The sequence below is a fragment of the Colossoma macropomum genome, unplaced genomic scaffold (genome assembly GCF_904425465.1).
Source record: "Colossoma macropomum unplaced genomic scaffold, Colossoma_macropomum, whole genome shotgun sequence".
Taxonomy (NCBI): Eukaryota; Metazoa; Chordata; class Actinopteri; order Characiformes; family Serrasalmidae; genus Colossoma; species Colossoma macropomum.
Window position 1 is genome coordinate 4,161,380 of NW_023494794.1, and position 288,358 is coordinate 4,449,737.

At 38.0% G+C, this 288,358-nt stretch overlaps 1 protein-coding gene across 2 annotated transcripts; it reads right to left on the minus strand.

Annotated features, from left to right (window-relative positions):
• Window positions 1–21,349: 21,349 nt before the first annotated feature.
• LOC118814362 (fibrinogen C domain containing 1) lies at window positions 21,350–220,645 on the minus strand. 2 transcript variants are annotated; one of them, XM_036579936.1, is made up of 8 exons: window positions 219,931–220,645; window positions 156,348–156,431; window positions 141,303–141,782; window positions 126,437–126,596; window positions 120,101–120,237; window positions 74,105–74,201; window positions 32,482–32,661; window positions 21,350–23,271 (listed from the first exon to the last, which is right to left on the minus strand). In XM_036579936.1, exons 1-8 carry the CDS (start codon window positions 220,000–220,002, stop codon window positions 23,003–23,005), a joined length of 1,479 nt encoding a protein of 492 aa, XP_036435829.1. In that variant the 5' UTR covers window positions 220,003–220,645; the 3' UTR covers window positions 21,350–23,002. The 2 variants fall into 2 exon arrangements, with proteins under 2 accessions (XP_036435829.1, XP_036435828.1); XM_036579935.1 differs by lacking the exon at window positions 156,348–156,431.
• Window positions 220,646–288,358: the final 67,713 nt, after the last annotated feature.

The following is a 288,358-nucleotide window of genomic DNA, read 5'->3' on the forward strand; positions in this document are numbered from 1 at the left end:
TTACATATCCAACCGATATTAGTCACAGACATTTATGTGACATATATGCAAACTTATTTGAAATTGGCCAATTTTGAATATGGGACATACATTTCAGTCATATGTCAACATATATAAACATATCATATTATAATGTATGATAGAAAGCATTATTCTTATGTGGGTGGCATATGTTATTTAAGCAATAGAGCACGAGAGGGAGTGTGTTATCGCGAAATAACATCATGGCTGTGATTGATTGTTGCTACATCAGAGTAACGCACTCTGCTCACTCGCTGCACAGCCAGCAGTTAGTTTTCCAGCTCCTTACACAGACCAATTGACAGTTTGGGAATTTAGTGAAGTCTCATCTTCAGAGTCTGACCAAATCATCTGTGGGTCAAATGTAATCTTAGAAGTGTCCATTTTCTGTTTGTGCGCAAAGTAAGAAGTAAAAACGTTGAAATGGCTTGAGCGTCTCCTACAGCTGTGAAAGTCATTGCTTAGCAATGGCATCTCAGCAGAGTGATACAGTGTTGTGAAACATAACAGCATGGTTAGAATGCTTCTCAACCAATCAGCATGCGTGGCCGGAGCTAACTGTTGTATAAATGATATATATATATATGCAAGCTGTGTGTTATATAATTGCTTTAAAACATGTCAGACAGATGGTACATCCATATATTATGCATATATGTCCAATATTATATGTGTGTGTATGTGTGTGAGCCACAATTCCTGTTTAAGGGCCTTCAAATTCTAGGAGCTCCACAATTACTCACAACATCTATTCAATACACTTCTATATCTATATTATATATAGATGTGAATATATTATATATTCACATTATACACATATATTATTCAGTGTATTCTAAAGTTCGGCAGCAGACATGAAATTGAATCATGAGGCTAATAATTTCACAACTACTCAAACAGACATACAAACTCGTAAGCAGTGAAAAGTGGGACAACTTCAGAAACCAACCCCCCGTACACTTAAAGGCCTGTCTACTTAAAGGCCTGTACTTGCACCATGATGTGCAAAGTGCTTGGACCCCTATGATCGCCATGTAATGTAAATTTGCAGAAGATGGTTTAGCTCTCATAGGGGTTACAGTCTATAGTAATCGTGTTCTACATCAATTCCAGACAAAAACTAAGTGGTATCTGACGGTCTTGGTTGCAAACAATGATAATTTAATCATGCTAGCCGTTTAACACCCACCAGTCTAAAGATACACTATATTGCCAAAAGTATTCACTCACCCATCCAAATCATTGAATTCAGGTGTTCCAATCACTTCCATGGCCACAGGTGTATAAAACCAAGCACCTAGGCATGCAGACTGCTTCTACAAACATTTGTGAAAGAATGAGTCGCTTTCAGGAGCTCAGTGAATTCCAGCGTGGTTCCGTGATAGGCTGCCACCTGTGCAGCAAGTCCAGTCCTGAAATTTCCTCGCTACTAAATATTCCACAGTCAACTGTCAGTGGTATTATAACAAAGTGGAAGCGATTGGGAACGACAGCAACTCAGCCACAAAGTGGTAGGCCACGTAAAATGACAGAGTGGGGTCAGCGGATGCTGAGGCGCATAATGCGCAGAGTCAATCGCTACAGACCTCCAAACTTCATGTGGCCTTCATATTAGCTCAAGAACAGCGTAGAGAGCTTCGTGGAATAGGCCAACATCATATTAAACCCTATGGATTAAGAATGGGATGTCACTCAAGTTCATATGCATGTGAAGACAGACGAGCGAATACTTTTGGCAATATAGTGTATATCTATCTATCTATATATATATAACATTATGACCACCTCCTTGTTTCTACGCTCATTGTCCATTTTATCAGCTCCACTTACTATATAGGTGCACTTTGTAGTTCTACAATTACAGACTGTAGTCCATCTGTTTCTCTGCATTCATTGTTAGCCCCCTTTTACCCTGTTCTTCAGCGGTCAGGACCCCCATGGACCCTCACGGAACAGGTACTATTTGGGTGGTGGATCATTCTCAGCACTGCAGTAACACTGATGTGGTGGTGGTGTGTTAGTGTGTGTTGTGTTGGTACGAGTGGATCAGACACAGCAGTGCTGCTGGAGTTTTTAAACACTGTGTCCACTCACTGTCCACTCTATTAGACACTCCTACCTTGTCAGTCCACCTTGTAGATGTAAAGTCAGAGATGATCTCATGAGCTCAACCGCTGCTGCACAGTTTGTGTTGGTCATCCTCTAGTCCTTCATCAGTGGTCACAGGACGCTGTTGGCTCGATATTTTTGGTTGGTGGACTATTCTCAGTCCAGCAGTGACACTGAGGTATTTCAAAACTCCAGCAGCACTGCTGTGTCTGATCCACTCGTACCAGCGCAACACACAGAATGATGTGACTCAGTATGCAGAGAAACAGATGGACTACACTCTGTAATTGTAGAACTACAAAGTGCACCTATATAGTAAGTGGAGCTGATAAAATGGACAATGAGCGTAGAAACAAGGAGGTGGTCAAAATGTTATGCCTGATCGGTGTATATGTCTGTGTGTGTGTGTGTGTGTTTGTAGGTATGTAGGTATGTATGTGTCTGACCCTTGTGCAAAATATATGTACATATATGACCATACTGTGCAAAAGTCAGAGACTGCCCTTCATTTTGTTAATTTCCAGTCAAAGTACCTGTTAAGCAGAAGTCATTTTTCAGGAGATATTTCTGAGGAGATTAGATAGAAGATAATCCACTTACATAAGGAAGGGGAAAGTCAAGGGAAGATAAGAAAAAAGGAAGTTTGTGAAAAAAAAACTGGAAACCTGGCAGAGCACCAAAACACTCACCATCAGATAAACAGCACTTTAAGCTTTCATCTTTGAGAGAGAGGAGAAAATCAAGTTCCACTGTTGCTTCAGATCTGAAAAACTCTACAGGTGTTTCTGTCCATCCTTCCACTGTGAGAAGACGACTCAACTCTGTGGGTCTCCTATGAAGCTGTTACTGAGTAAAGGAAACCTGATGTTGATCTCACAACAATGGACTGACCACCCCAGGATCCAGTCCTCTGGATTACTTGGTTTGTGAAAAGCAGAAAATGCAACCAATTTCTAAGCCTTTGGAGGTGTGGGCAAATATCCCTGCAGAACTGAAGAACTGAAAGCAAGTGTCCTGAAAGGAACGGCAGCCGTGATGAAGGCAAAACATGAAAACAACAAATAATGAAAATGTTATATTTAATTGTTTAGACTTCCATTTAATTTTCCCTTAAATTAGTTTAATTTGTTTATTTCCCTGACTCAGAATAACTTAATAGATGTTTTGACTGTAAATTAAATAAATGAAGAGTGTACAGTACTGTATTTCTAGCTTAACTGCACTTATACTAAAGAAACAGCGGTACTTGTTGCATTAATACTGCATTTTTGACGATAACAAACCTGCTATGTAAAGTAGCTATATTTTATATTGTTTCAAAATACTCCAGTGAAGTATGAAAAGAGCCCAAATGAGAAAGACGGGGAGAGAGAGAGAGAGAGAGAGAGAGAGAGAGAGAGAGAGAGAGAGAGAGAGAGAGAGAGAGAGAGAGAGAGAGAAAGAAAGAGAGAGAGAGAGAATGCTTGGCCTACATATTTCGGTGCCTCTAAAACAACATGAGATTAAAATAGCTCCATTAGACCACAGTCTAGCATAGTGTCCTTAGCAAAAAATACAGACACACACACTCCAGAGCAAGAGAGAAAAACAAATACAATTTTTTTTTTTAAGCAAGGAGAGGTAATTGCTGCTGTTTCTTGAGCGATCAAAGTGCTCAGTGGGTGGCTATAGAAGAAACTGCTGGAGCATGCTGCGTCTGAGTGTGTGTTTAAGCAGAAAATGACACCTATGAGAAACGGGGACGGCATTAAATGAACTTGCACCCGTGATAGAGAGATACTGCGCGGATATCTCGACAGAACAAAGCCGCTGAAAGACGCACCGGCGTCTACCCACTGACACGTATCTCGCTCATCACACACAATCATCACACTGTGTCACTGTCAGGCTGTCACCCATTCAGTCACTCACACAAGCTGGCACACCATCTCTCCATCTCTCTCTCTGTCACACAGTTCATGTCTTTACTGTATCGCTTCCTGCCGTTATGAATGATGTTGCTGTAAGTAGATAGTGTACCATTCAAAAGATAGGAGCTGCTGTTTTCAGTAATATACATGTGTAAAGGGATGGGTGTTTCAGTCAGATTTGACATCATGTAACATGTCCTATGAAGGCCATATTTACAAGTCGCAAGTCTTTACTTGGTAACAATGCTTTTTTGGCATATTTATAGACTCTAATAATGTTCCATAAGGCTCTGATAATGAACTAGAATTCATTCTTTGGTGAATTGTAAGTGTCACTAGAGTTTTATTAGAATGCCTTTTAAATGGACAATGACCTGTGCATAATTATAAAGCCTATTACAAACTTATTACAACCCCATTTCCAAAAAAGTTGGAACGCTGTGTAAAATGTAAATAAAAATAAAATGTGATGTGCAAATCATTTAAACCCTATATTTCATTGAAAATACTACAAAAACAACATGTCAAATGTTGAAACTAAGTATCATAAATATTTGCCCATTTTGAATTTGATGCCAACAACATGTTCCAAAAAAGTTGGGACAGGGGCATGTTTACCACTGTGTTTCATCACCTCTTCTTTTAACAACACTCTGGAAGCGTTTGGGAACTGAGAAGACCGACTGCTGTGGTTTTGAAAGTGAAATGTTTTCCCGTCTTGTTTGATATAGGATTTTTAGCTACTCAACAATTCAGGGTCTCCTTTGTTGTGTTTTTCGTTTCATAATATGCCAAATGTTTTCAGTGGGTGACAGGTCTGGACTGCAGGCAGACCAGTTTAGCACCCAGACTCTTTTAAGACAGTGCCATGCTGTTGTAATACATGCAGAATGTGGTTTGGCATCATCTTGCTGAAACAAGCAAGGCCTTCCCTGAAAAAGACGTTGTCTGGATGGCAGCATATGTTGCCAAAACATGTATATAATGTTCGGCATTAATGGTGCCTTCACAGATGTGCACGTCACCCATGCCATCATAAATACTGGCTTTTGAACTGTGCACTGATAACAAGCTGAGTGGTCTTTAGCCCAGAGGACACAGTGTCCATGATTTCCAAAAAGAAATTCAAATGTTGGTTGGTTGGACCACAGGACACTTTTCCACTTCCCCTCAGTCCATTTTAAACGAGCTCAGGCCCAGAGAAGGTGGCAGCATTTCTGGATCCTGTTTATATATGGTTTCTTCTTTGCATTTTAGAGTTTTAATTAGCATTTATGGAGGCAGCGACAAACTGTTTTTATAGACAATGTTTTTCAGAAGTGTTCCTGAGCCCATACAGTGATTTCCACTACAGAATCATGTCTGTTTTTAACACAGTGCCCCCTGAGGGCCCAAAGATCATGGCCAGCAAATACTGGTTTTGGTCTTGTCCCTTGCATACAGAGATTTCTCCAGATTCTCTGAATCTTTTAATGATATTATGTACCGTAGATGGTGAAAAGCAAAAGTTCTTTACTATTTTACATTGAGAAATGTTATTCTTAAGTTGTTGCAGTATTTGATCGTGCAGTCTTTCACAGAGTGGTAAACTCTTCCTCATCTTTACTTCAACTTAGCATTACACAACTTTACCAGCCTTTTGTTGCCCCCGTCCCAACTTTTTTGGAACATGTTGCTGGCATCAAAAAACAATAAAATTTCTCAGTTTCAACATTTGTGAACACGGAAAAATACCACCTCCACCAACAACAATAATAATAATACAGGTCACATTTAATAGTCAAATAAGAATAACCTAAATACTAATTACTTTACTTAAACTCAGTGATGGCATTTTAAATGTTCATTGTGTTTTTACACTTGTGCTTTATGTCATGCTTTAAAATCATGTTCAGGTTATTATCTCTTCAAAAGGCATTATAACGGATAGTGACACATGTTTATAGGTCAGCAAATAACTGATTATAGTACATTATTACAGCTTTATGAGCCATTATTTGCATTTATAAGTATGCTTACAAAACCTCACCAGGTTACAAAGAGTTATAAGCACATTTCTGACTATTTTATGAATACAGGCTTTATAGAAAGTGTAAGTTATACTTGAAAAGTATGTATAATGTAAATTGTTAGACAGGAAATAATTTGCTGAATAAGGATCCTATTCAAAAATATGACAATTGTGACTCATCCCCTGTATAAAATAATGAATGCTAGGGGCTCCCAAGCAGTGCTACCAAGCGTTGGCCCTAACATCAGGAGGTCACGAGTTCGATTGCTGGTAATGCTACAGCCATCCATGGCCGGGAGTCAAAGAGAGCACAATGGGCCTTCCTCTCTGGGTTGGTAGAATGGCCCTACCTCTCTTCCTGTCACCCAGTGCAGGTTTTAATTAGCTGATCTAACAAAGCTGGAGGTTAGCATTCTCTTCCAAGTGCACTCAGCTGTCCAATGATGTTGCGTTAGCGGCTGTTCGAAAAGATCCAGACTTGGAGGGAGCTTGTGCTAGCCTTCATCCTCCTGTCCTCGTGGTATCATGTGATTGGGACTTCTCCAGTTTCAGAAATGTAAGCAAAAATCTGGAAGCAATGAATCGAATCAGTTTGGAATCTGAGTTTTGGTTTGATACCACAATAATCAAGACATGATTTATAATACATATGCTATTTAAAATCTGATTTTGACCCAACAATGTATTGATATTGAAACTGAAAATATGCATATTGTCACATCCATAGTATGTAGTGTAGGTAGAAGAAATCCTCCACATCTGGTTGTTGAAAAGGGTGAAAACACTCACCAGACTGCATTATTCCCCTTTGTTTGTTCCTGGGTCCAGCTTCTGACTATACACTACACATATTTGTGCACCGGCCTTGGACAAAAACAGTTTCTGAATATAATCCAATTTGGTGACACTTTATTTTTAGTGGTCCTTTTTAAATGAAACAAACACTCAACAGACTCTCAGCAGCTTCAAAAACATATGAGGGTTAGGATTAGGTTTAGGGTTAGGGTTAGGTTTTGGGTAATGGAAATAACATTAACAATAGATATACTTAATGTTACTTCAATGTATTCAGGTGCTTCACTACTGCCACTTCACTGATATGTTATTGACGTGTTACTGATAATCTGTTAAGAGTTTATTAATGTATCTACAAAGTACCACTCAAAATAAAGTGTTACGATGCATTTTTGCTTGGAGAAGCTTAAAATGTACAGTTTAGAGATTTCTGTCGAAACACATTACACATTTTTCAGCTTTTCTAGCATATTTTTAACAAATACTTCTCTAGTTTGGGCATCTTTTGCTTTGCAAATTCCCACATGCCTTTAAAAGTTCTGATTGGGAGGGTCCTGAATCACCTGTTTTTCATTTTGAGATATCTACAGCATAAGCTTGATGGCAATTACAGGCAGAGAGAAAGGTGTGGGCGGCTTGCGTCCAGCAGAAAAGGCCTTTTGACCAGCCTGTCAGCTCGATGCAGCACTCTAATAACGCAGCTGGACAGTTCTCGGCTTTCCTGTCCTTCGTGCCAAGATTCAAGAACCAGCTCGTGAAGGCGAATGCAAGAATCGATTTGGAAAATGACCTGTGAAATAACGTCATGATGTTTTTACTCATTGCAACACAGTTTAGTTGTCAAAGGAGGGAAGGACTATTGCCCTTTGCAGCGGATTTTGCCCATATTGAAGCTGAAGGGCAGCTTATTGTCTGGCTATTCATAATACATGACTATTCCCACACACTGCCCTTGTATCATTGTTAGGAGGGGACAGGATGAGCGCTATGAGGCTTTACCAGTGTGTGTTTCTGAGATCATTTTTAGTGTCACTGGCATGGAGAAGCAGTAGGGCTAATTTGTATTGCAAAATTCTTCAATATATATACACTGTCTGTATCTTAACACAATGATAAGTAGCACACAAAATGTCTCTCTTTCTCACTATAGGGTTTTTGTTTGTTTTAATTAACGGAAAGAAAGGCTATGAGGGTTTTAATGTGTGTAAAAACAGAATCAAGTCTTGACAGTTTAGTGACACTGAGATTTAGGCTTGTGAACATCTAGTTCAACAAATCAACCAGCCAAGACATGTTCGGTGTTTAAAGTTTGCTTTGTTAGTTTTCCACTGGAGCTAAGAAGCTAATATAGCTAACAAGTAATGGAAACTCATCAATTAGCATCATGCAAACTGCATGCCTAAATCATGAAACACTTTAATCAAACCATATCATTTTATTAAAAGCTGCAATATGTAAGTTTTTGTTTGTTAATATTGAAAGAGGTAGCTTTAGGGAGTCATTATGCTTGGAAAGGGGCAGAAAACCAGATGACAGGTGGGAATGGGCCCAGGAAAACACCACAAATGTGGTTTAAATCCTGCTTTGTGTTTACTGGGAATAAACATTGCATGGTTAAGTTACTTCACTGTGAGCCTGATGACCATGACCTCCATGTTATTTCATCAGAGGATGATGTATTTGTGAATAGACTATGCCAGATATCATATGCCAGTTTGCCTTGATGGAACTGCGCAGGCGGGAGCAAGCCAAAATGTTTCAGCTGCGGGCGGGAGCGGGACAAATGATTCCTATTTTCTGCGGCAGTGGGACTGAAAAAAAAAAAAACAGTCCTGTGCAGACCTCTAATATGGGGTGAGTTGCCTTGTACAACCTTTATCAGATCAGATTTTTCCGAACACATCATACATCTTCACATATTAATGTCACACAGAGAGACTCAAAAAGAAGCTCTGCCTCAATGTTTAGGCTTCAAACGCAAAATGAACATAAAGATATGAAGACGTAAAGTGAATGATCTACTATTGTATAATGTTGATTTTGCATTTGAGAGCTAAATATTGAGCCAGACCTTATTTTTGACTCATATGACATTAATATGTAAAAACATATGATATGGTCAGAACCCACTCAACCCCCCCCCCACAACCACCACCACAAAATCTAACCCGATGCCTCTGACTTTTGAATGATTATTTCAGATTTACAGGTAGACTCGCAACAGCGCACGTGCACCATATGTTAGAGTTTTCTTTATTCTCCTGACTCAGTAATGCTTCTTTTTTCACTTCACAGCTTTAAAGTTAGATGTTAGTGGGTGGAGTGGCCTGCGTGAAGAGCCTCAACCTGTTCAAGACAACAATAGCCAGTAAATAAGCCAATTACATTGCCATTTCTTTTATTTACTGAATGTATTTTGTACTGGGGGCCCACTGACTGCTGGCAATGAATTTAAATAAACTGACACTAATGATCATCATGCAAATGGAACATGAAATGCTGACTGATGCCTATTACCTTCCATTCATTCTTACCCATGCTAGCATGCTTGGTTGATCTATTGCTTTCAACATCTGCACTTACATCAGAAGCTGTCAGAATCCAGTAGTTACATCAGGCACATCAAAAGGGCACTTTGATCCCACAATACACATGCACCTTGTCTATTTTTCTGATGATATAACTGCCCTTGCCGCCTTCCTTTTGCGCACAGGTTCGGCAAAAGAAACTCTTCTGCCATACCACACTAAACAGCCTGAGGGCTAGTAGACCAGTAGGTAATATCAAATAATCATTTATTGCATTATAAAAACTCTTTTTAACGGGCAAGCAGCTATAGCCAGCAGAGCCAGAATGGCCTCATGGATGTGTTAATGAAGAATTGAATAAGCTTTCCTTTCTGCCTTCAGGGTTCCAACATTGCTTGAAGATATTTGTAATTTTACAATTGAATGAGTTCACACAAGGAAGATGATGTATGTGTGTAAATAGTACAAACTAGGGATGCAAATTTTGTCCATTACCGATCATCCTTTAGTTGTTTAGTTGTTAAGCAGCAAGCCTAAAATTAAGGATGTGAGCCTTCAAAACATCAGGTAACGCTTTATTTGGACCTTTTTTAATAAACCATTCATTTATTAATTTAGTACCTGTGAACTAAACTGAATGTGCATGAGAAAATATATATAAATGATAATGATAATAGTAAAATAGTTGTTAATGTGTGTTCATATTTATAAATGCTGTTTTTCTGTACAATTACAACACACCCTTTCACTGGTAAACAATAAGAATGAACACTATACTAATGTTAGGTAGGGCCTTTCTTTGTTCTCAAAACAGCCTCAGATCTTGAGGCATGGATTCCACAAGATTTTGGCAACATTCGTTTCAGATTGTGGTCCATGTTGACATGATTGCATTATGCAATTTCTGCATATTTTTCATGCATCTCCTATATGGGCAAATTGTGGCCATTAAGGGATGCACATGGTGAGCACGAATACTCAAATAGGCTGTGGCATTCAAATAATGATTGATTGGTATTAACGGGCCCAATGTGTGCCAAGGAAACCTTCCGCACACCATTACACCACCTCTACCAGCCTGGACCGTTGACACAAGACAGTTCGGGGTCATGGATTCATGCTGTTGCTACCAAATTCTGATGCTATCGTCGGGGTGCCTCAGCAGAACATGAGAATCATCAGACCAGGTTATGTTTTTCCAGTTTCAACTGTCCAGTTTTGGACATGGTCTTCTGCTGTTGTAGCCCATCCACCTCAGAGTTCAATGCGTTGTCCATTCTGAGATGCTTCTCTGCTTCTTTGCTCACCACAATTGTACAGAGTGGTTATGAGTTACTTGTCATCTCAAACCAGTCTGAGCATTCTCAGCTGACCTCTTTCAGGTGTTTGTCTTCAGAACTGCTGCTCACTGGAGGTTTTTTCTTTATTACACCACTCTAAGTAAACTCCAGAGACTGTTGTGTGTGGAAAACCCAGGAGATCAGCAGTTATAGAAATACTATAACATTTCTTGAAGCTACAGGCCCACATCCGCATAATCTTATGCACTGCACTGCTGCCACACAGTTGGCTGATTAGATAATTGCATGAATAAGTAGCTGTACAGGAGTTCTTAATAAGTGTTCGCTGAGTGTACATCGGTTCATATGTATAATTCATTGCAGCAAATTACTGAAATGTATAACTTTCTAATAGTGACATCAGATTTATATTTTGTCCAGTATGTATATATGATGACAAAATATCTTATGGCTAAGTAATTAATTACTTGTGTGAAGTTACAACTCCTGTTCACAAATATAGACCTTTTTTGTGGTTGCTAAACTGAACAAGGAATAGAATTCAGAGTTAGAATTCAAAATCCCAGAATCGCTGACGACTTGTTGACCTAACAGTGCCCACGTCACACAGTCCAGCACAGATGAGGCTCACCTCCTCCAGCACACAAAAATTTCTTCTCATTTCTTCCACTTTTTCTGATTTAATACAAGAAATGAAGTATTAAATTGCGTGTGAACTTTCACAGTTTACGTCTTTCACATGGAGGGATCTAAAGTGCGCCTAATTCCCAATCACGCTGTCATACAAAAATACATGGGGGACATGCCTGTGATGTGACTCAGAGCAATGTTTCCACACTCATTTAGCAGTGTTTCTCCAACACTTCTATTTCTCCACCCACTTATGAAATTTTAGCCCTTATTTTTCTATTTCAGAAACTACAACAGCATGTTGCTCAGGGCTTTATCTTGGCAAAGTCACATGACAGGCACTTCTCATCTTTATTTTAGAAACATGAACTAATTATGAACAACTTAAACTTAAAAAAGTCTATAACTAAAGAATAGATATTTTAACAGCATTTATAACTTCAAATGAGATATGTAAGCACTTAGCTATCAGATATTTTATCATCATATCATATATACATACAGAACAAATGTAGTCAGTAAATAGTCTATTAAACAAAGTCATTATAAAGTGTTAGCAAATATCAATTATAAAACTGTTTTGGTTTGTGAAATTGAGTGGGTGTACCGGAAATTAAGTAAAATTAATCTAAAATTAAATCTATATCCAGCATTAGAGGCAGGGGCATAGCCTGATCTTTCACAATGGGGTGTCTGGATCAGACAGTGAATTTAATAAGATGACAAAATCAAAAACTAAAACAGTGGTTAGTAATGTTATCAGCTCCACTTACTATATAGATGCACTTTGTAGTTCTACAATTACACACTGTAGTCCATTCGTTTCTCTGCACACTCTGTTAACCCCTTTCACCCTGTTCTTCAATGGTCACGACCCCCACAGAGCAGCTATTATTTGGGTGGTGGATCATTCTCAGCACTGCAGTAACACTGACGTGGTGGTGGTGTTTGTTAGTGTGTGTTGTGCTGGTATGAGTGGATCAGACATAGTAGTGCTGCCCTTGTTTTTAAACACTGTGTCCTCTCACTGTCCACTCTATTAGACACATCTACCTTGCTGGTCCACTTTGTAGATGTAAAGTCAGAGACAATAGCTCATCTGTTGGTGCAGTTTGTGTTGGTCATCCTCTACCCCTTCATCAGAGGTCACAGGATGCTGTTGGACTATTCTCAGTTCAGCAGTGACACTGAGGTGTTTAAAAACTCCAGCAACACTGCTGTGTCTGATCCACTCGTACCAGCGTAACACACACTAACACACCACCACAACGTCAGTGTCACTGTGCTGAGAATGATCTATGATCCACCAAAAAACAGACTACAGTCTGTAATTGTAGCAGTACAAACCTACATGGTAAGTGGAGCTGAAAAAATTAAGAGTGAATGTAGAAACAAGGAGGTGGTTTTAATGTTATGGCTGAGCAGACTCAGTTTTCTTTCAGGAACAGCTCTGTAAGCTTTCTATATTTGTTTCTACTGGCGAGATCCTGGGTTTTCAAACAGCAGCTCTTCTTAATCAGCATAACTGGCTGTGTCCATTGACCATTTCCTCTAAATAAGGCACTGAAAATGACTATCGGGTTTTCTTTTATACTTTCTAATTGGTACAAATTTGTGTGAGTTTTTAGTTTTAGGTTCTGCTTCCTAGCGTAGCCATATTACAATTGATTTTACACAATCAGAACCCAATAGAACTGACTTATATGTAACATTTCTGCACATACACACCTACATTCTAGTTTCCACTTAGGCCAATTAAAGGTATCACAGAGCTGTAACACAAAGAACTAAACTAAACAGTAACTAAACAGCTCAGCTTTTTGGAACTGTGCTGGAAGTGATGGGAAATTTACTAGCAGCAGAAAAAAATAGCTACATTGTTGTGTTACAGCTGATCAAAATCCTGACATTATATGTTTCATGAATGCCCACTTCATTTTTCAATGCCATTACCTTGGCCAAGCTTTAAGTTTGTTTAGCAGTGAGTTAGCGTGTGAGTCTATTTTGAATTTGAAGCTCCAGATATTTCAAAAGACATGCCTGGGGGATCTGCAAAAGCAAGATATGCAACTTCAGGAGAGTAGAGGATGCCCATTTCCAAGGCGAAATATAAAATGTCACCACATTGATGAAAAAAGTTGTTGCTTCCTTATTGGCAGTGATCTGGGTCATCAGAGGTAAGATATAAATGAAGGAAAAACATTTTCCACACTCACAGTGGCAGCATGCTTTAGCTAGGATGTTTGATGCTTGGTGGTTTGCATTAAGTTTGCTGTTTTTTTTTTTTTCCATTTTTATGTGGAGTTCAGCTGAGCAATTGTAAAACAATACTAAAATTACAGTTTAGTATTGACCTTTAGTATTGTAAAAACAATACTAAAATTACAGTTTAGTATTGACATTTAGTATTGTAAAAACAATACTAAAATTACTTACACATTAGCCAGAGTGCCCAATAACCAATGCAACACTTCCCTATAAAGTATGCATCCACTTTTTACGAGCAACACATTGGGGTAAATGTGTTGCTCATAAAAAGTGGATGCATACTTTATAGGGAAGTGTTGCATTGGTTATTGGGCACTCTGGCTAATGTGTAAGTAATTTTAGTATTGTTTTGTCTCAATTGGAGAAAAAAAAATGCACTCACAACGTTGACATGCCCGACACTGTGGTTATTATGCTGCCAACGTGGTGCTACATAGGTATTGTGTAACCTTCTGTGATATCATTAAAAAAAATTAAAAAAAATCACTGACCACCCAACAAAGGTAGCCAGATAGGGGCCCACCAAACATTTGTGCCCTGGGGCCAATAACTCAATAATCCAGGCCCGCCACTGCCTAGTACAATCAGTCTTATAGCACACCACGCACATTGTCAACATAATTGGTTTATTCATTTATTTCAATTCTTTTGTTGTCTGCACACAGTATGAAGAGCCAAAGTCATACACAGAAATAACAGTTTACTTTTCTCTTTTACATCTATGTTCACTGGTTTTCTTGCTCACGCACACATACAAACTCTCTCGCCCACGCAAACACGCATCTCACACGCTCGCGCAATCAAGAAATGAATTACAAATAATTACAAAGTCTGAGCTTGTCTGTTGTTAAGCTGCACATGACTTCCTTCCTCGTTCAGGTTATCTCGATTCAATCTTGCTTCATCATTACATCATTTAACAGCTTTCGGGTACGTTAGCGTTTTAGCAGGAAACCTTTGCCATAGTAACACGTCGTGTTAAGGTTGATTGACAGGCGAAGGCGGGGAGAGGGGTGTGGCTTTGAAGCCAGCGATTTCACAAAGAAAAACAACTGACTGAGATGTAATCACATGGAGAAAGAGAGAGGAGGAGGATGGGGAGGGGAGGTGAGTCAGAAAGACAAAGCAAGAAAGAAATAAAAAGAACAGAAAGCCTCTCGCTGGAAGTCCAAAGCTCCCCACAGACCAAAATAGACAGTGTAGACTAAGGACAAGCACTCTGCTGATCAAACGGAACTGGAACCTCTCCGCCCTCTGTTTTAATTTTTTTTTTTAAGACGTTTAAAGTCTGTGCTGGAAGGGTCCTTTGACTTCAGTTCGCTGTTGTTTCTTCTCAGTAAAAATCCCTCTGGTGAAATCTCCATGGTGTGCGGGCATGGCCAAGCGCATAGACCCCACCACCTCCTTCCTTCAGTAACACCCAACCTCAAACTGGACAAGCCACTCGAGTTTCAAACGGAATGTCAGATTAGCTCAAAACTTTACCAAAAGGGAGTTTTCGTATTCATTATGCTCATTTTTTTCCCTTAAAATCACTGTGCTTTTGTCTTTTTTGGGGATTTTGGTATATACATATATATAAAAAACATTTCACATGCGCTAAAAGTTTCTAAAACACACACTGTACAGAAAATCTACATGTCTTAAAGCTCTCAGTACGTTAAAAAACACAGACTCTGTTGCGGATCAGCAGTCGACTTGAAACCCATGTTGAAAGAATGCACCGATTTAAGTATTTGCACAATGTCTTCCCTTAGCTTTTTATAGGAGACCTCCTTTTTTGCACTTTGACAGTTCACCCCAGACATCCATATCATTGTTTATGTATGTGAACAAAGTCGTTGGACTTTCGTTGGACAGTCATGTCCAATATAAATTTTGCAGCTCGCAGAACACATCTTAGGATTGGTTCTGTACCTAAACCAGTGGTCTCCAACCCTGGTCCTGGAGCTACCTTCCTGCAGAGTTTAGTTCCAACCTGTATCCAACCTGGAACCCCTTACTTAACTCTAATTCATCTGATCCAGCCAATCAGGGTCTTGGGAGGTTGATTAGCTGGAGCAGGTGTGCCAAACTGTAGGTTGGAACTACAGAAAGGTAGCTTTCCAGTCCCAGGGTTGGAGACCACTGACCTTAACTATATTTCTGGACCCTATTGGAAAGCTTCTGCACTACTGAAATGTAGTGTATTTTAGAGCTATTCAGTTTCTGTTATCAAATACATTGATAGCAGAGACTTAAGTTATCAAGTACTCTGGTATTGAAGTACACTGAACAGAACTGTTCAAAAGCTAGAGACCACCTTTCATTTATTTACTTACAAGTTATTCATTTTTATCCTGCCTTCTGCCCAATGACAGCTGGGATAGGCTCCAGCACCCCACCGCGACCCAGAAGGATAAGCGGTTTAGATGATGTATGTATGTATGTATGTATGTATGTTATTCATTTTTAGCATGAGTACAAAAAAAAGAAAAAAAAATATTTAACAGAAAATGACACAGAAGCCTCAACAGCTAAGTATAATACCTATTATTTAGTATTTAGTGTGTCAACATTTTGCCTTTTTTACAGCCTCCATTCTTTTCAGTAGACCTGATTTTAGTTTTCCAAGAAATCTGCAGGGATATTTTTCCACACCTCCAAAGTTCAGGCTTAGAAGTTGGTTGCATTTTCTGTTTATCACATTCATAAAAGCACACACTGAGTGATATTGATGCCTGGACTCTGAGGTGGTCAGTCTGGTTCTAAGAACACCAACAGCTTCTTTGATTTGCAGTTTCTTGTTCCTTTTCTCAGTGACAGCTTCTTGACAGCTACACATCCTTTCAGACTCATAGTGTTGAGTTGTCTTCTCACAGTGAACGGAAGGATGGACAGATGAAAGCTTTAAGGACTGTTACCTGATGGGGACCGTTCTGGTGATCTACCAGGTCTTGCATGGTTGTTAGGAGTCATACTTTCTCTGTTACTTTCTTAATCATTTATTTTACTTTGACTTCCCTCTTCCTTATGCAGTTGGATTATCTTCTGACTGATCTCCTCAGAAATATCTCCTGAAAAATTAACAACTTGTACTTGACTGAAAATTAAACACGTGAAGGGTGGTCTCTACCTTTTGCACAGTAATATAGGCCACTGGAAGTAGTAGAGCACAGTCATGTTCATGAAAAAATCCACATATGCTCCATCAGCTAAATAGGGTAGCGGAGGATAATTGTTGGGTCCCTCTAATGAGAGATTCTATTCATAATAGATGCCTCAGCAAAAAGAAATAGGAGAATATATCACCTCAAAAGAGGACACTGACTTTCTGGAGTATTATAAATGTTCACTTTGGAAATCCTTACTGTTTTACTATTCCTTCATATTTTGCTTGTTTGTGGTCTGAATGCATTCATATTACATACAGCCTAAATTTAGAAAAAATAAGGCCGAAAGATTCTATTTAAAAGATGAAATACTGCATATAGGAAGTGCATCCTTCAGTAAACAACTCTACTGTGGGACTTGTTTACATGAAACTGACTCAGTCATATTCAGTCATTCTGTAAGCAGTTAACTCCTTAAAATCCCAGGCTTTTGACATACTAAGGCTTATTATTCAGTACCACGTGGACCACAATGCAAACTAGTTGAGTTATTGTTAGGTTAAAGAGGTGTGTAGTAGAACTTTGGGCCCACCAGAACGGTTGGCCCTGGCTATTTAAAGGGTTAAACTAAATAAGTAAATAGAAAACAATGAGATTTAGAATGGGCTGCAGCAAACTTCAAAAATTAACTTTAACCATATCAAATTTGTACAGATGTATAAATTAAACAGAGGGTTTTGTTTGAATTTTAAAAAAAGGTTATTCTGCGCCAACTGACCAGAGGCCCAGCCCAGAATAACCTTTCTTTTTGCTGTAGCCTGTTAATGCAGAGTAGAAACTGTTGATCAGCTGTATCTAAAAGATTTATGTATTGAAATGGATGTCTGAGAGAAAAAAAAAAACAAAAAACCTCTACAGGCTTGATTAAAACAGCCAGGTCTGTCCTTTAAAAGGGGAAATTTGATGTAAGAGAAATGAAAAAGTCTTCCTCATATTGACTCTTGAAAAATATTTGATAATATGAAGAAAACAAAACAAAGCGTAAAGAGAAGAACAGAATAAATTAGGGAGATACACTAAGGAAACAGTGATAGATAGCTAGATACCCAGATAACAGGCCACTGATGGCAAATCTGGCAGCCCACTGGCTTTTTGCTCTGACTGTTCTCCGGGCAAACCACTGGTGGTTGAGCAGAGTGTTAGACAAAATGCCACTTGCAAGTGCTCATTTTCCACTCACAGTCCAATTGACTTATTTTTACTTACTTTTCCTTGATTTCTTTCTTTCATTATCCTTTGTAAATTAGTTTAGTAAATCATTTTAATTTAGCACAGTGTCAGCAACATTTTAGTAGTATAATTAATAGCTTAATAGTTTCTCTCTCAGTTGTTTGTAATAAAAAATATTTAGACCTTATATGCAGGTCAGTAATCTGGGTGGTCCAAAGGTCAGCAGGGTGCCGACTGTATCAGGCCAGTGGACAGATACATGCTTGCTATCTGGGTAGATAGACAGTAATTTTTATTTATATATATATATATATATATATATAGAGAGAGAGAGAGAGAGAGAGAGAGAGAGAAAGAAAATGAACAGTCCTGGAAACAGATAGACAACAGTTTTAGGTAAAAGAACTGTATCTGCACTTACAAAGCATAATAAAATAGCTGAGATCATTAATGGTTAATAGGAAACATACCTATATATATATATATTTTTTTTTGAGAGAATATAATCAAAAACAGGAACAAGCTAACTTTCCAGTTCCAGAGGGTGAAATGTATCTAGAAATGTGAGTAACCAGTTAAAAACGTTATTATGTCAAACTCTTATTGAACAGATGTGGCGGTAGGCCTTATATATGCACTGTGTGTTATATCAAAATGACCTTATTAACTATTCTTCTAGAAAGTATGACATCATGACATCAGAATATCACAAATAACATCATGTATTCTGTCCGCTTTCGATGCGTTTAGCTGAAAAGCCTGCTTAGGACGGGCTGCAGGTCAAATATTATCTGGTAGTTATGTGATGTGTTCATTTTCTATTGTATGTGCTACAATGGTTAGAATGGTTAGCTGCAGCGTTACTTAGCAACCAGTGCTTTAAACCAGGATTTAATAAAGAAATATTCACTTTAGAATGGTGTTTCCCCACTGCACATTCAAAAACAAGAACTGTTCTCGTTCTAGTTCTAGTTTGTTTTCCTTCTGCTAAAGAGACAGCTGGAAGTTATAATAACGACAATTAACAACTGAACGGTCTTTTATATATAAAATCTGCCTCGCAAAAAAAAGCCAATTCACTTGAATGAGTGGTTCTCTTCAAAACCACCTCAAATCAGGACCGCTCACACTGACTTTTGCTCTGTCCCTGCAAAAAAACAGCAAAGCAGCATTTTGGTGTGATCACAGCTTTAGATTGATTATGAATTTCTAGTGGGGGAGCTGGTTACTGAGAGAGGGTCTTCACTGAACTAAAAGATAGACTGAGTGCTAAATTTGAAGGATTTTTTCAGTGCCAGGCTAAACATTTGTGGTTTGTGGCAAAGTGCTAGCTAGCAAAGGAATGCAGGCCCAGTCATCCCATTAAGTGACCAGACTTACTCTTTGATTGTTCGTCTGTAATTTCTGTAATACTGTATACTGGTGTGTTTGTGAGATGGCCCGTGGGGGCTGGGGGAGGTAAGGGGATGGGTTGCGAAACATTTTTACTCTGAAAAAGGTTAAAAAACCTTTGCTCTAAAGCATCTAAATTGGCTAATCAGCTACCTTGCTTGCCAGTTAGCTCACCTTATTTGCTTATACTTCTGTTGTACTTACTGGTCTTAATAGTACTTGGCCATTTCATCTTTATCTGCAAGAGCTGAAGATTCACTGTCATTAGCTTCAGCTACTTCAGTGTTATCAAAGACCAAAGATCAGTGGGAAAGCAGTTCTACTTGTTTTTGAAAGCTGGAAAATGGGAAAAAATCAAATCTGTTCCATATATGTGTACATTTGACATTACAGCCTCAAACACAACAAGACTTGGCCGTTATTGCAAATGTTTTGTCTGTTATGTGTGAATTTATTGTAAACTGTGCTGTAAACTAAGCTGCTTCCATGCTGATTGGATGGATGCAAGTTATCCACCTGGAAGTACAGCCAACTATTACGTTCACAAACATTCCGATTTTATCTATTGTGATCACATTATTATCACAAATAACAGCAGTTGAACGCTTCTCAACCAGTCAGACTGTTTAGTCGTAACTTACTGTTGTGTAATACAATACATTACAACCAGCTGTTATTTGCTGTCTAGGGTTTTGATGGACTGGTGACCTGTCCAAGATGTATCCTGCCTTCCGCCCCATGACCAATAGGATAGGCTCCAGCACCCCCGAGACCCAGGAGGATAAGCAATTTAGAAAATGTGTGTGTGAAAAATTAATTGGAACAAGAAAACATTTTAAACTGGTTAACCACATTTTTTCCATTTAATTTAATTTTTAAATTATGCTGCATGAAAATTATTGTTTGTTTTTGCTTTTTGTTTTCGTTCTCTGTAACTGGAAAACAGAACTGCTGATTTAGGACCGGATTTATAATCTTCACAGGACTTCGTTGCTAAAGCAGTGAATCCCAGAAACAACTTCATGCTATGACTCTTCATTCATCTGGCAATTTACACTCAAAATAAAGGTTCCTAAATTGGTCTCGGCCTGGATGGATGATACTGAAAAGACACAGGGCATGGGAACTGAGGGTCAGCACAGTTTGGTGATTTCTCTACAACTAAGCCTGGTTATTAACTGCTGAGTTGAGTCAGGCATGTTTGAGCACTGTTACATCTTGTGCTTGGTTTTCTTTTCTCTTTGTCTGTTTGGTTGTGTGTTCCCATGGTGGTGATGCTGCTTGACTGAAATCCTACCTTTCCTGGCACATGATTGGCTGCTTCAGTTGCTGGCTGTAAAAAGGTCCTTTGCACTTGTCAATGGCGTTTTGATTCAGCCCCACACTGTTTCGCTCCACTGGCTGCCTGCCAGCCGACAGACCAGTTTGATTATCTGTTAGGGTGTAAGAATTGTTTACTGTGATTTGCTGGCCTACATGCGTACATGGGTCAGTGGAGACACCCTGATTTTTTTATGTTTTAGTGAGAGGGAAGGAACGTAGGGGTGGCCTGCCCTTTTTGTTTGACCCGTTTTGATTATATATATTGTTAGAGAAGAAAGGATACTGCGTTTGTAATTGTCTTTTTTCTTGTAGATTAGTTAGTTAATGTTGTTCAGGATATTTTGTAGGTTATTTTGGCCCTCCTTGAATTGATATTCTCTTTTTTACAGTGTGCTAAATAATTGGGTGAATCTGCAATTGATATGTTTTTTCTCCTATTTATTAGTTTAGAAACTTCTCTTTATCCTGGTCTGGCGGATGAGTGGGCAGTCTCACTTCCTCTTTGTTGCGTCTTTCCCTTAGGAGATGTAACAGCAAGAAAACCACCACCCCGAGTTCTCCACCCTGATTTAGAGCCTTTTTACATGGGTGCTCTTTAAACCTTATCAAAACCCCCTCATTTACAAAACTGGTTCCAACCACCGAAAGGTTCTTTAGAGAAAACCAAAAGTGGTCCTTCTATGTCACTGTTCCAGAGAACCCTTTTGGCACCTTTATTTTGATGGGTGATTGCTTCCACTTCCTCTGAGGATGATTGAAGAGAGAAATAAGAGACGTATACAGAGATTTGCTGAAGCTAACTGCAATAATCAATACTCCAAGTGAGATGAAGGCAGCAGAGTCTGTAGGCGTTTCCCGATATCCACACCAACATCAAGGTTCAAAAGCGTAAGGTCAGACAGGAGCCCAGGTTAAGTGGTCAGACGTAGGAGGTCTGGGTTTCAGAAGGGGCTGGCGGTCCTTCACACATCTAACGTTTACAGAGTCAATTAGCAGGTCAATGTGAAGCACCGTAAGACATTTTGAATTATTAATACACACAACCCCAGCACGCGCACACACCATCTGCGAAAGCGGTGGAGTGTTGGCTCACGATCAGTTAGTAGTGGTGATCAGACAAACTAGCCAGTATGTTTGCTAATGGCCTGTCAAACGGATCAACCCGCTCCCCTTTGATAAACTCCGTCAGCAGTGCCTCAGCCTCCTCGTCTGGCTCTTTCTTTTCTGTAGCTCTATGCTATCATCTTTTCTTTGAGTCTCCTTTCTCTTTACGCCCTTTTTCTTCACCCATTTATCCATTCCCTTTTTCAGACTACAGTCTGTTCTGACGCAGAGCTCCCAGAAGAATCGTGGTGTGAAGATCTCAGCCGTTCAAAGCATTACCCGCCTTACCATCGCAGAGCGATCTTTTGTGCTTCGGTGCTCTTGGGAGACAAAGCCTGTTTTTTCTCCCTTCTCTTCCCTCTTTCCCGTCCTCTATCCATCCTCTTTTGTCACCTCTTTCTCTCTATGACTGTATGTGTGTATGTATCTGTTTTTTTAAGCTTTGTCCCATTTCACAGTGGGCCTTCAAAGGGATTTTGCAGTTGCTCCATGTGCTCTTCAGTTACCAGTCAGCAACATGAGGACAATCCATCACAGAAAAACAGAAAGGTTTCGCTGTTAAACACCATTCTGTCAAACAAATTTTAGATTTCCAGTTGACCACATGTTACTGGTACCCTGTGGTACTGATACATTTGGGGATAACTCAGTTTAATATGCTCTTGTTTCAAGTTTCTTGGGAATAAGTCAAGGTTCCTTCTCCATGGCCTGATGCAGTCTGGCCGCTCAGATGAATGCCAGTCCATTTTTGTACCTCAGTCAAATGATAGGAGTGCATTTTTCATAAAGTAGGTGAAGTTACACGTATGCATACCATTGTGATTTTTCGGTTGAGCTCAAAAACAAGAAGCAAAAGAACCAAAATGTAACCAACAGGATCCCTCATCTTCAACCAGGCAACTGCAAGTCATCACTGTCAATAATGGTAATCAACATATTTCAATGTGAATTTTTTCATCTTTCTCTCCATTTTCCTACTGTTACCCTTTCTGGGTTGCTTCATGTTAGTTATCGGAGGCTTCGCTTGCTTGACCAAACAATTGCTGAATGGAGAGCTTTCCTAGGGTGGAGCTTAACATGTGCATACACCTGTGACCTTTCTACTGAGGCCCAAAAAAAGAAGCAAAAAACGAAAAATGCGACCAATAGGATCTCTCTCTTTCCGCAACCAACCAAAAAAAAAGTTTCACTGTCAGTTTTAGTTATCACCAGTTTCTTTTTCATTTTTAAGATTTTTTTCTAGTTTCAACCCTCCCTCTCGATTTTTACACACTCATTCTCAGTGACATCACTTGCTCTCTCTTTCCTCACGCGTGGGCCGTATCTTCATTTCCGTGAACTTGAGTGAGTACTGCCAGCCAGTCCAAGACGACCACTCGATGCCATCAGCGTAGGAGGTGTGCTGACCGCGCAGATACTGACCGTTCAGGTTGGACGTGTGGCAGTTGCGGTACCACCAGGCTCCGTGGTAGAATGAAGCACAGTTGTTTTCCGAATGGTCGTTGTCTCTGTCCTTGGTGGTGAACTTCATGCCATTGTGTTTCAACAGGGAGTCACCTATAGGGTATGTACACAGGCGCACAGACAGACACACACACACACACACACACACAGGAAAAACAAAGGGCAAGGAGAGAAAGAGGGATAAATCTATTAAAAAATTGTGATTCTGACGTGCTTTCTTTGTGCATTTATGTTTGCTTTTCTGTATGTGGGATCATAAATGCATTATATGGCCAAAAGTATGTGGACACCTGACCATTACACCTATATGGGCTTGTTAGACATCCCATTCCAAAACCGCGCTTACACTGCTCCTGCGTCCAGTGGAAGTGTGCTTTACACCACTCCAGCCAGCGCTTGGCATTGTGGCAGTGCATAGTAATCTTAGGTTTGTGTGCAGCTGCACAGCCATAGAAACCCATTTCATGAAGCTCCTCATTTGAAGTTCTGGTGTTGATGTTGCTTCTGGAGGCAGTCTGGAACTCTGTAGTGAGTGATGCAACAAAGCATAGCCAATTTTTTGTGCTATATGCTTTAACACTTGGTGGCCGCACTATTGAGTTTGCATGGTCTATCATGTCATGACTAAGCTGTTGTTGCTCCTAGACACTTACATTTCACAATAATAGCACTTACAGCTGACAGCTGATCTGGGGCAGATCTAGCAGGGTAGAAATTTCATGAACTGACTCGTGGCAAAGATGGCATCATGACATGACAGTGCCACATTTAAAGTCAAACAGCTCTTCAGTAAGACCCAATTCTGCTGCCAGTGTGAAAAAAGTAAAACATAAAATGTGGCCTGTAAAAAGTTTATAGCACATATGACACATTTTTTTCAATATGTTACATTCAGCAAATAAATAGAAACTGTATTCTAAAATTGGCAGAATATTGCCACATCTATATTTGTTCCCTGTAGAGAATGAGTTAACTTGTTTTCACATAGAAAATCAACAAAATATGTCATCCGACAGGAGTGTTTTACAACTTTTATATACAATTGTTTGTTTTATCAGTGGTTAACCATAACTATTAGAGCTAGGCCTCTCGTTCAGGAAATACATATCAAAATGAAGAACCTTCTACGGCAGTGATCGGCAACCCAAATATTGACAACAACAAATATCAAACCATTTTGGGAGCCACAACATTTCATGTCCATCTTATTGAAGTAACATTTTACCATCCTGGCTGAAAATATTTCTTAATATGTGCTAGCTAATGTCCTAGTATAGACTAAAGAATAAATTATAAATGAAAATCCAGTCTTACTTTGCTCTGCTTTGAGCTTTAGTTTAGCTATAGCCACGTTTCTTGCATCTCCAGCAGGAACATTTTCCTTAAAAGTAGTAGTTTCTTGTAAAATGTCTCTTAACGTTCGTTTTTTTTACGAGGCTGAAGTCAGCTTCTTATGTGTCAGCTTCTTGTTTTCATTTTCCTGTCCCACCTTAAATGGTGCCTGAGGCGCCAGAATGCAACTGGTGGAACAGGAAAATTCGAACAAGAAGCTGGCAAATGAGAATCTGACTTCAGCTTTGCGACTTTTTAGTGTTTGTCTGTTTCACACTGCAGATTAAATGTATCAGGAAACCAGCTGGAGTGCTTATAAATGCAAATAAGTTTGTTAGTCTCCAAATTATCGATGTTCGAAAAGAGCCGCATGTTGCCGACCCCTGTTCTATGACAATGCTAATTTCTGCTAGTGCCCCATAGGATTCTAGTAGTATGCTAGCACTAAGTTAACTACAGTGACTCTTTCAGTAAAGAGCCCTGACATAGAGCTGCTTCTGTTTTCCATTTCTAACATTTGACTGAAACACACTGGTCAGGCTACCACTCCAACTCACAGTCAGTGAGTCTCCAGGACTTCCAAAAGGCCAAGAGTGGCAATTCTTTCTCTCTAAACTGACCCACCTATTGTAAATCTGTACATGACTGGTGTACTTAAAGTGTTTTGGGTTAAGAGTTCTCGCCCCATTTAAGCAGATAGGTGCCTGGTCTTGTGTGACTGCACAGATGCATTGCTAAGATTGATGAGTGTTCAGACTAAACCATAAGGACTTTGGTCTTATCTCAACCTTGACTACTACACAGTCTTAGTCTTCAGTTAGTCTCACCTCTAATGACATCAATTACAACACTGCCAGACATTATAGATTAGCCCTGTTTCTGTCCTGAAAATGTCCAAAAACAAACAGTAACACACACACGGTCACTTCTTAGCCAGCTTGTATGCACCCTCCCTTATCAGCCTTCGCTGAGAGCGGCATCTTATCTCATTTCAAAGTGATTAATGGATGTTGACTTTTATCAATAATGTAAATGGCGATGGCAGAGATCAGAGAAGGCGAGAATTCGCTCCCTCCTTCAACTCTTCCCTTCTGATTTAAAAAAAGGACAGATGAATCATTTTGTTGAGGATTTTATCAAAGATTCAGGAATGACCTTTTTATCTTTTCATACGAGCTTTTGAAATCACCTCCCAAACTCACTCGCACTGACTCACACACACACACACACACACACACACACACACACACACACACACATAATGAGATGAGCTAACGTGCCTTGCAGGTAACACACACTGGAGCTTAATGATGTCTAGCCTTAACGAAGCCGCTGACTAGCAAAGCGCTTTAAAGGCAACAGAGTGGAACAAGGTGGGGAATAGGCCCAAACATGACCAGCAGCCAATCAGAGAAAGCTGTGCAGCTGAGTGAACCATCCATAACCAATGACTATGTAATACAATAAAAAATTGTATTATTTGTTATCCTTCGTTTAATGTCGTTGTCACAGTAAAACATTGTACCGAAACAAAAAATTAATTTAACAAGATTTTATTTAAGATATTCAGGCCATTTCTATTGGTCCATTCATTATTAAATGTTTACACAATCTAAAAGGCAGCTGGTATTTTCATAATGCATGTTAAAAAAATGGATGTACAAAGTATTGATTATGATGATACGTATGCCAATATTTGCATTACTGGATGGCAAAATTGCACCATTTCCTTTCTCTCTCTTGGACCAAAATAAGGCGAGCAGAAAATCAGAGACAGCTTTAAAGCTAGAAGAAATATTCATAACTAATGACAGTGTGCATTACTAAAAAACTGGATTACTTGTTTGCTTTCTTTCTTGTTTCTATTTGTCCATTCATCATGAAACTTTTACATAATTTAAAAGAAAGCTGCTGTTTTCAAGGGGATGTTTCGCTATGTTAGCGATGATATGTATGATGTACAGTACTATGCAAAAGCCAGAGGCTGCCTTTTATTTATTAAAAATGATCAACTAAATATATTTTTTAGTATTTAATGTTTTCAACCTCTGCCTTATTACAGTTTCCATTCTTTTTGGGAGACTTGCTTTCAGTTTTTCAAAGAAAATCTGCAGGCATATTTTTCTAACCTTGAAGTTCAGTCTTAGAAGTTGGTTGGATCTCACTGTGATAGATCTGGTGATCTATTAGGTCTTGCATAGTTCTTAGGAGACCCATTTTCTCTATATGTTTACTCGTTTTTGAGCTCCAGTTTGGGAAACTCCTGTTTTTTTTTTTTGTCACTTGTTTTCCTTTCCCCTCGCTTATGCAAGCGGATTATCGTTGTCTAATCTCCCCTGAAATATTACAGTAGCATATCTCTCTGTATTGTATGATATGCTATGCATCTTTTGCTCAATCTGTCTCAGTCAATAGTATCTATATACACCGGGAAAGTGATAAAAATAACATTGTCCAGGCTTAAAAAGAGCATAGATATAAGGCTTCTTATTACAACTGAGTCTTACTCCCTTGAAACACAAACAAAGAAGTGCTGAGATGGTGAGGTGATACATTAAGTGAAACGTGGTAACCTAGGCTTTGTACATTTCTGTGTGTTTCAGTCTCAGAAAAGGAGAGAAAAGACTGCTAGTTGGGGGATACTAGGGGTTATGGTGCCTACAACACCATAAACACAGTAAGTAGAGCTGGGGGAAAAGTGGGACACTGATCTGCAAGAGGGAGGAGGTGTGTGTAGGAGTGAGAGGGAAAGAAAAGGCTGCTTATCAGAGAGGTAAATGTCAGGTGGAATAATCTATTAGCCTTCTGCTGTAAAGTGAACAGAATCTCATCTGAAACATTACAGGGTAGTGAGCACACTTAAAACTAACAGAACAAGCAACACTGAAAAAATTAATGCCTGTCTAGACTGCATGAATATTCTGAATACTCTCAGGGCTGCATGTTTCCAAGGAGTTCTATGTTCACAGGGCCCCATGTTCTTAGGGTTCAATGTTTCCAAGGCCACATGTTCTCAGGGTCCTATGTTACCAGGGTCAAAAGCTTCCAGGGTCCTGTGTTCCCAGAGCCCCATGTTCTCAAGATTCTATGTTCCAAGGACCCCAAGCTCTCAGGGTTCTATGTTTCCAGGACCCCATGTTCTCAGGGTCCTATGTTCCTAGGGTCCAAAGTTTCCAGGGTCTTATGTTCCCAGGGTCCTATGTTCCCAGACTCATTTTCTTCCAGGATTCTATGGTCCCAGGATCTTATATTCCTAGGGCCCAATGTTCTCAGGATTTTATGTTGCCAGGGCCCCATTCTCTCAGAGCCCATTCTCTGATCATACCTCAATACGACCAGAAAGGCATCCTCAGAGCTTTCTAAGCCTTCAGAGAAGGTCTAATGATTTCTGGGAACTAAAAAAATACATGTCTGTGAATTATTTGTTAATCTTTATTCAACAAAATCATGCTTGTACCTAAACTCTGAAAACATTACAGTAATAATCTTGTTTCATTGTTAAAATTTGGATGCATCCAAAGGGTTAAAGTCTTAAAAACCCAGTGGAAATTTGGCCAATCAGGAATCATCTGTGGTATCTAAGTAGATGTAAATAAGTGAGTACTTTTATTGATTAGGACTTCAAAGAGCTAAGACATCAAATTAACCATCAGCATAAATTATGAAATGATAGAGGAATCATCCAATCATGCTTTAATTTCCAAAGTATGGGGCCAATTTCATGAGAAAAAACATCAATCGAAGTCCTAGATAAATCACTGACTGTGAATAAGAGCAGCAGCCTAATCAGTGAGTTGTTAGAAATGGAAAACAGCAGCAGCTCTATACCTGACCTCTCTACTGAAAGAGTCACTGTGGAACTGCTGCAAGGTAAAGTATATGCAAGTATATGCCTATCACAAACTTCAAGCAAAACATGGAAAGTTTTACACTCAAATGTCTGTGTTTGATCTAGAACTATGATGGTAATTGCAAATCACCTTTACCTTAGAGCTACCAAACTACTGGAATTCCACAGGGACACCAGCAGAAATTAGCACTGTTATACAGGTGAGTTTTTTCCTCATGTTTTAAGTTTTAGTATTTATGGCCCAAATTGAAGGCCTAGCTCTAACAGCCATGGTTCAACAACGAATAAGACACTTTAAATAGAATATATGAAATAGTTCCCAAGGTCATGGGGTCATTCATAGCATGATGTTGTGCATTGGTTAGGTCTCAAAAAGAATATTCTCGAGCTATATTAGAGTTCAGACCAAGATTTTAGGACCAATTAAAGCTCTAGGGACAAAACCTCCACTTCTCCACTGCTTTCTCCACTGCCCTGTCCTCATGTCCACTGTCTGTTCTTTGATTGAAATTACTGATAAACAAAAAAAAACAAAAAAACAAAACACGGACAAATGAGTTCATGCTAACTGCTAGTGCCCACCAGCTTTCATTAATGCCAGCTACTAAAGATTAGCATAACTTGGCTAGTCATTCCTTTCAGTAAGGCTCTTTCTCCTCACTAAACCCCATATGTCCATCTTTTGTACTAATTTTCAGTCGTTCCCATGCTAGCTATCAAACTGCTCCTCCCTTTTTACCTTCTTTCCTCTGCTCCCAGAAGGCCTAGCTAAATTGCTTCTTTGTCATGAGGACACAGTTGTTTATGCTCCAGGTCAATGGCAGTAATTAATTTTGAGTCACTTAATCTCTTGGACTTGTGTGAGAGAAACTGAGAAACTTAGTACAGAAATGCATACAGTCACATCACCCTTTATAAAACTTTATAGCATGTAGGCTATAATGATGGCAACTCTACATAAAGGTGAAAACGTCAAGATGTGACAAAGTGGTCAGATATGGCCATGAGCTGATGAAATGTGCTAAGTTAGCTGTCTTACTTGAAGTTAAGGTGCCTCAGTGGGAATATTCTTAAAACCTTTTTTTTACAATCTTTACAGGTGTGTGTGTGTGTGTGTGTGTGAGTGTGTGTGTGTGTTTGGGTTGTGTAGTATTCAGGTACTACAAAATTACCATGGTGCTAAAAATGTTAAACTATACAATCGTAGGGGAAATAGGTCGAGAGTCGAGGCGGATCAGCGTCCCAGTTCTGATCTCGAAATCCTTTGTAACTATTTTTACCGAAAGTTACCGAAAGTAGTGTTTTGTATTCGAAATTTCTTCAAACCTTGGTGCCATTTGAATTGTAACTGCTATTTGAACATGTGGTCTACATAGTGTAATTAATACTATCTGATGATGTATGTTTACAGCTGAAAATGTCAGTCAGTGTGCTCTATTTAAAATGTCCACTATTATTAAGCATATGAGTAAATGCAACTCAAAAATAAGGTAGCATAATAATTGATAACCAGTCAGCTAGCCTGATAATATTGGCCATTCATTTTGAGAGTGGTATCTGAATGTATCTAATGTAAAAATAACTGGACACAATGTTTTTGACGGTCTAGATTGCGTAATGAAAGAGGTAATTACTAGGTAAGTACGTCTGATGCAATAGTGGTTTTGATAAGCATGTGATGATTTGCTTTGTAGTCTCTGCCTTGTTGAAAAGCTTGTTCGGATCCCTGTGTGTTTTCTAATTAATGACAGATACAGCGAAAGTGGCGTTAACATTCAGAAGGTGTTTTTCTAACGTGTTAGCTTAACTGTTAGAAAACATATACTTCTTATCTATACTTCAGGACTTTATATGTAAATAACAGTGCATTTTGCACTTCTGGTTAGATGCTAACTGCATTTCTGTGGCTCTGTACCTGTCCTCTGCACAAAGACAATAAATTTCAGTGATGTTTTTAAACATTTAAAGTTCAGTCAAGGTTAATTTTCCCAGCTGTTCTTAATAAATGTTGTTGTTGCCCATAGAAAAGGTATCATCTGTATTTAAGAAACATAATGTTAAATCTCCTTTAATGTTAAATCTGCTTTGTTTAATCAGACCTTATCAATGATAAGGTCTGTAATAAAAACACCCAGACTGGATACAGACCTAGCTTAATTTGCAACAATCAGTCAAAAGTACTGTAGATGCAGAAGTTGAGTGCTTTTGATCTTTCAGTTAAGGTCAGAGCCCCCTGATGTAAGGTGCAGTCAAGTTCTAAGAAAAAAACAGTCAAGCTTTCAGATCTTGAAATGTCCTTTGAGGCTGAAAGCTGTAAATGTATTCAGATTTAAGCATTTATTGGTTGATTACAAAAGTCAGTGAGAGGAAAGGTTACTTTTAAGGCGTATCTTGATGTGAAAATGCACCACAAATAGGCATTTTAGAACATTAAGGCTCCCCCAGTAAAACCTGGCCCTTCCTACGCCTGAGGACAATGCCATCATTTTTAAAATCTCAGTGCCTGATGTCTATTGAAAATGCATTTTAAACTTCATTCATTGAGAGCACTGCATTTAATTTAGCATTAGCTAGCTAGCTTTACAAAGTGATCATTCTACAAATAGAAACCTCACACAGCAACATAAGGCCTGTGCAGTTTAACTGGATATCGCTGATGATGGACAAGTAACCTGATGATGTGTAAAAGGCGATAATTGCTGCTGGACTAATTTACCATTAAACAGCTTGTAAATATGTTGTGAAATTAAGAAGTCAATAGTCATTTTTTCTCTTGGGAAGAGAGGCTGCCTGTGAGTTCTTACTGCTGTGCACTGTAATGCTAGCTTTACCGCACTTCTCTTTATCTTTTACTTATTTTACTTTACATTAAGTTTAGCTTGAGTACAGGGAACAGAAAATAAATGGTAATGTGCTTTGGGACTTTTGGAACAGCTTGCCTCAATGTGCAGTATGTGCAGTATCGATGCAGTAAAAAGACCCAGCTAAAGTGAATGGATTTTATGCTAAAGCAGCTAGCTCTAACCTGGAGAGAAAGTTCTTATGATCCTGGTCTACAGCTAGGAAATGGAACCAGTAAAAAGGTCATAAACTAATATGAAATAATATGTACATATAAAGTTTTATTCACTCTTGAGTTATGATGGGGCCTTTAAAAGTCTATGAGTAAATCCCCCACTGTGTCTGCTGCATGTGATTTACTGAGTACAATTTACAGTATTTTCTGTACAGCTTAGGTCTGCTGATGGTTAGCTTAATGAAAACGCAGCTGTAAGGATGGAAAATGCCTTTTTTAATGTAAAAGATGAGAACACGGCTTTGAAAATCACTTGCATCCTGAGATTTCTCCAGCAGGGAGCACTGTTAGCTCACTAGTCTTTATAAATCTGCACCAGAAGAAGCATGTGAACTCACATGATTGGAAAAATGTGTATTATAATGACAAGTGAAGTAGTTTCAAAAAGATGTTACTTAATATTATTTAATATTAGTATTTTTGACTATAATCACGTTAACTCAAAATATTGTGCTAATCATTTTTAGATATCATCCAGGCCTAGCAGTCATGTAATAGTAGTTGGTGACTTTATCCGGACCCAGAAGAGTACTGTATACATACACTGATCAGGCATAACATTATGACCACCTCCTTGTTTCTACACTCATTGTCCATTTTATCAGCTCCACTTACTATATAGGTGCACTTTGTAGTTCTACAATTACAGACTGTAGTCCATCTGTTTCTCTGCATACTTTGTTAGCCCCCTTTTACCCTGTTCTTCGGTGGTCAGGACTCCCATGGACCCTCACAGAGCAGGTACTATTTGGGTGGTGGATCATTCTCAGCACTGCAGTAATACTGATGTGATGGTGGTGTGTTAGTGTGTATATAGGAGGGGGACAAAAGTGCTTTTCAGCATCCCCCCATATGATTATGCCCCTGGAATGCGTCTGCAGTAACTGCAGTTGTGTTAATAAATAGCTCATTTTTTCTTTTAATTTGTCCATCATTTGAGGCTATTGAATCGTCGAATTGACTTGCTATCAATAGTGAACCATCAAAGCTAGTATTAGTACCAAAATCAAAATTTGGTATCGATCCAACCTTTGTGTGTATTTACCTGCAGTACCGGTGTAGTCACCAATGGTCAGTGGGTAGCCATCGTCTTCAGGGTCCACTGAGAACAGTCCCACTCCAAACATGCCATACTGGGCGAACGCTGTACTGTTCTCAAAATCTTCCAAATCTATCCTCAACTCATAGTTACCCTGGATAGACAAGGCATGGATCTGCTTCAAGCCTAGAGAGAGAAAAAGTCAAAGAAAGCTAGTGAGAGAGGGAGAGAGGCACAGCAAGGGAAGAAGTTAAAGTCATCAAAAGCCTGTTATGGGCAACATCAAAAGCTGCACTCAAATGAAAAAGAAAAGCAAAATGGGGCCCAATTTTTCCTGCACAGTCCGTCGCGGGAAATAAGGGAGCAGCACTTATGTCCTGAAGAGAAGGTACAACAACGACGCCTGAGGGGGTAAACCTACTTCTTAGGATTTTCAGTTCTCCTCTTTTTTTTCTTTCCATTTAAGTGGCTGATAGACAGAAATCATGTAGCACATGGTGTTCAGGTCGTTAGGCACAGACAAGGCTGTCAGGATCCGGATTCTACGGCTTATTAGCCTCGCTTTTCCAGCAACTGTATTGCATGGATCTGCTGCACTACTGGGCTGTCATAGGCCTTTTCTTTTCTGGAGCTTTTCTTGCTCCAGTATACAAATGACATACCAGTGCAATGACAAAATGCAATGTCTACATAACTGATTTCATCAGAATTTAGCCAAAGCTATGGTTCAGCCATAAATTTAAACTTACACCAAATGTCGTTGGTAAAAGTACATCGCTAGCTAAAAATATAATGATAACGGCCATCTTGAAGCCTGAACGGTCTGATTTTGTAGCTAACAGTATGTCATATAATGTCAGAAAGAACAGGAGCAAGTCTATTTGAGATCATTTAGCACTTTTAAATGGTTTGTGAGGATGTAGGATTGCAGTTTTGCAAAAGGGTACCCTGATATCTGAAATTTTCCAGTACTTGTTAGCTACATTAGCCTGGGCAGAACTAAAGAAGCAAACTTCAGACTCCCAAACATGTCTTAAATGATTGACTACATTTTAGGGTAAAATTGTGTGAATTTGATATTTGGTCAAACTATTGCTTTAATCTGGCCACTATAAATCATGTAACTGTGCTAAACAGAAGATTTAAGTGCTGCTGATCAGCCTTTCTAACGCTAGAATACAATTATACTTAGGGAGGCACTGAAAGAAAGTGGAGAAAAGTGAAAACTAGGAAAAAACTCAGAAAAACTAAATATGATAGCAGCTCAGGAACGGCTAACAGCTACATGCACACACACACAACATGTTTGCCTTCGGCTTTCAGTCTAACACCAGTTAATCGACTTTGTCTCTTAACGGGTGTCATTTTAGCATCGGTTAGCTGGAGCCAAGCATATGCTGTAATGTGTGGTATGTTTGGCTGGCTAAGCTCTCGTTAGCTTAGCCGAAATGCTACAGTCAGAACAGGTTCGATTTCTGCTTTCTGTCACTCCAACACCAGTCAGTCACAGCACCAGAATCAAACCTGTATTGTTGTGTGTAGCACTGTTTGGATCTGGAGCCTCCTCGCTAAGCTAATGTTAAGTTAGCTGATCAGGCTACAGATCGACACTATGAAACAGGTTAATTTTGCCTTTTCTGTCCATTTAACACCAGTTGCTTGACTTACCCCCTCAAATTTGAATCATTATCATCTAAACTTGCATCAGTGCTTTAGTTAGCCAGAATCAAACATGTTCTGAGGTGAGCAGAGCTGTTATCATACTATCTAGCTAAGCTAATGCTAACCAGCTCCTCTCTCTTAGTTAGCACTTCAACTGTTTAACATTTACCAATTGTTCAGTGGATCGTTTGACATTTAATGAATGATGCCTTAAAAATCATGCACTGCATTCACTTATTATGTGACTACAAGAACACTACTCTTTTAATTTTTTTTTATTTTGGAAATAATGCAAAATGAGACAGCACAAAAGCATCATAATTGATTTTACATCACTTACAACACTTAACCCTCCCCCAGCACAGTTTACAGGCATTAAAGGCAGGGGGGATAATGGCCAACCTTAATCGCACTATTCACAATCAGCCAAATTCCATGCTAAACAATTCCACTATGAAATTGTACCGTATCAAGATATCTTTCCAGAATCCAAGGCAGTTGGAGGCTAAGCCGCCAGCTTATTACCCTCAGCAAATTGTTCACCACAGAATACTGCTTTTCTCAGGATCAGAGAAAGAGCTAAGCAGCTAAATGGGAAAAATTAAGTGTAAACATGTATTCATCTCATTGTAAGTAACACTTTTAAAACAGCAGGAAAAAGGAAAAAATCTGCTCCGCACTTCTTAATATTCACAGCACAAGTGAGGTTGAAAGATTCATAGCTGACTAGGATGTATTAAATTTGCATGGAGGGATATGAGGGCACTGGGGACATCCCATTCTGCTCACGATTTGCTGTATCTACCGCTTTGACTCCAAATCAGCGCTAAAACCCTGTAGCCACCTGACAGGAAATGATGTGTCCTCCTGTAGGGGATGCTTGTTTTCCTCATTTGGAAGCCACTGTCTTGCTTTCAAGAACTGGAGAACAGAACTTTCAAGCGCATGCGTGTGAAAGCATACTCGGTGTGACGGGTGATACAATGCTAATCCAAGGACAAACATTTCATGCTATTGTTTTGACATGATGCTGTTGACTTTCTGGCTAAGCTAACAAGTGCACAATCTTGGCACCAACAAAAATGCACATACTAACTGTAACATGCCCGAGCCTGAGGCGGCAAGATGCAACATTATTGCACTTTTTTAGGGCTTTTCCATGAAATACTATCATTACAAACCAGTTAATTCATGAAACTGACTGACAGATCCAAACCAAACCAAAACACAACATAATACAACAGCTCAACAGACAAGAAACTCAGAAATTAGGCCTAGATAAAGCCATATAGAGCCTCACGGCCCCATTATAGTATTATCAAATATTGTCAAGCTATATTGGTGCCACAATATTAGCTAATATACACTTATTCACTGCAAATGATGGCTTGGCAAGTAAAATCAACTTAAATCTAGTCAATATAACTAATATTTTCTCATTTTGAGATTGTGAGAATAAGATGATTTTGCTTACGTCCAGACATTTTTCACCTTTTTAAGGTCATTTTCTTCAAGTGAAAAGATCTAACTAGCATATTTCGCAAAAAGAAGCAAAAGTATCTATCTAAATAATGAGATCATTTCACTCATAAAAAAAAAAATAAATTAAAAAAAATCATGTCTGAAAGTAAGTATAATCTTATAATATGTGCACAATTGCAAAATGAGAAATATTAGTTATATTCACTAGATTTAATATTATTTTACTTACCATCTTTTACAGTGTTTACCAAGCTTTACCCTTCTGCAGGCTTGGGCACTGGACACTGCGGCTACGAAGCCCAGCACTGTGCGATGCTAACAGGGTGCGAAAACATTCTTCTCTGAAGCATGCCTACCTGCTTCTTATCATAACTAATATCAGGAATACTTATGATTGGTTGAAGCAGGTTTGAGTTATGAAATAACCTTGTACGGAGTTTCCAATGAAGGAGGTTATGGTACCAGACTGTTAAACCGGCTGGGACGAGGCAAAGAGTGATCCTGTCCTATTTTAGGAAGTAGCGCACTGATTACAGAGATCACCCAGATTTGCTGGCAGTGAGTAATATGTTTCCAGGTTAGAAACAAACAGGAAAGATCACGATATTAACATTTAGAAGTCTAGAGTTATTACAGTGTCATTATAGTGTATTACAGTGTACTTTTATCTTACATTGCCTTATGTGACTGTTTGTGGTTCTTGTTTATCTTTAGCCTTATGTAGGTGTTGTTTCTAGTTAACAGTGATCTCTAGTGTGTAGGATTTATTTGTCCTTTGGTTTTCTTGCTGTTTAGTGTTCTTTATTTTTACTATGGACATCTCTGTGCTTGGTTCTCTCAATCGCTTTCTGCACTGTTAAATCTTCAGAAAATAAAACCAGTTTGCACTTGCATCCTGCCTCTGAACTTCAACATCACTATATGCGTTTTGCTATATTATGTATATCTAATTACATAATTAAATAACTACATAGCTACTCATGTAATTATTTCTATTTATACTTGGTTTGTATTCTGTATTCACAGATTTGAGTCTCCACTTGTTACTTTCTTTCTTTCTCAGGGTGGGCTGATGTGAAACGGTTCATTGTAGAGATTTCTTTAGTGGTTGTGACAACCAGGGGTCACAAAGTCTACATAACAAACATAGCCATTTATTTATTATCCCAAACCACCAGTGAACCTGTATGTGTCCGGGTTATTCAATATATTGTTGATAATCGTAAATTTGTGTACTATTTAGCCTTAGAGCACCCTGCATGTACCTCTTCACCCTGGATTTTAAAAAAATATGTTTTCTAGCCAAAACTTGTCTCAGAAATATTGCAAAACAATGTCATAGGCAGTATAATATTGATAAGCATTTCATGTGAGAGAACTTTTTTTGAGGCATTAAACTCTTCAGATGTCTGGTTCCCATCACCGCCACTGAGAACAACCGTGACTGTTTTCTCTGGACATCAAAACAAATGGGAAAAAAAAGACTTTTCATATATCATAAAAGATAATTTGAGATTGCGCATTGCAAACTCTAATGCTAACTCATCCTGCAGTTTCCAAGATATTGACGTCATTCCAACTCTGGAATGTTTGGTCTGATCAGAATGTTTGGTCTGATTGGACGTATCGTTTTTGTATAATCATTGTTAAATGACTTTTTTTTTCTCCCATGGGAATCAATGGGGTGCCAAAATTTGTGCACCCAACTTGTGTCATGTTGATACAAGTCCATTAGCAAACACCCTATTAACCTAATGGGGAACCATATCAACCATATAGAAACACCCTAGTAACCACCTGGGATACCATAGCAACCACTTATCAACATCTTTGCAACTACCTAAAATACCATAGTAACCATTTAGACACACCCTAGCAACCGCCTAGCAACTGCTTAAGATGCGCAATCACTGCCTTTTTCTGACTTTTCATCAGAAGTTTGTAAGTTTATATCTATGTTTGGGTGTAAAGTCTTTCCTAAGTTCTTACTAGTTAATTTCAAACTACCCTTTTACCAAATTTGGTTGCACCACAAATCCTTAAGTCATGTCTTAACTAGTAACAACTAACTAATGCACATGTCACTTTAAAATGATGATAACATGATAAGAACCAGCCATGGGAACGCAAGGGCAGCCTGCACTGACCTTTTCCATGAACCAAAATTTCCAACATAGAAAAGAATGATGTGTACAAGTTAAACTGAAAAAAAAAATAAACATCTATAGCCTTTGTCTATTTATTCTTTAATATTTCCCTGAGACAACCAAATCTACAGCTTTTTAAACAACAGTTTCTGGCTAAACAAAAAACAGTACCCTTAGTTTGACTGTTTCAGCAGCTGCTGAGTCTCACTGAGCTGGAGCTGTATGCATTATTTTCATGCTCAGAGTTAAAACCAGGGTGATAATTGGAGCTGTAAGTAAAATCACAGCACATAGCGTTTAGAATTTTTAGCTTAATTAACCAAAAAAGTCATGTTTGTGGGCTTTCTTGTGTTTTCTATGTGGTTTCTGATGGTTTCCTGCTTTAGGGGGAGGTGTAAATATTTAGTAACTACCAAGAACCACATGAACTTTGTAAACACTGATGCTACGACTAGCTTATGTTTGAGCCTACGCACAGCTGGTGCAACCGGCCACAGGACCAGGGTTAGTGACCACTGGTGTAGAGGGTGCAAGGGACATCATCTATCTGTTTTTCACTCTTTTGAATAAATCTGGGTATCATTTGTGTAGAATAGAGAAAGAGGAAGAGAGAGAAAGAGAGAGAGAGAGAAAAAGAAAGAGAGAGAAAGAGAGAGACCTGCAGCTCTCAGCCTAAATTTCCATAACTTTAATTCTGACTTAATTAAAGCCCTTGAGAATCTCCCTGAGGCTCGTTTGGAATAATTAAATGTAGAGAGATGTGTTTTCATCTATCTTTCTTTCTTCCTTTTTTTTTTCCAGCGATTGGACTGCACCACTGTGTCTAAGATTGAGACGCTCAGGTGTGCCCCAATTTTAATTAAGCATGATTGTTAAGTCTTTTTAAAACTGAGGACTAAGCAGCATTTTGGTTCAAATTATCATACTGATTGCTCACTTAGCTGGTATGAAGTCAGTGTGTGTTTGTGTGTGTGCAGGTGCGTGTATGTGTATGAATTGCTCCGCTGGGAGGACTTTATTTTCTCCTTGATGAATGTTAACTAAAGCTGAAGAGAAAAATAGAAGGAAAAGAAGTAAAACTTTGTTACCCTCAAGATATTAGAAAGACTGCTGAATGTAAAGTAATAGTTTTCAAACACACTTTGAAAACAGCAAAGCTTAAACTCTATCATCATTGACACTTCACAATACAGAATACATGGTGTGCCACAAGGGTACATATTAGGAACCTCAACGTTTTTTTAAACTGATTTTGTTTTAAAAGTTGTATATAAATAGGTCTCTTTGTAACTTTTGTTGTCTTTTCTGAGGCAGTATAAGAAGACTGGTATGCCCATTATATTACCTGTGTAAATGAAGCGAATGAACCTAAAGCTAGTTTCACTCGCATCATTCTTTCACTGGCCACTTTATTAGAAACACCAGCCTTGTACAGTCATATGCAAAAGTTTGGGCACTCCTGGTCAAAATACATTGCATATGTTTTGTTGATTTTCTAAGTGAAAATAAGTACACATCCTTCACAGACAACACAATTCCACACTGTGGCCTGTGCAAAAGTTATGGCACACTTTCTATTTTATTCTTTATCCATTCCCCATGTTAAACTCATTAAACATTTCTAAATGTTTAGAAATTGTGGACCAAAATCTGCAGAAAAATGCCATATTAAACTTTGCTCCTTGTAGAGGATTCAACTTATCTAATATTTGACCTTATTTGACCAGAGGCATTCAAACATTTGCATACGACTGCAGCTATACTTTGCTGGTGTACTGAGCCTGTAGCCTGTGGTCTGCACAATTTGTCTTCTAGTCCTTCATCAGTGGTCAGTTTTTGCCCTTGGCTGAATATTCTTGGGTGGTGGACCACCATGGCACTCGTCAATATCACTACTGTGCTGAGAATGAGAATGAGTCACCACTCACACCCAAATAACATCTGGTGAACAGCAGTTGTGTGGTCAGAAACTGACCAATGAAAATTTGGATATTGTGTAGCTGACAATTCTTGCATGATAACATATAGACTACAATATGTAGTTGGATCTATAATTTGACCTTTATAATGAGTTGAGGTACAAGCCAAATGTTTGAGTATACTTGCTAATATTTTCAAATGAAAAAAAGTCTCATTTTGAACCCCCTGAGAACTCATGACATATAAAAACATGCAAAATACCTACTTTCAAAAAGAATTAAAATCCATTCATTATTAGGAAGCTGTAATAAAAACATACTTTCAGAGTCCTGTTCTGCATAGTATCATAATTGCATTATGCAACATTGGTGGGCGTTTAGTGAGCATTCTAGGTACATAAAGTCACATCATTAACCTTCAAATCAACGTCTCAATCAAGCACAATGTAAAGAGAATGGATTTCACACTCCAAGTAACATTAAATGCTACCTATGGTCACCAGAAAATATATAATAAAACATCAAGCAGGGATGCGGGAAGTGGGGGTGTTGAGGGGGCTGGTTCTATGAAGAACCCTGAACACTAGAAGAACCCTCTGCATGATTAAAGGGTTCTGTGCTTCATGAGAGGGTTCTTCAGATTGATGGAGAATGTGCTGTTTATGGTTATACATGGAACCTTTTTAAAAAGTGTTCTATATGGCACCCAAAAGGGTTCTTTCATTGTCACAAGCTTGACATCGTAACAATAGAAGAACCCTTTTCAAAAAGATTCTATATAGAACCATCTACAGCACATGCTGAAAAACACTTTGCATGATTAAAGGGTTCTTTGCATCATGAAAGATTTCTTCAGAATGTGCTGTAGATGGTTCTTTAGAGAATCTTTCTGAAAAGGGTTCTACATAGCATCCAAAAGCATTCTTCTATTGTTATGATTTTAAGCTAGGAACAATAAAAGCACCCTTTTAGGTGCTATTTAGAACCCTTTTCAAAAAGGTTCTATATAGAACCATCTACAGCACACTCTCCATCAGTCTGAAGAACTCATCCATGATGCAAAGAACCCTTTAATCATGCAAAGGGCTCTGAGTGTTTCTTTACTAAAGAACCTTTAAAGAACCATCTTTAAGAGTTTAGTAATAAAACATTCTTAACTCTGTAATAATTTGTGCGTGATAAAGACCCATGTGTGCTTGTTTTAGAGCGGAGTTAGAATTTTTATATTTTCAAAATCTGCAGTAGCTCTACATTATTTAAGAGAACACCATATTTTCATTACAGTGAGCCAAAAAATGTTGGCTGCTTTGCTCCAACAAATGCAGGTTGAGGTGCAAAAAGAGAAAGTTTGTGCAGAGTTATAGGCCAGTATTGAGACCCAAAGTGGCTTAATATTGATTTTCTACACTCAAAAAAAGAATCATCTACTATAATAATGAAGTTTTTAATCATTACAACACCACATATCAACAATTTAGTCTCCGCTCAGTTCATTTGCATAAAGCTTGACTGAGAGAGCAGAGAGGTGATGTGCATCAGTGGTTTAATATGTCAGTTAGATGTATATATTGTGCTCTCTCGCCTCATTATAGTACTGTATGACATGCCCTGTTTGAAGTAAATTAGCAAAAAAAAAAAGGAAAGAAAAAAAGGTGAATCATTTTGCATGACATCATCTGTCATGTTAGATATACACTGTTTAAAATTTCAGCAACCCCAACTTAAAACACCTTCCTGTGTCCCTGAGAACAAATGGCATTTTAAAATATGTTCTTAACCTTAAAAGTCTTACACTTGTGTTAGACTGTAATTGACAGGGTGAAACTTATTTCACAACATTAAATTGTTCAAATAACCCAAGAACGATTTTGCCTGTTGGCTGATTCTTCCACCATCAAATCTAGTTCTTGTTTGGCACATTTTTATGAACGTTTGGTTTGATTTTGCTGCCCTCAGATGCTGATGTGATTACACTTAATAACAGGTTAAAGGAAATATTTTATAATGATTTCTAGTTATCTGTAAAATGTAACATGATTTTGATAGTCTACAAATAATCTATAGCCTACATAAAAAACAACTGAGAGTTTAAGAGAATATTTTAGAACATCTGCACATTTAAGAACCTTAGTGATTGTTTTATGATCCATTGTTAGATTTTCTTACAAATCCCATCCCTTAACTCCAGAAGGCCACAATGTGAACCTCCTACAACTAAAGCCCTATTCGAGCAGGATTCGTTCTACCAGAGGAGGTCCGGTATTGCAATATGTGCGTGATTTTGACTAGGCAGTTCGTAGAGGATAAAAGATCTCTGTAACTTCACCAAATTCTCCCTAATAGCCCAGACACGCTGTGCAGCAAACTGGCATACAGACTAGCATTAGGTTAGTAAAGAGGGCTCATTCAACTTACCAAATGCCACTCAACAAGACTGAGAACACTCTGCCTTGCAAAAGGAGCTTTTGAAATATTTTATTTTTTCTTTTCCTTGTAATTTGGCCGTCACCAAAAATGTGGATTTCAGTAGTCTTCGCATGAACCTGAGGATTATGGGTCAAATTGAGGTTCATTTTAGCTGATAGCCTTGTCTTCACAAAGAAAATAAAATAAAAGCAAGCACCATTTTCTACGAAGCTCAGCTTCAAAATGAGGCATGCAGCTTTTTAAATGTATTTTAATTTCAAAATTAAAAGTTCTGTAGTTCAAAATTCTGATCTGTTTATTCTGTTACTTTAATGGTTTCTGCCCTGCCTTGCAGAAGCTGCTCTGCTCCTACTCCAAACAGATGTTATCAACTTCTCCTTTCCAGAGACCATGAGATATCTACTATTTTGGGTTGTGGAGGGGAATACACTTAATGTGTGTTCACTTTTGAAGGGTCAGTAGTAGGCAAGCACTTATTTGAACAACAACAGTTTAGTCTCAGAAAAAAGTGAAGTAACTCTGAGCCTGGCTTAGAAACAGAAAGAGAAGGGAAGTCCTTGGGGAGAGAAGGGAATTCTCTATGGAGAGAATAACAGACAGATAACAGTGTCTGTCCCCCTTGTCTATCAGATACAGGTCAGTGTGAATCACAACCAAAAAACACCCATAAAGAAAAGCATTGATCAGGTGATCAGTACAAGAAATATAACTGTCTGTAAACCTTGCATTCAGCATCTGTTCCATAAGCAAATGTATTATATTCAGGATTCATTTCCATATAAAATGTGCTATACATCCAGAGGTGCTTTAAACTGCTTGAAGGCTCTACAGGTAGTGTTGTAGTCAAGACCACCAGAGGTGAGTCTGAGTCAAGGCCGAGACGAGGCCAGACTACACTAATTTGTCCCGATTTTGGCACGCTTTTGTCGTAGCTGACAAATTCCCAGCATCAGGGAATGAGGAACAGGTTTTGTAGTGTGACATAATCAAAGAACAGCAATGTGGCATCTGGGACGCCCCATGACACGCCGACGAAAAGTCTAGCATGCCAGAATTTTTGGTATTTTCTTGCCTAGTTTGACATCCCCTATGATACATTACTTGACAATTTAACCAATAGGATGAGAGTTCTCTCTGGTGCACATATGTAAACAAGGCGAAGAGAAAGAGGGACGCTGCTGTTGCAGCTGTCAGGCAGAACAAAGAAATGGAGGAAAGGTTCGTTGAGCTGTGGCAAAAATACCCTTGCCTTTTTGACGTTTCCTGAGGTAGTACCATGACACAGTCCAAAAAGATACATGATGGTGAGAATCAGCGTTTATAGCATCTGTTTACATACAGTGAACCTGTTGGCTAGCTGCATGTATGTAATGTTCCTGATATGTTAACACATTTGTTACCTCAAGCTCTCTTTGAAAAACAGACAGCACATAGGCTTTGTTCACACAGCAGTTAAAAGTGGCCCAAATCCGATCTTTGTCTTCATATTTGACACAGGTGTGTCACCTGTGCATCAGTGTGAACAGCAAAAAACACACTGAATCTGACATTTTTAATTCCAATTTGAGACGCTTTCATATGTGGTACTGAAATCCGATATGTATCCAATATGTGACAGTGTGACTCAGTCTAAACAGCTAGATCAGAATTCATGCGACTTTTACGTCAATCCAACTCAACATTCGTCATAATTTCATGCTGCTGAGACCTCAAACATTTAGGCTGATGTTTCTGTACCAAAAAATTAGAATGTACTTTTTGCAACCGCAAGTAAGCAACCGAAAGTAAAGGTGGAACACGCCTGTAGGAAAACGAGGCTGCAGCATCAAAGAAAAGTTAAAAGTCTGAAAGCAAAGTTTAAAGAATCTGAGGACACAAACAAAAAAAAAAAGTGTCCGCGCCCTTTTTACGGTGAGCTTGAACACATTCTGGGTGATGAGCCCAGCTGTTAGTCAGTGAAGCTTCATGATGGCTCCTGTGATGCTGGTGAAGATGAAACTGAAAGCTCCGGGAGCGACTGTCGTTTGTTGGCAGTCATTATTGTTTACCTCTGGATGACCACGCCACATGAAGCAACATGAAGCATTGTCTTTTGTGCATGCAGGTCAGTTTAGGAGCGTGATCTGTTCAGACTATTGTCACATATAGGGCACATTTAAAAGATACTGTGAACAGCCAAATAAAAAATCGGATTTGGTGAGAAAATCAGATTTGGGCCACTTTTACCTGCTGTGTAAACGTAGCCATACTGTCTTTTTTGTGACACCCAGGAACGGATCCACAATTGTTTTTTCCTTCTTTTCAGAACACAAAACCAGCAGTATTACACACAGCATTCTGTAGCCATGATTGACAATTTCTTGACCCTCCTCCCCGACGACCTATGAACTCGCAAAAAGACCAAGACCTGGCAAGAATTTATGGTGCGATTGCCTAATCTGACATACAGACAATAGTGAAAGACAAAAATATTGAAGTCTGATCCTGGTCATAGTCAAACGTGTAGTAAAAAAGATAACATGTTATTTTGTCCTAAACTGTAATATTTTTAAAAAAATTTTAACGGGATCAAGATCAGCAGTGTCCTTCTTGCCATACTGCTTTACACTCTTAAAAATAAAGATTCCTAAATTGCTTTTAGCTTGGACATATTGTTCAACGAATTAAAAAGGTTCATCACACTAACATCTCATCTACAAAATGCTTCTTTAAAAAACTATCCATTAAAAGGCTCTGTAGGGAAACAAAAGTGGTTCTTCTATGGTATGAAACCCTTAATTTTAAGCGTGCAGAGGCCAGGTTTGTGTTTTGACAAGTGTTGACCAATGCTCATTTCCTCCTGTCTCATTGGCACTGACAAAAACTCTATCAAAGTTGTTGTTGTTGGCTGGCTACCAGATTCTTCTCAGTTTGGAGGCACAGCTTGATTACAGAACAGACGCTGAATACAAGAATTTCAGGCAGCTTTATTTTTGTGCAGATCTTCTGATCACTTTCAGTAACTTTATCTCTGGCTCACTTTGGTTGTCCATAGATTTCACATTTAACTGAATGAGGAACATCATGGCTACAATGGTTCCAGATCTACTAACGTTTATCCTGAAGCACTGGCAGAGGTCATTCAACTAATGGGTGGTCGTAAGGTATTATGTATGATATATAATCCTTTATAAATGCAATTAGAATTTATGAACACAGGATTCATAGGAAGTGTTACCAGTGCATTATAAGGTTAGTGTCAGTGTTCTTATGAACAGATATTATAATGCCTTATAGAACCTGATGCTATAAGTCATATTCACTTGCTTTATAAAGTGTTATGCCTGTAATTGCAACTATTTGAGAGCAATTATACAAGCTTATGCTAGGTATTATAAGCTGTTATATATTCCATATAATGTTTTACAATTGCACTTGTAATGCATTATGAATACAGGTTTCATGTATACATATGCATGCACATTAAACTGCACCTCTTGCTCTTTGCCAGCACTGCTGGGATAACAGTTTCAGTGTTTAGCCAGTTTGCTCCTAAATACAAAAGATCCAATAATGCACAGTTGTAGTGTTAAACAGATTTAAAACTCCCTCAGGTATCAGCACTCACACCACACCTGGGATGAACAACAATACGCATGGCACCTTCCTGAAATGAGCCAGGTGCGCACGAGACCACAGCTGTCCAGAAATCATTTTGAGCCCTTGCACTCAAAACAATGTAAATGTAACCTTAAAGATACAGTAACACTCTGGAGGACTGAACAATGACATTTTGTTCCTATATACACATATAAAAAATTCTACTGAATTGGTTAAAAACATGTTTCGGACTTTTAACTGACTTGAATTTTAGACTAAAATCCTTTTGCTTTAAGCAACCCTATACCTTACTTAGGTTTAATTTATTAAAACAAATGATTAAACATTTCATTTTGTCACTAACAAAACAATCGTAACACTACTGAACCTTTACCAAATGTAACTGTTTCAGGAGAGACAATTTTCGCTAATTTTGAGCAAAACTCAAAAACACTAGCCAGTACATGACTAGCAAACACAGCTTTGAACAGTTGCACACACAAAATCCTGAAACACCTCAGAAATCCAGCCCTTTTCCTTTGTTACAAGATGATGCAATCTCGTAGCACAATCCTTATTGGCTGAACTTGTAGCAGGATGCTGCTACCGTTTTCAACTGCTCTGGCAACTGACTGATCAGGACAGGCTGAGTGAGCTGACCAATCAGAGCACATTGGGCTCACTGGGAGGCAGAGCTTAAAGACACAGGAGCTCTAACAGAGTATTTCAGACAGAGGGTGAATAGAGATGTAGGAAGTATGAAGAAAATAATGTGTTTTTATAACACTGAAGCATGTAAATCTATTCTAGCAGATGCCAAAAACATCTAATTATACAAACAATTTTAAAAACATTAGTTATGAGCATTAAAACGAGCATAATAATCCCTTTTAAAACTATAGAAGCACTCCATTTGAGATACAGCAAAAGATATGAAAAGAGAACGAAGTGTGTCTCTACAAGTGGGGCGAGATTCGTACGCATTGATAAACTCAATGGGGATGGATAATTTGTCCTGCTCGTGTCCTGTCAAGTCCCTCACGTCAGTATGCCAAGCAGACAAAAGGCAAAGTTCTGACACTGATTAACGCGACGACGCCGTCCATTTCTGTTTATCAGACCTTCCACGCGCGTCTAATGAGACTGACATCACCGTCTGGTGCATAAAAAATTCATCCGGGCGCGCAGCGGGACGCTTTATTCTTCATTCCGCTACGCTAAAAGGTTCAAATATTAATGTTTTATTTGCTTAGATTCAAAAAGTATGTTGTACTGGAAGGAAAAAGGATTGTATTGAATGCTTTTAAGCTTCTTAGAAGGGGTACGAATATAGGTTTTTGTTCCAAAGCCACCAGGAAAAGAGGAAAGAGAGGGAAAAGGAGAAACGGACCCACTTTTTTTTTATCCTCACTTCCGTCCTCCTCTCGTGGTGATATTTTTGCAAGTTAAAATATTCATACCGCTCTTTCTTGCCCCCTGGTACGAGTCGGCAGGGGGAGGAAGAAAAGAAGGAGCGAAAGGGAGCATCTGGAGGAGGAGAATGAGAGGAGGCAAGACAGAGAAGTGCAAGGGCAGAAAGCAGAAGTCTTTTGAACACGTGCCTGTTTTTCTCTGCTGCTGTCAAGAGGAGGCGCGAGGAGAAGATCTCCCACTGACTTCAAAGAGATAAGAGCATGGGGGGGCAAAACGCAGTGTGTGTGTGTGTGTGTGTGTGTGCTCGGACACAGACAAATAAAGGTGCACAGGGAAGTTCTGTAGCTGACTACAGCATTCAGAGCACGCTCACAATCATACGCACACTCACTCTTTCAGCTCAGCTGGTCCTAAAGTTCATTCTCATTTCTTCTCTCCCCCACCGAGATGAGTGTAAGAAGCTCAGGGAAGACGCTGAACTTCTGACACCTTTTTCTCTGCCTCGTCTGCTCCAGACCACTCGAAGAATTTTTACTATGCACAGAGAATAGGCTAGGGGCCATCGCTGCTGCTGCTAAACCAATCAATGTGAGAGTGTGTGATTTGAAGACAAATTCCTCTCATATTTGTCCTTCAGATACGCTCTGGGACATTTACATTAAATTTTCCTCTCAAACTTTTACTCCAGCTTGGCCTAACCCATCTTTATCAATTAAATTTTTTTTCCCTGCCCGTTAGCATCTGAGCTATGAATTATGAATAGCGTTAGAAACAATTTCCCTAACTGATCTTGGCGAATCCAAGGGGTAAAAAGTCAGAACAGGCAAACTTACATTAGTGTTAAAGACATATCAATATACTTTGTGAATATAATGAATGCAATGTAGCCCCGGATGAGCTTTAGAATACAGTTTTCACACTCAGCCACTTTGTTACAAACACTTATCTGGTACTTCCACTCACTGGCCACTTTATTAGAAACACCTACCTTTTACATCAACTTACTAGTTACTTTATTAAAAATGCATACCTTGTACTTCCACTCACTGGTCACTTTATTAAAAACACCTGCCTAGTACCTGCGCTAACTGGCCACTTTACTAGAATCACCTACCTTTTACATTCTGAGCAAAATTTCAAGCCTGATGAAAGCTCTGCTGCAGACTATACAAATAACGCACAGTATCCCACCGGTTTACATGCACAATTTATTGGCCACCTTCTACCCCATTCATAGTTTCTGACCAGGTGACAGCTGTTGACCAGACATTATCTGTGGGGTTGTTCATTCTCAGCACAGCAGCGACACTGACATGATAACGTCATGGTAGTATGTGTGGTGTTGGTATGAGTGTATCAGGCACAGCAGCATTGCTAGTATTTTTAGTCACTGTTAGATTGAGAGTGGTCCACCACCCAAAAATATCCAGCCAAAAGCTTCTCTGTGGTCAGAAACTGACCCCTGATGAAAAGATAAAGGATGACTAACACAAACTGTGCATCATCAGATGAACTAGTCTCTAAGTGTACACCAACCAAGGTGGAGCTACTGTACAAGGTGGCCAATTTCTGGAAAAAACATGGCTGAAACGTCATAACATTGCTAGAATCCTTAGAAACTGATTACGTTGAATTTCATGTTCAAATAGAGGCTTGTTATATGAAAAGCCATGAGCAACAATAAACCAAAAGTCTGAAAGGGGCGGGGGGGGTGCAGTGATTGGGGAGGGGTGCAGTCTCAAAAGCATGAGCATGCTCCATGTAACCATGTGGCCATGACAACCAAGAGGTGAACGCAGCGATGGGAGGGGGTCATGGAGATGATGTCACTGGGGTCATGTTTACAAGATCAAAGGTCACAGGGGTTAGTGGCAGAGACAGAGAGAACATCAGAGAGAGCGAGGGGATGAGAAACAGGGTTCACACACTAATGGGGGTTATTAGAGCGGAGAGAAAGGGAAGCGGAGAAAGAGACAGAGAGAGAGAGAGAGAGAGAAAGAGAGAGAGAGATTTCTGTTTTCATTAGTTGCTGCGTACATCACGACCAGAACAAAGCTTTGAAGCATAATGTTTGGTAAGCAATTATCTCGGATGGCGTGCGCCGTATAGATTGAAGATCACTATGAAGAGACGCTTTTATTTCTTAAATTAGCTCAGCATAATTACGGCCCGGACCGCGATCAATGCCCTCACTCTGCTCTTTTCAGTTTAATTCAGCTCCGGCTGACAGTCATCAGGGTTTGATTAGGGGTATAAATCTCTCACAGCACAACAATTCTATTTGATTATTTTGGTACAATTAGGAATTCTTTTCATCAATACATTGAATACACAAATGTGACGGAAGGAACTATTTACACAATAGTGGAATGCAGACAATATAGACAACAGTTAAACAATACAACCAGAGGTGGAAATGGCCTGCTATTACATGCTAAACTACAGCAGACAATTTAAACTGAATGAGCCCACTGAATGAATTTTTCAGCAATAAACTTAAGAATCGCCAAATAAACTACACTAAGTAGACTAAATATCCAAACAGATGCGACCAAGGTTTGAAGAAAATTAGAAAGCAAAACTTTTATCATTAGTGTAGTTTCTTAGCTGCCTTCAAATTCCAAATATACAGCATACAGACAGTCATTGCCATGGAGACTTTGGGTGGGTGGACCCTCCTACAGCACCATGACTTTCCATTGGCTGAATGAGCTATAGGCTGGAGCGTTAAATAACTCACACACTTACCTATATAGAGTAAAATAACCACATGCAGTTTTCAAGATGAGCCAGAAGACTGTCCTGTCTTGACCTTTCTTCCTGGAAAAGGATTCTGGTGCGTTCCGGCTCCATTCCACCCATAAACATTACTGTTAGACAGTAAAGATAACAGTTGATTCTGACCAGGGCCCTAGGCCATGAAAATTAATGAACGGAGCAGACAAAGCAGTGCTGCTGGAGTTTCTAAACACTGTCCACTCTATTAGACACACCTACTTTGTTAGTCCACCTTGTAGATAGTAAAGGCAGAGACTGTAGCTCATCTGCTGCTGCACAGTTTGTGTTGGTCATCCTCTAGTCCTTCATCAGTGGTCACAGGACGCTGGTCATAGGATGCTGTTGGCTAGATAGTTTTGGTTAGTGGACTATTCTCAGTTCAGTAGTGACAATGAGGTGTTCAAAAAAACCCCAGCAGCACTGAGGGTATTGTAGAACAGAGTAAAAGGGGGCTAACAAAGTATACAGAGAAACAGATGGACTACAGTCTGTAATTGTAGAACTACAAAGTGCACCTATAAGGTAAGTAGACCTGATAATGTGGACAATGAGTGTAGAAACAAGGAGGTAGTTTTAATGTTACGGCTGATCCGTGTATAGATGACCACAAGATGAAAGTAGCCAGCTCTTAACATCAGTAATGGTGACACTGGATGTACATTGATGACAGGCACTTTCTTTCACATCCTGCACCGCAAATCCTTCTCAGTTTCCTGCTGCTGTCTTTACAAGGTAAGAATACATTACGTACAAACTTCATTTCAAAAGGTTTGATGTTTGATAACACTGTCTCTAACTGAATATTTGTGTCACTTGATTTGGTGTTGCATTACAGTGCCAAAATGCCTACTCATGACTGTGAATATTAGCAGTGCTAACAAGCAAAAATGAACTCACAGTTGTTCACTTAGCTGAGAAAGTAACTGTCTGCTTTCTTACTGTTTTGCCACTTTGCTTTTTGCACAACAACTTGTTAAGAACACTGATTGACATCTTGCTTTTATTTTTCAGAGCACGCAGGGAGAAAGACGCTCTCGTGAAGTAAACCAGTCAGAGATACTTATAAATTACTGACAGTTTGACTATATGACTAATTATGCACCGTTGAAAAGCTCTTTTTAAAACATTTTATTGTTAGCTTGTTATCCAATGTCTGAAACTAAGTGACAGTTGTGTATTATGCTAATAAGTCAAAGAGATGCAGTTAGTTTCCACTGGCTTGTTAAGAAATGACCTTTGTTGTAGATAACGCAGGATCATGATGCATCAGTGCAAATTCACACCGCTAAAGTTAGTAGGTCAGAAGTTTTGAAGTGGCAGGAACAAGGAGTAGCACTTCAAGGAACAGTGAAGCCACCAAACAGTGATGACAGCACTGACGGTGAGGAGTGAGCGTAAAGCATATAAATGATGGATGTAAGCTACATAGTGTTTTGCCACAAGTCTCTGATTTGAGAGACAGGCGTAGCATGGGGTCGTGGCTAATGGGCTGACCGGAGTCAGGCCAGTTCACTTGATTTGCCTTAGGCTCAGATTCTACTGCCAATTCAGAGATCAAGCACCTTGTAACTGCTTTACATTTTCCACTGTACAATGTCAATCAAAAGCACCCTTTTTCCCCTTTTTATTTTCCACATTTGAGAATAATGGTGAAGTCCTCAACACTATGAAATAATATTCATGGAAATGCTGTATGTAGTGAAGCATTTAAAGCCAAGACAGCTACATGTGGGGTTTGTAGAAGTTTTGCTGTTGGTACATTTGTTGTCTTAAGTTTGCTTTTTAAGTTTAGCATTTAAGATATAATGCTAATGTAGCTAACAAGTAATGGAAAGCATATCTGCCCATTCACATCATTCCTAAATCAGCACAAACTTGCTTCAAACCATGTTGAGTTGTTAGGGAATCTCAAATAAATGCACTTATGTGTTTTTTACACTGTACAGCTAACCACGCTGCTAGAAGAACAAGCATAGACCTGCATGGCTGGTCACCAGCAAAACCAGCATATTGCTGTTGTTGGAAGAAAACCTTGTATCTCCAAAATAGTAACTTTACAGGAGAAGGAAAAAACATGCTTTACTTTTAATGTAAGTCAATGGAACCAGATTTTTTTTTCCAAGTCATTTTGGGCCGTTTCTTTTGGCCCTTCATCATGAAATCTATAGACAATGTAAAGAGCAACAGGAACTTTCAAATTATATCAAAAACTGAAAAACGACAAAAATGGAGATACAAGGTTTTCTTCCAACAACAGCGATATGTTGTTTTTTCATGCTGGTGTGCTGGTAAGCAATAATGAAAGTTAATATGCTGATCACCAACAAAACCAGCATATGTTGCATTTTGATGCTGGTATTGTGGTCAACCAGCATGACCATGAACAGTTGAACTAGGACCAGAACAACATAAACCAGCATAGACCAGCATGAAACGCTTGCTGGCCTGTGCTGTTTTTTTTCAGCAGGCCAGTAAAGAATGCTGCACAGCTAAAAACAGAAGTAGCAGCCATCTTGAAGGCTGAACGTTGTCCATAATGTTGTTCATTCTTATAGATAACATTGTCATAAAGTGTCCAAAACTATAAGCAAGTCTATAGAACATGACACAGTTTGAAGCAAGTGCGTGATGAACTAGGCTTGCAGTTAGCACAATAAGCTTATACACTTCCTTTAATTGTTCGCTACATTCACCTCGTAGCTGGAGTGTAGAAGAAAAAGAGCACACTTTGGATACCAAACATGTCTTGGTAGGTCAACTACATTTGGTGGAAGGGGGAATTTAAAATATTAATATTTTAACCAAGCCATTGTTTCAAACATAAACCTTTAGATTAAAATGTCATTAAGATTCTATCAGGTGTTTCCAAGATTGTGATGGGTACTGTAGATGAATGGATGAATGGAGGGATGGATGGAGAGATAGAAAAATACACTACAAATACAATAAATATTTTTTTACCACCAAATTGCAATGACATTACTTCTAAGCACACTTATATCAATAATTCCAACTCCATACTGCTCTATCTTTCTATCTCTCTCTCTCCCTCCATCGTTCAACGATCATATTTCTCAGTGAACTTAAAGTCAGATGACACCCACAGTCAGTGTGAATTGGTGCATTACATTAAGTGCACTCGTTCTATAAGAGTGTGTGTGAGAGCAAGGGAGAGAGAGAGAGAGAGAAATATGTATGAAATATGGAGAGATATCTCATGACTCCACACAGATAATGGATGCTCTTTGTTCAGGCGCTATAATTCATGGAGGTATAATTGAGAGCAAGAGAATTTACAACCAGAGAAGAGGATGAAATAAAATAAAAGAGAGAGAGAGAGAGAGAGCGCGCAGAGGAGAGAGGGAGTGGGAAAAGTAGGGGCAAAGGGTAAAAGGCCTTAAGAACTAAAATTATCAGCCTTTTCATTTTAATATTTTAATATCTTATACCAGAAAAAACAGAAAAACAATAGCGCTATCATACAATATCAGGAGCAGCAAGTTTTTAAAACTAAAAGCACGAAGCATTTCTTTTTTAAATTCAGCTATTTACATGTACACAAGGTCACAGAATGGCACCTTTTAGCAATGAACTAAATATCATGTAAAAACTGTCCTCAGATGCAACCATCTCTACTGAATTCCAGATTGTCTCTGGAAGCAACATCAGCAGAAGAACTGTGCATCAGGAGCTTCATGAAATGGGTTTCTATGGCTGAGATGCCACACACAAACCTATGATCACCATGTGCAATGCCAAGTCTTGGCTGGAGTGGTGTAAAGCTCACTGCCATAAGACTCTAGAGCAAGTTTGGGTGACTACCTGCCCGACTGCATAGTGTCAACTGTCAAGTGTGGACGGGGTAGAACAATGGTCTGCAGCTGTTTTTGATGGTTTGGACTAGTTTCAGTGAGGGAGAATGTTATTGATACAGCAGATAATGGCTTCTAGAGAACTGTATGCTTTTAGTAGTTAGTTGCATATATACATACATATATAATGCCCTCTGCCACAGAGCACGTTGCCTTGGGTTGCTAGGGAGGTGTGTCCATGCAAAGCAGCCCTCGGGTGGTGTCACACTCCTGGTGTATAAAGGTACTGTTGCTGCTGTCTACATGCTAACAAGGTTGTTGTTGTTAGCTGGAAATGTGTGTGTGTGTGCTTTGGGTTAGTTAATGTGGCTGTTGGTGACTTTCCCCACTAATCTTGCTATTATTCAGTAGTGTTGGACCTGGCATTTCTGACTGCCTGTTGAAGTGCCTGTTCAATAAAAGAGCAACTGCCTGGATACGCAATGTTTCTTGCGTCTTCTTCTATGCCAATGCCATTACATTAAAAAAATCCATATGGGACACCTATAAGCCTATAACCTACCTTAAAATAGTTGCGTGTATGTATATGTGCATGCTTTTACTTCCACATTTCTGTATGTGCTAATGTGCTAGTCTGTGTGCATGCACCTCAGTGGATATAACCGCAGTTCTGTCTCCTATACATGCCCCTTGCTAACTTTACAATATGTATACAAGGGTGTGAGGGTGTGTTGCACTCTGTCCAGATCAAAGCTGTCAAACTGCTACCGTTGCTGCCTAAACGTCTGCTTTCTTTGTTGGAACACAACTGCAGTCTTGATTCTCTCTCTTGATAAATCTAATGCATCACCTCAAGCAGGTGTGTGTGTGCATGTGTGTGTGAGCATCTGAAGCAATATGGCCTCCTGTGTGCTCTGACTGCACCCCCAGTAAATTCATAGTGGCCTTGCAAACGCACACACAGACGAACAGATGAAAAAGTGCAGGAGCTGCAATAGTACAGATCACCTCCATTCGCTTCAAGTGACAGTACTGCTGGACAAATGGTACCAGTGCAATGGCCTCCTGTTAGTTAAAGTGGGAGTGCATTACAAATACATGGACATTTTCTTCTATCCAAGCAAATGAACCAATGAACCAGTAATCAAGTGATCAATGAATGTTCTTTTTCTTGTCTTTTGTAGTGCACGCTAAGCCATGTTTACCATGAATTGGTCCTGACTCTACGTTCACCGATCACTGTATTAGAAACACCTACCTATGTCCACTTACTGGCCACTTTATAAGGTGCACTGACTTTGTATGTCAAAGTCTTGATAATGTAAGAAGAACACTAACCGTACTGTGAAAAAAACAAATCTGATTGTGTTATGCAAACTTCCTGCTGATTCACTCACAGACACAAAGGCCTACCCTAGCAACCTAAAAGAAATAAACCAACTGAAATGTGTTCTAAACTAAATTAAGAGGGAAAAGTTTTGGAAATAGGGAAACTTATATCTTCAGTAAGCTTCGACTTGTTTATGTGCGTTGTTTGTGTTATGTCCACCACATCACATGTAAGAGCGCACAGGCTAAGCTTGTAACATAATAGAAATACACATTCTTATTTTAATAATAAATCATTTGATATTATATACAAATCTGTAGGAGTAAATGAATGGCTAATCAGTAAACTTTGGGGATGAAGAAGAAGGGAAAAAGGGATTTGGCTGTACTTCTTATTCACAAACTGCAATAACTGGTGCTAGTAGGTTAAAAAATCAGTAGCATGAAGGGAAATATAGCAGCAAGTGGAAATCTTTGGTCATGCAGGATGAACTGATGCTTTTTAATGTCAGGTAAAGCTTTAGTAATGGTGGCTGCCCCTTCAGATGAGCTAATGAGCTAAATGGTGATGGTTTGTGAACTTCTACGCAAGTTTTTTTCTCTTTAATGGATGACTTGTCAACATGATAGTGTATCAAGGTAATATAGAGGACTGAAAAAGATATTTTCATTTGTTCTAGCTAACAATAGCTAGAATAGTTAGCCTAGTTACAGCTGTACCATCTCTGCCTTGCGTCCTTGGCAATATGTTCATACTAAGGCAGTCATGTTTTGTAGTAGCAAAGTATAACAAAGTACTTGATCAATCACAAATACAACCAAAACTGTCACACTTCAGAAGCCTATTAGAACATAGTAGCGTTTCAATTGTTGGCCTGCATTTGAATTTTGAACCTTTGATTAGTTAACAGAGTACTTGAATACCTAGACTCACCCATATGGTGTAGACTATAACACTGCTTCTTTTTATACTGTCTCATTAGGCGCATGTGGTGTTTTGTCAGATTTGTCTGGTAAGTACAAGTTATTCCTTTTTGTAGCAGAAAATACATAACAAAAATTTACACAGAAGCCTAAACAATTCAATTTAATATAATTTTTTTCCTGCATTTAGTGTGTTGCTTTCATTCTTCTTTGGAGTCCAGCTCTTATTTCTTCAAAGAAATCTGCAGGGATATTTATCCACACCTCCAAAGTTCTGTCTTAGAAGTTGGTTGCATTTTCTACTTCTCACAATCCAAGTAATCCTAATCACATTCAGTCATGTTGAGTTCTGGACTCTGGGGTGGTCAGTACATTGTTCTGTGTACACCAGCAGCTTCTTTGTTTGATTTGCAAATGCTCTTCTTTTTTCTTAACAAAACAATATTCAGCCAAGGGTGGTTTTGTGGTCAGAAACTGACCATTAATGAAATTGTGTTAACATTAAGGCAGTGGGACCTACAATCTAGGCGTTTCTAATAAAATGGTCAGTGAGAGTACAGTGTGGTTAGAGAAAGTTAGAACTAATCTTGCAGAAGATCAGCAGTCCTGCCTCGGATGAAGCAAAGAGGAAGTGATCGTGCAAAGAGGGGGCAGTCGAACGAAGCTTCCACTCTCTTAATAATGGCTCTCTGGCTTGTCACAGTTACGCACACATACACATACACTGGTGAGGAAAAACTGCAGGAGCAGCGACAGTTTAGGAGAGATGTGGGCTCTGATTTCAATCGAGGTCAACGCAGTGGGATCCGTCCCTCCATGCGGAGATTATTTTACCACAGAGCGCTCAGAGCATTTTTGTGTGCTTAATTATTGATCAAAAAAAAAAAAGAAAGAAGAGAAAGCTAACAGAGCTCGGACAGGTTCTCAAAGTCTTTCAGAAAGACAGTGAGCGAGCGAGATAACGGATGGGAGAGTGCGAGAGAGAAAGAGGTGAATAATTGATGGGGTGGGAAGTCGTTGATATTTTTCTCCAGTGTTCATCGTGTCGAAATAAATCACATTGTGTTCACATCTGTCTTGTCTGGTATGATGCCACATGGTGCATGGCGGAAGATGATAAATGTGATTGGGCTGGAGACGCAATTGATGTTGATGTATGCACTCACACATGAAACACACGAGTTCAAAGCTTATCATGTTTCTGGAGGGTATCGCAGGCTTTAAATTAGCAACTTGGCTGAACTACTTTTAGTTTTTAAATCTTGACAAGTTGGATAGCTAGACAATTAGAACCCAGTACCATTCTCTAGCACTCTAAAGATGAGATTCACCTTTAATATGAGAACAAAACAAAGAGGTAGGAATCAACACAGAGCTGTGAACCCTGGACTGAAGAGAATGTGCTTTGAAATTGAAATAAGCATTTATCACAATGTCGAAAATATAATGAAAATAATAACTTCTACAGAAAAGGGATATTGAACAAACTGACAACAACAACAAATGATCCTATAAGCCTATTATAAGTATATATTATAAGCCTATAAGCCAAAGTACTAGATAATTATTTTGGGTAACATGATGATAAGTTCCAAAGCAGTTTAATTTATTTAAAGTAACATACACATCAGTTTCTAGATATTAATTGGGTAAGTATGTGGTCCAAACTCCACAGTGCTGTGTAGTTATTCTGAGTAAAAAAAAAAAGGTAAAAAGTACCAGGTAGTTATGTGATATAATTATGTGAGATATTTACTACCTATAAAGGAAACTAAATCTGGGCTGTAAAGGAAAGCACTGATTCTTACTATGGTTATACTGGGTTCTGACCATGTACTTCAGAACACTGCCTTTGTATTTCATGCCATTATCTTATGCTGGTACTGGGAGGTGTTTCTGATTTACTTTCCTGCTTAAACATATGACATTACACACATTGAAAATTAGTGTGGGTTTGTATTTACCACGTTACTCCAAATACGTATGACATATACTATGTAATAGCTTGAACCTGTTAGTTCTTTAAGAGTAATGTAGCTGGTACTGATCAGCATTTTCAAGCCAAAATAATTATGTAGCTATTTAGAGATTGTTTGCCACACCTACTTAGTTAATATTCAGAATCTGTTTGGCATTTCTTGAAACTTACCATGATATTACCCAGAACAATTATCTAGTACTTCAGAGCTTTTACACACACACACACACACACACACACACACACACACACATATATATATATATATATATATATATATACACACATATATATATATAATTGAGTGAGTTACTATATTATTGGGCGAGTTATTGCATAATTGGGCTTTTTACATTTTGCCCAAGTATACCGAAATATACTGCAAAATTTATTGCATTATTGACAAATTATTACAATATTGGGTTCTACAAGCTCTAGTTCTTCTTCTTCTTTGTCTTCTTTGATTATTGTTATTTATTGTTATTTTTGACATATCAGCAAACAAACTCACAAAATGTTTGCAGTGCATCACAAGCAAAGGCAGTTTGTTACAACTGAAAAGTCTGTTCTTATAATACAGAGAGATAGAGAGAGCATGAAGCAGAGGGTGAACATGAGGGAGAGGGAGGGTGATAGAGAGAGGAAGGATGATAGAGGGAGGGTGATAGAGAGAGGGAGGGTGACAGAGAGGGGGGGGGAGCGAGAGCGAGTGAGAGATAGGGGAAAAGAAGATAAATAAAGACAGAAACATCTGAAATATCCCCCGATGGTTCCACAAAACAGGCTAACATGAACCGCAGAAGACATGAGGCAGCTGTGACAGCTGACTGTGTCTGCTATAATACACAGATGATCTCAGCGGGACGTTTGTCGTACAATTCCACTCAAGCTACTTCTGCACTTTGGGAGTCTTATTAAACCCATTATAGAAAGAAAAGGACTGGAGCAGAGGATCTGACTTCAAAGAAATGCTTCAATATATGACCTTGCCATTGGCTAACATGACTTATCAAACAAACAGGCATGATGTCAGCATTCATTGTGTGTCTGTGTGTGGTAGAGAGAGTGAAGAAATAATACTTCAGAAAGGTTCCCCATAGAGACCAGCTAAAATTAGTATCATCATTGCAGTGGTCACTGTACAAAGAAAAGGGAAAAGAAAGTCCATGAACTCATTCCAGTATAGCCCATGCTATATTTTATTGTCAATATAGGTAATGCTTGGTAAGTGTTTTCAGTCAGAACAGAGTGCTGCACAGGCTCAGCAGACTGTACACAAAGCAGTGTTCTATTCAGAACCATGAGATCTATATAGAACCATTTCATACTTTAACAATTCTTTGAATGAAATAGTCCTTCAAATTGACAGAGAATGTGTTGTATATATGGTTCTACACAAATCCTTTTTGAAAATGGTTCTAGCACCAAAAAGGGTTCTGCTACTGGTATGATGTCAAGCTTGCAACAATAGGAGAACCCTTTTTGGTGCTGTATAGAACCCTTTTCAAAAAAAGTTCTATATAGAACCATATACAACACAATGTCCATCATTATTTAAGCATGCAAATGGTTCTTTGAGTGTTCATGGTTTTACATAGAACCATTGACTTTATTTAAGAGCTCCTGAAGAAGCATCTGTTTTAAGGGTGTAGAGTTACAGTTAGTATTAACAGCTCCAGTGTTGGGGTATTTACTCAAAAAGTAGTTCACAGTAATCTCATTATTCATTACTTCTACATTACCCTGTCCCAAATTATCTCACCATATTGGAAGATACTTTTGCTTGTTTTAAACATCTTAAAACATAAATATTAGATATATTCACTAGATTTAAGATGATTTCACTTGCAAAAATATCTTTTTCTTTGCAATGTGGTGGGAGTCCAGAGCGAGATTTAAAAGTGTTCATCCAGGGGGCACCATTCTTGAGCCCCAGAATTACTCAATCTGCCCCCGATTGTGGGTAGTACCTTATATATAATCTTTGATAGTCTGTTTTCACCCACTAAAGTGCTGGAAGACTGTAGCTGTGTACGTACGGTAAGGCTTGAGGTCTTATAACAATAAAGCAGAACACGAAAGTGGACTGAGGCTCTTCTGTTTTAACAATGTACAGATCAATCGGACCCCAAAACGAACTACAAATGAACCATAATGAGACCACCTCAAGGGGTCTGAGTTCAGTTTGTTTTTGGGACTGTTTAGAGGGTTCTGAGCTCATCTGACATGTTTACATATCGCTGCTGTCAGAAGAAAACCTCATATCTCCATTTTTAACATTTTTTTTGCCTTAATTTGAAAATGCTTGTAGTCCTTTATATTGTATGTTAATTTCATGATGCACGGTCCAAAAGAAATGGCCCAAAATGACTTGGAAAAAAGCCTGGTTCCATTGATTTACATTAAAAGTAAAGTAGGTTTTTTTCCTTCTCCTGTAAAGTTAGCATTTTGGAGATTCGAGGTTTTGTTCTGACAGCAGTGATATGCAAAGCAAACCATGATGAGTCCACTTGAGATGCTGAAAAGTGTGATTTGGGTGTTTTTTTTTTTCTCATTTAGACCTAAGAAAAGTTATGAGAAGAACACTGATGATGAAATATTTAAGATTCTACACTATTTCTAGGTTACTATTCAAATGTAAGCAAAATTGGGATTTTGACCATGTTAACACCTTCGTATAAAAAGGTGAGACTTCATTTTTAGTCTTATTCTTTCCATTGATGTTAATGTTCAGAGGACTCTCAGGTGGTTTTGATCTGCACATCAGAGAAAGCTTTAGTGGACGCGGACATACCAAATACACACTAAAACATTTTAAAATTCATGTAAATATTTCAAAGATTCCACTTCTCACTCAAATTGTTATGCTGATAATATAATTTGTAACATAAAACATTAATTGTAAAAGAATGCAAATGACAAGCATTTTCAGATTTTTGGACCCCGCTGTACCTCTGATGTGGGCCTGTGTCTCTTTAGTATGCAGTGCTGCTCTGCTCTCCTTTGCTCTCTCTATGTTTAATGAGCTGACGGGGTCTTTGGTCCATTAGAACAGAATAATAATAATAAAAAATAGAAAAAATTCTTGCCACGATCGATTCCACCAGGTGCCCTTTCTCCCACTATGCTCAGCTCTAATTGGTTCTGGGTTATGATCTTTGACCTCCTCCTTATTCCTCCAAAACCCAAAATGGGAAAAGTGAATATTTGTTTATTAACTTTATTTATCCAAGCAAAGTAAACAAACAAACCAGCTGTAAAATATACCCTGGTCAAACAGACTCAAAAAGCAATAAAGTGCCTGAATTATTAGTGTGTATTGGTAATTGGTAATGGTTGCTAATTAGAAACATATTAGAACCTAAGCATTTAAGCTTAACCCCTTAAATTGCCCGGCAGACCCAAAGTTTTATTACACAGTTTTATAACATAAGAATAGCTCAACCAGTTTGCACTGAAGTCCCTGTAGTTACTGAATAATACGCCTTAGTATGTAATAAGACTGGGGTTTTACGGGGTTAAAGGTTTTAAGTCTTAAGGTGGCTAACTAGACTGTATAAACAGACTATTACAACTCTCCATATAACAGCCTTAATGAATAGTGATGGGATAGATGGTAGCCGTCAACTACGAATTAATTCATAATGCAAATGCTGAACATTACTCTTATTCATAATTCCCAGTAGACATTTCAGAATTTCTGTGTACTGTACCATTTAATATGAGGGGGTAAATATAAATGCAGAAGAAAAATTCTTTCTGTAACGTAACCAGGAAACCAGACTGGAAAAGAAATATCATTGCTTCATGTTTCACTAACTGTTTTCTGTATTTTCATATGTAACATTCAGTTCCCCAGTCATTGTTTATTTATATTGTTTACATAAAATTGTTTATTTATGCTGCTAGGGGAAAGATCTGTGTGCTTCCATGCTATTCTTTCACATTTTTTTAAAATTTAGATTCAGGTTTCCACACCCATATGTATGCGTTTTCCACAAGCTGTTCAGAGCAGTTTCATTTTTCCCCCAAATACTTTAGGAAATGGGTCGATCAGTCAATAAAAAAGTGCTTTACGACTTCATAGTCTTACACTTACTGCAGAAATCAGGAGAGGCTGCACCAAGGATGCACTCAAAGAAAAAGCAAGGCCATTTTCCATCAAAATAGAGAGAATCGATGCAAAAAGAATCAGGTTTAATGGTAGTGAACATGGAAGGTTATGAGGCATAATGAAAGATTTGGCTGGAAGTACTAGGAAATGTTTTTTTTTCTTCACAGTAATAGCACATTCCTGTCTTGTAAATAGCCACATGACTACAAGCCAGCAAGTAACATGCAGGGCCGTCGCGACAAAACACCAGGCCTAGGACAAAAATATAATTTAAGGCCCCCTAAGCCCCTCTGCCCCCGGCAACACAAGGAAACACAAATGGGTCTTGGCCCAGACCCATCATTATGCAGAAACATTACACATCACATCAAATTACACATCAAATTAGGCACGAGGCTTTAATACAGAACAGTGAAGATAACTCAGTAATAACAAAGCTTACCTTTCCACACAGTGAGAAGGGCATCATTTTGTCTTTAGGGTTAAACTTGTTTTGGTGTTATAAAGTGGCTGTTACAATTCACTAAAAGGAGACAGCTGCTCTGTAGCACCTGTAATAAGATTATAGGGCTGGTTGCTGCTCTTTCGGACTTTTGCTTCATTGCTTATGTGTTTATAGGAGTTTCCCCTCTCAAAGCGCAGAGTACTGGGATAAGATTGCTATAATGAGGCACCTACTCTGATTTACCAGCACTGATAGTAAATACTGACTGTGTGCTAATTAACACTTGTGAAAAGCTTCTCTTATTTTTGGCATTAACATTGTTGACGTTGTTGCTAAAAGAGTTTATTGGACACATTTTTCATACATTAATTCACATTTAATGCATGCATTTATGTATCAAGTCTGACTTAAAAACACAATGCAGACTTTGAACTGACTTGAACTTGCTTTGAATGACCCTATTCTTCTTTTTATTATTATTAGTATTACTATTATTACCATAATTATGTTTATTTCATTAAAAGAAGTGACAGAACATTTCATTTTGTCACTTTCAAACAATCATAATACAATTTTAGCTAATTTTGAGTATAACTCAAAAACACTAGCCATGACATGACTAGCAAACACAGCTTTGAACAGTAGTACACACAAAATCATAATATTTTTCATTATAATATATAAAAGTTTACTTAATTACAGAAAATGTGTTTCGGTAGTGACTATTCTTAATTGTACACACTGATTTTCAGACTTTGGGACAAATTTACTTCAAATCAGTGGAACCTAACTACTGACCATTTGGTCATAAGGGACAGGGATGCAGTCTCACTTTCTGCTATAAAATGCAGGGTGTTGCTAAAATGAGGCCCCACCTATGGACAAAAACTCTGTTTTGGTAGTGACATTAAAACACGGGACAGCATTTTTTTGAATATTTTTTTTTTTAAATTAAAAATGTAACTAAAATCTAAATACGGAAATCAAAAAGTTTAAAAAGCACAAAAAAGTATTTTCTCAAGTTAAAAATTTAGGGGTTATGCCACGTTCACATGCTTTGTGTCATTCCGTGCCTCACAGCAGTATGTGAATGGCGGCGGCATGAAGCCACACAAACATTGGCATGGCGATGGAATTAATGAAGGATTATTACAGGAGAGCTTTAGCAGAGCAGATTGTTTATTTGTTTTATTTAAGGTGCAAAAAGGCAGGAAAATGTTCTTCACTCTTTGATTTTTGTTGTTCTGGGATGACCTAGAATTCAATAAAGAGATGTTCAGCATTCATGGCTCCAAAAAATCAACATATATTATGTTTTACCTTTGAGACCAACATCAAAAGTTGGGACAATTGAACTCTTGATATAAAGTTCTGCTGGCTGATTTGCAGAATGCTGCCGCTAACAGTAGCACAATTTTCTGGTTTAGATCAGGTTTACCGTCGTCTGTCAACCACCAACATGTGGAAGCAGCGTTAGAGTTTGGGACAGTCATCTCTTAATAGAAAGTCACACTAGAAATTATGATGCAGTACATATTTAGCTTATTACTTAATTAATGTATTCGGTTTAAATATATCTTAACAATCTTTTTAAATATCTACAGTCTGAAAATAGTTTTACAGTTTGAACTAATTCAATAGGATGGTCCATATAGTGTTCTGAGGGCAGGTTCTGTCTAATAATGATTTGACAGTTTTCAAACTATTGTGAAACTCTTTGGCTCTGCAATCACTGCATTACTAAAGCCATTGATTACTAAGTTAGCGTAAACTGATTGGCTTCTGTTAAAGAAACATACAGCTGATAATTGAGCAGGAAGCTCAATTCTAAAAGCACTCGGCACAGAACTTAAGTTCACTTCAAATCCCCCAACAAAGTTGTTGTGAAGCAGAAAGTCAAAAAAATCTCTTGCCCTTTTTCTCTATTTATTATGTTTAAATATAGTCTTATTTTTTTCCCAAATACTGAGTAAATACACATAAATCAGGGTTATTAGCCATTATTTTAGCTATTATGTTGAAAATTCTAAGTCAAAATTTCAAGGAATGTATTCATTATTTCAATCTAATGAGTTACAACTCGAACCTGAATCAGAGAATGATAAAAAATCCTTTGGCTGCTTCCCAAATCATGCACTACTTTACACACTACATTAATAAATGCACTTCTAATTGTGCAGTATTTTTAACATGGCATTTAGTGCTACAGTATGTAGTTTGAGATGTTATTGATTAAATGACTTTGTAAATAATGTTGGATTTCGATTTTTCCAACTACGATATTTAGTTATACATTTTTAGTTGATAACATCAATTTTGAGGACCATTTTTGAAAAACACTGTTGACCCCATAATGGCTTAGTGACACATGACTAGGTCAAAAGAAACTACATGAACTGGGTTTATTTTTTCAAATAACAAATGCTTTTTAAAGCTTTTATTTTCGAAACGTGCTTGTGTCCATCAGTCCAATGTGAGAAGACAACTCAACGCTATGGGTCTAAAAGGATGTGAACATTGGCCAACTTCTAAGACTGAACTTTGGAGATGTGGGAAAATACCGCAGCAGATTTCTCTAAAGTCTCCTGGAAAGAATGGAAGCTGTAATAAAAGCAAAGGATGCACACACACACACACACACACACACACACACACACACACACACACACACACAGCTGTGTAACGTTCTGTGAAATGTATGTTTTCTGATTTTTCCCAATGGTAGAAAATGAATAACCTGTATTTAATAGCCAGTTTGACTGGAAATTAAATAAATGAAGGGTGGTGTTTGACTTTTGCACAGCACACACTGACATGCAGTCGAATTAAATCTCAACCAAGGCATGAGACACTGGTGCAGCAGCCGTTCTGATATGATAGCAACGCTGTAATTGCTCCAGTCCATCCTGCTCCTTTCTGACTCAATTCCGACCTCAACTGTGTATGAGAAATCACACAAAACTCTTATGCAAGCAAGGGCAACTCGTACTAATACCCTAACACCATAATTATTATGAGATTTTGGCCCTTTGTGGCGGCCCTCACTGACAGCAGGTCAAGGGTAAAGAAGAGAAATGAGATGGGGGTTTGGTCAAGAGGATTGCGATAGGAGCTTTATTCAAATCTCCAGGGTGGTTAGCGTGTATGTGTGTTTGTGTGTGTGTGTGTGAGAGAGAGAGAGAACAAGGTTCATGCTGAGACTATGATGTTGCTGTGGTATTTCACATAGCCTGCAGGGAGAGAACAGAACATTACGATGCTACGTGAGGGGAATGACTATTCTATATTGCACTCACAGACACACATATATAGTTTACAGTATGTGAGAGCTAGACGGATGCATTATGTGATGAGTAAACATTCTGAATGGACAGTGTGTTCTGACTCAACAAGCCATATCTAATGCACAACTTGTAACAGTACTTAATCCATAAAAGTCAGGAGTTATTGTTGGTTTGCTACTATTTAAATACTGTATTTGTATTATTCGCTCTAATTTGACCATAAAGAAAGTTTTTTGTCCATTTTAAAAGCAGTGCATTTGTTACAGCTCTACAAATGGACAAACAAGCTTAATTAAAATGTATTTATTACCTTTAATAACTTAATAACAAACACAATCATGTGAATGCAGGGTGAGTTTTCCGATTTTCCTCACCGACATCCAGTGAGAGCAACAGTGGCTGCATGTCATGTTCATGATTGTAGCCTCTCACTCTCATACCCCTAGGTAACAGTCAGGTCCAGAAATATTCAAACGCCAACAAAGTTTGTTATTTTTGTTGTCTATCATACCGTAATAGTGTTGAAGATAAATAATGCACATGAGCACAAACATTCAGCTTCAGTTTGGAGGTATTTAAATCCAAATTGGGTGAACTTTGCAGGAATTACATCTAGTTTCAAAGAAAGAAGAAATTGGAAAAAAAAATGTACTGGTAAGTTCGGAAAAACCAAGAAAGCCCAGAAAATGTACAAATAAAACAAAGAAGCTGAAGGTGTTCTCAGAACAACTAACTGACCATGCCAGTCCAGACCTCAACATAAACGTCTGAATATGCCTGGGACTACTTGGATTGTGAAAAGCAGCAAATGAAACCAACTTCTGAGACTGAACTGCAGATACAACAGCACACAACACAAAAGCAGCTGGGCTTCAGGAGAAGAGTCAAACTAGGAAAATGTGTTAATGGAATAAAAAAAAATATTGGATAATAATCATTTAATTACACATTTTCAAAAAGTGTTATATTTACATTGGATTTACATTTACTTGTTTTTTTTCTTAGTTTCAACGTTAAAAAGATTAGCAAAATGAAAAAATGTAAGTGATGTTCTGTCTGAAAAACAAGACTGTACACAACAATAACTTTTCAAATTCATAAGAAATGAATAGGCTAAATGATAAAATATCTTCCTCTACTTACAAATACAAGTGAAGGTTTAGAACTTTCAACATACTTTGTCCACTTGTTTCAATGAGCTGCGAGTGAGAAATAATTCATATCATGCTACTGTTACTGCCAGTAATATCTAAGACTTCACCAGAGGCCTGTCTCATGAAACAGGATGTCTTGCTCGGCCAATTCATTTTAGGATTAATTTGATTAAACCTTTGATTTTTTTGTCTTATGACAACTTTTTACCAGGCTACATCACCATGGTAACACATGCAGCACACAGTACAAGATTACGGATAGTAAACCAATCTTGGACTATTCACAAGCTTCTGACCAATCAGGGACAGCCTCCTGATAGAGGTGTACATGGACCCTGTGGTCCATTATCAGGTCACTTTTGTGGCATCAAACATGAAATATTTACTTCTGGGAATGTAAGTGAATGCAAGCATCTCTGGATGTCATTAGGAGTGACCACTCGATGTATACACACATTACAAAATTATGACGACCATCTGCTTGGGAAACATTAACTCAAGAGCCAGTGGAAGAAGCTTTGAGAAGCTTTTCGAGATTGCCCATCAATCTAATGTCTGCCCAACATTTTGTAATCCCCTGTTTGAGCCAACACAGTTCCCAGATTACATATTCAAAGTAGACGCCAGGCAAAAATTGATGGTACATGAGTTCTCCAATTCAATCTGTGCAACCTGCTCCACACGTGCCTTTATAAATCCTGAAGGATGATTTTTGAGAGATTTACACCACTTCAAAAATCACCACACTCACATAAAATACAGTACTGTGTGAGTGATTTATGTGCATGTCTCATTCCCCTCACGGTGTTTGTGGTCTCTCAACACTCACTGGACACTGTTAGGACACACATACAGTGCTGTGAAAAAGTATTAGTCCCTGTCTTGCTTTCTTCTATTTTTGCTCATTTGTCACGTTTAATAGATTTAGATCATCCAACAAATTTTAATATGAGATAAAGACAATACAAGTTAACACAAAAAGCAGCTTTTAATTGACCATTTCATTCATCAAAGCTAAAGATTTATTCAAAATATCACTACATGTAAAAAAGTAATTGTCCCCCTAAACCTAGTAACTGGTTGTGCCACCAACTGCAATCAATCGTTTGCGATTACTTGCAATGAGTCTTTTACATCACTGTAGAGGATTTTTGTCCACTCTTCTTTGCAGAATTGTTTTAATTCAGCTACATAGGAAGATTTTCGAGCATGAACTGCCCATTTAAGGTCTTGCATTAGCATCGAAATGCGATTCAAGTCAGGACTTTGACTTGGATACTCCAAAACCTTTATTTTGCTTCTTTTGAGCCATTCAGAGGTGGACTCGCTTGTGTGCTTCAGATTATTATCCTGCTGCAAAACCCAATTGTGATTGAGCTTTAGGTCACAAGCTGACTCCAGAAAGTTCCACCTTTGACTCATCAGTCCAAAGAATATTATCCCAAAAGTTTTGGGGGTCATCTAGATTTTTTTTTGGCAAATGCAAGACGAGCCTTTGTGTTCTTTTTGGTCAGCAAAGGTTTGTGCCTTGCACAAAAATCTAATCTAACCATGTCTCACTATTTGTGAAAGGGCTTCTGACCTTGGCATTGCACCATGAAGATCACTTTCACTTGGGGTCTTCTTGATGTTGCAATACCCTCCTAGTCTTTCTTACAAGAATAACAAACCAAGTATTTTGATGTTGGTTGTGTTGCATGACCTTTGAGGAAATCAGAATTTATAGACAAAAATGTTTCAATGAGTTGCCCATTTTAAAAGATGTCATACTTTGCAACATGTCATGATTTTACAGCTTTTAAACTACTTTACTTAGAATTTATTTTGCATATATGGTTGGACAGGCGGCACGGTGGCGCAGTGGGTAGCGCTGTCGCCTCACAGCAAGAAGGGCCTGGGTTTGATTCCTGGCTGGGTGACCAGGGTCGTTTCTGTGTGGAGTTTGCATGTTCTCCCCGTGTCTGCGTGGGTTTCCTCCGGGTACACCAGTTTCCTCCCACAGTCCAAAAACATGCAGTCAGGCCAATTGGACGTGCTAAATTGCCCCTAGGTGTGAGTGTGTGTGAATGTGTATGTCTGTCTGTCTGCCCTGCGATGGACTGGCGACCTGTCCAGGGTGTATCCTGCCTTCCGCCCAATGACTGCTGGGATAGGCTCCAGCACCCCACCGCGACCCAGAAGGATAAGCGGTTTAGATGATGGGATGGTTGGACAGTCATACCACCAGACATTTTTAGACTTCTGGGAGGCATAAATGTCTAACATGAAAAGAGATACACTAGAATAATGTGATATTAGTCATCTATTTCTTAAACAATGTAACTGGAAAATAACTGACTTGGTCAAAAAAATGCACATTATTGACCTAAATATAATTGACCAAATATAACTGACCAAATGTAAACCATCCTAAATTACCTGTTGGATTCTAACCCCTCTGATAGCTCTGAGAACTCTGGATGTTGAGTGAAATTTGATTTGATCTGAGTATGTATTAATGTTTATCATGTACTCTTAAGTTCTTGTGTCCTTTCAGCTCTATTTGAATCCTGAACATTCCCTCTCCTCCCTCTGTTCTCTCTTTCTAGCAGACTCCCTTATTTTCTGGCATCCTGCACTCCATTCATCCTGAAATGCACAGAAAAGCCTGTCATCTCTGCTCATCCCTCCACACACACACACACACACACACACACATAAACTCATAATCACCCCATTTAAACCGCTCTGCAGTGTCCTTCAGTAGGAGAAGGATGTTCCAAAAACAAAACTGTGTGCACCAAGCTACCAGCTCGCCAAAGGCCTGGGTGCTAAAATGATAACAATAACATTTTCTGGATATTGACAATATGCATCTGAGGTGTTTGTGACAAAATAATTATGCAAAATAGTTCCTAAATCTGCTGTCAGCACCAAAGCTTTTAAATTTGAACCACTTCTAATTTGGTAGACAAAGTGATAATGTGTGTCATGTAGAAGTCTAGCCATTCACTCACAACAGCACAAACAGACAGTTTTTAAAGCCATTTGAAAATGCCTGCTGCAGTTTACCCCATGCAACCAATCAATTAATGCTAGACCACTAGAACAGTCCTTAATTATAGTGAAGACATTTTTCCCCCATTTTCTAAAACTGAGCATTTTAGAGATTCTGTTTTGTTATGAAAAGCATATAGTAATGAATAATAATTATGAATGGAATGCTAAGAAAAACGTTATGCTAGTTGCATAGTCCCAAGTCTATGCTGTCTAAGATATCAGATTTTTCTGTGATATTGACGACGTTATTGTGAAGTCTTCTCAGTTAGTCCGTAATCTTGATCTTTTGCTAACTTTCACACCTCACATAAACCTGCCAGCCTAAAAAAACCTGCCTTTTTTCATCTTCACAGCACTCCACGCCTTTACCCACTGCTCAGCTTAAAAGATGCTGAAATACTGGTCCACGCTTTTATCACTTTTCGTCTTGATTACTGTAATTCTACTCTTACTGCTCTCCCTGCAAATATGTTAAATAGACAGCAATATATTCAGCTCGGCTGCTAGAGTTCTCACCCACACCAAACGTGCATACATCACTCCTGTCTTGTACCAGTTACATCAGCTACCCATTAATTCACATATTAAATACAAGATACTTTTACTGTCTTTATTTTGCTTTTTCCATATGATCTCCTATAAAACTTGGTTTTGCTTTGTTTTTTTGTTATTACGGCAATGTTTGATATCAAGGAAGGAGAGAGGAACTCAACTATTTACAAGTCGGGTGCTTGAGCTGTATTGGCCACAGCGTCGCCATACACACATGGTTAGAATGCTAACATACCTCTTTATGTTAGCTGTTGACCTAGCCCTCCTCAGCACATCCACACCACTTGAGTGCACAAAGCCTGACTCCCCAGTTCTTCCCATGCTGAAGCACAAACAGCCTCAAAAATGATGCCTCCCACTGCCGCTCTTCACAATCTGAGTCCCGCAGCATAACAAACCCCAAACAATACATCCCCTGAACACAACACAATACCCTTGTGTTTCATAGTTGGCTGCTTTGCTGGCCTGTTTTGGATGTTCTGAAAAAGCAACCTTGAGCTTTGGAAATGTGTTATGTAAATAAAATGTTATTATTATTATATTATTATTATTATTATTATTAAGATAAGACTTTTGGCTGTATCACAAGTATCACATGACTGTCTTTTATCATTGTCACGAGACATGAATCTTTTCAAGTTGCTGGAGTCCCCTCCAACGTCCTCGGTGTAACCTTGGTTTCACCACCCTCCCCTTACTGTAATTCATGAAACTGTTCAGTTCTAAAAGCCCACAGTGAGCCAGTGGCAACTTTTGCCGCCTTGATCATCTCATCAAAATGCTCCAAAATCACGTGGCCTAGAAAATCCTGCATGGTCAATTACACCTGGGCTGTTGGTCCAGATGGGGAGGCAGAAACAGCAGCATATAGATCAGCTGGGGACAACTTTTGAAGATGTGCAGGCTGAGCCGCCCACGCTGGATGGTGACACCGCTGAGTATTCCACTGGGCATCATCAGCAGGGAGAGAAACAGGAAGAGAAGAATCACAAACATAGAGGTGTCTGGGGAGACGCATGATCAGGACTGCACCACCTACGCCAAAACTAATACTTCACACAGCACGGCGGTAAACAGCAGTGTGCCTCAATGGTCACAGTCAGAGTTTAAAAAGCAAAGCACCAACGCTGGAGAAGCAGACTCATCATTGGACGCAATGGGTTACCGTCACCAAGCAAATCTGGCCATGTATGTGGGGGTGTTTTTTTTTATGACCTAAGAAGTTTAGGGTTATTACTGATACAATTGATTTGCATTGGGTTAGATTACTTGAAGGAAAACAACACTAAAATATGTGTGCGTCACTCTGTAAAGCCTGAAATAAGTTTTTCTAACCACAGCAAATGTCTTCACACATCTATGTCTCACACACAGACTCAAAAAGAATGTTTAGCTCGATGTTTAGGTCACAAATGCAAAATCAACATTATACTAAAGAAGATCTGATAACAATAGATCATTCACTTACATTCCCAGAACCTTCACCAAGTTTTGACTGAGTTCTCTTTGAATGCTTTTTCAACACACTCGCAAACATCAGATTCATCTGCATGAGGAAGAGGTCTGAAGCACAGCTGACAAAATTTTGTATGCAATTACACATTTCCACCAGAGAGGTCTCCACGTCCCCAAATCGTACATGGTGTAGCTTATAACACAATTACACTGCTATTTAATACACTACCTTTACATTTGGGGCCGTATATGCAGGTCACTATAAAGCTGTTTCGAGCAGTCTGACCATTCCCCAAACTGACCACTCCAAAGCCAATACAGTGCGTTCAGATCAGATATGCTTAATTTATTAAAGATAGGTGTACACTGTTCAAAAAATATTGCCAGTTCTTTGGGGAAATAAAAGAGAACCACTTTTGGTTTTATTTTAAGAACCAGTTTTGTAAATGAAATGTGTAAGTGTGAACAAACTTTTAAAATATTTAAGAATCTACAAAAGATTGCAGAGGATCTTAATAAATGAAATGTATTATTGCTGTTTAAAAAAAAAAAAACAACAAAAAAAAAAACGCTGCTTCACGTTGTGCCTAACAACCCTTTAACTGTGGCTCATTCTCTTTGCTAATCAGAATCAGAATTCACACTTTTGACCAAATTTCTTCACTTGTTTGAACTGTGAGTTGACCTATGAGTGACAAACAACAAAACAATATATAAAAAGAGGCATTCAAGGCATGGAGGACCTAGGAGCAATAAGAAAAGCTTCAATGCTGGAGAAGCAGAATGTCACCACCGGACGCAATGGCTGACCATTGCCGGGCTAATCTGGGCATGTGCATGTGGGGGTGTTTGTTGAGACATATTGTTTTCTGTCCTCATGTCCTGTGGACCCTCAGTGTCCCTAGAAATCTTTCCCTCCTCATTTTTTTTGTCCTCTTGACCCCTCCCCTCCCACTCGTCTCTTTTCCGGCATTCTTCACGCCATTCATCCTGATACAGTCCGAAAGGCCTGTCATCTCTACTCATCCGTCTATGCACACACACACACACACACACACACACACGTGCACACAGGGCACAGTCACCCCGTTTAAACCTCTTTGCAGGGTTAAGAGCTTGATTAGAGCCCTCCAACTGTCAAAAGCACGTCCAGTCCACGAAAAGAGAAAAAAAAAATCTAGTTCATTACATGAAAAGAAAAGGGAAAAAAGAAGAAAATAAAAGCAAAAGCACATATTTTTCCCTGTGGTTTCTAACAGGGAAAATGGTCAGCTTTTTTTAAACAGGTCATGAGTCATTCTTTACAAAGGAAAAAAAGAAAAATAAAAGAAGGAAATTGCTGCATATTGTATTGCAATAAAACCGGCATCAATTTTGCTGCCAAAGTTGGTCAGCACATAAAAGAGATTCTGAATATGAAAGGATAAAAGGGACAGATGATAAAGTGGACTTGCAGCTTCACAACAGCATACATGCACACACAAATGCACAGTTTTATACAGCTGTTTTCATACAATGTCAGGATGTAGAACTCATATGTCCAATATGTATTATAATACTGTACTGTTACAAACGTTTTACGGCACCTGATTCATTAGTTTTAAAAAGCTGTTTGTCTTGGCAGTCAGAGTTTATGGGCTCAGAAAAATATTAATAATTGAATAAATACATATAGAATTAATACAATAAGTAGACTTTATAGTGTCAATGTGTTTGTTTAACCGTTTCCAAACCTTTCCTCATAGCAACCCAGTGTTACTTGTAGTTACCTTCCAAAACCTGGTGTAATCACTCCTTTAATAGGTTAAGTCAGGTTTATATATTATGAGTATATGGTGTTTGCACAGTAGCACAGTAGTGTGTGTGTGTGTATACACACTGTCTTGTATCTCCAAAATGGTAACTTTACATAAAAAGGAAAAAATACTTTGAATGGAAGTCAATGGAACCAGCTACAACTCCAAGTAATTTGTGCTGGTCCATTCATAAGGACCTTTTAACACAATGTAAAATGCAATATGACAACAAATAGAGATCCAAGGTTTGGTCAAGATAGTGATGATATATATATATATATATATATATATATATATATATATATGTCATGGAAATGTATGCAAGCCAATTCAAACTTACCAAGCCAGTGCTCTCCAGTGATCTTGCCAAATCCATCTCGGTAAGAATCCCACTCTCGGAAGAAGTTTACAGACCCGTCCTCTCGACGCTGAATCACCTGAAGATTGATAAGCAACCAGTTAACATGTTGATCAGGTTCACCCCAGCACTTTCTTATATCACACTGTAAACTCTTATCCCAGAGTGACTCAGTCATATAACTATTGCTTCATTTTGCTTAATTTTAACTAGAAACAATGGTTGAACACTTTTTTCTTTGGAGCTCAACAGGCAAGGTGTGAAAACACACAAGTACAAGTTGTTCATTATTCAGGAGATGTTTCTGAGGAGATTACATATAAATTAATGCCATAGGAAGGGGCAAGTTGAGGAAAAATAAGTGGAACAACAGGAGTTATTCCAGGAGTTAAAAGAGTCATTCCTATTAAAAGTTATTAAAGGCCTCTTAACAACAGTGCAGGAGCTGGTAGACCACCAAAACCATCAGATAAACAGCACTTACAGCTTTCATCTTTGAGAGAAAATCTGAACAATCAACAAGTGTTTCTGTCCATCCTTCCACTGTGAGAAGACAACTCAATACTGAGTCTGAAAGGATGTGCAGCTGACCAGAAACTGTTACTGAGAAAAGGAAATTGACAAAAAGGACAACAATTTTTCAAGTCAAAGAAGCTGCTGGTGTTCTTAACAATTGACTGACCTCCCCAGAGTCCAGACCTCAACATCACTGAATGTTTGGGATTACTTGGACTGTAAGACTGAACTTTGGAGGTGTGGAAAAATATCACTGCATTCTGTGAAAAACTGAAAGCAAGTTTTCCAAAAAGAATGCAATAAAGGCAAAGAGTGGAGAAATACTGAAAAAAAATATTATATTTAGTTGTTAGCTTTTGGATAATTCTTTTAATTATGTTTCATAATGGCTGTTTTGATCAGAAATTCAATAAATGAAGAGCAATACTGTAGATAGATGAATAGAATGATGATAGACGTGGTAAGAAAGACTTCCTGAACTGCTCTTTATTGCACTGTGGCTGGATTAATCTGGCTCTAAAGCTGTTTCAGTGATTGAGCACGGTGTCACTGTGGTGGTGTGAGACATTGTCCATAATGCACAGCAACTCTGCCAGCATCCTCCGCTCCACTGCCAACTCCAGGGAGTCTAGGTTGGTGAGACACCAATTAAAACTTTAACGAAAACTCGGAATGAGAGTAGGCTGAGAACGACTAAAACAGTCACGAGAAGATGTGCTTTGTTCCACGGCTCAGAAGAAAGTACAGAGCCTCCAAGCCCCAAGTAATAGACCTACTGCAGTGCAATGTACTTTTAAGCATATTGACATTCAAATGATAAAGATACCCTGTTGTTGTCTGAACAAAAGTGATATAAATAAATTAAGTTCAAGCTATGAATGCTCTATTTTTGGATTAAGTTTCTTTCATGTCTGAGTCACTTCATATTGTGTGTAATAAGAGAATCTCTAAAATAGTGTTCTCATCTCTATATGTACTTTCCTCCAAATGACAGCCTTTTAGAAATGGAATTAATTCCACAATTCCCCTAGAAGGGTCCACAGAATGGACAATTTAATTTTCCTTTACATTTGACCTCCCCATTCAGACTATAGCAGTTTAACCTACAACCCAGCCAATCAGAACACAGGTCATTTACATATATGATTAACCAAAGCAACCTGTTTAATTCAAAGTGATAAAGAAAGATGGTGAAATGATGGTTTAAAACTAAATTATGAAAATGATATAAAAAGGACTTCAGAGTGGGGAAATAAAATACAAGGGAAACGTGGAATAGGGCCTCATTTGTTGGTGACTGTTTGGCTCATATTTAGACAGCTGTCTTACTAACCTGCTAGTGACCATGGGCTTAACACTCAACAAAGTAATGCCAGCTTCTCCAAAACCCTGACAAGCACATGAGTCCAGAAACAGAAGCTTCTGAATGTCCATCAAAATGTCCACCAAACATCACAACATACTACATATCTTGTGACACAACTTAAGCCTTATAGACACTCTGGAGCAAGTGAAGAAGAAAAACACTATGACAGTTATAATGCTTGATTGTTGTTGTTACTTAACCACAGCATGATCTATTATGCTCCATCCTGTACTATTGATCATCATAGTTTCTGTTTCTGTTTCTTAAGCAGCTTTTCATAAAACAGGGCTTTCTTTTGTTACATTGAGGCTGGAACAAATGCTTACAACTCAGTCTGTTCCAATCTTCCCAGCATAAAAACAAAGCCTCCTAAATTGTTCTTGGCTTCAACATATGGTTCTACATAAAATCTTTGGATGAGGAGGTTCTGGAAAATGGTGAAGTTCTTAGGCTCTTGAACTAACTATCTAAACATTGGCTTTGTCATCAAGAGATTGAGAGTTTAATCGCCAGTGATGCCACACCCATCCAAGGCTGAGAGTCCATAACTGGCCTCCCTTTCCCCCCATCTCTCAGTGTGATGCTAGGCATCTATGCTACCTAACTACTATGAATCTCTGAGATGCAACTTTATTTAAAAGTGCCACAGAGCCTGGCATAATGTTTTTTACAACAATAAAAACGTGGTTTAGTGAGTTATGAGTGCTATTAGTTTGGATGTTGATTAAAATAACCATATTATAGACTTTAATTGCATCCTAAAGAGATTCCTATTGCTTTATTGGTAGGAGTTACAGTGCTGTGGTGATGCATGCAGGTCTCACAAACTACAATAGGCAGTCAGTACTGCACCAGAGGGGCCCCTCAAGAGCAGTGAACCTTGTGGAATTCAAGCCAACCCTAAAGCCCTTTAGCCTGATGCAAAAAATGTCCATTCCTGCTGATTTAATCTGCTCTTCTCAGACAATCATATGATTTCTCAGTTCTGCTGTTGTGCTTATTTTGATATGTAAAAAAAATGATCTAACAAAGCTGAAGTTTGAGATTTTTAATTCATTTGGGTCACAAACAAACATTTCAAACAAGAAAAACATGAAAAGGAATACAAGTCACACATCAGTCACATTTTTATTGTTACTCTGATTAAACAAAAGAATCATAAGCCCATCAATCTGGTTTCCCAAAAGCTTTGTAGCATTAAGATCATCTTAACTGGTAGAGAGAGTGTTTAAAGTGAAGCTCGCTCTACCATTTAAAAAAGGTAGCTTTTTTGTGCTAAGAAGCTTTTGGGAAAGCCAGCCCTGAATGTCACTCTGAATGAGCTCCAACAATAAAGGAAGCCTTGTGCATCTTTTGTACAGTGATAGAAAACACAGACTTTCACGTGCATCATGCAGCATGTGGAAAATATGCTTTGGGTCTATTTTGGATGCATGTGGCACGCTAGCAGTTTCTAGGCAGAAACAGTAAAGAAATGCAGCTATAATATACAATCTAGGCTAATAAACCAACCAATTAAAGTAGCTTTAACTCTTTCACAAGGTGAGAGAAATTCCTTGTTAATGTAGGTTAATGTTTTGAACCCACACACAGCTCCCCCTCTTCATATAGCTGTACATCACATGGTGAGAAAGCTAGCAACAATCATGACAGCAAGTCAGGTCTTTACTGTTGATCTCTGTATGTCATCTACATAAAGTTTATGTAAGCAAAAAACAAACAATATGGACATCTGTATTACATAAAAAAGCAACGCAAACAAAAAAAACGCATCGAGTGTGAAATAACAAACATGATCACCACCTGTGCCGCATCGTAGCTGGGGTGAAATGGGCTTAACTGTATCAAACGGGGACGTGACGTAACTCCTCTGGCAGCAGAGTTAAAAAGAAGGCTTTCCTTTCTTTAGACTCATCAGAGCTCTATTCCCTGGGCAAGCCTGACTTCGCTAAAAAGGATTTGGAAGTATGGTCTTATAAATCAAAATGACTTCACACAACGACCAAGGGGGCACTTGTACAGTCTTTAGAGTGAAAAAGCAGGGGCTCAAGCATCCTCAGGGATCTATCTGTGCATGTGCCTGACCGTGGGCATTTGTTAGCTGACATAACAGAACCGGAAGTTATTGTTCTCCTTCAAGTGCACTGAGCTGGCTTCACATGTCTCAGAGGAAGTATGTGCTAGACTTCACCCTCCCAGCTTGGCATCATTATGCACTGGGGGACACTTTAGTAAGTGGGTGAAACTGGCAATCACTAGAAAACTAGTTAACAAAAATAAATAAATAAAAAAAAAGGTGCTTCACTCACACATTTCACACAAAAATTGTTCTTTAAAGAATCCTTCATTGAAAGGTTCTTCATGGAACCAAAGGCTCTCCAAAGACCCCTTTAGACCCCTTCAGTTTTAAGAGTGTTTGCACTTTCATGAACAAAATCTCCTAGCAAAAGTACGTTCTTCTACCAGCTGTCAATCCACTCATACTTTGGTGAATTGATCTATTTTTCATGATCAAAATGCCCTGAATTTTTAAACTTTTTGTAAATTCAGGGAAGAAAAAAAAACAAAAAAACTCTGAAACACAGTTCAAAACGCACTTTTTTGTGTGAAAACACAGGCAGGGATTCAATTTTGATGTTTTCAACTCTCGGCAAAATCCAAGTCAGCTTCGGCATCGACTGTGATGTGTAGATCTAATCGAGTTATTGCCTGGCGGAAGAGGAACGTGACTTAAAAAGCAAACGGCACCGCTCCTCTCTTCCTTTACAGAATGGTTCATGATAGTCTGCCAATTCTTTTGCTTAATTTCTCACTTCTGTCTGTGACAGGATAATGCAGTTTACAGAGCACTGCCAGAAGACGGTTGTCTAATTTGATGTGAAGGGAAGAAAGATGGATAGATTGAGAGAAGATAAGAGCGACACAGAGAGAACAAAGAAAAGGAAAGAGATAATTGGTTATAGGAGGTGTATGTGCATCTGGGTGTAAGCCTATGTGCGCTGCTTGTGTGTGTATGTGTCTAGACTCTCTAATGTAGTTGAGAGCCATTAGATTTGCTCACTGCAGCTACTTCTACAGGTTTGTCTGCATATGCGGTTTGACGTTATCAGCAAAGATCACAAATAATGCATGGTGTGTTGAACTTTCCACTGTTTTGTCCATATTTAACCTTTCGAAAAGAGTCCATTTCTGCCTCTTTAACTACTTTCCTCCATTATAAATGTACTGTTGTCCTGTTTATTTTCATGCATTAACATTAAAGGTGAAAAAAATTTCTAATTGTCGAAGTGAACTACTTTTGGTTTCCTAAAGAACCCTTTAAATGGATACTTCTGAAAAGCATCATTTTTGTAAATGACGTGTGAGTGTCAACGTAAAGCTAGTTACTCAAAAAGTAACCCCTTACAAATTACTAAGTCGCTCAAGTTGTAAAGGGATTACTTCATTCATTACATCCTTGGAAAAAAAAATCTCATTACTCATTACTTTTAAGTTACTATCTAAAACCCACACAAATTTAGAACAACTGGAAAATTCAACAGAAACCCAAATAGTCCATTTCATTTATTAATAAAGAAATCTTTACTCAGAGTTAACATCATTTTAAAGGTCTGTCACTCTCCCTGTCTTTGAACAAGACACAGTTATGCTTTATTAAACTTATGAACAGCTAATGCTGTTTGAAAACTGAGGAACTAGTCAGGAATAGTTCAGAAACAACTGCCTCCAAAGAAAATCTTTATGAATAATAGTTTCCAAAGCTGAATGAAAATTGAAGCTAGTCTGTTTAGATGAGGTTGAGACTTTCTGCTCATCAGCAGGTAGAGCTTTATTCAACAGTTTCATGTTAATGTGATTTGATGCTTTGCCAGATTATATGTCAAGTGGATGATATTGGGATTTCTACAGTTCTGTTTAACATGCATCCATAATATTCCTAAAAGTGAAAACCATTAACATATAAAACAAAACAAAACAAAACATAACAAAACTGTCCAGCTCTCAAAACAGGAATAAACAGGTTTGGTTAGGCTACCTTGGATGGTTGAATAGACAGCATGTTTGAAATTGCGAAGGAAAGAACCCAGTCAAGCACAACCCTAATGGGCAAAGTTGCTTGAATGGTGACACCGACACTGCTCAATGTGAGTATCAAATACCCGTGCCAATATATATCTCAACTATGCAAGCTCATTTGTGAAGACATCACCTAAAATGTTACAGAAGCAAGAAGAAAATATGAAGATAAAGTTAACAAGCTTTAAATTTTTTCCACTGCATCTGAAATAGAGTAGCAGTTACATGTTTCTACTGCTCCTTTTAAGGTAGGGCAGATAATATTTATTAGCATCTGATTCTGAATGGCCAAAACAAATAACTCACTCAGGATATTTACAGCTTCTGATTTGTACCACCATTTGGCTATGGAGAGAACTGAATTCCACAGTTTGCTGGGAGTGACTGAGCCAGGTTAGTAAATCCCCTCTCACTCATTTCAGCCAAACAGTGCCACGCTATATATAGAAACACAATATTTGAATATAAGTGAATGTTTAATGACCATTTAATGTTGAAACTGAGCTTTACAGTTTACTTTTTATGCTTACTTTCATATAGATGTAGATATTACAATTTTATTTATCTGCTTTTTCATCTATACCTTCTAATAATATGCCAAAAGAAAAAAAAAAACATAAAAATTAATAAAAGTTCAAATTATGGTAACATTTTCTTTCTAATTCTATATTGAAAATGTGTCGTATCACAGTGCAAAAATGGCAATATGCATCATATCATGACATTTGCATATCATAAAACCCTTAATTAATATTGCTCTCTTAGAGACATAACACAATTAACAGAACTCCTATTATATTAACAAAATCTGGTCAGTGGCGGCACTTGGTCCATTTACCTTGAAGGATGGAGTAGATGAGAGCCAATAAACTGTGCAGCAACAGATGGTCTACAGTCAGTAACTGTAAACCTAAGTGCACCTATATGGTAGATGTTTCTGCTAAAATAGCCAATGAGTAGGAGAATTTCATGATGGTGTGTCTTATTTTGACTTATTCACAGGCCAAGAAACAATTACAGTGCATCCAACAATAACAACAGCATCATGCCTCTTTTATATAGTGATAGAAAGCAAAACTCTATTTTCCATTTTACTCTGTACCCATCATTACTACTCTGGGCCAGATTTGAATGAGTTAAACAGGACAAAGACTGCGTCAGTGATGATATGATAGGGAGGACAGGGTCAAACCTAATGCCTTGTGCAAATAGATGAAACGTCCAAACCCATCAGTGAATGTTCAGCTCAGATGTATGTCCTCTTAGTGTATAATCTGCCTCATTTAACCTATTTTCTCCCTCTCGTAATCTTTTTTGGACCAGGAGAGTGTGAAGAAAAACTCAATTTTAGTTCTTCCTCGGTTTCTCAGCTCTATTACTCTCTCCCTGCACATGAAGGCGTTTAAGATTTACTGATAAGATGGAGAATGATGTCAATATAAGTAGGGTTCAGTCAAACGTGGAATTATTTTGCTCCTTTTTTTCCTACTCTGGTAGCCTCCAACATCACAACTATAATGTTTTGTGTGAGTACAATCACCTCTCTGTTTGTTTGTGGGTAAATCAGTCTATTTTACACTAGTTCTCCACTTTGTTAGAAACTATTCTAATGTTGTACCAACCGATAAAGCTATTGGAGTACTTGTGGTGACATTAGTCTCCAAAAGCTGACGCCCCACCAAAGTTGTCATTGACTGTATACTGTAATCCATAAGAACAAGCATTCAACTAAACATTACAATAATATAGTGACTGCCATCCAACTAAACAGCTTTGAAGCACATGAATGAACATGTTAAAACCATTCAATACAACTCAGTTCAGTGTCAATCAGATAGCTACATGCTCCTAATGTTATACAAGAGCTATAAAAAATAAAAAAAAGAATATAATATACTGTGTCTCTTCTGAAACATATAATCACTTTCATTTCTCTGCACTCCAGCGTCATTATGTTCAAGTGTGTTAAAAGATGTAGGATTATAGAAATTGCTACACTGAAATTATAGTTCAGTGTTTCTTAAAACTTGAAGGACATGTGAGAGAGAAGGAGAGATTGAGTCAGGAGCACAGGTGCAAATCATGTTAACCTTTTCACTGTTAAAAAAACAATTCAATGAGTGCGATTACATGCACTTAATAATCCAATAACTGCAGAAAATCAGATTTTGTCAGTAATCTAATCAATGCGTTTACATGCACTTGAGTAATCAGATAATAGGAAAACTCCTGGTCTACATGAATCAGAAAATAATCGAATTTCTGTTTTGCAACCGGCTAATAAACTCACAGAAGAAGATGTGTCGTCAACGTAACGTAAAACTTAAACTTCATGCATGGCTTTTTTAAAAATGTTGCGCTACTTTACCTGAAAATATGAACATCATCTAGAAGATGAAATTGTCAAGAATGTAGTTTTTCTGCCATTTTCTGTCAGTGCTGCTTGCTTATTTCCTGTAGAGCAGTCTGTTCTGTTCTCAGTCAGACTGAGAAATCCGAAAGAAATCAGAGTAAGAGTATACATGCGCTGAGAAATCTGATTACTGAGCTAAAATCCAGCTTTCGAGATCAGAGTACGCTGCTTACATGACCATTTGAATGATTGGATTATTGAGTGTATGCAAACACAGTCACTGATTTAATTAAAAAGGTTAGTGACCTTGCCGCCTTAAAGTTGTGAATTAATTGAACATCAAATACGTTAACAGAATAAAAAAAACACAGATTATCGTTCTGCTAACCTACTATTAGAACTTCAATGAACTTAAAGTATTAAGGCAAGTTAAAACAACAAATCATTTTTTAACAGTGACAGTAGCCTGAAGTTATTACTGTCATTGTGCTATAATATTTAAATGTAACTGTTTTTTTACAAAAGTGATTACATAGTTTCATTATAAAAAAAAAAAAAAATAGGATGTTTACAATGCAAATTCATAAACTAGAACTGACCCAAACAGGAACTACTGGAACTTCTAGTCCTAGTTTCGTTTCCACCTGCTTGAGACAGTTATAACCACCATCATAACTGAATGGAAATCAACTCAGACATTTTTAAATAATGTTACCAAATCAAATATTTTCCTTGTAACTTTGTTATCAGATTAACTTGGGCACTGTTGTTGGCTACCTGTGTGTGAACAGGTGCGGCGCTAGGGGGCGCCGGGGGATGCTCAAGCACCCCCTGAAAACGTTTAGCAACCTCGTTAGTATTGTTCTCTAAAAAATGTTCATTGGCATTTACATATGAATTGTACAAATGTTATTAGGCTACCAGCTCAATAGTCTTTCCCATCATCTACAAGATATGTGAACACACCACACACCAGTCTTCAGCATATCCAGGTAAACACATGCATTCACTGAGAGTGCACAGTGGATTTCTGATATAGGACCAGTCTACACTTAAGCCTACACTTAATCAGAACATTAGTTGACACCCTGAACAGTGCTCTCACCAGACAGTCACAGTGGATTATTCTGGTTAGTTGTTTGAACACGAGCTGCTTTCTTATTCCCCCCAAAAGGCAACGGATAAGTTCTGAGCTAAACAGAGAAAGTAAAGAGAGTGATACCAACTGCTGCCACTTTGAATCAGTAGGTTACTTCATCTTTACAGAACTGTTTCAGTGTCCTCAAGTGTGTTTATATCACCATTGTCTAACACCGCAATGGTACCATGAGAACCGCTGTGTGGGCACATCACCACAATCATATGGGAAAAACATACAGTGAAAGACTTGGGGTATTTAAAGTACAACACTGTCTAAATAAATTATTAAATTAAACAATACTTACTGTTTTTTTTACCCTATTTTAGATTATGGTGATATTTTTTATAGGTACACTTCAAGGACAACATTACATTCATTGGGCGCTTGATATTCAACTCATCACTGTGAACTTTATGAAATGGTTGGTTGGCCTTCACTTTCAGTGCGAAGACAAATTCTCTGGATAATTTCTGTCCACAAAGTGATTATTGTTAGGCTTTCTTCATATTTGTCTGCATTCATATCAACAAACAAGTCTTGGTACAATTTACCTTCTAATAGTTACATTCAGCTGGATGTTCCGATAGTACGGTCTGAATATGGCAAGATAGCTTTTAGTTACAGTGCTCCTTCTGCATGGAATGATCTGCAGAAACGTTTGAAATTGGAGCAGTTTATTTCCTTGAGTGAAATGAAGATAATTGTTAAAGAACTGTATCATTGAGTTTATTCTTGTTTTTAATTTGGTTTTGACCCTGATTTGATTTTGTTGATTGTGGTGGTGTTTCTTTGCTGATTGTTATGTGCGCTGCCTTCTTGGCCAGGGTTCACTTGTAAAAGACCCTTGTGTGGTGTTCAGGTCTGTGAGACCCAATTCCAATGTATACCAAAAGAAAAAATGATGCAGTTTATTATTATTTCAACCTCAGATTCCTTGGCCTTTACTCATTTTCTGTGAAGAACATATAAAATAACACATTTTCAGTGACTTCACACTGTTCACCCCCCACACATTCATATTACACATGTGGTGTTGGGGTGAACCCGTGGGGAATAAAAGTGAGGAGGTGCTGTCTCCCTTCACTCTGTTCTCCTCCTACATGGCCTGCTGTTAGTGTGTGTGTGTGTGTCTGTGTGTGTATGTGTTTGTATATGTGTATATGTGTGTGTGTGTGTGTGTGTGAGGGTGGACAACATGGACAGGCTGCTGACTGGCTACAGCTGCTAAAGGAGAACCTTATGCTGGCCACTTGTGATATTTTAAACATCTGGTATTTTTACATAAATTGTTATGGCTGTATTGATTTAAAAACCAACAATGCGGTGGGTCCACCAGACCACTGAGTAACAAAAACACGAACACCACCCAAGGGTTAATTTCTATATGTACTGTGATCAGAGTAATGAAAATAAACCTGACCCAATCTTTATCCTCTTTATGATTGATTGGTTTAAGTACACATCAGTTTGCCTTCAAACAATCAGGTCACCTATTGACAAGAGACAAAATAGAACATTTCATTGTTGCTCATCTGCTGTAATTAGTAGCAGCTTGTGCCATAAGAACAACAGGAGCCTCTGTAAAGATGATGTAAAGAGCGAACTACTTTAGTAAAAGCATCCTGAATGAGCTTATTGCATTATTTGGACAAAAAACAAAGGACGCAATTGTGTAATGGACTGCACCCCAGACACAAGCCACAAAGAATAACTGTCCATTGTGCAACGTATTGTGATCTGGGTGTCATCTCTGGGATCCCCCCATCTCAGATAACTGTTGAGGACACTTCAGGGAGAGGCTTGTGCAATACCCTCATTGAGGAGCTCAAAAACTGAAACTGGACATGGCAGACTGTCGTGGTCAATCTTACGAAAACAGCAGCAGTGCAACAGCCATTTACTAAACCTTGCTGTGGCTGATGCTGCCAAGTGTTCTGTGTGGTTTGTGACTTTTTGGCACTCTTGAGTGCCTTTTCAGTTCCTTAGTGCTGTGCTGGTCAGTCCTACAATGGCATCTAAAGCTCATTGAGAAAAATATATCACCAACGAAGTGGTAGCACCACACTGGCACTGGAAAAACGCCCTACGCCACCAATTCCCTGAGGCTTTATCTGCGCTCCCTGTCCATGCTGCAGAGAAAAAAGACACAGAATCTGTGTAAGGACCTGACATCCTTTGTGTGGTTGTCACACCTTCGCTTGCAGGTGAGGGTTGATCTGCTCCGATAAGGTTGTGAGTTATAATAAAAGAGCGATGGCAAACCACAATAGCACATTCAGTGCAAGGGTGTTTATTTGGTGAAAGGTATGGAAAAAAACAAAAATGTTGAAAAAGGGGGAAAAAAAGAAAAGCAAAACAAATAACTATTTACAGGATATATTTATGAAATGTGAGGAAGCAACGTTTTCCCTCAAAATACACTGGCTCAACAATCAACCAACCGTCTCGTCCCTCCCACAGAGATGGGGTGAGCTCTTAAATAGACTTTCACTGGTCTATCTAAGCCAGCATCTACCAGTCCTTCTCCTCTGCAGGGGGGCCAATAATAACCATAGACAATAATTGAAAGTAAATAGAGAATCCAAGAAATGGATACTGGAATATAACAAGCTAAAACCCCACAGAATGAACAAGATCGAATTAAATGAAACATATTTCAAACTATATGAACCCTACGAACCCCCCCTCCAAATGGATCACTCCAATAGGGTCCTACTGAGCATGTATGAACTTGCCCAGGCGTTATTTAAGGACAACTAAAACTAAGCTTGGGCCTTTTCCCAGACCAGAAAGGTAAAATGCAGCCCATGTAAGTATTCTAAGTTATAAACCTGCTTCTACGTTCTGACAGTGAGGGCAGATGTCAGTGTTTTTCTATATCACACACATCTATTTTCTTGCAGATATGTTAGATTATACTTACAAGTACAATCTCATGGAACTTTATGGCAATTTAAGCATTGCCCTGTGCTTACCCTTGACTTTGCCCATCACTGATGCTTCACGAGAAAGAAGCATCTCTTCTTTAAAGTTGATTATGAATCTCCTGCGCTCCACCATGTTGAGAAAAAGACTGAATGGCTTAGCAATCATCTCCACTCAGCAGAGAATCCACTGATCAATGAACATGGAGGACATGGTCAAAGCTTCTGCTGAAGCCAAACCAAGAAGTTTCAATTTTGGCTGCAGTAAGAAGAGAGTAAAGATTATATCTAATAGTAAAGGTTGTACAAGGTGGGTAAAGATTGTATTTCGCGTTAAAAATATCTTTGTTTAGGGCTGCCAGTCATAACTTTGCTTGCGGCCTCAGTAATGCCAAATCTGCCCCTGGGCACACCACGTGTCAAACAAGGTCTATGTTTTCTCTGTCGAGTGTGAAAGTAACAAAAGCCATATCACTGGAACATTCTGGACTGATGATCAGTGGAACAGCACAGTTTTATGCAGCCAATATTCTTTGTAGTGAAAAAAGGCTCTTTTATTAATTCACCTTCAGTGTCGTGAGGTTTGAGTCTGTACTTTTTTCCATTTATTACAAAAAATTTGGAAAAAGTGTAAAAGATGTTTCATTTTTCTACAAAACAAGACTGAACACACTAATTGAAAGCATGGATTCTTCACTTTCCATAGAATTTCTCGGCTTTTATCAGTGAGCTGTGACCCCTTTACAGCACTGTGACCTCTCCATCTGCACCACAGGCTTCTGGGATATCAGCCTCAGCTACAGTGAACCAAACCAGGGACAGCTCTCCCTCTCCCCCTCTCCCTCTCCCTCTCTCCCTCTCCCTCTCCCTCTCTCCCTCTCTCTCTCTCTCTCTCTCTCCTCTCTCTCTCTCACTCACACACACACACACACACACAGTAGCAGTAGATCTCTTGCTTTTTGCAGAATCAAGACAGGCGAGAAGTGAAGGTCAAAGGGGATTTAGCCATCACTGCCTGACAACAACAGAGTCAGGAGAGAGAGAGAGAGAGAGAGAGAAAAGAGAGAAGACAGAAAGAGGGAGAAGAGAGAGACAGTGAGAGATAGAGTAAGTGAGAGAGAGAAGAGAGAAGACAAGGACAGAGAACAAAAAAAGAAAAATGGTGAGAAGATAAAGACAGAGAGGGAAAGTTGAACATAGAGAGGACACAAAGAGAGAAGACAGAGAATGCAGGGAGAGAGAGAGACATTGGGTGAGAGCGGTGAAATAGAGAAAAGGAACAGAATAGAGAAGATAGAGGATAAAGAAAAAGGGAAACAGGAGAAAGACAGCAAAAAGGAGAGCAAGAAGAGAGAGAAGACAAGGGCAGAGAATAAAAAAGCGAGTGACAAGAGACAAAGTGCAAGTGAGGAGAGAGAGAGAAGAAAAAGAGAAGACGGGGATACAGAAGAGACTGAGATATGAGAGAGAAAAAAGTGTAAGTGAGAAAAAATAAGGATAGTCTCTCAAGCAGTTCAGTCAGTTTCTCAACTCTGTGCTGTCCTCATTAAAAAAACAACAGCTACACAAAATAAATGTTTTTTATTATTATTCTTGGCAAGAACAATCCTGTTCTCCCTCTAGACACACCAAGTTAATCCTTTTCCTTGAACTGAAACTGATCTCCATCATCTGTTTAATACAACTTTGCCAGTCAATTGCCAGTGATATAAAATAGTGTTATTACGATTAAATGATACAAATATTAAATAAACAAATATGTGAGTTACACTAAACAAAGTGTTGTCATCGGTTTCCAGCCCTTATGAAAAACTTTCAAGTAACTATATGTTGATAAAGTAGAACTGGAAAGAATACAATTAGTGAGACATAAACATGGCAAAACACAGTGTTACACAAGAGTCATAGACATTACAGGTTTTGTAAGAAGTATGTAAAAACAGTTAAAATATTTGTTTCACTGGCAAAAAGGGTCAGACTCGTATTTGTTGACTAATCAAAGATACAGCCTCTAGGTCTTTATGAATGGTCAGCTTCATGGAGCCGTTCTTAGCCGAAAACAATCAGAGGTCCCACTCTAGCAGTGACACTGATGTGTCTAAAAACTCCACACACAGCGCTGCATCTGATACACTCAGAGCAGAACCACACACTACTAATCCACTACCATGTCAGTATCACTGCTATGCTGAGTGAGATCCACCACCAAAATGACAGCAGAAGCAAAAATGTGAGCAGAATCTGGCCAATGATGAATGACGTCGAGGGTGGCTGAGAAACAGGCTGATGGACTAGTATGTAATTGTACACCTATATAGAGACCTATAAGGTAGGTGTTTCTAATAAAGTGGCCAGTGAGTGGTACAAGGTAGGTGTTTTTTTAATAAAGAGGTCAGTAAGTGGAAGTACAAGGTAGGTGTTTCTAATAAAGTGGCCAGTGAGTGGAAGTACAAGGTAGGTGTTTCTAATAAAGTGGCCAGTGAGTGGAAGTACAAGGTAGGTGTTTCTAATAAAATGGCCACTGATGGGAAGTACAAGGAAGACATTTCTAATAAAGTGACCAGTGAGTGGAAGTACATGGTAGGTGTTTCTAATAAAGTGGCCAGTGAGTGGAAGTACATGGTAGGTGTTTCCAATAAAGTGGCCAGTAAATGTAAATAAAAAGTAGGTGTTTCCAATAAAGTGGCCAGTGAGTGAAAGTACAAGGTAGGTGTTTCTAATAAAATGGCCATTGATGGGAAGTACAAGAAAGGCATTTCTAATAAAGTGACCAGTGAGTGGCAGTACAAGGTAAGTGTTTCTATTAAAGAGGTCAGTGAGTGGAAGTACAAGGTAATTTTTCTAATAAACTGGACATTTAGTGGACTCTTATTTCACCAAATTGAATTTGTTCTCCTGTTATTTCTGGATTGTGACACGGATAACGCACAAAACAGCTCTCATCCGGCTTAACGTCATCTCAATCGCATTAATTACCACTAATTACTCTTAATGAAAGATAAGCTCTTATTAATTAATGTCAGTGTTAATTCATGTTAACGGTCTGAATAAATACTTTTGTCCAATGGTGCACTTATAGCTTCTTGTAGAGATTCATAATGCAGTGTGCATCAGCATGAGCACATCCATTAGTACTTATTTAATAGGTGGATATGTTTTTGCATTCAGGCATTGACAGTAATTGATGTGGAACACTGACTGAGCTGCGATTTATGACACTCGCCCTGTGTTCTTTCTCTAAAGGAGCCTATTGAACTGCCATTTCGCTGTAAATGACAGTCGTCAGGCTTGGAAAATGTCAACCCACACCATCATACTAATCAATGCTGATTTTTTCTTTTAATTAACGCTAATACCTAAAGACTGCGAAAGGAAAAGCCATTGCAGTTATAGCTGCTGATTGGGAAAGCTTTACAAGGGCGCTGTGGTTCAAACGTGGAAAGGTCAGTGCTAATTTAGATACAACTGATGTCCATCTGGACATCCGGGCTGTAACAAGTTAAATGTGTGTGAGCTAGTTGTGGTAGGTGACGTGTCATCTACATCCTCCAGCTGCTTCCCTATTATGAAGCTTCTTGAAGAAGTATTGTTGAAGGAGTAGTGCATTGCATTCATTAAATATTCACAAATTGTAATCATTACTTCAAGGATAAAAGTTAAGCATTATTTAATTTTAATTGAGTGCTCAGTGTTTAATGAAACGACTATTTCAGTGTATCTTAATGAGCTTACATTTAGCCTGAGGGTCTATTTCTTTTTTTATTAAACCGAGCTCAACAGTGTGTGCTGCACTCTATTGTTACTGTAGTCAGTGGAAATAAAATGTTTTTTTCCTGCAGTGCCAGTCAAAAGTTTGGACACACTTGAAATAAATAAATAAATAAATAACTTATTTTCAAGTTTTTTTTAATGATAATGATATAAAATAATAAAAATGGAATTATGTGGGCATGCACTGGCATTTAAGTACTGAAAATGTTCAGCTACAAAGTATCAAAGTATTAAAATATAAGACTTTACAAATAATCTTAATGGTTATAAATTGCTGTTTGTTTCCTTAGCTTTCCTGTGCCAGTCAGTGCAGATGCATTCAAACAGCTTGAGCTGCATCAGATCAGTGAAAACAATGGCGGCCATGTGAAACAATTCGGAGACGGACAATAGACAAGCGATTTATAAGCTCTGTTCTTGCTGAGCGTCAAGAGAGTATACAACGTCCAAGAGCTTCTCCACTACAGGTATGATAGCACTTGATATGTAGAACACAGCAAAACAACAGAAGCAGACAGGAAAGTCCCTGCTAGCAAGCTAAACCATCTGTAGCCTCAGTTTCTGAATTAAATTCACAAATGACCAGGCCAAAGCTTAAAGCATAACTTCAAAAAAAATATTACAAGTCACTGGATTGAATGATCAGCACTACTCTGTTGATAAGGATTTTGGATTCTGTGGCACTTCCTGTAGCCTATGTACTACAATCATTTCAGTCTGTTTATTTTATGCAAACTGTTTTTATGTATTGTCAGCTTGTTTTCTGGTTATTGGCCCAGTGTGTTGTGAGTTTTGGTTTTCTGCATCACAGTGAACAAAGAAGTGTGTAACAAATCAAAATTATTAAAGACTTTGATTCTTCAAAGCAGCCTTAATTTGCATTCTCTGAAGAAGCTTCATGGGATGCTTTTCCAACAGGCTTGAAGTTTCCCATATGCTGAGACCTTGTTGGCTGCAGAAAATTACTTGTTGTTAAATAATTAAAAATGATTTAAAATTAAAAATGACACGTGCATTCAATCAGGTATCTTCTTGTGCTCTGCCTTTGTTTGCCTGTACCAGTGGTCACCAACCTGGACCCAAGACCTCAGTTGACCAAACGTTGCTTCACTGGGGTCCAAATCTGACTCAAATCAAGAATTTAAGTTAAGTGACACTTATTAGTCCACAACGGGGAAATTTCACCTCCACATTTTGACCCATCCATGCAGTGAAACACCACATACACACTAGTGAATGCGCACACACTAGGGGGCAGTGAACACACTTGCCCGGAGCGGTGGGCAGCCCTATCTACGGCGCCTGGGGAGTTGGGGGTTAGGTGCCTTGCTCAAGGGCACCAAGAAAAAAGGCACAGACGGGGATTTTAGTTTAGTCTCGTTATTAGCTGCAGGTATTGCATTGTACACAAGTAAACATCTACTAAAAAACTGCAACATAGCTTCATATAACAAGCCTGTCATTACAGAAACACCTTCATAGCTAATCCAACTGAAGTTTTAGTAAGTTTTAAAAGAATGTGGTCTATAACTTACTAAAACTCACCTACATTAGCTGGCAAGTGCCATTAGCTGTAGTGCTAGCTAGCATACTTGCTATTCAAACTGCAGGCTAGCTAGTGGTTTTAAGTCGTTTTGCCTCTTTCCTTCAAACATCATATTGTAGCGTTTTGTTCTGTCCATCAGACTGAAGGTTTTCTATGATGAAAGCCTCGTTATCTGAAGTTCTATTGAACCTGCTGCAGAAGAACAGCACTGCAGTAATGACTGTGCAGGACTGTAACAAAACCGATATGAAAAAGTCACAAATGAACGAAAGGTTATATTCATTCCCTGCAGTAAAGTTGGCGGTCCTAATTTAGTCAGTGTTGCTTGTGTTTTTTCTCAGGCTGAAATTTCACAACTTGTAAGTCTGGAGTCTGAGTCCATGTCGAGTGGCGACTCAAGTCTCCCTCTCTGGTGTTATCTTCCTCTTACAGGTTTTTACTTCTTGCTCCTCTTGGTGACACAAATATTGAAAGTGATGGAAAAACTGATCTGTAAACCCAAGTCTAATCCCTATTCTGTTTCATTATAGACTGTGCTGCAACAGAAGGGAAGTTTTTTTTGAACACATCTGTTTTCTCTCCCTCTCTCTCTCTCTGACACACATACACAAGGTGGATGTGTCAGGTATGTCACCCAAAAGAAAGAAAAGAAGCTTCCCTAAAGGATTTAACTTGAGTAATCCTGCTTTAAGTACAGACAACAGGCACTACTTAAGCCTCTCTCACACACACACACACACATACACATCTGTTACACAGCCACAGAGCCTTGTATACGTCAAAGCAAGGGGTGTTAGGTGTAGACGACAGAGCTATAATGATAATGATCACAACAAAACATTTGACAGCATGCGATTGAAGTATTTGATAAGATGACTATACTGTTCCATCACTCAATCATGCATTAGAACAGAATGTAAACAGTTTCTCTATTAAACAGTATGCTAGGTGGTGAAGTGTGTAACCTAGATGGAACAACAAGTGTGAGAAGTCATCTAGTCCTTTACTCAGCATCACAGTCCAGCAGCAGAGAGGATTAATGAAGACAAGATCTTATGTCAAAATAATTCTAGGACCGTGTCCTGTGGCTTTTGTGAAAGGGGGAAGCATCTCATTGCCCCTTTATGCAGAGAATAGAAACACCCAAGTCCCATTCATACAAGCAGAACTCTGGCCATTTCATAAAACATTAGCAATTATTCTTCCTCTTCAATGATTACAGCTAATTTGTGTTCATTTTTCTGCTTGCTAGGCTGTTGTAACTATTTTAAGCCTAAACAAGCATTTTCCAAGTAGTCGATTTTCAGAAACAAACTGTCTTGTTTGCGTTCTTTTTAGTTAGCTGCCAGGATTTTAAACAGGGGCTGTTTTTGTTGCCCCAGAACACAAGAGAGGGAGTGGATGACACACCCACTTCTGCAGACAGAAACTGTAACACGCATAATCTCAGCTTATATTTAATAAGTTAGCAGAGTTAGTTGTAGCAGAATTTAGCAGTTTATATATACACACACACACAGTAGTGTGAAAAAGTGTTTGCCCCTTCCTGATTTCTTATTCTTTTACATGTTTGTCACACTTAAATGTTTCAGATCACCAAACAAATTTAAATATTAGACAAAGATAACACAAGTAAACACAAAATACAGTTTATAAATGAAGATCTTTATTATTAGCGGAAAAAGAAATCCAAACCTACAGGGCCCTGTGTGAAAAAGTGATTGCCCCCCCTTTTAAAACATAAATTAACTGTGGTTTATCACATCTTTGGAAAGCTGAGTTCAATTTCCTTAGCCACACCCAGGCCTGATTACTGCCACACCTGTTCTCAATCAAGAAATCACTTAAATAGGACCTGCCTGACAAAGTGAAGTAGACCAAAAGATCCTCAAAAGCTAGACATCATGCTGCGATCCAAAGAAATTCAGGAACAAATGAGAAACAAAGTAATTGAGATCTATCAGTCTGGAAAAGGTTATAAAGCCATTTTTAAAGCTTTGGGACTCCAGTGAACCACAGTGAGAGCCATTATCCACATGGCGAAAACAGTGGTGAACCTTCCCAGGAGTGGCCGGCCGACCAAAATTACCCCAAGAGCGCAGCGACGACTCATCCAAGAGGTCACAAAAGACCCCACAACAACATCCAAAGAACTGCAGGCCTCATTTGCCTCAGTTAAGGTCAGTGTTCACGACTCCACCATAAGAAAAAGACTGGGCAAAAATGGCCTGCATGGCAGAGTTCCAAGACAAAAAACACTTCTGAGCAATAAGAACATAAAGGCTTGTCTCAGTTTTGCCCATGAATTCTGCTGTCTACCAAAAAATCCTGAAGGAGAATGTCCGGCCATCTGTTTGTGACCTCAAGCTGAAGCGCAGTTGGGTTCTGCAGCAGGACAATGATCCAAAACACACCAGCAAGTCCACCTCTGAATGGCTTAAGAAAAACAAAATTAAGACTTTGGAGTGGCCTAGTCAAAGTCCTGACCTGAATCCGATTGAGATGCTGTGGCATGACCTTAAAAAGGCAGATCAAATGCTTGATTGCAGTTGTTGCTGCTAAGGGTGGCCCAACCAGTTATTAGGTTTAGGGGGCAATCACTTTTTCACACAGGGCCCTGTAGGTTTGGATTTCTTTTTCCGTTAATAATAAAGATCTTCATTTATAAACTGCATTTTGTGTTTACTTGTGTTATCTTTGTCTAACATTTAAATTTGTTTGGTGATCTGAAACATTTAACTGTGACAAACATGTAAAAGAATAAGAAATCAGGAAGAAGGCAAACACTTTTTCACACCACTGTGTGTGTGCATATATATATATAAGAAAACCTTGTAGCTCCAAAATGGTAACTTTATAGGAGAAGGAAAAAACATACTTTTCTTTTTATTGTAAGTCAATGGAACCAGAATTTTTTCCAAGTCATTTTGGGCCATTTCTTTTGGTCCATTCATCATCAAATTTACACACAATGTAAAGGGCAACAGGCACTTTCAGATGAGAAAAATGACAAAAATGGGAGATACAAGGTTTTCCTAAAAATGTAAAAATTTGATTATTAAGTAGAGAAATTCGAGAAACATTAAAAATCATCCTTTCTATAATTCCTCCAAATAATATTTTTGTGGACTCAACAGTCAACACTGGATTGATATCTTTTTAACTAATAGGCTTAATACACATACAAATTATTAAGAATGAAACCAAAATATGGACATTTTAATCAAACTTTTTTTTTTTTACCCCAAATATAATAATACTATGTTGTATCAAACTTTTCTTCCACCTTTAAAATATTATAAAAAAGACTGAATGACAGTTTGATGTGGTATGTAAACATTGTCTCAAGTTCAAATATGGAAGCTAAACTGAAAAAATAGCCTGGTTTGAAATTGTTTGTGATGTCACAAAAACCAGCATATTTACATATCTCTGCCTATTCAGCATACAGCATATACATATATAAGGGGTGTTTCAGCCTGAGCTACTTTTTTAATGAAGCACAATAGCAAATCAGAACAGAGGTCATTTACCTACAGCAGCCTTTTTTAATTCTAAGGGGTAAACAAAAGTCGGAAAATGGTCATGTAAAAATGACTTTTTTGAAAGCACACAAACGTCATTGGCGGACCTTTAAATAGAGTTTAAACTGGACGTGGCCACTTTAGTAATCATTGACATTAAGCGATGTGGACAAACATGCAGTGATAAGACTTCTGGCTTCACTGCCAAGCTTTAGTTAGAGGTGTGACCTGCACCGAAGGAGATCTGGCTAGACTGCATCTTAAGCAGCTTTCCTGACATGTGGTAATTAGGGCGATCACTGTTTGATCTACAGCGGGCAAAGAGCGAACTGCCATCAGGGCACAATGCGAATTTCACAGACGCTCAAACAGATGCCTGGCACTAAGCAAGATGGCACTGATTATTGCCACTTACAGCTCACACAGTGAAAAAGGAGGAGGGAGGGCGGGCAAGAGAGATAAAGAGTAAGAGGGACCGAGAGAAAGAGAGAGAGGGGAAGGCCAGATGGAGGGAAAGGAGAGGATGAATGAAAGTGACAGAGAAAAGAGTGTTTATACAACAGCTTAATGGTTTTCTGACACAATCTTGTTGCACATCAGGGTTAGGGGTGAAGGCAGGAAGAGCTGGAGCATATGCTGTTTTAGTGCAGTTATAAATCTAACAGTCCTATTGCTTTGCTTTCTGGCTTTCAATGCCCGGCCCCCTTTTATCCCTCCACTCGTCAAGGTTTCTTCCTTTTCCAACACAGAAACGGTATCTCTTCCACTGCATGTCAGTGACTATAACTTTCTCTCTGCGCTCTTCTCTTTCTGAAGACAGTCTAATTTTGAAGCTTTGCTCTTAATTTAATTATTCATTTTTCAGGAGATGTTCCTGAGGAGATTATTTATGCGATGATCCACTGGCATAAGGAAGGGGGGAGTCAAAGACAAATAAGTGAAAAAGCAGGAGTTTCCAAAACTGGATATCAAAACATTATTAAAAAATACAGAGAAAATTGCTAATAACTTTGCAAGACTTGGTAGACCACCAAACTGTCCCCACCAGATAAACAGCACATAAAGCTTTCATCTTTGAGAGAGAGGAGAAAAATAAAGCTCCACTCTTGCTACAGATCTGAAAAACATCCACAGGTGTTTCTGTTCATCCTTCTACTGTGAGAAGACAACTCAACACTATGTTGTGAGGAACACTATGAGGTGTGGAAAAATATCCCTGCAGATTTCTTTAAAAAATGAAAATAAGTCTCCTGAAAACAATGGAAGTCATAATAAAGCTGTAAATACTATTATAAAATATTTAGATGATGCAGCTTCTGTGTAATTCGCTAAAACAATGGAACATGAGAGGGAGTGTGTTATCATGAAATAACATCATGGCTGTAACATTGCGATAACACACAACCTCAAGTGTTCTATTGCTTTTATACAACAGTTAAATAAATAAAGTAATAAATAAATAAATTAGGTGAACGTGGCTTTTAATATGTTTTAATGTCAGCAATTCCTTCCGCGGAATTATAGTTCCTTAACAAGCAGCTTGTTTCTATGTCAGAGTAACGAGCTCCACTCACTCGCTGCACAGCCGGCAGTTCGTTCTCCAGCTCCTTACACAAACCAGCTGACAGTTTGGGAATTTAGTGTAGTCCCATCGTCAGAGTCTGACCAAATCAGCTGGAGGTCAAATGTGATCTTAAAAGTATCCATTTTTTATTTGTGCAAAGTAAGAAGTAAAAACATTCAAATGGCTTGAGCCATTATATATATATATATATATATATATATATATATATATTTTCTATTGTTTTCCTAAAGCCATTGACTGGAAATTAAATAAATGAATGCACAGCACTGTAGATACATGTATCATACACATAAAAACAGTTTTTTGTTGAAGTGATGAGTTAAATCTTCCACTACAGAGAAAAACACTTCTGCGCATTTTATTGCACACTGTTCATTTGCTGAATTAAACAAAAGTTCTGACATATTTTATATTTTATTTTTTCCAATATGTTAAACCCATGAAATAAATAGAAATCGTGCTCTAAATTTGCAGAACAAAGCCATATTTAAGATGATGTTTTAATTGCGATTGCAATATGTAGCCATATAATCACAGTGTTGTATTGTCTATATTATGCATCTTTAAATGGATTATCCTCCTTCTAAATACACCGTTCATATTACTACAGTGATAGCCAGTTCCAGCTTAAATACATACATTTTTTACTTCTTTTTGTCCAAAAATGGCAAAACAACATAACATGCATTTACTTACTTTTTTTACTGATAATGCTGAGACACTTCTTAACATTCAGGTGAACTCAGGAGGGAACAGTGAAAGCTTCATGTTTGTGAAATAAATGAATGCAATCATTGCATGGTTCAGTTGAAGTTGTGTTTGTATTATATTGTCTTTATTTTTTGTCTTTATTGTCTTTAGTTTGGCCACAAAACTGCAACTAATCAAGTAAGAAAGAAAGGAACTGCAAATGTCACACAAACTGTACGAGAGCTGAGATACAATATATATGTTGTCTGAGACCCAAAGCTGTTTTTTTTTAATGTCTGAAACTTGATGCAGTGGGAGGAAGATGTTCTTAAATGTACATTGTAGTGTGTTTAACTACATACATCTACATCATCTAAACCGCTTATCCTTCTGGGTCGCAGTGGGGTGCTGGAGCCTATCCCGGCTGTCATTGGGCAGAAGTCAGGATACACCCTGGATGGGTCACCAGTCCATCGCAGGGCAGACAGACAGACATAAACATTTACACACACTCACACCTAGGGGCAATTTAACGTGTCCAGTTAGCCTGACTGCATGTCTTTGGACTGTGGGAGGAAACCGGAGTACCCAGAGGAAACCCACGCAGACACGGGGAGAACAGGCAAACTCCACACAGAAATGACCCTGGTCGCCCGGCCGGGAATCGAACCCAGGCCATTCTCGCTGTGAGGCGACAGCGCTACCCACTGTGCCACCGTGCCGCCCGTGTTTAAGTGTGTTTAACTAGTGCAGCTCAACAGCCACATTTCTAGAATATTCTCCTCTATGTTAGATGCAACAAATGTGGTATTAATGTAGGATATCAAATCACCCTACATGTTTAAAATTTCAGTTATGTTCACATGTGGGAATACCAATGTCTTGCTGTGATTAACTTGAAAAAAAAAAATCAATAAACAAATTATTTTTTTTTGGTGGTAAATAAGTTTGTCATTGGGGGCTATTACCATGGAAACTCGGGTTAACCGTCACTGGGTACAGGCCTACACAGAACATAATACAATATGACTATTTCACAATAGCGTTCAGCTATAATACACACAGAGGCACACATGCATGCATAGTCACACTGAGTAAGTAGGTAATTAGGAGATTAGTATGAAGTGATGGAGGAGACAGCAGCATGTGCGATGTTTAATTTTGGAGATTAATTGACTGACATTGAATATCATTACAGTAATATGCTGGGGTGGGTTAGGCTTAATGCTAGCAAAGTGATTCATAGCAAATGTCTGACATGTTTTATAGGACGTCTTCAACTTCCGATAAAATATACAACTTTTTATTTCTCCAGGGAAGAAATTGAACAAAGTGGGGAAGACTTAGACTCTCAAGGCCAGGGAGAATCTAGAACATCTGGGGACAACAATTTTGGGCTAACATATGGGTGGGACCATAGTTCCCACCCAAATGTCAGCCCAAAATTGTTATTAGGAGATGAACAAACTGAGTGTGAAATTTCTAAACCAATACAATGCATTTTAAAGACAGAGTTTAAAGGAGGTAGTGATGGTGCACTCGCAAACAGTGTCTGACAGATAACCAACAACAATGGTAAGTTGGCATGTCAATGTAATGCATATTTTTCAGTATTTAGTGTGTCCACCCTTCCCTTTATTACAACTTCCAGTCTTTTTAGCAGACTTGCTTTTAGTTTTTTAAAGAAATCTGCAGCTGTAATACACAGTAGTGATGTTATTCGAGTGACAGAGAGCAGCCTAGCTTAGCCCAATTCAAACAAAGCTAAGTTCTGTTTTGTTTTGAATGCTGGCAGCCTTCCACCATACCTACACTAACCTCTCCACACAGTTGCAATAGCTGTGCCTGTTTATCCCAGAAGATAGCAGAGAGGCGACAGACGCTTGGCACGCCGCCCTCTGCCCCGAAATATCCCTCTGAGCAACAGATTCTCCACTGCGGAAGAGCTTGAGGACGTCCACCCGCAGGGATGGAGCTGGGGTGCTCTTCTTCAGCAGTTTCTGAGAGGCACCCATGCCTTCACGCCGGACCCCACTGCTGGATACCAACACATGGCATTCACGTTGGTCCGCACCACTGGACGCCAACACGCAGCATTCACACCTTTACACTGTAAATGTACCTCGACGTTGAAAATAAAGATTGATTGATTGACTGATTGATTGATGCAATGCCTCCCAAGTTCAGTCTTAGAAGTTGGCTGCATTTTCTGCCTCAAAGTAATCCCAAACACGTTCAGTGATTTTGAGATCTGGACTTTGGGATGGCCAGTCCATTGTTCCGAGAACACCAGCAGCTCCTTTGTCTGACTAGGACATTTTTTTTTCCAGTTTTCTTTTATCGGTAATGGCTGCATTCTCCATTTTTGCTTCTTCATTGACTTTTGGCTTTTTTTATGCAAGTGAACTATCAAAATCTAGTTTCCTCAAAAAATTTGATTTAATGGCCATTTTGACTAGAAATGAAATAAAAGGGTGGTCTCTGACTTGTGCCCAGTACTGACATTTATTTAGTACTGACAATTGCCTTATATCATTCCCTCATATCTGCTTTATCACAAAGCAGAGGAGTAACATGGTCACAACTAGTGGAGCAGTAACTGTAGAATGCAAATATGTCATCTTAAGTCAGTCATCTTTAACAGTAAAAGGCATACAGTTATACCTGTGACAGCAAATCTGTGAACACGGGGCAAGTTTTAACACACACACACACACACTTGAATTTATATTTATATTCAACTTCTGAAACAGTCATTGGATGTGAATAAAGTGAATGTAAAATTTCTAAACTAATCCAGCACTCCGTGAAGGCAGAGCTCAAAGTGGAGGGTAATGGTGCATTTGCCAATATTGTCCAACAGACAACATTCCTGCCATGTATGTAGTTTAAATTATCACAGCTGAAATGTCCCAAAAACCTTCAAATAAGCATGGAGATTTGTGTTACATGTACAGAAAACACTTTATATATGTTAAACATAGGTTAAAAAATAGATAACAGTAGTGTTTTGCTAACCAACATGTTTGGTTTGTGTTATGAATTGTACTCTGTAAAATTAAAAGAGCATGGATTAGAAAAATGTGGGGGTGGGTTTTAGAGTGAGCAAGTTCCAATTCAGCACTAAAAGTTTTACAAGTTATCCCCAGTCATGTGTTCTTATAATAAGTCCATGTCTGCACTAGGGGAGCCAATACTTCTTTCATTCTTCCAATAATGTGGGAACAATTTAGTTCCAATAATGTATCATAACATGGAGTTCCCAGCAATGAACTCCCGAAACTGTTTGTCATGAAAAGAAATCATCCATTAAGACTGTTAGATATAAACATTTCTTAGAAGGAATTATGGTGGCCGAGAAGACCCAACAAACTGCAAATAAAAAGAGATCCGCAAACGCAAAAAACACTTTCATCAAAATGACACAATGGGCGCTGCATTTTACAAACATGCTGCAAACTCACAAAGCAATTTCATCAAAATGACGACACAGATGCTACATTTCACAAATGCACTGCTAATACAGAAAACACGTGCAACTTCAGAAAAACTGATAAGCCAGTCACATCACAACACAACAGAGATGTTTCTGGAGGACACTCAGAGAGGACGGAGCCATTCTAAATTCTATGCAGCCCAGACATTCACAGGTAAAAGTAAGTTAACTTTTATTTGAGCAGATTACTATCATCACTGTACCACAATGGGGATTAGCTGTAGAGTGTAACTGTAAAATTTAAAGTAGTAACACCAGATTAACTACCACAGCACAGCTGTGACATCAGATAGTAAACTAGCCAGCCAGGTTAACCATGAACTTGGGATGTGAGTGTCTGAGTGTCTGTGGTCTTCTCTACTTCTGTAGTAGATTTTCCATCATAGATCATCCGTCCCCTTTGAGCCATTTGAGTCTTCCAGAAACATTTCTGTTGTGTTGTGGTTCACTTTTGTTGTGTTCTGACTAACTTTGCAGCATTTCTGAAGTTGCATGTGTTTTCTCTGTTTGCAGTGCATTTGTAACGTAGCTCTGATGTGGTCATTTTGATGAGTGTTTTCTGTGTTTGCTGCACATTTGTGAGTTTGCAAAGTATCAAGCATCAACTATGAATGTACACCATTGCTAGCTTAAAGCTAACACTGCAAGTTGTTCCCAAACAAGCATTCTCAATGGGCCTCATTTGCCAACTGTTCTTAAGAAGAAATTTCTACTTAAAACCCACTTACGCAGTTCTCACGAAGATTCTGACCACCAATGTTTTCCTATTTGAGATTTGTTCTTAGGTAAGAACAGAATCTTCACACACTCAAGAGCACAAAGGTGTGAACAATTCTGCTATTTAAGAACATGTCATGAATCTGACGTAGACTTTTTCTTAGGACAAATTTACGAAAAAGCTTGAGGCCCAATATGAGACCACATCTGGCCTTGTGAGACTAGATTTTAGCAAGAAATTATCTACAGTTTGATCAAATACAGAACTGGAGCTCAGCACCAACTGCTGTACAAGTAAACCAAAGGTGCCCAGTTTAACCCCTGTATGTGAGTAAATGCAGCGCAAAGTGGAACCAGTGTCATTTTCTATGACCTGCTTTGAAGCTTTAATGATGATTCATACTTTAATGATAATTATTTTAGGGGAATGGTGTGTTAAGAAAGTTAGTGGAACATTAATGACGGTTATTCTCAAAAGGTCATGCCTTACACAACCTCTCTTTGGCCATATCCATCCATCTCTCTGAGCCTCTCTCACACAACACACACACACACACACACACACACACACTCAAAAACACACGCACACTCACTCCTCAACACTTTCGGCTGCATATCGCGGCATTTACAGCACTGTGCAAAACTCAGAGAAGCCTCCTCATTTATTTAAAACAGCCATTAAAACAAGTTCTTCATTTTTCAGCATCACAGCTAAATAAGATGAAATATTTCCATACTTGCTTTCATTTTTTTTCTTGCAAGGCAATTTTTCCCAAAGTTCAGTCTTAGAAGTTGGTTTCATTTCCCGTGTCCATTTCTTTCTCAAGTCACAGCTTCTTGAAGTCCAGTTTTGCAAGCTGTTGTTTTTATTTTATTTTAATAAATTTATTGAACTTTTCTTTCAACTTGGATTATTTTATATCTAATCTTATATCTAATCTCATCAGAAGCATCTTCTGAAAGGGTGAATAGCTTGTACTTAGTAGCCAGTTTGAATGGAAATGGAAATCAAATGGGTGATTTCTGATATAAACATTATGAATATTTATGAAGAATTGACAGTTGCCTTAGTTTATCACAAAGCAGAGCAATAATGTAGTTATAACTAAGGGAGCAGTAAGAAGCTCATATAGAATACCAGCACAAGAACAGCCTTTAGTCATCTTTTACAAAGGTATACTGTTATGTCTGTGACAACAAACCAGTGAACAATGAGGATATGTTAACTGGGACACACATTGACATTTAAATTCTGCTCAAACGCAGCTGATCCGATACCCACATGGATAAACACTCATAAATGAACATGTATGTTTTAAACTTTCTTGTGTGTATTATATATGTTGCTTTATTTGTCTTATTTTCTTCTAGAAGCCTAACCAGAGACAGGTGCTGCAGAATAGCTCACGTCCTGTGTTTTATATAACAATGTTTTATCCATATTGTCCATGTCAAATAAAAATATATACAGTAAAATAGTCCATATTTCTATGTGACATAGTTAGAGATGAAATGAGGGACTGAATACATTTATCAGTCCTGGAGGCTCAGCAGAGTTTGTCAGTACCCTTTTATTTATTTTTTCGGCCTTTTTAAAACTGATAACTTTGTTAAGAGTCAAAATCATTAGTAGATTAACTGATTAATGATAATAGTAAAACCTGGTCAAATCACATATGGCTTATTTCAACATATTTTGTTGATTTTCTAAGTTAAAATAATATTCTCTGCAGAGAACACACTTCTGCACATTTTAATACAATTACAGTTTACTTACTGAGTTTAACATACTCAACAAATATACATAAAATGTGGCCTTTGGAGATGTTATGGCACATTATATTTTATTTTCCTTCCTATATTTAAACATATTCCTTATGAATTGATTTATTCAAATGATTTTCATATTGTTATATAAAAAGATGAGTGAAATGAAAATGCAACAAAGCTGAAAATGTGTTCATTCTGTCAGGCAAATGAAAGTATAGGAACAGATTTCAAACTTCAGTTGCCTCTTAAAAACAAACGTTTCTGATGTGTAAGATAAGCTGAATGATCTGAATTCTGGTTTGAATGTACGCTCGGCTTGTTACAAAACTGCCACATCCAACAACAGCAGCTGAGGCAGCACCACGGAGCTGCAACAGCAAGCCACATTTCTTTACTGCAACATAAGGCACTTTATGTAACAACTGTTAAGGAATACGTTATGACACTTTTTTTTTTTAAGGTGCCAGCATCTACACCGTGAGAAGAGTCTAAAAAAACCTGAATACTGGAGTTCAGTTGATTACATTAAAGTTGGAACTACAGTCAGTTCCTGTTTAACCATACAACACATTACGTCACCATGAAGGCCAAAACTTTGAGTCTTCTACATTTTTTTTTGTATCTTTGTAGTCTTCATGCTGTTTTCTAAGTTTCAGAAGGTTTCTTGTATTGTACACAGTAAACTGACAATGAAACATATCCAATTCAGTAAATCTTTCTTGCTTGTTTGATAAGTGTTTTTTGTTTCTTTCTTTCTTTCTTTCTTTTCAGGCCTTCTGTTTTGTTATTTGAGGAGAAAAGAGCTAGGTTTCTCCCAGCAAGCCTGAGGCAACCTGTATCAGAGACAGTGTTGCCTCTAATAGATTTTCAAGGACTTTCTTCTGTTCTGTGATAGTGGCATGTCTGAAGTCTTAATAAGCAATTCAATGACTGCAATCACATCAAGATAAGGCCATTTGATTAATGTTTTTTGAACCAAGACTGAGACACATCGGAACACAGCATAACTGCAACATTCTATATTGATTTTAATATCTTATTGCCATTTTTTCTTTTTGTTTCTCTTTTCTTTAATTTCACATTAACTGGAAATCTATATTGCACCCATTGCACCAATTAATATTTGACAAATGCCACTACAGGTCCTAAAACTATTAGGATTTTCCTGTTCAGCACTATTAAATCTTTTTAAGCTCCTTTTAATGTACACAATATTCCCCTTACCCCAAATGTTGTCAATCAAGCAAGACATTTGCTTTTTTTAGATTTGCCTTGAAGATATGAGTAGCATCCACTGACAAATCTATATAGACTGACAAAAACTACCATATAGTGTAAGAAAAGTTTGAACACACCACATAATATAAATTGTTCCTAAAATTAAGGACATTTTGATCAATGCTTTATGCTTAAATGCAAATGAAATTTGTTTTATTACAAAGCAAAAAAAAATGTATACATATATTTTAAATGTCTCACAGCGAGACGTTTTCAGCTTCAGTCAGCGCATAGATATAAGGACAGATGGCTCCTTAGGAAACTGTTTGGTTTGATTTGTTTGTGCATAATTCTATGTATTATTTCACAGTTCTGATGCGTTCATATAGGGTTCAAGGGGAAAACTGGCTAGGCCTACAACTGATTTTACTACTGCTACTGCTGTAACTCTAGCCTTGTACAGTACAAAGGTCCTCATCAGTTTTAATAAGCTCAAAATACTTAATCATGTGTAATCACATATTTTGGACCTTCTTGGATCTACGTATCTAAGGCTATCTTAAAAACTCCTGAAGAAACATTGGATGCTCTAACTATTCATAGATCCCTGTGACCTTCAGCAGATATAGGATGCTGAACGGTTTCATCTCAAGGTTTCCTTTTGAATATATGAATGACTCTCCAGAGCTCTCATACAAGTAACATCAGCAATGAAGAACATGCTAAATCTATAGTGGACTTCTGGTCAACCATTGCCTTACATGTGGATTTTAACCTGGTGATTTTTCAGATCCACCAGAACTTCTGATTTGAGGGATTTGCTGAGATTCCTCTCAGCAAAGATCCCTAATTGTGGTGTTTTGGGTGTGAAAATCCTTCACAAAATCCTACAGACAAGCAAATTCTATATGCTGGGCCAGCTTTATTACATGCAATACACCCACTGGCTAGTGTATTAAAAACACATATGTTGTAGCCCCATTTGCTGGTGCAGAGTTAGAGACAGGCATTTTTTCTAAAGCACAAAGTTCTGGAACCTTTGGCACTAGACAACTGGAACTGGTGCTTTTTTAATTGACCCTTGATCTAGTACAGAACATTCCAGTTCTATGGTTTTTGATAACTGCTCAAGATTGGTACCTACAGAACCTAATGGTACTTCAGGGCGTTCTCTTTTGTCATGGGTAACAGCTGAAGCCAACATCAATTCAGAGAACTGTTCTACTCTTTTACTGTTCCAGGTGAAGATAAAGTCACCAAGCGCTGCTACACGACTAATAAACACACCAGAATGTAAACTACAGGGGCAGCACCACACCTCCAAAAATGGTGGGGCCAAATACATCTTCTGAACTTAAATATGGCATTTTCCTGCAGATTTTAGTGCACAATTTTTATTTATTTAACACATTTGGGGAAAAAGTCATTTGACCAGGGATGTCCAAACTTTTGCATAAAACTGTAGAATAGGTCATGATTATACTGTAATACACTGCTGTTGGAATAAAACCTCATATCTCCATTTTTGTCATTCATTTTTCAGTTTTTGACATGATTTAAAAATGTGTTTCCCTTTACATTGTGTGCAAATTTCATTATGAATGGACCAAAAGAAATTGGCTTGGAAAAAAGTCTGGTTCCAGACTTACATTAAAAGTAAAGTATGTTTTTTCCTTCTCCTGTAAAGTTACCATTTTGGAGATACAAGGTTTTGTTCTGATAGCAGAGAATGATCTGTAAAACCGTTCATGTTTAGTTTTGTTGTTTAATTTAGGGAGTTAAAGTGGTACTTGATTCTACAGAAAGTGTTAAAAACACACCCTGTGCACATGCACTGTTCATTCTGTGGAAAAGCAGAGCAGCACGGCCAGCAGAGCAGAACGCTGGTGTTTACGGTTGAGTTTTCAGTTTTTACTAAATAGAAAGGTTGCAGGAGTGTATTTCATACATGATTCAGAAAAAAAGGAGAATGTGTGTGTCCTGATAAACTGTGTGCATGTGTGATTAATGGAAGTCTGAACATAACCGGTAAAAGTATCCCGATAATGTCATGGGTATTGAGTGTGAAGAGCGCTCATGTTTTGACCCTGCACGCTTCACTGGGTTCAGCCAGAGACATTATAAAGGACACAGTTCAGTGGTTGGAAAATGAATGGGAAAGCTTGTGCTCTACATCATGTCTGTTTACAGGGAAAGTCCCGCCCTTCAATAAAACCAGCCAATTGGCTTGCTGGTTAAGCAGCAAGTGGGAGAAGCTTGTTGTGTGTGTGCATATGCAAACTAGGCAGAACAAGCTAATGTTTTTGTTAATCATTTAAGCCAAAAACTGTAAACTATCTATGCTCTTTTTGTCCAGTTCTACCAGTGATTTCAGATTTTGAAACCCTAATTTGGCCTTTAATTTGGAGTTCTTTCCCCACTTAATGAGATAAGAGTCTGGACTTGTATGAGTGGACACACTTGCCTGGGGGCATTGCCAAGATGGCTGTCATGTGAAGGACTTTGGCTCAGATAGCAAGCACCAAGTCTAAGTTTAGCACAGTAGGAATAAGAAATACTCCTCTAAGTCCAGTACTTTGAAAAGTGGTGGGTCAAACACCTGCTTGGCCCTGTGGTTCTGGCGATCATGGCAAACTAGAATGATATGTTGATGTGTTTCTGCTCATTTTTTTTCAAACTTTGCTTGGTTCTACATGTGATTCTCTTTAACTGTTGGCCTTTTTGCGATTCTGTGTGTGCACAGAACAGTGCATGTTTCATATTAGCCACAACGTTAAGCTAACTAAAGAGCAAGGTAGCTAATTAGCTAAATTTGTGGTGCAAAAATATAAAAGACAATTCAGTGTTTAATTGCAGTTAATATGATGTTATACAGTTCATTTTCTTCCAGTCTCAACCAAGAAAAAAATGAACTAGATCCTGTTGGTTCTCATTTGGACCAGTTCCTGTTTCTGAGAGTTTGGTAGAAAAATACCCCTTGTGTTAGCCATCTTCTAGCCATTCATCAGAGTTCTGACCACTCTTGGTGGGATATTTTTGCATGGCGGGCCATTGTTAAGGCAGATGTTTCAAATAAAGTGGAAGCTGAATGTACAGTTGAATGTAATTATTGCTTGTACCAGGACACGTATTACCCATTAACAGCATGCTGCTTTATTTAAGGCATGATGACCACCTTGCATTCATTTGTAATATATGTACAGTCAGTACAATGTGGTGCTGTTATATCACACCAACAGTGCTCTTGCACATTTATAATTAATGATTCATGGGTGATAATTTAACTCTGCATTAGAAACCACATTAACTGGCTGGTTTCCTGAACATATTAAGGCATGATAAGTCAAACGCTAGACTAAAGAGCGTTCTCAATGCATCGGCATTAACAGTGCCATAACGTTTGTGACCTTGCAGCGCATTACACTGATCCAGAACATTCACAAGCTCATTTATGATTCATACTGCAGAGAGCGAGTGAGCTTGATCTGAAATAAACTTCACTCTAGACATACAAATCACAAAATATAACCGAGTTGTAAAATATAGATGGGTAAGACCGGAGAGACACAGAAAAGCATTTGAAAAAAGCATTCTGAATGCACTCTGGTTTGAAAAAAATAAAATAAATAAAAAAGAAAAAAACAAGATAGTCTGTCAACAAATCGCACTTCAATCTCAAACTTTTACATTTCAGTCCGGAGTCCTTTTTCAATATTTCAGACCGAGATTGCATGTACTTTTGATAAAAGCACCATCTGATAATGCGAGATCACGTAGCACTCTAATAGATCTGCTTCTGTAAATGATTTATAACACATTCGTTTTTAGTCTCCGCCTTTTAGCAAATAAAATAATAATACTCAAATACATTAGCTTAGCCAAGGCCAGAATACTGAACACCACTATACTCCTAATGTTCTCTCTGTTTGAGTGAGAGAGTGAGAGAGTGAGAGAGTGAGTGAGTGAGTGAGTGGGAGAGAGAGCACAAGAGAGGGAATTATTTAGAAATAAGAAAAACATTCTTAACTTTTAATGTCAGTAAATGTAAAGAGATTTTATTCCAAGCCATTTATATTGAATTCATCAAGAATGTTACGATTTACAAGGTTTATATATGACAACGATGATATTATATTTAGATGTAAACATAATAAATGACACAAAATCAGGTGGAGGGCACGGGGGGACACAGCCTACCCACTTTTTAAAATTATGCTAGATAAATTTGATTGGTCATGGAATGGTTATTGAAAAAGATACATAGCTTTTGTTACTGACACATATTTTTGACTGCCTTCTCCATTGAATCTCCTACATTAGTGCTATTACGTTGCTATTACAAGCTAAAATAGAATGACTGAGTGGACATGCAGAAAAAAAGTGTAAATCAGCAGCTTAGCCAAGCAGATAGCCAAGCAGCTAACCTCACTATCTTTCATTAGTATAAATATTATGTAATTTTTGCCCATCTGTGCTAAAAAGTATCCACATATGGAGTGTTAGCTTCTCAGTGAAAGTCTACTGTCTGAAGTAGACAATTCTAGATCCACCATATGAAAACAATAATAGACATATTATGAGTAGAATTAATAGAAATATAGCTCAGAATGGCTGAGAACTGTCAGATATTTTTCTCATACATTTTATAACTAATTAAACTTAAACTATATTATTGTTTGGTTAAGTTATAGTTAGTACTGACAAAAAGGAGGAATTGCTAACCTACTCTGGAATGCAATCATTTTCAACACAAGTTTATTTTATTATGATCATTTGTTAGTTTATGCCAAAAGTCATTAATAGCCCTTATTTCTGCTTAATTATCTTTACAGCCATTATTACTGGAGAAAAATTTGTACAACAAGCAAATCATACTAAGAACAACACATAACTGCCACTGTATTAGGCAATGAAATAAAAAGAATCTCTATACTGGTACATACCATACATTATTAGTCCTGTTATTATTTTATTTTTTATTATATATGTGCAACATCAAATTTCCACAATTTCCCAATTGCTGGAGCTCTAACAACAAACACTAGACGCCAATAGTCACCCAAATCTCTTCCGTAAAAACAACTCACAACCCACTCAAACCACATCCAGCTCCTCCTCAAGGTCATGCAAACCTGTTGACTTGATTAAGGACTTAGTGTGAACTACAAAAATGAACAAAGCTTTACAGTGTAGCTGAATACTGCAGGTAGCCACTTTAGACAACAGGCTGAAAACTGTCACCATCAGATAAACAGCACTTTCATCTTTGAGACAGAGGAGAAAATCAAGCTCCACACTTGATTCAGATCTGAAAATATCCACATGTGTTTCTGTCCATCCTTCCACTGTGAGAAGACAACTCAGCACTATGAGTCTGAAAGGATGTGTAGCTGTCAAGAAGCCCTTACTGAGAAAAAGAAATAGACAAAAAAAGAAGAAAATGTGCAAATCAAAGAAAGACGCCGCTGGTGTTCTCAGAACAACGGACGGACGACCCCAGAGCCCAGACCTCAACTTCACTAAATGCATACTTGGATCATGAGGAGCAGAAAATGCAACTAACTTCTAAGACTGAACTTTGGAGGTGTGGAAAAATATTCCTGCAGATTTATTTGAAAAAAATTGAAAGCAAGTGTCCCGAACACACTAAATACTATAAATGTACATTATATATAGTTCTTGAGGAACCACATACTGTTGTATGTTGGCTGTTGCGTCTTGATGTAGCCCCGCCCTCTTCCTAAACCATATTTGCACCCCTGTATCTAACACACACACGTTCACCTACTCACATACCCATACAGCACATTTTATTGAGGTGTGCAGTGTAGGGAGGGATGGAGAGAGATGCCAACTCAGCTAGATGGAGCCAAACACAGGTAGAATTATAAAAATATGAAAAGTCTCACCTTACACATACTTCTCCTCGACTATCTTTGATCTGTGGAAGCTTTCCCAAAATGTGCCTGTCTGGGAATGTGTGCCTGTGAATGTGTGTGTGTGTGATGGTGTGATTTCTGTGCTAATAAAATATGGCAGCATTAATATGGAGGGAAAGTGTCAGACTCTTTTTTTGGTGGCTCATGCTGTCTGACAGACACTTCTCTGAGTTATGCTCCCTGCTGAAAACTTGTCCTTAAAAAAGAAGCAGACTGGGAGAATGAGAGGAGCTGAGAGTAGTTCAAGAAAAATAGGAGCACTGTAGATGCGGAGGAGTCCCATGAGAAGTTAGAGACTCAAATTCTTTCTGTAAATATCTGATTGCAAACTGTAGTGCTGTTAAAAACGGCAGTGCTGGAAGCCTTGGGCCACCGTCTGGTAGCATGAGTAAATATCATTTTTTGTCAGATCATGTTTAGGCGTTATTGTCATGCTCTCAATTCCTTACTCGCATACTTATATCACATACATATTAGCTACATAACTATTACTTAATAATAACTCTTAGAGGTCAAGTTAATACTTTTGTTATATTATTAAAATGTAATTACATTATTACATATTTAACCATATGAGGAGAGTTTATGAACAAACTTTTAGTTAGTTTCTAATAGTTTGTCAGTCATTGCTATGACATCCCAGGTGGTTGCTAATGTGTTGTTAAGCCATATGTTATCCTAAGTGTTGCTAAGGTGTTGCAAGCCCACTGCTATAATATCCAAGATCATTGTTAAGATGTTAGGTCATTGCTATGACATCCCAGATGGTTGCTAATGTGTTGTTAAGCCATTGTTATGTTATGAAAAGGTGGATGACAAGGTGTTGCTAGGTTATCGCTATGTTATCTAAAATTGCTCCAATATTATCCTAAGTGGTTGCTAACGTATTGCCAGGCCACTGCTATGGTGTTGCTTTGTCAAGCCAACATAATTACACAATGAATTACATTTACATTTGATTTACATTCTTTATCAACAGACTGAAGTCTGTGCTTCTGATTTTTTCTATTTACTTCAGTGTTAGGAAATTACAAAATGTGGCAAAAATCTAAAGAACATTCTTTTTGTAAAACAAGACAACAACTAACAATGTCTTCATATCAAATACATCTGATGCATTGAGACTTTGTCTTTGTCCTGTTTAACTCATTAAAATCTGCCACCAGAGAGGTTACGACATATGCATTGCTATGTTTTGCATAGTTAAATATAGCAGAATTTGGAATTGAAGCTTTCTTTGTGCTAGCATGCTTTCTATTACTATATATATATATGAAGCACCACGCTGCCTTTATTGTTGGATGTGCTGTAATAGTTTCTGAGTTAAGATCACATCGATATAAATAGTTAAGAGTCCAAGTAAAATATACAATATTCTTATGGCAAAGCTTCACACTTTGAAGCCAAAGTTATATTTCTATTTGATTGATAAGCTTTCTTTTATGGAAATGTCAGATAACTGCTGTAGCACTGATGTAATCATTGGTAGATGTTAATACGTAACAATGTGGAACTTCTAAGAGGTCCAGTGGGCTAAAAGGGTTGCGTCCTATTAGCAGGATTCATGTTTGAAATCCAGTGATGCCACAGCCCTTCATGAAATGGCAGGATGAATGGCTTATTTCCTCTTTCCTGGCCATCTACAGCAGGGCTGGTCAATCAAGGACATTTGCCATCTCATACATTTGCAGTTGCCACTCCTTACATGACCATGCAAATTTTCCAAACTATTTTTTTTATTATTTATGTTATGAATTGTTTTCTAAAGAATAAACTTTAAACCAACCAGTTTCATGTTGATAAATTCACATTTAATTTATTAGAGGATTTACTTTAGGAGATGTCTTGCATGTTGAAGCATTCTTTGTTTGGTAATTTTAGGAAAAGTTTAAAGGAAATAAGATCCTTTTTGGAAAAATAATGGTGAAAAACGTATTTTGAAATTACGATACCTTTAAAATTTGCTTACAAAATATAATATTTTGTAGGTGTGATAAAAATGTGAGAATACCACATAAAAACCAAAATGTTATGTGTAATATCAGAACAAAAAAAAAATAGAAAGATAACTGAAATATTAAATGTCAAAGATGAATCATGTCATGCTTGGTCATGATGCACACTCTATAATACATTAGCCTGCAGTGTAAACATGCTAACATCAAAAAAGTGGAATATTCTTCTTAATGTTGTATTTATACCCTGTTAAATTTCCAGCTTGGACCAGTCAGATATTGGCATTCAGAGAGCAGTTCAGTGCTCTCTGAATACTAATATCTAGGATTCAGAACCTCACATAGGAAAAACTACATAACTAAAAAATGACTGAAGCACAGTTTTGAGATAAGAATGAGCATGGCTGCATGAATTGAATCAAAGTTTTTCATTTTCCGACTAAGATTATAACGTCAGAGGTCAACCCTATTCGATGGAATGAGAGAGGATGTCCTTAAGAGTTGAAGCAGTGAGTTGGAATGGTCATTCTCCCGCCAGGTCTCCTCCGTTGGGAAGTGCCCTGAAAAGTGAAGGTTTGCTTTGACCTGGTTTTACTGTAGAGGAATGAATGCGATGCTGCTACCTGCAAAAACCTATACATCATCTATCCCCGCAGTTGCCTCGTAGGCACAGCCTCATTCATGAATGCACGCAAACACAAACCCTCACATGTCTTAACTAGGCAACTGGCATAAAGAAAGCAGTTCATCAACAAGAAAGGTACACTGTAATTGATCCCATCACTAACTGTAATAGATTTAAATCAGTCACTGTAATAAATCAGATCATCCACTGTAAGAAATCAAAGCACTCACTGCAACAGATCACTTACTGTAAAAGGTCAGATCACTCCATGTAAGAAATCAGATTACTCACGGCTATAGATCACCTATTCTAACAGATCTGATCACTTATTGTAATAGATTATACCACCCACTGCAGTAGAATAGATCGCTTACTGCCATAGATCACTCATTGTAATAGATCAGATCACCTACTTAAAAGATCAGTTCAATCGCAGTAATAGATCAAATCAATCACTCCAGATCAAATTACTCAGTGTAGGATCACTTATTGTAATAGATCTGTTTATCCACAGCAATCGATCAGACCACTCACTGTAATAGATCAAATTACAGACTGTACCCACTTACTAGACCAGATCACTTAGTGCAATAGATCACTCACTGTGGAAGGTCAGATCACTTTGTGACGGATCAGATCATCCACCTAAAAAAAGCCATTCACACACAATAATAGATCAGATTACCCACTGTATCAGATCATCCACTTTAAAAGACCAGTTCACTAAATGTAATATATCAGACCTATTCCAACACATCAAATCACTCACTGTATTAAATCAGATAACCCACTTTAAAAGATCAGTTCACTCAAAGTAACATGTCAGATCCACTGTAACAGATCAGATTACTCACTGTAGTAGATCGGAACATCCCAAAAGATCATTTCACTCAATGCAATACATCAGATAATTCAATGAAATACATCAGATCATTTTCTGTGAGATTAGATCAGATCCACTGGAATACATCACATCACTCACTGTTATATCAAATTCACTTATAGGCCAGATCAATCACTGTAATAGATCCAATTATCAACTGCAACAGATCACATCCACTCTAACAGACTAAGTCACTCACCATAATAATCCAGATCATTCACTATAATAGATCAGATTCTTAGCTCCCTCATATCCCATGACATGTTTCTAAGAGAGGTAATAGCAGCGAGAGACAGCCAATGCTTTTCAGAAAAGAAAAAAAAAACACCACAAACACTCATGTATCTAACCAGGCACAAGTCATTACAGTTTTATTATGTAAGCTAGTGGTGTAAACACCAGTATCCACACCTTAAAAGAAAGTGTTAATATTAGTTTATTAAAGCACACACTGTAGCAGGTGTGATGGAAAGGGCCTTACGTTGGTTACAGTAACACATCAAATGTGTCAGAGGGAAGCAGCAATAATAGTGCCAAAGATGCAGCTCCACAGTGCTGCCTCAGCCCGCTGTCAATGTTAGATACAGTGCAGCAGCTTCTGAACAAGTGAGCATGAATCCAGAACAGGATTCAAACCCTTTACAGCGTATTTTATATGCGTGATTTAAATGTATGACTTGGTTTTATTATTTTTTTTTATTAAAAAAAAGCCAGTATGATGGCATTTAGACACAACTTAGCAAATAATGCAGGCTTTTATTTCTTGTTTAGCATTTTTCCTTGTGGATCTCATTGAAAAAGCTGTTCAGGCTGAAACACTCCTTATAACTTCAACATAGATGGGCGGGGCTAATTTGTAATGGGTTGAAAGGTGGATATGCTGTGGTATGAAAAACATCCCCAGTCAAATGACATGTTTTGTTGACTGGCTTAGTGAAAATAAACTCCACATTTCTCCATTGGGAACAAACTTAAATATAGCAATTTAATCGTCTTTGCTGAGTTTAAAATATTGGGAAAAAAAAAAATATATAAAATGTGCCATAACTTTTGCACTGGCCATATTTTATGTCCCCCTCCCGTATGTTAAATTCAGCAAATGAATAGTAATTGTGCATTAAAATGTGCAAAAGTTTGTAGAAGATTTGTTCACTTACTTTTACTTAGAAACTCAATGTAATCCAGTTTAGTTTCCATATATATACCATATGGACTAAGAAGTGAATGGTATGTTTTGAAACTTTTAACAACATTTGCATGCTATATCAAACTGACCTTTCTGCAAAAAGAGGTTAGACCCCTCATCTTATAAAAAAGAGTTAATATAATGGACATTCTTGATCTGATCAAATCTTAAAACTTCAGAAAACACTGTTACAGCAAAGCAAAATGTTTACCTCGCTGACTACTGGCAGCTCTGTGGGGGTGCTGCTAAAAAGAGAGCAAGTTTAGCTTTCCAAGTAAAGTTCAATGCTAGGTCTGTGCGTCAATGAAAGTCAGAGGGGAAAATGTGCGATATTCTTTTTTTAAAACGTGAACCAAGGTGAAAATCTCCCACTAATTTCTCCTGTACCTTCCATCAACACCAGGAGTGCAAATTTGGTCTGACAAGTGGGGGCGGACCAGTGTCAGGAGGCTACAGCTTACATAAAGCAATTTTAGTACAAAACTAGGTAAACAAAAAAGCATGCCTCAAGTTACACTTATCATATTGATATCTCAAGCTTTATATGACAAAATTAAAACACAAAAAACACATTATTGTTAACAGGAATATTACACATTCAGCACAAAGTCTATTTTATTGCTTATTTTAATGGCATTTTTTCTTTCCATTGTGTCAATAAAATTAGACTGATCTGCCTGTCAAAAATTTTAGCAAAATTCCCCAATAATCTTGGGCAATTAAAATCACAGGCTTACCTAAGCTGAAGCCCATGGGCCTCTGAATGGCAATCATTTCATGAGATTTATTTATTCCCCTCCACCACCTGGACCTACTCAGACTGATCACATGCTTACCCAATGAAATGGGGAAAGAATACTTTAATAAGCCGAATTTTTTTAAGATAATGAAATTGATTTGTTTTCCGTGAGTGCTGTCACTATATTATGGCCAAATAAATCATACACACTCTGCCAAACTCTGCCTTCTTTTCCTCAGCCCAGCAATCACTGTGCAGTGTTTGTATTTGAAGCTTCAGTTGTGGTTAAAAGACGAAACTAGTGTTTTTAAAAGTGAGATTTCGTCCTGTAGAGTATGTCATTTTCCACCTATCCAAAGCCAGAATTTGGTATTTAAAATGCTTTTTTACTACAAAAAAGCTAAAATGGACCTTGTGAAAATGTCCAAGCAAACATCTAACTTTACTTCAACATATCAAAGGTAAGACATGAATGGACCATGAACATTTTCCATGCGTGCCATGGCAGTATGTTTTTGCCCATGTTTTTGTCTTCGATGATTAGTTTTAGGTTTTAAGTTTGCTGTGTTGTTTCTCCCACCTTTGTGTCTGTTTTTAACTTGGCTAGTTATGGCATCTGGGCAAATGTGTTTGTGGTGAGTGGATGCATGGTTTACAGTAAATGGTACTGCAGTGTTGCTTTTTTTTGAACATCAATTTGAATACATTTAGCTAAAAGGCATGAGTGAGGCTGAAACTGGCTTCCTATTGACCAGCTCTTTATTTGAACTTTTTGTTCCAACAAAAAAAATTGAAAAAGAGGACAAAATTCAGCCTCATTTGGGAACAGACTTCCTTCTTGGAGCAAATTTCCAATGATGACCAACTATGGCTTTTAGTGGTCTGGTTCTGTATGCACTTACACACCCAGACCCTACCCCCCATCCCTCTTTGAATTTGCACCATTGATCAACACTGATTTTAGAACGTAGTTTGGATATGAACGTAATGCATGATGACATGCACGGCACATATTAACAATCTGACTGGCTATCACCAGCAAAACTGCTTGCATAAAGCTAAGAAAAACTCCACATGCTTCACACTGCTTCTGCTCCCACAATCCCCCACGCAAAACTGCCGTATATCTCCACAGAAATGAATGAGGGGCCAAATGAAAATCACTTCGTTTGTGTACATAAACAGATGAGGAGGCCTGTCCATCATACCACAGAAATGAAGTAAGAACTGCAGGAAAGTGTTGATTTATGGTAATATTTATTTAATGAGATCCATCTTTCACAGACATCCGAGTCTGATTATGCAACTGCTCCTCTTTTCATCCTATATGACCAGTTTTGGTAAGTGTTGTTTTCTGTTTTCTCATTTGTGTCCCACCGGATATTCAGTATGTGCTTCTGCTCCCTTTCATTTCCTTCTATATACAAACATTAGTCTAGGTATCCTTATGAGGACTTCCAATGACTTCTGTATTACCGTAGCCATGTAATACTACACCCGCATAATCAAGTTATAGGCTCCTAGGCACTAATACTGGGTGGGTCCCTTTTTTGCTGGTCAGGAATTTTTTTATGATATCTCATTAGGTTATACGAAGGCTGAGCAGCACCATGACCAAGCTGCATAGTTTGAGGCTTATGTTACACAAAACTAAAATAAGTTTACCTATGTGGCCCTGGAAACAAATCTCTTTGACTAAATCTTACTGTCTAACATGAAAGTTTTGAGTAAAGTTCAATAATTTGTCATTTATTTGTTGTTGTTTAGAAGCAACAGTGTTGACCAGCACTAGTTACGTAAAGAAAAATGGCAAATTACCAAACAAAAAAAACACAATAGAAGAATTACACACATTAACAAGAACACAGGTTAACATAAACCCTACAATCAGTGCAACACTTCCTTACATAGCATGCACTTGACAAGCACATTTACCCCAATGGAAATGATATAAGCTACAATCTTACAAAAACAACACCAGCAAACTTAAAAAAGGAAATTATAGGCATCCTAAGCTGAAACATACCGCCACTGCGGGCAGTAAGAAATGTTTATGGACAACTTATATTTTACCTTTGATGACTTTATGCGCAGATGTAGCCAATTTGCTAGCTCACTGCTAAAAATCTGAAAGCTTGTTCTGAACGTTAATGGCAGATATTAGAACAGTTGCTAAGCAGTGATGGGAGGAGCAAATGGACATTTAGAAATGATGGAGAGCTTCAGGATTATGATCGACCATAATACAATGACAAGGGTGAAATTAGTTAATTACTTACTTTTTTTCACTATGCTTTTTTCACTAGTTCTCACTGAGTTAAGACAGCTTAGATTTTGTTATAATTGCTAATGGGGGCCCCTAGTGGTTTGGACCCTTGCATGTGCCCATAAACCAATGGGATGATCTGTGCCCGGTAATACCCAAACCTAACCCTAACTCTAACCTTACCCTCAGTAACCAAACGCAATGTTTCTGAGTTTTTTCCAAAATAAAGTTGAATTAGTGGTGAAAAGTGAGGCTGTGCTATCATTTGACATTTGGTCCTCAGAAGGGTAGCAAGACAAATACAAACACACCCACACCCCACCACCACTTGCTCTTTACAGTTCTACCCCTATAGCTCTGATTAGCATGCTAATCATGGGCTCCTTACATACATATGTGTGTGTGTGCGTGTGTGTAGGTCCCAAGAGAAACGGAAAGTGGAACTGTTATGAGCAACTAATAGCGCGACTGCTTTTATGCATCATCTGTCGCCTGAAGCCATTTCTTTTTCCCCGCACACACACATCTCTCTCCCTCTCTTGCCCGCCCGCTCGCTTGTAGGTTCGTAATAATACTGGTTTTCAAGCTCTCCCACACATACACTCACACATGCAAATAAGTAACCCCAACACGACTTTGTGTCAGTGCTCACAACAATGTAATCTAGATTAGAATCTATTGCAGTCCTAAGTCCTATTGCAATTCAGTGTTACTTTAACACCCTGAATCACTGAGAACATTACCTGATACAAGCCGAACAGAATTCAAATACTGACGGCAATCGTCGCCTATCGTCTCCATCACAAGTACAACCTTGTATCTCGCAGCAGAATGAAAGAAGAGCTCACATCCTACAATTTTATTGCATTTTTCCCTTTATTTTTTTCCCCAAACCAGTCAATTCATATTCACATTACCCTTTCCCAACTTTTCTCCCTTAGAATTACACAGGCTGTTCTTGCTATTCTGCCTTTATATTACCCCTTATCTGATTGGCTGCCCTCATTCAAAGAGTAGTCCGAGCTGAAACATTCTATAACTTTAGTGTGAATTGCTTAGTTTTTGTATATGGACTGTATAGACTGGGACGTAAAAAGTACGAAACCTTAAGTTCTATCTCCTTTCTGTTGCCCCCCCCACCGAACACTGATTCAGACATTTTGAATTGGTATGATGATAATGTAAAATTTTATTCTCCATAACTCTGCAATCAGATTAACTAGGATGCTGTTGGCTCTCTGTTGTGTCTGTGTTGAGCTGCTGGTGAGCAATGAGAGGTGAAAGGGAAGGGGTGAGAACCCTTGCTGTGAAAACCATTTATATCTCTCCACAAACAGAGCTGTGCCCTTTCTTCCCCCTCACCCTCTCTTCTTATCCCCCTATTTCTCTCTCTCTCTCCCCTCTTTCTATTTCTCTCTCACCCTATTTTTTCTCTCTTTTTCTTCCCCTTCCCTCTTTCTATTTCTGTTCCAAACTTCTGAATGGGTTTCTTACTCAAAGTGAGAGAGGGAGCGGTGAGTGGTGGTGAGTGTTGAGGGTTTATGTGCATTTATTGAAGTAAAGGTGCACCAGGCCGAGTATGTTTGCATAAGAGAAATGTTGAGTGAGAGACCGTGCGTCAGCGTGTAGAGATAGTGTAGGGGGAAGAGTGTGTGTGTGTGTGTGTGTGCGCGCGTGAGTGACTCACTCACCGTCCAGCCCCCTCCGTCTGTGCTCATATCACAGTAGACCTGAAAGCCTGCGGGGTAATGAGTGGGAAAAACAGAGTAGATGCCATCTTCACGCTGACCACTCGCATGTATATCACTACAGTCACGAGGACGAGAGCCTGAAAGAGAGAGAGGGAGAGAGAGAAAGAGAAAGAGATGAAGATGAGCAAAAGCATTATGACCACTCACAGATGAAGCAAATAGCATTGATTATCTCCTAACAATGGCGCATGTCAAGGTCTGTGATATATTAGATGGTAAGCAGTCGGTTCCCATGGTTGCTGTCTTGGTTGGGATATAAGAGGGCAGGCTAAAGACCTGAAGTCGGAGCATCTTCAAAAACGCAAGGCTTGCAGTGTGCTCCTATTCAGCAGTGAGGAGTGCCTACCGACAGTGGTCAAAGGAGGGAGTAACTATGAACTGGTAAAAAAATTGTTGGCACCCAAGGCTCCTTCATGTGCAAGGGCAACAAAGGCTTTTCTGTCTGATCTGAACCAACAAAGGGATACTGTGGAAATCACAGAAATTTTTAGCGATGGTTAAGGGACTAATGTGTCACAACACACAGTGCATCGCACCCTGATGTATATGGGGGTGTGTAGCCACAGACCAGTCAGAGTGTCCATTTCTTCATGTGGCCGACCAGTTACATCTGTGGTGTTAAAGTGGGGAAGTAATGGGATGCAGTTTGGGAAGAAGACAAGCTTGTGCAGGGAATGTGATGCTCTTGGCAATGTTCTACTGGGAAACCCTGGGTCCAGGTGTTCATGTGGGCATCAATTTGACACATGCCAACACCTCCCCAGGTAAACACCCCACACATAAGTGGTTGGCCACATGAAGAAATGTGCACACTGACCGGTCTGAGCTACAGGCACACCCCTTCAGGCAATGGTATTCCCCGATGCCAGTGGCCTCTTTCAAAAGGATAATGTATCACGCCACACTGCACAAATCATTCGGGAATGGTTTGAAGACTAGAGTTCAAGGTTGCCCTGGCCTCAAAATTCCCCAGATCTCAATCTGAGCAAGCATTTGTGGGATGTACTGGAACAACAAGTCCAATCCATAGCGGCTCCACCTCATAACTTCCAGGACTTAAAAGATCTGCCACACAAATAACATCTGGACAATGGTGGTCATGGGGTCAGAAACTGACCAATGATGAATGGGGGAGAGGATGGCTGATCAACTATGTAGCAACACAGGACATATAGTGTGCAATTGTATACCTACAAAATGACAAAAGTTAGGAGTTTGATAATATTTTACAATAACGATAGTTAATAAGGCATCTATTATAACAGACTTCACACTGACGCAATGAGTTTCTACTTCATAATTAATAAATAATATACTAAACAAAATTTAAATCCCAAATCCCAAGCCCAAGCCCAAAATAGAGATACAAGGGTGGAAAATAAAACAAAAATTATTAGTTTATAAAGCAATGGTCTACATATGTTTGTATTTGCCTACATTTTTCTATTACTTTATAATTCAGATATTATTCATTATTAATGAATATATTATGTGTTTACAAATGCATGTAAAAAATTCCATTAATGATTTTAGCTGTTAATACAATGTATCATTTCTAATATGCAACAAAAAATAATGCTAAAAACTTTAGGCTTTCAAATGATTTGGTCAACATTAACAAGTAGGAGTGATTTTCAAATGATGTATAAATGATGTGATCTAAAGTGAAATCTGTAATCTAAAGGGAGCAAATTCAGTATATATAAATATCTATTAATGCTCATAAGTCATTTATAAACGTCTTCTTATTTATCTTCTTCCTTATTAAGAAAAGGAGTCCATAAGCAACCTCAATAAACACTACTATCTATCCTGCCTCCATTTGTGACAGAAGACCTATGCCCGGTTACAGAAAATAGCTTAAGTTGAATTTTCCCTTAAGATAACCCTGAAGTATTTCCTAAGGTTAAGTGTGTTGCACAAAAAAAACCCTGAGCATTTTACTTCAGGGATTCCTAAAGTGAAATCCTAACATACCCTTACATTTTCCCTTAAGGATCGACTTTCCCTTAAATAATCCCTCAAGCGTTGCATAAATTTCTTTAACCATCATTTTCCATAGGTTAATTTAAAGGAAGGAAAACACTTCCTTAATGTTACTGGCCAGCGAGAGAAGCTGAAGATATTGCTGTGCTTTTGAGGTTTTTGGACAGAAGACTCTACCTGTGCAAGTTGTTTGTAAAAGAGAGAATTTAAAGCAAATAAAAAAATACTGAGCGGGCAAATTTGACCATAACTAAATGTATAAGCTATAGGGCAATGGAAGATGACCTCGCCCTGCACCTTTACCTGGTAAATACTGTTTTTTGACACATTTATATGAGTCCTATCAAAACTTCATGAATGTTAGTCAACATAGGGCTATGTGCTGCATGAAATAATGTCTTCAGAATAAGTTAAATGTACATGAAATATATAGATAAATATTTATTTCTATGCCAATAACACATGCTCAGACTCAGTGTTGTGGGATGTGTTAGCCCACCTAGACTTCACAGCAGCAGCCATGATGCCAAGAATTTTTTTTCAGCCACACAACACACCCAGCATATATCTTCGTTAAGAGAGAGATTTTATTTGAAGCTGTGAGAGAAGCTACTCTGCTCTGCTTCATCCCATATAGAGACTGATAAACATTGTAGTTGAACTTGGCTAATTTTGCCCAACTCCTTTGTCAGGAAAGTGGTTGACTGACATGCAAAACGGTCAACCAGTTGTGTGATTGTGTGTGAATCAATACGTCTGTTTGCATCAAGTGTATTAAAAATGTTCATGACACGCTTTCAGAGGAGTTTCCGCCTCAAGTGGGTGACATTCTTCATGTTTATGGTGTTTGTGTATAGGGTGTCCACCGAGTGGAAGTCGCTCTTTGTTGACAGCTAAACTAAGCAGTACATTTTTTAACTTGGCAGGAACAACAGGTTATCAACCTATTTTGGGAGAGTCAGTTTGTTTCAGTATTTAGCCAGTATAGCTGATGATATGGTCAGTTAATGAGAGAACACTTTCATGGATATGATGGAAGTTTACTACAGCAAAACTTCAGTCACTGTAGTAAGCCCAACAGGATTTGTCTCTTAGCTAAGAGAAATGTCAGAGGGATTTTATGCAACACCCTTAATGAATCCTCTTTGGAAAGGGAAAACCTTCCCTTAAGGTCCATACCTCAAGGAAAAACGTATGATGTTTTACGCTACCAGGCACAGACCACCATGAAGGATGTGGGTCTACATGTGAGGAGACAGGAGAGGGTGGACACTGTGACATCACTTTAGATTAGGGCCTGAAAAAGTAACGTAAAAAAAAACTAAAAAAATCAAAAATAGAAATTGTGCAGGGTTTTCTCATTAATCTACACCGATCAGACATAACATTATGACCACCTCCTATCATCAGCTCCTCTTACCATATAGGTGCATTTTGTAGTTCTACAATTACAGACTATAGTCCATCTGTTTCTCTGCATACTTTGTTAGCCCCCTTTTACCCTGTTCTTCAGTGGTCAGGACCCCCATGGACCCTCACAGAGCAGGTACTATTTGGGTGGTGGATCATTCTCAGCACTGCAGTGACACTGATGTGGTGGTGGTGTGTTAGTGCATGTTGCGCTGGTACGAGTGGATCAGACACAGCAGCTGCTGGAGTTTTTAAACACTGTGTCCACTCACTGTCCACTCTATTAGACACTCCTACCTTGTCATTCCACCTTGTAGATGTCAAGAGAAGTCAGAGACGATAGCTCACCTGCTGCTGCACAGTTTGTGTTGGTCATCCTCTAGTCCTTCATCAGTGGTCACAGGACGCTGCCCACAGGACACTGTTGGCTGGATATTTTTGGTTGGTGGACTATTCTTGGTCCAGCAGTGACACTGAGGTGTTTAAAATCTCCAACAGCACTGCTGTGTCTGATCCACTCGTACCAGCGCAACACACACTAACACAACACCACCACATCAGTGTTACTGAAGTGCTGAGAATGATCCACCACCCAAATAGTACCTGCTCTGTGAGGGTCCATGGGGGTCCTGACCACTGAAGAATAGGGTAAAAGGGGGCTAACAAAGTATGCAGAGAAACAGATGGACTACAGTCTGTAATTGTAGAACTACAAAGTGCACCTATATAGTAAGTGGAGCTGATAAAATGGACAATGAGTGTAGAAACAAGGAGGTGGTCATAATGTTATGCCTGATGGGTGTATGCGGAACATTAACACCACCAACGTGATTTACACAAGTGTAGATGTAGTTAAATTTAACTCAGCAGGCATTAACATAACACCACAGCTGTTTCTGCATACAGACTGCTGTACCATGTCTATAACAAAGCAATGATTTTATTAAATATTAACTCCGCACTACTGCACAAGAATCTTCCTCAAAAGGAAGTCGAGGAAGAACTGCATCTGTACCCCCCCCCGCAAAAACATAAGTCCCAGGAAAAAAAACAACCATCTCAGGAGCTCCAATTCAGCTTCAGTGCTCCTTTCAGCCCCCTAGCTACTCCGCTAATAGCGCTTCAGATGGGGCAAAGATGGAAAAAATAACAGAATAATTACTCACTCACTTTAGATGCAGTTTTGCATGAAATTGTCTTGACGTTCTCCGCTTTGCAGAGTGTTGCAGAGTTAATAGCGAGATTATTATGAACCGTTTACTCAGCTGATGAGAGCATAACATGGAGCCGGTTCAGTTACTGAGTGTTAGAAAATGGCTGCTGTGGGGGACAATTCATAATCTCATGATATACAGCACTGTGAAAAATTCAGAGTCCAATCAAAAAGGCCATAATGGCCATTAAGTGTAAGTACAGGCATCAGGAGAAAAGCAGAAAACTTCAGTTACACAGAAACTTACACAGAAGCCTCAGTAACTAAATATTATCTCACACTTTTTATATCACACTTTGTCCATCTCTTACCTTTATTACAATGTCCATTCCTATCAGGAGACTTGCTTTGAGTTTTCCAACAAAATCTGCAGTGATATTTTTTCCATATCTCCAAAGTTCAGTCTTAGAAGTTGGTTGTTCGTTCTGTTGCTCACAATCCAATTAATCACAATTTTCAAAAAGTCTCATAAAAAGTTCATAAAACTTTTCCCCACATCTTGGTTGTCCAGTTTTGTTGTTTCAAATCTGCACATTATTTTTTTTTTGTTTTTTCTTAGCTGTTCTCTTCTCTCACTTCTGGCTTCTTCACAGCTATACATCTTTTCAGACTCATAGTGTTGAGTGGTCTTCTCTTCTCTGGACAGAAACACCGGTGGATGTTTTCAGATCTGATGCAAGAGTGGAGCTTGATTTACTCCTCTCTCTCAAAGATAAAAGGCCTCAGTAGCAGTTCTGGTGGTCTACCAGGTCTTGCACTATTGTTAGGGGTTCCATTTTCTCTGCATTTTTCATTTGATGAAGTACATTTTTTTAAACCCCTGCTTTTTCACTTATTTTAGAAATTTGCAAGGTGAGATGGGGACATCCTTGTGTCAATGTTAGCATCCCTTTGAAGGTGAACATGTCAGTGAGAGCTTTCTTGGGAGGACACAGCTGTAACTGGCTGGTTTTAAGATTAGAATTATGGAAGAGTTAAAGTGGTAGTAGCTGCATAAAAGTAAGGAGCGAACAAATTAAATACCAGGAGATTTAATATTATATGTAGTGTCAGAAGGTTCTGTATACATTTCTGTTAAATATATGTTTTATGCTTTTTCCTGGATGCTGAAAAATGAATAACTTGTACTTTTGTTTCAATTTAATTGAAATGATTAGATGGACTGAACAGATAGGTGGATGGATGGATAGTTATATAGCAAAATAGGTAAATAGATGGATTCACTCCTAAATATAAAAGGTTCCTATGAAGACCCATTCATGTTTTTGAACCTTTATTTTTAGGACAGAATAGACTGAAAGATGAATGGATGGAGAAATGGACAAAATGGCTCACACTCATGGTTGATCATGGGTCCTTGGGATTTGGGTTAAAATAAAATGATGTTCAGATTGGGGTGGACGGTTGTGGTATAAACATATATAAAACATATATAATAAAGGTCTAGATGCTAAATATGGCAGTGTTTTTTTTGGTCACACCCGGGTTGTTATATTTGCAACTCGTCTACTTTATTGACTTTGTTGGGTAGGCTACATTCAGAAATAAAACTGCAGGTAAAACGCAACATTGACCTCCACTAGTGGACACAGGGGAAAGAGCTGATGACGAAAGAATGGTGAAACAGAGTAACAGACAAACACGGAGAAAGGTGTGTCAGTTCTTACCGTTGGCACAGCCTTTGAGTCGGGCTCCTCTGACTGGAGCTCTCTGCAGATCTGCCTTCACCCGAGCCTTCAGGCCTCCGTTCTCTTTCTGCATGGAGTTCAAAGCATCGCTTACTGAGTTCACTACCTTCACCATGTTAATCTGGCTCTCGGACAGCAGCTGGAAAACACACACATATAGCACTACTGTTACTAGGGATGAACCAATATGGAATTGTTTGCCGAAACTTATAACAATAATTTGACATTTTATGTTAAAACTAGTTTTCACTATAATCCATATATGAAGTTGGTGTCACAAAGAGTTCTTTGAGAACCACTTTTGTTTCCCTAAAAACACATTTTAAAACAATTTGTAGGTGTGGAGATAAGTTTAAAAAAGGTTCTGCACACTCTCCCATCTCATTTACAACAATAGTGAAAAGATATTAAGGGAACTAAAAGTGGTTCTTCTATGGGGTTACACAAAGAACACTTTTTGACTCCTTTATTTTTAAGAATGTACTGGGACAAATTAGTACCATGGACAACTACAACTTTACTGATACTGGGTCCACTATCAATCTCATGGACAGCAGGACACAAGTCAGCGCCACAGAAACCTGGTTAGATAACAGCACCATGGACAGCAACAAAATTCCAACACTCTTGATATTGGGACAACTATCAGCACCATGGACAGCAACATCACTTCATCAGTACTGATACCAGGATGAATACCAGCTCTGCGGACATGTATAAAGACACCTCTAGCTATATGAGAAACATTCCTTCTGTAAGATCAATGCAGCACCCTGGAGAGCCCTGGTCAAACCATGGACAGTCGATAGCAGCAGAAATATTAGCATCCTGGGAAAATATTGTTCAGGTAATGATCAATATGACTACAACACATTTCCCATGGTGCGGCACGGGTCATGTTCGAGTAATGGTCAATATTTGCTGTCATGTCATAATAGTATCACTTCAGCACCATGGACAGCAGTGTTCAAAAGCCTACATACACTAGCTATAGTGTTCTTCTGTGAGCATGAGTCAAATTAAGCCTACACACACACACACACATGGTGGTGGCATTCCCCCGTGTAAACCTGGGATATGACCCACTTTAAAGAGAAAATGTGCTTATGTGTGTGTGAGTGTGAGTGAGTGTGAGTGTGTGTGTGTGTGTGTGTGTGTGTGTGTGAGTGTGAGTGAGTGTGAGTGTGTGTGTGTGTGTGTGTGTGTGTGTGTGTTACTCAGTATAATGAATGAGCTGCCTCTTTTGGTCTCAAATTGGAGTTAAACTTAGTGATTTTAAAAGGACCTTTACACCTGTGCAATGAAAAACTAGGATGAAGTTAAGCTTGAAATATTTGTTTGAACCCGACGGGACCCAGTGGATTACGTTGGGTTCGGACATTGTTTTCCAAAACTTTCCCCACTCATGTTGTTGACAGAATTTAACAGTTGACGAGGCCCACGTAAAAAAAAATGGAGGTGAGGGGGACAGTGCAGTGCAGTCAAAAGAACAATATTTCATTGTTTTTCTGGCTATATATAAATGTGTGTTTATATATATATCATTTATCATGAATGATATGGCAATATGTCAATTCATCATGAAATTTACAGACAATGTAAAGGACAATAGGCTTTTTCAAACTATGACAAAAACTACATATATATATACATATGTATGTGTAGTTTTTGTCATAGTTTGAAAAAGCCTATTGTCCTTTACATTGTCTGTAAATTTCATGATGAATTGACTAAAAGAAACAGCTCTAAATGACTTGTAAATAAGTCTAATTCCATTGACTTACAGTAAATAAAAGCATGTGTTTTCCTTCTCCTGCAAAGTTTTCATTTTGGAGATACGAGGTTTGGAGATTGTTTTATTCCATCATTACATCATCTAATTTTGTATTTTATTTATTCATGATCTAAAGATGGGTTTATTGCCACAGCACAATAAGTTGACCAGTTTTGGACTCAAAACTTGATGATGCAGTTTGGACAAAACATTGTTGGGTCAGATTTGGACTGAAAAGTTGATAATGTGGTTGGGTCAGGTCAGATTCAGACAATAATTTCTCTGGCAGTTTTCAGGTTCAGACCAAAAATTCAGACCTGATTAAAACTCTAGGATGAAGGACCCTACAAGTCCGCACACACCCACACACAGATACAGACACACAATCTGTCAAGTTGATTAGTTGACGGACTAATGACTGGCGGTTCAATAAGGATCATAATGCAATTAGCGTCAGCAATCCGTCACCATCTCAAGACAGGAAGACAGCACTGGGGTGAGTTCACTAATCATGTGTGTGAGTTTGGGGGAGGGTGGCATATGGAGTGGGGAACCCACGTTAGGCCTTCTAAGGCCTAATGATTTCTTTGAACTAAAAGAAATACATGTTGGTAATTGTTAGTTAATTTTCATTTCATGCTTTAAACACTGCAAGCATTGTACCAACATTCTAATTTCATTGTTAAGTTTTGGTTAATTTCTGAATCTGCCAAAAAAGTACTGGAAATTATCAAATCAGAATTTTCTTCTCTGTTGTATCTAGGTGTATATAGCCAAGCAGGCTCTCCCATTAAGAGCTGAACTGCAATGCTAAAATATTAGATTAACGACTAACATAATTAGGATGTGACAGTAAAATCAACCAGTGATGTTTGGATTTCCAATAACTCTAGGCCTTCTCGTCCCAGACACATTACTGTTTGCAAATACATGTGTTAGCCTGACCAGTGCTTTTCAGTCAGCAGTCACTATGTCAGGGCTCTTTATGGAAGGAGTCACTGTAAACCCTCTACATACAAAGTACAGTGTGTTAATGTGTCTGTTATAAGTTTCAAATAAAACATGAAACGTCTTTTAGAAGCATCCAATGTCTGTATTTAATCTAGAACAGCCCAAAACTGTTCATGTGAATTGAGGTTAGCTTAGCGCTAACATACAATTATAATACCATAGAGGTGCTAGCGGAAATTAGCTCTATCATACAGGTGTTACTTTTTTTTCATTTCTGACCATTTTTTGCCATTAATGGTCTAAAATGAAAGCCTAGCACTAAGGGTCATGGCTTCCCACTGGGTGTCTGTGTGCACAAATGTATGCATGTCTACTTGCATTTGGTACAGAGCTCAAACTACATGGTTTGTGAGGTCAGTTACAAAATGGTTCCAAACTGTAACTATGGTTGAAAAAAAAGGCAACTTTATAGAAGGAAAAATAAATATTCTTAATTTCAATTTATGTTTAACAATACTTTATTTCAGGTAGATTTAGACCATTTCTATTGGTCTATTCATTATGAATTATTCACACAACATAAGGAACAACTGCTGTTTCATAACAAAATTATGAGATTTGGCTATGACAGAAGCAGAATGATACATATGTGCTCCAGCATTGTAGGCTGTGTGTGTGAGTGTGTGTAGATGGAGGTGTGCATGTGTTTGTCAGTCTGTATGTGTAGGTGGTGTGCGTATGTGTATATGAGTGCACTTTAAAAAATTGGAACAGGGCAGAGGTTGATTTGAAGTGTTTGTGAGATCTGTACTGACTTTTTTCCCCATCTAAAGTGTTGTTTTGCTTTGCTTTATATTAATAGAAGAATTTATTTGAATTAAACCAGTTTAACCCATTTGTGGACTCTTAAGTTCCTCACTCTCATAATTACTTAATTTCGAGATTAGTTTTGTAACTGATAAGATGCATATGTGGCTTTTTACACTCAGTGAGATCAGGTTATATCAAGAATTCCATTTAACCAAATGAGAAATTGAAGCACCTTTTGTTTAGAGTTTCTTCATAATGTTGAGCTTTCAATTTGAAATGTTATGCTGATAACCCAAACTGTGCTGCTGGAACTAGACAAAGATGACTACTATGCTAATGATAGTCTGCCTACAAGACAAAAACTACACACAAATGAGTCAGTTATGCCGCGTTCAACTCTGAAGTGGGAAATCAGAGCTTGAAATTTGAGTTTTGAGCTCCACTTTCTCAAGAAAGTGAGTGTTGTTAGCAATAAGCTAGTCAGCTAATGTTAACAATACGAGTAATAACTTTAACATGCATACATTTACCTCCTCAAACCAGCCAACGCTATAGATTTAACCAACTACTGTGCCTGCAATTTGACTGATCTGAAGCTAATGCTACTATCATATAAAAGTAGAGCAGTGGTTCTCTACCACTCTTGCAGTGTGAGCAGCCACGTTGCTATGACATCTAATGCCAAACTCTACGCAAAAACTGCGAAGCCCCACCGACTAACTGCTTGCTCAAGAGACACAAAAGCATACCGAGGCATATTTTGTACTGCACCTTTTCGCATACATAAATCTGGAGTTTAAACAGTGTTAATGTTCTTTCAGCAAATGATCAAGGCTCATGTCTCCATCCAGCCACTGTACCTGCTGCCACCGTTAAAGGTACACCCTCAAATGCATATGCATAAGGAAGAGGAGCGCATTTTGAGTTTTTCCATGTACTGAAAGTGCACATTTAGGCTCGTGCGGCATAAGACATTAAAAGATTGCATCCAATTTGCTCCTGAAAATGGCACAAAGGTCTTAGTAGATCAGGCTCTCAGAGTCATCGGGTGTTTTCCTTCATTTTTCCAATTTGTAGTTTGGAAATTCTGAGTTATGAGCTTTGGTCAAACACAGTGTTAGTAGAACATGATTTATATTAGTGATATTCAGTGTTATTTAAGCCTGGGGTTCAATGATGTTAAACTGTGTGAGAATGTGTAAGTGCTGTGTGCAGGGACAGTGGAAGTGGGGGTCCTGAGGGTCCTGCAGCACCTCCAGATTTCAGGACTGGAACAGCTAAAAAAAAAAAAAATAAAAAATAATAATAATAATAAATTTGAAACTTTATAATACTTTAAATGTAGTAAAGACCCACATGTGCTTGTTTTAAATCTTTATTTTTATCTTCATATTTTATTTATATATTTTTAAAACCTGCAGTAACCATGAATTTTTACCTTAATGATGTATTTTTGTTACAGTGAACTAAATCCTGTCCCTTGCCAACTGTTGGTTGCTTTTGTGATGTGTCACCAAATCACTCACAGGTAGGGAAAGAGGGAAAGAGTGCCTAGTTATAGGCCAGTTCTGTGACCCATAGCAGCCCATTAGTATACTTTCTATACTGTTTTTAAAGTCAGCCTGAAATTAAAATGGACCTTTTTTACTTTGTTAGTTTATGTGCTTGGTCACATTAAGCACAATCCATTGTGTCAAATCATTCAAAAGATAATATTCCTGGTTCTTTGATTGAAGTCTAATTACTTTTGTTGCCTTTAAACACCATCTGACATCAATAATATCTCAGCATGTTTTTCCTCCCTCTCTTACCACCCTAAACCAATATCAAGTGAGAATACCCATCATCACCTTCACTCCCAGCTGCAGCATCATGCAGCTCTATGTAACCTCCTTTCCTCTCAGCATTTTACTCTGACTTTTACTGTGCAGTTTTTTTAGTTATTTCAGCTTGTTTACGATGGCAACCCGAGTTCAAGTTTACACAAGTGAAATAGGTTTAAGTATCTGGCAGTATTTGAGCTGTTTTCTGAGGTTCTCTGCCGTGTTGCGAGGCCGGGGGTGGGGTGGGTTGTGGGGTAGCAGAAGACGGAGTGACATGCACAAACACAGTCCATCATGCGCTCATTCACATTAGGGAGTAACACTCAAGCATTGATTTCTTTTTTGTTTGTGTTTTTGAAGTTTTCTCTTGCTTTGGCAGCGAAAGTGTAAGAAAAGCGAAAGCAACGTGCTAAAGGCTGGCCTCCTAACCGGCACTTCACCTCCTCTACATCTTGAGAAGTAGAAAATACGTATCAAATCCAGCTTTCAACAAATAATGAGTTTCAGATATTACAGTAAGTGCACAATGAAAATGTTGCAGTACTTCATTTTTTACAAAATCATTTTTTATTTATTCATTTATTTATTTTTTATCATTGACAAAACAGATGGATTTTGCTGGGTGTCAGACTGCTTTTCATGCTCCGATTAAATTCTGAAGAATAAAATTATGTCCCACCTACAATCATTTCCAGCAGGAGTATCCTGTTTCACTCGAAAATGTCACATTAAGGAAGAAAATTGCGTTATGATTTCTGATTCACACTGACGTTAATATAATATAATGATGTTTTGATCAACTATTATATCTCCCACTCAGTGCTGTTTTTTCAGTCTTAAATCTCTCCGCATGACTGAGAACGTACACAATCGGTTACTGCACCACATCTGATTGGTCGCCGTTCAGCTGATCTGCATAAAGTTCACCCAGAATGATAGAGCAGAGTGAGGATGACATTATGACACATTCTGTTTGATGTAAATTATTAAAAGTATATATAAACAAAGTCAAATGAAAAAAGGCAAATTATTTACCATGATGTCATCAGTCACATCACATATATGCGGTTAGAATGTACATTGCAGGACATTTTCCGATTGCGCATGAGTGTATGGAATATTCCAAGCGCAAGTCGTCTATCATCTTCAGCCTTCTGGACAGGCTCCTGTTCTGTTACACACATGAAATGGAAGCATTCTCAGAGGACAACAGCAGCAGGCAGGGCCATTACTAACTGTCATCAACCTTGTAACGTGCCACACTGAATCACGTCTCTTTGCCTTCAGCAGCCAATAGCTCAGGGAGCTGTAAAGAACATGGGCATATGAAGCGCACACACACACACACGGATATCATGGAGCGTGGAATAAGGGAGGCCACCGAGGCCATGGCCTATTTTTTTAACCATAAGAAAACTTTCACTCTCTCAAAATCCATGTCTGGCCGTCACATACATTCTTGGTATAAATTCACTTTATAAATTCTCTTTCTCATCTTTGCCTTTCTTTAGCATGAAAACAAATGCATTTAATGTAACTTATAGGCCCAACAGCGTCTACGGATATTACAGCTAGGACACAACTAATATCACTTGGCTGATAAAAGTAGCCAATATTAAGGTTCCACAAACTTAGTGGTATCAGTGAAAACCTTGCATGACCGGTTACTTCATTAAGTATCAGCTTACCGTATAAGTGCACTTTGTAGTTCTACAATTACAGACTGTAGTCCATCTGTTTCTCTGCATACTTTTTTAGCCCCCTTTTACATTGATCTTCAATGGTAAGGACACCCAGAGGACCACCACGAAGCAGGTATTATTTGGGTGGCATATTAGTGCGTGTTGCACTGGTACAAGTGGATCAGACACAGTAGCGCTGCTGGAGTGCACATACAAGAAGATGTACTTAATGAAGTGGCTGTTCAGTGTATATTCTTGGTCTTTGCTATTCTGTTGCATGAGAACAAATGCACTTAATGTAATTTAAAGGCCTATCAGGTCTACTGATATTACAACTAGGGCTCAACTGATATATTGCTTAGGTGATAGTAAGTTTCTACCAATTCAGCAGTATTGGTGAAAACCTCACCAATATATGACCAATAAACACACGTTACAGGACTGTGCAAAAGCCAGAGGCACCTAAGCAAACTGTAAAACCATTTATCTGGGCAATAATTTGTTTCTTCTTATAAAAACTCCATATAACATTAGAATAAAAGCAAAGAAAAATGAATGTAGTCAAATGTATCTTCGAATTGTAAATGTAATTTCTTGTTTTCAAAAAAAGGCTGACATCTTATAAGTTGGTTAGAAGAGGATTTAGTTCAGGATTCCTTCTCGACACCTCCAGCCATCACATGGATTTGTGAGATTTCTTCACCAGCACACCTGATTTGATTTTTAACTTATATTAGGGTTTACTACCTGCTAATGGTTAGCAGTTGTTTATCATTGCTACAGCAATACAAGCTGACTTAACACCATCATGCTTAAAATAACAAAAAACAGACCACGAAGCTGACTACCTCTGATTTAGGTACCCAAAAGTGGTCTTCTTTGGCATTGTTCCAAAGAGCTGTTTTTGGTACCTTCATTTTTATGAGTGTAGCAGGGGTTGGTAGTAGTGGTGATGCGATTGTATGAGTGTGTTTGTGTGTGGGGTGGTGGTGGGGGGGTTGTATTCTGTGGCACCCTAATAACATGGTGACAGGCACTGATTTCTTTCACTGGAAAAAGGGCTAGCCTGGATGCTAGCATAGCTTTCATGTATTTCACAGGGAGTGGCTGAACGTCAAACTGATTGACAGCTCAGAATTAGTTTTCTTAATACAAGGACATAAATGGGCCACCGGTGACACAGGAGCCAAAATAGGGTCACATAGGTCTACTGCAGGTCCAAGAATGTATTTGTCATCTCTCTGTGCTGCAGCAAACACCATTTACACTGAGGGACCGCAAAGATAAACATAGTGAAATTATACATTCTGCTGGGCTGAGATCATTTTCTGTGCTTTTAATATCACACACGAGGGCCAGTGATAGAAGTGTTCACACTGAGAGAGGAAAGAAGACAGAATTCTGTTCGTCCTCTTCAGACAGAAACTAGTTGAGAAAATGTCAAAGCTTTTCTCCAAAAAAAGTACTAGACTAAAAATGGAAAATACTGCTGAGTGCATTTTAAAACACTGCTTGAGTGAGAGATTTACACCTTTTTTCCCAAAATGTAGTTGATCAGCCAAGTGTCTGAAGTTTGCTTCTTTGATTTTGTGCCAGAGATAGCGTCTTTAGCAAAAGTTTGGGCTTGGTTAGATTTCGTGTTTCAGTGATTTAACACATCCTCTACAGTGAACACACGCCTGCACACTTTAATGCACAATCCTGGTTACTTTCTGAATTTAACATATTGGGAAAAAACAAAAAAAACGAAAACACATTTTATATTTCAAGCTTTTTTTTTCTCTCCAACATGTTAAATTTGCCAAATTACTAGCAATCATGCACTTAAAGTTTTTAAGCTTGTTTCCTATAGAGGATTATTTTCACTTAGAAAATCAACAAAGCATGTTATTTGACCAGGGGTGGTCACACATCCACCTATGACAGTACAAAGCTAATGTTGCTAAAAAGTATTGGAAGTTTACAGTTTACACCACTTATACAATATCTCCATTTTTGTCATTTTTCAGTTTTTTGACATAATTTGAAAATACCTGTTGCCCTTTACATTGCGCGTGAAGTTAATGATGAATGGACCAACAGAAATGGGCCAAAATTACTTAGAAAAAAGTCTGGTTCCATTGACTTACATTAAAAGTAAAGTATGTTTTTTCCTTCTCCTGTAAAGTTACCATTTCAGAGATACGAGGTTTTGTTCCGACAGCAGTGATATGCAGAAGTTTATGATTTAGACATGCAGTTTGAATGAAGCTAATATGTGGGGTGTACGCTTCCACTACTTGATAGGGTTCCACTATACAATAAGTGTTCACTCACTAACATCACTAATATAAACAACAAATGAAGTACTAAATTAATAATGCTTAACTAATATTAAGTACACAAGTAACAACTGCATTAGTTAATGTAGTTCTCACATTAAGTGTTGACCAACATTATCTAACACATTTATTAACATTAAAAACACAACTTACTATGTTAATCAAAGTTAGCCAGTATTAAGTAAGCAGACTGCATTAATTCATTACTAAGACGACTCATTTTCAGTTTACACCAGGTATACTAGGTACTAAGTATCCCACAGAACTTTAGAGGAGCATCTGTCAGTATAGGAACCCAAGTTTGTAAGACACTATTCTTCTCTATTTGTATTCTTTTGGTCTAAATAAATGAGCTGAACCAACAAAACAGAAAAAAACTGAACCTAAAACTATTAGCTAAGCATTATTATTGTAATATCATGTTTCTAATATAATAAATACATTAGTCAACACTTAATGTGAAAACTACACTAACTAATGCAGTTGTAACTTGTACTAATGTTAGCTAACCATTATTAATGTTGTAAACCATGTGTTGTTAATGTTAACAAATGCATTACTTAATGCATTGTTACTTCATGCATGTTAATTAATACAGTAATTAACATCGACCATGTCATGGCTGATGGACATTTTATGTAAGTTGTTAATATTCTTTTAATACTGAATTCAGACAGAATGTAGAGACATTAAAATAATCTCTTCCTCTATCCCTCTCATCTCTCTCTCCTTTCCTCTCTTCCATTACTCTCTCCACCTCCCCGTCTCCCTCTTCACCTCTTTTTCTCTCTTGCCCTCTCTCTCTTCATTTCCACCCCTCTCTCTTTCTCTCTCTCCATCTTTCTCTCCCTTTATCTCTCTCCATGTCACTCTATTCCCCCTTCGGTCTCTCACTCTCTTTCTCCCTCTTCATCTTTCTATCCATCCCTCTCCTTCTCCCTCTCCATCTCTCTTCAGCCTGGTCTTTCTCCTTCTCTCTCTCTTTTACCCTCTCCATCTCAATCCATCAATCTCTCCATCTCTCCCATCTACTTCACTATCATCATATTTTTCCCTCTTTTTCTACGTCTCCACCTATTTCCCCCCTCAATCTCACTCCCTTTATCTTTCTCCTTTTCCATCTCTTCCTCTCAGTATCTCTCCATCACACTCTATCTACCTCTCTCCATATTTCCATCCCTTTCTTCTCTTTATCTCTTTACATCACTCTCTATCCATCCCCATTTCTCTCTCTCTCTCTCTCTCCTCTTCACTCTGTGGTCAAAGAACTTTTCTTGCCCAAACTCTCAAATCCTTGCAAAATCAAAACACACATTCAAACTGTATCAGAGAGAGAAACTGCACATCCATGGACAAACACAAACACATATGCACATGCACACACACACACACGTATGCACACACACACGCACACACACACACACACACACAGGTCACCATCCTTGTCAAAAAGTTATCAGAAAATGAGGGATTACTTTCTATTCAGGGGGGGATTTTGTAGATGCTTCTTGGCTGCACAGGTGTTTTGTGGTGATAAACAACTCTCTTTCACTGTGTGTGTGTGAGGTGTTTTAGCGTGTCAGAGCTTGTCAGTAACTCACATAAGAGGGAGAGGGTGTTAATCCTAAACCTTAAGTCTAATTCAGATTAAACTTAGGCTTTAAGTCGCTGGTAATTCACTTAACATTAGGAAGCAGACAGCACCTGCAAATCCAGTGATTAGAGTTTTAGACTTTAGTAACACGCAGACATGAGGTAGGTGGCTTCTATTGTGTTCATGCATCTCCGCATATCACTTACTGCAGTTTTCAATACATATTACAGCTACAGTTATGGCAAAACAAGTATTCATTTCTCAGGCTTATGGACCTATTATGATATTCCTCATGTAACACTAATACTAAACAAGAGGTCATGATATTTTCTCAACCTTGTCTTGGCTGCAGGGTAAAGAGATTTGAGTAACACTTTATTCGAACCTGGCTACATAACACTGATATAACCAGGACAGTTGTGTGCTGCCATGAGTTGTCATGACAGATCATATGCAGTAATATAACAGTGCCATTGTCATACAGCGTCATGACATATGCAGAGGTGGAAAGAGTAGCCTAAACCCATCCTCAAGTAAAAAGTATTAATACCTGGGTGAAATACTGATTCAAGTGAAAGTTAAAAGTACCTTCCCAAAAATACTGCTGGAAATGTTCAAAGCAAGCTCCCCCATGTCCAGTATCACATGTTAAAAGACCCCCCAAAACAATTCTTCTTTCTCTGTGATTCACCTAGAGTAGGCCTCTACAGGAGAATCCTTACTCTGATCAACGTTTTTCCATTTTCTGACCTATGTGGACAATGAGACCAAAGGACTCAACTACCAGTAGGCCTATCTTGAATAAGTTCAACTATTTCAAGTTAATTCAAGAAACTGTAACCAGACCTGCTGATCACTGCTATTCAACATTCAAACTTTCAGTCAAGCTTGAGATAGGAGCTCAGCGACCTTGTAAAGTGAAGCGATCAAGTTCTTCATTTGAATCTGTGAAAATTATTCCCCTCCTGGAGCAACATCCAGAAGATCAGACATTATTCAGACACAGTCAGTCAGTCATTCAGCATGCTACTATGCCCCGGTTATGTGGCCTGTATAGAAATGCTGAGCAGGCCCAGCAGACCTCAAATTTAGATCAACATGGCAAAAGGAAAAGATCTGACTGACTTTGAAAGAGGGTCCATTATAGAGGCATGGATAGCAGGAGCTTTAGCCACAAAAACTGCTTAACTGGAATGTTTTTCAATTGGAACAGTGACTGAAGTGACATCTGCATTTAGAACTATGAGAAGGATGTCAGTAAATAGACTCGGAAATGACTGTGATGCTTCTGCATTAGTGCAGGATGTGATCAGCCTGTGTCAGCAAGAACAGTCTATCCACAACTACATAAAGAAGGATATTATTGTCGGGATGCAGTACATAAGGCCCTCATTACAAAGACGAACACACATTTGAGAGTTCAGTGGGGCCAAAACCATAGGCTTTGGTCTACAGTAGGGTAGAAAACAGTGATATCTTCAGATCTTCACCGTATTCTCTACAAGTGGGAGAGTGCATGAGAAAGAATGCTTGACCCCTACAGTGGCTACAGTGCTGTGGGGAATTGCTGGCATGGTTTGAGTCTGCTCATCCAAGGGTCACTTCAAATACAAAGTCTTTCTTCCTGGCACTTATGAGCCTTTTATGACAACTGAAATACACCTTCGTTAATAAAGGCTTATTCCAAAGAATACCTTAGTCAATTTAAAGTCATTTCTGCCCAGAAAGTGTTAAAACATCCTGTGATGAAACATGAATATAGATGTGGGTGTGATTTCCTCCAGGCTGTTAAATGCCCTTGTTCATATTTGTAATGTTCATGTATGTTTCGGCAAAGTGTGAAGCATTTAAAAATGTGATAAAGTTCCTAACACACATTATCAACTTATCAGTTAATGCAGCTTCGACTGAGAAGAAAATAAATGTCTTAGTGGTATCAACTCTGACAGCCCTCTGGAATTCTTTTTGTCTCAAACAACCATGACATTAAAATTAAATGGGGTTAGGCGATTTCAGTGAACGCTATTAGAAAATCTTAACTGGGTTACTAAAACTTTTACTTCTCATTTTAATTTTAAATGCAGCTCTTAGGTTGCTGACAGCAGCTATTTGAAGCACTGTGAATAGGATATGATACCTCCAAAAAAGGACCTATGGGAAAATATCCATTGACACAAAGAACTGCTAATACTAGGGCTTATTCCATTCTGACTCATCCAGGGCCTGGCAGCTCAGGTCATGAATTTCCATGAAAACCATAAGTTATTGTAAAAAGACTTTATTCTAAGTGTTTTTACACTATTTCTATAATAACTGATATGTGCCTATATAACCACTAATAAAGGCTTATTCCGACAAGCATCAGTTGTCACGTCATATCACTCTCTGGGCTGAAATAACATTAAACTGACTAATGCAGCCTTTGGAATAAGCCTTTATTGATGTAGGTGTATGTCAGTTGTCATGAAAAGCTTACATAAGTGCCACGCAGCCTTACAAATGCTGTTCTTCAGTAAAGTGTTTCCCAGTTTTTTCACTACACCTGCTTTTCATATTATTTGACATGACACCTGTATTTCAGATTAATGCCTACTGCCAACAACAGAATGAATGGCATGTTAGGCGTACGTGACCACTTTACTGATCCTTTAGTTAAGTATTGGCATTGCATCACCGTGGCAGGAATGTAGCTGTTCCTGACATTTTCATTCTGCTGTCATTGGGGTTCGTTTGGGTGTAGCTCTGAATCTAAACTCATTGCAGCTTCTAGTTTAGTTGGCTACATTAGCCTCATAGTTTACTTTTGGTTCAAGCTACTATATTTGGTTCATAATGGCCAGAGTTCACCAAATGGACCAAAAAGAATGTTCCAAAGTGGGCAGTCATTCTTAGAATGTCTAGAAGAAAAACTTACGAGCCAAGTAAACTAGACTGAATGGGGAGAGAATGTTGTAGATTCATCAAATGTATGTCACATGTATGCCACATGTCAGACTGGTCAGTGTACTGGCCTTAAGAATTTACACTGTGAGCTACGCTGAGCTGCCCGTTGATCAAGTAAACCTACCATATTGTAAGTTTGCAATCATAGAGTTACTGAGCTTTTGCAACTTGCTAGGAAACATCTAATCCAAAAGAGTTTCTGCATTGTGTGAGTTAACCATCCTCTCGCCCTGTATCACTGGTCAGTTTCTTACCACAGGACCACTGTATGCTGGATATTTGGGTCGGTGGACTATTTGTAATACCTCTTTGTAAAAAACCTATGCTTAGAACCTTTTTGTAAGTGAGTCACTCATTTATTAATGATTACTTATTAGGTCATAAACACCTTAAAATCTCTAATAAGTAGTTCTTAAAAGAGCAGCAGCATCTGTTGCTTGCCAAATAATGAGCCCATGTTCATCTACACTGCCAAACCCCAGATCTCACCTTATCTTACTTTGTCTTCTCCATCAATCAGTATTATGGATGGTTATTACCCATGAGTTGGCCACTCTTTTTATTTATGTTATGACTGCTTATTATACTCCTTGTTGAAGGTGTTCATGAATAAACATTAGTAAACTAATTTTAAACCATTCATAAACCTTTATAGGGTAGTCTTATTATAAAGTGGTACCCTATTCTCAACGCTTCACTGTCAGTGAGCTGTGTAGAAACAATATTATCTTGCCAGCAGTGGTCCTATAGTGGTCCCTTCCAATGAACAATGGGGCTGAGGGGGGGCTGATAAATTATGCAGCAAAAGATGGGCCTACAAAGTGCATCTTTATGGTAGGTGTTTTTGAATAAATGGCCAATAAGTGCAGGTTCAAGGCACCTCAGTGTATATTTTCAAGCAGCTGCCCCAACACTTCCCCAGTGTGTATGTGTGTGTGTGGATCTACCTGTATGAGCCTCCCTTGTTCACTCTGCAGTGCGTTGAGATCCTGTCCCAGGTTGCTTTGTCCTCTCCTCAGAGACTCATAATCCATCTTCAACTGGCCGGCATGAGCTGAAAGCTTGGCCACTTCTTCAGCCAGGTTGACCAACAAGGCCCGGTCCTGACCTTTGACCGACTTGAGATCCGAGTCATGGTCTGTTAGAGAGTGCAGCAGAGATGTCTGCACCCCCTCCAGCCGCAGGAAGTTGCTGTTGTAGTCTGGGCAGTTGGGGTCGATGAAGATGTTGATGCGCGACCCATCTCCCCTCTCAACTGTCACCAGGGCATTGGCCTCGTCCTGATTGGTGGTGATGTGTGGTGGGCCATCGGACATGGGTGGGGCCTGGTAGTGGTTCATGAAAAGGATGGTGCCGGTTACGGTGACAGCGAGGAGAACGGCTACGAACAGGAGGATTGTGCAAAGCAGATAACTGCAGCTCATTCTCTACAGAGAGAGAGAGAGAGAAAGAAAGAGAGAGATTTATGCATTAGAGTAAGTGTGGATGACAAAGAAAAAAAAAAACAAAAAAAAACATCTTGACACTTGAAGGCATTTATCTCCATAATTTGGAGCGAACAAAATCCCACCTTTACCTCGTTCAGCAATGTTCAGGACACTGACAGGACCACCACAGAGCAGGTATTATTTGGGTGGTGGATAATTCTCAGCACTGCAGTGACACAGATATGGTGGTGGTAAGTGTGTGTTGCACTGGTACGAGTGGATCAGACACAGCAATGCAATATTTAAACACTTCAATGTCACTGCTGGACTGAGAACAGTCCACCAATAAAAAACATCCAGCCAACAGTGTCCTGTGACCACTGATAAAGGACTACAGGATGACCAACACAAACTGGGCAGCAACAGATGAGCTACAGTCTCTGACTTCACATCAACAAGGTGGACCAACAAAGTAGATGCGTCTAACAGAGTGGACAGTGAGTGGACGCAGTGATGAAAAACTCTAGCAGCACTGCTGTGTTTGATTTACTTGTAGCAGCGCAACACACACTCACTGCAGTGCTGAGATGAATGATCCGCCACACAATACCTGCCCTGTCGTGGTCCTGCAGGGGTCCTGACCACTGAAAAACAGGGTGAAAGGAGACACAGATGGACTACATTCTGTAATTGTAGAACTGCAAAATGCACCTATACAGTAACTGGAGCTGATAAAATGGACAATGTGTAGAAACAAAGTAGATTTCTATGCAGCTTATGCAGCTAGTATCTACAGACTGTTCTTGTTTACATGCTCTCTATAACTAATCTGTTCGTGCTCCACTTACAAATCCACTGTTTACTAGCAACTGCTGCAAAATTGCTCAGGCCTTACAGACCACTGGCAAAAATCCCATTCATCGTAATGTGAATGACCAACTATATTGAACTCTCCAGGTTTGTAGATCTCAAGGATCAGGATTGAGCATCCCTGAGCAACAGTATTTTGAGTTTCCTGTTTAAAATGCTATGCTTCTGAGTTGGATGGCAGATTGGAAACAACAATGATGAATTTGCCACCATTCTAACAAAAACTTAAAATAAATGTAGTTTAAAATAAAGTTCTCTAAATATAGGTATACTGATAAAACTGAGTTGTGCCCCATTTCGTGTCAGGATAAATGGGATTTTCAACAGAGTTTTTTAAAGCTTGCAACAGTTGCTATGAATGAATACATTTGTGAGTGGAGGATGGATGGGTCAATTTGTCCAATGCTCGCAGTTTACGTCAAATGGAAATTACTTTTTGAAGCAAAAGGTTTTTTTTTTTTTTGCCTAAATAATGCAGTGGTTTGAGTTTGTATGGTACAGTGTCCACTGCTTAATGAACAAAAATCTTAATTAACAAGCCACTAATTAAGAGAATATTGCTTTGACTGTGACTTGTCCAAATCATCACATTGTTTATTCTAAGACCTCCCCTGACTGTGATTGATCCCAATCTGTAAAACTGTAAAAGTTCTTTTTAACTAAATTTACAACAGCACGTTTGGCAGTAGTTCAGTTTCGTTTAGTGTTCTGTTGTTTGAAGTACTGCCAGCTTAAATCGCCTTTATGATGCATACTGTTGTTCCAGATTCAAAGCAGTGATGATGCACATCAGGTACTCATGATGCATAAAGTGCATTGTGAAGAAATGTATCAACAATAACATGCCATCATATTACACAACCTTATGCAGTAGGAGTCTAGGTGGCTGGGCATGACACAATGACACACCGTCAGAAAAAAAGGTGCAGGTATTTTTCTTTCATCAAGGTACAAACAATGTAAATGCACCCTCAAAGGTACAACAATGGTTTTAAGGTCCAATTGTGTACCTCAAATAAGTTTTTTTTTTTTTTCAGAGGGGATTTAACTCAATGTTTTAAAATAGAACAATAAAAGTGAAGACAAGACAGGGTGTGTGGAATCAATACAATTATAAATAAAATATATATATATATATATATATATATATATATATATATATATATATATAGCTCAGGAGGCGTGGCCATACGAAGAGCCATGTGAGGAGGCTCATGGTGGGTGCACATCCTCTGGAAAAGAGACTTGTTATGTTGCTGTCCCTCAGTTAAAAGATGTGTTATGTATAATGTGTGTTAGGGCATGGGCGTTTTGGGTTAGCGGTTGGTCAAAACAGGGTATGGCTGGTGGTGACCTCCCCCCGTTAGTTCAGTGATTTATAAGTGGTTTTCTGCCAGTGTTTCAATAAAGGTGCCCTACATTTCTGCTAGTGTTTCAATAAAGGTGCCCTACTCGCAGCAGAATCATGGCCTACCCTGTGCCTTACTCTATGCTGAAGCAACAAGATTCTAATATTGAAAGTACATTTGAACACTCATTTTGGGTTGGACCAAAAAAAATGAACATATCTACGCCTGCTCTGCCCAATCATATCCCCACTACTGGCCTTATAAAGGACAGGAAAGTGTGAGGGTACAAGAGAAAGAAGAGGGTAGTAAAAGGAAGAGAAAGAATGATGAAGGACATCCAAGCAAAGTAGGATCTAGTGATAAGAGAGGCACGTGGACTGAAAGATGGAGATAAAAGAGATAAAGATGATGAGTCAAAAGCGATATGGACATGATAACGAGAAATAAGTCGAGTGACAGAAGAGGAAAAAGACCGAGAGGGACGATGGGGGGGTGGGCATTAGCCCTATCATAATCATCAGCATAACCATTTTGACAGCGCTGAATGTGATTTTTAAAAGCCTCTGGAAGCAATTAGCCTAGCGTAGCCTGACGAGGCAAGAAAGAGAGAGAAGAATAGATGCAGGTGCGCTAACCATCGATCCATTGCTCTTTCGCTCTCCGTCTCCCAGATGCTACCCGGCAGATGTGTCATCATATGGTACATGTGATAATGTTTGATTGCAAGACTCAAAGGGATCATCAAGTCTTAGACTGTGTGATCATGAATTACATTTATTTCTGCTTTTAAACAAATGTTAGTGCCACTGATTCTTAGCGCTGAGTGCTACATTCTTAAAAATAAAGGGTGCCAAAAGCCTTCTTTGAAGACCCACTTTTGGTTCCCTAAGGGGACGTTCCGACCACAGCTTTTCAAAGTCTCTCAAGAGTGCTTCGTTTAATTAGTGTCTATGGAGCAACACGTACCGCAATTGAAAAGCACTTCTCTAGCCTACCCAATACGCTTTTACATTTTTAAACCAGACGTTTAAGTAAACTCCATCCACTTCTGAGCTGAGCGCCCACGAAAGAGTGCCTTGTGTCATCCACAGCTGACAAATCAATTTCGAGGATGCCTTTTTTCAAGTCAATCATCCAACATAGAGGAACAGCTAGGAGTTTTTGAACATCTGGAGCCGTGCAGCTCTCGACACAAAGATTACTGAATGTGAAAGAGGTTTCTGTTTTTATATTTACATGCATTTGTCTCACCTGCACTACTGTAATACCTTATTTACTTGCCTTAGTCAAGAAGCTCTGGCTCGGCTTCAATTAGTGCAAAATGCAACTGCTCATTTTCTTACAAAGACCAGACATAAGGATCACATTAGCCCAGTGTTTGCCTCTCTCTGCTGTCAGTGAGACATAGAATAGTTTAAACTACTGGTGCTTATTTACCAGGCCTAACATGTCTACGTTCCTGAGTATATATAGCCTCCAGTATTGTCAGGTCTATGAGGTACATTAACTGTTCCAAGAAGTGAAGTGGGGCAGTGTGCACGATGAGTCTCGATTTCTGCTGAGGCACATAGAGGGTAGGCTTAGAATCCATCACCAACAACACAAGTCCATGGATCCAACCTGCCTTGTGTCAACAGTCCAGGCTGGTGGAGGTGGTGTAATGGTGTGGGGAATGTTTTTGGGCACAATTTTGGCCCCAATCAATCATCGCTTGAATTCCATAGCCTATTTGCATATTGTTGCTGACCATGTGCATCACTTCACAGCCACAATTTACCATCTTCTAATGGCTACTCCCAGCATGCTAATGAACCTTGTCACAAAGCAAAAGCCGACTCAAACTGGTTTCATGAACATGACAATAAGTTCTGTGTTCTTCAGTGGCCACCTTGTCACCGGTTCTGAATCCAATAGAACACCTTTGGGATGCAGTAGAACAGGAGATTTGCAGCATGAAAGCGCACTTGAAAAATAATGCAATCATGTCAACACGGACCAGCACCATAAAGGAATGTTTCAAACATCATGTGGAATCCATGAAGAATTGAGGCTGCTTTGAGAGGAAAGAGAGGCCCTACTATTAGTATAGTGCTGTATAGTGTAGCGCTTGGTGAGTGTATGCCAGTTTCTAAGTGTTTATTGATTGTCTCAGTCTTTGATGTTCTCTCAAATTGCTGTCTCATGTTGATCTACTTGTCAGTCAAATGTAGGTCAAAGAGGCAAGTTTAAAGCTTTTTCATGTTTAAATAACCTCTATATAATGTAAAGGTTCTATTCCAATTAATTATAATCACTGCATTAAACTTCAAAAAAAGGTTTTCACATGCTGCACTACTATATACTGTTTGCTATATACTACACTATACTATACTATACTATATACTGCTATATCAGATATAGCAGTGCTGCTGGAGTTCTTTAACACATCATTGTCTCTGCTGCTGGACCAAGTATAATTAAACAATCAAAAATATCCAGCCAACAGCATCCTGTGACATCTGATGAAGGATTAGAGGATGACCAACACAAACTGTGCAGCAAAAGATGAGCTACTGTCTCTTATTTTATACCTACAAGGTGGTTCAACAAGTTAGGCATGCATAATAGAGTGGACAGTGAGTGGACAGCACTGCTGTTTTTTATCCACTCATACCAGCGCAACACACACTAACACACCACCACATCAGTGTCACTGCAGTGCTGAGAATGATCCACCACCCAAATATTACCCGCTCTGTGGGGGTCCTGATCATTGAAGAACAAGGTCAAAAGGGGGCTATCAAAGTATGGACAAATGGACTACAGTCTGTAATTGTTAAACTACAAAGTGCACCTATAGAGTAAGTGGAGCTCATAAAATGGACAAAGAGTTTAGAGACAATGGGGTGTACTTAATGAAGTGGACGGGCACTGTCTATGCACATGTCTATGTTTTAAACATTGAAACAAACACAATTATCAATTTCTCTTGTGTAAAGTTTACTGTACAACACTGAAGTATACTCCAAACTTTTTCCTTTACACTGACATGGGTTTTCATTGCTACAACAGCGAGTGGCACCCTGACTCAGGCACTCACGTAAGCTACTTCTCTGTTTTTCACTCTCTGCCATCCATTTCTGGAAACACACAACATGAACTCTATTAAGTGAATGGTTACTTAATAACCTATTGTTTACAATCCCAATGTTGCAGTCCTGACATCAGCAGTAGTCTCTTGTTTGTAAAGATTATGGTTTTATTTTGAAGCCGTAGTCTGCCTCTTACAAGAATAGTTGTTGAATTGCTAATGGCATACTTAACTCCTGAAATTCTGCTGGCTTGACAAAGCCGATTTTACTCAAGGTTAGTTATCATGTCTTGCTAGAATGCTACACCAGCATATCACACTGAAATGATGAAAATTACATCCTCACTGAAATTAATGTCTCTTGGTAATGTCAGTAGCAACTCCGCTCTCTTCATTTATCAGAATCTACATTCCCAGTGACAGACTGGTTGAAGGCTCATGATATCCATAAAAACAGATGAAAAGAAACCAATCAAAAGTGTTTATTAATGATCTTATGAAAGTGACTCAACTGTACTGCTTGCTATGAAACATGCAAGTGATGTTTGTCTTCTCTCTGAATACAATCTTGGAATAAAGACTACACCAAAATTTATCACAGGAACTCATGTAAATAGCTCCTGTATAAAAGTCATTATGTCATACAGTATATGTTTGCACATGCCCCACAATTCCATTGACTAAAACATTGTTTAGGGAACCAAATATTGTTCTTCTATGGCATCCCACCATCTTTTTAAGCACCTTTATTTAATAGTGTACTCCAAAAATGAACACTTGTTTTGCTTTATCATCTCCTTTAATTCTAAGCACTAACAGTTATTGCTGGTAATGCATTGTGTAGTATTATCACTATGTAATAAATATGTAGTAATTATGGAACTACATTTCAATAACAAAATAAAGTAAGAATTTTTAAGCGTTAATCAGTTGGATGTCCAATTAGTAATAAATTCAAATCTCACTATAGTGGCTAGCACAAAGTAATAAACAACAAATGCTTGAGTAAATTTTGCCTGTGCAGGACTATAACTATTATTCAAATCCTCAACTATGACAAATTAGATAATTCATTTTAGTTAAAAAAAAATGTTGCCAGTTTTTAATGCAAAATCTTACTTTAATATTCAAAATTAACTATAATTATGATATATTTACCTAATCATAATGTTTTCTGTGCTGGAACAGATTCAATCATTTCATTACCTGCTTCACACAGTTAATCTATTCACTGACTTCTCATCATCCGCCTCAGTTAACAAGAGAGAAATTAAACCAGCCCTCCTCTCAGAGCATGTGTGTTTATCCTGGTTTCTAAATGTTTTCTAACAGTGTGTGTAACCGTTAGTTTGGTGGGTTTGTATTAACCATGAGCGTGCACTTTGCTTAATTAATACCTGTACATATGTTCCATTTTGGAGGCTGCCAATTAATATGCAAATGAGCTGTTTTGGCCTATTGGCCCATGCTAATGGACGGTTAATGGCTCGCAATTTGATTGGCTTTTATGAGCAGTGCTGGGAAATGAGTGGGATTTCTGGGAAGCACTTATGAAAGAATTGTTTATGCAAAGAAATCTCTCTCTCTCTGTCTCTCTCTCTCTAAGTGATGTTTTATGGCATTATTCATATATCACCAATGGCCAAATCAGATCACATACTGCAAACATTGACATGCTGAGAAATAATGCAATACTGCATGCAATACAGGGGCGTGACTAGCTCCAGGCTATAGCCCAGAATGTTTTTATTTATTTATTTTTTTAAATAGCCCTGGATATTTTCTAGGATTAAAAAGCATTTCTACTGAGCTTTATATAGACACAAAATTGACTTTAAATCATTTTAAACAGCCCATATCCTACATGCTTCCTGTATTTTATTTTTTTCCCCTGGTCTACTTAAATATCTGTGTGGTTTTATGTACCAATAATGGACATAAATCATTTTTACATGTACATTTTCCAACCTCTCTTTATCCTTTAGAATTAAACAGGCTGTACCTTTAGGGCTTATACATGTATATGACGCGTGTCCTGATTGGCTGTCCTGTATTGTGCCTCATTCAAAAAGCACTCAGAGCTAAAACAGATTCTAGAACTTCAATAGGAGTGGGCAGAGCTAAACTGATGTAGGTGCATATATGTAAATGAGTTCGCTCTCATGACATCACAAAACAACAAATTCAAAACTGTTTTTTCCAAATTAATTTCTAAATGAATTATGGACTGAGGAGTGAATGGTACATTTTGAAGCTTTAACACACGCACACACACACACACACACACACACACATTTTCTAAGCTGCTTATCCTTCTGGGTCCCAGTGGAAGCTTTAACAATATATATAGAAAACTGGGTTTCCATGTGTGGTGGCTGTAGCTCTCTGTTTTTTCTCAAAAGCTAGCTCTGGTTTAGTAAAAAACTCCAAAGGGTGATAACAACTTCGGAACCTAGAGGTAATGAACAGCTGTGTGTCTCCCAAACCTTCTTTCTGCCTTATCTATCGCAGCACAGTCGTAAAACCTTACGAACCTTCTCACTGAGCCAGATTTTCATATCTTCATTCTCAAGAACTTACTAATGTCGGAAATTTGTTTTCCAACATTATGGAAGTCGTGCCACTGCCACATCAAAACAACCTTTTCATCAGAGACTATGATACAGTTTTATCCAAAAAAGGTTCCTTTCCTGTAACAAGCCTGACATCATAACAATAGAAGAACCTTTTTGGTGCTATATAGAACCCTTTTCAAAACGGTTCTATATAGAACCATCAACAGCACATTTTTCATCAATATGAAGAACCCCTTCATCATGCAAAGAACGCTTTAATCATGCAAAGTGCTCATGGTTCTATATAGAACCATTTTCTTTACTAATGAACCCTTAAAGAAACGTGTTTCTAAGAGTGTAAATATGAAATCAAACCAAGGTGTGTTTGTGATACAGGAGTAAAACAGGTTAAATTACTATTATTGCTCTTTAAACTGCTCATATTTCACTACACATGATATAGGCCTGATAACAAATAGATAGACAGCAAAATCAAAGAAAAATGGTAAAATTCTATCACTCTGTTAATACCTTTTAGCCTTAAGGTGAGTTTGCTTACTTTCTTGATCTACTTACTAAAGTTACTGCACAGATATTGTGGTTAAAACAATACTAAAGTTAATCTCAACTGAACAATCCACATCTGTTTCAAGTAAGTATAGCTACAGTTTAGCAAAGCTACATTTGGACAATTGAGCAAAAGAATATTTACATGCATAGTGCTCATCATCCAGTCAAACTAGCTCATATCTGCTTAAGTTAAACAATGAATGAAATGACTCCCCTTTCAGAAAACACAGGAAACAGAGGCGACTATGGTTGTGGTGCCTGTGTGCTAATGGTGTTAATGGTGAGGTCTACCGCACAAATGAGTCCATAGCTGACATTTTGACAAACAGCAGCAGACAGCTTCTCAAAAAGGCACAAAAATCACTGAAGCTATAAAGTTGATCAGCTCATCTAAACTCCAAGAGACTGGCCGCAGCTGTCAAATATACTCTGGCTAAACTCTGATTTCACAGAACTAACTTATCACAACATATCCGAAACAAATAAATAGCTAGTTAGCTGTGTCAGACAACACAAGGTTTAAGGATGCTAGAAACACATATTTGCAACAGAGTAAAGTGCAATGGAAAGAAACACTATTGAAAATGGTTGTGTACTTTTGTTACATGTTACTTGTCCACCCACTCCCACCTCCATCATTAAATGGTGCATCCTGAAGTAATATATGATCTCCTTGAAATGCACTGGACTGGACTGAACATTTATCTATCTATCTATCTATCTATCTATCTATCTATCTATCTATCTGAATGTTTATGAATTTGTGGTTGTAAGTATTCAGTTAAGCACCATTTATAAATGAATAAAGATAAGATCTTCATAAGCATGTTTATTTAGGTTTTCAATACTAAAAGTTTATTCAAATATGTTAAGTATAAGCTAAAAACTGAATGTCTGATTTTCAATACATACACATTTTCAGTGCCTAAGCATGTAAGCACAAGTTTAAAACTAAATACTTAAGTATGAAAGTACAAGCTTATAAATGACGTTATAAAATACTTAAGTACTTTTCAGTAAGACTAATGCATACAAACTGGACATATTTCTGAAATGTAAAAAGAAAAAAAAAAAAACAGTACTTAAGTGCAAGAATAAATTTGCTCTGTGTTCATTTGAGTAGAATTGTGGACAGTAAAACAATTTTCAGAACTAACATGACATAATTTTCATTAAAAACACATCCAGCAATGTTGAGTATCTGTTCAGCCGACTGCAGGATCTACATTCTCCTAGGTGTTAGATCAACAGATACCAAGATTAAAATTATAGACCTTGAGGAGCTATTACTGATTCATTTTGGGAATGTAAACCATTTCACTTGAATCCCACAGCTAAACTAGCTTTTCATCAAGGCATGTCAGTTAGCAATTACAGCAATCTTAACAACTACTGTCAGCTTAGTTCTAAGCAAAAAACAAAAACAAACAAGCAATCACACAAACAAAAACACAAACTTGGATAACACTTCCTATGAGTCCTATATTTGTAATGCTTTTAAAATGCATTTATAAGGCATTATATGGCATACATAATACTTACAATACCTGCCAGAAATACAGCAATTATTCTCAAGTAGTTATAATTACATGCGCTTTATAACACTTTATAAAGCAAGAGCATATGACTTAAAGTCAAGCTCCATAAGACATTTTATCGGTTCATAATATCTGTTCAGTTACCAGTTAGCAAAAAACAGAAAGAAATGAAACGTATAAAAAGATTTGTTCAAGTGCTGCTTTATTTTAGCTGTTGTAACGGGCCTGAGTGTTACACAGAAAATATACCAGAACTTTGTTGTAGTGCACTACAACATTCATGTTTACAGTGTTCTAATGAGCAGATATTATAATGTTTTATAAAACCTAGCATTATAAAGTCAAACGCTCATGCTTTATAAATTGTTAGGCACTACTCATCAGTAATTATACAGGTTTATGCCATACATTATAAGGCATTATATGCATGCCATATAGCGCACTTGCTATGATGAAACCCTGATGTAGATTTTCTGTGGCTTTCCTTTATAAATCAGTGTTAATCTGGCTTTATTTTGAAAGCTACACAAAGCTTACACCACTTGATGCAACTCAGTGCAGAATGTTAGAAAAGCTTCTTTTAAAGTGTGCATGATTATCCCATGTACCCTGAGGGTCCATTGGCACGGAGCAGCTGTTTCATTCATGTTGATGGAAAACTACAGTAATGGAATCATGTGTTAATCTTCCAGAAGAAGGACAGTGAGAGAGTGAACTTATGTGGACAAAGAGAGGGATTAAGCCTTCAGTTTAACAGTTTCTGTCACTGTTTTGAGTTTTCTTTTTTCTCATGTCCTACTGCTGTATCCAGCAGACACATTGGACTGAAAGGTATTTTTATTCCCCTCCATTTCTATTGTATTTTACTTGGATTGGAGACTGAAAAACTGTAATGACACTGTAATGACATTGCAATAACAGTATCTCCTTTTCTGTGTCTCGCACACATGTACTTTATTTACTACGCCTTATACATAATGAAATATGAGTTGTCAGCATTGTGTGTATGAGTGTGCTCAGTAGATACCCGAGCAGATGGGGGTGTGTCGGTGGTTGTGAGAAACATTTTTCCCGCTTAAAATATTCATAAGCCTTGGACACTTCAGCTGTTATGAGATACAGTATAAATCAGAGGGGAGTGCCTCCATACAAATAGGAATATGGCCAAAAAACAGAAGATAAAATGTGTGTGTTATGGATGGGCAGCAATTTACACAAAATTAGATATAATTAGATGTAGGACTTAAATAATATGGTAAAATAAATAAATAAATAATATGGTAAAATAGCCCAAATTGTTTTTAGTCTTGGCTTCTCATATTCAATTGTGTCTTAACCCATGAATTTATTATCTAGTTTATCCTTTATTGCTAAGTGGCTCATGGATTGATTTGGCAAAAACTAAAAATAAATAAATAAATAAAAAAAACAAACAGACAAAAACATCAAACTTAACCAATTTTCCACTGACCTCCGATGTAGCTTATCAGCCAAGACATGTTTGGTGCCCAGATTTTATTTCTTTAATTTAGCACTACAGCTAACAAACACTAGAAGTCAACAGTCACTGAAATTGCCTCCTACTTTCAGCTACATGGTGAAGTTTTGTTCATTTGATAGTTTAATAGTTTGAAGTCATACTGTGCCCTAAACCACATCAACTTTACTAAAGAGCTGGATGTGGTTTGAGCAGAATGAGAGAAGTTTTAGGGATTTATGGAAAAGATCTGGGTGATTTTTGACTTCTAGTGTTGCTAGCAAGGTTAGCCCCATAGCTCCAGCACTAAACTAAATGAGCAAAATTTGGAGACCAAAAATGTCTAGGTAGACTGTCTACATCAGGAATGAGAGGAAATTTGTGTAAATCTGATGTTTCCACTGAACCACTTCTCTAAAATACTGAAGAAAGGCTGAAAACTGAGTAAAGTACTAAATACAGAAGTCAAAGTAGGTATTCAGACAACATGTAGTCTTTATTTTTGGAAGATGTACACAGTATTGCAAAACACTCACTTGACACTTCATTATGAATGTCTACCTTCTGTTGATGCACAACTTGTGTTAGCCCTTCATCAATGGTCAGTTTCTTACCACAGAGCCAGTTTTGGCTAGATATTTTTGGGTAATAGTCCACTGCCAACCTAGCACTAACACTGATATGTACAAAAACACTAGCAACACCCCTGTGTCTCATACCAGCACCACACACACTACCACGTCAGTGTCACTGCTGTGTTGAGAACAAACCACCACCCAAACGTCATCTGGTCAGTTGTCCTGTGGTCAGAAATTGAATGGGGAAGAGGAGAGCTGAGAAATTATGCATGAAAATAGGTGTGTTACAGTGTGCAATTGCACACTAATATAGTGATTTATACAGCAGGTGTTTCAAATAAAGTGGCCAGTAAGTAGACTTACAAGGAAGGTGTTTCTCATAAAGTGGCCAGTGAGTGAAAGGACAAGGTAGGTGTTTCTAATAAAGCGGTCAGTGAGTGAAAGGACAAGGTAGGTGTTTCTAATAAAGTGGCCAGTGAGCAGAAGTACAAGGTAGGTGTTTCTCATAAAGTGGTCAGTGAGTGGAAGGACAAGATAGGTGTTCCTAATAAAGTGGCCAGTGAGCAGACTTACAAGGTAATTTTGTCTCAAAGTGACCAGTAAGTGGAAGTACAAGCTAGGTGTTCCCAATAAAATGGCGAGTGAGAGGATATACAAGTTAGGTGATTCCAATAAAGATGGAAACACAGTCCAAAAGTCAAACAAACAAACAAAAGGGTAAGCTAGATTTCTCTAGACCTTTTGGAATTAGAAGCATGTCTGAATGGAGGCATCATTGTTTCATTTAGTTATGAAATATGTTTTATTTTATGCCTAGAACAATGTGTGGATAGCTTGCCTTAATGAAAAATATAGAAATGAAATATAAGCTCTAACACCCCCATGATAGCATAACATTCAAATCTCTTAGCTGATATTGTTTTCCTGAGGCTTCAAATACAGAGAGAGAGAGAGAGAGAGAGAGAGAGAGAGAGAGAGAGAGAGAGATTGAAAGAAAATGAGTCTACCAAACAGCCCCTATGACTCAAGGAGGATATTTCAGTGTAAACAAACAAACCCACTGTAATCATTGCTTTCTTCACTAAACACCTTTTTAGTTTTATCAGTGAGATGGAATTACGCATGGCATAAGTCTGTGTGTGTGTGTGTGTGTGTGTGTGTGAGTGTGAGAGAGAGAGAGAGAGAGAGAGAGAGAGAGAGAGAGAGAGAGAGAGAGAGAAACCTTCACATCTCCTAACCAAATTTTGGAAAATAATATGTACTAATCATTTTCTCTGTCGTTGTAGTGATTCAGAAGCATTGTGAGGCAAGATTTAATCCTTCATTTAGCATTCAGTAAGAGTGTGAGAATGGGTAAGTGAGAGAGAGAGAGCTAAAGAGAGCACAAGAGAGAGAGTTCAAGCTTATACTTCTATAGTTCAGTTGTACTGCAGATGTTTCGGACAAGGACTTAAGCATTTATTGACAAAAGAAACACTAACAGAGTAAATAAAGATAGAAGTCAAGGTAAAAAGTTGTTATGTTGAATTTTAAAAGTAGAATTTTGTTATGTTGTGTTTTAAAAGTAGAATTTTGAAAGTAGAAAAGCAAATCCTTTACAAATAACCACTAACAGACCTAAATATGCAATTTTTCTGCCACGTTTAGTGGACAATTTCTAAATTTTTTTGCTAAGTTTAATATGTTCTGGAGAAAAAAAAAACAAAAAAAAAAAACATAAAATGAGTTTTTCTTTTTTTTTTTTTACAGGTTACAGTTCCAGTTCCAGTTTGTCCCCAGTTTGTTAAATTCAGCAAATAAACAGCAATTGTTCTGCATTAAAATATGGTAAAGTCTGTTCATTTTAACTTAGAAAATCAACGTTTTTTGAAAATGGTCCGATATTTGCGTATGACTGTACAATGTGATTTTATGTCTGCCAGTGTGTTAGCTTAACCATGTCAAGACTTATCAAGAAAATCCAACACAAAGTTAGCATCTAAAGCCTGCTTCAGCTAATCAATCTTGTTTCCTTCTATAACACTGACTTAAAAAAAAAGTACCATTTTTGGAGATTCTTTATTTTGGGCAGTGATGATATGTATGTTAATTTTCACATCATATTGTTTTTACTGGTAGAAAACACACAAGATTATTAGTAAAACATCTTTATGTCTGCCTAGACTTTTTCACTTCTGCATTAGACCTGCTCAATATATCATTTAGTTACTGGTATTGCAATATTGCCCTTATATACTGGTATCACTGAAGGCTGCAATACAAAAGAACCCTCTTACAAAACATTATCTCTAGTACTGTATGCTATGAAAATCCTAACCATTTTCAAACCCTAAAGTTTTTTGAGCAGTTTGATGAATCAAGGCAATCGCATGATCCAAAAAGCGTAATGCATAGCTGTCTTTAATCATGTAATCATGTGATGAAGGCATTTATGATATATAGCATTGCATTTTGCAGTTTCTTTACGTAGCAATATGACCACAATATGGTATTTTGTCTACATTGTGCAGCAAGTGTGCCTGTGAGAAATGTGCGTGTGGACGTGTGTAAGCCCTTACCTTGGGCGGTGTTTGTCTGACTGTGTCTGAGTCTGACCATCGGTGTTTGAGCTGGGAGGAGCTGGGTACACACTCACAGAATGTCTGCATCAAACAAACAAAAACAGTGTTGTTTTTGCTGACCATGTTTGGCGCCAAGTCACAGAAATAAAAATAAAAAGATCGATTTGGGATTCATTATAACTATGCTTCCTTCAACATAATGTGCAATTTGCAAGCAATAAAGTCAAAGTGATTTCACCAGAATGCCATAAAGACCAGTCTACTCTTGTCTGATTTGTGTAATGCAGCCCTATTCTTTTCATTGCAGTTCATCAGATTTCTATGCAAATTACTCTGGCCACATTGAAAATGTGGACGAGTCCGGACTCATTTGCAGACCAATTTTGACGCACCGCAATTGCAATGCACCGCTCAGTTCTGTCAGAGCTCTTTACTGGAATGAACAGGATGCAGCACAGCAAAGTTGCAGTGGACTTGTGGCATTATTGCCAATTCTGTTATGTCAGTTAACAGACGCTGGGTGATGCGGGAGAGGAAGGACCATCCATCCTACCCACCCAAAGAGAGAGAGAGAAGCCAATTATGCTGTCTTGAACTCGAGGCCATGGACGGCTGTGGCATCATTTACAGATCAAGCAAAAGTTCCTACTGGCAGCTCTTTTCCAAAGTTGCACTCGAAAGGCTGACAAACTCATAAATTCAAGTTGTAAACTAGGGCAAGTTCCATGATTCATGCGTTTACAAGTTGTGGTGTATCACCAGAAAGAACAAGATTGAGATGACCAAGCTGGCACAAGCTGTTCATTTTTGGGTATCAACTGGCAACTGGTAAGGACTGGTATACCTGCTGGGAGGAACCAGTGCCAACTTGGGACCAGACTAACTAAGGAGCCAGCACAAACCTGAATCATGTGCTACAATTTTACGAGCACAGCTGGCACAAGTTAATGACTGATTTATTATAACCTGAATGGCGTCACACGCAAATGGCTCATTTGAATTGCGGATGCACATATAAACAGATCCACTCAGGGAATGTGTTGAGCAGCTGGAGACAGAGGAAAACAGATCCATAAAGAAGAAATTTTCTCTAGAAGAGCTAGAAGTTCTGATATAGAGGCAGGTTTTAGCAGTTTGGGAAATCACTGAGAAGAAAATACATGCAGTTAACTGCAAAAGATTTAAACAGTTCAAAAAAGTTATTTTCTTTTTCAAGAAATATTTCTGAAGGGATGTGTAGATGTCAAGATGCCCTTTACTGACAAAAGGAAATATACAAAAAAAAGAACAACAGACTTGGGGCTCCTGAGTGGTGCAACCGTCTAAGTGCTGGCTCTCCTAGCACTGGTGGTATTGTGTGTTTGGGGGAGTCCTAACTAGTGGGTGGAAATGAATATGACTAAATTGGGGAGAAAATAGGGGAGAAAATAAGGGAAATTCATTATAGAAGTACAAAATGTCCCTCAAGAGACAAGACGAATAATGACTGCTCTGGGGGGGTATTTTGCTCACTGGCAGGAGAACAAGCAAAAGTAAAAGCGTGGAGTGAGTGCGTGTGTTTGCGTGATATAACGTTGACCTGTGAATCACCCCTTTACTCTAATTGCTCTTTTCTAGGTGATGTGCATGCTCTTATCCTACACACATGCGGTCAGCTTACACTGCTTCCCTAAGCACATCCGATCAGATCTGCCTCTTTATGTTTCAGCCAATAAAAGCTGAGACATTTCCATTAGCATTAAACCTTAATGGGGTGAGAATCAGATCAAAGAAACATTAAGCTGCTGTTATAGCGCGTGTCTGAGGAAGCTTGTGGAGGCTTGTGTATTAGAGGCAGAGGCAGACTGTTTTCAAGTCACTGTGTGTTTTACTGTGTTCCTTATGTTATCGTGTGTGTGGTATCTATAGAAAAAGACATTGCATGTGCTGGTCATAAACGTCTGCGTGTAAGCAGACTGCTCTGTAAGCTAATTAGAGAAAAGAGGCTTTCAACACATTCTCCATCCCAGGAGGCGCAAAAAAGAAGAAGAAAGATTGATGGAAGGTACAGTATAGAGCACTAGTAACATATGGTGCTGTGCAAAAGTCAGGCATCATCTTTTATTTATTTAATATCAAGTACATGTTGCTCATTTTTCAGTGTCAGAAGAAAAAAAAACGTTTAACACAAAACAACCAAACATAAAACATACATTTTTTCAGTGTTTAGTGTGCCCATCCTTTGCCTTCATTATAGCTTCCATTCTTTCTGAGAGACTAGCTTTGGTTTTTCAAAGAAAGCTGCAGGCGTGTTTTTCCAAAGTTCAGTCTTAGAAGTCGGTTGCATTTTCTGCATCTCACAATCCAAGTAATCCAAACACATTCAGTAATGCCGAGGTCTGGGCTTCAGTGTTCTAGCGCAAAACTTCTTATTTGTCTATTTCTTTTTCTCACCAACGGCTTCTTGACAGACTCATAGTATTGAGTTGTCCTCTCACAGTGGAAGGATGGACAGATGTTTTCAGATCTAAAACTTTGATCAAGTTGGCCTTGATTATCTCGCTCTCTCTAAGATAGAAATTTGACAGGGACAGTTTAGTGGTCTACTAGGTCTTGTGTGGTTGTTAAGAGTCTTAGTTTCTCTACATCTTTTAATAATCAGTTTTGGAAACTCATGTTTTTTTCCCCACACATTTTCCTTTGACTATCCCCTTTCTTACGCAATCTCCTCAAAATATCTCCTGAAATTAATAACTTGTACATAATGGCCATTTTGACTGGAAATTTAATAAATTAAGGGTGATCTTTGACGTTTGCGCAGTTATGTTTGCAGTACTAGTTAAAATAGATAAAATCAGACAATTGTTTGCATTGCAAGTTTTTCATAATCATAAAGACCTCTTAATCCAAGAGCTTATATCTAAAATCTTGAAATGGGTTTTAAAGACAAATGTAGCTGGTCAACGCATATGTATGTATTTATTATTACTGGAGAAATATGTTAATGTTGATATGGCTATTGTTAGAAAAAAAAACAAAAAAAAACTTGTATCACCAAATTGAGAACTTTACAGGAGAAGGAAAAAACATACTCTCACTCTACTTTTAATGTAAGTCAATGGAACCAGACTTTTTTCCAAGTAATTTTGGGTCATTTCTGTTGGTCCATTCATCATGAAATTTACATACAATGTAAAGGACAACGGGTATTTTCAAATTATGTAAAAAAACTGAAAATTGACAAAAATGGAGATGCAAGGTTTTCTTCCGACAACAGCAATATACAAAGCATGTCCTACGGATAACTTTCCATGGGCCAATAAATGTCCAAAAATGGAAATAAGAGGTTTTGTTCCGTCAGCAAAAATAGTTTGCAGCTGTCATCAAGGTCTCAGCATATGTGAAACTTCCTCAAGCAGCATGTTGGAAAAGCAGCATCCCAGGTGGCTCCTTGTTAAGCTGCTTGAAATAATGCCAAGAGTGTACAAATCTGCATCAAGACAACAACAATGTAGTTTGATGAATCTAAAACAGAAGATAGTTTTGATTAACATCCCTTGGTTGCTCCGCCTCTGGAGCTAAACTAAGCATAACAGTGTGAACAGGGAGAGATGTGTAAAAATGCAGGTGGTGCTGTTCACTATCCACACTTCTACGACTCATTAAACACTTTATATGTTGGCATCTTAAAGAAGCTTAAGTTCTTATTACTTCACTGTTGGATGTGCATTTAGAAAAAAGGCTGGTTGAATATGAGAACAAAACAGACTAACGGACAGATGAACGGACAGATAAAGGAATGGATGGGCAAACGATTTGGTTATGTTTGCTAGATTAGCTTTCACTTGGTTGTTCTCTATAGGTTTTTTCTGAATCAAACACAAAGAGGGGGAATCCAGTTTTGTTTAAGCTGTGTGGGGTTGAGACAAACCACATCAGCTTTGTGATTGCTGAGGGTCCTGCTTACATAAGAACCACCCAAGAGTAGCATTGCCAAAGTTTACATAGACAGGTGCAAATTTTGGCCAAATACGTTGGACATATATTAGGCCATAGAAAGTTATCCATAGGACATACTTTCTATATCACTGTTGTCGGAAGAAAACCTTGTATCTCCATTTTTGTCAAATTTCAGTTTTTGACACAATTTGAAAATGCCTGTTGCCCTTTACATTGTCTCTAAATTTCATGATGAATGGACCAAAAGATATGGACCAAAATGACTTGGAAATATGTCTGGTTTCATTGACTTACATTAAAAGTAAAGTAGGTTTTTTCCTTCTCTTGTAAAGTTTTCATTTTGGAGATACAAGGTTTTCTTCCGACAACAGCGATATGTAGATTGCATACACACAAGAGCAAGATTAACCTGCAAATATAGACTTAGGCTCCCAAAATGTTGTCAAATGGCTCTTGGCTTGGGCATAAGATTCTAGTAGAACGTTTAACTGGTACAACCACGTTTACATTATGTGGAGGCTCTTTTAACGTTAATGTTCTTCACACTCAAAATAACAATCCACTGAAATTTTGTAGGGAATCTAAAGTAGTTCTACCATGGCATCACTTCACAGAACCCTTTTTGGCACCTTTATCTTTGAAGTGAGAAGGTGTAATTAAAACTTTTGATTGGTACTGTACCAAGGACAAAACGCAAGAGGACATCCAGAAGTAGTAGCTTCTACATGGATAAAGGCTCTTCTGCACCTTCATATGGCTGTGATCGAACATCAATAGCTGACACACACAGCATAGTTAGATCTGGAGGGTCTTTCAGGATTATTGGCACTCATAGTAAAGTCTATGAAAAGCTCTTTGTTGTTTTTCAGCTTGAACTTATAATGCAAGGACCACGTTCTGAAGGATGTTCTCAGTTCGGTTTAGTGCTGTGCCATCTCATCCAGTATTATAGGAGACTCAGTGCTTTTCTTGATAAGAGATGATGCAAAGTACTAAATGCACAGGTGCCAGAAACTGTAACACATGCTTTATACAGATTTTATGTTTATGTTAATTGCTTTAATGTTGTCTTTGTGCATGAACATTTCATGAGAAATGGGCCAACAGAAATAGACAGGGAGATATTGACCAAAAGACATGGGATCAGATCTCTTCATATTATCCTAAAAGTTAAGAACATTTTTCCATTAAAGTTGAGATTACATGTTGAGCCTTTAATCACATTTTTTCTTTTGTACTGTACTTCAGTACTACAGTACTGTACTAAAATGTTACATTTATCTCAAATTTTCAGTACAAGAGACATTTTTAAATAGTCTTCTGTTCATCCCTACTGGTGGAGGAGGACACTGTAAGATAAGCTAGTCAGGGACCAAAGTGGCTCCTTTGCTGGAAGGTGGGTTGCAAGTGACTGACAGCTCGGGCGGTCATCCATAATTCACAGGATCACAGGCATATGCAAGTAACTAGCGCCAGTTTCATTTTTATTACCACCAGAGGTGAAGCTTTGTTCCTGATAACTGCTAGAAAGGTCATGAAGAGCTCCTTTCAAAAAAGGTACAAAAATGTTTGGGCTCTACATCGCAGAGGTGATACTGACCTTATAACATCAACAAACAGAGGGTCAGGTCGGATAACTTCATCTGGCCAAGTAACCATCATACTATTGTGTTCTGTTCATGTCCTGTTCTTTAGAAAACAAATTAAATGATATCACACTGGCTTGTTCAGTAACTAAGTAGCTTTGTTAACACTAATGAATACCAACTTTAGCTACAGTTTAAGACTAACCAATAGCTACTTGACTAAAAGCTGATATTATTAGACTATTAAATATACTGAAACTGTCAATAGTAAAAAACTGAAAATATTACAAATATTACCACAAACTTCAACCATATTAACTGGGCTAATTTTGCATAAATTTTTCATATTTTGTTCAATTAAAGTTACAAAGTATTTACATGAAACCTATGCCATTTATTGTTATTTTTAGGAGACCCTAGGCTACTCAGGTATATCATTATTTGATATGAAAATTTGTATCATTATCAATTTAGATATTTGATCAAACATTTACATAGCGCCTCCTAAACATTTGCTTGTACAGGCGATCCAAACAGCCGCCAGTTCAAAGTTTAAGAAATGGTTAAACCAGTGTGTCTATGAGCTGAAAATACAATAAATTTAATGGTGGTTCATTACATGGCTTATTACCGTGACAAAATATGATTGGCATCATATTTTTAGGGCGGCCATATTTTTTTTTGTTTTTAGTGGATTTTCTATCTTGGATCCATAAGAAGTGCTAAAACTCTAATAGCCAGCACAGCAGGCCCGAGATAAGTGCTTTTGAAATTATTTATATTATTCAGATTGACTCATTTTCTATCAGCTGTTTATCATAATTATGATTATATATGTGTTTTAGACTCGTATTATGCCTTAGAATTTACCATCATGTTACCCAAAATAATTAGCTAATTACCTCACTCTTATCTAGTTAATACCTAGGACATAAGGGACTGTAAAAGAAAGTGTTACCTATATCTCTGTCTTATTTTGCTGGCCAGTTTGTCAACTTTGTAAACTTGGTACATTAATCCAGAATTCAGTTGATGTGTGAGCTCACAAGTGTGTATATTAGTATATTACAATGGCTTCTAACAGGCTCAGCCAATCATATATCAGAACTGAAACTATCGATATTTTGATGGGTCACATGCTCGATTTTGGGCTGGTCAGTTAATGATTAATTGTTGACTTTATTATTGATCAATAGAATTTGCCGAAAATTTGCATTCATAAATTGTATGGAAGAAACACTACATAGATTTTTTTTTCTGTATACACAGCTCCATAGCCAACATAATGTAAAGCAGAACGACACATGTATTCTGTATCTAGCCCTAGCTATACAAGAATCTGTGAACTGAGATCAAAAAGCAGGAGGACAACCAGAAGCATGCCTTCTGCACTTTTGCAAAGCTATGATCGTAATTCAACACACAGTGGGTCTATAAGGTAGCTAGTCACGCGCCAAAGTGGCTCCTTTGCCAGAAGGTGGATTCCAAGTGACAGACAGGTCTGGTGGTCATCCATAATTCAGAGGATCATGGGCATATATGAGTAACTAGAGTCCTGTTTCATTTTTCTAACTGCCCGAACTGCTGGAGGTGAGGCTTTCTCGCCTGGATGATGACTGCCAAGAAGGCCATGAGGAATCAGGGCACGAAGCAGGTCTCAAGATCTTTGGCCACCACATGTTGGAGGTGACCTTATATCATCAACAAAGAGAGAGTCACAGCTTCTGGGCTTTAAAAAAAAAAACAAACCCTCCACAGTCAACATGGTGCAGGTTGCCCTACTGACTTGGAATCTAGAAGATATTTAGCTTAAAGCGAATAGGTCATTTTTAATACATATCACAATGAATCTTTGTCAATTGAATATGTGTAGCTATACATACCTTGATTGTACTAGAATCTTTTATAATGAAGACATTCTGTTTCAATGTGCCAAGTCACTAGGGGTTCTTATGCTGCTTGCATGGAACTAATAACTAGGCTAAAAGAGAGCAGGCAAAACTGATCCTTTATTGCTATTTAATGTCAAGCTTTGAAACTAAAGCATTTACTGAATGATTCACTGTCAAAACTGCAACATATAAAGTAAAGAATTTGTTACTTGATGGTCTTACATGCTTTAAATGTCCGCATTTGTGGTTAGATCAGCCATTAGTACTATTAAACTCAGTGTAGGAGAATGAATGTGCGGAACCATCACCCATTGAGGTGCTAGCTGAAATTAGACTTATCATTGCTGTTGTAATTTGATGAGCAAAGGTCAAGGTGTCTGTATTAAACATTGTTATATTATAATACATTATTTTATGACAAAACTATAAAACAAATCATGACCTATCTGCAACATCATATTAGGTGACTGAAAGCAATCAACTTTAGCAATCCATAGCTGCTTTGGCAATAATATCCTACTCTAAACAAACCACAATTCTTGGTGGAAGAAAGCATATATAAACAGGATCCAGGAATGCTGCCACCTTCTCTGGTCCTGAGCTCATTTAAAATGGACTGAGGGGAAGTGGAAAAGTGTCCGCGGTCTGACGAATCAACATTTGGATTTGGAAGTAAGATAAACTAGCATTTTTGGCACTGAAAATGAAACTAAAATTGATTTTAAGAACTGGCCTCAAAACTGCATTAGCCAAAGAGATATCATATCATTATGCTATACATAGGCATATACCTACAGGTAAAAAAACATAATACAGCCTAATCTACCTGCAGATTTTTTAAATTGTCATAATATACTTCATCAATATTGTAGTTAACAGTGAGCTTTCTCATGCTAGTTGTAGTATGTTATGAACAAGTAACACAGTACATTAACATTTAACTACCATTAAGTTCTCATTTGATCGCTAATGTGGCCTACAACAAAGCTTCTATCCTAAACTGAGCAGCTACTAGAACTAAACTAAGACACAACAGTTTAGTTAGCAATGTTATGAGTAGCCTGAATACAAAAGTTTGCATTTTACAAGCATAATCTTTAACTGCCCTCAAAAACCTCTCACAATTAAACAATAGTAATGTTCTATATTAATCTATATTATACATGTTGCATATTTGTACATCTCAAGAACTTGAAGTCACTCTGGGCTGCGTAGCATCTTGTATAGAGATAAACATAGCAGGCGGTTAAGTCTATTGCCAAATTACAGCTGTTCTGAGGTCAGCTGAGAACCAATCACCCCACAGGACCATCACAGAGCAGGTATTATTTGAGTGGTTGATCACGCTCAGCACTGCAGTGATTGATGAGGTGGTTGCGTGTTAGTGTGTGCTGCACTGAATCAGAAACAGCAGTGGCTCAAGTTTTTAAAACGCTGTTGGCTGACTATTTTTGGTTAGTGGACTATTCTCAGTCCAGCAGTGACACTGAGGTGTTTAAGAACTGATCCACTCATACCAGCACAACACACACTAACATGCCACCACCACGTCAGTGTCACTGCAGTGCTGAGAATGATCCACCACTCAAAAAATACCTGCTGACCATTGAAGAACAGGGTAAAAGCGGGCTAACAATGCAGACATCAGATGGACTACAGTCAGTAATTGTAGAACTACAAAGTGCACCTATATAGTAAGTGGAGCTGATAAAATGGACAAAGAGCGTAGAAACAAGGAGGTGGCTTTAAATGTTATGGCTGTTTAGTGTATGTGTAACAGAAGAAACATTATAGAAGCAATTTATCCAAAAAATGGTAAACCAAAATCATCATATCTCTTGCTTTAATCTAAAATCCATTCCTTTTTTTACATACAGTATAGCACACAGTGTAGGCTGTCAAAGCCATTAGTTTCTGCCCTGAGGTCACCCCAGACACAGTCACCTAATGAACAGAGCTATTAAGGAAGTGAAGAGAGCTATCTAATGCCATCCAGCTGGTAGAGAATGCTGGGTATGTGCATTTGGGTCACTTAGTAAAAGGTGTTACCATAAATATGAATTACTCTGGAAAGAGAATATAAATTAACGTCTGGACACATCAGAACTGGGCTAACTTTCACAACTTAGATCGAAGACCATTGGTGCAAGCTTAACCTTAATCCCACTGGTGCATTAAATCAAACTAAGAGACAAAAATACAAATACAGCTTCTAAAGATGGGCATAATAAATTAGGGACCATTGTTTAGGTGCTATGAATGGCCATGCACAACCTGACAAGCAATAGAAGTTTAATGTGCAGGTTTGAATAAAAGCAGGACACCCTGAAAAAGGAAAAAAATGAGCTCTGTGGGCCAAATCCTCTCGGGAAAACAGAGCTCCTCGAGTTCCCTTTATGCTATTACTGGATATGCAGCTACACTGAAAAACATTCTGTGATGAAAACAAGAAATCTGGGACTGAATTTCCAGACACAGATTAATGTGAACATTGCAATAAACGTCTTCTTATTAATCAGTACACTGTGTGCTCCCTTAAGAAGACAACAAGACTAGTCACTTTATTAAAAAACGCCTACATACAGTTAAGACAGTGTAGTCCATCTGTTTTAAGTTAGTCATCCTCTAGCCTTTTAGTATTGGTCAGTTTCTGATCCCAAAAAGAAAGAAAACAACTCAATTTTATGGTACAACTTAGATCATGTACAGATTTGTTTCATTGGGTTTAAATTCACTCACTTCCCAAAGAAATAATCTTCATTTACAAAATATTGAGCTGCCATCTATTTGTCATGCCCACAGATTGTGGTCAAAAGTGAACATTTTCATAAAGCCAGTGAGTGTAAGTACAAAGAAGTTTCTAATGTAGTGGCCAGTAAGTGGAAGCACAAGGTAGATGTTTCTATTAAAGTGACCAGTGAGTGGAAGTACTAGGTATATGTTTCTAATAAAGTGGCCAGTGAGTGGAAGCACAAGGTAGATGTTTCTACTAAAGTGACCAGTGAGTGGAAGTACTAGGTATATGTTTCTAATAAAGTGGCCAGTAAGTCAAAGCACAATTTAGATGTTTCTATTAAAATGGCCAGTAAGTGTAGGCACAGTGTAGGTGTTTCTAATAAAATGACCAGTAAGTAGAAGTACAAGGTAGATGTTTCTATTAAAATGACCAGTGAGTGGAAGTACTAGGTATATCTTTCTAATAAAGTGTCCAGTAAGTGGAAGTACAAGGTACATGTTTCTACTAAAGTGACCAGTGAGTGGAAGCACTATTTAGGTGTTTCTATTAAAGTGGCCAGTAAGTGTAGGCACAGGATAGGTGTTTCTAATAATAGTGGCCAGTGAGTGGAAGAACAGGGTAGGTGTTTCTAATAAAGTAGTCAGTAAGTGGAAGCACAAGGTAGGTGTTTTTATTAAAGTGGCCAGTGAGTGGAAGTAAAAGGTGGGTATTTCTAATAAAGTGACCAGTGAGTGGAAATACAAGGTAGGGGTTTGCACTAAAGTAACGTTAAGTGTATATGACAAATAGAAATGGCAGGAAGGAGAGTGTATGGTTGGGCTTCCGTGTATGGAGACATTGATATGGGGGGTCAGAATGAGCAGATCTGGCCATACCACCATCATGGGGTCACTCTGAACTGACAAAGGTTTAAGAAAAGGTAAAATCCTCAATGTGAACAGCTATTCTCTGCACACCAACATTACAACCAATAAGGCCAAATAATGTGTCAATGTTTTAGATTATTTCATATATATCCAGGTTTAAATCCTTAAAAGTCGCTGTTATTGCTGGTGATAACAAAAGCAAGATGAAATTGAGATTATTAATTTTTCGCCAAGATTGATGTCAGAGTTGAAGATGTGTCAAATCAATGTAAATGTTATTCATTACATAAATCAATTCTGCAATTCTATTTAAATAGCATGACAAATCTATAGTAATAACTCTTGACTTCTACACCAATTATTAAAAAAGACCAGGTATTAGAACTATATCTGTTATTAGGAATCCAATGGCAAACGGTTATATCACAGCCAAGAACATAATCACTCATTTTAACCTATTTCTGCAAGCCTCCAGGTGGCCGTTCCACTGGCTGACTGGTAATCAATGTAAGTTTTTAATCAGTGTAACCAGGTCAAATATTTTTCATTCTTATCACATTTATTAGGACACTGTTTGCTCTCTGTTTGTAAAAGATTGTGACTTGGTTGAGCTGCTAGTGAGCAATGAAAAAAAAAAAGATTTACACCTCTTTACAAAGACATATAAAACTGTGTACAACTGCAATCTGCAATTTAAACATAATAAAAACACATTTTGACGTGTCTGCTCACCTATAAATACAAAAAGTTCAGTTCTTTTTGTTTTTGTAAATCATGCACATTTCCATTAAACTACATTCTATCATTTCTGAAGGAAAAAATGCATAATTCAAAATCTGATGGGCTTCCAATACAGCTGAAGACTGCATTTTATGGCTACTTTGAAAAAGGGTTAAACGACAACAAACCTTCAGGATTTACTTGCTAAATAATCTGCCAGGTAACAGTGCTAGACAACATATGCATACAATATATCTTTTTATGCATAGTCTATACATTGCATCTTGCAACTTTTTCTACTGTACTGCATGTCACATCTCATATATATGGTACCTTATTCTGCTGAATTTTATCTACTGCAGCATTGCCCTATTATTCAATAATTTACGGTGTACCACCCCATATGTTGTCTCCGACACTGTATTGTCCCGCACATAATACTACACCTTGCCACACTGTATATTCACAATGCAATGTTACTACTGCCACCTGCATCATTCCCTACTGCCAGTCACCTGTACTGTTTGGTGCCACTTCTTTAGATACTGTTACTTGCTGTGTCACATACTTGTCTAGTATATGTAGGAGCACACAGCCGTAGTTTAAGAATGTCAATGGATTTTTGAATGTCCTGTATTCTGAATGCATATGACAATCTTGAAGCTTTATTCTAATGTGTAAACACCATCTGCCCTCTACATTGTGTACAAAAATCATAGTAAATAGACACAGAAATGATCCAAAATTAATTGGAAAAAAAGAAATTAACTTGCATTATGATGTTTTGTTTTCCTCCTGAAAAGTTACCATTTTGAAGGTACAAACTTTTGATCTGACAGCGGTGATACATGGATAAGGGTTGCTATAATGTAATCTTTATATAATATATAGTGTAATTCTTAGTTGGATTTTATTAGCCTTAAGTACTGAAATGTTATTTGCTCATTTGTTTTCCTTACAGAGATAATAATGCCTAGTAAAGCACTTGGGAGATAAACATCAAGAAGCGTGGTGATAACCGCTCTTGCTTGACAGCAGCCAAGGTTTAGATTCTAACTGAGGGGAAGGCTGGATATTGACAGATTTGTCAAGGAAAGGATGAAACACACAAGCACACACACGTTTGTCTTACAATTCTTGTAAGGACTTACACATATTTCCACTGAATTTGTACTCCTGTAGCCAAATAACATTACACCTACACCTAACCTTGGTCTCCAAAAGGCACTTCTTCTGCTCTTTTAGTGCTCAAACGAGGACTAGTACGTGCTCAAGTGAGGACCAGCAGTCCATACTTGTACAAAATCTCATGCTGTCCTATCATTGCAAGGACATTTGGTCCTCACAAGGGCAGAAAGACAAGGACACATACATGCTCGAATGATGCTGGTCTACTCAGCAGTTCCCCTTTGATGTATGCTATGTTTGTGCTAATATATACAGCATCAGTATTTGCTGTGAATAATGCATGTAATAATGTACAGAGGAATCAATACAATCTGACCATGAAGATGAACCGCTCACATCTGTCTCCCGCAAACATCCACATGTCTCTTTCTCTCTCCGACCTTGGCAGCATTCACAGCCCTCAGTTGTCTCCATGTTGCCCTGAAACCTGAGTATACACTCACCTACATGTCAGTTCCATATAAAGAACTGTATAACAGTCAGAGACCAGCTTTTTCCAGTTTCCAACACTGGACTTTGATTAATGACTAAAAACTATAGAGAAAATGGGACTCCTAACAACCATGCAAGACTTGGTAGACCACCAAAACTGTCACCATTCAATAAACAGAACTGACAGATCAAGAACAAAATCAAGCTCCTCTCTTGCTTCAGATCTGAAAAATCCACAGATGTTTCTGTCCATCGGTCCACTGTGATAGGACAACTCTATGGGTCTGAAAGGATACATAGCTGTCAAGAAGCCATAGGAAAAAAAAAAACAAACATAGAAGATTGTATTTTATATTTTTTCAATAAAAAATTAAAATGGGTATTTAATCATTGAGGTTTCTGTGTAAATCATTAAACGTCTTTTTCTTGATGTCTCAGACATTGGAGGGGCAGTTATGTAGTAGGCCGTGTGAGTCTTTATCTTCATGGTCTTCATGATCTTGCTCTGTTTACCTTGGCAAGTTATAACTCCCAATACAATGTTTTTTAATGGTTTAAAATCACCTTAACCGTGGCTTACTGCTTTTACAAAACAGCAAAAAGAACAGTTAAGTTAGGTAAGTGACCCTTATTAGTCCCACAACAGAGAAATTTCACCTCCGCATTTAACCCATCCGTGCAGTGAAACACCACATACACACTAGTGTATGAGAGTGGTGGGGCAGTTCTATCCACAGCGCGGATATAAAATCTCAAATGTCCGGTTAATAATTACATGTGTTATTAATAATATTCACAAACAAGTCTTTGGACAAGAAATGTAGTTAACAAACAATTTGGAACCTGGAGCCTTAATGCGGAATTCAACTGATGTGTCACGTGAAATACTTCACCCATGTATGCTTTACTGCCAAGTGCTGAATGAAACACACTTCTCAAACTGCTGTAAACTCCAGCCTTCCTACCTAACATCACTGACCAATTTAAACTTTTGAACTGATGGAGCTGATTAGCAACATTTATCTACAAACACTTTTCATTAGCATCAATGTGTTCCTTTGAGTTCATTTAGCAAGAGTAAATGTCATAATTCTGTTAGGCTGTTAAACTGAGTAAAATACCATTCACACGGAGCAGACCTACAGTATGAACAAATGTTTGACTTAGCCTCTTCAGTCATGAATTGTATCTGGCTGTGCAAATTGACTGACCAGTGTAGGTATTGGTAGATAATCTGGGATACTTAAATGTTGAGGCATAATGAACACATTTATTTAGGACGTTATAACATCATGAAACAGCAGGAAAAATTTAATATGGACCTGCATGATCAAACTGCTTTAATGTATTACCGCATTTAAATGGTTCAATATTATTCTAAAGTTATACTTTATTGTCTTTTAACTTCGAGTAGAAATTGATCTTTTACTTTCTTTTATTCATTTTTTTGGGTTCTCTATATTCTGGGTCCATTTGTATTTTAACTAAATTGAGCCTTGCCCAAATTTGTCTTTTGATTTCAGTCATTTTAGGATTTTTGTGGATGTAAAGCCAGAAATTATAATTAATCAGAGGGGAAAAAGACTATGATTAAGAAAAAAAAAATGGGGAAAAGAAAAACTACAATATCCTGGTTGCATAAACGTGCACACATGATTTTAATGGTTGCTTTGGTTATTGTCAAAGTTAACCAGATATGTTCAAAATCATGTCCAAAGATAAGCAGCATATACCTGCCATCAGTAAAGCTGTTGATGACTAACCCCTGAAATTTTAAATCAACCTTCTTCGAACCTTTAATTTAATCTTAAAAAAAAACAAAACAAAAAAAAACACTGCACCTTAGGTTCGGTCAGACAGTTTAAGCTGAGTTTTCTCTTAATTAATTGATTCATTCATTAATAAATTCTGAATGTGGCCTCCTTATATGACGAAAAAAAAGAGTTAGTGAGTTGCGAAACTCAGGTCACACAGGCCACACAGTTTCTTAAATTTCTGTGTCCAAGAAGGAATGAAAAAGTTGAATTAAGAATTAACTCAGTAAATTGCTCAGTAACACAGTGTGACCTGTGTTTTAATGGGTCCTCATGCTCAGTCACAGAGCACGGACTGTGCTTTGATATTGAACAATTACCTGTGTAAATGAACTTTGTGTTAATAAAAACTGTAATATCTTTTCATTTCTTTCTGTAATTTCACAGCTTCAGAGTGGCGTGATTATATAACTGCCTACTTATCAGAGGATCATGATGCTAGAGGTGCCTCAGCCTGCTGTGGTCAGGAATCTAAGAGGAAGATTCCTGAGGGAAAGAAGCCCCCCCACCTTCTGACATGGAGAAGGTTGACTTAAAATTAGACATTGATCTGACTTTTCTAGAGTACTCATTGAGTACTTCTAGGATGGCCATGGTCTGTAAGGAACTGACAAAACATCTCTGCACTGTAATTGCTAAAATGTACAGATCTGGAAAGAACATTAAATGTGCTGGATGTACTATAGTTTAATGTTTCTCAAACTGGTCCTCAGGGATCCCTACATGATCTAGATATTTGCTCTAACCAAACAGCAAAAATGTGAGGGTCCCTGAGGATAGGTCTGAGAACCACTACCATAGAGCACCATGAAGCCTCATCAATAAGTGGAGAAACTGTGGCACAACAGGGACATGGCCAAGGTCAGGACAACCCTCTAAAGCCAATGACAGAAGAAGAGAACATATTATGGAGGCTATACCAAGAGGCTTACAGCAACATTAAAGGGGCTGCAGGAATTTCTAGCAGACGCTGCCCACACCTTGCATGCGACAACAATCTGTTGTTTTCAACATGTCTGGGATAAGGGATAGGACGTAAAAAACAGCCATTTCTTCTGAGATTATTCATGCATGCCTAACGTTAACAAAAAATACATTAAACCACCCAAAACCATCTGATGAAATGACAGCTGAAGAGTTTAGTTTGAATTCTAAAAGATATGTCAGGCAGAAAGACATCACAGCTCATCAGCTAAACAACACCATATGTACTGTGAAGCATGGTGGTGGGAGCATGGTGGGAGCATGTTTTGGAGCTGCTTCTCTTCAGCAGATAGAGGAGCCCTAGTCGAGATAGATAACGACTAGCTCCAAATATCAACATTGTGGCACAAAACCTGCTAACCTCTGATAGAAAAGGAATGATACAAAGCCAAAATCCAAGTCAACCAAGCAATGGTTTAGAAAAGAAATATCAACATATCCCAGATCTACCCCCTTAAAAACCCTTGAAATGGTCTAAACTGGGCTGAGCAGAGGAGATCACCTGGCAACTTGAAGATGCTTGAACATTTATGCAAGGAAAAGTGGGACCAAATGCCAAAGTTTGTGTGAAATGTTGATAAAGATTTATTTAAAAAGGCTTACTGCTGTAATAAAAGCAAAGATTATTTTCCTAACAATGATCTATTTATTTTATCCTGAAACTTTACACTTACACTTGATATATCACAAAAGTGTGCTTTTGCTATACTGTGTTCTGCCATCATGGTATATGTGTGACTGCTTTTAACTCCACTCCGAGCTTTGGTTAGTGCATCTCACAAAATATTGGGTGATAAGTACCCAAGAGCAAGAAGTATGAGAAAAAAGAATTAACTGAGGACACAGACACACCCATACGTTTGATTTTATACAAGGTCATAGAATTATATCCCACATAGGTAGATGGGTAGATCTTACACATGCGAACATGCAAAATATCATAGAATATAATGAGAATATCATATCAACTAGAAGTCCTACAAGAAAGTGAGTGCAAATTCTTAAAATAAGAACAGAAAGAGTCCTAGCTGCAAAATGTTTTGGCTGTGATATCGTCCAAAGGGTGTGTGTGTGCGTATGTATATATGTATATTTAAAAGTAGCATGTGCACAAGTTTGGACCTCCTAATACAACAACACTTAGTAATACCCCCTTTGGACGATATCACAGCCAAAACATTTTGCAGCTAGGACTCTTTCTATTCTTGTCATGATATTCTCATGATATTCTATGATATTTTGCATGTTAGCGTGTGTAAGATCTACCCATCTACCTATGTGTTTAAGTGAGAAGATTGTGAGCATAATTCCAAAAGCTTCAGCTTTGTGTTTCTTGAAGTACTTTCTAGGGAATTTTGAGGTATGTTTTGGATCATTGACTTGTTGTAGAAGTCAGTCTATTTTTAGTTTCAGATTCTTGACTGTGTCATAGTTGCTTCCAAAATTTGCTTATATTCAATGGAATCCATTCTTCCATCCATGTGCATAATGATTCTTATATTACTGGCTGCCAAGCAACCCGAAAGCATAACAGATGTATACCCAAGTTTAATAATTGGCAAGGTGTTCCTTTCATCAAATGCTGCACCTTTTTTTCCTCCAAACATACCTCTGGTAATTGTGGCCAGAGTGGTCTATTTTTAATTCATCAGTTTACAGCACTTTTCCTTCCGATGATGTTTCTATGCATATCATTATTACAGAAGCTACTACTAAGTAAAAAAGAGCCAAAAGCAGGACATTTGTTGTCCTGAGAATAATCAAACAAAAACAAGCACACACATATGTTCCTTCATTTAACTGCTTGGTAGATACTGCTTTGCAACATGAACTGCCCAGATAAGCCTCTCCACTTGTAAAAGGCTTTGGGAGAATGATAGAAAAAAAGAATGTAAGCACACTCAATCCATTGAAATAGCTCAGTACTCAAAGGGAGTGTGTTTAGAGGCTCAGACGAAGTGGTACAGATCCACAGGCCGGATGACGTTCGTCTTAAAACTTCAGCTTTACGCTTCGGTTGGCCACAGGACAAAACACAAAAAAGGCGCCAAATATTTCTCACAAAGCTGGCTTAGCTCTACTCAGTCATTAATACTTTTGCTATGTATGTGTGTGTGTGTATTTCTCAGGGGATCAGGAAGTGATACTCAAGCTGAAGGCTGCTACCACCTTAGTGGTGCAACTATACAGCACTGAAATGGTTTCGCTTGAATAGAAGACCCTCATTCCAAATCCAAAATGAAGAGATGCTTCAAAGCGGCTTATAAAACATTGGCATATACAACATGTTTTATTTATACCGCAACGTTTTCTTTACAGTGTGATATTCTTTTTCTTGTTGAAATAGAAATTAGCATTATTTTTCATGTGTAGTGATTTTGTTTAGAGATTTTTGGCAGACCACCTAGCGTCCCGGCATAGAAGAGGCAGTTTGACTCACTTACTGACTACAAAAGGACTGTAGCTAGACCTCAGTAGGTGGCAGTAATGTAACCTAAGTTAGCCTACTAGATAATGACTCAGGCGCCGGCTTCACAGCATTAGGTAAGCTAAGACTAAGGCTGAGACAAAGTTTAGTGCAAGCTGAGAAAGCTCAAAGAGGCTCCTTGTCCGGTCTTTTTGGGTCGACTAGCATGTTAAATCGGCGTTAGCCAAGAGCGAGCTGCGGGAAACGAAAGAAAAGAACACATAGCGTAGCTGACTTCTGCAGAGTTTTATCACTGAGGACGGGCATTTGTTAATCTAATGTTTATATCTGTAAATGGCAAAAACTTGAATATCATCGAGAAAACAATTGCTTTTAAACCTTTTATCTGAATGGGTGCACAAAGAGTTGAACTAAGCGATGCAGAAGTAAACGGGGATAGTAGCCCTTTTATTGGCTATTTAAGTGAACTTTTAACGAGTGGTGGTTAATACTGCTCCCTACTGAAGTAGCCATTTTCCTACTCAGTGGCCAGCTAATGGTGCTTTACTTTCACTTTCTCGCACTGGATTGAGTTTATGAGATGGTAAGATGCCTTTTAAATGATGGGAGTATGGCGGTTTAAAGTTCGTAAAGGTTATTTTTTTATTCTTATTTTTTGGAGGGGGGTTAGAAAGTAACAGATGTAATGAGAACTGTGAGATTAGTTTTTCCCTAGAGGTAACAAAGTGATGCCATTACAGTTTGAGAGAAGAAGTAATTTGAAATGGAATAATTTTTGAGTAACTACTAAACCACTGGTCAGTGATAGGTCAACTTCTTATTTTGGAGCATAACCATAGATCGTGTGTCAAGCTAAAGACTAAAAAAAGGCTAATTTTGGAAAAAGGCTAAACTGTCTTTATTGTACCGTCGAGTACCACACAAGGTAATTATGACATGTTGCCCTAAGCTAAGAAAAAGAACTGAAAGATCATTGAATTGATACTTATAATAGAAGCTATTTGCTTTTTAGGGAGTTTTTCTTTGCCACTGTCGCCACTGGCTTGCTCATGGGGGCTTGGACCCGGATTTGTCTGTAAAGCTGCTTTGCGACAACACCAAGTGCTATATAAATAAACCTTGACTTGATTGGGAAGTTGCTGAATTCTATGAATAAATTGTAAAAATGTGTGATTATACATAGCAAATTTGAAAAAACAACCACTAAGCTCTAACAACACAGTTCTTAGAATGAGCAGTCCTGGTTACTTTTACTTTCTCTGAGGTGTACTGCTAATAATGTGTTATCAGAAAAGAGCCTATGAAATCTCCAGCCATTCCACTAAACTGATAACACGAATGTGCTCCAAAATGTGTCTTTTAGCATTAATGGTGTCTTCACAGATGTTTAAGTTACCCATGCCATGGAAACTAATATGTGGCCATACTATGACAAACACTGGCTTTTGAACATTATGCCACTTTATAACAATCTGGGTGGTCCAGATTGGCCTGGAGAACCGAAGGTCCATCTGACAGCTTGACCACGAAAGACACATATCCACTTTGCATCAGTCCATTCCAAAGGAGCTTGAGCTCAGAGAAGTGTGCGATGTTTCTGTATGTTGTTGATATATGGCTTCTGTTGTCGGTTCTTAGTACAGCCTTAGTACAGCCTTGCATTTGCAGCAACAAATGGTGCTACTGGACAATGGTTTGTCAAAGTAGTCCTGTCAAAGAAGCATGCCAGTTACTTCATGCAATTCCCTCTGAAGGATCGACATTAACTGAGAGAAGATATTATGCATTTTAGAGTGTGAAATACTTTACTAAATTCTTGCAAATGCTCATTAAGTTAAGGTTCTTAAAATGTTTACTCACTGATGAATTTTTGGGCAAAGTGGCAAACCTCAACCCATCCATGCACGTAAAGGACCAAGTCTTTCCAGAATGTTCCTATTATAATCAACTGTAATGCAGCTGTGGCAAACCAGATGCTCGCGGATATAAAATAGAGAAAGGGCTTTAATGTTGGAAGCTTGAATAACCAAAGTTAGGTTAAAAACGTGAGAAGAATAAGCAAATACATGGACGAGGCAACAATCGAAAGTCGAGATATAGGCTAAGGTCAAAAATCTAAAAACAGAGAATTAGGCAAACTAGACAGAAAAGCAAGGCAAAATGAGTAAACTGAGAATCACAAAATGGGTATAAAGACGATAAAGACAAAAACAAGAAAACGCTCTGTATGCACATGAGAATAATGGCAATACTTCGCAACAAGCACGACAAATTAAGGAGTATTTATACAGACAAAGACAGGCAAACACAGGTAAATGAAATTAGAATTTGGGTGAGGTACATCTTAGCAACTATCTGTGACTGGGTGATGGAGGGCATGTGTTCATGACATGTGAGTCTGTGGAACAATGGGAAGTGGAGTCCAGAGAGTCATTAGAAACAGAGGATAAATACAGAAGCGTGACACCAAGAATGATTGCATCACCTGTTTCAGATCATTCCTAGTCTTAAATTGACCCTGTCCCAATATTTTTGAAACATGAATTTCATAATGTGCTTATATTCACAAAAATAAGGTGTCTTTGTACTGCTTTCATTTAAAGGTCAAAATGGATTTGCAAATCAATGCTTTCTGTTTTGAGTCCCAATGTTTGTGGAATTGAGACTTATATTACATTATTTAATATACCAGTATTACTAAGCTACGCCTGTCTTGCAGCTTAAAAGCTAACTATTCATTTCATATAGCATCATTACCAAAGTATAGTATATCTATCTTGGATTTATAGTATATCTACTCATTCACAGCACATGTCTACTGCTTTATTAATGGTCCTTGGACAATCAACTGTAACGATTTAAATAAAGTAAATGAATCTGCAGGGTTATCACATATTTGATCTCAAAAACATTCATAAATTGTTCAGTAACTACTATGAAACTAATATGTATGATGAAACATGCATCTGGTATAGTGTGTCTGATGATCTGTCCTCAAAAACACATTCTAGAATCATAATGTTTCTGGTTCCATCAGTCATGTTGAATGGGGTGTTTCAAACCGTGGTTCAGGACTAAAACTGGGCTGTGGATATGATAAGGATGATTGACGAGCTGATGTATTTCATCAATGACTGACATTATCTGCTCACTCGCCTGGGTGCAAAGACTCATTTTGAGGATCATTTTGATCGAAACCTTGCAGAAGTTACATTTTCGATTTAAGCCGTATGTGCCTTCTGCTGTCATGCCACAGAAAGTGTCAGTCCATGGTTAAATTCTTCATTTAATCCTTAGAAGTAAGTAGTTATCACTGTCATTGGGCTGTGCTATTTCAATGTAATGGCATAATTAACTATACATGAAATCACATAATAAAATGCATTTGTTTTGATGTTAACAATTGTCAAAAAAATGGCAAATATGATTTTTTTTCTGTCTTCAAAACAAAGTCGTATATACACTATAAACATAAACGTTTCACCAAATTTAATTATAATAGAATATCTCCTAGTTACAAACACAAATGTGGTATCAAATGAAAGTTCAGAAATCAATAAACTTCCAAATTTCAATAAACTACAAGTAAAGAATATGAAATTATAGCACAAGTTTATCTCCAGCAACAACTGCATCTTCTAAGGGTTAACTACCCTTAATCTTAAATTCATCATTGAGGATCTAACAAGACAGACCAACTCCCAAACCGGGTCCTTTAACTTAGTCTGCTTAGAGCTGGGCGATATGGCCAAAAATGCTATCACGATAAACAAAATTCATATCGTTCGATATCAATATATATCGCGATAAATGTCAAATCAATATTTCTTTCACGTTTGAAGGCTGATTTTGCTCCTGGGTGGTTAACTGTGGTTTTAAACTATCACTTATGGTCGGATCATAACAAACACTCGGCAAACAGTGGAACATTTCACAAATCTGTCTTGGGACAGTGGGAGAAGGTTTCTGAGCTGTTTTTATCAGCTGGAAAAGCACCGCTGCAATTTTTGTAATAGTCATGATTTAAGAAAGAAAACAGATTATTTTTAGCTGTCTGGTGACGAGCGCTCGGCTACCCCGTTACAAATGCTAAACAAGTGGCCAACAACAGTGCTGAACTCTTTAGTTTCTCAACAACGTCAACTCGGTTCGGTAGGTCACTGCTGTCACTCCTACCACACCCATGTCAGAGCATATCACAGTATTCAGACACCAGCCAGCGACGACTGGGTTTCTCGTAGTAGTTTAAGGGGGTGAACCGCAGTGTATCTGACGTTCGCTGTGTAAAAGCATTATCTGCAGTGTGAATCTCTCACACCAGACAAACAGAGTCCTCCTTTTAGGTATGTTTAAACTAAAAGCGGTGATTTTGTGTCTTGTTTGATCTACAGTATCATCAATTCACCGTGTTGTGCCGGAGCGCCGCTGTAATTAGCCAGCAGCTAAAAACAGCTAGCCTGGAGAGATGGCGCTCTCCCTCTTCCCAATGCCTCACAGCTTCCTCAGTTTACTTTCATTTAAATCAGGGCTGTAATTTGCATGAATCCACGTCTTTCTTTCACTTTAGTTGCTTAGGAATGCACTAATACTAAAATATGACGGTTTGGCGCTGTAACACGGCGCTGCGGACGTGATTTAACGCTGCTAAAGCTGGTTAGGATGTTAGGAAAGAGGTGAGTTCACTGTAGGACAGTACAGTTACACCACTGACCTCGGCACTCAAACTCGGTCACAGGAGAACAGATTGCCGGTCGCTCCACTCAAACAGGGACTGTATAACTCCGCGTTTCAGCCGTTGCTAAAGTATATATATATATTTTTTTTACTCGTGGCCCCCTCCCTTTCTAATCAAGTCAAAAAACTCGGAAGTGCGCCCTCTCCTGGCGACAGCAGAGCAGTGTCGCTTTCCTTGCAGTAGAAAACGCCACCAAGGCTTTCGCTGAACATGGAAGTGTGAGAATATCGAACATTTATCAAACATGTCATATCGCTCTATCGAGGAAAAGTTATATCGCAATACGTAACGTTATCGTTTTATCGCCCAGCCCTAAGTCTGCTTTGCAAATGTTTGTAAATTAACTCTTATAACATGCCTCATTCAATTCATCAGTGGTCTCACCAAGTCATTCATGAGCTGGATGAGGTGCATCAGAGCAGAAACAACCCAAAAATGTGCAGATCATAGGGTCTGGGATTGAAAATCACTAGGACAGGCCTTCTGTTTATGCGAAGACGCTTTTAGGAGCAAATTAGCAGCTAAATTATCTGAAAACCCAATCTGCACCAGTGGCAAAATCAATTTAGGCTTGGCAATGAAGTGGTGAAAATAAATGTCTTTTGCTGAAATTTCCTTGAAATCCAGTTGCAGGCACAATTATATTATCTTTCCCCACGCACAAACCTCATAAAAGCTGTGTTCCCAAAAGACCTCAGACAGCTATTTTGAAAGATTTTTAAGCAATGGGTGAGGAAATGATATGCATTCATTTCTTTAACTCTTAGCAATCTTAAAATGACTATTTTTGTGTTCCTATTCATTTGATTTACATTACATAATTATTTAAATGTAATTACATATTTACATGGTTAATAATTTTGCATTCTGCATCAACAGATTTGAGCCACTTCCCACTTTTTTTTCCTATATGTTTCCAAATCAGAAAACTTGCCTAAAAAGGATGTTTTTATTTCAACAAAACAAGAGTGATGGACAAACACTTTTCATCAAATTCACATCATAAAATGTGATACTGACAAAGTTTTCTAAATTTCTAAATGCAACTCAGTCACAAATGAGGAAAAAAGAAACACCTCTACAATAATGCTAATTTCTGCTAGCACCCCTATGGGAGTATGTTAGTGCTCAGTTAATGGTGATTCACATGAACCTTTTTTTTTGGTCCATCTGGATTGAATACAGATATTTGAAGCTTGTAAAAGAAATTCTGTTTTAGAACATATGCTCTTGCATAGAGCTGTTTTTCATTTGTAAAACTTCCAATTTCCAAAGTCTACAGTAACGCTTTTTCTCAAAAATGGTCCACATATTGGAACTTAAATATGATGGTTGATTCCACTGTCAGTTCCTAATTATGTTGATGATTAATCAGATACATTAGACCTTCAGTTCATCCCTCGAAGTCCTAACCAACAGGAGAGCTCGCACAGCTATATGTACACAGAGCAAAAAACCTGTCATTGGATAATTGCCAGGGCAAAAATTTCACAACCTGACTTGTGGCAGTGATGGCATCCTGTGACAGTGCCATGTTTAAAGTTACCAAGCTCTTCAGTACAACCCCTTCTACTGCAACTTTTTATCTATGAAGACTGCATAGCTAAATACCTAATGTTATACACCTGTTCTCATTGACAGGAGAGGTGTCCACATACTTTTGGCCATATAGGGTAATTAATTATCTGCACATGATCTGCCTCCTGCTTTATCTTTCATTTTTGGTCTTAGGATCCTCAGTTGAGAAGATGTAAATAAAGTAAATTAACGGAGTGTTATAAAAATACATCTCAATTTTCATTCCATTTGCAGCTGGATTGACTCTTAAGCAGAGTGGGAAAGTAAACAAGCAGGGAAGGTTCAATCTTTTTGGACATCTGTTTATTTTTCCATTCCTGAAACTGTACGCTTTCTTTTCTTAACCACAGTAATTCCATGGCCTGTCTGCTGTATGTATTTTTTTCATTTTTTCCCCTTCTCTCTTATGCATTTATCCAAACCTGCCCAACTCTACCGCTCCTCCATTTCCAGCTCCTGAGAGGACGCCTACCTAGCCGTGGGCAGATAAGTGAACAGTAAGAGCTGTGTGTGTGCGAGTGTGAGTAAGTGTATGTTGAAGCAGCCCTTCACTCATATGCCTGCATTAAACTTTGCCTCAGATGGCACAGAAAGTCTTTTAACTGGAAAGCTGGAGGCCAAGACTTGGCAAAAGCAATCAAACCTCTAAATCAACCGTGTATACAGGCTATAAGTGTCAGAAACAAAAGAACTGCCATTCAGTCAACTGGCATGAAATTAGGACACAGCAAGAATCTTATTCTGTAAAACTTCATTGTGATGCCTTGTTGCCACAGAACGTCTTGAAATTCAACAACAGAGGCTGTTTACAAATATCAGTAACAAAACTTTTCTCTAATGGGTAAAGAAGGTTGGGAAATGGTAACCAAAAATTTGTATTGTATTGTTTTGTTACAAACACATTCGAATCAAGTAAATTCATTGAGACTATATATATATATATATATATATATATATATATACACATATACATATATATATACACACACTATATATATACATTATATATAATATATATATATATATATATATATAAAATACAGAAATAGTCCACAATTACTTGGAACAAAGTCTGATTATGCTGACAAAACTGACAAAACAAAGAATGTTTTTGACTTAAAGTTACCATTTAGGAGATATATTAGCTTTTGTTCCGACAGCAACAATATATGTTTTATTGAGATATGAATGGTTTGAAAATAGTTTATTAATGGTTATATATGGTGCCAACATTCAGCTTTGACACACAGCTGCGCTTGTCAACTCCCAGCACTTTTCAGTTTCTCTATGTTTTCATCTGTGCACATTTTGCCATTACCAGACATGGCAAGAGTAGCCTAATTTCATTAATATCTGGATAAAATAATGAAAATAAATTTACCTTCACAAAAAAACATGAGTAGCAGTACAAATATATAAGGTCAAAAAACAGCTAAAGTACTGAATAACTTCTAGATCTGCAGTGGAACTTCTTAGTAAATCTAACATCTATCAGCATAGGAAAATTTTTCAGATTCTTTTACTCTGAAAGAAAATGCTAAAGCTTCAAAGTCAGAAGTGTGAACAATCTCAAAGTGGTACAGCTAATTTTCCCAACAAAACAACAGAATTAAATACAAAAAAAGGAATTAGAAACTTAGTATGAAATGCTAAAATGTGATTCCCTTACTCACTAATATGTTTAAGTAGAAGTATTATGATTTGAAAATAATCAGGAAATGTAACTTCCACCTCTGGCTGTTACTGCATTAAATTAAACCTATAATGAGACCACAAAAAAGCCCAGATGCCACATGGCTTTAAATTTACACACAGTGAAGTCTTTTAGATAAACAGAACAACTAATGATCTGTTACCTCAGCTAACATTACCGGGCTAGTCCTTTTTACCTCATATATTTGAACTCGATAATGCGGTGAATTCATGAATGATATTGAAAGTTTTATTCCAAATTTAGTAGTGTGAGGGAAAAAAGGTTAACTTAATATTTAATGGAGCTCTCACTACAATGCTTTCTATAGCTGCGCAACTCTGTTTGTGGTGGTCTGTTGTGTGGTGACCTTTAGAGACTGACAAGAAGACACAGCAAGCAGGTCTAACAGCCCATCTTTTTTCTCAGTTAATTAACGAAAATAGATATTATTTAGGCAGTAAAAAGTTTATATAGGTACCAGCAGGCAGGTTTGGTGGGTCTCAAAGGAAGTAAAACCAAACTACAATTTAGTTTGCTGGACAAATGGGTAAAAATTTTGGTCATATTGTAGCATAGGGGGTTCTCAGAAGAAACTCGATGGAGACAAGGTCATAGTCCATAACTCAGCTTTATTGTCTTAACTCACAGAAACCACAGGCAGCCAAAAGCATGAAAAAAATGTTCATTTTTAAACTAAATACAACCCGTAAACACATGAACATTACTTATTACATGTTCTTGAACATCCTAAAATGGAAACTGCTAACATGTATTGACTTAAAATCAAACATATCTAAAGTTTCTTGGCAGTTTGATGTGCCTGAGCTTTAAGTTTCCTCATTTTGAAAAACTGTTTGATGCAACTCAGTGCATTTCATTGTATGGTCATGATATGAATTCAGGCTTGAGGAGTTTACAGTTTATGCAGAGGCAGGAACCTAATGTTGAGCATGATGAAAACAGAGGTCTGTCACCTCACATGAGGACATTCACTATCAGAAAACACATTTTATTCAGTGAAATATTGCAAGACCCCCTCCCAAGTTCAATTTTGTCTTATAGGGGGTCCCTTTCTCTTATGGGAGGACCAGGACATCCCCAGCCCCCCTCAATTCGAACCCTGCTGAGAATGAAAGAAAGAGAAGAGAGAGAGAGTGAGGAAAGAGTAGTGAGCTTCATTTGATATGAAAATGAGAGCTTGTGTGTGGGTAATTATACCTTTGGAAATGTGTATTTAAGCAAACTGCCTGCAGAGCATCATCAGCACGCTGACATGTGATGCTCTATTAGACAAGGCTGTTATGAGGCTAGTGTTTTAATTGGGCTTTGGGAGAAACAAGTAGCTTATCAGCAAAAGACAACAGCCTAACATGCGCATGAGGTATTTTGACTCGGATACACTGCGTACATTTCACACTTTTTTCTCGGAAAGTCTTCCAAAACAACATGTAGTTTACACCACTATTTTTAAAAGCTGTTACCACCATTAGAGCAGACTGTACAGCAGTAGCAGCTGATGCTTTCTCACACTTCGGAAGCACAGGTGGTGATAATCTAATGGTAAAAAAATTGAGCACTCAAATTACTGCTCAAAAGTTTGACATCACTTGTCTTATTAAGGTAATATTGTTTTAGATACAATAAATTGTAGATTTAAATGCGAAAAACTACACAACAAAAGGTATTTTTAGATGTTTTATCTACAACCCCATTTCCAAAAAAGTGGGGACGCTGTGCAGGATGTAAATAAAAATAGCATGCAGTGATATGCAAATCATTTAAAGCATATTTTTAAAGGAAACTAATACAAAGGCAACTGAGAAATTTGATTGTTTTTTGAAAAATATATGCCCATTTTGAATTTGATGCCAACAACATGTTCCAAAAAGTTGGGACAGGGGCATGTTTACCACTGTGTTTCATCACTTCTTCTTTTAACAACACTCTAAGTGTTTGGGAACTGAGGAGACCAACTGCTGTAGTTTTGAAAGTGAAATGTTTTCCCATTCTTACTTGATATAGGATTTCAGTTGCTCAACAGTTTGGGGTCTCCTTTGTCGTATTTTTCATTTCACAATGCACCAAATGTTATCAGTTTAGCAAGCGGACTCTTTACTATGGAGCAATGCTGTTGTAATACATGTAGAATGTGGTTTGGCAGTGTTGTGCTGAAATAAGCAAGGCCTTCTCTGAAAAAGACGTCGTCTAGATGGCAGCAAATGTTGCCAAAACCTGTATATATCATTCAGCATTAATGGTGGCTTCACAGATGTGCACGTCACCAATACCACGTGCACTAATGAACCCCTTTACCATCATGAATATTGGTTTTTGAACTGTGCACTGATAAGCTGAGTGGTCTTTATCCCAGAGGACACAGTGTCCATGATTTCCAAAAAGAATTTCAAATGTTGATTCATCGGACCACAGGACACTTTTCCATTCTAAATGAGGTTGGGCCCAGAGAAGGTGGCAGCATTTCTGGATCCTATGTAGGTACAGTTTCTTCTTTGCGTTTTAGAGTTTTAACTTGCATTTGTGGATGCAGTGATGTTTTCACAGACAGTGGTTTCAGTGTTCCTGAACACATGAAGTGATTTCTACTACAGAATCTTGTCTGTTTTTAATGCAGTGCCACCTGAGGGCCCAAAGATCATGGCCAGCAATTGCTGTTTTTTGGTCTTGTCCCTTGCATACAGAGATTTCTCCAGATTCTCTGAATCTTTTAATGTTATTATGTACCATACATGATGAAAAGCAAAATTTCTTTGCTATTTTATGTTGAGAAACGTTATTCTTGAATTGTTGTACTATTTGCCCAAGCAGTCTTTCACAGAGTGGTGAACCCTTCCTCATCTTTACTTCTGAAAGACTCAGCCTCTCTGAGATGCTTTTTTATACTCAATCATGTTACTGACCTGTTGCCAATTAACCACTAGGTGTTTTTTTGTTTTTATTTTAGCATTACACAACTTTACCAGTCTTTTGTTGCCCCCGTACCAACTTTTTTGGAACGTGTTGTTGGCATCAAATTCAAAATGGGCATATATTTTTCAAAAAACAATAAAATTTCTCAGTTTCAACATTTGATTTGCTGTCTTTGTACTATTGTCAATGGAATATAGAGATGAAATAATTTGAACATTATTGCATTTTGCTTTTATTTACATTTTGCACAGCATCCCAACTTTTTTTAGAAACGGAGATGTATTTAGAATGATTTTGTGCTTTTAGTTTGTGCCGTCGTCCTTCAGAATTTCCATTTTTTCTGTCTTTTACACATTTGACCTTCATGTACAGTCCAGTGTGGCATCATAACCAAACTTCCAGCTTACAATGTCAAAGCAGACAGATTTTAAATAAGGATCAGCACTTTGTTTTCCGACAAGCGTCAAGTCACGCTGACTCAGACTGACAAGACAAAACAACAGGACCAACAGAAGGGTAAAGAGATTTGTCTGGCATTTATAAAAATGTCAAAAGTGGTAATATCCTGGGAGAAGCTAATGCACATTGAGGCTTTGGGAGTGGAGTCAGGTTATATTTATTTACAGAGGTGATTAAAGGTAAAATCCCTGAGAGGATTTCGACCGCAAACCATAAAATCCCTTAAAAAGTCAAAGCCAAGGCTCTTTGTACGAACCCACTCCAAACAGCCAATGCAAGGAAAAAAAGAAGGTTAAAAATGTATTTATTTATTTATTTATTTATTTATTTATTTCAGGAGCCTATTTATCCAAAGGTCACTATGGGAATCCTTGCTTACAAGCAAAAGAGATATTAATTCATTCACAAATTAAAATTCCAAATATAAACCAATTAATAGATCAAAACAGCATTCTGCACCAAGGCCATTCAGCATTTGTTTTAAGTGAGATATGAAAAGATTACTGAAATATACATAAAAATGTCATTCATTTTTTCCCAGCACACAGAACAGTGGTGGAAAATGGAACTATTAGAGTAAGCTGTCCTTGCTTCACACTTCTAAGTGACAAGATTGAAGTGAAGTCAGATGGTAATTTCTAAATAAAAACTAAAGGAATTGAAGGAATCACTGTGACCTTCATCACTTTAGATGCCAATTACAAAAGATACATGTGCACAAATTCCTTGGTAATGAAATAATGTAAGCAGAATAAATGTGTTATGCTCCCAGAACAAAACCTTGTATCTCAAAAAAAAAATACATTTTACAGGAAAAAGAAAATAACTCAAGTTCCATTTGAAGTTAAAATAATCAATCATTTTGGTCCATTTCTCATGTCTATTCTTCTGATCATCATTAAATTAAAACACAACCTAAAGTAGATGGTTTTCATGTTATGTCAAAAACTCAAAAATGGAGATGGATGGTTTTGTTTCATCAGTGATCATGTGCCCTGTCCGTACACTCATTGGCCATTTTATCAGAAACACCTACAACATAAATACACTTTATTGCCCCCCTATTGCTGCAACTGATCAGCCCTTCAATTGAAAAGATCCACCACAAGACCACCCTTGACCATATATTATTTGGGTGGTGGACCATTCTTAGCACAGCATTGGCATCTACATGGTAAAAAGAGTCTACTGGTACAAGTGTACCAGGCACAGCAGTGTTCCTGGATTGTTTTGGTTGGCGGTGAACGGTCCACCAGCCATAAAATCCAGCTGACAGTGGTCCTGTAGTCAGAAATGGACCACTGATGAGTTAGAGCATGGCTAAAACTCTAACTGTACACTGATACTGTAAGTGTTTCCAATAATAAGTGTACTCAGTGTTTTAACATCTCGGCAACACTGATAAAGTCTTACTTTCATACCAGCACTACACACAATGACATGCTACTACCATGCTGATATCAATGCTGCGCTGTACAGTCAGTAGCTTAATACTTACAAAGTGCACATATACAGTTGGTGTTCATGATAAAATGGCCAGTGAGTGTAGATACAAGGTAGATATTTCTAATAAACAGCAACTCTGTGTTTATATGAAGTAGGGAGCTAGAGATAAGCATTGCACTTGTCTTTGGTGATGGTTTTTCAGTCTAGCAGACAGATGTTCAGTTTGTCTTGATCTTCTTGCCAGGTTTTCAGAACAGAACAACTATCATTCAGTGATCCCAAATTCGCTACAAAGAACAAATGTGCCATGTCCTGTGATCCTTTCAGATCAGCCGCAAAGAAAAAATGGGTAAGAAAAATCCCTTGTCTTATTTTCGAGAACAATTAACAGTTCTTCTTCGATTAAATGCTCGAGCTGGAGAAATTCTTCTGAGGATTTAAATGGAGCATAACGTCGTTGTCCAACTAAAACCATGTATCTCCATTTTTGCTGATTTTCAATTTTCTACATCATTTCAACACACCAGCTGTCCTTTACGTTGTGTGAAAATTCCATGATGAACGGACTAATAGAAATACTGTAAAATCAGTTGGATTCAAACCTCTTTACATTAACTTACATTGAAATGTTCTCTTATAGGGGTAAAGTCACTTTTCTGGAGATACTTATTTTTCTTTGGACAGCAACGATAATCAAAACTAAGTGTACACACATAAGCTGCAACTGACCCAGAGACACATAATGAATTATGTTTTCCACTCGCCCATGTGTTAGTTTAGGGCCCTAAAGCAGTGGAAGTTTTTTGAAGCTTATAAAATTGCATGTTATAGTGACCTCAATATCATCCAAAACAACCAAAACATGTGTGTGTAAAATGTTCATATTTCTGAGCCCAAAGAATACAGATGTGGACACTGAAAACACATAATTCTGTTCATTTTATGCTTATCCAGTTGTTCCCACTAAATTAGGAAAAGTCATTAAATATGAAGCAGAGACGCCAATCATTAATTTAAAGACATTAAACACTGAATGGGGTCAATTTGCCACCTTTTGTAAGGTTGCCACTTCAGAGATGCCTGTTTTTCTTTGGACAGTGACGATATACATGTATTTATACAAGTATTGTGCGAACAACTGACCAATATAATGGTGGGACCAATATAATTGGAGGGCTAAAACAATAAAACAAAGTTTGGTTTTGTTACATCACATTACCTCAAATGATGCAGAGATTTTGACTGACCCCACTGCAAGGACAACATAGAAAATGCATCTAATGTCTTTATCTTTACAAAATCAGCATTTGTTAAATTATCTACATTTAAATTACTAACAAGCTTCGTGTGTATTTAAAATAATTCATTCATTCACTTCTTCTCATGCCTCTCAGCAGACAGAAGGGCCTATCATCTTCTCTGGACAGGCTAAGCCCATCCAGGACGCCTCTTGATGCCATGCTTGAGGTGTGCAGTGCTTATGAATAGGTTTCGGTGAGAATTTTTGCTTTTAGGCATTCACTGCTGTTCTCTGATTTTATGGCTTTAAAGTGAATTAAGTCTGATAAATAGAATGCTGATGCCATTGTAAACTGTTCTCAGGTGCACTCCAGATAGAAAGAAGTGCAACGTGACAAAACATATTGATGGGTCAATTTTCCCTCTAATGAGAAGTCTGAGAATCTGGCAAATTAGTCAGAGTAGTTAATGATCACATTACCATTTGACTTTTCTCTGCTAATTAGAGTCATCTGAAATCCTGACAGTGTATCATTAAACACTCTGCATTCGACTTGCAGTTCAGTGGAAACATCTCCCTGCTTGCGTCGTACTGAGATTATGCCAAGGAAGGAGGGGAACCATCAATGAAAGTGCTGTTTCAAAAGTCGCAGTGAGACCATACTGAGTAAAAACAAGATTCTCGTAGAGATTCTTGTACTGTTCCATTTCCTCAGTGCACATCAGCACCTTAAAAGGTAACCACTGCTCACATGTGAATTTCTTTTCTTTTTCCAGCCATGCTGTGGTTGCTGAAACATCCAGAAGGACTCTAAGACCCTGTTTACACCTGGTCACTTCATGTGACTAGCATATGGATTGTATCCTGATAGGATTTTAGCCACATGTATTTAAACTTGGTAGTCAAAATGTGTCTTTGGTTAGTTGGACTGAAATCTGATTGCTGTGGGGGATGGAATATGCAAATCCGCTCATTATGCAGAGACCAATTACCAATTGTTTGTCCATTCAGCCTCTTCATCTGCAGCTTGTTTGCACAGTAGTGTCTGTCCATTTTGCTGCTAAGCATTTTGTTTCATCTGGTGCAATTACCTTCCGTGCAGATGCGGATCACATGCCCTGTGACGTCCTGCATGGGGAGGCATTTCAGTTGTATTGGGTGGAGTTTTGGTTGTCAGAGGTGTCTTGGAGAGACTGATGCATTTACACTGCTATAACATGTGGCTCAACTGCATCTCTGACCCCTCCTGATGCGGTTCAAATGACCAGACTTGTATCTGTTTTGAATGCGTCCTGGGTGCATTTACACTTGTATTTTTATGTGGTTTGGCCTTACCCAGATATAATCCTGATACTCAAGAAGCATGAAGTGACTTCATGTCTGGATTGTATCCTGATAAGATTTTAGCCACATGCATTCACACTTGGTAGTGAAATGCATCTTCGATTTGTTGGACTGTAATCCGATTGCTGTGTGGGACTGAATACACAAATCCGCTTGTTACATGGCCAGGTGTAAATGTGGTCTAAGGGTGCATTTATACTTGCAGTTTGGTTTTCTTGGTCTGGACCAAAGCAGAAATTGATACATTTTGCATTTTAATTCTGGTTTGCTTAGCATCACACTAACATATTTAACATTGAACCTAAAGATGTAAACAAGTCATACAAGGAAAAGGTCAACAGATTTTATGACATACAATAACTGTGACAATGTCCACTGAACTTTCTGAATCATGCTGTTCTCATGTGGTTCCATCTGAGCTTATTGGTTTTATTTATGTCTTGTTTCATCAGTTTTGTGATATTAGCACACTAAGCCATGAGACTGTGTTACTGTGGTTTTGCATGACGCAATGAAATCCCCATAACAGCCTAGAGTGGTTTAAAGCTTAAAATACTGGTGTCTTAATACATAACATTATTTATGTGTGCAGTCAAATGTGAATTTTACAATGACTTCAAACGTGCATCAGCCTCATTTTAAAACAAACTATCTGTTCAATAACTACAGATTCAGAGCTTATGAAAAGATGATAAAGCACAAGCATGTGTCAACACAACATCAGAAACGTATCTTTTCCATGTGCTAAAGATATTCTGCAGAAAGGAGGTGACTTAATTCTGTCTTCGGTCCGTATTGTGTTCATACTTCAAATAAACCTCAGCAGAGTTCGTTATGAAGCAAACTGAAACTAAACAGCTCAGGGGGTCTTGGTCCACTTATTTTGGTGCACATCAGAGTCCGGATGGCAGTATTCTCACTTGCCCTAATGAACTGCACTAACAGAGCAATCACACTAAAGCTTGTTTTAATCGGACCAAATCTGCACCCTGAGCCAAAGCTATTGTTGCGTATGGGAAAAATCAAAAGCGCTTTTCAAAGCCACTCATGTTGCCCATTTTTTGAACAAAATGTTCCAAAGCCATTATGTTTTACTGTATGTACATTTTCCCAGTGCATGTTCAGATATGAAGCATCCTTCCACTGTGATAAGACAACTCAACACTATGAGTCTGAAAGGATGTGTAGCAGTCAAAAAGCCCTTGTTTAGAAAACGAGAAGCTTGTTATCGGGATGATTTGGCTAATGAGAAGCAGAAGATGCCACCAACTTCTAAGACTGAACTTTGGAGGTGTGAAAAATAACCCTGAAGATTTCTTTGAAAAACTGAAAGCAAGTCTCCTGAAATGAATGAAAGTTGTAATAAGGGCACAAAATAGACACACTAAATACTGGGAAAAAATTATATTTGATTTAGTTGAGGCCTTTGTGTCATTCCTTTACATATATGTCTGTGCTCACACTGAATAATGAACAATTTTTACATAATAATCATTTTGACTGGAAATTAAATAAATGAAAGGGAGGTCTCTGACTTTTGCACAGCACATGCAGAAATGCTTCTATTTCTACTATTTCTACACGCAGAAATGTTTCTATTTCTACTTCTATTTCTAAATGTTTCTATTTTTTTTCAAGGTATTTCTTACCTTGTAATTTAAATAATACAGTAATATGCAGAGGTAAAATGTACTTAGGACAAAATGCACTGACTTCTGAACTCATCAGTTAACCACAAACGGCTAACTACATGTCCTCAGAGGTCCAAGTCCTCCATAGCTGAGAAAATCTGAATCTAACCTGAGGAGTCTGATTTGGGACAGATTGGTCTGAGTGCAGAAAAGAAAGAAAATAATCTAAACCAAATTACTAAGGGTAGTATAATCCATACACCAACATACACCCTTAATATAAAGTTCACATGTGGCCTTCCTGAGCTCAGTATCACTCAGTCGGAACTATTTTTTACTTCTCTGCCATACTTTTGCATAGTCAGCAAAACTGCTGACCAATGCTATAATCCTTTTGGCACTATTAGAATTTCCTTTGAATCATATTTTGTTAAAACTATAACATGCATTAAATGGTCCATAACATGGAAAAGCAAATTTTCTGCCCATTTTTTGGTCGTGGAGGTCTTTGAGGTAGTATGCAAACAATTTTAAAACATATCATTCACTCCTGCAACCACATATACAGAATTTAAGCTTTTGTGATGACAAAAAATCCACATTTCCACATTTCCATATATCCTCTGTCCAGCCTACAGCAAATTAGCGCACCCATGAGGAGTGTTTCAGCCCAGACTGCTTTTTGAATGAGGCACAACACAGATCAGCATATCAGTAAGGTCATTTATGCATATCAGTCTCAAAGGCACAGTAAAACAAACAGTTAAAGGGGTAAAGAGAGGTTGGAAAAAGCTTATGTAAAAATGAAATATGTCTGTTTTTATTACATGAACCTACACTGATGTTTTAAGTGGGCCTTAGTTGGGGTGATAAAATAGGGGATATAGCTATGGATGTGGTGATGAGAATGCTAGCAAGCAATGCCGGAGTGGATAATCAGGAGAGTCGGGAGTATTCCTAGTGAGCTGGTTACTGTGAGCTAATGTATAAACTCACGCATATAAGCTCAAGAAACCTCAGACAAACTACAGATGTTATATCCAGGTGTATATCTGAAGCACTTTAGGGGTTAAACCAGCTAACTGAGTCTAGTATAGTGGATAGAGATTAGATAAAGCTGAAGTTAGTTGAAAAAGGAAAAAGGTACTTAAGAAGGATGAGGACATATCCGAGCAGGTGGGCAGTGAGAAATGCTGACCTTAACTTAAGTAGCATTATTTGTAGCATACTGACTGTAATGACTGTCACATTTAAGATAAAAGCTTTTGCCAATTTTATCACTAGCTAGCCACCTTGGTCATCTCAGTATAGCATATAAATAATAACAAAGAGAAAAATGAAGATGAAAATGCATAGATTTTACAAAAAAAAAAAAAATCTGCATAAAGGCAATGCTCTGTGTCTGTGTAGCAGGAGAAATACACTTAGCGAATGTGGTCTGCATCATATAACTCCTGGTCTGAAAGCAAGTCCTCCTCTCTAGCCCTGCTAGCCATCTTTGTAATAGAAGCGCACACACACCCCAATACACAGTACACATGTGGCCCTTCTGAGCCCAACATCACTCAGCTAGAACCATTTTTTACTCCTCTACCCAGCTTTTGCATAGTCAGCTAAAGCAAAACTGCTGACCAATGCTATAATCCTTTGGTTCCTGTTTGAGTCCCCATTGCATCACTCTCTTATGTTGGAGCTTTAAGGTTTATTAAATCTGATGCAAAGAATGTTAGTTACCTGAATTCATGAATATGTGTTGATACACTGCCAGGCATTAATTAAAGCGGGAGAAATGGTGAGAATGCAAGATGCAAGACAGCGAGAAAGACAGCAGCACCCATTGAGAATAATTTCCACTATATCTCCCACCCCTTTCGCTGTGTTTTGCTTTTTTAGCGTTTAGCAGCTTTGCGCGTCAGGGGTTTTACAAACCGAATTTGCCCTGTTTGGCCCTTTTTTTCCCCCATCTCTGCAAATCCTACACTGCATCATACAAAATACACATATTTGTGTTTGCATGCCTCTATTCTACCTCTATTTCTAACACTCAGCAAACACAGTCAGGTAGAAAATGAAATAGTTTTATTCTGAAAAATAACCAAAGTCACACATTCAAATATTAAACTAGCAAGCTTAGAGAAAAATGATGACTTTAGGCCTTCTGGAAGTCCTACATATGTTACTAGCTGCAAATACTAGCGGTAGCATTACCAATGCATTTCAGTCAAATGTTTGAAATGGAAAACAGTTGCAGTCGCCAGGGCTCCTTACTCTGAAACTGCAACATACAGGATTCTAGCTTCAAATTAAAAAACATGGAACGTCTTTTACAAGCTGAAAAATGTCAGTGTTCAACCTTGAATAGACAAAAAATAAATAAATAAATAAATAAACGTGAATCGCTATTAGCTTAGACTTGTTTATTATATATTTCTTAGTATTATATATATGGACATGGCAAAGTTAGAACTTGTCCTACATGTCTGTCCCAGAATTCCTACACGTTACTTAAACATGGCTATCTGGATCCCTTACAACCGACTGATTCTCCTGTTATTTTCACTACACAGCGTCCATGCATGTCTGTCTCAATCTCTGTGTTGTCAACTCTTGCTACTTGTTAATAACCATATTCTCCTTTATATAAACATTGTTTAAAGTTAAAGGTCGCCTGTGTGAACATGCAGAGATCTGTCTGTCGTGAATGTTTCCCCACTTTCAAATTTAGAATCATTTTCACCCACACCCAAACTAAGGTATTTTGGGGGGTAAACTGTGAACCTGGCAACAATGAATGAGTGGTGTAGATTAGAGATCAGAAATGGGAGAGAGTGAAATGATACTGCAATGACAAAAATAAAATTTGACAAAATGACAAATGACAAAAAAGTAAAATTTCCACATGTGAGTTGGAACAACCCACTTCCAAATGCTGCTTAGTTTAACTAGTTATTATCTAGCCAGCTAATGTTAACATGACAGCTATTTGTAAAGATACTCTTGTTGGCCTTTGTTTATTAGCCTGGTGTAGTATGATCTATGTAGCTAGATAATTAATTTTTGTCCCCTCTTGACATTAAAACATGTCAAATGTAGGCTAAATAACACATTGTGGATGACAGCATACAGAACTATACAATACACAGACATGCCAAAAGTCAAGGGACAGCTGTATGTAAATTGTTACCTCAGGGGACGGCTTGGGAACAGCCACACATATATAGGTTATGAGGTGTTATCTTGTGAGGTTCAACACTGGCCAGTGTGCTCATGACAAGGGAGCATGATAGTGGGTGCCAGAGGGATGGTCATAGAATATATCATTGAAGGCATTACCACCCACAGTGGACAGCGCAGTGGCCGCCCACAGGTGCTTAATGATCATGGCTGGCGCAGTCTGGCTAGAATTTTCTGTGCAAACAGACAAGCCACTCTGGCAGAAATCACATCCACATTCAATGCAGGAGGCCCCCACACATCTTGAGATGAAACGGTTACCGGTTTCACGGTAAACCGCGGTAAAATTAATGACGGTTAGTAGTACCGTTTGAACTTTAAAAAGTATCGTTAAAAACGCGGTCGATTACCGTGGTGTGAAAACTCGGAGATTCAGAGATATTTCAGCCTTCTAAGAAGACCAAGTCTGACGCTTGGTCATATTTTGGGTTTTATAAGGATGCAGAAGGAAAGTTAATTGAAGATGACCACCCTGTCTGCAGAACAGGCCTAAAGAAAATAGTGGCGAAAGGGGGCAACACATCAAACCTTACGAGTCATCTTCGCGACCACCACCCGCTACTTTTTAGAGAATGCAAGGTTAACTTTAACAGAGAAGCCTGTGGGGACGAAATAGAAGAAATGTCACGGTTTGTGTGGTTTAACTTATGTTTATGGTTCGTTAATAATTAAGCTTTTAGCGTAAAAAAACAAAAAACAAAAAAACAAACAATCGGTGAATCAACTGTGAATCGAAACTAAAGCTTTTAACACACATTTCTGTGGAGCAGAGTCTCCAAAATGAGCTCTGAGTTAACAGTCACACAAGCTCTGGAATGAGACGCTGCAGAGGTTCAATCTGCACAGCTTCCCTTTCTCGTCTTGGTTGCAGTGTTTACTGTCTGAGAAGAGAATAACAATCTCAAATCACTCAGTGTCCCCTACATAGTGCGCTACTGTTCAAACAGTAGTACAAACATGATCATCATTAACAAGCAGTTGAGTTTTAAATAGGGAATTTGTAGCCTGTTGTTAATGTTGATTATAAATGACTTAGTCGAACGTTTCATGCACTCTTTGGCTGAAGGATTTGCTATTTCATGATCCACAAAGTGCACTACATAGGGAAGATAGTGTGCTTTGGGATGGGACCTTGCGCGAGTAAACACTGTGTGCTGATTTTAGGAAAAGCAGAGTTTAATCAGAGATTAAACTTTAGGAGTGTTTCTGCTGCAGCTCAGATGCATGTTAATTTTAAGTTATGTTTTAGTTTTAAAATGCTTTTAGAGAAGCAGCTCCACAGGTGAAGACACACTGTGTGAGTCTGCAGCTCACAGCACGGTCACGCAGTTCCTCTGTGATTTTGGCTGTTTTTCCTGGTGCACTGTGTTGATTAGGGGTTCAGCGCCACAGCGGCACAATAATGCTGCAGCTGCAGTTAGGACAGAAATCCCCCGAGTGCAACACTTCTTAGAAGTAGTAATTTTCCATTAAGACCCACCTCAGAGTTGGTCCAGATTTAATTCTCTATGCAGGGAAATCCCTAGTTATTGTAATTAATAATAATAATAATAATAATAATAATAATAATAATAATAAGAAGAAGAAGAAGAAGAAGAAGAAAATAATTACAACAGTAATAATAATAAGAAGAATAACAGTAATAGTAATACATTTGCTATTCTTTTGTTTACAGAGTATTACACGTATTGTAATACAAAACTAATACTACAAATGTATTGACCTTATTTTTTAATGTTTATGCAAACAAAAAGTGCATATTGCTGCCAATTCTATTTGTCTTAATATAAAAGTTGGTGAAACGAGTTTCAGTTTGTGTGTCAGTATTTATTTATTTATCTTACTTTTCAATACATTTGAACAATATCGCAATAATACAGATAATCGTGATAATTTTGGTCATGATAATCGTGATATGAAATTTTAATATCGTTTTATCTCTACACACATCCCACAGGCCAGTGCAGTGTTCTTTAGCTTCCATGGGATATGGGAGCAGAAGACCCACCAGAGTGCTAACACCATGACACCTGACACAGGACCTCACCTGGGCTCATGAGGTTGCTAACTGGACCCTAGAGGACTGGCAACATGTGGCGTGGTCCGTTAAGTCACAGTACCAATTGTTTTGGCCTGGTAGTAGGGTTTGTGTGTGGCGCAGACTCCATGAGGCCATGGACCCCAGTTGTCAACAAGACACTGTGCAGGCGGGTGGTGGTTCCATTCTGGTGTGAGGTATGTTCTCATGGCATAGATTGGGTCCAGTGGTCTGCCTAAACACGTTTCACTGCTTGGTGACCATTTGCAGCCCTTCATGGACTTCACATACCCCCACAGTGATGGGATATTCCAGCCAGATAATGCACTGTGCCATCAGGCCCAAGTCCAGAACTAGTTCTGAGGAGCATTCTGGAGAGCTCCAACGAACGGTGTGGCCTGCACGTTCGCCCGACATGAGCCCAGTCAAGGATTTATGGGATGTGATGGAGAGGTCCATTCGCATCCAATATCCTGCACCTACAAATACCACAGAGTGGAGACTAGAGGGGGTCCTACACAATACTAGTTCCTGTCCCATGACGTTTAGCCATCAGTGTATATGAAATATACAGTGGTACCCAAAAGTCTGAGACCACTACTAAATATGTTTATATTTTAAATTATCTTCAAAAGTCTGTATTACAAATTATATCAATTTAAGAGGAAAGCAGAGTTTTTAAATGTTGAATTTCTGAATTTCTTATTATTCGATACATCCCCTTTTTTGCCTTAATGGCTGTGTGCACTCAAGTTGGCATGGACTCGCAAAAGCTTCTGATCAGTAGATTAAATCCACCTGAGACTAGTCTGAACACAATGGGAAGAATGAAAAAGGATGGAAGAACTAAAAAGTCTGACCTCAACATGGTCAATTTCACAAATTTGCTTATGTTTGAATAGTGGCAGTGAATAGTGGCAAAATGTTTAATATTTCTTCTTTATTTTTCTCAAAACTTTATTTTTTGTCATTTCATTTTGTCACTTTTTCAAGATTCTAAAACTTTATTGTTTATCTCCAGTTTCAAAGGGGGGCGGAAAAATCTTTCAATGTCATCTTAGACTTTTGGACCCCCTGTTTATGATACACACTACTTGCTAACTAGTGGAACAATGGAATACATTGCATGCGACTTTGAATATTTTTAAACTGCTTCAAGTAACTGTCAAGTTGCACTGAAGTGATGTCTCACTATGAGAAGCCAGATTAAGTGCAGTGGGGTTGTGTGATTATGATTACTAGAATTATTGTGTCTCCTACAGTGATTGCATCTATTAACTACAGCTAACAGCGATTGTACACTAAAGTGCAGTCACACGCACTCTACAGGAATGACGACGATTTGTCACACCGCTTCAACACCTGTATGATTCATCTGAGCACACACATACAACACTCAATGGGAGCACTGGAGGTAAAACAGCTTGCTCACAAAACACCGTCATTAAAGCACTGTTTCACATACTTTTTCCTATTTATAACTCAATTGATTTTCACTGCTACATGGAACGTGTTAATTGCAGCCTCTTGAAATGAACCAACTGTACAGATTCAAACTGCCATCATCGTAAACATACTATTAATTATAAAGTAGTGAAACGTAAGGATGAGCTTTACTGCAATTAAGGTATAAAAAAGAGGTGCTAATTTCTTCAAAACTTTAGTTCTTATTTATTCCCTCCTAAAAGTTCTACTTTGCTAACTGCAATAGAATCGTTTTAAATATTAGAAAAAAAACTATTCCAGTTCTAAACTGGCACTTATAAGCAGTGTTTGAGTAGTTACTCAAAAATAATAATCCACTTCAAATTACTAATTACTTCTCTCAAACTGTAAAGGAAATCCTTTACTCATTACTTCTTTGAAAATGTAAAGCAAATTCTCAATAGTTAACTTCTAAGTTGCTCTTTAAAATCAGCACATCTGAATCAACAGAAAAATCCAAAAGAAAACCCGACAGTGCTGTCAGTACTTGATTTAGAAAGAAATTGCCAGTTACAGTAAACGGCTTTTAAAAGGCCTGTCACTGCCCCTGCCTTTGAACAAGGCGGTTATTCTTAAAATTATGAACAGCTGCTGCTGTTTGAAAACCTAAAATCTAGCCAGCAGTTACAGCTCAAAAACAGCAGCCTCAGGTCAGCCTGCTGAGGTGAGATGAGGTGCTCTATTCTTTGTATTAGTGTGATTAGATGCTTCAGCAGATTGCCTGCTGAGTTTACAGTGCTTTTTTGCTGCACTGCTCATATTCAATATTAACAACACATACGCATAAATTATCAATCACAGGCAGGAATAATCTACATAGAGGACATGCATCAATGCATCAGACATATTTAATATTATTGTTCATTTTGAGACATTTGAGCAGAGCGAGTAACACAATGCTTATTAAGTTAGTAATTACAATGTTCGAAGAATTTAACCTGCAATTCATTCTTACTGGCCATTTTATTAGAAACACATCTTGTACTTCCACTCACTGACCACTTTAATAGAAACACACCTTGTGGTTTTAGTCACTGGCCACTTTATTAGAAACACACACCTTGTGCTTCCACTCACTGGCCTCTTTATTAGAAACACCCTATGCTTCCTCTCACTGGCCACTTTATTAGAAACTCCTTGGGCTTCCACTCACTGGCCACTTTATTAGAAACACCTATCTTGTACAACAGTGTTGCTGAGGTTTCTGCAGTCCAGGTCTGTGGTCCAGTCAAAGTCTATGGTCAGGAACTAACCATTGATTAAGAGGTAGAGGTCTTTGACTCCAGAATCTGAGCACAGTTTCTAGTCCTTTATTTTTGGAATCACTGGATTTGAGTGGTAGAAGGTGCAGGGGGGAGCTAGAAGGTAGGTGTTTCTAAAAAACTGGCCACAAAATGTACATTTACCCAGAGTTTTGGGAAGTGTTCAACTTTATAAAAATAAAAAAAAGTTCTTTCTTTTTTTCTCCAAACATATGAAGCTACCTTCTTATCAATGGTCTAACGGTCAGTTGTTCTGATGTTCCCTCCTCTCCACTCCTAGCTACAGCTGCCCATCCTGACCTGAAACGGTGCAATCCTCCTCCCTCAGCCCCTCCTGATTGATTTGATATTTGAATAATTTAGCGTTTGAATGTGGAATAACATCTTAAACTGCTCATTTATTCATCTGTTCGCTCCTTTCCCCTTCTCTCTGCCTGCCTGCCTCCTGTGGCCTGAGGAATTGCTCTGTGTCAGTTAGATTGACTTTAGATGCGACGTAAATAATTCATGCGTTGGGTAACTGTTACTGTGAGCCATGAGGATCAGCAATGACTTTCTCTCTCTCACTCACTCTTTCCACACCTCCGTCTCACTCTCTTTCACTATTTCCACGTCTCTCTCTCACGGCACACATCTGTCTCCCGCTTTCCACACCTTTCTCTCTCTCTCTCTCTGTCCATCTGTTTGTGTCCGTCTTTTGATTACTCTGAAACAATTGCCAGAAAATTTATTTCCCATAAGACTTCCCTCTGTCCCCTCACTGCAAGAGCGTGCGCCTGTTTGTGTGTGTGTGTGTGTGTGTGTGTGTGTGTATGAGAGAGCGAGAGAGAGAATGTGGTGGTTCATGCATTTCTCTGTGTATATAAGTACAGTGCTGTGCAAAATCAGAGACCATCCCTTCGTTTAATTTCCAGTGAAAACAGCCATTAAATACATGTTAATCTTTCAGCATCAAGGAGGGAAAATTACACAGAAGCCCCAACAACTAAATATAATATCAATTTCATTTTTCTTTTCCCACTCTTTGCTTTTATTACAGCTTTCCTTCTTTGGTACCATTTTATATGACTTATGTCATATACTTATATATTATGACTTATATTTATATGAATATGACTACCCTTATAAAGTTTTTATAAACGGTTTAAAATTAGTGTGTTAGTTATTAGTTAGGTCAAATACTTAAAACCATTAATAAGTCATTATAACACATTAATAAAAAGAGCAAATGTGAGCTGTTGTATCTGATGAATATGAACGTGTAATGAAGCTGACAGGTTGACAGCTGACATGAAGACAAATTAAGATCAGTAAACGAAATCTGAGATTTAACAGTATAAATGAATGAGAGTTCACCTTTAAGCAGACGAAAGGTCACTGTTGCCCTTTTTTGTGTGTGGTAGTTGCTTATAAATGATTTTAAAGTCTTTTTGACCTTATTAATAACCATTAATAAACTCATTTTAAACCATTCACGAGCAGAGTTGTGTTATTTTAAAGTGGTACCCTTTCTTATAACAATTTTTGACTGAAAATAAACGAAGGGTGGTGTGGTGCACAATCGGCCATGTGCGTTAACCACCAGATGCAAATCTGATCAACAACACAAACTCCATTCTCTCCCTGCCCCCACAGCTGTAATTAGTCTAGTGATTAACCTTGACACTCCTGATCACATCAGCCCTTCTTAATGATGCTGTTACCACTCATTGCTAAATCAACTCATCCACAACCATACACTATGCTGTATATATATCTGTCTCTTTTTGTTTAACACTGTCCAGACACTCCTTCTAATTAGTCATCTGAGGTAGTTTAAGGTGCACCCACTGCTGAAATAGGCTTTCAACTGCAGGCACACCACTTGTATAATCTCTACAGAAAAGCATTGGCGACAGACCAATAGTCACCAAAACCAATGCCAAGCATAAGCTAAAGGGGTATAATGCCAGTACTTTAGAAGGTTCCCTTTGGTGTAAATTTAAGAGAAGAAAACTGGAGAAAACCATCCAATCTAAACAAGTCAATTAGGGTTTGTAACACATGCATTTAGCATACATTACTGGTACTTTAATAATGCTACGTACACAATCACATCATTCTACCATCTTTTAAATGCTTGAGATGATTTATTTATTTCACATTTTATTCTTTCCAGTCATCATAATTTTAACACTATAAAGTGATCAGTCAGGAGAGCCGTGCACTCACTGCTCAACCTCAAACTCCACCTACAAACACAGCCGCTGAATGCTGCTGTTTAGGCATTCTTCATGTACATAATATGTAAATGAGGTGCTGATAGGCTGGCAATTGATTTCACGCACTAAAGCTAATTACCCTCAAATCACTTGTTTCCATGAGTTTCCAAAAGTTTCATAAATCAGATGCAAAGAAGTTTATCTGTCATTGCAAATCTGCACTCTATTTTATGCTGAGGAATAAGAGCCAATGAATCAGATCAGCAATTAGTACTAAAGATACATAGGACAAGTTTTGCATAGTAGTACACATTCTAAGGCCTAAATCAGCGAAAATGGGGGTGACCAGTAGGATGGTGACTGGGCATAGTTAGGCAGCAAAATGATAAACGTCCCTTGTATGACAAATAAAGCACATAAAACTGAATTTTCTTCACTTTTTACAACAAAAGAGTTTAATGCAGTGTGAAAACATTGTTCAAATTTACAACATACTGTTTACTCACATAGCCCATACTACCCATATATGAAAACTAAGCTGTTTTGAATTGAGTGTTTTTATGTCACAGAAAACAACATTTCCATATCCACCTATTCAGCCTACAGCAGGTTAGCTCCTCCCACTTTCAGTGAAGTTATAAGGAGTGTTTCAGCCTAAACTTTCTAAACGAGGCACAATACAGGGCAATCAATCAAAAAGAGCAGAGGTACACGCCCGCATATACACGCACACACACGCACACACACACACACACATACGTAGGGGGTGTGTGTTAGTAAGTCTAGCCACAGTTACTAAAATAGCCTGTTTAATTCTAAAGGATAAAGACAGGTTGGAAAATGGACAATGTAACAATGAATTATTAATAGTATCCATGGACCTCAGGGGAAAAAAGTGCAAAAATAATGATGATATAGGCTCTAACAAAAAGACCCAGTAGTGTTAGCCATAATTGATTGATGACTCATTTAATCATCTAGATCAAAACTATTAACAAGGCAAAACAGACTACAAGCCCACAACTAGTTAGAAATGGTTTACTCTCACTTTAAACCCTGTTTGAGATTTTTTTCTCTGTACTCTCTCTTTCTCTTTCTCCCTCTCTGGCAGATTAAACTTTGTCATTGTTCATAAATGATTCAGTTATTGTGCTGTATTAATTAGTTCCCCTATCATTGCTGCTCAGGGGGAGCTCTCCGCTGCCATCCCCATTCAAATTTATCCTCGCAGTGTGTGCATGTATGTGGCTTCAATGATTAATGACTCCCTGTGTTAATCAAAAAGGCCATGCTCTGACATTGTCATCAGTGAAAGGCTTGGCGAGGATGCTTGAATCAAGAGCAAAGCTGCTCCATTACTTTCGCTAATCACAAGGAAAGAGAAACATTTGTGTTGACAATTCGGAGCAGCCAATTACAAGAAGACAAGGCTAAAAATTAAAGGACGAGTTTGTCGTCTTTCGACGAAACGTCAAGTATTCCTAAGGCTCGCTGGCATTAAACCAAGACCGACATCGCACTGCTTGTGTTCAGTAATTGACCACAATTGTATGTACTTTGTGATAATTGGAATGGAATGTAAACCCTACACACTTAAAACAGATCATTCTTTAGAGATTCTTTAGTAAAAGCAATGGTTCTATTTAGAACGATTTCAGTCTTTGCATGGTGAAATAGTTCTTCAGATTGATGAAGAAATGTGTTCTATATGCTTCTATACAGAACCTTTTTGAAAAGGGACCTATATAGTACCAAAAGGGTCCTTCCATTGTTACAAGATTGACATCATATCTATAGCAAAACCATTTTTGTTTCTATATAATACCATTTTCAATACAGTTCTATATAGAACTATCAACAGCACATTCTCCATTAATCTGAAGAGACATTTTGGAATGCAATGAACCATTTTAACATGCAAAGGGCTCTTTGAGTGTATATGGTTCTATATAGAACCATTTTCTGCTCTAAGGAACACTTGACCATCTTTTTAAGAGTGTACATCAATATGTAGTTAATTACATATTAAAATTACACAGTGTTACATTTACATTCGATTTACAAGAATATAAAGGACGTTATTTTTTTTCCTTTGCAAGACTGTAAAAACCAACAATATTTAATTTAAATCACACAAACACAATAGTGTTCAATAACAGTTTAGATTTTACACTTCCACAGAATTCCCCTGCTTGTTTCAATGAGCTCCAAGTGAGAAATAATTAACATACAATTACTCCATGTGTTTGTTGTCGCAGGCAATTACCAACATTAATGTAATATGTTGTCGCCGTTGGGACAAAACCTTGTATCTCCGAAATGGTAACTTTACATAAGAAAGAAAAACATTATTAATCTGTAATGTAAGTTAATGTAAAAAACGTGTTTTGGCAAGTCATTTTGGACCATTTCTATTGGTTCACGTATCATAAAACTAACATAATGCAAGTGGTAAGTGGACTTTTCAAATTACGCAAAAATAAGGAAAAAAAAATGACAAAAGTGGAGATACAAGGATTTGCATGACAGTGGCATGTTAAATAACTAATGTCTTAAATCTTAGAGCATGCCAGTCCAACAGGTCAAGGTTTCTGAACTTTAAATAATCAGACATTCTTATTTGTTGGAAAATTTTGGTTCAATTTTCATGGTGGCCTTAAAGTTCACAAAATAATCTGTGAACAACTATCTGTGAAATACTACTATCTATCTGTGAAAGATGGTTCTTCAAGGGTTCAAGTAAAAAAAAATGGCTCTATATAGAACCATGAACGCCCAAAGAACTCTTTGCCTGATTAAAAGGTTCTTTACATTGCAAAATCGTTCTTCAGGTTATTGAAGAATGTGCTGTAGATGGTTTTATATAGAACCTTTTTGAAAAAGTTCTATACAGCACCAAAAACGGTTCTTCTATTGTTATAAATGTCAAGCCTGTTACAATAGAAGCACTCTTGTTGGTGCTATATAGAACCCTTTTCAAGAAGTTTCTATATAGGACAATCTTCAACACATTCTCCATCAATGTAACGAACCCCTTGACGATGCACAGAATCATGCAAAGGGTTCTTGGAGTGTTCAAGGGTCTATATAGAACAACTTTCTGTACTAAAGAACCCTTGAAAAACCATCTTTTTTTAAGTGTTTTTTAAGTGACCACAGAGCTGCTCTTGGCTAGACAGTTCTAAATGGTGGACCCCTCTCAAGCTAGCAGTGTCACAAACCCTAGCAACACTGAAACACTCTTACCAGCACCACACACACTGCCATGCCACTACCAAGTCAGTGTCACTGTGTTGAGAATGATCCAATACCCAAATAAGATCTGGTCAAGAGTGGTCCTGTGGTTAAAAATTGACCGATGATTAATGGGGGATGAATGAGGAAGGCTGACCAACTGTGCATGACAACAAATGGGCTGCAGTCTGTAAAACTGTACACATATGTAGTAAACAATAAGGTAAGCATTTCTAACAAATAGGCTAAGGAGAGGAAATACAAGGTAGATGTTTCTAATAGAGTGGATAATGTGTATGTGTGCTTTAATGATGCAAAAGAAGTGTAATATCACCTACAATTATTATATTTACCAAGGGAAGAGCTCTGTACTCTCTTGTGCTCGGTTTAGCGCGTGGGTGGAAATTGCGTGTCAACAGCACAGCACATGGTGGACAGCAGGGATTTATCGGTCATTAGCTACTGTAGGTAATTGAAGAAGAACCAGCTTTCAGTGAATGGAAAAGAAATACAATGCAGTTTGTCAATAGCTCTGTGAAAAGTCGTGTCTGGCTTTTCTATGACTGCCTTTATGCTTTGGATGTGAATGGATATGGGTTTGTAGCAAGATGGACAGTTTCCAAGCGCTTTCAAAATGTATACATTTTACACTGTACATTTCCCTTACTATTCTGTATTCAAGACAGGGAGAATGTGAATCACACAACACAGTTACTAAATGATTTCATTTATTGAAGGAAAAACTTAATTGCCCCCTTAAACTAAAACTGACTGGATCACCTCTAGCAGCAACAACTGCAACCAAACGTTTAGGCTAACTTTAGATCAGTCTTTCACATCACTGTGGAGGAGTTTAGGTCCATTCTGCTTTGCAGAATTGCAGCCACTTTGGAGGGCTTTCAAGCATGAACTGCCCGTTCAAGGTCCTGCCACAGCATCTCAATAGGGGTTCAAGTCAGGACTTTGACTAGGCCACTCTAAAACCTTAATTTTGTTTCTTTTAAGACATTCAGAGTTGGACTTCGGCTCGCTGTCTTGCTGCAATTGTGCTTCAGAACATGGACTGATGACTGGACATTCAAGGGGGAAATTACTTTTTCTTCCCCCACATGGGGCCAGTAGGTGTAGGATAGCATTTTTCCTTCAACAAATAAAATGATCATTAAAACAAAGTATGTTGTGTTTACTCAGATTGTGTGACACACATACAAAAATAGAAGAAATCAGGAGGGGGCACATACTTTTTCACAGCTCTTTTTTAGGCAAAGTTTAACTGTTTAATAAAAAAAGTCAATATTTCAGGAACACTTTCAATATTTCACAGTAACTCTATATTGCTTCTGCTACTCATGCAAGCAGATCAAGAACAATAGTTCAGATTAGCACACAGAGCTTTACAGCAACACAACACAAACATACAATAAAAAAAGAGCAGCTCACAGCAGGTATGCAGCCACGATCTGCACGGCCAACACAATGTCACACTTATCTGAAACTTTTCTGTAGCTGTATGGTTATAGCAAACTTTTTCCATTCTATATGGGGCAAGAGGTCAAATAAATCAGCCAACTGACCCATCACCAAGTCCCTTCTTTACTGCTGATATGTCTGATAAGCTACTGAGCAGGCCACAGCAATGGCAGCTATGGCACTGAAAACTCCACAGTTGATGATTTAGAACCTTAGTACTTTAGAACAGTACATTCAAATTTCAGAAATGAGTAGTGTGTGCATCTGAAGGCTACATACACAGAAGCATTATAATGGGCTTACCTGGGCTGTCATTCATATCAGAGACTCTTGATTGGCTGGATTTATTCAAAACATCAGCTCTGATGCTGATTGGTGGCTGTTAAATGCATTTGACTTCGAAGTTAAAAACAGGTATGAGGGTAGAATTCTCAAAAAAATTTCTGTACAAGAGGAGACTTATTTTAAATATTCCCAAAGTAGTGGGATTTTTTTTAATTCACCATCTGTGGCATCAACATCGTCTAGCCCACTGGTTAGCCGCCATAGCTGTGGCCACGGATAAGCTGCCATATTAACATTAGACTGACGCCTGTCTTCTTCAGAAATGATTTTAAGACATTTTATGAAACAGGACATTATTAAAGATGTTTCAGCCAAGAAAAGGGAGAAAAGAATGGTAAGCTACGTTTATTGACTGTTCCATCAGAACGGTTCTTGTGTTTTAAGAAGATCAAATGGTACACTGCAGCTTGTGGTACACTTTAGAAAAGGGAATGGTTCTATTTCGAACCACGAGTTCATGCTTAAATGGAAATGGGTTGTATATGGGTCTACATAGAACCTTTCTGAAAATGGTTCTATATAGTACCAAAAAGTGTTCCTCTATTGTTGCAATGTCAAGCTTGTAACCCTTTTTGGTGCTATACAGAACCATTTTCAAAAACATTCTATACAGAACCACATGCAACATATTCTCCATCAATCTAAAGAAAAATGTCACCATGCAAAAAAACATTTAAGCATGAAATGGTTTTACATTCTTAAAAAAATGGTTCTTCAAGGGTTCTTTGATAAAGAAAATGGTTCTATATAGAACCATGAACACTCAAAGAACCCTTTGCATGATTAAAAGTTTTTTTTGCATTACAAAAGGGTTCTTCAGATTGATGGAGAATGTGCTGTAGATGGTCCTATATAGCAGACAAGAGGGTTCTTCTTTTGTTATGACGTCAAGCTTTTGATGGTTTTACCCTTTTTGGTGCTATATAGAAATCTTTTCAAAAAATGTTCTATATGGAACCATCTACAGCATATTTTCCATCAATCTGAAGAACCTATTCATGATGCAAATAACCCTTTAATCATGCTAAGGCTTCTTTGTGTGTTCATGGTTCTATATAGAACCATTTTCTTTACTAAAGAATCCTTGAAGAACCATTTTTTAAAGAACGTACATAAACTCATGGTTCTAATTACTACCATTTCCTTTACTAAAGAACCTTTGAAGAACCATCTTTATTAAGAATGTAGATCACATTTTTTAGTGATGTTAATGGTTTTAATGAGTTACTCCTCACAAATGGTTGAGGTGAAAAAGAGGATTAGCACTTTTAATTGACTGCCTACTCAGAGCAAATTCCAAATAATTGACCATCTATGGCTTTTAGTGGTCTGCTTCTGGGTTTGAGGTAAAGCAGCAATGGAGAGATGATGAATGGCAGAGCTGGAAGTTGCTGACTGGTGGTGGTGGTGTGTGCACCGTCTCTGAAAACAAAGGTCTTGAGTTTTTGGGTGCTGGGTGTTGTTCAGTGTGCAGTAATGTTAGGTATCATTCTGCTGATTGTTAGCTGTGTGACTACCTCTTTCTATGCTTACTAAATCTGGCATAATTTGTCTACATCAGTTGGGAGGGAACTCACTTGTTTTGTGTTGAGTTATAGTGATTTTATGGATTTTTAACTACACCCATAAGGCCCATAACCACCTGCAGCCCAAGAGCAGGTTCAAGCTCCTCTGTACATACGAAACATTGTGATCTCTCACCAACCTAATAGCGTTAACAGGATAAAGATAGTGGCTAAAGCCTATAGAGGACCTTCAGTGATGCTCTGTAGGCTTCAGCCTCTATCTTTACAGTCTACAGAGCATCAGTTAGCTGTTGGCTGATTTAGCTAAGCACCTTACAGCTGATGCGTCAGTTCTGTGCGATTTTTGACGGGATTAACTGGTCACGTGGTCTTCCATACTGCCTTCGGATAAAGAAATGGCCAAAATTTCACTCCCATCTCTGAACTCTTGGAATATTTGCTTAGAATTGGGATATCTGATTCTTAAAAATCCCTCAAACAACAATACAGCTTGTCAGAACTGGAGCCCAGGCGACATGCCCTGCTGTTGGACGCCATCAGGTAGTAGGTGAATGTCAGTGACTGACTAGCTTGTGCAATCTGTACTGCACTGTTAGACCCAGTCTGCTTTCATCAGTGCTGTTTTGGTCAATTGAGCAGCATCGGCCGCAAAAAAGAGTTCAGTCCAAGTAACAGTTTTATCACTGCCAATGGGCACTTAAACTACTTTTGCTGCACAAATGTTTGAATTTTTAAACAACCATCATTTGAATATCATATTCCCAGTAAGAAACTGTTTAATATTGCTAAGAACAAACTCAGATTTACAAACTAAAGCCCTGAAGGTGCTCTGATAATGCTTTGACATTAAATAAAGGACTCACTTTTTGTCATACATTACACATGCACCTCTAATCAAATTACATGTTTTGTTGAGTACACACATACTCGAACTTAGGCTTTTAATAATGCACTGTTACTGATTATTTGACGAATTTTACATATTGGGGAAAAATAAAACATAAAATGTGACCTGTGCAAAGGTGATCACATTTTTTATGTATCTTTTATTTTTTTCCCAATATGTTAAACTCAAATAAATATAAACGTTGCACTAAAATGTTCAATAAAATATTGTATTTAAGTTTGATCCCTGTAGAGGATGCGTTAACTTTTTTTTCCACTTAGAAAATCAACTAACTTGCGATTTGTTAAAACTTCAGCATTTGCACTAACCATGTATTTCTTTATACTGTTTGACATATAAACACTGGTCCTCATCACCAAGATCTTCCTAAATAAAGTTTTCTTAAAGTTTGTTCTTGAGGAAAGCTGCTAAGAAAAAGTCTACATTAGATTCATGACGTGTTCTTAAGCCACAGAACTATTCACACTCTTGTGCTCTCGAGTTCTTTTTTTTCTTAAAAATGGTTGGTGAATGAGGCCCATAGACTTAAGCAGGCACCTTGTGCTGAGCTAACGGTGGTTTACCTTTACAATCACACACTAATTTTAGCTTTAACATGGATATTAGAACCATAAGACAAACAATATACTGTTTAATTTGAATGTTACAGTTTTACAGACCAAGAAAAAAGAGAATTATTCCCTTTTGCGCAGACTAGGTGTGCAACGATTAATCGAATTAGGCGACTAAAATCGATGTTCACATTTTTTGGCAACTAATTTAATAGTCAATTCGTTGGTGACGTCATCACATATGTTTCTTGCGCTCACTAGGAATGTTTTGACATTACCGCTTACTAGAGTTGAAAAAAGCGCGGTGGCAGCCTCAAGAACAAAGAGTGTGGGAGCATTTCACGCTAAACTTCAGTTTTGCTATGTGTAAAGCTGACCTTAGCTGGCACGGGGGCACATCCTCCATGCTGGAGCATCTAAAGAGGAAAGATGTCGGCTCACTGGATGAAGAACATCCGTCTCAGTAAAACAGCTGTACTAGCTAGTCAGCTAATGCTAATGTTAAAAGCTGTCCTATTTTATGTTATGAGTTGTAACATCTATTTCGAAATGCATGTTCTGTGGTATCGTTAATGGAGTAGTGTTTACATAAAATTGATCCATAAAATTGATAGAGAACAAGTTTGCCACAAACATTGCCACTGTTTGCTGAACGCAACTCACATTTATGTCTGGAGATGCTGCTCTTAGATATACATACATAGATGCTGTGTTGGGTTCAGCCAGGCGCGTCAAGGGTGGCGAAATTTTGGGGCGGTCAACATCGGTGCTGAAGCGCGTTCAGTACCATTACAGAGCGGCAGTTTAAGAAAGGTTCTGTCCAAAATTATGCTATTTCAAGTGTGGTTGGTGAAGCACAGACAACCTTTTGGTGTGATTAAGGGAAAAATGATTTAGGTTTGTTGCATTTTATTGCTGCTATTTTGCACATCCTTGGTTTTAAATTTTGACAGGAAAAAGATTTTGATGTTTTATTTATCTGTTATTAGGAGGAAAGTTCATTAAAACTGTGAATTTTTGAATAAGTTATTCATCTTTGTCTTCATTGTTAGTTGCAATTAGCAAATGCATAAAAAACCTCAAACTAAATTTAAATGCTGATAGCGACACAGGAGTTATTTGGTAATAGCGACTCATAAACTGAATAATCGATTATTCGTTTCAATAATTGATCGATTATTCGACTATCAAAATAGTCGTTTGTTGCAGCCCTAGTGCAGACACGTTAAGTATGTGCTTGTTGGCCATCAGTTTTGGTCTTTGCCATATGTTTGAGTGTAATTTCTCACAGGAGATGGTAAGCCGACAGGCAGACACATCAGTTGGCCTTGGTCAGCACTAGTTCTTCCTGTAACAGTACAACCTATAACAGATGAGATAGCTAGGTGGAGCTAGAAGATATGGGTTTTTGGTATGAAGTGGCCAGCGGCTGTAACTGTGTGGCAAATTCTACTAACCAAAAAGTACTGAGAAAATTCTAATCTAAGGATCATCCATACATGTCCAGTCATAATCTGTACAGGTATAGGCACCATACAGGTACAGTCATCACTCTTGTGTCATTGCGAATGTGAGTGTCATAGGATCATAAAAGGAACAAACACAGTGTGTGCAGATCAGCCCATCAGTGTGCGCAGGCACGACTCTCAGGAAATGATCAGCAAAGAAAATCTCAAGCCTTCATTCGTTTTGCCCCCTCTGGATACGTGTGTGTGTTTGTGTGCGCAACCCTCTATGACTATGTTACAAAGAAAAAAGGACAGAGCAGAGCACAGACAGCATGAGAGAGTGAGAAAGAGAGAGAGAAGAAGAGAGAGAATATGATAGAGGAAGGTGTACAGGAGGGCAAGATGAGTAAGGAGAAAGACAGGAATGAGAAAATGAAGAGAAAGAAAGCGAACCCAACCTCCCAGGGCCACTATCGACAGAACTGTCAGAGTTTGACCACATGGAGAAAGAAAGGTGAGGCGGTCAAGACAGATGAACTGGGGGAGGCGGGTGAAAGAGTATAGAGGGAAGAAGATGCAGAGAGTGGAATGAGAAAAAATCCAGTATTCACTCAATAACAGTGTTAAAGGTAACATGTTATAGTAATGTGATCACTTTCTCCTGTAACAAAGAGCGTAACAAATTACAGTATAAATTCTTGTAATTATATTACATGTAATACATACATCTTTTTGAATAGGTTTCCTATTTGAATAAATTTGCTTTGTTCTATTTAATATATATGTTCCCTCACTTTTCTTTTTCACTTAAAGAAAGCCTAACCAGGCACAGGGACCATAAATTAGCTTAATGCAGAAACCCTACATGACATCTGTTAGATCTTCTTACAACAGTAATAAGTAAATAAATATTCCATTTTGTCGAATTCTGTTGAGTCAATCAGGTCGTCTTAATAAAAGCTAGATTTTCACAGCTTAGACATGATCATATTAAATTAAAGCACCACAAATCCACACGCATCACTTGTAAAAAATCAATTCAGTCCAATTGCCCCAAAGGCCCTTTACAGAAATGCGAGTCTAGACCCAAAATGAGCAAGCTGAGGAAAATCTCCCTAAGAGCATGAGGAAGAAACACTGAGAGAAATTAAGACTCAGAAACTGAGCATCTTGTGTCCTTGTTGACACCCAATAGTTACGACACAAATAGTGGAGATTTACAAGCTACATTGGCACTCAGATCAATGGAAAGATGAAAAATGAGGAAAGATCCATGAAAATAAGTCAATAACTCATGTTAAAGTCAGACAGGACAGCCACACAATAGAGCTGCTGAACTGCTTATTATCTCAGATGTATACATTCACTGTCCACTTTATTAGAAACACATACCTTACGCTTCCACTCACCGGCCACTATATTAGAAACATGTACAGTATCATGCACAAATCAGAGACCACCCTTTCATATAATTCAATTTATTCAACAAGAAACTTACACAGAAGCCTCCAACACTACATATAATAACAAATCTATCCATGTTTAATGTGTCTACTTTTTATTTTTGTGCACCTACTGCCACTTTAACTCTTCTATCCCTCCAATCTTAAAACCAACCAGTTACAGTGTGTCCTGTCAACAAAAGCTCTTCCCAAAGCTCTCACTGAGATTATGTTCCCTTTCAGAGACACTAACATTCACACAAGCAACTACCCAAACTCACCTCAGCTGCCTTCACATTTCTTATTTGTTTTTTTTTTCTTATTTGTCACATGTTCTTGTGTGTGTCTAAAATAGTTAACAGAAACATTTATGAGAACATTCGATACAAGATTTGCACTCATCGTATCAGGAAGGCGGTGTTGCTGCAATGTTTTACATGCATCAGGCACTAATAGGTTGAGAGAGGTCCTGCATCCAAAATTATCCCGCCAAGAGTGGCTCTGTGGTCAGACACTGACCACTGATGAAAAGACAGATGCTTACAGTCTCTAACTGCACACCAGCAAGGTAGAAGGTATGCTACAATAAATAAATGTATTAATTTTAAAAATTGACCATTAAGTTGCTGTAAAATGTAATGGTCAGTACCCATTTTCGGAAAAAAGACAATGCATGTAAATAAACCATATATATATTGTGTTTAAACATCTCTAATATATATATTACGGTACAATGCTTTATATCAGAATAACTAGTTGAACTGCACTCATAAAAAAGATGGTCCTTCAAGGGTTCTTTAGTAAAGAAAACTGTTCTATATGGAACCTTGAACACTCAGAACCCGTTGCATGATTAAAGAGTTCTTTGCATCATGAAATGGTTCTTCAGATTAATGGAGAATGTGCTGTAGACAGTTTTATATAGAACCTTTTTGAAAATGGTTCTATATAGCACCCAAATGGGTTCTTCTTTTATTACATTGGCAAGCTTGTAACAATAAAACAACCCTTTTGGGTGCTGTACAGATCCCTTTTCAACAAGGTTCTATATAGAACTGTCTATAGCACATTCATGTATGTTTTCCATCAATCTGAAGAATGCTTTCATAATGCAAATGGTTCTTTGAGTGTTCATGGTTCATGGTAGAACCATTTTCTTTAAACAATCCTTGAAGAGCCATCTTTTTAAGAGTGTCATTGAGAAAACAGACTTTTACCATTAATTAACAGGTTTTGTCTGGCAATCCATTTACCAGATTTGTACCTTTTAAACAGTTTAGCTGTTTTAGATGTTTCTCAAAGTGGCCAATGAGTACAGAGAAAGATTGGCATGAGATAACTGAAGGTAAGGAGTCCACCATGTTAGTCTACAGAGAACTAATATACACTGGCATTTTTCTATTGCTTGTGTAGGCAGACTCTCAACTCGTGAAGCAGCGTTAGTTGTAGTATGTTATTTTAATTATCCCAAAATGTCATATGTGCACTTTAAGCAGAGAGTGCACTCCCCCCAGCTCTGATGTTAGCTTTGGGAACACTGAAAGATAATAGACAGTGGAAATAAGGGCTGTAATTTTGGGGCGATGACTGTAATAATTAATGTTGGGACGTATCAAAAGCCTCATAGCTCTGCATGGTGTTGAGTTAATACCCCATTATACAGCATTATCAGAGCAGGACTTTGGAGGTAAACTTAATAGCTTATAGAATTTGGAATGGATAATCCACACAAAGACTAAACAGAGGTTGTTTAATGCCTGTTAGGTAAACCTTTGAGGAGTAAAATGTTTCGATCAATGCATAAAATTCACTTAAACATCTCTCAAAAGAAAAGAAAATCCTTTAAAACTTGCATTTTAAAGGTTTAAAGAATCTTCACATCGAGTAAAGGCTTGATTCTAAATGAAAGGTTCTTCTTATGGAGGTTATTCAATCTTTAAAAAGGTTCTTCCCACTCATACACCTCATTTTACAAAAATAGCTCTCTAAAGAATCATCTACTGAAAGGTTCTTTGGGGAACCAAAAGTGGGTCTTATATGGCTTTTATAGCACCTTTATTTTCTATTTATTTGCATGTATTCTATAGTTGTGTAGTGTGTTTTCCACATACTGCTGAGATAAATGGTTCTAAACGATTTAATCAATTCAAAACAGCCTGTTTTTGCAGCTTAGTTTGCATTTACTGACTGTATGAACTGGAGTACTTTAGCCATACTTTCATACTACATAAATCCTGACCTTTTTTTTTTTATAGTTCACAGTAAGTTATACTGTGCCCTAAAGCATATCCAGCCTGAGAAACCTTAATAAAGACCTGGATGCAGTTTGAGAGGGTCAAGAGAAGTTTTGGTGATTTGGGTGACTATTAGAAGAGTGTATCACCAAAATCCCCACAATACGATGTAATTACAATCCTTAAGGTGCACTTTAAGATATAAGTGCAATGATTTATAAGTGCTATGCTATGATTTATTACCTTTTTTCAACTGCAAATTATGTCCCCAAAGACAATCTGTTTTATCTAATGAGAAGCTTTTCAGTCTGTTAATCTCACTTCAATCATTTTTATTGCAGCAAAACAGGATCTTCAAGCAGACAGACTGACTCACACCGTCATAAAAACGTTAAATCTATATAATACAATATCGATACTTGGCGTATGGGTATCGATACAATATTGCCATTCAAAATATCGCAATACTATGCTGTATCTACCCCCCCCCATCCCTAGTGACAATTGACTTAGTGTTCGTCAGCAATGTTAGCCTTGTAGCTTCAACGCTAAACTACAGAAGCACAATTTGGACACCAAACATGTCTTGGCTAATTAACAACATCTGGGGTAAATTGAGAATATTTTATATAAGATTCTTCACCAACTTTTCCATTCATTTACAAGGGGATTCGACTGTGAGACTCCAAGCTTGCCAGCTCTGTCCATGGTGCTGAACTGGCTAGTTTCTATGTGGGAGTTGTTCATGAGTCTGAACATGCTGTAGTTGCTTGATTTAGATATTATTCAAATCATAGACAGTGGTGTTCTGTGTGTGTGTGTGTGTGTGTGTGTGTGTGTGTGTGTGTGTGTGTATGAGAACAGGTGGTAGGAGTCTTGTAAAAACTGTCTAGAGAACACAGCAGGAATGCATCCCTTTAGGAAATCAGAGAACCAGCGAACCAAGAACACACCTCTACCTTGGGGGGGACTGCTCTTGTGTGTGTGTGTGTGTGCGCGCGCACACTTGTATGAGTGTCTTGTCCAGTGATTTTGTACCAAAGATAGTGGAATTACCTGTGGAATAACCTTGTCCTTTTTTAATGAACAGGCAGAGCACACAGAAAATAACTGGACCATGTGTTTGACTGTGTCAGTGCTGTAGCCAGAATTTCACTTTTCACTGGGGCCAGCCAGTGCCGACTGAGTAATAAGTGGCATAAGCAGTTGCTTAGGGAACCATGGCCACCAGTGGGCCCCCCAACACCTTCTGGGTTATAACTGCACCATTGTGTTGCCTAATATGCTCGGGTGAGGGGGAAAAAAACTGGTGAATTGTTTTATGTGGTGTCAATGTTCTGCCATTTATTTCAGCTTGCAGTTGGACAAGAAGTAGTTGTGGATCTAATGAAGCAGGTTCAACTTAGATGAGCTTAAGTTTGAGCTTCACAAAACATAACATAGTCTTGATTAACTCATTTTACAACAGTTAGATTGACTCCTGGGTCCAGAATGCTAAGAAGCTTATCTGTAGTTTAAACTGTAATTTATTAGAACCCCAACCAGCATCAGCTATGCATAAATTAGCAAGTTATACATGTATGCAATTTAGACAGCTTGTGGTAGTCATTGTTATTAGTTAGCCTCTAATTTTACAGTACATAAGCTAGCAAGACGGGGGACCTTAAAGGCTGGATCTAGCCCAATGTCTCTTGGCCTTAATGCTAACAACATTGCTACAGTAGGAATGATGACCACCTGTTGGCCCACTTCATTATATATGTTACCTATTTTTGAAAAAAGTGTCTTTGCACATCATTTTTTTTTATTGTGTGTCATTTTTAACAGTTAGAAATCTGGAGGCCTGGCTTTCACGTGGTGAAAGAGGTTAGCCACCCCTCCATAGCTACAGCCCCAGGGTGTGTGCGTGTGTGAGAGAGAGAAAGAGAAAGAGATGCCATATGTCAAAGGAATAACATCAAGAGAATAATCTGGCAATTTATTTTTTAAATTGTTTGAATTATTAATGGTGGTTCTTCAGGGGGTGATTTAACATCTGCCATTGGATTCCTACTTACATGACGCCATACAAACTCATTGCCTCTAATGATCAAAAATGGATCCTTGACCACATCAGGCCTCTCACTCAAAGGCCAGATAACCAAACTAGAGCTCTTACTTTGGATATTAAGTGGAGAACTAATTCATTGGAAAAGACAATTACTCTTGGAACAGTTGAAGGTAGAAGAGGAAACAACCAGCCAGCAACAAGATGGATGGATGCAATCAGAGGAATCATGAACAAGCCATTAAGAAGCCTTAAGAGCCAAGCAGAAGACGGAATATTCTGGAGCATATCTATATGGTCAACAGGAGCTGGAACCTAACAGCACTTATATCTATCTGTCCGTCTGCCTATCTATCCATCTATTTTTAATGTAGACTAGGCTCTCTCAGTGTCAAGGATTATGCCAAGATCAGTTGGTATTGGTCAATTCCATTTAATATTTAAAAATATATATCTTGAGGGAATGTTTTTATTGTTCATTTAAAATAAACATTATTAATTCATACTGAAGAAGTTCCATTACTTAATCTATAGGGAACCGAAAAACAGGGAACAGAAACCTGCCATTATGACTCATACAAAAACTACTGAACATGATGTGTTCGATTCATATTTTGGTAAATACTAAGAGCACATGACTTATTTTATTGTCACAGGTGGAGGGATGATTCCTTTAAGTACAATATATACAAATGCAGCCACCTCATTACTGACCTCATATCAGTCTCCTCCCTGTACGTTCGGATCTCACACACTGTGTGCTTCACAGTTAAACTGATCCAGAGACAGCTTTTTTTCCCCACTCGTCTCATAAATACAGCCCCTTATCTCCTTTAGAATGAGTACAGAGTGCTGCAGAGGCAGGCAGTAGCGCTTTGTAGGCTGGAGAGCTTGGCGCTCTTATCCCCACAGCCAACAAACCATTACGGAACGCGTATAATACCCACACATACACACTCCACTCTCAGAGGGGGTTATGGTGGACAGGATAGTGGGTGCCAAAATGACCAGCAAGGGCAGAAAAATGGGAAAGACAGATGGCAAAGAAAGAAGGGTGAGTGGACATCGACTGCATTTTGTGTGTGTGCGTACATATGATTGTATAATGATGTGGGTGTGTACTCAAGGCTAGAGTGCTTTTGAATTGTTTAAGGTGTGTGTGTTTTGGGGCCAGTATAAGTGAATAAGCCACTGTACTTACACACACACACACACACACACACACACACACACACACACACACACACACACACATAGGTACACAAATTAAGACTGGCATGTTATTATTATACATTTATATTACATTAGTATGTTAACTCCCACAATTGCCCCACAAAAGTACTGAATAAGTAAAAATATATGTATATTTTGGCACATACTGACAACAATTAACAATATATTTCATTTTCATAGAGGAATGAACTATACATACAAATTCAGTCCCCCATATATAAATATATCTGGTATGTATGTGCGCAACTGAGGAGTTTTTAAAATGAATAAGGCACTCAAGGCCATGAAGTCAATCACTTATTCAATTTAATTCCGTAAATCTCAACAAAAAGGTCTATGTGCAACTCTTGCTAGTATCTTTATTGATGGACTGCCCATCTCATAACCTTCTACTGATTTTTCTCTCTCATTCAACTTCACATTTGTTTAGACCAGTGTTCCATTCAACATGGACTTTTGCTTCATCATTTGTACCTCATTTTTAGCCCAGTTCAAATCATGATCGATTCCAGACAGGGTAGCACACTGAGGCACAACACATTCCCAAATAATAATAAAATATATATATATATATATATATATATATATATATATATATATATAAATTAAATGTTTCACATATCACAGTTCACCAAATAGAGGCAGCATGATCAGACCTTGTTACTTCAACATTACATCCAATTGCAATTAATGTGCATATATTTTCAGTTTTTTTTTTGTTTTTGTTTTTTTTTGACTGCAAGCATCCCCGTCCTCCCCAGTCTAATCTCATCTCAGAAACCACAGAGAGAGCCTAAGCTCCAAAGGATCCTGCCTAAACCACCACCACGGCATATGGCCCCCAATAAACACCAAACAAGTCGCATTTCAAAAGCCCTGGACCAGCCTCAAGCAGACCCAATCTGATCTACGGCTTTGCTTATGTACAGTGACAAGAACACGGTTCTAATGCGCTACCCTCTGGAAATACTGAGCAGTAGAGTACAGGCACAGAAACACACACACACTCCCAAAATGGTGTATCAAGAGACCCCCCAACGCACTATCCAAAAAGCACACGCATTGAAAGTTAAGTTCACTGATGCAGAGCCAACTGAGAAACGTACATAGCGTTTAAAGCGCTATCGGAAATACTGAGGCGTACAGTGCACACACACAAATACACACACACTCATAAAATGGTGTATCCAGAGACCCCCTAATGCACCACCCAACGAGCACACACATGCAAAGTTAAGTTGGATATCCACTGGTGTGGAGTCGAAAGAAACTGGCCACGTTACCTGGTTTTTACCGCGCTGTCCGTCTTCGAGTTCCGAAGAGCTGTTCATGATTCCCCATCGATCATTGACCATCCTCCGGAAAAAGTGCCAATCCAGAGCCGCCTGTTGGTTCACAGACGGGAGAGAGGGGGGAAACCACACACACACACACACACACACACCGTCTATCAGTCGTTTGAACGCTGAACTACTCCACAGAATCAGAAAGATAAGCCGTCGACTACAAGAGAAAGAAGAAGAAGGCGCTGATCTACTCCGCGACCGAGCGAGCTACTGGAGCCCTAAAAGAGGAGGAGGGGGTTCTAGTAGAAAAGCCATCGTGATAAGATACGCACGCGAGAAAGACGAAAGAGAAGATGGAAAAACGAAGTGAGAAACAATCTTGGACGTTGAGAAGGCTCGGAGTTTGCCGTTGTTTTGGGGGGGGGCTCCCTCAGCTGGGACCGCCCGCCGTCCGCTGAGATGATCCCTCACCACCAACCCCTCCTCCTCGCCTGGTACTCTGGTCTTCTGAGTATGAGGGATTAGACGAGCTGGCGTGGCAGCAAACGGCATGAAATGGCCTCGGCGGATGCGCGAGGATAATCCCGAGGCATGGCCGCCTTGCGTTTATGGCGTCTCGGAAGAAGACGGGGAAAAAAAAGTTGGAGCTCGAGAAACGAAACGTATGACTGATACGAAAACACAGGCTTGTTCTGCAAAGTGAATGGCGGGGAAAAAAAGAGAAGGTGTATTCCTGCTGTTGTAGCACCTGTCCGGGAGAGACGGAGACTGGGATGCTGTCCTAGTTGTGTGTGTGAGCGAGAAAGAGAGGCGGGGAGGTGGGGGGGTTGGAGAGGGAGAGTGTGATTGAGTGTGTGAGAGAGAGGGAGGGGGGGTGGAAGAGAGAGAGAGAGAGAGAGAGCAGAGGGAGAAAAAGAGCGCGCGCGAGAGAGAGAGCGGGAAAAGAGGAAGAGAATGGGATAGAGAGAGAGAGAGAGAGAGAGAGAGAGAGAGAGAGAGAAAGGGAGAGAATGGGAGAGGGAGAGTATGACTGAGTGAGAGAAAGAGAGAGAGAGAGAGTGAGAGAAAGAGAGAGAGAGAGAGTGAGAGAGAGAGTGAGAGAGTGAGAGAGGGGTAGAGCGAGAGTGTGATGGAGAGAGTGTGGGAGAAAGATAAGGAGAGGGAAGACCGAGGGAGAGAGAATGTGTGGTACAGGGAGAGAGAGAGCGCGCGAGGGAGAGAGGAGAGAGCGCGAGAGAGAGTGGGAGAGAGAGAAATGGAAAGAATGGGAGAGAAAGAGAGTGAGTGACAGTGTGAGAGAGTGAGTGAGAGAGAAGAGTAGAGGAAGAGAGAGAGCGCGAGAGAGTGTGTGAGAGGAGATGGCGCGAGAGAGTGAGAGAGAATGGGAGAGAGAGAGAGAGGGAAAGAGTGTCTGAGAGAGAGAGAGAGAGAGAGAGAGAGAGTGTAAGTGGGAGGTTGGGGATCCGAGCTGTTCGCCCTCCTTCAGCAATCCGGAGCTGTCAGAACTCAAGCGCGCTCCCGCTGTGCCGTGGCGCGCGCCCTGTCTCGCCGAAGTATGTTAGTTAAGACGCGGAGAATCTTGCTCGAGTCGTCTGGAGCCGCTTCTGTAGAGAAACGTACCTTTATGCAGGCGTTTCCCGCGAGAGACGAGTGAGTGCACGAGGAAGAAAAAGACAGACATCAACACACGCGCACTCATCCTCTCTCGCTCTTTTCTCTCTCTCTCGAAAAGGAACTTAAGCACTAGAATCGCACTGATGTCAAATACGCTTCTAGACATCTGCTCATCCAGAGTTTCCTCTGAAATCAAGGCCATTAGATAGTTTGTCCCCTCTTTACTGCAGTTCAGCTTCTGCTCTGCTGAAAAGGCTTGGCCCTCGATGTTTGAACATAGCTGTTAGGATTTGATTGCATTCAGAGCATTAGTGAGGTCCGGTATTGATGTTGGATGATCAGTTCTAGGCAGCTCCACAGCCCAGTGCTGGAGTGAGGGAGCTCCATCCAGTACCTTTGGGATGAGTTGAAGTGGAAGGAGCGCCATTACTCCAGTGAACGAAGCTCCACTGCTTCATAGCACAGTGCTGGAGGGCTTTGAACCCCTCTACACTATAAACGTAAATTAGTTGAGCACTGCCTCAAAAATCAAGCTTAAATCGTTTTATATATAAGTTATAATTACTTTCTAATTTTCAGTGATTCACACTGTTGCAGGAAACAAGGTTGACTAAATAATTTTAAATGGTTTCCATCGAGATGACAGCCTTCTACTTTTTCAACACCCTGCTTAATTACGAATTAGTTTGGTTAAATTGAATGAAATACTCTTTCTTGTGTAATGCGTTGGCATCAATTAAAACAACTCCATTATATTAAATGGATGGTTTGGTACAGTAATGTAAAATGGCTTAGATAAGACTAGAATCACCCATTACTAAGAACTCTAATAGATTAATGCACGTTTGCCATCCTGTTAGCATTCATTCAAGATGAAAGATTCAAGAGTCTTATTGTCATATGCACACTAAAACAGGCATACTGTACGATGGAATTCTTACTTTGCTTCATGGTTAGATGGTGAGAATTACAAAAACACAAAATGCATTCAAACTTCACATTTAGCTTGAGAGTATTCTATGACAAAAATAGTATTATGCAAAAGAATCATATTTATTAATTAAATGAGTTAATTAACAGAAACCAACAAAACTGCTAAGAGTGCTGGGCAAAAGACTGTAGGACTTAAATTAATTGCTTAACTACATCTAGACCTCAGTAGCTGAGGGTTATACAAGAAAAAGTGTGTGTTACTAAATTTGCATTAATAACTTTAACAAATAAGCAAAGTAAACAAAAAAGTAATAAAGCTAGTGCAATTATGTTTTACAGTGTAGTCAGTAACATGGCATCAGAGCATCTCACATTTGGGCTGCTTTTTCTATGGAGATTATACAAGCAAATACATGTGTCAGCAATAGGGGCACCTCAAAGAAGCTGAATTCACTAATTAGCAGCAACGTCTGGATAATTTTGGACATATTGAGTTCATTTTAGCAACCAATGCTTCTGAAATGACACTTCAGGTGTTTAGCACAAGGAAGTTGCACTTGAATGACTGATAAAGTCAAACATAGGTGGTAAACTCCAAGTTCTGTGTTATATGATTTTGCCAGTGACTTCCTAAACATAAACAAATGAAAGTTCCAACTGGTGACGTGACGGCTTTCCAGCTTTACAAGTTGAAGACCATCTAAATGCACCAATTGCACACTGATTGAGGAGCCCCTGCATAGGAATCAATCAATCAAACAATTGACCAGATGTAGAGTCGCACGTTTTATTTCCATTTAGAAAATCAACAAAACATGCAGGGGAGCACGGGCAACAACGCAGGACACAAATTAACACAGACATTTTATGTTAAAGAAGATCAAGCGGCATGTGCTTCTGGTCACATGACCACATTTTCTGGCTGCAGTCTCCCTGAAAAGCTGACAAGCTCACAGCAATCAAAATTTCACAATGAATGGACCAAGGAAAAGGCCCAAAATTACTTCACTTACGTTAAAAGTAAAGTAGGTTTTTTCCTTTTCCTGTAAAGTTACCATTTGGGAGATGTGAGGTTTTCTTCTAACAACAGCGATACACTGCATTCTATACAGCGAACTGTATGTTCTACCTTCATAAGCAGTACTTGATTTCGGATGCAAGGCTGGGAAACCTACCAGTTGCCGCAGATGTAGAGCTGCAGCACGGGAATAAAACATGCTTACTTTTATGTTTATGCTGGTGTGTGCAGGTGCAGTCTGCTGGTGTTGGGGTGGGCCTGCACTCTCCCCCACTGTGATAACGAGCAGGCCATGAGCAAATGCCATAATTACTACTCTTCATGAACCCCGTTAGTGCTGAGAGCATAGAGGCACTTAGATTCCCTTTAGAATCTCACAAACTCACCCATGTGTTTTGTAGGCGTACTACACTGTTGAAAGAAAAGGACAAAAATAAATCTACATTGTGTTTTGGGAGCTTTGTGAATTATTTACTGATTGTAAACTCTGTAAAAAGAGTTCACTGATTGTGAACTCTTCTGAAAGTCCATTCACAGCAGTACATAAAAACAATTTAATGTTATAGGACTGATGTTCTATTAACGTACATTGCTTAAAGTGAAGGGTAACACTTTATTTGGATAGTCCACTGCAGATGCTTTGTAGTTACTCAGTCTCTCTTTAATATTCAACTAAATGTCAGTGAAATGCAACTGAACTTGAAGTTCAGTGTGAAAGATTATATTAAATCCAAACCTAAACCCAACCTTAACTTCAACCCTAAACCTACTCCTAAACTTAACCCTACCTGTAATGTTGATACTCAACTGAGTATCACCAGACAGTTTATTAATGATTTAAGTATCTGCAGATCATCTATAAGGGATCCAAATTTCTTTAAGGAGTCTGTTTTGTCCCCATATCATGTAAGAGTTTTATACCATTGAATGGTTTTTCCAAGCACTGTATGTACAAGCTAAGAACCAGTTTTTGAAGATGTAGGAGGATTTTGGAAAAGTCTCACACCATACTGTTCACAAAGACAGACCTCCCTTTTAAGTATTTAATTTCCAGCCATTAAGTACAACTTATTAAAAACAAAAAAAGACATGAAATGTATATTTAACAGAAAATTACATCAAAGCCTCAACAGCTAAATGCATTTTTTCAGTGTTCTGTGTGGCCACGTTTTGTCTTTATCATGACTTCCATTCTTTTCAAACACTTGCTTTCAGTTTTTCTAAAAGATATCTGCAGAAATATTTTTCCACACCTCCAAAGTTCAGTCTGCTTTTCACAATCCAAATAATTGCCAAAAAAAAGAAACTTTACAGGAAAACAAAAAAACTAACTTTGATTGTAAGTTAATGTAGCAAGGTTTTGTTACAAGTCATTTTGGACCATCTGTATTGCTCTGGTTGTCCTTCAATTTTGACACAGTGTAAATTGACAGCTGGCCTTTTCAAATTGAGAGGAAAAAAAAAATTAAAAATGCCAAAAAATAGAGAATTTGAATAACTTTAAATGAATACATGGAAACATCCATTACCATGCACTGCTTTTGTTCCATTATTCATTAAACGTTAGTAGAAAACGGAACTCAGTTAAAGCACATTATTTAAAGCCAATCCATCATTTGAGCTGTCCGAGAAATTCTTCTTGTGAGAAAACAGTCATCAGACCTGAAACCTATTGAACATCTTTGAGAACATCTTGAAAGGGAAGAGGTGAAACATTTTGTGCCATCTTAGGTCTCTCTCTGGGAGAGAGCTTGAATAATTTGGAGTCCTCTGTTCTGCAGAAACTTCAGTAGTTTTTTTTTGCAGAACAGAGTTCAAGCTGTGACTAAGGCAAATATTAGACATTCCAAACACAGAGAGATTTTGCTTTTTAGTAAATGTGACGAGGAATCTTGTTTGAGAAATTTGACAAAAAAGTCTTTCATAACTGATGAAATAAAAATAAAATCAGTTCATCGAAGCGGGCTTAGATGTTTGGACCCTACACTCATTGAAAAGATAGTGCTTCAAGGGTTCTTTAGTAAAGACAGTGGTTCTATATAGAACAATGAACACTCAAAGAACTCTTTGCATGCTGAAATGATTCTTTGCAGGATGAAATCTCCAGATTGTTGGAGAATGCGTTGTGTATGGGTTCTATACAGCACTAAAAAGGTTTTTCTATTTTTCTAAACAAAAGCCTCCAGTACTAAATATAATATTAAATCTGTCCGTGTTTAATTTGTTCACCTACTGCCACTTCAACTTTTCCATCCTTCCAATCTTCAAACCAACCAAAGCTCTCACTCACATTCTGTTCCCCTTCAAAGAGACACTAACATTCACACAAGCGACTACCCAAACACACTTCAGCTGCCCTCAGATTTCTTTCTCATGCACATCCACAATTGGTAAAGGAGATATTTCGGAGAAGATTACACAGATCTTCTACTTGCTTAAGGAAGAGAAAATTCTAAGAAAAATAAGCTTCCAAAACTGAAGTTTAGAAATAAATTGAAAGATACAGAGAAAACGGGACTCAGGACCACGCAATACCTAGTAGACCACCAAAACTGTCGCCATTCAGATCTACTTCTTCACAGGTGTTTCTGTCCATCCTTCCACTGTGAGAAGACAACACGGAGTCAAGTCAAATCAAAGTTTATTTATATAGCGCTTTTTACAACAGGTGTTGTCACGAAGCAGCTTTACAGAAAAAAACGAGTCCAAGCCCCCATGAGCATCACCAATGGCGACAGTAGCAAGGAAAAACTCCAAGAGCAAGAGAAAGAAACCTTGAGAGGAGCCAAGACTCAAAAGGGAAAAACCCATCCTCCTCTGGTCGACACCAGATAGCAAACAGCGTTAGTATAAGGTATTATAGTACAAAACGCGGAAAACAGGCAGAGCAATGGTAAATTAGATAGTTTGAGTTTATGCAGCAGCTGCAGCACTGGGAGGGTCAGTTCATGAGGGTAAGGTTTGCACAGCGTTGTACAGCATGAAGCTCAGTGGTGGTCAAAACGGTCCAGATAGCTGGCAAGCGGTGGGCACCTGATCAAAGCAGAAGAAGCAGCAGCATCAGACCGCACATGATGGGGAGTTGTTCAACTCGGCAAAGAAAAGGAAACACACAGAGTTAGTTCTGTAAAGAGTGACTGATCACATATTACAGTATTAACAGAGCAGCACAGACTGAGTCTGAAAGCATGTGTAGCTGTCAAGATGTTGTTTCTGAGAAAAGGAAATAGATAAAAAAGAAGACAGTTTGTGCTAGAAGACCGGAACAGGATATATGAGATGTGGAGGTTTTATGGACTTAGTCTAAATTTGTAGTTGAGATTACTTGGATTGTGAGGAGCAGAGACTAAGACTTAACTTTGGATGTGGTAGACAAATATCTGTCCACATTTCTTTGAAAAACAAAGCAAATTTCACAAAAAGAATGAAAGCTGTAAGAAAGATAAAAGGTAGACAGACTAATTACAAAAAAATGCTATTATATTTAGTTTTTGAGGCTTTGGTGTAAAAGTTTAACAGGTTTTTTGTTTTCTTTCCCAGTGCTAAAAAATGAATAACATGCACTTGGTGATTTTGACTGGAAACTAAATAAATAAAACAGGCAGTCTCTGACTTTTGTACAGTACTGTGTACATTCAATACACAAGTTATTCATTTTCAATACGATGTTTTGTAAAGGGATGTATAAGCAGGGATGTGGGAAGGTGTTTTAAGTTGGGCCGCTGAAATTTTAAACGGCGTATGTGATGTGACTGATGGCGTCGCGCAAAATGATTAGCCTTTTAATTTGAATTTTTTCTAATTTATATCAAACAGAGTATGTAAGACAGTGCTATAATGAGGCAGGAGATGACAAAATACACACATAAGTTCTGAACAAACTTTATGCAAATGAGCTGAGCACTGGCCCATCAGATTGTTAATATGAGGTGTGGTAACCAGCTGTGTCGTCCTCACGATGACACACTGAGATTTAATGCTGGAATGCACTCTGAATGAAAGATGTAATAGTTATTAAAAAACAGCATTATTACAATTATTATGATCGATTATTATTAATGATCATTATTGATTATTGATGATAATTTTTAAGTTTAAAAATGAATATTAGGCTGCTTTGGGACTCAGAACTGGCCTATAGCTCTGCCTAGGCTTTCTCTCTTTGCATCTCAACCTCCTTGTGTTCGAGTGATGCGCCCACAAAGTGGTCAACGGTTTTGAGCTCACTGTAATGACAATATGGCATTCACTTAAACAGTGAAGGACCACTGCAGATTTTTAAAATATAAAAATACAAACTCCACTCTTAAACAAGCATGCACAAATCTTTACAATGCTCAAATTACTATAAAGTTCAGAATGTTTTATAATTGTGTTTTTTTTTTTAAACAGTTACAGTTTTAAAATCAGGGGGTGCTGCAGCCCCTTCAGCACCCCCACTTCCCATACCCCTGTGTATGAGAGACATAAACATTAAAATTGCAGCTCACGTGCTGTTAAACATTCACCTAAAGGGATTCATTTAAATGGTTTAGATTTGTATATAAAATATGCAAAGTATCACATGTAATTGTTTCCAAAGTTGTTTTTTGAAAATGTTTAGCTCTTGTGCTGGCTTTGTTCAAATGCAGTGAGCATACTCAAATGTTTCATTTTAAATGCCAGAAGTGCACAGATCAGATGGGAAAGAGTGACCCATTCAGTGGCAATCATTCACCCAGAAGAAGTTCAGATTAAGTTGTCAGCAATGGCAGACACTGGAAGCTGCCTTATCTTATGTGTAGCTCAATTTTCTGGACTGTGATGACGTTTCTTTTTTTCTTCTTTTTCTTTTTTAAAATGTAATAGTGTAATAAGTGCAAATTAACAGGAGCCGCGAGGGGGAAGGCTCTCTTATTTCTTATCATCTACTAGAGTTACTTGTGATTGTCATTCATCTAAATAAAGTGGCTCAAGCCATGTGAAAATAACTTTCAAAATGTGTAGAGAGTCCTGGGGTACAAAGAAACATCTATCCTTGGAAAACCTATTTATTTATTTATTTATTTATTTTCAAAGCAATAAATATGCATGTTACCATAATATGCATTGGAATGCACTTGAAAATGCCAAATTTGCATTGTGTGAATATTTTACAGCAATAGAAAAGGTTACAAAGAGGCCTAAAATCCCAGGCTTACAACATCATAAAGCTAATTTTTTAGTAGCTACATGAAGCTCATTGCAAACAAGCTGAGTTATTCTTAAGTTATAGTTCCTGGCCATTTAAAGGGTTAATAAGGCTTGTAAGTGTTTATAAAGAAGAAAGTTCACATCACCCTGATAAGAATAATATTAATTCTCTACTCAGTCACCAAGTGTGAGATGATGCTTGTGTGTCATCAAAATATGCATCAAACTCATTTGAATGAATTTAGGTTCTTTAACATGTAACCCAACCACAGCTCATGACCCCCCGGGCTGGAATCTTCAAGACATGGACCAAAACAAGATAAAGAACAAGGCTAATTTGCTCAGAACCAATTAAAATGAATTTGAATGAATTTAAATGTTCCAATTCACAGAAATACAAAGACACTCTTTAAAATAATGAACATCCTTAAAGTGATACCAAAAAAAACAGGTGTTCAACTTCCACACTCAATTCCACAGTCCAGTTTCCAGTCTTAGATTTTGTTATCGTTGGACACTATTATATGAAGAGCCATGTTAAGATTGTCTGGTGCCCCTGGGCATTGGATTTATGGTGACCCGTCCTCACAAAGTTTGCAAACATAACTGATCTGTAGTACACAGAGCACCCTGCTGGAGAAAGGAAAACAAAACAAAATGGAGAAAAAAAAATGGTTCTAGTAGCTTCATAATGTTTTTTTGGCCGTTCTTAGTGAGTTGATATGACAACGTAAAGGATCCTAATGGTTCAACGGTTGACCTGTGACTGAAACTATTAAGCCAATTCCCACTGGGAAGCAAAACCATCAGATTTTAATCCTAATGGTTCTAATTGGATTCTGTCCAATTTTCTTTGTAGATAATAACCTAAAAACTTTCAACAGTTTTGCTGGAGACCTGTCCTGCTAAGAACTCTGTGTACATGAATGCAGTTATAAGAACTAATCACAGTCAGGGGGAGGTCTCAGAACAAATTATGCATTGACAAGGATCAATCATAGACAGGGGGGTCTCAGGACAAATGATGCAGTGAATAGGGCCGATCACAGTCAGGAGGAGGTCTCAGAACAAATGATTAAGCGATTAGGACGTCACAGTCAGGGGAAAGTCTAAGAACAAATGATCTAGTGATTAGGATCAATCATAGTCGGGGGGTCTCAGAATGAATGACACAACGATTTGTATCAATCACAGTTGGGGAAGGTCTCAGAAAGAATGACCAGTGATACAGACGTAAAAGCAAATAGTAGCTATTTATGCCATCTCTTTATTAACAATGTGATTTCTCAGCACTGTTGTTGCATTTATTTCACATTTAAAGAGATTAATTTAAATTTTGTTTATTTTTTATTTAGTTTGTCCCACAGACTACATTGTTAAACAAGAAAATGCATAAAAAGGAACACATATCAGATGCATTTTAGTGTTTGTCTGATTAGACATTTTATTGTTTGTCTGAGGGAGGCTTTAGATCTTAAGGCTTAAGGGGGGTCATTTGTGAGAATCCACTGCATAGCCATTGATTATATACAAATGACTAAATAAAACAAATGAATAAAAAAAAATGTTATCTATTTTCAGACATCCCAGGTTTTGTATTATTATTGACTATACTAGGATATTACTGTCACCACTCAATGTATTGATTCAATGCAATTTTATATCAGGCGTGCACAACTCCTGTCCTGGAGGGCTGGTATCCACTCAAACACAAAACCACTAAACCTTGTAGTTAACAAGAGCATTGAATCAGGTGTGTTTGAGCAGGTAAATCACCAAACTGCGCTGGATACCAGCCCTGCAGGACCAGAGTTGTGCACCCCTGTTTCAGACAGAGTGTGATGGCGATGTTAGTGTTTACCCTTTGATGTGTGTAGAACTTTTGTTTTGGCATTATAACTCAAAAAGCTTGAAAGTAAGTTTTTAGATGTGCAAATCTTACTCAACCTGTTATAATGTAGTATAGAATAGAAAATCACATTATTAAAGCTAATTTTGCTTAACAACCAAAATAGAAGCGATTTGGCATTGCTCAAAGTGCACATAAACATGAACTACTGCTTAATCTTACTTTTAAGGGATTTACTTATTTGTGTTTGTAAGTCATGTATTATTGTTGGAGTTTCGGGGGCTTCCAAAGATGCTTGGGGGCCTCACAAGACCATGATGTCTCTGCTCATGCATCTTTTCACAGTGATAGAAAACACAGTAGCACACAGAAAGCTTTGATCCTACATGCTAATAGGTATCACACTGGCTAACATTAATATGCACATAAATGTAAATCGTTACTGTACTTAAGTAGTTTTTCGTGTATCTGTACTTTACTGAAGTGTTTCCATTTTGGGTGACTTTTTACTTTCACTCCACTACATTTCAAGGTCAAATATCTTACTTTTTACTCCACTACATTATGCAAAATCTGTCAATCCTTTTGGCTTGTGTGTGCATAAAAATGCAACATGTCAAAACAAAAGAAGCCTGAAGCAAGCGTACCAATCAGGGTACAGTTCGCACTTTGTTTTGAGCTGGTTTTGACCTGTTGGATTACCCAGTGCAGGCATACGGTTCTATGACGGTGTTTTAGGGCCAATGTTCATAAAAATAAAAATAGTAGACTTCAAGAATAAAGTCGTAATTTAGATTAAAAAGTTGTAATATTTTGAGAAAAAAAAATCATACTATTTCAAGAATTAAGTCGTAATATTTCGAGAAAACAGTCGTAATATTTGGAGGATAAAGTGGGCTAACTGTAGGGTCTGCCATAACTGTAGGGGACTGCCATAACACGTTGGGGTCTCGGTTGCTGAGTTCCACTCACTCTTGTCTCTTTGTGGATCGATCATTTGATTATCATGCTCATTGTCTGTGAAACTTCATGCCCTCTTTGAGTGGCACGGAGATGTAGCCACTGATAGCAGTGTAGACGACCCTGCCTGCGATTCTCCTTCAACAAAACAGACAAACAGTTTCCTCCGAGTCCGTCTCGTTCTTTATTCTAAATAAACAGTTTCCTGCTCAGCCGTTTCTTATACTAATAACACTCTGGTGCTGATGTGCCAGGAGAGACAGGGAGACTGAATATATCTTTTTGGGTGAAATCGATATGAAAGTGTAACTCCACCAACTCATCACCACCCCTCATTTTAACACAAGGAAGTGCGACCTTCCATTTGTAAACACTTTGGCCACAATATTGCGACCTTTCCTGGTATTAATGCCACTTTAATGCAATTCGATGACTTTTTTCTCAAAATATTACAACTTTATTCTCGAAGTCTACTATTTTTATTTTTATTAACAGTGGCCCTAAAACGCCATCATACGGGTTAACGTCAGTGCAGCAGAGTGCCTATGCCAACATAAATGAAGGAACTAACCTAACTAACCTAACAATATAGAATATGTACACATGTGCAGTTGTGAATGTGTCTTTTTTCTGAATTTATACAAACACTATTTCATGTTATAGTAAATTTGTTTTTGCTAGTTTATGTTTATGAACAGAGACCTACAGATGCAATATAGTAAAGGAAAACATTTGTGAACCTGTGTTTAAAGTTTTTATTAAACTTAAACTTGTAACTAAGTTGCAAATAAATCTTAAACTGAAACTTTGCTTGTTTGCAAAAAGCTATTTCAGAGCCACTTACTTCTACCTAATGGAAATTGTTTGCCTTCAGTGTTTTGTTCTTATGACAATAGACATCACTGTCAGACTAATTAATGATATTCTACAGGGAGATTCACTCGAAAGAGGCACCAAAAAATCTGTAATAACTCTTGCCAGGGCGAATCAATCTGAATGAAACAACATGCAATGAGCTACTCAGTATATAGAGCTTCGAACAAGCAGGGATGCCCCTGCGTCAGAGAGATGAGGTAGGCGCTGTCACGAAGTTTAACCTCCGTTTGCAGCTTTCGGGTGCATACCCCCGTACCCCTTCATGTGTCTGGCAGAAAACAGAGATCACTTCCAGCACTGCATGTAATGCAATCGATTACACATATGTCAAGGTATATAGCGTATTTTTTGGTTCAGATTGCTTCATCCTAGCAGAAATTACAACAGAATATTCGGGGCCTCTTTTAAGTGAATCTCCCTGTATTAAAAGGTTGGTTAACCAAAAATGACACCAGAGTATTTTCACCTAAAATGAGTTAATAAAGCAAGAGTCTTGTTACAGAAGTGGTAATAGGACATTAGAGTCATAATTAATCTTTTACTACTTTTATTTTCGATACTTAAGTACATTTGAAGGCAAATACTTTTGTACTTTTACTCAAGTGGAGGTCTAAAGGGAGGAACTTCTACTTTTACTGGAATAAATTTTTACTTTGGGTATCTCTACTTTAACTCAAGTACATGATTTCTATACTTCGTCCACCACTGCATGTCTTAATGCCCGTTGCTATGACCTCTGTAGTCATGAAATCCTTTGAGAGACTGGTACTCACCCATCTGAAGTACATCACAGATCCCCTGCTAGACCCTCTGCAGTTTGCATACCAGGCAAACAGGTCAGAGGATGACTCTGTGAACATGGGACTCCATCTTATTCTCCAACAGTTTGAACACCCAGGAACTTATGCAAGAATTCTGTTCTTGGACTTCAGCTCAGCATTTAATACGATCATCTCAGGACAGCTACACAACAAACTGCTCCAACTCAGCGTGCCAACCCCCACCTGCCAGTGGATCACCAACTTCCTCACTGGCAGAGTGCAGCAGGTGAGGTTGGGAAAGTTCACCTCAAACACCCAGATCATCAGTATCATTGTGTTCTCTCCCCTTTGCTCTTCTCACTGTACACAAATGACTGTACTTCCTCTGACCCTTCAGTCAAAATCTTGAAGTATGCAGATGACACTACAGTCATTGGTCTCATCTGAGATGGTGACAAGCCTGCTTACAGACGGGAGGTTGATCAGGTGGTCCTTTGGAGCAGCCACAACAACCTGGTGCTGAATACAACAAAAACAGTGAAAATGACCGTGGACCCTCCAACCCTACCAGCACTCACCGTCCTGGACAGAACTATGATGGCAGTAGAGTCCTGCAAGTTCCTGGGCACAATAATCACCAGGGACCTGAAGTGGGACAGCAAAATCAGCTCCATCATCGAGAGAGTCCAGCAGAGGATATACTTCCCGTGTCAGCTGAAGAAGTTCAACCTGCCCAGGAGCTGATGGTGCGTTTCTACACAGCCATCATAGAGTCTGTCATCACCATGTCCATCACAGTGTGGGGTAGCTTGGCCACCAAGCATGACCTCCACAGACTGCAGCACATCATCAGGTCTGCTGAGAGGACAATTGGGGTTAAGTTGCCCACATTGCTGGAACTGAATGCCTCCAGAACCAGGAAGTGTGCAGAGAAAATCTCCGCTGACTCCAGCTTTATTTTGTGTTATTTTATGTTATTTTGTTTTATTTTTATGTAATTTTATTTACTACACTTAAATGTTTGTTTGATACTGTGTCCTGTGAGCTCCTGTAACCAAAACCAAATTCCTTGTATGTAAGCATACCTGGCCAATAAAGCTTGATTCTGATTCTGAACTCCTCTCACAGACGATTCAAGTTTTTGTTTATTTATTTTTGTTATTGGTATGCTTTCATGCACTTTGTACTTATTTCAGTTTATTTGTTTTATTTCCTTAAACAACTGCTCTGTGGGTCTTTTTTACTGTATATTCTATTATAGATTATTCTAGAATATTATTCAATTCAATTTCTTATACTCTGTCTTCTTTTTTTCAATGTTAATCCAACAATCTGTTACTGAGAATATTGTTAGCCTCTCTTAGAGGCTAAATGCTACCACTGTTATCTGAAGAACTGATTGTGTTGGAGGTTTTATTGTTCTTTGAAGAACAATGATCATTTTCCTTTGTTAGAATGTTGGAAAAAGCACAAGAATAAGGCACCTGTACATTGTACTGTACCTTGTACATTTGATCAACTCTTGATTACAACAGTGCAAATTCTGTTATCCCAAAGATTGATTAATATCTTAAAGCTTTTGTGTATTATTTAATTTTGTGTATTAATCTTGTCAAGGCTGCCATTCATCCGGTGAAAGGTGGTAACTGATCTTCCTCACTCAGGGGGTTGAAAATGACAAGTATAACTTATCTTTTATCATATAGATTGAAAGATACCTTTATAGGTGGTTATCTTCCTCAGAAATTTATAGGTGGTTATCTTTCTCAGAAAGCTCAGCAAATAAACAGAAATTTTACTGTAAATTGTCCAAATGTCATAAGTTTGTTCCCTGTAGAGAATGCAGTAACTTCACTTAGAAAATCAACAAAAATGTAATTTGACTGAGGGTGTTTAAACTTTTGCATAGAACTGTAAAAAACTTGGGTCAAATGCAATTGGTTTAAAATGTGAGTCAACCTTAAATGTCTTCTGGCTCTCTCTAAGCCCATTGGACATAGAGAATGGAGACTAGTGTGTGTGTTGGCTAGAGAGTCCACTGAGAGCAACAGCATGTCAGGCTGATATCCCAGTGCTAGAGATAAACATTAGACAAACGAGAGAGAGAGAGAGAGAGAGAGAGAGAGAGAGAGAGACTTTCAAGAAAAAAAAAAAAAGGATCCCCTCAACTAACCCTTTTCAAAATGTGGTCACTAGCCTTTGTTTAAATGTGTGTGTGGGTGTGTTACCTTTGGATGTGTGGATTTGTGCTACTTCTGGTGCTCTGAGAGAGAGAGAGAGTGAATGTGTGTGTGTAGACTGGCCGTGTTGTTGAGTTTTCACGCATGGTCGAGCATGAGGATAGAGGCAGAGATGTGTGAAGAGGCAGTGGACTGCGATGCCCTTCCTCAAATGGCATTTGTAAAACGATTGGGAGATGGAAAAAAGGAAAACGCAGGGCCAAACGCAGGGCCAAAAAAAAAAACAAAAACAAAGAAAAGCAAAAAATAGCTGGAAAATGGCCGGATGAAAAGAATTGTTTGGAAAGAAGTACCAGAATTGCTTAAGCCTCACTTTGATGTCACTTCACAAAGCTGTGGGTAAAAAAAATAAATAAAAAAATAAAAATAGCGGCATTACTAAAGAAATGGCTGTTAGTGGTCTTCAAAATCACCTAAAAGAAGAGTCCAGTATTTTTGAGTCTAATCTCTGTCTGACGCATCTGTATCATACGGTCGATTATGAAGGACAATAACTTCACTGTACTTAGAAAACAACAGAATAACAGTTGTCTTAATAATTCCTTATGCAAGTAGATTTTTTTTATGTCTAATCTCTTCAAAAAAATCGACTGAAAAATGAATAACTTTGATTTGAACTGAATAAATTAAGAGTAGTCTCTGACTTTTGCAAGGTACTGTGTATCTGTCCTTCCTTTTTAGCAATTTTGCTTCACCTGTTCATGCTGAAATGATTACAGATTCTTCAGATGTTTAAACCCACACAAATGGTTTAATTTGATTTCTGGGAGGAAAGTAAAATAGAAGAAGAAATGTAGAAAGATATTTGACAGGAATGATACAATACATATTTTTCTTGTTTACTGTATATTTTTTCATCTTTATTTATTTTTTTTTCATAAAATCATTGAGACTGTTTTTTTAGCAACCCAAATAAGAGGTGCATTTCTGATGCAGTGGCTCCTTTGGGTCCTGAAAATATAGTGCATTTGTTTCTTCTAAGCAGTTTTCTGAAACTATTTTACACAAGATGCGCATCAGAAACAAGGCTGAACCACTGCTTGATATCGGAAAACAAAATTCAGCTGTAATACATGACAGACTTTTGGAGGTGCTGCGGACCCTCTGGAGATGAAGTTCTTAAGCTAGAATGCAGTGTTTGTTTGTTTTTTTTTTGTCAAACATAACATCTCATTTAAGCCACAATTTTTTTTTCTTATTTATCTACATAACATTGTTTTAGTGGTTTTCTGGCTTATCCAGGTGGTCTTTAGGAAGCTTCAAAACAGGGAGAAATGTTCTTAGAGAGGAGTAGCTTTTTCTATGCCATGATTCCATACATACAGTTCTTGTTCAAAGTTTCCTGATAGTGAACTCATGAACACTGGCTAAAAAAGTGGTCTGCAGATCCTTAGATGTTATCATGAGTTTTCGTTTTGATCTCCCAGAATATTGTATCCCTTACACTTGGAGTCAGTTTTGTTGGATAATCACTCCTGGCAAGGGTAACAATCGTGTTGAATTTCTTCCGTTTGTACACTGTATCTGTCTGTCAGGATCCACACTCTTCAGAACCTCTCTCAGCCTAATGAGCATTGGCATTTTTTTTTCTGAAGTCCTAAGAAACCTCATCTGACTGAGACATGGCATGCACTAACAAATGTGTGTGGTAAAGACCAGATCTTGATGGTAAAGATTCACACCTGATTGTCATTCAATTGGTTGAACATCCCAACTATAACTTCACCCATACCACCTACAGTGGCATGCAAATGTTTAAGTGCCCCAAGAGATTTGAGCTCTTGGGTAACTTTTACCAAGGTCTCAGACCTTAATTAACTTGTTAGGGCTGTGGCTTGCTCACAGTCATCGTTAGAAAAGGCCAAAATGCAAATCTCAAAGTTTTATGTGTACTCTGATTCTTCAAACCTTGTCCAAACAATCAGCAGGCATAGGCTCCCCTAAGCAGCTGCCTAGCACTCTAAAAATGTAAAAATTGGTGCCCAAAGCAGGATAATGCTATATGAAGATAGAAACGCTGTTTCTTTAGTTCATAATATAATTAAGTTAGTTAGTTAACAGGAATGGTGGATGTCAAGGTGAGATCTGGTAGACCAAGAAAACTCTCTGAGAGAACTGCTTGTAGCATTGCTAGAAAGGCAAATCAAAACCCCTATTTGACAGCAAAAGAACTTTAGGAAGATTTAGCAGAAACTGGACTGGTGGTGCATGGTAGAGCAGTGCAGCGACACCTGCACAAATATGACCTTCATGGCAGAGTCATCAGAAGAAAACCTTTTCTGCATCCTCACCACAAAATTCAGCATCAGACATTTGCAAAGGAACATTTAAACAAGTCTGTTGCATTTTGGACAAAAGTTTTTTTGACTGAAAAAGTAAAACAAAGGTATGTTTGGAGAAAAAATGTGCAGAATTTACTGAAAAGAACACCTCTCCAACTGTTAAGCATGAGGGTGGATTGACCATGCTTTAGGCTGAAAATGAAAAGAGGATAGCTTCTACAACAGGATAATGATCTTAAACATCTCAAAATCCACATTGCACTACTTTAGGAGCAACACCTCAGGAGTACAAGCTGTAGGTTTTGCCATGGCCCTCACAGTCCCCTCACCTAAACATCATCGAAAATCTGTGGATAGACCTCAAAAGAGCAGTGCATGTGAGATCTCAGAGTACTAGAAGCCTTTTGCAAGGAAAAATGGGTGTAAATCCACTACACAAGAATTTAAAAGATGCTTAGCTGGCTACAAAAAGCATTTACAAGTTGTGATACTTGCCAAAGGGGGTGTTACTAAGTCCTGTCCATGCAGGGTACCCAAATGGTGGCTTCAGGCCCATTGCCTTATTTGTTTGAAACTGTAAAAAAAAATGGAAATAAAAAAGTAATCTTACTTAAAATATGAAAGAAATGTCTCATGACAGGACGCCTTTTGGAAATCAGGTCATCTTTTACACGCTTAGCTATTCACTAACAAATTTTGATCAGGGGTGCCCAAACCTTTGCATGGCACTGTTTACATATTTTGCCAACCAAAACATATAAATGTGGGATCAATAAAATAGTAAATGTTCAATCAAATAAACTATACCATAGTTTATCTTTTATTATAACTTGAATGAGGATCTCATTTGAGGCCAAACCTATGCAGACATTCACATGATGCTAAAAAGTTTCCTAACTTTCAAGCCACACTGTATAATGATTCCACAGATTAAGAAATACAGTACGTCCATGACTGGCTACATTAGCAAGCACATAGATAATGTAACTTGCTTCAAGACCATCCCCACATGCACTAAGCTGAAGCTGTGAATAACTACAGAGGTGGGGGTGCTGCTGAAAACCAGGAATGCTGTCTTCAAGTCAGATGACAAGGCAGCTCTGAACACAACAAAAGCCAACCTGTCCCAGGCTATCAGAGAGGCAAAGCAGAACAAAGTTCTGAGAATCCATGGATGCTTTCTAGACACCAGAGACACATGGCATATGAGGTAGGGCATTCAGGCCATCGCTGACTAGAAAGTGACATCACATGGCTGTGATGGTGACGCCTCGCTCCTGGATGCACTAAACAGTAGTAGATGTTAGGACCACTCTTTCCAGAGTTAACACTTGAAAGGCTGCTGGCTCTGACTGATACCTGGCCAGGTGCTCAGGGGATGTGCTGTACAATTTGCAGATGTCCTAACTGACATCTTCAATATCCCTCTGGGTGAGATAGTTGTCTCTGAGTGCTTCGAAATGACTGCCACCATCCCTGTAGCAAAAAAAAAAAAATTGTGCCTCAATGACTACCAAACCATGGCACTCACTCCAGTCATAATGAAGTGCTTTGAGTGGTTGGTAATGACACACAAAGAGCAATCTTCCTTTCACACTGGATCCATTTCAGTTCGCATATTGCCCTAACCTCTCTACAGAGGATGCCATATCCTCTGCCATTCAACTCTCCCTGACCCACCTGAATAGAAAAGACAAATCATGTAAGAATGCTGTTCATAGACATCAGTTCAGCATTCAACACAATCATCCCACAGCAACTTATTGGAAAGCTGAACATGCTGGGCCTGAACACCTCTCTCTGCAACTGGATCCTGGACTTCCTGACTGGGAGACCTCAGTACGTCACAATCAGCAAGAACACCTAGAGCACCACCACACTGAACACTGGCACTCCCCAGGGCTCTGTGGTCATTTCCCTGCTATTCACACTGCTGACTCACAACTGTTCTGCAAGGCATAGCTCATATCACATCCATATGTGAGTTGAGCTATGTCTTGCTAAGAACCAAACTGCAGTGGTGGGTCTTATTAGCCACAGTGATGAGTCAGCACACAGGGAGGATATGGTTTAGACACAACAATCCAACTCTTAATGTTGACAGGACGAAAGATGATTGTTGACTTTGAGAGTACTCGCGAGGATCACTCTCCACTGCACATCAATGGTTGAACAGTAGAGAGAGTCAAAAGCTCCACATCATCGGCAACCTCACCTGGACCCTCAGCACTACCTGCTTAGCCAAGAAAGCCCAGCAGTGACTTTACTTCCTGCAAAAGAGAACAAACCTTCCCACTTTCCATCCTCACCACATTCTACATGGGGAGTCTTTACCCACCATCAACACCTCCTACCATTAACACTTCATCCACAAGGTCGCCAACATTGTAGATGACTCCTCCCACCCCTCTCATGGACTCTTCACCCTCCTGCCACCTGGCAGAAGGTACCTGAGCATCCATCCATTCCACCACCTCTCTTCAACAGCTTCATCCCTGAGGCGGTCAGACTACTGAACATACTGATGCCCTCCAACATGCACCTGGACTAATCTAGGCCCTTTCCAACGTCCACGATAGACTGATCACACACTACTTTACCATCACTGCCTCTACTTAAAATTCTTAACCCATTTGAATGCTGCAACAAGACCTCAGTCTTTCTGTACAGTTTACAGTTGACAATGTTTGCACTAATTCCTTCATTACTCACATGCTCGTTTGATGCCAGTCTATATGTATACACATGTGGTAGTACATACAGATATATGATGCACATTCATCTATATTTTATTGTCCTGTCTAACATTCATTGTCATGAGTATTTATTGCTCTGTATATTTATCTGGTACATTCACTGCATATTCTGCACTCATTTCACACAGTCATATCTGCACTCTATGTAGTCCTGTTTAATGTGCAGCTGTTGTGTGTTGCACCATGAAGAACGACATTTGGTTCCAGTGTACAGAACTTATATTGAGAAGTGACAAAGACCACTTGCCTTGAATTGTATTTGCTCTCTATGCTTACTTTCCGTGTACATCATTCTTTGTGTGTAAGACTTTGTTTTCCATTTGTTTTTCTTTTTTGGTTTTTGTTATTAAACAAATGCAATAATAAATGGGCATGGAGATCATTTTAGCTGTTTTGGCTCTGTTCTCCATTAACTTAGATTTAGTACATTCATCCCAAATGTGCCCATTGGGACCATTGGGATCATGACAAATGTAGACAGATTATTTAAAGGTAGATTGTATGAAATAGATCTATTGCTTTAATATATCTATATGAATACAATAGCATATTGCTGGTCTTGTCATTCATTGTAGATCAAAGAAGTACCCCTGTTTTGCTCAAGTTAGGATGATTATGTCCTGAAAACATCAACACACACAAACATACACAAATGCATAAACACCCATACATGAACACACACTAGCACTCAAATGCGCAAACACCTACACAAAAAAAACAAAAAACAGGCAAGCACAAACACACATAGGTGCCCACATACACCCAAATACACAGACACACACAAGCGCGCACACACACACACACACACACACACACACACACACAAAGGACATTTCACCTCCAAAAACAGAAAATATAATCAAAGGAGACTGCACTGTACTCGCTTTCAAATAGTGAAAGTGGAAAAATCAATGGAAGGCCCAGGTGTACAAAGGAGGCTGTGAAAGACTTCAGCTCTATTAATATATAATGATGAGAGATAGAGAGAGAGCGAGCGAGAGTGAGAAAGCGAGAGTGAGAGAGAGTGAGCGAGAGTGAGAGAGTATTCTAAACAATAATAAATGAAGACAGTAAAAAAACTAAAAGAATTATTGAATAAGAAAAGAGTGTCAGCTAAATTCATTGGGGGAAAAGGAAGAAGGTGTACAGTGGAGAAAGATATTGAGAGTAGAATATAGGGAAACAAATAAAGAAATAAAGAAAAAAGCCTTCTATTGATTCTCTTTTGCATTCATGGCATCTCAGCATCTCTCTCTCTCTTTCAACCCCTTTGTCCACATTGCTAGAGACAGACACCCACACAGTTGCTTGCTGAGTAGAAAGGTGACATTCACTGATGGAATAATTAGTGGATGGCAGCTCATATCAGGTCAGCGACGCTGATAATGATCATTAGGTGAGTGATAATGGCACTAAGCAGTGTTATGACAATAGACAACAACTGATAAAGCTACGTAATAATAATAATAACAATAATAATGATAATCACCATTGCAAATGAGCTGATAAGAGCAGTTCGTTCACCGGTGATCTAACATGTTTTTGCTCCTGAAGCCTGAGTACAAATTAAGGTTTAAAATAGAAATAAATAAACCCTTAGATGTTGAATGTTTTGGTACTTTTGCTTTTCAAAAGTAATTACACATTTACATGATTGCATATTTAGTTACATAGTAACTACCATTAATAACTACCATACAACTCTACCACTACCATGTCAGTGGCACTGATGTGATGAGAATGGTCCATCACCCTAATAAAACATATTTACTTTCAATTTGCTTTGTTATACACGTTGATGTCTAAACTCCTCAGTATTTTTTTTTACAACCTAAAATGAGAAATTCAAGTTATATTTAAATTGAAAACAGTGTTTTGTAAATTATTTTTGACCTATACAACACTAAACTTTTTTTTTTTTTAAATAAACACTTTCAATTTTGATTCTTAACACTTTTTAATAAAATTTGGGAGAGTAAAGCATTTACCACATTGTTATGTTGCCATTTCTTTTTCACAACACTTAAGACATTTAGGGACTGAAGACACCAAGTGAAAGCGATATGCTGCTCCAAAATCTTTATGTACTTCTCATTATTAATGGTACCACCACAGAAGTGAAAACTATGGAAGTTACCTTAGCCAAGAGCACTGACACAACCCCATACCATGGCAGATCCTGGCTTTTAGACTTGCCGGTAACAGTCTGGATTCTCCTTTTTGTCTTTGGTCTGAATAGCAGAAATTGATGTATATTTTCAAATAAAATCAAGTTCACCACACAAACCATCAAATATGTTGCGTTTATATTGTCTGGAATGAAATACAAGTCAAAGTAGATTTTAGAAATGACAAATTTAGAAAGTGTAAATTTGCATTTTCTGTATCGTTTCAACTTTTTCTGATTTGAGGTTGTACTTAACTGGGTATTTAAACACGTATGTTTTAGAAAACTGCAACAGAGTGGTGACCTGTCCAGGGTGTTTCTTGCCTTTTGCCCAGTGACCACTGGGATAGACTTCAACAGCCCTCGTGACCCAGAAGGACAAGCAGCTTAGATAGTGTGTGTGTGTGTGTGTGTGTGTGTGTGTGTGTGTGTGTGTGTGTTTGTTTTGGAAAACACAAACAGCTGGAACTGCATCTCATGTTACATAAAGGGTGCCCTAATTTATCCACAACAAAATGAAATATTTTGAAAATTGTTTCAATTGAGAAAAAAAACAAAAAAAAACAAAACAAAAAAAACTTGTGTGGCTGAATATAAGGTGGGGGTTGGGGGGTAAGTATAGCTTATATGTGGGAAACATTGAACTTAACCTGATTTAATAATAAGCTTGCTAAAATGTTTTACTTGAGCAATTTCTCAGATAACTCCACTGATGGACATGCCATCACAGAAGTTTCCCCCTGAGCATCAAGCAAATGATGCCATGAGTGGCTTAGTTGACTCGCCAGTCATCTTTATGGATGGAGCTTTTGTGTGTGCTTCCGGCTTGACAGCCCTTTGCTGAACAGTTTGTAATTATCTGCGGGGTTCCCGAAGGGCACGCTCCAGGGCATCCCAACGCTCTGGCTTTCTTCTCCATGTCTGCCTTTCAGATAGAATGCAAACACAAGAAAGGCTGTGTAAATGAAACTTGAACAAATCCAAAGTGACTGGCCTGGGATCTGCTTTTCAGCTAAAGCTAACAAGAGTCTTGCAATGACCTTCCACGTCTAATGTACTTTTTACATACATCTGTCTTCTTCCATTGACTTGACTTGATTTTTCTTTTCTATTCCACTTCTTTTTCTTTCATGATTCCATTTCTTCATTCTGCCTCTACCTTAGACCCCTGGTGTGGCCCCCTTGCTGATTTCTTCTCCTCCTTGGGAGAGAGGTACATGCTCTTAGCTGTTTTACCCTCTACACATATCAAAGATTCTAAGATGTCCTCATCTGGTTGACTCGTCCTTTGGAATAACTCTCTAGTTTGAGATCAAAAGTGTTAACCGAAAAGAGATGGTGCTGCCAAGCAGTTTAACTAGGGATGGAAAATACTTTCATGTGGAAGATTTGTGCTTTACTTGAGTATTGTTGAAATTATATACTTGTATTTTTACTCAATTACATTTCTAAGAAGAAGAAAAAAAACAAACAAACAAACAAACAAACAAACACACTTTTCACTCCTTACATTTGCATTTAGACCAGGGGTCAGCAACATGCTGCTGATTGTTGTAACACAGTTTTAACAATAAATGGTCTTAAACCCTGGAGTTAATGTAGCCTATACCTGCTAATTCACCAACCCTTAATCCTTAAGATGACTGCTTTACTGTTAGAAATAAAGGTTCTATGCAGGTAAATTTTCCGTTCATCAAAGCACAAACAATGAAAATGTACCATCAAAGGTACAACAGTGGTTTTAAGGTCCAATTCTGTACCTTAAATAAGTTTTTCCAGGTGAAGTGTATTTAACCTTTTCATAATCTAATGTTTTGAAACAGAAAAATACAATAAAAACCCTGGAGATGAGACGGGTGTGTGGAGTCGATACACCTTAGAAAATACAATTTCAATGGATTATACTACAATGATGTTCCCCGACTAAAGGTACTGAGATGTACCCTTGAGGGTACCACCCCAGTGACAAGAGGGGTACTGCCCCAGTGACAGTTTACTACCTTTATTTCTGAGAGTGTAGTCACATAGCAATGCAAACAACATTCTAGCCTAGCTAGTAGCTAATGAAAAGGCAAAGAAATAGATTTAAGACAAACATTCATAATTTGGAGACAGACCTATTTGCATTTACAAGCACTCCAGCTGGTTTCCTGATACGTTTAATCTGCTGTCAAACATTAAAAAGTCGTGAAGCTGAAATTAGCTTTTCATTTGGCAGCTTCTTGTTCCCGTTCCACCTTAAATGGTGCAGCAGTTACATTCTGCTGCTTCAGGCACTATTTAGGGTGGAACAAGAAAATTTGAACAAAAAGGTGGCGTTTGAGAAGCTGACTTCAGCCTTGTAAAAAACTGAACAGAGATATTTTACAAGAAATTATTCCACTTTTGCAGAGATGTTTCCTGCCAGAGATGTGAGAAAAGCAACTATAGCTGAGCTAAAACTTAAAGCAAAGCAAGTCTGCATTTTCATTTATATTAAAATTGTTAGCCTATACTAAAACATCAGCACATACTGAGACATATATGGACATAAAATGTTGTGGTTCCAAAGGTGGTTTGAATTTTTTTTTTTTTTTGGAAAGAAAAAATGGCTCTTTTTAACATTTGGGTTGCCGACCTCTGATTTAGACTTTCAAAGTTCTTATTTAAAGGCCAGGAGTGCCACTTGCTTACTTTGGCAGGGCATCAACAAATGTGAAGTTCTGGCAAGTTCAGAATGTCAAAATCAATATAATCTGCCTTCTTGAGGTAACACTCATTTGGACAATCTGAATTTGACAAGGCAGAATTAAGCTATAACGCCACATTATTTTGAAATAAAATTCTTGCAGCAACGGCAGCTTGAAAAGATGAAGTAGATGACTTTAAATGAGTTTATGGAAGGCACCAACCCTCCAAGGTTGGCAGCAATAATAAAAAAAAAAGGCTTATAATAAAAAAAGCGAGAACTGGTTATGACTGACCTGGCAAGAAGAATAAAATAGCACTTTTTTGTGACCAGTTCCAGATGTATTAGTTGCTCATTCTGTTCGCTCACTTATGCTCATTCAAAGGAAAGTAAATGACATTAAATTCAGGAGGTCCTTTTTTTGACACACGCCTGCACACATTATGTGTCAAGGCACGCAACGAACCCCGTCATTGATGCCTCTGTGGGAAACATTCCAGAAAAAGTCTCTCGTTTGACTCCCTTTCATTTTCACATGTGTGTGAAACTCCTTGTTCTTTAAATTTTAATAGGCAAAAAGTTCTCAGCTCCAGATTCACACTGAGCAAGCTATTATAATTCATGGTATATATTCACATAGAAGTAATTATGCTATTTCTGGAGCAGCTTTCATTTTGAGATACGCAGCTACATCTACACTCTTAAAAATGAATGTGCACAACAGGGTTCTTTAAAGCAATTCCATAGAAAAATCACTTTTAGTTTCATAAAGAACCTTTCAGTCATTGTTGTACAGTGCTGCTTGAAAGTTTGTGAACCTTTTAGCATTATGTGAATTTCTACACAAATTTGACCTAAACTGTGTTCAGATCTTCATTTAACTCATAACAGACAAAGAGAACTTAATAGAGCAAATAACCCAAACAAGAATATAGCTTTTTGTTAATTTACTAATTAAAGTGATTTAACATTAAATATCTTTGCTGGCGAAAGCATGTGAACCTCTGATTTTAGTAACTGGTGTGACCCTCTTGAGCAGCAATGACCTCAACTAGATGGTTTCTATAACTACTGATCAGCCCTGCACATTGACTTGGCCTATTCCTTCTCATAGAAATGCTTCAATTGGTCGGTAGGCCTTCTTGAAATAATACCATATCCTAGGTCCTACCACAACATTTCTACTAGAGTCAGGTCTGAACTTTGCCTTGGTCATTTCAAAATGCAACAAATATTTTGTTTCAACCATTCTTTGTAGACTAACTAGGAATTTTATGATCATTGTCTTTCTGTAAGACTCTCCCCTTCTGTTGAAATTCAGTTCACAGAAGGATGCCCTAACATTCTCCTGTAGAATTTCTTGATACAATTCAGAATTCATAGCTCCATCAAAATAATAGCAAGCAGTCTTGGTCCAAAAGCAGCAAAACAGCCCCAAACTATGATACTGCCACCACCATGTTCCACAGTTAGGATGAGGTTCTTATGCTGTTTTTTTGCCAAAAATAATCTCTCTCATTTGAGTCATGAAGATCTATTTTGACCTTATATGTCCATATAACATGATTTTGGCAATTTCCTGGCTCCTGGGAGTCTTTAGGAAACTTCAGGCACCAGTGTTCTTTCTGGATAGTAGTGGCTTTCTCCATGCTATTGCTCCATACATACTATTCTTGCTCAGTGTTTGCCTGATGGTGGACTCAAACACTTACATTAGACAGTATAAGAGAGACATGCAGATCCTCACCCTGTTGTTATTCTGGGTTTTTTTTTGTGACATCTCAATGTTCTACACCGCAGTCACTATTAGGGGTCACTACTGTTGGATGACCACTTTTTCAAAAGGTTGCAAAGGTACTGAATTTGCTTAGTCATCTTCCTGGTAGTGAATGGGTAAAGCCCATACTCTTCAGAAATTGTTTTGGAATGTCTTCCAGCCTGAGTATTGGCAAATGTTTTTCTTGGGTCTTTAGGAATCTTACTTGGCTGGGACATGGCATGCACTAACAAATGAGTGTTGTAAAGACCAGTCCTTGATGGTGAGGACTCATGTTGATGTTTTTAAATAGGGTAAGGTCAGTCACACTCATATCCAGCTGATTGAACCTCCTGACCCTAATTAACACCTATACCAAACTGATCATTCTAGAGGTTCACATACTTAAGCCAACTAAAGTTGAATCACTTTGTCCAATAAATGAATGAAAAACTGTGTAGCTGCTTATATTTGTTTTGTTGTGCTAAAAGATTAACATACTTTCAAGCAGCACTGTAAAAGTTGTATGCCAATTAAAAGCTTCTCTTAGGAGTGTACACTCAAGCTAGGAACCATCTAGGAACCTTTATTTTCAAGACTGGAGTTTGTACGGAACTTTTTGATCCTAGATCAAAACTACGGAGTCCATCAGTAGACTTCATACTACACCTGCTAGGTTTTTCTTGACATGGCTTGGTATATCTATAGTGCTGCAGAGAATAAACAGAGAATCTCTCTGTACAACATGAGCAGTGTTGAATCAGCTAAACGTGTTGAGCTTTATTAGAGATTTGGAAAGCTAAGGGCGGCTGCTTTTTACTTTTGAGTGTAAACTGTTCCATTCTTTAAGCATCTTTTGACAAGACAGACAAACCTTTTACATCCTTTTTCATGAAGATAAGAATAAATATAGAAAGTGAAGAGATTTTGATGTCATTGGACCACATCCAAGACATATGGAGCCAAACACTAATTAATGTACTAAATTTTTTTTACCTTCAATTTGATGTGGCACAATACAAATGCTGTCATAAAATGCCACTGAAACCTCTTCATGAAGTGAATATAAAATCTTACACCTAATGAAGCATGCTCATCTGGAACATAAATAAATTAGTAAAATGATGTATCTTTTGGTCTGTTTGTCTTTTTAATCTCTCGATCTTATTGCTTGATTGTGCAGCAAAAATGTAAAGTCTGATTTGGCATTCAGTATGTTTTGAATGTTAGTTAACTGAAGGGTTAGATGAAGGATTACAACTTTATTTGAGCCCTACTACATAACATTGGCATAACCATGCCTTACACATGGTGCTTTACATGGTGAAAATTTCATGCAGTTAGTTACATGTTGAGAATTGTCTGCAACATAGTTTCAGTGCAACTTGATAAAGCAGTTCAAACACAACCAAAGTTGCACATGTAATGACTCCACTAATTAGCTAAATTAGCAGCTCTTTTTCAACTGCCAAATAAACCATCTTGTGTTTTATTGTCTTGTGACCGATGAAATCAGCCGTTTCGTGATCACACAATTTATTATCAGTGTTTAAATTGGCTGTTTCATGAAAACATTTTTCACAAAGTTGAGCTGCCTGCAACTGTTATGGCTGAGTTTAAATGGGTTGCAGGACACTTTACATAGTTTGTTGGTTTCAAGCAACCGAAGTTGCATGAAAGATTCACTGTGTAAAGCCAGCCTTAGAAGTTGCCTTTGTCATCAGCGATAATCAATAGCACTGTTGTATTCATGAGAAGATCTGATCTTATAAAAATCAGATTTCATTCTAATCTAAATTTGATAACACTAATGGTGTCCATGCAGTCCTGTTTTGCAGAAAAAAAAAAAATCATATCTTATATTTATGTGGTTGTCATTTGTTGGCATCACAACAAACAAACAAAAAAAAAGTCAGATATGCAGATTCAGACCTGTTTAAACAGAATGTAAATCAAATGTAGATATAATATATAAAAAAAACTATGCAATTATTCATGTGTTATTACATTTACATATCAAATCAGCAGTAACAACTGTAGACTTCTAAGAGCTAAACAAAATATCCCTGTTGTCGGAAGAAAACCTTGTATCTCCAAAACGGTAACTTTACAGGAGAAGAAAAAAACATACTTTACTTTTAATGTAAGTCAATGGAACCAGAGTTTTTTCCAAGTAATTTTGGGCTGTTTATTTTGGCCCATTCTTCATAAAATTCACACACAATGTAAAGAACAACAGGCATTTTCAAATTATGTCAAAATCTGAAAAATGACAGCAGCGATATGTAAGTTTTCTTCCGACAGCAGCGATGTGTAAGTGTTCTTGTTTGCTTCTTTGTGAGGATAAGAGAGTATAGCTGTACTGTCTGGGACAGCAGGAAAGCACAACTTGGAGATATCCATTCCTGCAAAATTTGTTTTCAACCATAATCAGTGAATCAGCCAGTGGTTCAAAATCCTGCTTTTGTTTTTCAGAGGTTTCCATGAACAGCCCATTAAACCTTATTGGAGAAATATTTTGATATAAATTGATGAAATTGTTTATTGAGCCAAGTAGAGAACTCCTCTCAAAATGCAGATTCCAAATTTTTGATCCCCCCACATTTGTATTCGTAAGTAAAAGAAGATATATTTCATTATGATTTAAGTTGTATGAAAAGTTGTCTTGTTTTGCAGAGAGAAAAACAAGGAGAGAAATGGCAGCTGTTGATACAGAATGTTAATTGAACATCAGTGTAATTCTTTGTGTAAATGAGTGATTCATGTAACTATTATGTAAGTTACTATGTAACTAATATGTAACTACTATGTACTTAAATACATGATCATACAATAGCATTTAAATGGTATATCAGAACTAAAGAAATAACTTGTGACTTCTGTGGCTTAATTAGTTTGGTGCCTATTGAGCAGTGTAGCCTAAAATAGTGCCAGATAAGGACACTGATTAAAGCAACAAATCTCTTTGCCAAACAAGCATAAGTATGCCTGTAGGGGTTGAATGATGAAGAAAGTTAGTGTTACATGAGTGTCAATAAGCAACTTCTATCTGGAGCCCTTTATGAGTAAAACTTAGCTTATCTAATTTGCACAAAGTGCCTTCAGCAATCTCTTGTAGACCTACAAAATCGCCAGCAGCATTTACTCAGAGGCTGTCTCTGAGCAATGTAGCCATTCTCTAATTATTTTCCTAATTGATTCTTTTCAAAACCCACCACATTCAAGCTGACATAACATTTTGTTTAAGAATGTTAGACTACATTATTAGAGCTCTAAACATTCTGGAGAAAAAAGCACTGTAAAAGGTTTCATTTTGTCCAGAGCAAAGTCAATTCTGTTTCACAGACTTTCTTATATATATGATCTGAACTGTCTAAAAGTTGAAGTCCAAAAGTTGGAACTGTTATTGTGACTTTACAATATTTAGCAACTTTTTCACAGTGAAATGCTGTGTTCATTTTATTGTAAAATCAACCCATAAGATTAAGTATGTAAAATTAAAAGTAATTTGCTTCATATGTAAAATTACAGTAAATGACTGTCCATTCTGTAAGTTGTTCTGTAAAAATACATAAAATTTAATTACTTATGTTTTACTTCTTACTGAACTGCAGCAGTGTACAACAGAATGCAGCTATATATCACAGTAATCTTGTAGTCTAGATGACAAATAGCTCAGTATATAATCACTATTTTACTGTTATTTTCTGTTAATTTGATACAGAAATGAAAAATACTTGTAACCAGAAATTTACTGTGATTTTTTTAGTGCAACGATGCCATAAATGTCATGGCAAATGTCATGAGTTGTCATTAAATATTATGTCTAGTAATAAACCAATGTCACATTACTATTATCCATTTATTGTCATGGCAGATGCAATAATGTTTAATATTATGATAAAACTACACTGCACTTAGCCTGTGATTCAAGCATCTGTCATGACAATTACCAGTAACACTAAAATTATTCTGTTTGATAACTGGACAAAAGCTGTCAGGACAACTCATGACAGCATATGACATCTGCCATGACATGCTTATGAAATGGTTATGTCAATGTTTTGTAGCAGACTTGATATAAAATGTTACCAAACCTTCCTATTTACACTTCAGATAAAGTGACATTCATGTCTTGACACCCCATAATTAGATAGGTTTTTTAAAGTTTCTTGGGAATTAACACATTTTAGGATTACAAAGACACTGCAAACAGTGCTGGTGAAGAAAATGACACCAGCAGCATTTTATTTTAGGTGTTACAGGTTCCTTTAATTGATGGATGGTACTTCTCACAATACATCTACCATGTTGAGTATTATTATCTATACCATTCATACTTTAACTAGTGAATGTCTTCCTCCTTATAATGTTTCTAGCTATGATGAAGTCTCTCATATCATGGTGCTCCATTTTAAAAGAAATGTTAATGACCAATAGTGAACAAAGGACAAAACCCCTATACTTCAGTGAAAGTAAAGATAGACAGTGTAAAATTTCTCAAGAAAAAGTAAAAGTCTTCTACTTACAATTCTACTTGACTTAAAGTACAAATGTATTTGTACTTATACTGAGATATCAAAATAAAAGTACTAAGAGTCAGATTAGCTCAAGAATACCATATTATTCATAACTATTAGAGCTAAGCCTTCTGTTTAGGCCATAAACATCAAAACTTGAAAATCTCTGCTAGCATCCATATAAGATTCTAGTAGCATGTTAGCACTAAGCTAACAGCAATTCACATGTGCATTCTAATGGGCATATTAATGTCAAATTTTTTTTGTAGCAGTTTTACAGTGACTCAGTTAAGAGCCCTGACACAGCTGCTGCTGCTGCTTGCCATTTTTAACATCTGACAAACTTCTTGGACTAAACTTTGTATTTGCAAACAATGATGCATACAAGAGGTTTTGTTCTCAAAATCCGTCCCACACATTGTAAATCAGCTAGAGCCAATGTGGCTGCATCCGCCTAGATACCAAAGAGAAAGGATCTCTTGATTGGATCATTTTCTACTGAGATTCAAGATTTCAAAAATGTAACCCTTTTTGTTTCCAACCATAACTTAAAAAATGAAATGACAGTATTACTACAATACTTGCAGAGTTTAAATACAAACATGATAATTAAATTATTATTATTTTTATCAGAAATCATTGAGCCTTCTTTGAAGGCCTAGAAGGGTTCCCCACTGATTGTTTATGATGAATGGTTTCTATAAAGACCTTGAAGACTGCTCTTATGATAAACAAAAATGTACTTCCTGTTTGTAAAATGTATTAATTATGGCTATGCAGTGTTATAGCTGCCTGACAATGCTCTTACAGAATACTGTAACTGTGCAGCTATGCCTGGTATTTCTTTTTAACTCGATCCATCACTGCCTTGTCCATCACTGTGAAAACATTAACACCTGTCTGTAAAGCACTTTATACCGCCACCAGTATGAAAAGTGCTCTATAAATAAAAACATTAACATAAAGATTAAATCTGATCTGATCACTTGCATATCATGAACAGGTCAGTAATCTTAAAACATCCAGTTTGAGAAACAAATCCGATTTGCCTGCAGACTGAACAAAGTCCGATCAATTGGCTCAGCTCACAAATAGTTCATTCACTAGCGGTTTTTAAGGATGTTATCTATTATTTAGTTTCCAATAAAATCATTAATCTAATGAATAAAATCATTTTCAAAAAAGGTTCTATAGAGAACTCATGGTCCTAAATAGAGCCAACCAATTTGGCAATACGGATCAGTGGTTTCAGTAGGTGAATGTTGAGAGGAAGGGGGCATCGGCTACATGTGGTCAAATCCACCAACCAGTCATAAACAAACAAAAAGCAAGTCAAAAATCAAAAATGATTAAAGAACTAATGAGGTTTGCTTGGAAACACAGCTAAGAATTACACAAGAATCAGCAAAGACAAAACCAGAGCCAAATTAATGCAACAACCAACAGGTGAAAAAGAAGGGGCAGAGTCAGAGTATTCCAAGCTGGAGATCCAGGAGGCGGGGTCCTGGAGCTGACTTGTTTGTGAACATCACATCACCACTCTGAAAATAACTGGAGTAGCATCCAAGAATCCAATTGGATTCAAGCTTAAACTATGCATGGAAAATACCAGACCCTAACATCTGACTGTTGGATTTTGAGGCACGCCTGAAGTGATACACAATTCACTGGAAGGAAATAACAGGCTTCCATGTGAACTGACCACTTCTACTCTCTTGGAAAGAAAGACTGACAGCAGTTTTGGTGGTGCTCCAAATTGAAATTAAGGCCAAGATTACAACAACAACTAATTACAGTGTCGACTTTGTCTTTCCTTTTGTGCAAGACCCCCTTTCTTCTTTGTTGGCACAGCTTCATAATGACAGTTTCCTGCTTGTCTTTTCCCCAATGGTTAACACAAGGTACTCTTTACCAGCAAATCAAATGTACTGGAAAAAATACATTTCCATTTTAAAGCATAATGGCTGACAACAGAAGAAAAAGATTCACAGTTGCTAGGAAATTCCACTTTGTTTCTGTTTTTTCTGGGTGAATGAAAGTGTATTTAGGGAAGAAATTGAGCAATTACGAGTGTGCAAGCATGTTTGTGTGTGTGTACATTCCGTGATTGTCTTTTTGATTTTGTTGAAGCAGATTGCCCACTTGACTTGAGTGTGTGCAGTTTTCACAGGGCGAATGTTGACAGTATGTGAACTGTCACACACACACACAGCACTCTGATGGGTTGTCTGAACCAGTGGCGGCACGTCGAGGGAGATGCAGAAAAAAAGGGGTGATAAAAGATGAAAGGATTGAAGCTTAATTTATGTGTAAATGAAAGAGATATTTTCATTTCAGAACATCAATTTACACTGTTTTTGCAATTTTTGCTGTCAACCAAGTCGTTGGTGACATCAGTAAGTGTCAATGATGGGCTTTCTGAGTCTGAGACAAACGTTTCTGTTATTCATGAGTTCATTGAAGGATGAGCAACCACAAAAGCATAACCATGAAAGCCAAACAAGCTCTCTGGCAGCAATTTACCAATGACCATAGCACTGGGTCATCATTTAGCAATGTTGGAAAAGCTCCTGCAGTGGAAATAGTGGAGACAAGGATGGCTGCAGCCTTTTGAGGGCCCTAAGTGGGATGTTTCTGGGGGGGGCTCAATCTTGCTAGCTGATGTATTATAAAATTAGAGGCTTACTAATAACAATGACCATCACAAGCTGCCTAAATTACTTTGATTTATGTACTGCTCTGTATTGTTCATGATGGATGCTCATTTGGGGTTCTAATACATCTGCAGGAAAACCATTCTAGATCCAGAATTCTGTCTCATAAGGCAGTGTTTCTTGGTTATCCAGCTACCTTTAAACTTATCTATCTGTCTGTCTAGTTGGATCTACCCTTGGTGGCAGTGGTGACAGTGTTGCTCTTTGACTGTTATAAATTCTTTACTATACAGTTAGGTAGAATGTTTTCTTTTTTGGTGGCGACTTCATGTTTCATGTGATTGGCTGTTTATCATACAAATCAGGCTTTCATGTGAACACATAAGGATTATCACAGTCTTAATATCTAAGCCTGGATTGACAGAGATAATCGTTAAAAAGCCTATTTTACATAATAGGTTCAAGCCAAATGTACAACTATCACAACAATGACTTATGATATTGTTTCCCTTGAGCAGACTACTGCAATCATAAATCAGCTACATTAGCTAGTATTTGGGTGGGATGCAATTGCATCAGCACTTATGGATTTAATATTAGCCCATTGGATGAGTGCCCTTAACCTATATTTATTTTTCTTAATTTGTGTGACAGTGACTGCATCTGCGCTGTTATTGACTAATTTTGACTGTACTTATTCAGGTTTGCATCAGAGAGAGATGTAAGCTACATAACATATCGATCACAAAAAAGCATGTGTAAGCTGAACCTGCTTGATTAGACAGACCCTAGATCATATACCTTAAGTTGTCCAAAGACAAGCCAAAACAAACAGCATAACTTAAACTTCTTTTAGCTTTTTTCCCTCATTTACCTTTTTTTTTGTTAATCTCTACTTTTTTTATTGGGTTCAGATGTGCATAGGATAATAATAATGCTAAAGAATGTAAATATCATAATATTTGTATGTGCCTCCTCTGTCTATACAAAATTACCCACAAGCTCTGTGAAAATGCTCGTGTGTGAAGCTGACACTGATGAAAGCATTCCAAATGTTTCATCTTATGCAAGACTTGCAAACTGACAAAGGTAGAATTTAAAAGAGAAGAATGGTTAATAGAGGGCAGCATGTGAGGAAAAGGAGGTGAATGAGAGAAAAAAGAGATGCTAAACAGAAGATGAAATGATGGAAATCAAAAGGAAGAAAGAATACTGTTAAGAAGAGTGGAAATGCATTCTTTTGAATATTTTACCCTCTGTTAATTCCCATTGTTGAAAGACTGTCTTATTTTTCATATCAGTCCTGAGGTATTCTGCTATTAAACTTTGTTCAAGGTTAAATAAAGTCATTATTTTTAGCAGTTTTCACACATTAAAACTGCAGCTCAAAATGCTTTAGGAATTGTACAGATACAAATAAAAAAAATTATCAAATATAACTGTTGGAGAAGATCTGCATGGCTGGTTGTTTTACTTGCTTCTTTTAAATACAATTTTTGATGCAGTATGAAAACATGAACCCCTCACTCTCCAGTCCATATGGTTCATATATGGAAACTAAAGCAGCAAAATCAGTCTGTTTTGAATAAACTTGTTTTGTGATGAAAGAAAAAAACAAAACATTCACACATCTGACATATAGCCTATAGCAGTTTAGCCCCACCCATTCATGCTGAAGTTATAAGGTGTGTTTCAGCCTAGGTTATTTTTGAAAGAGGCGGCCAATCAGACAGAAGTGATTTACATATATCAGTATAAAAAAGGCACAGTAAGAAAAACAGCTTGTTTAATTCTAAGGGATAAAGAGAGGTTGGAAAGTGGTCATGTAAAAAATGTATTCACATGAACCAAAACAATCATGGACCTCATACCTGTAAGACTCTTAACCCCTTCAAGTCCCAAGCTTATTACATAGTAAGGCTTATTATTCAGTAACTACAGGGATTTCAATGCAAACTGGTTGAGCTATTCTTAGGTAATAGAAGTGTATAAAAAAACTTTGGGCCTGCCAGCAGGCCTGGCCTGTTATGGGATTTAAAAAGATGGTTCTTCAAGGATTCTTTAGCAAAGTGAATTGTTCTGTTTAGAGCCAGGAGTTCTGTATAGAACTGTTTCATGCTTGAATGTGTTTCCATATAGCACCAAACAGGGTTCTTGCATTGTTACAAGCTTCACATGGTCAACCATTTAGAATCTTTCCTTTTTCTAAACACAGCAGACTCTCAGAAAAATATGAACATGTCAATGATGGAACAACAGTGAATACATTCAGTAGATAATCAAGAGACCTTTAATTAACTGCGTAAATTTGTTGATAATACAATTCAGTTGTTTTTTCCACTTTCTTTCGGAGTGCCCTAATGTATATCTGTAGAATGTGAACCTAAGTAGTCACTAACCATGTAACAAGTATAATACAGACCATCTCAACATCCTTAACAAGCTCTTATAGACACACTGCTGGATTAGGCTTTATTTAAAATTTAGGTTTAGGATTAGGACTAGAGTTGAGGTTATTGTTAGGTTAGGCTTATGGTTAGATTTTTGGTAAGGTTGGGTGCCATACATGAAGCAGACTTTATAACATAATACATCTACTTAATGTATCAACAATACATATTACAGATACACTATATTGCCAAAAGTATTTGCTTGTCTGCCTTCACACGCATATGAACTTGAGTGACATCCCATTCTTAGGGTTAGGGTTAGATAGGGTTTAATATGATGTTGGCCCACCTTTTGCAGCTATAACAGCTTCAACTCTCCTGGGAAGGCTTTCCACAAGGTTTAGGAGTGACCATTTGACCACTGATGTTGGACGGGAAGGCCTGGCTCGCAGTCTCTGCTCTAATTCATCCCAAAGGTGTTCTATCGGGTTAAGGTCAGGACTCTGTGCAGGCCAGTCAAGTTCTTCCACACCAAACTCGCTCATCCACGTCTTTATGGACCTTGCTTTGTACACTGGTGCGCGGTCATGTTGGAACAGGAAGGGGCCGTCCCCAAACTGTTCCCACAAAGTTGGGAGCATGAAATTGTCCAAAATCTCTTGGTCTGCTGAAGCATTAAGAGTTCCTTTCTGGAACTAAAGGGCCGAGCCCAACTCCTAAAAAACAACCCCACACCATAATCCCCCTTCCACCAAACTTTACACTTGGCACAATGCAGTCAGACAAGTCCTGGCACCTGTCAAACCCAGACTCGTCCATCGGACTGCCAGACGGAGAAGCATGATTCATCACTCCAGAGAACACGTCTCCACTGCTCTAGAGTCCAGTGGCGGCGTGCTTTACACCACTGCATTCGACGCTTTGCATTGCGCTTGGTGATGTAAGGCTTGGATGCAGCTGCTCGGCCATGGAAACCCATTCCATGAAGCTCTCTATGCTGTTCTTGAGCTAATCTGAAGGCCACATGAAGTTTGGAGGTCTGTAGTGATTGACTCTGCAGAAAGTTGGCGACCTCTGCGCATTATGCGCCTCAGCATCCGCTGACCCCGCTCAGTCATTTTACGTGGCCTACCACTTGGCTGAGTTGCTGTCGTTCCCAATCGCTTCCATTTTGTTACAATACCAGTTGACTGTGGAATATTTAGTAGTGAGGAAATTTCAGGACTGGACTTGTTGCACAGGTGGCATCCTATCACAGTACCACGCTGGAATTCACTGAGCTCCTGAAAGCAACCCATTCTTTCACAAATGTTTGCAGAAGCAGTCTGCATGCCTAATTGCTAGGTTTTACACACCTGTGGCCATGGAAGTGATTGGAACACCTGAATTCAATACCGATACTCTTAAGTGTTTATTAAGCATCTACAAAAAAACACTCAAAAAGTGTTAGCAAGAACGCTTGAAGAACCACCCTTTAAGAGTTTAGTTTGTCAGCGCTTTAAGTATTAAAGTGAATTTTGTGTGTCACTGCATGGCATGGCAGTCAGTGTCAGTGATTGGCAATCTGTGTCTGAGTTTATGGGAATGCATTGACCTTTATGCACAATTTATAAAGTCCTAAGTACATACATGTGGGTGAGCAAGTATGTGTATGTACACATCTGGCTTCTGCTTTATAACCTATACAGTGGTTTCATGAAGAATTCTACTAGAATGTTTAACAAGCTGACAGATAGTTTAATTATTAGACAGGTTAATTATTAAACTGGAAGAAAACAAAGGCTACAAAAGAAATGTGTCGATATATCTACAGATGTAGCAAGTATTAAGCTCAAAATAGACCTGAGACCTGGCAGACCGCTCATCTTTAAGAGAAAGAAAACAATTTAAGCTCCACTCTTGCTTTAAATCTGAAAACATCCACAGGTGTTTATGTCCATCCTTCCACTGTGAGAAGACAACTCAACACTATGAATGCACTGAAACTGGACACCTAACTTTTGGAGTAAGGTTTTGTGGACTAATGAGTCTAAATCTGTATCTGGGATTACTTGGATCATGAGAAGCAGAAAACCAACTCCTAAGACTGAACTTTGGACTGACCTTTCCCGGTAGATTTTTTTTGAAAAAATATTTTTAAATTTTTTTTAAATATTTTCAACGAAAACAACAATATATTAGATGGCAAGTAAAATACAATAAATACCTCATTTTTTTTTGAAAATCAAGCATGATTTGAGTTGGGCATCTCAGGATTTGATGGCCAATTTTCAAATATGAGGCATTATAGGTCTTAGAATTTCATTCTCAATGTTGTTCAGCTTTCATATTATTATTCAGTCATCAACAGCTCTATACATCACTCTAGGCTCATCTAATACTTCATTTTTTTTACTTGTTACTCCCAACTAATTACCTGAATCACCATAAGGATGCACAGCACTAGCATCATATTATAAGCAGCAACAAAACTGATATAATTGAAAACTGAAATGCAAATATGCCTACATATATACCAGGTCCTATGTAGCTCTTTGCATATAGATGTACCTTCGAGTCCCTTGCCCACTCAGTCCATATTAATCTTAGTCACTAGTCACTCCTTTGGGTGATTAGTCAGTGTGAGCCATAAAGAAAAAACTGTTCCTAAGCAAGAACAAAGAACACCATGTTCACTGCAGTACAGAAGGAGGCTGAGACCTTAAAAAGGAGGATGCTACTGCAGCAGATCTAAAGAAAGACCTATGACAATCTTCAACACAGAATTTAAAACAGTATCTCAAGTTAATATATGTGCATATCTGTATGTGCATGAATAATTAACTATTGTTGCTTAAGAGATACCTTCGCTTCCATTCACTGGTCACTTCATTAGAAACACCTCCACTATACAGATGTATGAATACACCGATGGTTAAATTCTGACCATATTAATACTATTGGCCAGATAGCATTTAAGTGGTGGACGTTTCTCATTTTTCTTTCAGATTTTGACAATTTGAAAATGCCTGTTGCCCTTTACATTGTGCGTAAATTTCTGTCAATTTCGTAATTCTGACACATTGTATGTACCACAGTGTCATAAATAAATCAGTCACATGGCAGACGCGTGGGCTGGTATTTTGAGACACATGATGCAGTGAAAGGACTGCTCTATTCTGTTTGAAGGTCTTAATGATGTCCAATGATAGGAAAGTTAGGTTTAGAGTTACCTCAGTCACACTCAATTGGTCTCAACAACAATTTGAGTCCATATTAGCCTGAAACCAAGACCAGACTCAAGCATTACAACACTACTACAACTTCAACTAACATAAATGAACTAGTCCAGAGGAATATACAACAAACATGTTAGGAACCAAGGAACTGCATATCATGTTTTTTATCATGTCTTTATAAGCTTAGAAAGAAACTGTAGCTGCAATTCAATTATATATAAAGAATAAATCTAATCAAAGTTACAAATATATCTAAAGAACAAAACTAATTAAACTGCTGCAGTTAGATGAGGCTGACAAATGAATCTAATTATATAATTCAATTATATCATAATTGTAATAAAACAAGTGAATGATGAAGGCAGAAAGTGTGAATTCTAAGCTGAGAATAAAGTAAATGCTGCATAACCACTTCAACTGTCTGCCTGTTTGCCTAACTACAGGTTAAAAGCCAATGGTAGTTTTGTGTCTAAGGATAGGATCAAGCACTGAAAGGCCACCTGCTATAAATTCATGTGTGAATTTGGAACAGAAGTGACTTTCTCCAACAATCCTCAAGTGATGCTGTGAACATTTTCAGAACATTTGCTTTGAGATTTTGGAATCTACTGCAATCGCAACACTGCCAAGCGAGTCTTCATGTTAGTCCAAGAACGCTATGCTCTGACAAAAAGAAGGTTCCTTAATGGTTCTTGGCTTGGATGTATAGTTCTAGGACAGTAAGTAAGTAAACAAACATTATGTGGAGGAACTTTTACAGTTGTATGAAAGTTCTTCACAGTCGTGCATATAAAAAAAAACAAATACTTTGAAATTTTTTGTGCATTTATTCATTTATTTTTAAAAAAAATTGTAGTCCCTCTCAGTAAAAGGTACTGGATAAAATGTATTAGATTAAATTTCAGACATGACTTGGGCTACAAAGTTAAAGTTGCACAACTTAGTTGCACAAACTTATCAGCATTCATAGGTGAAGATTTACTGGGGGTGGGTCCCCTACAAAGTTTGGAGTGGCATAAGTTGCCATATTCTATCCTCCCCCGCCAAATAATTCACTCTCAACACTTCTGGACTTTGCTTGTTAACAGTGTGTTTTAATTGCTTTTAGTTATTAAATTGGACCAAAATATATACATAATTTTATTTCATATAGTTTTAAAACAAATGCGTCTTGAACAGAGAAGATCTTTGATTTAAATACATTCTCCATCACATCTTTGCAGTCTGTATGCTTTACTGTAGTAGACTGAGGTCCAATTTTCTCCAATTTTCACTCACAAATGTTTAAAAATGAGGTAATCTAAGCAGACTACCTGTGGTAATGTAAGAAACTGCCAGCTTGTTTTCTACCACAAGCTGTGGCTCTTCCCTGGATAATGCTGTAGCCCAGCAGTTAGCAAAAGCTAGCCAGCTAGTTTAGTAGGTCTACCAGATTTACTTACTTTGTTAAATCTTTAAAAAAGCTTTTACAACTAACAGATGTACACACCTCTTGTTGTCTAACTAGGATTGCCAGATGTCTGGGTTTCGAGCTCTTTTGTCCATTTGGTAACACCAGTTGGTCCAAGTTGGTAATTGACTCTCACTCTAAAGGCATTTGATTTGTTGGAAGAGGATAAAATAGCATTCTAGACCTGTCATTGTGCTTCTGTCTCTCAGCCACTTCATCATCATCATGTGTTGTCCTGAGACCTTCATCATGTGCGTTGTCCTGAGTCCATCATCATCATGTGTGTTGTCCTGAGTCCTTCATCGTCATTGTGTGTGTTGTCCTGAGCCCTTCATCGCCATATGTGTTGTCCTGAGTCCATCATCATCATTGTATGTGTTGTCCTTAATCCTTCATCATCATTGTATGTGTTGTACTGAGTCCATCATCGTCATTGTCTGTGTTGTCCTGAGTTCATCATCGTCATTGTCTGTGTTGTCCTGAGTTCATCATCGTCATTGTCTGTGTTGTCCTAAGTCCATCTTCATCATGTGTGTTGTCCTGAGACCTTCATCATGTGTGTCGTCCTGAGTCCTTCATCATCATGTGTGCTGTCCTGAGTCTATCATCATCATGTGTGTTGTCCTGAGTCCATCATCATCATGTGTGTTGTCCTGAGTCCTTCATCATCGTTATATGTGGTGTCCTGAGTTCTTCATCATCATGTGTTTTGTCCTAAGTTCATCATCATGTGTGCTGTCCTGAATCCTTCATCATCATGTGTGTTGTCCTGAGTCCATCATCGTCATACAGTGTGTTGTTCTGAGTCCATCTTCATCATACAGTGTGTGTTGTCCTGAGTCCATCATCGTCATTGTGTGTTGTCATGAGTCCTTCATCATCATGTGTGTTGTCCTGATTCCATCAGACATTGTGTGTGTTGTCCTGTGTCCTTTACCATCATTTTGTGTTGTCCTGAGTCCATCATCATTATGTGTGTTGTCCTTAGTCCTTCATCATCTTGTGTGTTTTCCTGATTCCATCATTCTGTGTGTTGTCCTGAGTCCATAATCATGGGTGTTGTCCTGAGTTCATCATCATCATCGTCATCATCAGCATCATCATCAATGTAAGTCTTTATTAATGTAAAATGTAAATTATTTGTTATTTGTATAAAGCCTAAAATGATCCACTGTTCTTTCTATCTGCCATTTAATGATCGAATCCTAATCACTATTTTGATGTTTCCTGTAATACTTACAATATTCGGTATGTTGTTTCAATTCTACTGCAACTACTATTAGTAATTGTAATTTGCTCAGTGTTCTGACCACAATCATGCAATATACTGACCACAACCTATGCAATTCCACATGTTTTGCCAATGAGAAAGCAGTTTTGAATGCCATAGTCATGATGCACTGGCTGTCAGGAGGAAAATCTAGCATGAATTGCCTGATAAGACAGAGACAAGACAGGACTTCATGCAGTTTTTGTCAATACTGAAATCATTTTTCACAGTATGTAATTCTATTCATTCATTAGTATTTTTAAAACTCTATTCTGATCTTTGTAAGTGGATAAATGAACCAAAATGCTTGGTAAATATAAACAATGCCCAGTAAGTTTTAACACAGAAAAACACTGATATAAAGCCACATATTAATCTATTCAAAGTATGCTTTTGTATGACAGAAAGAAGAATTTGAAGAAACATCATGGAAGTTTCTTCGCCAGGTTGCTAACTTTGTAAAGGTATGTATATACTTTATATATAAAAATCTAGAATATTTAGTCTTATAATACAGTAATTTATTTCATTATGATGTGATTAGATCATATTGCTAATCCATTTAGTGTGATATTCAGCTGTCACAAAAATGCTTTCTTGAAATGTATCCATATCTAAGGGGACAGCAGTTGTCTGGAATATGCATATTTAAAATATTCTGTAGGTTGTATAAGAATGTTCAATTTGCTGCTAAATTTCTGCTGTATTTTGTTTTAAAATTTAATTTCTATCATTTGTCATAACACTTTTTTCACCACCTCAAGTCCCACTTTCTCTGCAGAGTAAGAAACTGAAGACGGGATGACCTCACTGATGAGCTTCTGTGGAAGACAAACAAGATACCACATAATACAGGATCTACAAGTAGTTGGAAGGGTCTTGAATCCCCTGTAGGCAGAACAATATAACATTTCAAAATATGCAAACAGTGTGAGAAAATTTTTGATTGGTAAAGTGAATTTAATACGTCGTATACTGTACAATTAAATTTATAGGTTTTCAGAGTTTGGCCAGCTAACGTTATTCCAATCTGTGCTTTTGAAATATTTGTTAAAGTGATGAGAAAACTTTTCAGATATTAGTGCACAATCAACTGAGTCATCATCATCAAGTCCATGCCACTAACTTGCTGAAAAGCCACACCAACAATGACTAGCACAAGCTAAATTATACAACTTTGTAACTGGATAATTTGTGTGTTGCTGATGATTGAACATTAGTTTACAGTTCTAAATAGTTAAACTACAATTTAAATTAAAGATGACTTTCTCAGCTTTCTTAAACCAGGGTTCTCTCTCATCATGCAACATTCCTTCTTACCCAGCTAACTTTAAGCTTGATCTAACCCTGGTGACAGGGACTTACTATAAATTTATAAGGTATAAATACTTTACTTTCTACATATTTAGATAGTATGATTTATTTTTTTTTCTTTAGCGACTCCTTTTTGTTACACTTTTTGGCTGTTCGTCATAAATGTCACACTTTCATGTGCATGTCCAAGTATATAAACTTGGAAAAGTCACCAAGGTTTGTAAAAATAAGCAGCAACATGGAAAATAAAGTGGATACAAAGTATTTGAATGATGCTACTGTGTGTCTTAATTAAACCTGTCAACAAATTTGTGATCTGATGTACATGTTTTTATTCTGTTTTTGAGGAGAAAGTAACATCTCAAAATCAACATCAAAATCAATTAATTTATTATTGAACAACCCAATAAAATATAACATTATAGGAAAAAGTAACTAGTTTAGTAAATCCTCAACAAAAGACAGACAAAGGTCTGTTTCAAATAGGCCAAAATGATGCATTTCTAAAGTGAGGTCAGAATCCGTGCTGAGCACATGCAAGTTTCTCCTCATCGTCTGTTTGGTTTTCCTGGAAAGAAAAAAAAAATGAGAATAGATTTTTTAGCAGTCCGCTAAAAAAGTTGAAAAATGTGTTGAAGTACATCCAGAATATGGTATTACTTTTATAGTGTTGTGTAGCTCAGTGCAGATTTTAAAAGGTAGCAAACAAAAAAATACTTAAAATTTCCTGTTAAGCCCATATCCCAATATATGACTGAATATCATTTTCATGTAAATCAACTTGGGAAGCCTGGGTCTTTGTCTTCCTGGGTTGTGAATGTGCCTCCCAGGGAAAGACTCACTTCCCAACATGTTAAAAACCAAAATAATTTTGTAAATAAGTTGTCAACTCCAGCTATATAAAACCACCATTCGTTGTCATTATGTCAATAAAAATACTATATTGTATAGTTTTATTCAAACCATAAAGAATTACACATCCTGATCTTCTGAATCTGTTTAAATATATACTAAACATCAATTACATAAAAAAAATCATCATCAGACTCCATCTTTGTCTAAAAAAAACAAAACAAAACAAAAGCAAAACAATAGATCCAAATAAACTAAATGTACATATTGTTTTATTGTTTTATGTATATGTTATTTTTGACCATTAATTGAAGCTATTGAAGGGGAAATTAGATTTAAGTATAACAAAAAGCAGCATCACAAGCAAAGAAAGTATTATTATTATTATTATTATTATTATTAGTGGTAGTGATAGTAGCAGTAGTAGTAGTATGATAGGGAAACAGAAAACAAAAATTATGGATTCAGAACCACACACATGAAGACAATGGACTCACAATGACATAAATGATGATATGGACTCAGGACAACACAAACAATCATGACAATGAGGTTGATAAAGGACTCACAATAATACACATCATGATGGATTCAGGACAACAAAAGATGATAACGATGGACTCAGGACAACACACATGATGATGATGAAGATGGACTCAGTACTACACTCATGATGATGGACTCAGGATAACACATATGATGATGGACTCAGGACAACAAACATGATGATGATGATGATGATGATGATGATGATGGACTCAGGACAACACACAGTGATGATGATGGATTCAGGACAACACACATGATGAAGATGATGCCCTCAGGACAACACATATGATGATGATGGACACAGGACAACACACATGATGAAGATGATGCCCTCAGGACAACACACATAATGATGATGGACTCAGGATAACACACATGATAATGATGATGGACTCAGGACAACACATATGATGATGATGGACACAGGACAACACACATGATGAAGATGATGGACTCAGGAAAACATACATTATGATGATGCCCTCAGGACAACAAACATGATGAAGATGGACTCAAGATAACAAGCATGATGATGATGATGATGATGATGATGGACTCAGGACAACACATATGATGATGATAGACTCAGGACAACACACATGATGATGAAATCAGGACAACACACATGATGATGAAGGACTCAGGACAACACATATGATGATGATGGACTCAGGACAACACATATGACGATGATGGACTCAGGACAACACACATGGCAATGATGATGGACTCAGGACAACACACATGATGAAGATGATGCCCTCAGGACAACACACATGATGATGCAGGACTCAGGACAACACATATGATGATGAAGGACTCAGGACAACACTCACAGCAACACACAAAGACATTAATTTCAATGACTAAACATGTTGGTGAAAACATGCTATTATAGCCTAAGTATTTCAGTTTAGCTTATTACTCAATTGATAAAAATAATTTCTTTCCATTTTGAGCTCACAAAGGACCAAATGAGAAAATAATCTGTTTTTTTGTGATGGAAAAAAACTTAACTCTACATTATCTACAATAGATACCTTCACAAATTTACATATAATGTACAAATTTACAGATAATATTATGTTGCTATGCGTTGTGGAGCTTTTGTTCTAAGTAGCCAACATTAATAACTTTCATTGTAAGACAGGCTAACTGCTCATCTAGCTAGCTAGCCAACATTTGCTGTCTTTTGTGGGAAAGTTGTACAAAAATAACAAAACCTACACATATCTGTGCCTAACTACCCATTTTGCAGAAGAAAATAAGCAGGAGTCTGATAGAAGTGTACCTACCTTAAGATTAGAAACTTTAGCAGGTCGGTTAGCTCTGCTTGCAGCTCCTGATTTAGCTCTGCTCCTTCTTTCAAATTTCTCTTGAAAAGAAAACAGGCTCACACTGATGATGTCACAGACGCTAAGATATTTTGATTGGCTGATGTGTTTTGTTGGCTTGAGGGTTTCATCACAGTTGTTGCCCTCAGGACAGCTGCGACTTGGTAAAATCAGGAGGTGCGTCTGGAATCCATCTTGCTATTCAAGCTCAATATAGAAGAAGGCCTTTTCCTTCCTTCCACAAGAACTCAGTGACTGAAGTTTCTTATTTTACTTTGCTCTTTTACACATTTTTCTTATTTTGTTAGAAGAAGTTATATTGCAGTCAGCTCTTAAGGTAATAGTACTAGAACACGCTAGAAGAATCCATCTTCTGTCCACAGGCCTTGGGCACAGAAGAGAGGCTCTTAGGCCCGACAAAGGCCTGGCTCGCTTTCAATGTTTCAATTAATCTCAAAGGTGTCCAGTGGGTTTGAGGTCAGAGCTCTGTTCAGGCCACTGGAGTTCCTCCATACCAAACCCTTCAAACCATGTCTTTATGGACCACACAGTCATGCTGGAACAGGAAAGGGCCTTCCACAAACTGTTGCTACAAAGTTGGAAACATAATTGTCTAAAATGAATCTGAATGGTGCAGCAATAACATTACCCTTCACTGACACTAAGGGGCTGAGCCCAAACCCTGAAAAACAGTCCCAGACTATTATCCCTGCTCCACCAAACTTTACTGCTGGCACTATGCATTTTTGTAGGTAGCGTTTTTCTGGCATCCACCAAATCTAGATTCATCTTCCAGACTTGATAGTGAAGCATTGTTCATCACTTCAGAAAATATGTTTTAACATCTCCAGAGTCCAGTGGCCTTGTGCTTTGCATCTCTCTATCCAAAGCTTGGCATTGTGCATAGTGATCTTAGGCTTGCGTGCAGCCACCCATTTCATAAAGCTCTCAATGCACTATTTTTGTGCTGCTATTAGTTCCAGAGGCAGTTTGGAACTCTGTAGTAAGTAGATGTAACAGAATAGGCTATTATTTACCTTCAGCACGCTTCAGCACTCAGTGGCCTCGTTCTGTGAGTAAACATGGTCTGTCACTTTGTGGCTGAACTGTTGTTGCTCCTAGACGCTTCCATTTCACAGTAATAGCATTTACAGTTGACTAGGGCAGATCTAGCAGGGCTGAAATTTCAAAGATTGAATTGTGGCAACTGATTAAAAAAGCCACGTTTAAAGTCACTGAGCTCAGTATGACCCATTCTACTGCCGGTGTTTGTCTATGGAGATTGCGTAAGGCTGTGTGCTTGATTTTATACACCTGTTAGCAAAATGTATGGCTGAAACACAATCAAAAAATTAGGAGACGTGTCCACATGCTTTTGGCCATGCAGTGTAGGTCTTTTACTATTGTGATTCAGATCACTAGGCCTACTTTACTTGTGCATTTAAGTTATAAAGGTTTATCTTTGATTGCTAGGCTAAACTACACAACACAAACATTATGACTTTGCAAATTCACTACACAGACAGCATTTCCCATAATACCCTAGCATTTTTCCTTTTTAATTCACCAATCATATTGTATTTTTATCAAATAAGAGATATTGTGCAGTTACCTCATTTTTCAAGCTTGTGTCATCTAACCAGCATAAACTGATGATGGAAAAACTAAATTACACTATTGGCAAGTACTTTCTGTCTCAAATAATTTTTCAGAAGAAAAAACAAGAAAAACAAAAAGATGATTTGGGAGACAAAGCATGTGTCCAAATAGAGTTATGGAATAACTGGAATTTGGGAGAAGGACTATGCCTGAAACCCCTCCTCCTTCCATTCTAACACCCTATAAATTCTCATCCCTACCTTCCGTTTCACATGACTATGATTTTTCACAATCCCCAGCAACACTCCATCTCCTCCTCTCTGTTCCTCAGTCCTATTTGTCCTGCTACAGTTAAAAAATTTAAAAAAGTAAAAATAAAATATAAAAAAAAGGAGGGGGAGGGTGTCAGAAGCCACCCAGTACTCCAGCCTACATTCTCAGAGTGTTCTCCCCTCCTTCAATCAGTGTTTCCTCATACTACCACTATGTTGAAGGCATGGTCCGAACTCCCAAAATCAAATAAGACTGTATCAGTGTCCACATCAATACTTTGTACAAGGTTTTAACTTTAACTTTCTTGGTTATGTCAAAAAAGATGTAGCTTTGTTTTAATGCAGACTATTCTGCTCCTATGACTGACAAATGGACTGTGCCATCACCCCTAACAAGTCCAGAAGCACCCTTGATTCAGTTGTCCCAATAACAGGGTAGACAGTCATCCTAGATTTTATGGATATACAGTTTCATGCAAACAAACAGTAATTGTGCATTAAAAAAGTGCAGAAAAGTGCTCTCTGTGTGTTAACTAATGTGTTGACTAATTTTCACTTAGAAACTCAACAAAACATGTCATTTGACCGGTGGCCCAAACTTTTACAAATACTTTGTTTCACATTCAGTGAAAATGTTTAGGTTATACTGGCCTGAGCTTGACCAGCATCTTTATCTGATTTTTTAACCACTTTCTGTAGGCTCCTAGTGACCATTCCACTTGCAGAATGAAAATCAACTTTTCATATTTTAAATTGATACAATGAAATATTTTTCCACATAACTTTCAGATTAACTAGGATACTGTTGGCTTTCTGTGTGTGAATGGCTGTTTGTGTTGAGCTGCTAGTGAGCAATGAGGGGTAAAAGGGGCAGAGAGAGAACCTCCTGCTGTGAAAATTCATACTTATCCACAAAGGAAAAAATAACAGACTATAGCTTTCTTTATATGAAAGAAACTGCCTACAACTATGCACATATTAAACATTTCAATAAATGTTAACTTGCTTGCTCACCTACAAAGACAAACATCAAGTTCATCTTACATTTATAAATCATACATATTTCTATTAATATATTTCATCAGTTACTGAAGAAATACTGTTAACATCTGACTTTTTAAGATAGATATCATAGGAAAGGTTACTTACATCCGTCCTTTGTTTTATCAGACCTTTTTGCTGTTCTGTTCTGCTGTGTGTTGACCTCTTCCAGCATGACCATGAAACACTGGAGATCAGTCTTGAAAAGGTTCAGTAGATAGAAATAAGGTCATCAGATTGCTTTGTTGTTGTTGGTAATATCAGCTAAAGGGAGCTGCTCCATCCTCCTGTACCATTCAACCATTGTCCATTTCTAACAATACTCACATGCAGTTTACTTCAGTCAATTTGACTGAATTTCCTTTGAAGCTCTGAAGTTTCACAGGATTCTTTTTTTTGAATTAGTGACAAGTGATAATGTGTGTGCAACCATGTCTCAAGTTTAAATGGCAGGAGGGAAAAAACCTGGCTAATTACATGTATTAATCACTATGTTTAGACTCAAACTATTATTGGATACTGCCCAAACAGTTCTCCAAGATAAAATAAATGGTGATTAAGACTTTTACTTTCATTTTTAATTACTTACAGAATATAATAAGCATGAGGTAATTGAGGTCAGTGCTAATTAGAAATAAAATACGGAAAATAATAAATATAATATAGCAATCTTAAGTGTTCTAATGCTTTTTATACAGCAGTTCTGCAAAATGAATAAAAATGTAAAGCAAAGAAGCCCTAAATATTATATGAAATATGCTTTAATATTGGCAATTCATTCTGCCAAAAAAGCACAGTAATTTTGATTTTGTATTAGACATTTGCTGGATATTCCATTTTCTTTCCTCAATTGCTTATAAAATAAAAAAAAAAATCTACATTTTCTCACTCCTAAATGACAGAACAAACTACATGCAAACATATTTCAAAAATCCCCTAGTTACAATCCCCTGAACATAATGTTTCAGAAATGCACATCACTGATGCCTTAACCATTAAGGGACTGTCTAAAGAGCGCATAACACTTTTCCCAATATATTTAACTAAAATAAGACAGTATCACATCAAATGCCTTGTAGTAAAGACAGTCACTTCATTTAAGTCTACTACAAATACCAGGTAAGGGAGGCCACTCTGTTTACTATGAGTGATTTTGTTATGTTAGGTAAATAGCTGGGAAATAAACTTAGAAAGACGTCACAAAATGCACTGTTCAGACGGTCCCTTACTGACTAACGCATTGGTGATCTGCATTTCTAAACCATTATATTCAGCAAACGAAGGACATTTTTGAATTAAGTTTGGTGGTAGTGTATTTCCTGTCCACTCAGAAGTGAGAAAATGTAAGTTGTTTTATGAGAAATCAAGGAGGGAAATTCAAACACACAATGAATGTCCAATATATAATTAACTTTACTGTCTCAGTACCAGGGTCAGCTCTGCTTTTTCAATACTTCTGCACTTGCTGTTAACCTGAATATTTTGTTCCAGTCAGTCTGAAAAGTACTTCTTTTTTGCCAAACTATATTTCGGTTAATTTTTGGCTGATTCCAGTTGGTTGTTTTGCCACAGCTTTCTACCAAAATGCTTGTTTAGGGGCTAAAACAGGTTCCGAGTTTAAAGCTGGCCTGCTGTCAGACTCTTCTTCAGAGTCTGACCAAATGAGCTGCAGGTTGGGCAGAAGTTGTCTAATGTTCCGCTGTTGTGGAAAAAAAACATCACCACAAATAACAGCATGGCTAGAACACTTCTCAATGAATCAGTGTGTCATCAGAACTAATCATTGTACAAAATATAATTATTAATCATTCTGACATTATTGTTGATTATTGTGTATTTTGTCCTGTGAAAATAAAGCATCAGCCAGATGTCATTTAATGTTTACAATTTAATTTGATCAAGATGGTTTCCCTAAACAGCTTTATTTTGGAGGTTACAGGAAACTTCACAGAAGTCCAGAGCTATCTTGTTGGACATATATAGCTTTTTGAGAACATTTGATGTTAGAAGCAGAATCAAAAGTAAAGCCGAGAGACTCTGAACAACATTTTAGAACAGAATTTAATTTAACATTATTTCCCAGTCCTTCCTAGTAGTCTTATCTTCCCATTTTTTTCTGTATACCAGTTTTTTGTCCTCTCTTTTTTACTCATTTTTCCATTTGGAGTACACATTCATTTCTACAAATGCACATCAGTACCAAAATTGAAATGAAATGGGTTTATGTGAATCAACACTCAAATGCATATTTGGGAAATTCAACTACTGACATTTTTATTTGCTATTTGGAGTACTAGTATTGACACTTCATTTAGATACTTCCTGATTATTTATATTTCAATTAAAATGTATTTTTCCAAATAGTATAGATATATGTTATGGTCAAAAACTGTCAAAAAGATAATTTGTCATTTACCTCATATAGGTGTAATTTAGCCTACATGCATTTGCATTCTCTAACAAGGCATTTGAAACTGGATTGTCAGAGAACACAGTATTACACTATATGGACAAAAATATGTGGACAACTCTCCTAACAATTGAATTGAAGTGTTTCGGCCGCACCAATTGCTAACAGGTGTATAAAGTCAAACACATAGCCATGCAATCTCCATAGACAAACACTGATAGTAGAATGTTTTGTACTGAAGAGCTTAGTGACTTTAAACATGGCACTATTACAGGATGCAACCTTTACCACAAGTCAGTTTGTGAAATTTCTGCCCTGTTTGATCTAACTGGCAGTCTGAAGGATGAATCTGAGTTTGGAGAATGTCAGGGGAACTCTACCTACTGGAATGCATAGTGTCACCAGTAAAGTTTGGTGGAGGAGAGATAAGAGTTTGGGGCTGTTTTCAGGGTTTGGGCCCTTCAGTTCCAGTCAAGGGTAACGTTAATGCTACAGCATACAAAAACATTTTAGACAAATAATTGCTTCCAACCTTGCGGCAACAGTTGGGGAAAGCAGTTTCCTGTACCACCATGACTGCACCCCTGTGCTCAAGTGAGGTCCACTGTTTTGATGAGTTTGGTGTGGAGGCACTCCAGTGGCCTGCACAGAGCCCTGACCCTCAACCTCTCTGATTTGGAATATTGATTGTCAGCCAGGCCTTCTTGTCCAGCTCAGTGCCTGACCTCAAATGCTCTTGACTGAACAGGCACAAAATTCCCACAGTCTTACTGCAATATGTTGTGGAAAGCCTTCCCAAAATTGTTAAGGCTTTTAGAGCTGCAAAGGTGCAGGGGGGTCAACTCATAGTTTAATATATATTTTTACACAAACACACACTCACACACACACTCACACACACACACTGTCCCAGATGTAAATATTAGTATTTTGGGATTTTTAAATTAACAGTGCAACACCAGCAATGCTGACACATATGGGAAGTGTGCATATGTATATGTGTTGAAAAATAAACACAGGTTTATGGTCTGTTTTTTGTCCAAGCTGTGGATCCTCAGTGACTACTTTGTCTTACTGCCCTTCCACTTTACAAGCAGTGTGGACGACTCAGTATTTAGCAATGCATCACTGCAGAAAGAACAAGTGTTCCAAGAGTTGCTTTAGAACCAAATTAATTACGCTTTGTACGATGCAATTACTAATGATGTGTCACAAAGCATTTGGGAAACCCACAGCCTATTACCTTTGGAAGGCCAATACACAAATTGCTAGAGAACATGACTAAATTTAAGGAATGTGCCTTGCAACTAACAAATAAAGGAATACTCCAGCATTTTCCACCTAATATGCATCTGCCACATCAGTAGCACACCATCAGAGGGAACTGTCAGGGAGTTCGAGGCCTTCAAAAAGGCCTAAAGATTTCTGTGATTTTTGACTAATTTTTAGTCACTTTTCATTTAATATAATTATCATGCTTGCTGTAGTTCAAGTCTGCAAGCATTGTACTAATATTTTATTTCATTGTCAAGTTTTGGTTGGAAAGAGTTCTTCAAATTCTATTCTTAAAATGCATGAAGGAAAAAAGGATCCAATCAGGATTTTGTCTTTCTTTACTCTGTGGTATTTAGGCAGAAACAGCCAAGCAAGCTCTCCCATTGGTTAGGACTTCAGGAGCTAAACTGATAGCCTAAAATGTCAGATCAACTTATATAATCATGAAGTGGAATCAACAAGCACGTTTTGATTTACAATAGGTGGGACCAATTTTGTCAGGACAAAAACCTCACTCAAGGTCTTCTGGAAGTCATAGGTGTCACTGACCATGAGTACAAATGAAATCATTTGTCAGTTGTTAGAAATGGGAAAACAGCAGTGCCTCTTGTCTTTTACAAGTTGCATGTGTCTGTTAATCTACAATAAGCAAAAAAGTTCATGTGAATCACCATTAGCTTAATGCTAACACATTATTAGAATCCCACAACAGAAATTAGTATTTTTTCCCTCATTTTCGATCAAGTTTTGACATTTATGGCCCAAACCAAAGGCTTAGCTCTAATAGTTATGGCTTACCACTAACTACCATCACTTACCATGGACAATAATCTTTAGGGTCACCCAGACACTCCACATTTTTCCTTAATCTCTGTGTGTTGTGAGCCAGGTTGGAGCAAAAATATGGACTGTCTTGGGGGGCCCTGAGGACCAGGTGGGAAACAGCATTCTGAAGCAATATCCAGTGCTTAGAAAAGTTAAAAACAATCAAACTTACTAACATACACCATGCTCATGATAGAAATCAATGGGCCGTTGTTGTAGCAGCGGCCCACTCTCTCCCATAAGTGAGCATTGTTTTAAACCTAAAACCCAACAAATGAATTTCTCACAAAATCTCCCACATAACTGTCCTAATGTTTACCTGCGCCAGAAATTACACACAAGGAACTAGTGACTAAGTAATCCGATAACGAGCAGGGAGGAAGAGAAGGAATAAATAGAGTTGGTGAAAGAGTGGAGAGGGGGATGAAGAGAATCGATTAGCCGGGCTTGCCGAGAAGGGGGAGTTAAGACATCAGCTGCTAGCTTCTGATAACAGCACAGCCATGCGTCCCTTCAGCTCCGTAATGCACCCACTGATCGTCACTTGGCATGTGTGCGTGTGTGTTTGATGGTACTGTTGGAGTTCTGCTCATTAAGTAGCTGAGTGATGCCAATGCTTTGTTCTGCTGCCAGCTTCTTACCACATTTTATAACAGGAGGAGGGGATAAGAGTATAAGAGCACACACACATATACAGAGAGAGAGAGAGAGAGAGAGAGAGAGAGAGAGAGAGAGAGAGAGAGAGAGAGAGAGAGAGAGCGCGCAAGAGAGATTTGTCAAACAAACAAATGCATACATTCATAAAAGGATCATTTGGAGAGATTAAATAAAGGAACCACTTTTGATTACTTAATGAAGAATTAAATGGATAGTATTAATGAAAAGTTTAAAGAACATCCATGACATGTATGTAAAATTACAGAGTATCCTTCACTTATTTCCAGTCAAATCAGAAATTTAGGACAAGTTTTTCACTTTTTCAGCAACAAACGCACATAACATTTAACAGAAACAGAGCTAAACATAATAATTATATAACAGTAGACTTTTCAGTGTTTAAAGTGTCCACACTTTGCCTTTATCACAGCTTCTATTGTTTTTGGGCCACTTTTAGTTTTTCCCAAGAAATCTGCAGGGATATTTTTCAACATCTCCAAAGTTCAGTCTTAGAAGTTGGCTGCACCTTCAACAATCAATCCCAAACACATTCAGTGAAGTTAAGGTTTAGACTGGATTGTTTCAAGTCTATTTTTCTGAGAACCCCAGCAGACTCTTTGTTTGATTTGCAGTTTTTCTTCTTTTGTGTCGTTTACTTTTCTCAGTAGCAGCTTCTTGACAGCTACATGTCCTTTTAGACTTATTGTTAAGTTAACTTGTCAGTGTTTTTTTTTCTTTCAGATCTGAAGCAAGAGTGGAGCTTGATTTTCTGCTCTCTCTCAAAGACGTAAGTATCGTTTTATCTGAGGTGGCAGTTTTGGTGGCTTATCTGGTGGTCTACTAGGTCTTGCATTGTTGTTAGGTTTCTCTAAGATTTAATAATTTTCTGTTTTCAGCAAATGGGTTATTCTATCAAATCTCCTCAAAAGTATGTCCTGAAATCAACTTCAATCAATCTAATGAGAATTAGGTTGGTTGATAAACGAGCTTCCAAGCTGAACTGTGCTGTAGCTAATCAAATGCCTAATTACTTCTAAATCTATCCTGACAGTGTGTTTACATATACAAAATAAATTCAGTGTGTTCACATATACAAAATAAATATCATCCGAAATCCATAACACATTCTTACATTACAAAAAGGGTTATAATTTCTTGAGTTTTATACCAGTGTTGCCAAAAAGCTTGTCCAACCTCACAACAATAGCTACAAAAGACACATTTGTAAGCGGAGCAGAGAAATTCAATTAAAGGGTTCTCCTTCAACCAAGTCCAGAATCATGCAGGAACATGTTTTATGGGTGTATTACAGGTGCAATAATAGGCAAAGGTCATAATGCCATTTGAAATGATATAGTAGTGCCTTGATTCTGTACATTTTTCAACATAGCAATAATAAGGTGTGGCTGAAAACGTACTTTACGCATAATCATATATAAAAGTTTGTGCATCCTTGGTCACATTACATTTTTTAGATTTTGTAAGTGAAAATAAGTGAACACATTTTCCAATTTTTCAACACCAGCAAATAAACAGAAATTCTGCACTATAATTAGCAGAAAAATATATCATATTTATATTTGTTTGTTTAACTTCATTTAGGAAAATAAAACATGTAATTTGCATTGAACTGCATTCCACATTTTAAAAAGTACAAGTAGCTAATATGCTAGTCACAATAGAATGATAAAATACAATACGATGACATGGTGCAATACAAATCAATACAATCCACTATGTTGTACTGTTGCATCCCTAGAGCATATAGAGTATACAGGAAGTCAGGAATTGTATGACCTTATTGCCAAGTGTGAAATGTGTCTACACTTAAAATAAATGCCTACTCAAGGGTATGTTCTCAGGCCTACACCCCAAGCCTGTAACCAAAACAAACTAAAGAACAAAGTACATTCATAATAGTGAAGGAATGAGAAGGAACAATAGTCAATCTCCAAGGCACATACATTGCAAACCACCCAATCAGGGCTAATTTGAACAGCTTGACACAAAAGACCTTTGATGCAATCATGTCCCCATATAATAGAAGCCTAATGGGACCAGGGTCTCTGATTTGATACAAATTACACACTTTGGCATTACTCTTAAAAGTGGAAGTAATTCTTTTCTGCCAGACCTTTTTAAAAGAATGAATTGGCATCCCGTCTATTCACAAAAGGAGAATTGTTAGCACCGACTATCAGGCTGTGTAATGAGGTGAGAACAGGTGATATTCAAAGGCGCACAGTCATTTGTTCAAAGCCCAGGCTTGATAAATACACTGTATACTGAGCCCCAGTGGCAAAGGCAATTGGGCCGGCTATACACACACATACACACACACACACACACACACACACGCACACACATACACACACACACACACACACACAGAGCGTGCAAATTTAACAATGCTGACTGTTAGATAAGCCAATATAAAAATGCACACTCATATGTACACGCACATATTCCATAAGAGAGGGGTAAAATCCTGTAGGTCCACAGATCAGCTCATTTATCCACTTAGATGATAGAAAGGTGATTCCAAAGAGAACAAGAGGCAGAAAAAATGACAAAAACTATAGATAACTTAAAGTATGAGTAATCAATTAAAAGTGGAAATATAGAGCCAGAACTATACAGTCTCATGCAAAAGTTTAAACACCCCTCAGGTTTTGTTGATTATCTAAGTGAAAACAACTGCTACAGGTGACAAATTTAACCCCTTAAAATTCAAGGCTTATTACGTACTAAGCCTTAAAATTCAGTAACTACGAGGCTTCAGTGCAAATTAGCTGTGTTATTCTTGGGCTATAGAAGTGTTTAATACAACTTCAGCCTGGAGGTGGGCTTTGGTCATTTAAGGGGTTAGATATGGCTTTCTGAAAGTATATATTTGTATATATTTGTAAGAGTATATTTGCCAAGTTTGACATATTGGGGGCAAAAAAAAAAAAAACACAACATCAAATGTGCCATAACCTTTGCACAGGCCACATTGTATGTATTTTTCCTTCAATATTTTAAATTCAGCAAAAAAACAGTAATTGTCCATTAAATCAAGTGTATGTTCTCTGTAAATCATGTGTACTTATTTTCATTTAGAAAATCAACAAAACATGTGATATGTTTTGTAAACATGTTAAACTTTTGCACACACAACTATGCTACAGTGAAAGAAAAGAAATAAATAAATAAAAAATTAAACATCCTCAGTGGTTCTTGAGAACCGATTTTGTTGTTGACATTTTCTACCCCTGATAGAAACTAGGGGTGTTCCCAAAGGAAATCCAAACTAAACATGTTCATCCTTAAACCAAGGGACAGCCTATATTTCATAGATATTAACTGTCTACTAACAAAAACAGGAACAAATTGGAAAGTTTTTACATCTGCCATACAAATCGTGATCACAGATCATGGCCTTCGTGTGGCCATATGCACAATGCATAATCCAGTCTAGACCAAAGTGTTTTAGCCAATAAATCTTCAATTCAAATCAGCTTTAAAATCAGCCCTTGAAATTGCTTTTAACAGTCATTCAAAGATGAAGGAGGATCTAACAGTCTTAGAGTCTACAGTTAGATGAAAAGAATAACAGTGCAAGGAAGGTTTTCAAACCGAAGGGGAAAAGACAACTTCAACATAAATCCCCCCAAAAAAGTTCAAAATCAAAAAGTCATACTAACTTAGCAAAAGTTAACCAACAGTGGGTCCAGCTTTCCATCCCCCCTTTACACCTGAAGAATAAAATTTCCCATGTAATTACTGAATGATATGCCTTATTTACATGGCATTAGGACTGGTATCACTTCTACATAATAATAATAATAATAATAATAATAATCATCTTTATTTATATAGCACTTTTCATGCTGGTGGCAGCTCAAAGTGCTTTACAGACAGGTGATAAAGCTTAACAGTACTAATGCAAATTGAGAATTTAAAATCACAAGACAATGACAGGTCTAATTAAAATTATTAATACTAAAGAGACATAGAATTTTAATTAAACGCCAAGTTAAAGACATACATAGGGGCAGTCATGGGCTGGAGGTTAGGGAACCAGCCTTGTGACCGGAAGGTTGCCGGTTCAATCCCCTCAGCTGACAGTACGTGGCTGAAGTCCCCTTAAGCAAGGCACCCAACCCCCAACTGCTCCCCGGGCGCCGTGGATAGGGCTGCCCACCGCTCCGGGCAAGTGTGCTCACTGCCCCCTAGTGTGTGTGTGTTCACTAGTGTGTATGTGGTGTTTCACTGCACGGATGGGTTAAATGCGGAGGTCTAATTCTGATGTGTTCAGACACAGTTGGCTAAAGGTTCATTTCATTTCACATTTTCAAATGTTTCTTAAAAGTGTGCACTAAGCTTGACTGACTAAAAGAGGTGGAAATGAGTTCCAAAGTTTAGAAACACAACAGAAAGAGGCCTCTCTACGTCTTCTGTGTTTAACAGAAAGTATTTGCAGAAGGTCAGTGTATCTCTACATGTTGGAACATAAACAGATATTCTGTGATGTAAGCAGGTGCTTCAAGGTCACAAAGCCTTAAAAACTAGTAGGACTTTAAAGTCTATCCTAAAAGATACAGGTAGCCAGTGCAGTTCTTTCAAAGCGGGAGTGATATGAGCTCCGTTTTGTTTTTGTTAGGATTCATGCTGCTGCATTTTGAATGAGTTGTAGAGGCTGTATTGTTTTCTTAGGGAACCCAGTAAGAAGAGCATTACAATAATCAACTCTGCTTGTAACAAATGCATGAAAAAGTTTCTCTGTGTTGCTCTGAGATAGGAAAGGTGGAACTTTAGCAATATTTCTCAAAATGATAAAAAGTTACTTTAGGGACTGCGTTTACTTGCGGGATAAAAACAGAGCTCAGTGTCTAAGATCATGCCCAGGTTTCAAGCTAAAGGACTGAGCTTCTCATACAGCATTTTTCCCTGTATTTTCCTTTTTTTTAATGATTTACTTGCAAAAAATTTTGAGACATCCACTGAGAAATGTCTGACACACAGCTGGTAAGCCTGTCAACAAAGTTTTGATTATCAGAAGGAATGGAAAGGTATAATTGTGTGTCAACAGCTCAACTGTAAGAATTGATATGTTTCCTAATGGCATCACCTAGAGGTAACAAAGAGAAAAGGCCCTAAAACTGAACCTTGTGGGGCTCCACAAGAAATGTTTTTTTGAGGAATGACTTCCCAGTGAAAACAAGAACTGTCTACTCAATAAGTATGATTGAAATCATTCTAAACTGTACCTGAGGCCCAGTATTCAATGCGGTGGATTAAAATATTTTGATAAAAGGTATCAAAAGCTGCACTACAATCCAATAAGACCAGAAAAGAAGGATTTTTTGCATCAGCGCCAAGCTTGAAGTCAGTGACATGAACCAATGCTATCTCTGTACTATGGTTAGATTGAAAACCTGATTAAAACTTTTTATAACTTGTATATTAGATATGCATTTCAGTGTTTGGAAACAACATTTTCTAAGATTTTACTTAAAAGGAAGGTTTGAAAATGAAGATGAGGCTTCACCAGGGCAGTTTTAAAAGCATATTGAAAAGCAGTTGAATTAACAGTTTACAATAGTTAAAACATTTTGAACACAATCAAAACCCCACTTAAGGAGAGAAGTAGGAACAGGGTGAAGATCAAGTGTGGACACACTTCATGTGATTATAACAGTTGTAAACTCCTGATAATTGATGATAGAGAAAGATGTCATTACTGATGTAGGTGGCTTATCAGGAAGGTTATAAGAACTTGTTTCCCTCAGCTGAGCTGTGCTCTGTCTTATAAAGGCTATTTTATTTTGAAAACGAACTGCAATCTCTTTGCAATTTTTAGACAATAGATCACCTTGAGATGCACTATCAGAAAAGTTACACTCAGTCAGTCAGTCTATGATGGAAAAAAGAACTCTAGTATTATCTCTGTGTTTACTAAGTACCCTAGAGAGCTTAAGACTGTCTGGATGCTTTTATAGCATTATTGTAGGTGGAGATCAGTTTCTTGAGAATATCAATGTACCTGCAGCTTAGTTGTCCTCCATAAGTGCTCTAATTTACAACAATCTCTCTAAAGCTGGAGTATTTCTGCATTCATCCACGGCTTTTTATGAGTATGCAAGTTTTTCTCCCATTTGACTGAAGTGAGAATGTCAAGGGTTTTTCCTAATCTAGCATTTAGATCAGAGACCAGATCATTACAGGAAGGAGTCAGCGCTGAATTTGATGCGTTATTAATAATGTTTTTAAACTTCTCAACTGTTTCTGAATCAATGTAACACTTTTTAAAGTAGCTTTCAGGCACTCTTTCTTACTTCTAAATTGACTTGAAGGAAAATACAGAAATGATCTGATACCAAAACATCAGAGATTTGGGAGACATTCATATTTAAACCTTTAGTGATCACCAGATCCAAGATGTGACCTAGCTTTTTAGGTACAGCTGCCCACCTGCTACTTCAAATCAGATGTCTTTAGAAGTCTAATGAATTCTATTGTGTTATTGTTTTATAAATTACCAATATGTAAGTTAAAGTCCCTAGAGAAAAGAATCTTATAATAACTTGTTGATACAGCTGATATTAAGACCTGATGAAAGGACAAATTAGGTATCTACATTGGCAGAGATGAATGGATGGATGGATGGATAAATAGATAGACATCAGTGTTTGTGAGTAAAAGATGAGATCTAAGGGCTAAATTGTGATCCAACATATTGTCCAGATTAAACAGCCTCATTTTGGCCTAAAGTGGCAATGTGTCTAATGATCTGTGTCCCTATTGCTTGAAAATGTGAAGTTAGCTCTGGGCTAATTTCCTGAATCATTCAGGGATCATCTCTGACAGCCAATGTAGCGCTCAAATGAAGTTCTGCAAGTTAAACCTGATTTACATGAATCATGTGAATTTTGTTCTGGTTGGAGGGCATTGTTTCACATCAAACGTATTGTGTTTTTCAGCGCAAGCAATCCAAATAATGTAATTGTGTCCATTTTTCAGTAAGCTGTCACCCCCCTGCAGCATTACATTAAATGATTTCATGAATATCTAACATCAAAAACCTTGCGAAAAAGGCTCTAAAATAATAGCACAAAAGGTCTCACTGCATCCATAGATAGATGCTCTATTAAGGCACTAGCTACTGTTTGGTATTACAACAGCTGAATAGAATATAATGGTATGGTTGGCTGACTGACAAGTATGCTTTCTGCTAGCAAAATGCAGTTTTATTACCTAATCAGAGTTTGAATTGTGGCAGAGGTACTCTGCGGTCCACTGACTGTCCACTCTATTAGACACTCCTACCTTGTTGATCCACCTTGTAGATGTAAAGTCAGGGAAGGTAGCTCATCTGTTGCTGCACAGTTTGTGTTGGTCATCCTCTTTTCCTTCATCAGTGGTCACAGGATGCTATTAGCTGGATATTTTTGGTTGGTGGACTATTCTTTGTCCAGCAGTTACACTGAGGTGTTTAAAAACTCCAGCAGCACTGCTGTGTCTGATCTACTTGTACCAGTGCAACACACACTAACACACCACCACCACGTCAGTCTCACTGCAGTGCTGAGAATGACCCAACACCTAAATAATACCTGCTTAGTGGGGGTTCTTTGGGGGTCCTGACCACTGAAGAACAGGATAAAAGGGGGCTAACAAAGTATGCACAGCAAGATGGACAACAGTCTGTAATTGTTTAGTCCTATTTGGAGTGAAGCTGATAAAATGGACAATGAGGCGAGTGGTTTATGATTATGGCTGTTTGGTGTGTATGTGAAAAGTTTATTTGTTTATTTGTACAAGAAATCCTTTTAAAAAACTATGACAGCCATAATTTATTCTAAACGCATAGCGCATTCTGAACCCTAAAGACGTTTAGTCACAAAGCCGTTATTATCCATTATCAAGGCACTGCAAGTTCATGTTTTATAGCAGAAACAGTCAAAAATAAATAATAAAAAGATAAATTCGCTCAGCGAATCAGTGTGCAGTATTCGGGTCAGGTGATTCCACACTGCCGCAAACTGTTTTAGGCAGAATCTCAAATGTTTCCCGTTTGCCTACAAAGTGCAGGACACTGGTTTTAAAATAATGACTACTCCATTTAACACAGTATGTCTAAGAAAGAACCACTTTTGATTCAGCCATGCAAAATGTTTTGTTGATTTCCTAGGTGAACATAAGTTAACACATCCTCTACAAAGAAAACACACTTCAGCACATTTTTAATGCACAGTTACTGTTACTTTGCAGAATTTAACATATTTGGAGAAAAAACTAAACATAAAATGTGACTTTTGTAAAATTTGTGGAATATTTTATATATTTTTTTCCAATATACTAAACTGCAAATAGAATTAGAAACTGAGTTCTAAAATTTGCAGAAAAATGTCAAGAGTTGAGTCTCAGTTCTCTGTAGAGGATGTGTTTCTTAATTTCACTTAAGCAATAAGCTAAACGTGTAACATCTAACAATGGGATGTTCGGACTTTTACCTACGACTACCTTGATAAATTTTTGTTGAACCATTTTTCACAAAAATCCTTTTGCATGGACATGTAGCTAGTGTGGATGTGGCTGCATTTTCACAATAAAATGCATTAAAACCTCATGATAAGTATGATGGCATAAGAATGCCTGTCAAGACAACCCCCCACCCACCCCCCATCATATTTTCAGTCATTCTATAACATTAAGTAGCTGATTCTCATACAGACAGTTCTAGTCTAGCATCATGGCTTTATCATCAACATACAGGCTTGCCAATGACACAACAGCTAGCTTCTCTCACTCAAATTCAAACAGTGGACAGGTTAATTGACAACCTGAAGCATTAGCTTGCTAGATAAAATCAGATAGCCAACGATAACAACATAAAGAGTGATCTGTGATTCAGTGCAGCAAAAATGAGGACTGCTGCTAATGATTGTAACGTGTTGGTGCTGAGTGATAAAGTAATCCTCATCTGCGTTACTTACTGGAGCCACCACACCACAGACAATCTCACTGTAACTGGCTCTAGCATGTGTGTGTGTGTGTGTGTTCAGCGCAGCTACTGCACGGCTTTGGGGAGAGCGGGGCAGGGAAAAGGTAGGACAAGGTAGATCATACCGATTGCTTATCAGAGACAAACTTCCGTTTAAAAGAAAAAAAAAAAAAACTTTTATACTCTTATTTTTAGGGGTGCTGGGACTAAAAAGGGGCTAGACAAGCTTCAGATGGCTGTTGCACCTATTTCGAATTTTAAGTTTTCATCATTATGCAACTCTCCTTCTTTCAGTTTTAAAGCAGCACTGTAAATATTTACAGCAATTAATAGCCACCTATAGAATCTTTCATCAGCTTTTGATAAAACATTTATAAAAACAAAGTTGTTTAATGTCAAAGCAATATTCATTTTTATTGCTCATGCTGTACATAAATCTGTCTTGACAGTCATATGTTAATGTAATATGGAAACTAAAATGTGGCAATTTTTTATTCATTATGGTTGTAATGTCACAACCATTAAAAAAATTCAAAATGACCTGTATTCACAGTTTACTTCCTTATATGGACTGAAACGTCAACCGACATTTTCAAACATTACCGGTGTTTACCTCGTACATCAAGCTAATTCAAAAAAAGTAAAATCAGTTTCGTTTTCCATGATATGAGCCCATGACTTGAGTAGTTTTGATGGTCTATTCTTATCTCTGCCAATAAGTGCCCCACTTTTTTTTTTACATCAGCCTAAATCCTATAATTGATATCCTAGAGTGCTACAGGCAACACTGTGGGCGAGCAAAAATAAAAAAAAATAAAAAGCTTTTGATTGAATCTATTTTACTTCTCAGCCCATCCCCAAGAGTTCATGAGTCACTAGAATGTGGAAAAACGTGCTGCTGTGCAGAGTGGGCAGTGCTAGTGCAGCGAATCAAACTATAGTTAACAGCCTTTTGAATAAGGAGAAACCCTGTTGACAGGCTAACGTATAATTTTACTGAATTATTAATACATACTGGTGGGAGTTACTGCACTAATAGCTCCCCGTCCTTTTTTTTTTTAAACTGTGACGTACTGCATTATATTGAGTAACAAAGTAAGACAAGCTTATCTGAGAAAAAAAAAAAGGGAGGAAAAAACTAAATACTGTAGTTGTAGTGAGCATTAAGAAATTTTTTATAAATAAATATACACACACACACACACACACACACACAAGTTAACTGTTCTAACCAAGCTGTAAATCAGATAATGTGTATGTATAATTAGGTCAAGTGTATGATTCTCTTACTGTCCCCATCTCCATGCTCCCCTCACACCACTTCAAGCCTGTGTACTTCTACAATGGATTTAAAATATTTTCTACTTCATTTAGTCTACTCACAAACAATTCTTTTGCTGAATTTCTTGCTCCTAATGTGGCCTAATGTAAAATAAAAATGAAAAATCGGGCAAAAATCTGAAATCACGTCCAATGTAGTGTCAGAGAGTGGAACATTTGGACTTTCTTTCTCTGTGCTGCTAGTAAAATTCATGCTGTGAGTCGAGACAGTTGATTTAGAGGTCCTCCTAGTGGCACTGGCCTCTGGGCGTGGGTCCATAAAACCCATTGAATGATCCAGGCCTGGTCATGAAGGAGACCTTTACTGTTGTAAAGTCAGAACATGCTGGCGTGCATATAAATAGGGTTATAAATGCACCTGTCCTGGCGAGGCCTGATGTGATCTTGTAACAAGAACATCTGAGGACAACCATGAGAAAACTTACATGCAGGTGTCGAGCGAACTTTGTGAACTTGCATGATATAAGAATGATCTTGTAGGATGGCATGGACTGGTGCTGAAACCAGTTTTATGAAGGAGTGTTATATACATATGGAAATAAGGAGGGTCAAGTTATGAAGGGAAAGTTGTGTGCAATGGGACCAAATGGAACACCAAAAAAAAAAAAAATTATAAGAAGGATGGGGTGATGTATTATTACCCCAGATAAAGGGTGTAAAAAAGCATTGTTCAGACACTGTATCACACAGTCGGGTCTCCGGAGACCTTGTGCCACTTGATGCTCAAATAAAGCGAAGAAGCCTTTTCCCTCTTTCTAAGTGAACTCAGCATCTTTTTCCTTTTTGATACGTTTTGAGAACTTACAGTAATAACTCCTTTAATTCTAAGAGTTCAGTCAGTATTAAAGATTTTAATAGTATGTCTGAGGCCTGGTGCTGAAGGAGATAGCTCTTGTTCTTGACATTAGCATGGCTGAAAAGCCCCCCGCCCCCCAAAAAATCAGCAATTTAGCATGTAGATGTGTAATTGTGTGTGTGAAGAAAACATTACATGCAGCCAAAATGAACATTACTGCTTGCACAGGCAAACAGTTTCTTTAGCTTACAAGAGCACTTCACTAAGTAGCTCCTTTTACTTGTATTATTGATAAACCAGACTAGAGGAATTTGGGGTGGAATTTAGGGGAGGTGTTTCTTCATTAGTGACAGATTTTGCTGCCATCCAGCACCCAAGTTCACCAAATAGTCCCAAGACGATCGTGTCTTGCCACGCAAAACTGAAAATGGAGCAGTCTTTTGAACAACTCATGCAAACGTCTTTGTTCAGTTCAGTTTCTAAAAGTAACTAAGAGCTTAATTGCGCTATCACTTGCATATAAACATAGTTCATTTTCTGTTTCTCACACTCGTCTTTTCCTCCGACTTGCAGAGAAAGCTTTCCTCCCTGCTGAAAAAGGACTGGTAGACATCATTAGGATTAAAACCCAATGGATTAACTCTCTGATGGGGAACTGGCTTAAATGGTTTCCAATAGAGACTACTAATTTCTTGTAGAACACTTTTCGATCCCTTTAAGAAACCATCAAATGCACTTAGAATCAGCCACTGGTCACCTGTTAAACCATTAAGGTCCTTTACATTGTGATATCAACCCATTAAAGGAACCAACAGACACACTGGAAAACCAACAGGAGCCAACAGAAACACTTAATGGTTTGTATGTTTTTGTCAGCAGGGCTCTCTACCACTCATCCCACTCCGTGTCTCTCTCCCTGCAAATCAACGGATGGAGGGAGTTCATCAGGTTTCTCTCTCTCTCTCCTCGCCTCCATTCGTCTATTTGCCAGTTCTATTTTTGCTAGCTGCCCGAGGGTTCTATTAGTTTCGAGTAAAGAGCCAAGTTCTCTTCTGCTCTCTGAGCATTGCTTATTTAGCGGGAGGATGAGGATTTGGCGAAGTGGAGGATTGCGGGTGGTGAAGGAAAGGGACTAGCAAGTTTCATTAAGCGAAGTAACAGTCTTTGTAGCTGCTTGAAGCGGGCACACACGCTGCACTTTGTAGTTCAAGCGATGGTGCAGCCAAAAAATCTAATTTACACAATTTTTCTATTACTCCAAATGTAGTTGCTCAGCCAAGACGTGTTTGGAGTCTAAAATTAGCTGCTTTAGTTTTCCACTGGAGCTATGAGTCTGATTTAGCTATCAAGCAATGGAAGCTAACATCTAGCAGTTGTAGCACTGTGCTAACTAGATGACTTGGTTAACTGGTTTGGCATTGTATGGCATACTGTTATCTATAAAAATGGAAAAAAATCACTGCATAGCTAAAAACAGAAGTAGCAGCTAAGTTGAAGCTTTAATGTGTATGCAGCTGTCACAATTCTAACTGTTGGCTATGAGCTTATATTACTTGATAGCTATAGAAAATTTCAGACACTAAACATCTCTTGGCTGATCGACTGCATTTGGGATGAGGGGAAAATTGGTGACAGATCATGACTGTTAGAGCCAGGCCTTCAGTTCAGTAATTGCTAGTGCCCCTATGGAATTCTAGTAGTATGTTAGTACTAAGCTAACTGATTCACAGTGAACAGTCGGCACTTTTAGATGAAACATAGACAACTGAAGCTAGTAAAAGACACAAACATATACTTTATAGACAGCTCTGGCATTGAGGTGCTGCTGGTTTCCATTACTAATATACAACTGAAACACATTGGTCATTCTACCACTAACAGTCAGTGACCTCCAAGAAGGTCTAGAGTGACATTTTTTTTCTTATGAATCAGTCCTACCCATTGTAAAAACATGTTTGGTTGATTTCACTGTCAGTTCCCACTTATGTTAAAGATTAATCATGTAAGTTTGGCCTTCAGTTCAGTTCCTAAGCATGCTCTGCTGCAATAACTACAGAGAAAATAATCCTGATTGAATAATTTTACATTGAGCATTTCTAACAATTAAATAACTGTGTCAATACAAAACTTCTAGCAAGCATAATGATTAGATTAAATAAAAGTGGACAATAAATTAGACGTATATTTTTATTTTATTTTTTAAGAAAAATTAATTTGACTTTGGGTGAAGCATTTCTTTAAGTATACTCACAAGTTCTACTTTCTTCAGTTCAATGTTATGCTAAGGTGTTAGCATAGCAGTATCTAGCCACAGTAATATACAGGCAAAACAGAAATGAAAAAAAAACAAAAAAACAAAACATGATAGAAATGTCTGTGCTTGTGCTCCATAAAGTGCCTGGATTGTTGTGATAATTTATCAATAAATCAAATGTTGAGTCTCCCATTACATGTTAGTTACATTAGCTTCATAGCTCTATTGCAAAACTAAAGAAGCAAACCTCAGACACCAAACAAAAAGCAAACATCAGACACCAAATATAGTTTGGCTACCTCGTGTATAAGGTGTTCAGGGCCAGCTCTAGCCTTTTGGAGGACCTAAGCAGGATTGTTTTGG

What these genes read in the sequence shown, in the direction of transcription:
- LOC118814362 (XM_036579936.1), bottom strand. Translation starts at nt 220,002, where the DNA reads ATGGTCAATGATCGATGGGGAATCATGAACAGCTCTTCGGAACTCGAA. An exon ending in TCAGACAAACACCGCCCAAG is followed by an intron (nt 141,783 to 156,347) that starts GTAAGGGCTTAC and finishes CTCTCTCTGTAG; the next exon opens with AGAATGAGCTGCAGTTATCT. An exon ending in AACAAGGGAGGCTCATACAG is followed by an intron (nt 126,597 to 141,302) that starts GTAGATCCACAC and finishes TGTGTTTTCCAG; the next exon opens with CTGCTGTCCGAGAGCCAGAT.